The sequence below is a fragment of the Giraffa tippelskirchi genome, chromosome 4 (genome assembly GCF_054371585.1).
Source record: "Giraffa tippelskirchi isolate mGirTip1 chromosome 4, T2T-mGirTip1v1.2.pri, whole genome shotgun sequence".
NCBI classification, from domain to species: Eukaryota; Metazoa; Chordata; class Mammalia; order Artiodactyla; family Giraffidae; genus Giraffa; species Giraffa tippelskirchi.
The window spans coordinates 206,363,485-206,649,362 of NC_137278.1; the positions used below are offsets into that span (position 1 = coordinate 206,363,485).

General features: G+C 49.7%; 5 protein-coding genes, 4 long non-coding RNA genes, 2 other non-coding genes and 1 pseudogene across 46 annotated transcripts in view; 5 read left to right on the forward strand and 7 right to left on the reverse strand.

The window, feature by feature from the left end:
- Nucleotides 1-210: 210 nt before the first annotated feature.
- On the reverse strand, nucleotides 211-53,186 carry ARFGAP3 (ARF GTPase activating protein 3). Of its 7 annotated transcripts, none has more exons than XM_081587819.1 (16): nucleotides 52,968-53,186; nucleotides 44,546-44,664; nucleotides 37,914-37,986; nucleotides 34,424-34,555; nucleotides 32,725-32,808; nucleotides 31,359-31,443; nucleotides 29,394-29,453; nucleotides 28,037-28,083; nucleotides 27,314-27,456; nucleotides 19,989-20,117; nucleotides 18,949-19,071; nucleotides 12,246-12,377; nucleotides 8,309-8,432; nucleotides 7,222-7,312; nucleotides 2,480-2,601; nucleotides 211-1,281 (listed from the first exon to the last, which is right to left on the reverse strand). In XM_081587819.1, exons 1-16 carry the CDS (start codon nucleotides 53,034-53,036, stop codon nucleotides 1,264-1,266), a joined length of 1,551 nt encoding a protein of 516 aa, XP_081443945.1. In that variant the 5' UTR covers nucleotides 53,037-53,186; the 3' UTR covers nucleotides 211-1,263. The 7 variants fall into 7 exon arrangements, with proteins under 7 accessions (XP_081443945.1, XP_081443944.1, XP_081443943.1 ...); XM_081587818.1 differs by having other exon boundaries at nucleotides 29,391-29,453; XM_081587817.1 differs by having other exon boundaries at nucleotides 2,476-2,601; nucleotides 29,391-29,453.
- Nucleotides 44,794-44,865, forward strand: TRNAE-UUC (transfer RNA glutamic acid (anticodon UUC)). The gene has a single exon. It is a non-coding gene; the product is annotated as a tRNA-Glu (tRNA).
- A 15,138-nt stretch (nucleotides 53,187-68,324) lies between the features above and the next one.
- PACSIN2 (protein kinase C and casein kinase substrate in neurons 2) lies at nucleotides 68,325-180,011 on the reverse strand. 17 transcript variants are annotated; one of them, XR_014081597.1, is made up of 12 exons: nucleotides 179,877-180,011; nucleotides 143,950-144,071; nucleotides 102,172-102,309; nucleotides 87,124-87,280; nucleotides 84,990-85,225; nucleotides 83,199-83,354; nucleotides 80,831-81,006; nucleotides 78,816-78,936; nucleotides 75,934-76,055; nucleotides 73,796-73,922; nucleotides 73,166-73,362; nucleotides 68,325-70,101 (listed from the first exon to the last, which is right to left on the reverse strand). XR_014081597.1 is itself a non-coding variant. In XM_081587811.1 (12 exons), exons 2-12 carry the CDS (start codon nucleotides 102,229-102,231, stop codon nucleotides 69,989-69,991), a joined length of 1,467 nt encoding a protein of 488 aa, XP_081443937.1. In that variant the 5' UTR covers nucleotides 102,232-102,309; nucleotides 179,877-180,011; the 3' UTR covers nucleotides 68,325-69,988. The 17 variants fall into 17 exon arrangements, 10 of the variants coding, with proteins under 10 accessions (XP_081443937.1, XP_081443934.1, XP_081443933.1 ...); XM_081587811.1 differs by lacking the exon at nucleotides 143,950-144,071 and adding an exon at nucleotides 77,308-77,313 and having other exon boundaries at nucleotides 73,800-73,922; XM_081587808.1 differs by having other exon boundaries at nucleotides 73,800-73,922.
- Nucleotides 87,808-89,039, forward strand: LOC145544733 (uncharacterized). Its single transcript, XR_014081604.1, has 2 exons — nucleotides 87,808-88,034; nucleotides 88,367-89,039. It is a non-coding gene; the product is annotated as an uncharacterized LOC145544733 (long non-coding RNA).
- Nucleotides 91,929-95,810, forward strand: LOC145544734 (uncharacterized). Its single transcript, XR_014081605.1, has 3 exons — nucleotides 91,929-93,358; nucleotides 93,736-93,908; nucleotides 94,241-95,810. It is a non-coding gene; the product is annotated as an uncharacterized LOC145544734 (long non-coding RNA).
- A 569-nt stretch (nucleotides 180,012-180,580) lies between the features above and the next one.
- On the forward strand, nucleotides 180,581-184,739 carry LOC145544732 (uncharacterized). The gene is made up of 2 exons (XR_014081603.1): nucleotides 180,581-180,741; nucleotides 183,217-184,739. It is a non-coding gene; the product is annotated as an uncharacterized LOC145544732 (long non-coding RNA).
- Nucleotides 184,740-203,275: 18,536 nt separating this feature from the next.
- On the reverse strand, nucleotides 203,276-238,774 carry TTLL1 (TTL family tubulin polyglutamylase complex subunit L1). 11 transcript variants are annotated; one of them, XM_081587827.1, is made up of 11 exons: nucleotides 238,741-238,774; nucleotides 233,574-233,647; nucleotides 229,489-229,605; nucleotides 221,957-222,165; nucleotides 220,378-220,558; nucleotides 219,070-219,204; nucleotides 217,731-217,839; nucleotides 214,288-214,431; nucleotides 211,097-211,183; nucleotides 208,470-208,633; nucleotides 203,276-203,545 (listed from the first exon to the last, which is right to left on the reverse strand). In XM_081587827.1, exons 3-11 carry the CDS (start codon nucleotides 229,599-229,601, stop codon nucleotides 203,416-203,418), a joined length of 1,272 nt encoding a protein of 423 aa, XP_081443953.1. In that variant the 5' UTR covers nucleotides 229,602-229,605; nucleotides 233,574-233,647; nucleotides 238,741-238,774; the 3' UTR covers nucleotides 203,276-203,415. The 11 variants fall into 11 exon arrangements, 10 of the variants coding, with proteins under 10 accessions (XP_081443953.1, XP_081443950.1, XP_081443951.1 ...); XM_081587824.1 differs by having other exon boundaries at nucleotides 238,624-238,774; XM_081587825.1 differs by lacking the exon at nucleotides 238,741-238,774 and adding an exon at nucleotides 238,414-238,540.
- TRNAG-UCC (transfer RNA glycine (anticodon UCC)) lies at nucleotides 221,280-221,352 on the reverse strand. Its single transcript has one exon. It is a non-coding gene; the product is annotated as a tRNA-Gly (tRNA).
- Nucleotides 238,775-242,979: 4,205 nt separating the features above from the next.
- On the reverse strand, nucleotides 242,980-259,762 carry LOC145544735 (uncharacterized). The gene is made up of 2 exons (XR_014081606.1): nucleotides 259,270-259,762; nucleotides 242,980-243,640 (listed from the first exon to the last, which is right to left on the reverse strand). It is a non-coding gene; the product is annotated as an uncharacterized LOC145544735 (long non-coding RNA).
- Nucleotides 245,729-246,104, reverse strand: LOC145544596 (mitochondrial import inner membrane translocase subunit TIM14 pseudogene; annotated as a pseudogene).
- BIK (BCL2 interacting killer) lies at nucleotides 258,547-278,056 on the forward strand. Its single transcript, XM_081587844.1, has 5 exons — nucleotides 258,547-259,102; nucleotides 274,651-274,800; nucleotides 276,045-276,152; nucleotides 276,828-276,945; nucleotides 277,563-278,056. Exons 1-5 carry the CDS (start codon nucleotides 258,882-258,884, stop codon nucleotides 277,641-277,643), a joined length of 678 nt encoding a protein of 225 aa, XP_081443970.1. The 5' UTR covers nucleotides 258,547-258,881; the 3' UTR covers nucleotides 277,644-278,056.
- Nucleotides 278,057-282,144: 4,088 nt separating this feature from the next.
- MCAT (malonyl-CoA-acyl carrier protein transacylase) overlaps nucleotides 282,145-285,878 on the reverse strand; it is an 11,550-nt gene continuing 7,816 nt past the window's right edge. For 3 of the 4 annotated variants that reach the window (XM_081587847.1, XM_081587848.1, XM_081587846.1), the window contains one exon: nucleotides 282,145-283,426. In XM_081587847.1, coding sequence (XP_081443973.1) covers nucleotides 282,998-283,426 — 429 coding nt within the window. In that variant the 3' untranslated portion in view covers nucleotides 282,145-282,997. Of the gene's footprint in view, nucleotides 283,427-285,778 lie in introns of all 4 variants that reach the window. The other variant, XR_014081608.1, reaches the window with a different exon arrangement.

The following is a 285,878-nucleotide window of genomic DNA, read 5'->3' on the forward strand; positions in this document are numbered from 1 at the left end:
ATCTTCCCAACCCAGGGATCAAACCCAGGTCTCTCACATTGCAGGCAGACTCTTTACCATCTGAGCCACCAGGGAAGCCCCAGACCCACACAGAAAAACAGATCCCTCTGGAATTACATCCTAATCAAATGCACACTAATGTTATACCATGAGCCCTGACTCTCGACTCATCATAAAAACTTCTGTAAAAAAAAAAAGTAGGCAATGCAATCTGCTGCAACTGTTTATTATATTCATAAGTCTACAAATTTGAGCTTTTAAGAAAAATTCACAAAATACTCAGTTGAAACCACATATCTGGTTCACCAAATTTCGAATATATTTTACTGTGCTGAACAATATATTCTAATGCTGTCTAAAACACAGCCAAATTATTTTTCATTCATTTGTACACACTCTGTCATTTTTTGAAAACCAAGATTAAGATAAAAAATATTAAGAAAACTACCCAATTACAACTACTGTTTCCCCATATACTGAAATATTTTCTGTGGGTGTATCTTCTCACCTTATTCATTTTTTACTTCTGTACACCATATTGATTTGTAAATGCACTTAGGGAGTTCTCATCTTACATTTCTCATAAATTCAAACAGTGACACCTTGTCAAAAGATTAATTTGCTTGGCAATGCAGAAGCTTGGGCTGTTAAAAGCACTCACTGAAAATTATTTTTAAATTTATAGATCATATAAAACAAACAATTTCAAAGGGACAGACGTCTTTAGACATTATTTTGAAATTACCTTAAGATGTGCAAATATCGATGAACCAATCTATCAAGTTAGACACCAGCTATTTTTGGTCTTTTATTTTTATTCTTTCTTCCCTTTTTAATGAAGTATGTGTTGTGAGTTTTGTTTCTCCAGGCCCTTCTTATTAGCTGATTCGGGCAGCGTTTAGCCCATGAATCTCACCGTGGTGAGACACCCTCCCCTCCCCTAATGGAGAGAGACCAAGGAGCCCTTGACTCCAGACCCTCAGCTGTTAGAACCAAAGATTCCAAGGAAATAGAGCAGGGATGTGCATGGATATGCTAGACGGAAGTAACGCAAAACCGAAATTACAATGAAGCTTCTACTACATCAAAAACGAGAATTTCTCAAAAGAAATATTAAAAACCAGCCATGAATACATATATACCACGTGAAAAAGTAGCAAAACAATCTGCCCAAAGCCAGCTGGTCTTCACTGCAGTCCGTGATGTGGTCACTGGTTCACAAAAAGGAATTTCTCCAGGAAACACGCACGGAGAACATCAGCGTTAAGAACCGTAGCGATCCTGCAGAGAGACCAACGCGAGAGTTCACCAGTGTCGGCATCGCCCAAACAGATGCCTCCGCGACAGGAACCCGCCCCCGAGGAGGCGGGAACCGGAGCTCCCGGGCGGCGGGAAGGGCTGTGAGGGGCGCGAGGCCGTGCGGTGAGCCCTCCGGGAGGCAGGTGTGATGGGGGGCAGAGGCGCACATGTGGAGTCCGAACCCCGAAATTCTGGGTCGGCTGAGTGATCTCACAGGAGCTTAACCTCTGTGCCTCTGTTTCTTCATCTATAAAACAGGGATGATCATCTATAAAGAGGGATGTCACCTCCTTGGAAGGACTGATGTGGGCTTGGCTGACCTAAGGGACTTGAAAGAGCTCTGGGAATTCTAACCAAAGCTTGTGCCAACAACAGCCACTGGCCCAGGGCGGAGGAAGCCTCCACAGCAGGGGCGCCTCCCCAACCTGGAAGATCCCCCTTAGAGACATCCGAGTTCACGTCTGTCAGGTCCCGCTCTCTGTGGCTGCGTTTCCCATTCATAAGTGTCCTGAAATAACTTGAAGTAAGCAGGAAGGTTCACGGGAATAGCCTTCAGATAATCAGAGCTGGCCTTAAAGTGCTATACACAAGTGTGTTCCACCCTCGCCTCATTTAAAAGATTGAAACACACAATCTAAATACTCAACTTGGGGAATAGTTACATAAATTACATGTACTTTTGCTCAATAAAATGTACTGAATAGCTTCCAAAGAATTTTTAATTACATAGAAGTGCTCATAACAAAACATCAGGAAGAAAAAGAGGATATAAAACCCCATATACAATATAATCCTTTAACATTTTTAAACAGGTATGCATAGAAATCTAGAATTAAAATAGAATAAACCAAAATATTAATGAATGTTTTCCCTGGGAGGTGGGGTTATGGGCAATTTTTAACTTTGTTCTTAATATTTTTGTTTTTTAATATAAGAGAAAAGTAGGTAATGATCATGACAATTCCTGTAACAATTCCTCTGGAGTCATAAACTAGAAAATTTAAACAAATATGAAATTATAAGTTCTGGTTTTCATGCTGTCCTGGGTTACACTGTAGCAAACACATAAACTGAGAATATAAAATCTAATTTTCCAGCAATTAAAGAGTGGTCCAAATCTCATTTTCAAAACTACAAACCCACCATCAAACTCAGTTACCGTCATCCCTGTCTCACTGACCTGAATGGAAGTCATGACTCCGTTAGCAAAGACAGAGAGCTTTCCGGCAACCGACCTCACTCCCTGCTTGAACTGGGCCATGTCGGGAGCTGTGGGCAGCACACTGGTGAGGTTGTAGCTTCCTGCACACAGAGCAGATGCTGGCTTGTCACTTGTCACTCCACCGCAGCAACGGCGCAGACAGCGCACAGGGACTGGACAGCTTGGAGGACGCGGCCCCCCCTCCACTGCCCACAGGCAGCAGCTGTTGTTAAGGGACAGGACCCCGGGGTGGGTTTCAGTGTCAGCCCCACCATGAACCAGCTGCAAGACCCCACGGTGAGAGAGGACGTAGCACTAGGGGCTCAAATACTGGCACTGACACTTTCAAGCTGTGTGTCTTTGGAGAGATTCCTTAACCTCTCTGGGTCCCTGTTTCCTCCAGGCACTTAATACAAGACCTGACAGGTAAGAACTCAGTACGTGGCAGATGGGCAGACATCAGGAGGTTTTTCGGGCTCAGCATCGGTTCCCCCTCTGGTGAGAGCCCTCCTCCCTTCTTTGGGAGGTCTCTCCCCTGATAACCCCCCACACCCAAACCACGTGTGGGCACATGACCCAGACCTGGCCAATCAAGAGGGATTCCTGTCTACTCAAGGGAGGGGACTGTCTGCTTGCTCTGGGGTTACTGGCAGAACAGTGAAAAGCTGCAGCTGTCTGGGGCCAGGGCTGCCTCCCCCACCTCCCCACTCAAGGAGGAGGAAGCCTGTCTCAGAGCAAGAGAAGGAGGCTCACCCGGGCAGGTGGCCAGACGGGCAAGGCTCCTGACAGCCAGCTCCCAGGCAGAGGCTGACCCCCCACCTTCGCCGAGGCCCGGGTCAGCTGGGTCTCTCTGCTGCCTAGGTTTTGGTTGTCCCAGCACAGACATGCACATGTGGCCACCAGTCCAAGTGGCGCGTCCGAGTCATCACCCATCAAGGGTCTCTGAGCCAACAAGTGGGCTTTTGTCACTCAGTTGTGATCAGGCGGTGGAGGGGCTCAGAGAATGAGTGACCCCAAATCCTGGGGTCCCCCAGGGAGCCAGCCCAGCTGCCCTTGGCTCCACATGTGACCCGTCTACACCTGCCTGCCCCTTATGCAGAAGCCAGGTCTCTTGCCAGCAACAAAACGGAAGACACACGTTTACCCTCCAGCACAGGGGCCACTGGAAGAGACCCTGTGTTTCCCAGAGCACTGCTCCCACGCTGACCACTGGGGGGAGGGCCCGGGGGGCCGCCTCCCCTGCTCTGCCTCCAGGTGACTTTTTAAAATTCGGTGGCCCTTTGCCGATGGCTTCCGTGTGGCTCAGCTGCTAAAGAATCAGCCTGCAATGCAGGAGAGACCTGGGTTCAATCCCTGGGTTGGGAAGATCCCCTGGAGAAGGGAAGGGCTACCCACTCCAGTGTTCTGGACTGGAGAATTCCATGGACTGTATAGTCCACGGGGTCGAAAAGAGTCAGAAACAAGTGAGCGACTTTCACTCACTTCACTTGCTGACGGCAGATCGGCAGCCTAGCCCAGGGGCGGGACTTGGGTTCAAAACGCAGCGCGGCAGGGCTGCCCGCCTATGGGACGAGTCTTAGGAGAAACAAAGAGCTCGTGGGAGACCTGGAGCGCAAAGGGCCAGAGTCACAGCCGCTCTGCGACGCCCAGAGGTCAGCGGAGGCGACCTCAGCACCAGCGCCTCCGGTTACAAAGGGGAGGGCGAGGCCAGGGCAGGAGGTCTAAGCTGGAGCCAGAGCGCCTCGGGCACACAGACGTCCCTTCGCTCAGGCTGATGCGACTCCAGTTTGTGCAGCTGGACCGGCCCGTGACACCACCGCACAGCCGTGATGTGTGACACACACGTTCAGCAAGTCACCAAGAGAAACCACCCGATGGCCAACTGAGGTCCGTGCTTTGGAGACCGACAGACCCCAAGAGGCCAGGTTCCTGGGCTCCGCGAGCCAGAGCCAGGAGGACAGGGGAGGGTGGCTGAGGGGCCTCGCGGGAGCCTCAAGATCCGGGGATGACAGCAAACACGCTGGGGGTCCCCCGTGATGCCAGGCAAGAGCGCGTGGAGCCCGGACACAGACATCCGCAGCGCCCTGGCAGTCCCACGGGGCCCTGTTCAGACTCAGATGATCGGAATCGTTTCTGGAAAGAAATACCCTGGAGGGGCAAGCTGGGTTTGCAGTTTCTTTTGTTCCAGCGCTGCTCTCACAAAGCTACCTCTGCTCTGTCATCCGTGCACTGAGTGGCGGCCTCTGAGGCAGGCCCCGGCCGACCCTGCTCTAGGGTGATCACATGGGTGCTTACACAGGTTCTTCATCCAGTCCCTCCAAGATCCTCGAAGGGAACCGCGCCCCCGGGAAATGCCAGGGTTAAGCCATACCCCCAGGAAGTATTTTTGCTTCACCAGGAGGCCTTTCCAATCTGGAACTGTCTTCCCCTGAACTCCAAAGAGATTATAAAGGTGACTGTGATCCACCCCGTGTGCCGATACTTCACAGATGGGGAAATAGTTGAAGACAAGAAACATGCTCTTAAAACCAGCTTTTGCCCTTTGTTAAAATGCACTCTAAATAAAGGGGTAAATATTTAATGAGAGTTGTTCAATGCGCACCCATTTAGAGCAGTTATTAAAGGCATCTGATGAGAGATGCAGATATGAGATAGGAGTCGTGGTCTGAACCATCTGGGGGGTCTGGAATGGAGAGGGGAGTAGGCCCTTGGCCGCTAGGGAGGGGCTACGGTCCCTGGGCGGCCTCGCATAACCAGGGCACCCCCATCGTGACTGCGAGTCCTCAGGACGGGAGTCGTCTTGGACCCATAAGGTCCAAGAAAATTAATGGACCTTTGTTCTCTGAAAGGGGACAGGAAGGTAAACATAGACTGGCCGCAGCCTGCCTTCAACAATTGGAAAAGGCTGCTCATTTGATCTCTGAAGGCTTTTTTTTTTTTTTTAACAAACAATGTTTCAGAGTGAGACTTCCAGTAACTTGAATTACAAAAACACATACAGCTGGGGGTGATTTTCAAACCTGATAGGTTCTCTGGCTGCCCTGCCTCTGTGCCAGGGCGCCCTCCAGGAGGAAGGCCTGACCCATGGGCCGGGCCAAGCACTCCTCTGGCTGGGGGGCGGCCACACAAGGAAGTGGCCTGGACCAGAGGCCGGGACACGGGAAGTGTGCAGATGAGAAGGCAAGCCCGGGAGCCGCACCGGCCCCCACCCCTGGCCCCGGGCAGGGAGCCCCAGAAAGCAGCTTCTGCTGAGGCCAGAGGGCCGCCCTGCTCTGGGTTGGTGCTTGGGGGGTGGACTTGGGGGACAGCTAGAACCCTCCTTCTCCCCTCTCGCCGCAGCACAGTAGCCTGGTAGTGCCCGCTGCACCCCAAGGGCCACGGTGGCTCTTGAGACGCCCCCCAAACCCCATCACAGAAGGCCCGAGGCACTGGGGTCTCTCCCATGGCCTTCTCTGTTGAGGCTGTTTCTGGGCTTCTCTGTGGCTGCAAGGCCACCCGTGTGGGTTCCTCCCTGCCCGCGCCCAGCTCTTCCAGGACTGGAAAGGAGGGTGCAGGTGGTGCTGGGCCCCGAGGGCCTCAGAGAGCCCCCTCCCCTGGGCGCCCCTGCTGACAAATGGGCTCCGAGAAGGACCTCAGAGGACTCTGCCCCTGGAAGGTTGGCTGTGACTCAAGAGGGACAGTGGCCCTTCCCTGCCCCCAAGGCCTGACTCAGCTGGACCAGAGCAGACTGACAGCTCAGGCTCAGAGGCCCAAGCAGAGGTGTGTGGTTCTCGATGTCCGTGACGGGCCTGCGCGCTGAGGCTCACTCCCTGGGGCACCCAGACATCTCATCGGGGTCTGGGCCCTCCTCTCTACCTCCCTGGTTCCAAAGCCTCATCTGTCTCCAGGGAAGGTGGAGGCTGGTGGAGTCACCTGTTCCATCTGCCCTGCCTACTCCTGGGGCCTGGGAGGGGCCCCTTGGGGCCTGCCGTGTCCAGATCCCAGGGGGCACTTGATAGAAAGTACCCCATTTAAGCCCCAGTACATGCTTGTAAGGTGGGTGTTGCCCACCTACTTCACAGAGGAGGAGACTGAGGCCAAAGGCAACATGAAATACTCCAGGACTCACAGTTAGGGAGTGGGTCATGTCACACAAGAGCCCAGGGCTGTCCCCTCCAAGGCTGTGACACCATACAAACTAGATCTCATGTTCACACTATGCTAGGAAACCCACCCATCCCCCCACACCCCCTGCTGCCATGACAACACTTCAGGAAGACAATTTCCTGAAACTACAGGTAACTTTGGGGAGGTTGCTTAAATGTCATGACTTGGCCTCTTCACATGCAAAGCCTGGAACAATAACTTCTCCTCTGCCTGACTTACAGGGGCCGTGTGTGTGTGCGCGCGCGTGCGCGCGCTCAGTCCCTCAGTTGTGTCTGACTCCCTGCGACTCCCACAGCCTGCCAGGCTCCTCTGTCCATGAGATTTCCCAGGCAAGAATACTAGAGTGGATTGGATCAACTCCAGGGAATCTTCCTGACCCAGGGATCGAACCCATGACATCTCTTGTGTCTCCTGCATCAGCAGGCAGGTTCTTTACAACTGCGCCACCTAGGAAGCCCTAGGAGCATCAAATAATGGCTGCCAACAGTCTTGGAAAGGTAAGAAGTCCTATGCAGAGAAGATGGAGGCGTGATGGAGACCTGCCTCGTCGCCCGCCAGCCCGCCCTGCCCGTTACCTGCCGTCTGCTTCCTCTGCTCATCGAACAGGTCGGCTGAGCTGATGGAGGAACTTGCCGAAAGCCTCTCCAGCCGAGCCCTGGCTTCATACTAGAGGAGAGCAAGAAGAAAAGGAATGTTTAGGCTCCAAAACCCATGAGCAATTCTGCAGAAAGGATCACTGAGGAGTTATCACGGCTGGGCTGGGGCCGGCACGGCGCTGGGGTTCCGCAGTCACAAGCAGACAGATCAACGTCCGAAGTCATCCGAAGTCATGGCCAAGGACGGTCAGCGAGGGGAGCCCAGTGACGGCTCTGTCACGGTGCTGCCCTCACCCAGCTGCCAGGAAAGGCCGCTCCACGAGCCTCTCTCCCGACAGCCTTCTGTTATTTGCTAAATGAACTTGAGTGGTGTCCACTTTAAGACAAGGCTGAGTTTAGGGGGTGGAGAACAACCAAGTGGGCAGGTCTGAATACTCTCAAAATGCTGGTGGAATTTCTACTGCTACAAAATAAACTCAGTACACTTCAGGAAAGGATTCTCTGCGTTGTGCAGGAAGCCTAGTGATAACCCGCATCGCTAAGAATTTCGTGTAAGCACACGACTACTTCACAAGAAGGGACCTTTCAGGTTCCCCATTTCCATTTGAGTCTTACTGCTTAGCCAGACTCCACTGAGATAAGCTCATTAACATCTCTGAGAAAAGAGGCAACACTCTCTCTTCTGAAAATAAATATACCTACCTTCGAGAAACAGCTATATACTTCATTTAGCTACGGTTCAGAAAATTAGCAAGGAAATTACAGATGTATGAAAACTTTCTGAAATTTATTCAAAAGATATTGAATGGATGGTTATTCAAATCACTGGGAAAGGAATAAGAGGAAGATGTAACGCAGGCCCTACCTTCCCATCACTCTTCTAGCTGGAGAAGCCAAGTGGGACCATTAGGAAGAAAGACGCGGGTTCAAGTCCTGCTCTGGGACAGGGGAACTTAGCAGCCTGAGTCCATCTCACTTAGTACTCAGCACCTCCTCCCACTCCTTCCACGCCCCTGGCTTGCTTTCTGCTCTGTGGGGACCACATAGAAACTCTCTGGACACTTACATCAGCTTTGGCTTGCCTTCCAAAGTACATATCTGAGGAAATGGCTTTGACGTTGCCAAACTTCTTCTGGGCCTCATCTGTATTTTCAGCTGGCTCATAGTCTGGCTTACGGCGAGTGGTAGGCCTACAGTTAGAAACAGCCAAGGCGGGAATGGCATCAGCAAGGTGGTGGAGTAGGAGTTTTCACATTATCCCCCAGAGAACACGGGTGTGTGTATGTGTGTGTGTGTGTGTGTGTGTGTGTGTGTGTGTGTGTGTGTGTGTGTGTGTGTGTGTGTGTGTGTGTGTGTGTGTGTGTGTGCGTGCGTTTGTGTGTAATTTGGTTGAGTTTTGTTTTTATTTATTTGGCTGCACCAGGTCTTAGTTGCAGCATGCAAGATCTAGTTCCCCAACCAGGGATTGAACCCACACCCTCAGCAATGAAAGGGTAGGGTCCTAACCACTGGTCCGCCAGGGAATTCCCGAGAACAGTGGTTCTGACAATCACCCACAGATGAGCATGCCTTTGTGGGAGTCCAAGAGTCCAGCAGAGAGGTTCCAACACGCTGCTGGAGCAATGGTTGCATTGGAGAGGGTAAGAGGAAGAGTCTCACGCTGCTCGCGTTACCCCTCCTCCAAGGCAGCACGCTCAGTGCCAAGCAAGGCCCACTCGGCCTGCCGTCTCTCCCAGAGGGAAAGGCACGAGGCGGGTGGGAGGGGGCCTGGTTTCCAAGGATGCCTAGGGCTTCCTCATCCACCTGGAACACTGAGGGGGTCGACGTGGCTGAGGCGCTGGGAGGGGCTGCCAGGGCTGAGAACTCATCAAAGGCGTGTGGATTCTACTAACCGGTTCCTGGACCCAACGGGCAGGCCTGCTCACAAACCACTGGGTGCACTTTGCCTGTGGAGTCCCCAGTGGGCCCACGGGGGCCCTCCAGGGCTGACCCATGAAACCCCCTTCCCTGCATACGCCCTGGTGAGTGCCAGCCCTCGCAGACAGCCGGTGAGCATGTGCAGAGGGCCAGCCTGGCTCTGGGCTGGCAGAAAAGTGCGTCGACTTCAGCCTCCCAGGGCACCATCCTAGGGGAAGCAAGCAGGAGGCTCTCATCCTTGTGTGTTGGACAGAGAGAGGACAGGCCATCTTAGACTTCACCCCTGAAAAGAAGTAAGCAGGGAGGAGAAAGTGTATCCACAGAAAAGGTCTGAGAATGCCCCAGCGTCTCCAGCAGGGCTGACAGTTGATGGCATTTCTCATCCAAAGCCGAGCAGGAAAGAGTGGAGGACGTGATTTCTCCTTCAAATGCAAAGACAGCAACACAAGACTCCAAGGAACATGAAACATGATACCACAAGAGGAAACAGTAATTTTCCTGTAACAGACCCCAAATAATTGCCTGACAAAAAATTCAAAATAATTGCTTTAAGGAAGCTGATCAACCTTCTAGCTTCAAGCACAAGCTGGAATCAAGATCGCTGGGAGGAAAATTATAGATAACCTCAGATATGCAGATGACACCACCCTTATGGCAGAAAGCGAAGAGGAACTGAAGAGCCTCTTGATGAAAGTGAAAGCGGAGAGTGAAAAAGCTGGCTTAAAACTCAACATTCAAAAAATGAAGGTCATGGCATCCAGTCCCATTACTTCATGGCAAATATATGGGAAACAATGGAAACACTGACAGACTTTATTTTCTTGGGCTACAAAATCACTGCGGATGGTGACTGCAGTCACGAAGTTAAAAGACGCTTGCTTCTTGGAAGAAAAACTAAGACCAATCTAGTCAGTATATTAAAAAGCAGAGACATTATTTTACCAACAAAGGTCCGTATAGTCAAAGGCTGTGGTTTCTCCAGCAGTCACGTATGGATGTGAGAGTTAAAGAAAGCTGTGCACTGAAGAGTTGATGCTTTTGAACTGTTGTGTTGGAGAGTCCCTTGGATTGAAAGGAGATCCAACCAGTCCATCCTAAAAGAAATCAGTCCTGAATATTCATTGGAGGGACTGATGCTGAAGCTCCAATACTTTGGCCACCTGATGCGAAGAACTGACTCATTGGAAAAGATCCTGATGCTGGGAAAGATTGAAGGCAGGAGGAGAAGGAGATGACAGAGGACGAGATGGTTGGATGGCATTACCAACTCAATGGACATGAGTTTGAGCAAGTTCTGGGAGGTGGTGAAGGACAGGGAGGCCTGGTGTGCTGCAGCCCATGGGGTCGCAAAGAATCGGACACGACTGAGCGCCTCAACAGCAACAACATATATATATATATCTGAATCACTTTAGTGTACACCAGAAATTAACACCACATCATAAATCAACTGTACTTCAATTTAAAAAAAAAAGATGGAAAGAATATCTTGAAACAAATGAAAATGGAAACACTTATGGGATACAGCAAAAGCAATACTAAGAGGGAAGTTTAAGGCCAACAGGTAAATGAAAAGGTGAATGGCATCACTAATCATCAGGGAAATGTAAATCAAAACCTCACACCTGTTAGAATGGCCGTCATCAAGAAGACATGAGATAAGCGTGGGTGAAGACTGGAGAACAGGGAAACTTTGTACACCACTGGTGGGAATGGAAACTAGTATAGCCACATGGAACACAGTACAGAAGTTCATCAGAAAGTTAAAAATAGAACTGCCATCTGATCCCACGTCTGGGTATAAATCTGAAGGAAACAAAGTCGGTATCATGAAGAGATCTCTGCAGCCCATGTTCATGGCCAAGGTTTCCACAGCAGTCAAGTCGTGGAAACAATATGCGTATCCATCAGTGGGTGAATGGATAGAGAAAATATTATCCCACACACACAATGGGATAATATTCTGCTATAAAACAGAAGGACATCCTGCCACTTATGACAGTAGGGATGAACCTGGAGGACATTATGCTACATGAAGTCAGACAGAGAAAGACAGACACTGTATGTCCTCACTTGTGGGTAGAATCTAAAATTTTTTAAAAAAGGTTGAACTCAAAGAAACAGAAAGTGCAACAGTGGTTCCCAAGGAGGACAGGGAAATGGGTAGACGCTGGTCAGAGGGTACAAACTCTTCATCATTTATAAGGAGAGTAAGTTCTGGGGACCCAACATCCAGCACAGTGACTAGTTAATAACCTGTACTGCTACTTGAACTATGCGAAGACAGAGGATCTGAAGTGTGCTCAGCACAAAGAACAAAAACGGCCAACATGGGTTAAACTAATTTGACGTAAGGCAAATGTATCTCTCATTTATAATGTAAGCACATGCTATTTTACTTTTTTAAAAGCCAACAGCAGTAACTCTGTAAAGGGATTTTAGGCCACTTTAAAAAGCCTGTAAATTCTACTTAGGAAAAAAAAATGAATAAATATCCAAACCACACAACATTTGAAGGAATTCTGCTACTTAAAATAGGCCTATAATTTGACTTCAGTTCCACAGATCAATCAGTAAATAATGAATATGTTGTGACGCAGGTAAAACACTGTTCCATGTTACACAGGATACAAATGAGTCGGGTGGCAGTATATCCCCGTCACCGAGGACAATTCCAGGCCACACTTATTGTCCCAACGTGCTAGGACTGTCCCTCTACACTCCCAGCAGTTCCCTGGTTTGGATAATACGTTATACAGGCCTTCATTCATGATCACCAGAAACTGGAGACAGTTTTATGACGGGTAACTGGATAAACAGACTCAGTGATAGAGGGATGAGCACAGCAACACGCGTGAGTCTCAAGCGCACTATGGAACATTAAAGGGGCCTGTCTAACAAGGCCAGCTACTGCTCGACTCCAGTATACGACCTTCTGGAAAGGCAAAGCTGTAAGTTCAGAAGACAGACCAGGAAACAACGAATATTCTTGAAATAGTACAACACATTCATTTACTAGGGTTAGAGAATTTCCCTGGAGACGCGTGGAGTCACTGTTTATAGCCCCACCCCTCTGGGGTCCATACCTGTCCGTATAGCTTGTGTTTTTTGGAATTGGGTCAGTGTCTTTGACGGTCTCTTTCTTCCAATAGGAATCTGAACTGTCATCCCAGCTAGAGAAAGAACTGCTCCTTAACTCCATGGGCTCATCAAAGAACCTGTACGGGAGAGAGCAGAAGAGAGACTTTGGAGGACCTTCCTGATGTCCACTCACATCGGGTACGTGGGGACTGCACTTCCCAGCCCCCTTGAAGCTGGGGGCGCCCGTGTGCAACAGGAGCAGACACGAGGTGAATCACTCCCAAGGCCTTTCCGGTGTCCAGTCCTCTCTCCCCTCCAGAGTGGAAGGGGTCGTGTTTTCCAGGTGCTGTAGCTTCAGGCAGGTGACACCACCATCCACCTGGACAATCAAGGTGCCACCAGAAGGACAGATATCTATATCCTTAGCTGACTTTAGTGAACAAAGAAATAAACCATCATTGCGCTAAGCCCTTAAGGTCTGGGGGGAGTATTTATCACTGCGGCACATCCCAATAGCACAGGACACCCTTGAGGGTTACCCGACTATAGGCTGGTCATGAATGACACTTCAGGAGGGCTTCCCAGGTGGTTCAGTCGGTAAAGAATCTGCCTGCAATGCAGGAGACCCAGGTTCGATCCCTGGGTGGAGAAGATCCCCTGGAGAAGGAAACAGTGCCCCGCTCCAATATTCTTGCCTGGAAAATCCCATGGAAAGAGGAGCCTGGAGGGCTACAGTCCATGGGGTTGCAAAGAGTCAGATACGACTTAGCGACTAAACCACCATGAATGCTTTAAGGCCTGGAGAACTGACCCCATTCTAGGAGTTCCTTGTTGGTAACCCTGCCATGTTAGCCCCGGATAAGAGATCACTCCTAACAGAAACCGCCACTTCGTGCATGTGATGCTAAGTGGCTTCCTCCTGGAGTCAGGTGGAGAGCTACAATGGTTGATCACTGGACCATCCTGTAGATGCTTTCAGACTGGAGCCAGAAGTGGGCTTGGTCTGTAAGCATCTCAGGGGAGATGCTGGCCTGCTGGGTCCATTTATACTTTCGTTAGCTGATCATCATTGAGCAGGGAGTGGCTCAGAGAGCAAAACTCAACAGCAGCTTCAGGTCCTGTGTCGGGGGAGAAAAATCTTTGACGGAGAGCAGCAGGCTTTGCCTGGGACAGGACAGAAATAGATTGGTGAGGTGGATGTGCCAGAGATGTACTCAGAAGTGACTGGGCCATCTCAGAATTCGTCTTAGGATGGAAAAAACACCCAGCCAGACCCGCACTCCTTATAAAGGCAGTTTAGAAAGTTCAGAAGAGAGACTCAGATTCCAATGCTTAGGTGTCAGGAAAGGAAGGAGGATGAAGGAGGATGCAGAGACTTTAGAGATGTTGCCAAGATGTTTCTGGAGGGTAAGAACAGAAGCACGCAGGAGACAAGTGAGGGCCACACTCCAAGGGCATAAGGAGTCATTCAGAGAGGAGCTAAGATGGGAGGGGTGGTGGTGGAATAAAACTGAATGTACTCTCTTTTTTCTTGCAGGAAATGAACGTACAAACAAAAAAACAAAAGAAGCAGATGGCGTGGCCTTATATGAGTGACAGAAAAAAAGCAGAATTTCCAAACATAGTTTCCGCATTCTCTGGCAAGGAGGTCATTAACAACAAATCTTGTTACACCAGCCTTCTCTCTCTAGGAAGGAAAACCTGCTGTGTTCAAAGCTATCTGGATTTCAGCTAGAAACTGAGCAGGCTCTGCTCGGAGGAAGAGAAACAACCAAGCCCTCCTCACCTGGAAAGTTCCCTCCAAATGTTCGAGGACATATTTGTGAGGGTCCCAGTGAAAGAATGAAGACCGATCCAATGAGGAATTTAAAACTACTTAATAAGCATCTGTGAGGGGCCAGGCCCTGGCTGAGGGAGGAGACACACTCAGTCCCCGCCCGGATGGGGCTGGCTTGAGCTCAGAAACCCAAGGCGACAACGTGGAAGCCCAAGGCAGTGTTTCTCGGGGAGCTGCCCTGGGACCGAAGGGCAAGGAATGCTGAGGGGCTGCATGGTCCCCCGGAAGCTCTGGGCTTAGGGTTGGGGGTGAGCACTGAATGGCGATGGGTAGAACTTCCAGGCCCTTCACAAGTCTTAGGTACTGGGACTCAGGGTTTTTTGAATTCAGTGTTACTCTAAGGAAATATTCTTCATCCATATAAGCCAAAGTGCTTATCCTGGGATGTAGGGGCATCAGATTTCTTTTTTTTAATGGCCGGATAATTCAAGAATCAGAAGGAGAGAGAAAGCCATTCTGCTAGTGTCCTGCGGATCAGCCACTAGACCACGTTCTCTACCATGTTCTCCAAGCTGCAGAGGGGGCGGTGGGGGCTCTTCCCACGGTTCACCAGCGAGGCTCCCTGAGCTCTGACCCAGTGCACACAGTGTGGGAAGCAGGTAGCGACTTGCTGGTAGAGGACGGGGTGACAGAACCCACTGATGGCTGTGAAGCACCTGCCCTTCCTCAGAAACACAAGTCCCCCCGGATCCCCAAGGCCTTATTCACTTTTTTTTTTGGGCCACATGACTTATGGGATCTTAGTTCCCCAGCCAAGGACTGAACCCAGGGCCACGGCAGTGAAAGCGCCGAGTCCTAACCACTGGATCGCCAGGGAATTGCTTTTATTGATTTTCTAATGTTTTGATTTCTAGATCCCAATTCTTAATGCTTTTCACTTACGTTTTCTCCCTCTCACTCTGGTTTCACTCAACCTGAGAACATAGGCTTCCCTGGTGGCACTAGTGGTAAAGAACCTGCTGATGCAGGAGATGTTTGTTGGATCCTTACTCAATTTAGGATTTACAGCTGTAGACAGCTGTCTGTTCCACTGAAGGCCACACTGGCTTTGTAAGGCTGAACGAATTGTTCTAGTTTCATTATTTTGTACTCAATATGTAATTACATTGTTTATATCCTGGAAATAATGGAACTCAAAAGAAAAAAAAAAAGCCCCAAGATACGGCTGGTCTCACTTTTAATAGAAACAGCACTCTTTCATAATTCAATAGTATTCAAGTTCTAATGGGGTAATGAATAATTTGGAAGCAGTGAGAGCTCTTCATGGAAATGCCTGCTTTCCCAGAGGCCATGTTTACCCGACTTCATCTCCAAAGTAAGGATTGTTCTACCTGCAGTGGTTACGACCAAGGAGGACCAGCATTGACGTTCCCATCAGACAAGCTGCAGATGAAGACAAACAACACAGCGAGGTCTCTGGCAGGAATCCAGCCAGTGCGGTCAATATGGAAACACCATCTGCTCCCTGGTTTCAAACCATAAATAATTGTTCCATAGCAACGGAGGCCTTTTGGGCTGACTCTTTGGACTAAGCTTTCGGAGAGGGAGGCCGATGGGATTCCCGAAACTCCTGACGGGCGGACGGAGGCCCCCAGGAAGGAGCCCTGCAGTGGCCTGGGGTGGGCCAGGCTCCCCAACAGCCTCCTGGGGGGCATCCTTAGTCGCAGCCGCCTCTCCTTCCAACTCCGCACCACTGATGGAGGTGGAAACCCTACGCTCTCTGCAGGAGCTGTAATGAGCGGCAAAAGAATCAAACAGGCTTTTGTGGAGAAGAAAGGCGGGTGAGCGTAGACCCTGCACCACCAGGAGTTTCCCTGACAGAGACGTACTCCCTCATCTGAAGTGACCTGACACGTAGGCAGCCTTCAAATCAAGTTAGAGATTTAATTCTATCCTGTAGAAAATGTATTTATTTAAAAGGCATGATTTGGGGGATTTCCCTGGCAGTCCAATGGGTAAGACTCAGCAATTCCAATGCAGGGGGCCTGGGTTCGATCCCTGCTCAGGGAACTAGATCCTGTATGCCACAAAAGATCCTGCATGCTGCAACTAAGACCTGGCACTGCCAAAATAATTAATTAATTATTTTTAAAAGGCATGATTTGGGAGTTACCTCCAATTAACCTGAAACACAGGTTACTCACGGGAAAAGTGAAAGTGAAAGTTGCTCAGTCCGTGTCCAACTCTTTGTAACCCCATGGACTATACAGTCCATGGAATTCTCCAGGCCAGGATACTGGAGGGGTAGCCCTTCCCTTCTCCAGGGGATCTTCCCAACCCAGGGATTGAACCCAGGTCTCCCACATTGCAGGCAGATTCTTTACCAGCTGAGCCACAAGGGAAGCCCAAGAATATAGGAGTGGGTAGCCTATCCCTACTCTGTTGGGAGCCGTCCTGGAACTACTGCCGGATGACAAAGTCACGGCACCACTCAAGAAGAAACTGCAAAGCGGTTTCTCTCCAGGATCGGAACCTTCCCTCCTTCCTGTTTCCATGCTTCTGTTGTGGCTAACTCTGTTTCATTCTTTGATGGCTGGAGTTGTAGGGGCTTCCACGATGAGGTCATGAGAGTCCAGGAAAAAGAAAAATGATCCCTTGCCCCAGAGAAACATTCCAAAAATGATTAAACCTACTGAGGCCCCTGGCTGGTGGGTCCCTAACACTCAGCCAGGGAATAAGGCCATGATCATTTGGAAAACAAGCCCTAAGCCTATTGTGACCTGGCCTCATGAGGAGATTGTTATTGATGACTGGAAAACTTGGGTCATGTATCAGAGAAAATTACAGAAACTAAGCCAATTGCCTTTTCCCCTCAGAATCTAAGCATAAACGGAAAAGAAATATATAAATTGTATTGTAACTAGTTTCTAGGTAAACTGCAAAAGACTTGCCCCTGCCAGAAATAGTCTTGTATTATGTGGGTAGATGGTCAACAAGCCACCGCTGACAATGGCTATACTATGAGAAACTTTTATCCTTAGCCACCGCTATAGTACTTACTCACTGGGGCAAGACGCTGTACTCGCTGTAGTAGCAGGCTGTACAGAAAAAGTAGCTGGAATGATATGATTCATAGACTGTGTTCTAGTAAAATAAAAATAGGTTTCGGGGTAAACATGTAACCAAAATGTGACAATAGACTAAGAAAACAACTTTTAACACATCTTAGAATCAGGGGATGTTGATCTGAATGGAAAAATATTGTAAGAATCATTACGTAGAAGAACATGTGCTATATAAATAGAGACTAAAGCAATAAAGATTATGGTCCTTGGGCCATCAAAAAACTCTCTGTCTCCTTTCTTTTCCTTTCGCCGATGCTGTTCATCCCTTGGGGACACCTGGACCAGCTGGAGCGGGACTCCGGCACTTACTCCAGGGGATCTTCCCAATCCAGGAATTGAACCGGGTTGGGGCGGTCTCTTGCATTGCAGGTGGATTCTTCACCAACTGAGCTATCAGGGAAGCCTGAGAGACAAACATAAAACCACCCTGTCTCTGAAAGCACTGATGGGGAACACCTCTAAACTACTTTTTTTCTGGTAAAAATCTGGACTTGAAGTGATTTGAAGTGATGCTAGGTGAATGATTTAAAGATAGTTCTCTGTATTACAATTCTTTACCTGTGAACTTTGATAAGAGAATACAGAATTTCAGAATTAGAGCCTAATTAGTTAACACACATTTCTATCTGTTATGCATGTGGAACTGCTTCTAAGCCTGTGTAATTGCCAGATGACAGTGATGCCCTCTGAGATGTGAGTGAGGGTGTCTCCTCTAAGGACTGCCCATACTGACGGGCACACGGTCGATCTTCCCAAAACCCAAACCTGAAGGTGGCCCTCCACATGGTTAATTTAAGTATAACAATAGTAATTAAACATTCAGACTGAGTCACGTGTCTCTTGAACTGTTTCTATATAATAATAAGAGCTAAACATGACATGAATAATAGTTACAGCACTATCCACAATGCCCTGTGGGCATTCACTCATTAAATCCTCACACCGCCCTGAGAGGTTGACACTGCTGGTGTCCCCAGCCTACAGGTGAGAGGCTGTGGCACAGGGAGGTCGGACAGGTCAGCCAAGGTCACACGGTCATTACGTGGCAGGGCCAGCTGGTGCCCACTTCTGGCATCCCAGGGTTACTTGGTGGCTGTTCAGCAGGCCTCCCCCTCCCGGTGCTGACCAGATTCTTGGAGGAACCGCACAGAGGGCGTCAATTCAAGTTAAACTTGTTCTCGGTCTCTGCGGGCGGCTTGAACCTGAACCACGGCCTCTCCAGGGTCGGCTTCACCCTGGAGTTAGGGAGCCTGCCCTTGTCGGGGGCGGGGGGGGGGGAGGGGGTGAGGGCTGAAGGATGGGGCTTTATCCTGGGAGCCCCTCAGACAGCAACGGTGGTTTTCATTCATACGTAAACACACACAAAGAGCATTCATTTAAAAGTCTGCATCCTGCCACCTGGGGCTCCAGAAGCCGGTGGCATGAAAACAAAAGAATCTGCTGAAGGCGCAGCTGGGAAATATTCCAACTGTTGGAATAAGACTAAACGACTTAACATATATCTTTCGGGTTTTGCGTATTTCTCCAATTTCACATTTTAGATAAATACAACTTTCCCACCTCTGATTTTAATTCCTGGCTGCTGATTTTATTTTCAAATATTTCAAAGTTAGCAAATATCATCCACTAAAGTAGGGTACCCCAATTTTTCTCCAAAGGGCATCTTTGACTCCAGCCGAAGCTTTTAAAAACAATGAAGCAAACTTATTTGAATTTGTTCCTAATGTAAAAAAAAAAACCTAGTAAGTCTGTATCGATCACATGCTTTTCAAAACAATACTTTCAGGATGATTTTTAACAGATTACCTGGAGCTGGATGTAAAATATGAGTCATCACTGTCATCACCATACTTTTTTCTTGGTTTTGCTGTGATTGGTGTTTCCTGTTCAATGGTCTGCATGTCTGAAGTCACTGAATGTGAAATACCACTTGAGAAAATAGAGAATAACATGGAAAAAAAATAATATTAGTTCATGAAGATACTTGTGTTCACCAAAGAATGCCTTTAATTTATACTCTCAACAAAAATATACTTTATTTGAGGGATTAAAAACATGAACAATAAGAAAATATTTTTATGGTACAAGCACTAAAAAATATTGGACCTTAGTGGGGACTGTAACTAATTATACAAAACACAGTGACATATGAAAGTTATGTTTATGGCATCCATTTAATGACAATCAGACCTATTTCATTTTATCTAATAATCAAATTTGTAATTTTTTTTGTGCTGTAGTAAACACAGCTGTCCCTTGGTATCTGAGGGGGACTTGTCCCATGACCCCAGTAAACAGAAACCATCCTCAGGGACACATAATTTTTCAAGGCAGAGGCCCGACGTGTCCTCCTTTGCTTGGCAAAGTAAGGAAACTATCCTTCTCTACTTCGCCCCCCAAAAATCCTTATTATTCCTTTGTATTTTAAATCATTTCTAGTTACTAATAACACCAAATTCAATGTAAGTGCCACATCTGTTGTTGTTTAGTTGCTAAGTGGTGTCTCTTTGCTGATCCCTCGGAAATGCTATATCAATAATTGTCAATACAATGTAAATACTATGTAAATCGTTGTCCTTAAGTATGGTACGCACAGAAAAATTTGTTTTGCTTTCTGGAACTTTCTGGAATTCTCCCTATCCCAATATACTCAAATCCCTGGTTGGTTGAATCTGCAAAGGCAGAAGCCCTAGATGAAGAGCCCTGAGGGCCGACTGTACTGGAGCACAACAACTGAAGGAAGGGAACAAGGAGAAAACGTTTCTGAAGTGGAAATTAACAAGGAAAATCCACGCGTGGTTAGCAAACTAGCTTAAATTCCAAAATCCAAGAAAGCAGGGTCTTACCTTCTGCTATTTCCGAATCCCATGCCAAGTCTCTCTGATTCTGCCTTTTTCTTGCCACTCATGTTCATCTTTTCATCTTTCTTCATCTGAATTTCAAGATCTTTATAGGCTAATCGTAATGATGAAACACTGCCAGAAAAACCGAATGCTCCTTAACTTAGCGCTAGTTCTGTGCTCTTAAGTTAAAACACCAAGAATGTTAAACATGTCACATACTTTTAGCTTCCTACAGCTTTCCATGATTAATGATTATAAAGGCAAGCTGGCATTTTTTGGGTAAAGATCTCTTTTGAGTAGATGCTCAAGACAAGGTGCATGAGTTCACAGCTAATTTTTGGTTGCTGCTGAATCTAATTACTGTTCTAGCTTATATTACTTACTGTATCATAATATGTCACAACATAATATATACTTAAATTACTTCATAGTAAAATGCAGATTTTTCTTTTTTTTTAACTATACTTCCACATTATGTAACAAAAGTATGAAATTAGTCTCACTGGCTTGTTCTGCTTTAAGATTATGTGTGTGTGTGTGTGTGTGTGTGTGTGTGCACGCGCATGTATTGTGTTGGACTTAGTCACTCAGTCAAGTCCGATTCTTTCTAAGTCCATGCACTGTAGCCCACCAGACTCCTCTGTCCATGGGATTCTCCAGGCAAGAATACTGGAGTGGGTTGCCATGCCCTCCTCCAGGAGATCTTCCCAACCCAGGGATCAAACCCAGGTCTCCAGCACTGCAGGAAGATTTTTTACCATCTGAATCACCAGGGAAGCTCAAGAATACTGGAGTGGGTAGCCCATCCCTTCTCCAGGGGATCTTTCCGACCCAGGGATCAAACCCAAGTCTCCCGAATTGCAGGCGGATGCTTTACTGGCCGAGCTACCAGAGAAGTCCAAATATATAGGGAATGACTCCAATATTCTTGCCTGGAGAATTCCATGGACAGAGGAGCCTGGTAGGCTACAGTCCATGGGGTTGCAAAGAGTCGGACATGACTGAGTGACTAACACTTGCACTTTTCATATATATAAATATATTTGACTTAACAGATAAATTAAGAAGGGGTTACTGCATTGCACGGAGAAGGCAATGGCAACCCACTCCAGTACTCTTGCCTGGGAAATCCCATGGACGGAGGAGCCTCGTGGGCTGCAGTCCATGGGGTCGCTAGGAGTTGGACACAACTGAGCGACTTTATTTTCACTTTTCACTTTCAAGCATTGGAGAAGGAAATGGCAACCCACTCCAGTATTCTTGCCTGGAGAATCCCAGGGACGGGGAAGCCTGGTGGGCTGCCATCTATGGGGTCGCACAGAGTCGGACACGACTGAAGCGACTTAGCAGCAGTAGCAGCGGCAACTGCATTGCAAAAGGATTCTTTTTACAAGAAAATTTCCCATAGGGTCTCTCTCTCTTTTTTAAAAAATATTTATTTGGCTGCAACAGGTCTTAGTTGTGGCACACAGGATCTTTAGTTGTGGCATGTGGGATCTAGTTCCCTGACCAGGGATCGAACCCAGGCTGCCTAGCATTGAGAGCACGGAGTCTCAGCCACTGGACCACTAGGGAAGTTCCCCATAAGGTCTCTTTATGGAACGAGGCTCTGAGAGCATTCAAAATGTAGCCGCCATTCCTCAGTCAACAGTTTCCTCTGCACCACCAGTCAGATACTCATCACTGATCTATCAAACATTTGCAACAAATAATGCACCCAGTGAGGGGGTGGAGGGGAGATGGATAAAACTCTGTCCCTTACTCTTACTTTTCCAAAAATGCTATAGATACTTAATTTCTTACAAGAGAAAACCAGGCCTATATTAACAAGAGTATACTATCATATTAGTAAATAGCAACAAAATTTCAGGGACTTGAAAAATGATATACCTACATTATCAGGATTTCTAAGATATTGTCCATTTTATAAAATTATATAAAATGTCACAAATTCCTCACGAGTAAGGTACTATATAAACTCCCTAATAATATAAATACATTTCTCTGTAGTGAAAGGAAGTGACAACAGAATTTCTTACTAGGAGAAAATAATCTTGCTTTTGCTGTTTCCCTTCTTAATGAGTCAAGCAGGATTTCTGTTCTGCTTTTTGTTGTTGCTTATATATATGCTTCTCCCACTAGGCCTTTCTTTACAGCAAGAACATTGCCTTGTATACCTGGAGTTTAACACAACCTGGTATTAAAGAAATGGATGCCTTCATTCTTTATATATATTTAATTTGGTGGTGCCAGGTCTTAGTAGCAGTGCACAGGATCCGCAGCTGCGACATGTGAATTCTTAGTTGCAGCATGCGGGATCCAGTTCACCGACCAGGATCCAACTCAGGCCCCCTTCACCGGCAACTTGGAGTCTTCACTGCTGGGCCACCAGGAAAGGCCCTCTGTTTTGTTTCAATGTGGCCATTTGTTTTCTTTACTATTATTCCTTCAGATCAGGTAATGGTAATACATCTACTGTCCCCCCCCTCAAAACTGTGCTTGAAGGAGGAAAAGAAACAGTCTTCTTTCAAGTATAATTTTTTGGGGAAAACAGTAGATCTGTTTAAAACCACAAAAAGCTACAACTGTGATAACAGAGTCTTCAGGAGATGAATGGATGGGGATGAAGAATTTCAAGAGAGTATGAGATGGGGAAGTTTTCCCTTTTGGGGTTCCTGCCGTGGAATTGGCTCTATTGCTCATTAAAAGGGTGCACTTTAACATGCAGGCCCTGGAAGCACTAATAGAATAAAGAAGCTGGGGCTCCACGCTTCTCAGACCTGCAGGAGCCCTTCCAGGGCCGGCTTAGAGGAGGGCTGACCACGTACTCAGGACTCAGGGAAAGCCCAGGAGCAGCTCCAGCATCATCTCCGCCTCCTCTTGCTCTCCTACCAGCTATGTGCACAGACATCTCTGAGGACGAAACGCCCAGTAAGGATGAGGCTGCTGCACGGATAGTTTAGTTTCACCCTCAGAACACACAAGAATCAATACCGCTCCTGACAGCTGGTTGAACTAACTTCATGTACAGCCATTTAAAAAATGCAGTTGCAGAAGACTAACATAAAGTGTGGGCACTCTTGGGGACTTCCCTGGTGGTCCAGGGGCTGAGACTCTGCATCCTAATGCAGGGGGCCTGGGTTCAATCTCTGGTTGAGGAACTAAGATCTCACATGCCACAGCTAGGACCCAGTGCAGCCAAATAAATACACTGTTGTTTAGCCACTAAGTTGTGTCCAACTGTTTTGCGACCCCATGCACTGTAGCCCTCCAGGCTCCTCTGTCCATGGGATTCTCCAGGCAAGAATACTGGAGTGGGTTGCCATTTCCTTCTCTGGGGGATCTTCCAGACCCAGGGATCGAACCTGCATCTCCTGCATAGCAGGCGGATTCTTTACCACTGAGTCACCAGGGAAGCCATAAATAAATAAGTAAATATTAAACAGTAAATAAATAAACAAAGCCTGGGTACTTCCTCACAGCTGGCACAGCACTGGTTTGGTGAAATTGAGCTGTGATGCATCTGAGTAGCAGGGCGGTGGTCAGGGCCTGGGGTGCAGCTGTTCTGAACAAAGGGATTTATTGGGTTCCCAAGTCCAGTTCATAAACACCCACAATCTGTATCTTCACATTTATGCTGTATCGAGCAGTCCTGATTAAGGCTGGTGCTGTCTCTAATATTAACGCATTAGTCTCTGTCCCCCTGACCTGCAGGGAGGGGAACTGCTGCTTTCTGATTCCCCGTCTCCTGTTCTGATCAGGCGAGGATTTTATTGGTTCTCTGGGAAAACCTCATGCACGAGCGATCTGCACTGAGTCTACTCCCAAACACACTCAGATTTAACCTTCCCCCTTTCTCAGTGTCAAGAAATCTAGCTAAGTCAGAGACATCAAAGGGAAGTCTGTCTCAACTCAGAGTGACTCTTATACAGAGCACTCAATATGCTAGCAAATTTGGAAAACTCCAGCAGAGGCCACAGGACTGGAAAAGGTTAGTTTTCATTCCAATCCCAAAGAAAGGCAATGACAAAGAATGTTCAAACTACCACACAATTGCACTCATATCACATGCTAGCGAAGTAATGCTCAAAATTCTCCAAGCCAGGCTTCAACATTATGTGAACCGAGAACTTCCAGATGTTCAAGATGGATTTAGAAAAGGCAGAGGAACCAGAGAGCAAATTGCCAACATCCACTGGATCATAGAAAAAGCAAGAGAATTCCAGAAAAACATCTACTTCTGCCTCATTGACTATGCTAAAGCCTTTGGCTGTGTGGATCACAACAAACTGTCGTGTCTGAGTCCTTGTGACCCCATGGACTGTAGCCCACGAGGCTCCTCTGACCATGGAATTTTCCAGGCAAGAATACTGGAGTGGGTTGCCATTTTCTTCTCCAGGGGATCTTCTTGACCCAGCGATCAAACCCGAGTCTCCTGTGCCTCCTACTTTGGCAGGCAGATTCTTTACTACTGAGCCACCTTTGTGTGCTGTGAGCTTAGTTGCTTGGTTCTGTCCGACTCTTTGCGACCCCATGGACTGTAGCCCGCTAGGGGGATTCTCCAGGCAAGAATGGGTTGCCATGCCCTTCTCCAGTGGATCTTCCCAACCCAGAGATTGAACCCAGGTCTCACACATGGCAGGCAGATTCTTTACCATCTGAGCCACCAGGGACGCCCCTTTGACATCTCAAATCACATTTAACCTAAATACAGTTTAGTGCTGCCCCCTAGGTGCTGTGAGTTAAATGACAATGAGGAGTAGCTACCCATTTCAAATGATCCAGGCTTATCAGAGGAAGTCCACCGAGGAAACTGTGAACGTGAATAGCAAGAAACTACGCTGATTGAGCACCTACTATGCGCCAGGCACTGCCTGATGCACTCTAATGAGCATTAACTAAATGAATCCCCTAACAACCTTGTAAAGTAAGTAGCAGTATTTTCTTCATTATACAGCCTGTAGAAATGCTGCTGCTGCTGCTGCTGCTAAGTTGCTTCAGTCGTGTCCGACTCTGTGCGACTCCATAGACGGCAGCCCACCAGGCTCCCCCGTCCCTGGGATTCTCCAGGCAAGAATACTGGAGTGGGTTGCCATTTCCTTCTCCAGTGCATGAAAGGAAAAAGTGAAAGTGAAGTCGCTCAGTCATGTCCGACTCCTAGCGACCCCATGGACTGTGGCCTACCAGGCTCCTCCGTCCATGGGATTTTCCAGGCAAGAGTACTGGAGTGGGGTGCCATTGCCTTCTCCTCCTGTAGTAATGAAGCCACGCTAAAAGAAATAGGGGCTTCCCTGGTGGCTCAGATCATAAAGAATCTGCCTGCAATGCGGGAGACCCAGGTTCACTCCCTGGGTTGGGAAGATCCCCTGGAGAAGGGCATGGCAACCCACTCCAGCGTTCTTGGCTGGAGAATCCCTAAGGACAGAGGAGCCTGGTGGCTACAGTCCATGGGGTCACAAGGACTCAGACACGACTGAGTGACTAACACACACACACATGACATGACAACAAGAGAAAACACCATGTAAGTAAAATACACACGTGTGCAAAACAGGAATCCAAGCTGCCTCTCCTCTCTTCTCTCCTTATGACCCTGACCCTATGCCCAGTCACCGGTCCCTTCCACACAGCCGTGGGTCCCTTCTGTTCTCACCACAATGAAATCCTCTCAAGAACCTTAAGGAGCTACTTAAAACAAGTCTCTAGTCTGGCCTCCTGGCTTCCAGTTTTTCCCCCGTTCTTCCTGCACTGGATATCACGACCAAACGCACTTTCCCCCTGCTTCACGGCACTCTCCTCAGACATGATGTAGGACCCCCGACTGGTCTGACTTCAGGGTGCCCCACGCCATCATTCCAATGTCTCCAATCCAGGCAGGACCCCAGAGCCACCGTCTGGATTCCCTCTTCCTCATCCTCCTAGGCTCTTCCTTCCTCCCTCTCTCTGCCACAACCCCCAAGTCTGACTCTGAGACCTCTTCGAGATCCAGGCTCAGCACCTCTGAAGATACCACCATACCCAAAACCTTCCATCGTACAATTAGAAGTTAGTTGCCACGTCCAATGGGGCTTCACATTATAAACAGTGTTTTCATTACTGAGATATAATCGACATACCATAAAATTCACCTTTTAAAAATGCACAGTTCAGTTTAGCATAGTCACAAGGCTGTCACCATCACCTCTATCTAATTCCAGAACATTTTCATCACCCCAGAAGAAACCCCACCCACCCACAGTCCCACCCCATTCTCCCCTTTGCCCTTGCCCCTGGAAACCACCAGTCTGCTTCCGTCTCTTGATTTGCCTGATTTGAACAGTCCATATCTAAGGAATCATAAAATACGTGCTCTTTTGTGGCCAGTGTCTTTCTCAGCATAAATTTTTCAAGATTTGTGCATGCTGCAGCATGTATCAGTACCTTATCCCTTTTCATGGCTAAATAATATTCTGCTGTATGGACATACACATTTTCTTCATCTGTTCACTAGTTAGTGGACATCTGGGTTGTTTCTACTTTTGGCTATGGGGATTGACGCTGCTATGAACATGTGTACAAGCTTTTGTGTGACTCTGTGGGCACATATATTACTTTCTCTGAGAATACACTGTGGAGTGGAACTGCTGGGTCATATGGTAACTTTGGCAGCAGCAAAGCGTGAAGGCTCCAGTTTCTTATTTCTCACCAACATTTGTTTTCCGTCTTCTTGATCACAGCTCCCTGAGAGTGAGGGGGTGTCTCCCCGTGGCTTTGACTTGCATTGCCCTGATGACTAACGACGCTGAGCATCTTTCCTGTGGCAGTACCTCCTGACACATCTCTGTCTTTCCCTTCTTGTTGACCCCACCCAAATCCTGTCCACACAACTTCAACTGGAAATGGTGGCTGCCTTCCCTAAATACTGGTCTCTCTCTTTCTCATCTACATGTCCATGTGATATTAACTCTCATAAAACCAAATTTTGCATTTCCTTCCTCACACACAGATGTAAATATAAATGGCATTTGGAAAGCAAATCTCAGAGTCATTTAGTTAATAGCTTTGCGTGCTACACGCGTGCTAAGTCGCCTCAGTCCTGTCTGACTACTTGCGACCCCATGGACTGTGTGGCCCGCCAGGCTCCTCTGTCCATGGGATATTCTCCAGGCAAGAATACTGGAGTGGGTTGCCAGGCCCTCCTCCAGGGGATCTTCCCAAACCAGGGATCGAACCCCAGTCTCTTGCATCTCCTGCACTGGCAGGTGGGTTCTTCACCACTAGCGCCACCTTGGGAAGCCCAGTTGATAACTGCAGTCACTAGAATCGTATTACGAGTTGGTCAGACTTACATGGAGTCTTCCTTAGGTGCCGCCCGGGACAGAAGGTCTTCCCGTGCATTCATTAGATCAACGGCTTGGGCTTGCTTTTCAATTTCACTAAAGCACGTGTTTGACAGTTTCTGGGCTCCCAAACTTCCTTTTTTGGCCCCAAGCTGGAGGATACAGTAGAAGATTATGTTTTACCCAAACTGTCTGAAAACGTTTGCAATGACAGCTGACAGTGATTGAGGGTTATGACTTAGTCCTCACGACTGTGAGGCCGGCACGGTCATCATCTCCAGGTGACGGAGGAGGACCTGAGCTCTTGTCAGTAAAGTGACTTAACCAAGATCACACAGCTGGCAAGTGATGAGGTCAGGATTCAGACCTCGCACCTGCGTCCAGGGCAGGGGCCCTGAATGGAACCTCAGAGTCGGAACGTGCAACCGCTGACAACGCTGCCAGCCTCGCCCGATGGCACTGTTAGAAACGGCAGCGTGACCGAAATCCCAGGGAGCCTCGGTCGACTTCTTTTTCAGAGCTTTGTCGCTGACAGAGAAAAGTGAAACACTCACTGCAGAAAATTTCCACCGTGTATAACGTCACTCCATTGAGCGAAACGAACTTTTCACCAAAGCTGCATTTATCAGATTGTGGCTCAAAAACAACAGAAGGAAAATGACAAAGTGGCTTCCTCAAGTCCATAAGCCATTTTAGCGCTAAATCACCAGACATTTTATACATAATACTCACTCCTCTTTTAGCTTGATTTGGTTTCTTTTTTATGATAGAAGAAACCTCTGTCAAGAAGACAAAAAGTAGAAAGTCAGACCACTGGAAATACATAATTTTCCTATTTTTAGTGTATTTTTTAAAAAATTCTAAGATACTGTATTTTATTATTTAAGAGACTATAACATTTTCCACATTAGTTTGTCATCCAGAGACTCAAGTACATCAATGTATTTCAGATGAATAGAGCTTCATCAAAATAGAGTTCTCAGTATTTTCAGATCCAAACTCAGACAGTATACATTTTTTGGGGGGTGGGGGGGATCACCACATTGCAGAGAAATAAACAGCCTGAGCTTGCCTCATTCACCAGTTTCTTCACGAGCATTTTGTATATTAGAACAAACTCACCTAGTAATCTCTACTCTTCAAAAACTTTCAAAATTGTTTTAAAATATAAAGTTAGCCAGGCATTATGTATACAACCAAAGCAGCCAGAGAAGTGCTTTTCCACCCTGATTTATGTACAGATTTTATCACACTAACCAATCAGAAATAGAAAAACATTCTATTATTCTGGTAGCATTACTTACTAAATTGCACAAAAATATATGATGCCTTTAGATAAAGTTTCTTGAAAATTGTTTTCTGGGTAAATTTTCATCATAGATTACATATTCTGGTTTTAGAATTATGCGTAAGAGGCCCAGTAAGAATAAAATCTTTTCTTACAAAGATGAGAATGTGATTTAACAGGAAAAGATAGCATAAAAGCACAAAGATTAAAATTTTTAGTCCTTAATGAGAGAATAATATCATTACATTTTGAGTATAAAAAAGACATTCATGGAAATCCTCCCTTTCTTCACTTTCTTTTAGATATGCACTGTAGTAGTCATATAACCTGCTTCCAGCTTCCTACACGTCTATTAATACATAATGGAAATACCTGGAACATTTCTAATAGTTTAGTTATTTTTCACCAAATCTGTTGCTTTCCAATTAATGCAGTGCAATATGCTCTAATTTCAGATTACATTTCCCTGATAATGAAAACCTAGAGATTAAGTTCACCTACAACACAATCAGAAAGAAGAAAATGCTTAAAGTTCTTCAGTAACTAGGAATGACGTGGCTGCACTGCCCTCTGCCTATGCTGGGACATAAACCAACAAATCAAAAAGCATCAAGAGCAACCTTCACCAGGTACAGAGGCTAATGCGTTTCACAGTCACCAAGCTGGCCAAAACAGAACAGCATTTTTTGTTTAAACAAATCTCATCACATTGTAAGTTCTAGGCAGAATGTATAGACAGGATTCATTTTTTTCTTCATTAACCTCACTCTCTAAATCAGACTACAGGGTAACACATACCGCCTACAGCAGCCTTTGTTGGTACATTAAGACCTTCCACACTTGGTCCTTGTTCTGGTACACCTGAAAGTTAAAAATATTGATATCAACGCAGAAAACAGATTCATCAAATGTGCTTTTGAATATGTAACACATCCAACTTGTTCCATACTACAAATCTTACCCAGGTAGATCAATGATTGTCTTTTCTTTTTTAGCTCCATATTTTATCACTTTAAGAATTTTAATTTAAAAGTCCATTAAAATAGAAGAGTATTTTGTATCCAGTTGCTTTGTTAGTGGTCTCCCTGATCATTATAATTTGGAATCCTACCTTATGGTCTGGTGTTTTAAACTGTTCTGAGATACCTAGTATATATGTGTACTATACACCCAACATATGTTAACATTTGGTGAGTCTAATATGAATCACATCAATGATAGAAACCTAAATTTTCAGTTGCCAAGAAATCTGCTGAGTTTTCTAGTTGATCTAAAAAACTGATTCTGGTTAGGAATTCCATTAAGGTTTTTATTTTTAAAATATGTTGTTCTCTTAATTTTATTACTTTAAAATGGATAAACAAAATGTAGCATATCCATGCAATAGATGGGATATTATTTGGCCAAAAAAGAAATGAATGGACTTTCCTGAATGGACGGCCAAAAAAGATATGAATGGACCCCCTTCTCATGTAGAGCTGAATGACTCTCCCTTCAGGGCTCTCTACTTGATGAAAATGCCACTTATTGTCCAACCTTCCAGCAAATCCTTGTCTGAAGGTTTCTCAGGACCATCACCCGATCTTGAGGTTGGTGACTCTTTAGCCCTTCCTGTTACACTAAGTTCCTTAAAGCAGTTCCAGGCTTGACTTGCACAGGCCAGCACAACTGAGGGGCCCACCCACCAGCAGTTCACTGATTAGGTGAAAAATGATACCTTGTGGTTGTTAATTTACACTAATTTTCTGGCTAACAAAAAAATGCTCAGTTTTAAAACAGAAAATGTGAATGTTTTGATCCATGGATGTTTTTTTTAAATGTAAGCAAGTGATGTAAGTAGATTTACAATAAATATAATCCCAAAATAAAATCACCAAATGTGAATTATTAGACATCGACTATTGACAGAATATGTACACGTGTGCTCAGTTGCTTCAGTCGTGTCTAGCTCTTTGCAACTCCATAGACGGTAGTCCACCAGGCTCCTCTGTCCATGGGATTCTCCAGTCAAGAATACTGAAATGGGTTGCCATTTTCTCCTCCAGGTATCTTTCTGACCCTGGATCGAACCCATGTCTCCCGCATTTCCTGCATTGCAGGTGGATTTTTTACTGCTGAGCCACCAGGGAAGCCCATAGTTTTCTAAACTGGAATCTTGTTTTTTATTATAAGATAGCTCAGTTGGTAAAGAACCTGCCTGCAATGCAGGAGACTGCAGTTTGATTCCTGGATTGGGAAGATCCGCTGGAGAAGGGATAGGCTACCCACTCCAGCATTCTTGGGCGTCCCTTGTGGCTCAGCTGGCAAAGAATTCACCTGCAATGTGGGAGACCTGGGTTCGATCCCTGGGTTGGGAAGATCTCCTGGAGAAGGGAATGGCTACCCACTCTAGTACTCTGGCCTGGAGAATTCTATGGACTGTATAGTCCATGGGGTTGCAAAGAGTGGGACATGACTGAGCGACTTTCACTTACTTTTCTCATTAAAAAAGTAACACATACTCATGATAAAAGTTCAGTCACTTCAAAATTGTATCGAGTTCAAAGTAAAACTCCTCAGCAATTTCATTTTCCAGTGTTAACTGCATGTGTGATTTTGGCTACTTGTTTTTTACTAAAGTGAGGTCAGTAATCCTCTCTCCCCGTTTTATAATGGACCACGGGCATCTTTCCCTATTCTTGGTAAATGCAGGGGTCTCATTCTCTAGGAGTTCCACAGAGGTCCAGGGCACATGGGCCAGCACTACAACCCAAGTCTCAGTGTTACCTTCACTGCTTGCTGGAGGTGTGTCCACGTTCCTCGGAGTTAAAGAAGGTTCTGGCTGTGCTGACGCCCACCCTGTGCTGCTCACCTGAAGCCAGGGGAGAAAAGTCGTTACCAACAAAGCATGAAAAGTCATAAGAAACAAACTTCAGGGGAAGTGAGTCACTAAGTCCGGTCCACATGCCAGGGGAAGGGGTTAAGCTCCACGTCCTGAAGGGTGGAAAGTATATGCATGATTTGGAATTTTCGATAAGGAAGACTGTCCCTTCCCTCCATTCCTTTAAGCAATCATCCATTTACATCAGTAACGGACTCATGGATATTGGTCAATTCTTTGTATGACAGCCCAGTACTATTATTATTTATTTCGTTGTTCAAACGGATCCAGCTCTGACCTCCTTCAGCCATGTCCCTGTCCAATCCCCTGCCCTGGCCTCCTAGCGCTCCCTTACTTCCAGCACCACCACTCCGCTGCCTGTGCAACTCCAGTTCTAGAACTGGCCGCCTCTCCAAAGGTAGCCCTGGTTCCTTTCATTGGAGAACAGCATTTAGAAATGAGGGTGTGAGTACTGGGTGTACCTGTCGTCCTGGGGTGTCTCTGTCTCTAAGCCTCAGAGTGGACAGAGCTAGGTCATATACCTTGTGGGATACACCAGCCCACATGTACACACAGATTTACAGTTAGTTCTCCATCATGTGTTCATTCTCTCAATAGCCTTGAGAGATGCTCTATGTACACAGCTAACAGGGGCAACGAGATTCAAATTCCTTTTCAAATCTGGGTTTAAAAAAATGTCTTCATTCTTTCTTTTGGCTACACTGTGCAGCTTGTGGGATGTTAGTTCCTTGACCAGGGATCAAACTTGTACTCCCCCCACGGGAAGGACAGAGTTGTAACCACTGGAGTGTCAGGGAAGCCCCTCAAACTGTCTTTGTCAGTTGCAAAGCTCTGAACTGCACTGGCAGGCCCCTAGTAAGACCTCCTCTGCCTCCCAGGAAGCTGGGTACAGGGCGTGGGACTGAATTCTAGGTGGCAGCATGTGAGCAGAAGCGACGCTACCTCCAGACTGGAAAAGGCTGGGGCATTGCTTCCCTGGGTGTGGATGTCTATCCTCCTCCCGCTGGCTGGGAAAGTCATGAACTGAGGCGGCCCCTCTGGACACTAAGGTGGGAGCCACATAATGAGATGAGCAGCCCTGGATGGCCCTGAACTACTGCTGGGAAATTTATTTCTCCCGTAAGTGACTGTTTCAGGGATGTTGGTTACAGCAGCTTAGCCTCTGTCCTAACTGAAACACTTTAAATACATGCCCTTTAAAATTTATGTCAGAGGAGCACACCTTAAAACTATGTAAAGTGTAACACATACCTCAGGAGAAGCATGAGAGGCGAAAAAATCTTCCTCCTTTGGTGGCGGGGATGAGGGCGGGACCACGCAGCTATCAAGCCACAGCTGGAACAGAACACACGCACTGCTCAGGGCTTCACCTGCTTTCCAGGGTTTATTTAACACAGTTCCCCGCCTTTCTAGAGGCCTGTCTGCTAAAGATTCGTACTTTCCATTATTATAAAGTCAGGGCTCCTGAGCACATTCTAGCAACGCGTTGATCCAGTAACTTGTGCTGCTAAGCCCTGTGGAAGACAAAAGGCAGCTCCCCAAGCCATTTCTGAAAAGGGAAGATCAAGGGCTTCGTGTCTAGGTGCACTGCCAATCGCATGCTTTATGGATTCCATGTTTACAAATTTACCTACTTGCAGCAATTAACTTGTGACCCTAGATCTGCCGCCCTGCCTGGACACGTGCAGAAAAGTAGAGAATGTGTCGCCGAAGGTGCAATGTTCAGGTCCTTGTTTCACCTCCTGCTGCAAGCACGGGTGCTTTTTATGGTCTACTGACTGACACACTTTCCACATTTTTGTGGTTTTGTTGGTATCCGTCATTTACAATGGCCTCGATCTCAGTGCTAAGTGCCACCTCGTGTAACTAAGCACAGAGACACAGTTAGATGAGCTTCACTGAGCTCAAGCCACAGTGCCCTTGGCCACGGGCTCAGAGTCAATGTGTCAACAATATGCACTGAAGAAGGTGCCTTTATTTTTTTAAGGAATTTTTTTTTTTTGATGCGGACCATTTTTAAAGTCTTCATTTAATGTGATACAATATTACTTCTGTTTCATGTTTTGGTCAAGGCATGTGGGGTCTCAGCTCCCCAACCAGGGGTTGAACCCGCGGCCCCCGCTGCAATGGAAGGGGAAGTCTCAATCAATGGAAGTGAAGTGAAAGTTGCTCAGTCATGTCTGACTCCTTGCGACCCCCATGGCCTATACAGTCCATGGAATTCTCCAGGCCAGAATACTGGAATGGGTGGCCTTTCCCTTCTCCAGGGGATCTTCCCAACCCAGGGATCGAACCCAGGTCTCCCACATTGTGGGCGAATTCTTTACCAGCTGAGCCACAAGGGAAGCCCAACAGAGTGGTCATAATTAAGAATGATGCCAACACTTCTGACTTAGGCAACTTGGCGGATGATGATGATGCCAATTATTAGAGCTAGGAAATACTGGAGAGGGAGCATGATGGAAGGGAAGATGATGAACATATATATTTAGTCATAATACAAAAATGTTAAGTCATATGATGTAGCTAGCTCTTTTTTATAAATAATTGTTATATCTTGGACTATAATTCTTATAATGTTAAAAACCTTTAAACTTCTCCCTTGATGGATTCTTTTCTTCCTAAGTCTATTGGCACATTTTTATTATTAGAAATAGATACAAAGAACAATGGAAAGCCAGGGAATTCCCTGAAAGAGGTGTCTTGAAACAAAAAGCATGATGTAAAATGAGGTCAGTGTTGATCAGCTGTCAAATAAAAGTGATGCTGCAGGACTGCTGTGTAGTGTTCAGGGCAGTGTTTTTGAGCAGGACGGTGGATAATGACAACCCGCTCCGTGCTGTTTCCTTGTGTGAGAATCCGGCCAGGAAGTTTTACGGTTTGGGTTTATGAAGGACTTTTTCTGCTGAAACAGCGTTCGTAGGATGGAGACCCCGCCCACCACGCTTACGTCAGTGCCGTGCTTCCGGGTGGCCTGGGAGGCCAGCGCCTTGATCCTCTCCCTGTAGAGCTGGGCGGCGCGGCTGTTGTACTTGGCGTTGGTGTCGTTGGTGTCACAGCCGTGCTGATGGAAAAAGGAGGACTGCGGAGGAGAGGACGCGGGTTAACGGCAGGGCTGCACTAGATCTAACAGGGTGACCAAAACCGTTACCGCACGCCACGAAGGGCCTGTTTGAAAATACTAGTGAAAACCAAAACAATTTAAGCCGTGAAAGATTTTTATAAAAGTTTTCCTTGTAGAAGGAGTAATACTTTACACAGACGTAACAGTAACATTCTGGTGAATGAGACGGGCCTCACAGAACAAACTAACTGGGCCCTCACTGCTCCACTAGAGCGCCGCCATCGTCCTGAACGTTATCTGAGCGCACGCTTTTCACTCAGGACTGTCTAACTGGAGCGATCGACCTTAGCTTAGAGTCCTGCTAAACCGGAATTTTCTTTTCAATTCTTTGCGTCTGCATGAGATGATGGGCTCTGCCCCGTGACTTGTGGGATCTCAGTTCCCTGACCAGGACTGAACCTGGGCCACAGCAGGAAGAACCTGGAATCGTAACCACTAGGCCATCACGGGGGCTCCGAAAGTTGGAATGTCTGATAACGAGTTACCTAAGAGCCAAACTAACCCTCTCCTTGTTGAGCACTATTTCCTCATCAGTGGCGACCACAGCACAGGCAAGGTACTGAAGCAGGTACTTAGTTAGAGGACTCTGCTCGCAGCACCTCTGAAGGATCTCTGTACAGACATGAATTACAGTATTCACGGCTTAATTAAAGCAGGTGTTTTAAAAGCCTGTGTGAGTGATCCTTTTGTGAATTCAATGGAACAAATAATGGTACTGGGCACTCACAAGTACTGGGTCCTGTCTAAGTTCTTGGTGGGCACCATCGCATCAAACCCTCATGGCCACACTCCTAGACACCTGCTGTTTACAGACGAGCCAGAAGCAGAGAGGTCCAAGGTGCCCAGCGTCACACAGACTAGCGAGGGGCCGAGCAGGCATTCAAACCCAAGCTTCTGCTTGAGCGGAGCGACCACTGACTGCCCCGCCCCCTCCCCTCCCCCACATCAGCTGGCTGAGACAGGAAACTGCTCTCTGGAGCTGGGTGGGGACCTTCCAACTTAGGGAGGTCTAGAAATAAGGACAGAGACTATCCAAGCCACAGTATTAGGGTGAAGAACAAGTCTGTGGATATAATGAACATGGGCATGGTTTTCTAATCACATGCTTGAAATACTGAAGGCTTACATTCTCAACAGGGGAATGTTTCTTGGAAAGTGAAAAGAAAAAAAACTCAGTTATTACCATACTTTGTAGCCTTCCAAAGATCACCCCTACCGGTTAAAAATCATAGTCCTTGGTATTTAATTTCTCTCACTAGGGAAAACTAAATCCAATTTAAATTTAAAACAAGCTAACTGATTAATTTAAATTTCATTTTTCTCCTTAGGGAACAGTAATGAAAAAAAAGGCCGAGACACTGATCCAAAGGAAACCGGTATTTTGAAAATTATTCTTTTAGATTTACTATTTTAATTTAGAATATTTAATTGAAGCTTGATATAAATTTTACTTGAAATGGATACCAATTTGATTTCTGATACTTTGAGTATTTATTTTTTTTTATTTACTTGGCTTCACCAGGTCTTAGTTGCAGCACAGAGGAGCTTCACTGGGGCACGTGGGATCTAGTTCCCTGACCAGTGATCAAACCCAGGACCCCCAGCATTAGGAGCAAAGAGCCTTAGCCGCTGGACCACCAGGGAAGTCTCTTTCTAAAACAAATACATATATATTTATTTTTATTTATTGATTTCTAATACTTTGAACATTTAATGGTATATCTCAGAAAATTCTGCTTACTCAACCTATATCCGGAGAAGGCAATGGCAACCCACTCCAGTACTCTTGCCTGGGAAATCCCATGGGTGGAGGAGCCTGGTAGGCTGCAGTCCATGGGGTCCACTGAGAGCTGGACACAACTGAGTGACTTCACTTTCACTTTTCACTTTCATGCATTGGAGAAGGAAATGGCAACCCACTCCAGTGTTCTTGCCTGGAGAATCCCAGGGACAGGAAAGCCTGGTGGGCTGCCGTCTATGGGGTCGCACAGAGTTGGACATGACTGAAGTGACCAACCTAGATAGCATATTAAAAAGCAGAGACATTACTTTGCCAACAAAGGTCCATCTAGTCAAGGCTATGGTTTTTCCAGTAGTCATGTATGGATGTGAGAGTTGGACTATAAAGAAAGCTGAGTGCCAAAGAATTGATGCTTTTGAACTGTGGTGTTGGAGAAGACTCTTGAGAGTCCCTTGCACTGCAAGGAGATCCAACCAGTCCATCCTAAAGGAGATCAGCCCTGGGTGTTCATTGGAAGGACTGATGTTGAAGCTGAAACTCCAATACTTTGGCCACCTGATGCAAAGAGTTGACTCATTGGAAAAGACCCTGATGCTGGGAAGGATTGAGGGCAGGAGGAGAAGGGGACGACAGAGGATGAGATGGCTGGATGGCATCACTGACTCGATGGACATGAGTTTGGATGGACTTCAGGAGTTGGTGATGGACAGGGAGGCCTGGAGTGCTGAGATTCATGGGGTCGCAAAGAGTTGGACATGACTGAGCGACTGAACTGAATTGAACTGAAGTGACTTAGCAGCAGCAGCAGCAGCAACCTATATCCTCTTGGCAGACTGCTATAAACACATAATGGTATTTTATATAAAGGGAGATTTTGCTGGCTAGATTTGTAAGGCTGCCAGTTTAGTGTTTTAGAAATCAGATATATTGAATTTGTAAATGAAGTTTAAAATGTTTGAGGATCCTTAGCTAGGTTTGTAAATGAGGTTAAGGAAATTTGCTCTTTTATTATAAATTAATTGAACACTTCAAAAGCTACTTTTACAGAGATATTACTAAGTTTATAAATTGATACATGATATTTATATACTATGTTTGAAGATTTGGAAAATGGCTTTTTTAATTTGTAGATTTAATAAATAAAATTGAGATGAAAGAAGCTCGAAGCATTCCATCTGAGTACAAAAGACACCCTCAGGTATTAAAAAACTGTATTATTATAAAGAAACCTCCCAGTTCCTCTACATCATCACTCCTGTTTTCTTTTTCTTCAAAGCACTGACTACCACCTGTTACTTTCTTGTTTATTTACTTCTTTACTTGCTCTCTGTCTCTGCCGGTAAGGGAGGAGTCTCAGTCATCTTGTCCGTCACTGTATCCAGGGCTTCGTGTTTATCAGGTTTCTAATAGATTTCTGGATAAACAAGCCATCTGGGTCATCCAGCTCATAAGCCCACCGTGTCTTCCTGCCATCCAACAGAGCCTCCTGAACTCTTACGCGCAAATGCTGAACTTCTTTACGAGTGCAACACACATGTGTACAAGAAGAAAACGAGAAATCTGAGATGAACTTACTGCATTAGCATTTCCTCCAACTTGCATGCATCGCAAATGAAACCAAGACCAGTTAGAATCCAACTCTGTAGATCTAAATGGAAAAAATATTTTGAAATGTTAATACAGTTCCTCAGCAGAATCAAGCCCCTCAACTCTTGAGGATAAGATTTCCTCAATCTGCAGGATCCTGAAGAAGTCTAAGTTTCTGTTAACAGTGACACATGCTTCTGGGATGCTGGGGCTCCCGGGTGAATGACAGTCAGTATAACCTGCTTCTGGACCCTCCCACCCTTCCTAGAAGCCAAGGCTCCGAAAAGCGATGTAATGTTTGGAGTTTTTCCAGGTCAGCTATTGATTTGTCCAGTTTGACCCCTAACAGCAGGCTGGAGGATGCTCACAGTCTTATCAAGTAGAAGAGACCCACTTAACATCACCACCATTAGGGAGGGGAGAAAACCCAGCATTTAATGTTGCTGAAGCGAAAACTGTGTGCCTCCTATCGCCACCATACCTTGTACCCTACTTGTTTATAACTAAAGGCAAGGTAAAAGCAGTACCTATAGTCCCTAACTATAAAAATTTACCAAGTGATCACTGTAGACAATATTAGAAATCTTTCTAATGAATCCATAGACATGAGCAAAAAACAAGGCTGTCCCTACATTCAACACTAGCTTTTCCCACACTAACTGGTAAGGAACATGGACATTTTGAAATGGGTATAGGTTGAACCTCCATCCTTTACTAAATGGGCAAGGTAGAAATAAAAGAAGCTCCATATTCATAAAAAAATATCCTTTTATGCTGCCTTTCTTGTTTCTCTTATTTTTCTGCCTATTGGTATCGTTTAACTTTTGTAAATGTTAGGACGTTATTTTGAAGCCAATTGCTACCTTAAGATTAATACTAATACATATTATTATTAAATATACATAGGACAAACTGACTTCATGGTAAGATATAAAAAGTAAAAAATTAAACCCTACTTTATAAGAAACAGATTTCTTATAAGACAAAAATCTTTCTTTGGAATCTGAATACCAAGCAAGGTGATTAAATTATGTATATTGTTCTGAAATTCTTTCTCTGAAAGATCTTGCTTAGTCACCACATTTTCATGAATTCCCCCAGCTTGAGTTAGGTGCCATCCCCACCTCTTGGAACGCAATGTGGCAGTCAACAGCACAATCTCTGGAGGGAGCTTTAAAGTACAAATCTCTACTCTGTCATTACAAGCTGTATGGCCTTGGAGGAATTACTTAACCTCTCTGCACCTCATTTTCCTTATCTGTAAAGTAGGGATAATTATAGTATTATCTATTTCACTCTTATAGAAATTAAATAAGCTAATATTGGAAAGGTGCTTGGCTCACGGTCGATACCATATGGCTAAAATTCTCATCGCCATCATCATTACAGTCACCAGCATCACCGTCACCACCATCACCACCATCATCATCACCATCACCACCATCATCACCATCACCACCATCATCACCATCATTATAGTCGCCAGCACTACCATCACCGTCACCACCATCACCACCATCACCACCGTCACCACCAGCACCACCATCATCACCATCACTACCAGCACCATCATCACCACCACCATCATCACCACCACCAGCACCATCACCACCATCACCACCATCACCACCATCATCACCGTCACCACCAGCACCACCATCATCACCACCACCAGCACCATCACCACCATCACCACCATCACCACCATCATCACCATCACTACCAGCACCATCATCACCACCACCATCATCACCACCACCAGCACCATCACCACCATCACCACCATCATCACCATCATCACCATCACCACCAGCACCATCATCACCACCATCATCACTGTGGTGCCTCTGTCACACTGTTATAAGCAGCAAGCTCCAGAGGATAGAACACCCTATATTTTCCTCTCAACTCCTAGCACAGGCACATAATAGGTACCTCGCTTTAAATATTTTTAAAAGTCCTAAAATTGAGTCTATAAGTACTCAGATTTGCTAACCTGCTTCACAACTTTTAATCGTAAACTATCTTTAAAAAAAAACAACAAGTATTTCATCTTTTTTATACAAAGGTATTTGTATTTTATTTATCTATTTCTGGCCGCACCTCATAGCACGTGGGATCTTAGTTCCTGGACCAGGGATCAAACCCACTCCCAGTGCACTGGAAACCCGGAGTTTTAACCACTGAACCACCAGGAAAGTCCCAAGCCAAATATCTCTGTATCTGTATTTCTTAGAAATGAAAGTAAGAACTGATTGTGCTTAAACTGACCTGACAGAGATTTTCTCTGCTAACATTGGAATTACAAAATAAAAGGTTGATGGTACTGGACTCTGAATACAGCCAACCTTAAGAGGACACTCGAACCGCTTGTCAGTTCCCATTCCTATAGGAGGAGGTGACTCCCTGTAGGTTGTATCTCACCTTTAATTTAGATTAAGAGAAGTGGAAAAGGCAAGAGTCTGTGACAGTGCTAATAAAAAGGAAAGCAAGAGAAGTTGGAGAATTAGTGTCACTTTAACAAAATAGCTTCTGTTAACAAATTAGGTCAATGAAAAAACAAGTTTCCCACAACTTCTGTAATCCTTATATGTGAAGACATAACTGCCTTAAAAACTGCATCAGGAATTAGCTTCACTGATGGCTGCTGTAGCCAGTATTTTTTCTTTTGGTAAGTAGAGCATTTAAATGGATTTCAGAAACTTATGAAATCAGAACGAATCTCACAAATAAACATGACAAAGTTATCATGTAATCAAAAATTTTAAGTGGAGTAAATTACACCATAACTAGTAATCTAGACTCTCACAGACAAGCCCAGCAACAGCTTTCAGGCAGCCATTTGTGTATAACTGGCTTGATGGGCTAATTCAAGGTCACGAGAGGTGTTGCCTTTCTAAGCTAACATCACAGAAAGGTTCTCCTCTTGCGTCCACTAAGCCGGCACCCAGATAATTCAGATCTGATCACTGTCAACAAGCTGGCAGCTTGCCATGTGCCAGGATCCATGCGAGTTCATTTGCTCACTCCTGCCAAAGCCCTTCTAGGAAGAATATAAGCTTTCTCGTCTCCACTTTCAAGGGAAGGAGACGGAGACACAGAGAGGTAAGGGATGGCAGCAGATTCAGACCCCCAGCAGCCAAGCTCCAGCGTCCTCACTCTCAGGGCCCACCCGGCACTGCCTCGTGAACCTAGGGAGCGCCCACTGTGCCCAGGCCCATGTTAGTCTTCCCCTCCTGAGTGCACCCCTCAGGAGCCTCAGGAGTATACAGTTTCAGCTCCCAGCCTGGCAGTCAATCAAGACCCTGCCGAAGTCACGTAGACCTTCCCCTCTGAATCTAACGTCTCCTCATTTTCCTATGCATTAAAAAGTAGCTACCAGACATTTCACTTTTTTCCCATCTCTACACCTTTTCTTTTGTTTATTTATTTGGCTGCTATGGGTCCTAGTCGCAGTGGCGGTGGTGGTGGTTTAGTCATGTCCGACTCTTGCGACCCCATGGACTGCAGCCAGTCAGGATCTCCTGTCCATGGGAGTTCCCAGAGAAGAACACTGCAGTGGGTTGCCATTTCCTTCTCCAGAGGATTTTCCTGACCCGGGGATCGAGCCCATGTCTCCTGCATTGCAGGCTGATTCTTTACTACCGAGCCACCAGGGAAGCCTCTTAGCTATGACCTGTGGGATCCAGTTCCCCAACCAGAGGTTGAACCTGGGCCCCCCGAATTGGGAGCACAGAGTCTTAGCCGCTGGACCAGCAGAGAAGTCCCTCTAGACTTTTTCTTACTGTCCAAGCTCTGTTATCAAAATCGCACCAGGCCTTTAAAGTTTGCTGCGACTGCTACCTTCTGTTTAAACTTTGCCTAATTTTCCAAGCAGAAGGAGACACAATGCTGTTTCTATCAGTGCTCTGTATAAACTACCTTACTATTTACGTTGTATTTGTACCCCCAGCCCAACAACGGTGACATAAGGTTGAGACCCCCTGCACCTATCATGGCTTGTAAAACACTTAATGGTGAACTAGAGAAGAAACAGAGCTAGAAAGGCGCTCGGGGAGACTTGGTGTCACAGGCCCTGGGGGAGGGGCTCTGGGCCTGGGGAGGGGGAGGGGCCAGGCCACCAGGTCCACTCTGCAGGCGGCTCCCAGCACAGTTTGCCATTTGCGCAGATGCCTAACCTCCCTTTCCCTTTTTGCTTGGCAAAAGCCAGAGTTCATGATTTTTTTCCTTTGCAAACTTATTGACTTGAAATTCTACTTAGAAAAACCCCAAACATAGCTCTTATTAAATAAACATTCCACCCATGCCAAACTGTTAATATGTTCATGCCGAGGAAATGGGACTTTGTGTGTGTGTGTATGTGTGTGCACACATGTGATGTGTGGCTGGCTCGCAGGGGGAGAGGAAGAAGAGGGAAGGGAATTCTAGAGGAGGGACTTTCACTTCCCACTCTAGGACTGTTTGATTCTTTTTTCCCAATGAACTAATGTTTGTAATTTTTTTTTTTTAATCAATGAAAAATGTTTAAAGAGTAGCCTTCCGCCTCGGAAAAAAAAAATCCTTAAATACCCTAATCATCCTTGACTTTCTCCTGCCCAAATCCTCGACTGCTGCCCTCAGGTTATACGTACAGAGATTTTTTTTTCCCTTAATGGCTGTTTCTGAATCATGTACAAGCATCGTGATTCATCCGGTTATATTTATCTAACTTTTACAAGGGTGGTGATTAAACGTGCAACAGCCCAAACAGACCCTGCTGTCCAGTCTCGTCAGGCTCTCAGTCAGCCCTTCCCTCAGCTGGGGACACGTCAGAAAGCCACCCAGTTTCCTGGGATGGTTTAAACTGGCAGTGTGCTGTGTGATGGGGAAAAGGGAAGGACTGGCTCCGCTGGGCGGGGCTAAGCAGACAGGAAGACAGCCAATGGCACGCAGAGTCTGGGCACTGCCGGGCAGAGTGGGTCACCATGTGTTAACTGGTGACAATCGACCTGGGGGGAAAAAGTACACACAGGTAAACTTGCCCTGGCAACCACATCCCTCCACATTTGAAAAAGATATGAGAACCGGAGAGTGTGTTAAAAATACCCTGCATCTAAGGAAAAAGACAAGCCGGAAACTGACAGATGCCCTGAAAGTAGTAAGAACATGCAAGAGAATTCCCTTCCCTAAATCATTGCCTATGGAGTTAAACGGCTATAATATTTAACCCATTTTGCTCTGATTTCTGAGAAAAAGAATTCATGAAAGCATATAAAGAAAGTTTTTTAGGTTAATACAGTTAAAAAATTATATTAATAGGTTACTCCACGGGAACAAATACTCTTTGTGGTAATCATGTTGTCGGATCAATGTATTTCTTAAGTCATAACAGGCAGGGAAACAGGTGAACTGCCTCGGGGAGGCCAGCCACGTGGAGATCTGAGCCACAGGGGTGCCCTGCAGAAGCCAGGGCTACTTGAGTACACGTTCTGTTTGGCTTCCAAGCCCAGAGCCTGCCTGGGGATCCTTTAATTATCTCAATGTATTTAACTTCACCGGAGAAGGCAATGGCACTCCACTCCAGTACTCTTGCCTGGAAAACCCCATGGATGGAGGAGCCTGATGGGCTGCAGTCCATGGGGTCGCTAAGAGTCGGACACGACTGAGCGACTTCACTTTCACTTTTCCCTTTCACGCGCTGGAGAAGGAAATGGCAACCCACTCCAGTGTTCTTGCCTGGAGAATCCCAGGGATGGTGAAGCCTGGTGGGCTGCCGTCTATGGGGTCGCACAGAGTCGGACACGACTGAAGCGACTTAGCAGCAGCAGCAGTAGCATTTAACATCACACAGGGCACATCCAGCCTCCCACTGGACTGTGGGGTATCTTTGGTACCCACAAAGGCCTGATAGAGAGTCAGAGTAGAGACAGGTACTCGCCAGAGGAGCCCAGGCAACCCACATCTGCAGGTTAAGAAAAAAGGCTTCACACTACACACATCTTTCATACAAAAATCATTCCCTCTAGCTCTATTAATGTCCTTGGGAGCCTGAGCTGTCGGATTACACTAGAGGCGAAACCCAGCTCCGAGGGTCCCCCTGACTTAAGTAACTACAGCCGAAGGAGTGATGGACAGACAGAACCCCCTTCTCCCAGGAGGGGTCAGAGCAAGACTCCCATGTGCTGATAATTATCAGAAGACAAAAAGGGAAAAGGGGGCAACAGAGGATGAGATGGTTGGATGGCATCACCGACTCAACGGACATGAGCTTGAGCAAACTCTGGGAGATGGTGAAGGACAGGGAAGCCTGGCATGCTGCAGTCCATGGGGTCGCAAAGAGTTGGACAGATTTAGCGTCTGAACAACAACAACAAAGGAAAAGGAAATACTGCCTCAGACCCTAGATTCTGCCGTGTCTTTAACACCACCGCCTCGGCTCTTGGGCCGGGCTCTACAGAACAGCAACTGAATAGAAAATTACACATTTTCCCAGTTTACTCAGTTACCGTTAGACTTAAGTCTCCATGACTCAACCTACCTCTCATGTTACTTGATGGCAAAGCAAACGTAAAGGAAGAGGAGAGAGACCCGTGGAACGTTGTACTCACCACCCCCACTCCCCAGGAGAGAGGCCCCCTTACCGGATGAAACTCAGGTGGACGCCCAGGGACCGGTGGCTCCCCGAGCAGTCGATGCACAGGAATACCCCATAGGTGATGCTGGCCCAGCTGGGGTTCTTGGCGCCACAGTCAAAACACACCTGAAAGAGAAGTTCAAAACTCAGTCACCAACTGATTCTGTTTCCAGATGAACCATCCTATAGGACAATACAGGATTTGGCTTGAATGCTGCTTAAGCCTCACAATTTAAACTGATTATTAGAGGGAATTCCCTGGTGGTCCAGTGATAAGGACTCAGTGCTTTCACTGCTGGGACCCAGGTTCAAGCCCTGGTCAGGGAACTAAGACCCCACAAGCTGTGCGGTGCAGCCAAAAATAAATAAATAAACAAACTGGCTATTAGAAAATATCTCACCTCAATTTTTTTTAAAAAGCTCAAATTTCTATTTCATTTATATGATATTATTATATTATACATATTATATACTAATATAAATATTAATACAATGCATTAATCACATAATAAATTACATATTATTGTATGTCTATTATAACACTTCCCCTGTGGCTCAGTGGAAAAGCATCCACCTGTAGTGCAGGAGACGCAGGAGACACGAATTCCACCCCTGGGTCGTGACGATCCCCTGGAGGAGGAAATGGCAACACACTCCGGTATTTCTTTTTGGGAAGATCCCATGGACAGAGGAGCCTGGCGGACTACGGTTCCTTGGGTCACAAAGAGCCGAAGCGCACACACAGGTTATTGTAACACTAGGTGGTACGTGTAGTGAAGTGAACTCAGGTTGTGTTTATCATCTCAAATATGATGCATGCATGAAGCATCAACAGGGCTCCTTCCCCGTCACACGAACAAACTCTAGACAGGGATGTCCTGCTGGAAACGCCCAAAGCCTTACGGTCCCCTGGGCAGGGAATCTCCACCAGATGGCAGGTGTTCACGCCTGTTTCTTTCCTCCTCAGCCAGAGGAGGTGGAGAGCGTGGTAGCCAGACTCCAAGATGCCCCCGGGATCCTGCCCTCCTGGTCCTAAGTGAAGTGAAGTCGCTCAGTCGTGTCCGACTCTTTGCGATCTCATGGACTGTAGCCCACCAGGCTCCTCCATCCATGGAATTTTCTAGGCAAGAGGACTGGAGTGGGATGCCATTTCCTTCTGGGGTCGGGGGGCGGGGGGAAGCTTCCCTTGTGGCTCAGCTGGTAAAGAATCCACCTGCAACGCGGGAGACCTGGGTTCCATCCCTGGGTTGGGAAGATCCCCTGGAGAAGGGAAAGGCTACCCACTCCAGTATTCTGGTCTAGAGAATTCCATGGACTGTATAGTCCATGGGGTCACAAAGAGTCGGACACGACTGAATGACTTTCACTTCACTTCTCCAGGGGATCTTCCCGATCCAGGGATCGAACACGGGTCTCTCGCACTGTGGGCAGATGCTTTACCGTCTGAGCCACCAGGAAATCCCAAATCCTGGTCCTAAACCCTCACGTGATCTCCAGCCTCACTCTGCCCAGGAGACTTGTATGACCAATGATACGGCAGACGTGCTGGTGCGTCACTTCCGGGTTCTGTCCCGAAAGGCCCTGCGGCTTCCTTTCTCTCTCCGGCTCCCTCTCCCCTGGATCGCCGGCTCTGGGGGACACCAGCTACCATGTCCGGAGCACACTGGGGAGGAACCGAGGCCTTCAGCCCGACAGCCAGTGGGGAGCGGAGGCCGGCTGGCCGCCGCATGGGTGAGCTTGGGGTAGAAGCCCCAGCCCTCAGCGGCAGCAGCCTCATGAGAGGCCCTGAACCTGCCAGCCTCAACGATGACTCAAGTCAACACTCTTCATCTGATGACAGGAGCACAGACACAGTGCTTGTCATGGAAAGTGATACTGCTGATTAATTCGAGTCGGAACAACAGGACTGTTAAGAATTCCACTAAAATAAAATTGTTTTCCAGGAAAGAAAAAAAGAAACCCATATTTTCGCCAGCTGAGCCCCCTCTCCCCCCAGATTCCTGGCCTTCAAAACCTGTGTGAGACAAGTTGTGTTTGTTGTTTGAAGATGCTGAGTTCTGCAATGGATACTGATACGGAGAGCTATCGCTGCGTGGAACGCTGTGTCCTTCACAACCTCTGCCCCCTGCCCTCTCTGCAGGCCCCTTTTATAACAGACACACAGCTCACGCCCACAGAGCATGCCCCCTCCTGCACAGAGGGTGCCTGGCACTCCTAGGAGCCCTGGGGACCCTTCCTTCCTCATCAGCACAGAGCCCAGACGTGGTGAGAGCTCAGTAAATGTTGTCTGTGTATTTTTTTATCTCCCACAGAGCCTGAAAAATAGTGATGTACCCACACTAAGCATTCAGTAAATATATTAATCAAATGAACCATTTGTAAAAAATATCACCAGCTCAAAAATTATCGCCAGCCCCCTCAATACTGACTGGAGTCAAACATTCTTTGTCTAATAATAAGACATAAAAGTATTCTAAAATACACAGTGCTTGTCATGGAATTAATATTTGCAATGCATTAAAACCAGAACAACAGAGTAGTAAAAATTCCACAAATAGGAGATTTCTTAAAAAGCTCCCGAATTTCAGATATGCTTTTCAGGCAGAGCCACCTCTGTGAAGGTTGTTCCAACTCTAACCATGAAGAGAGATCTGGCTTCTGGCCTCTTGAGGGCAATACACGCGTGAAAACACGCGTGGATTTTCCAAAGCCCTTCACAGTGACAGGTTCACGTGAAGCCTACGGGAATAGTGGCGGGGGGTGACAGTTGACATGAGAGACACCGGTCATTCACTTCGGTGTTTGTTGCTTGCCTGCTGTATGCAGACACCGTGGCAGAGCCTGAGGTATAACGAAGTGGATAATGGTGGCACTGATTCCACAGACACTTGCTGAGTCCCTCCCCGTTCCCCCCAGCAGGCCACTAATGTAGGAGAAATGCATGCACGTTAAGCCACTTCAGTCGTGTCCGACTCTTTGCGATCCCATGGGCTGGAGCCTACCAGGCTCTTCTGTCCATGGGATTCTCCAGGCAGGGATACTGGAGTGAGTTACCAAGCCCTCCTCCAGAGGATCTTCCTGACCCAGGAATCGAACCCATGTCTCTTTTGTCTCCAGCATTGGCAGGCGGATTCCTTACCACTAGCGTCACCTGGGACATGAAAATGAAGATGCCCCGGGGTAACAGCCATTACAGTAAGGAATCCCTTCTAGTGGGCTGCCACACAGTGGGACCGACTCTGCCAAAGGTGCCATCCCCCTGCGAGAGGCCACTGTAATTCCTCACTCACTCAGCCAACAGGTGCCACTATCAGGAAGCCCCTGGCACACACACAGTGGTACAAAGGTGGCATGGGAAGAATCAACCTGAATGGAGCTCACAGCAGTCTAGCAGTCCTAGCAGGGAAGACAACACTAGTTATAATGCTGAACCTCAGTAAGCAAGGACAGGTACAAAGTTTTCTAGACAAGGTCCAAGTGGCATTTGGGACATCAGGAACAGAGTCTAAAAGGGCAGTAAGGCAAAAGCCTGTGCAGGAAGTGGCCCCGTGCAGGGAGATGACCCAGAGGCTGGGAGCACACAGCCCAGAGCAGGCAAGTCCGAGAATCACTCCTGAGGTGGTTGCAAGGCTCACATCAGGCTTTCTAACAAGCGGCCTCAGCATCTTCCTGACCCACCAACTAAGAATGTAGCTCCATGAGGGCTGGGGCCTTGAGCTGAGCTGAGCTGAGCTCTGAGCGTTGAGCCTGATACAAAGCAGGGACCAAATGCAAACACAGGTGGTCAAAGAACTCCTGAGCCAAGACTGTGACCTGTGGAGGCTGAGGTCAGAGTGCAGCTAGAAATCCCAGCCTGGCTCTCACAAGTGCTCCCTTGGTTCTCCTGCTGGTACGAGGACTCCACTGTGCTTTGATACGCAATCCCAAACCAAAACGACAAAGAATCGATGCTTCTGAATTGTGGTGTTGGAGAAAACTCTTGAGAGTCCCTTGGACAGCAAGGAGATCAGACCAGTCAATCCTAAAGGAAATCAACCCTGAATATTCATTGGAAGGACTGATGCTGAAGCTGAAATTCCAATACTTTGCCTACCTGATGCAAAGAGCCAACTCATTGGAAAAGACTCTGATGCTGGGAAAGATTGAAGGCAGGAGGAGAAGGTGACAACAGGAGACAGTTGGATGGCATTACTGACTCAATGGACATGAATTTGAGCAAACTCGGGGAGATGGTGGAGGACAGGGAAGCCTGGAGTCCTGCAATCCATGGGGTCACAAAGAGTTGGACATGACTTAGCGACTGAACAACAATGACAAACCAAAGTGGAGATACAGTTTTCTAAGCAAAATATCAGCTCTTATGGTAATAAAAATAATTTTGGACTAGCAGTTTGTTTTGCCTTGCGTGAGAATAATAATTACTATAGAAATCACAGCTAATATGTTCCATGCCAGGCATTGTTGCTGGTCAACGGAATCTTTCTAACAACTGTATAAGAAGGCACTTTTCTTATCCCCACCAGGGCCAGCTTCTGGGTGTGTGTGTGACCCATGCATTCACTCACATGGGGCCCTGCATGGCACGCAGAAGGGCCCATGAGTGGTTAATGCTCTGATGTGCCATCTTGAAATTCTTAATACTTTTCCAACAAGAGCCCTGCATGTTCACTTTGCATGTTTCAAGCTCCCTGCAAAGTTTATAAAGCCAGTCTTCATCCCCATGTTAGAGAAAACTAAGGAAATATGAAGTGAAGGGTCACAGCTAGGAAGTAGTATCACAGGGATGGGACCCCAGACAGGCAGTCTGCCCTCGAGCACACTCTCCACCCCTTCACTACGCTGCCTCCCTCCAGGCCAGGCAGCCCTTGATCTGTCCTCTAGACACAGGACCACTAGCTCCAAAAAGGCAGCAACCTGTCCCTTTTCCCATCGGTGCATCCTCAGCGCTTTGCGGTGCCCGGCACACTGCAGGTGCTTAACTGGTATTTGTTGAATGAACAACTCAAACAATCAATGCAACATTAAGGAACAGCTGAGATGGGAAGGATTTCACAAACTAGAAGACTGACCCTTTGAGTTAAACCTTTGATCTAGAGTAAATATTCACCGTACACAGAGAGGGAGAAGTTGGATGCCTCGTTCTAAAAATAAACCAAAGCGTCTTTAAGTACCTTTCCCGTGTCATGTGTCTTAGGAGTTCTTTTTAACCTTCTCATTTTAAAAATGCTTATTAATTCTTCCACGTCATTATAACTAGTTTTCATCTTTGCTTAGCTAAAGGTTTATTGTGCGTGTGTGCATGCTAAGTAGCTTCAGTTGTGTTCAACTCTGTGCAACCTGATGGACTGGCCCTCCAGGCTCCTCTGTTCATAGGATTCTCCAGGCAAGAACACTGGAGTGGGTTGCCATGCTCTCCTCCAGGGGATCTTCTTGACCCAGGGATGGAAACTGCGTCTTTTACGTCTTCTGCATTGGCAGGCAGTTCTTTACCCCTAGTGCCACCTGGAAAGCCCAATGGTTTATTCCCTTTGCGACCCCATGGACTATACAGTCCAGGGAATTCTCCATGCCAGAATGGTGGAGTGGGTAGTCTTTCCTTTCTCCAGGGGATCTTCCCAACCCAGGGATGGAACCCAGGTTTCCTGCACTGCAGGAGGATTCTTTACCAGCTGAGCTTCAAGGGAAGCCCAATGGTTTATTACTAACACTCAAATAAATAAAAAGTCTTAGTCAAGGAGTGTAGCACCATACTGTGGAACACTGCCACAAACTATTTTTGCTCAATGCTTTTATTAACCCTACTACAGAATATATGTTTTTACATAATTAAAATAATGACAAAAATAGCTGATATGTATCGATGGCCAGTATATTCAGGTACTACTTAAGTGTTTTTCTTGGATTTTCTCATTTAATCCTCACAATAACTCTCTGAATTAGACCCGGCTCATGCCCCATTTTCAGATGAGGAAAATAAGGCACAAAGTGGTCAAGTAATCTGCCCAAATAGGAAAAGGAGTACGTCAAGGCTGTATATTGTCACCCTGCTTATTTAACTTATATGCAGAGTACATCATGAGAAACGCTGGGCTGGAAGAAACACAAGCTGGAATCAAGATTGCCGGGAGAAATATCAATAACCTCAGATATGCGGATGACACCACCCTTATGGCAGAAAGTGAAGAAGAACTAAAGAGCCTCTTGATGAAGGTGAAGGAGGAGAGTGAAAAAGTTGGCTTAAAGCTCAACGTTCAGAAAACTAAGATCATGGCATCTGGTCCCATCACTCCATGGGAAATAGATGGGGAAACAGTGGAAACAGTGTCAGACTTTACTTTTTTGGGCTCCAGAATCACTGCTGATGGTGACTGCAGCCATGAAATTAAAAGACGCTTACTACTTGGAAGGAAGGTTATGGCCAACCTAGATAGCATGTTTAAAAGCAGAGACATTACTTTGCCAACGAAAGTCCGTCTAGTCAAGACTATGGTTTTTCCAGTGGTCATGTATGGATGTGAGAGTTGGACGGTGAAGAAAGCTGAGCGCCGCAGAATTGATGCTTTTGAACTGTGGTGTTGGAGAAGACTCTTGAGAGTTTCTTGGACTGCAAGGAGATCCAATCAATCCATCCTAAAAGAGATCAATCCTGGGTGTTCATTGGAAGGTCTGATGTTGAAGCTGAAGCTCCAATACTTTGGCCACCTCATGCGAAGGGTTGACTCATTGGAAAAGACCCTAATGCTGGGTAGGATTGGGGGTGGGAGGAGAAGGGGACGACAGAGGATGAGATGGTTGGATGGCATCACCGACTTGATGAACATGGGTTTGGGTAAACTCCGGGAGTTGGTGATGGACAGAGAGGCCTGGCGTGCTGCAATTCATGGGGTCGCAGAGAGTCGGACACGACTGAGCGACTGAACTGAACTGAATCTGCCCAAAGTGATGGGAAGTCATGGGGTCTGGATAACAATTTATAGGCAAACCCACACATGTCCTTCAAAAGCGTTCTTGGTATAAAGACACTGAGTTCTTATTTAAAAGGAGCATCTTCCTGTTGATGAGTTCAGTCAACGAGAATATATGTTGTGTTTCTGAGATAAAGCAGACAAAAATATATGGTTTCTACACTGCTAACTCTAGATCCTTACCTAGTCTAGTTTACAGCAACCACTCTTTACAAACAGATTCACGAAAATTTGAAAATCAAGAAAACAGCAAAGACATATCGGCACTGGAGAATTCCTGGAACCTTTCTCCTCCAGTCTTCTTACATTCATCAGATATCACCGCCCGTAAACAGCTTCCTTTTGTACTTCTCTGAGGCTGTAAAAATACTGGCTCCCCTCCACCTAGACTGAAAGATATCTAAATGTTGTAAAACTCTGGGACTTTCTGTGCCATCATGTCATGGCTCATGACCATGCTGCTTAACAGCTGTTCATTTTGGAGGTGGCAGTAGGGGCCAGACAGAACAGTCACGGAGAAGAGAGGAGAGTCCATGCTGACACGACCGCCCTTTGCACTGGTCAGGTTCCACTCCAACCTGTGATCTTTAGCGGAGGGTGTCACTTTAGCCCCATGTGTCATCCCATCTCTAGCCAGTCGCAAAAAGTGCTAAGAGTCATAGGGGTGGGAAACGGCCCCTGAGATGAAGAAAAAAAGGAAAACCCCAATCTCCAAGGAGACCCAAAGGGAAGGAAGGGAAAGGGTCTGTGCTGGGCTTTCTCAGCAAGAGCTAAGAGTTCCAAGTCACTTAGCAGCATCTACTTAGCAGCTTCATCAGGCACAGAGAAGACTGAAGCTGCCACCAAAGGACACAGGGAGCCAACCAGCCTCCAACTGGCGCCCCTAGGGAGCCTCAGAGGTGAGCTCGAAGGTGGGGAGGGGGCATGCCCAGCTTGCCCAGCGCCCAGCGCTGCCAGCTGGAGTTTCTGACCCGGTGCATGTTTCCTGGCTGGGTCACAGGTGGCCTGCCGGCCTTGCCCCCAAGTCGCAGGAGCCCCGTGTACGCCCCCCTCCCCTCCAGCCCTCTCTCAGGTCCCCGAGCTCGCCCCCAGCTCTCTCAGGAACTCAAGTGTCCACTCTGCTGCCCCCTCAAAGCCCCCTCTGCCTCCCGTAAGCTCCCAGGCCCCGTACGCCCCTGGGACCCCCAGATGCTCTCGCCTCCCGCCCCCAGGACTTCCCAGGTGTCCGCCCAGTCCTGGACCTTGGCGTGCGCCCCTCCCCCACCCCTCCCTTGCTGAAGCGGGGAGGGCAGCGCACCGACCGGACCCAGGCCAGGCCCAGCCGCTGCGGCCGCACAGTGCGACGTGTCACACAGGCCGGGCCGGCTCCTCCTCCCCGCGGCCGCGGCCACTGGCGCCGCAGGGGCCGCCCGCGGGATCCCGCAGGGATGCCAGGCGAGCCTGAACACTCTTGGCGGCCGTTACCTTGTTGGTGGGCACCGAGCGGAGGCGCTTGAAGATGGTCAGGATGTCTTGCTTGCTGGGGTCCCCCATGATCACTCAAGAACCGGGGCGCAGCTGGCCCCGCCAACCGGGAAGGGCAGAGCTGCGGCGGTTGACGCCTCCTGGAGGTAGACGCCGACCGAGGGGCGGGGCTGCCCGGGAAGATCGGACCCCGCCTCTCGATGGCCCCGCCCCGTCCCCGCCCACCGCCGCAGCGCACGCGCCCCTCGCCCCGCCTGCTCAAGCCCCGCCCCGGCGCGGCACGCGCATGCGCAGGGAGCCTCGCGCGCCTCCAGACCTCTACCTGGCTTTGGCTCTGGGCGGTGCTTGCCGCAGGCGGACTTGGGTCTGGTTTATGCGGGCGCTCACGGCTGCCCGAGGCACCACCGCTTCGGCTGACGCACTCCTTCCTCGGCCAGAGTCGGGCGACAGAACCTGCCACTCCAAGTGGCAAAGGAGAAAATTTGCAGGGCGAGGGCCTCCCTTCCGTTTCCCGATGCCCGAGGGCAGGATTTTCTCTAGTCGCCTTTTAATATATTTATTTATTTTGCCCCAAGCTAAAGCTGAGGCCTGGGTGGGAAGCGTCCTGTGGCGAAATTGGTTTTCTTAAAGTATCAGTTTGGGTATATCAGTTATTGTTCAGTCGCCAAGTCGTGTCGGACTTTTTGCAACTCCATGGACTGCAGCACGGCAAGGCTTCCCTGTCCTTGACGCTCTCCTGGAATTTGCTCAGACTCATCATGTCCACTGAATCAGTGATGCCATCCAGCCATCTCATCCTCTGCTGCCCCCTTCTCCTCCTGCCTTCAATCTTTCCCAGCATCAGGGTCTTTTCTAATGAGTCAGCTCTTTCATCAGGTGGCCAAAGTATTGGAACTTCAGCTTCAGTCCTTCCAATGAATATTCCGGGTTGATTGCCTTTAGGATTGACTGGTTTGATCTCCTTGCTGTCCAAGGGACTCTCAAGAGTCTTCTTCAACACCAAAGTTAGAAAGCATCAATTCTTTAGCGTTCAGCCTTCTTTATGGTCCAAAACTCACATCCATACATGACTACTGGAAAAGCCATAGCTTTGACTATATGGACCTTTGTTGGGAAAGTAATGTCTCTGCTTTTTAATACACTGTCTTATGTTTGTCATAGCTTTTCTTCCAAGGAGCAAGCGTCTTTTAATTTCATGGCTGCAGTCACCATCCTCAGTGATTTTGGAGCCCCAGAAAATAGTCTGTCACTGTTTCCATTTTTCCCAATCTATTTGCCATGAAGTGATGGGACCAGGTGCCATAATCTTAGTTTTCTGAATGTTGAGTTTTAAGCTAGCTTTTTCACTCCTCTTTCACTTTCATCAAGAAGCTCTTTCGTTCTTGCTTTCTGCCATAAGGGTGGTGTCATCTGCATATCTGAGGTTATTTCCCATAATTCAAAAATTTCAAATATTTCATATTTCTCCTGGCAGTCTTGATTCCAGCTTTTTCACTCCTCTTTCACTTTCATCAAGAAGCTCTTTCGTTCTTGCTTTCTGCCATAAGGGTGGTGTCATCTGCATATCTGAGGTTATTTCCCATAATTCAAAAATTTCAAATATTTCATATTTCTCCTGGCAGTCTTGATTCCAGTTTGTGCTTTATCCAGCCTGGCATTTCATGTGATGTACTCTGCATGTATAGTCATGTATGGATGTGAGAGTTGGACTATAAAGAAAACTGAGTACCGAAGAACTGACGCTTTTGAACTGTAGTGTTGGAGAAGACTCTTGAGAGTCCCTTGGACTCCAAGGAGATCAAACTAGTCCATCCTAAAGTAAATCAGTCTTGAATATTCATTGGAAGGACTGATGCTGAAGCTGAAACTCCAATACTTTGGCCACCTGATGCAAAGAACTGACTCATTGGAAAAGACCCTGATGCTTGGAAAGATTGAAGGCAGGAGGAGAAGAGGATAAGGATGAGATGATTGGATGGCATCATCGACTCAATGGACATGAATTTGAGCAGGCTCAGGGAGCTGGTGATGGACAGGGAAGCCTGGTGTGCTGCAGTCCATGGGGTCGCAAAGAGTCAGACACAACTGAGTGACTGAACTGAACTCTGCATATAAGTTGAATAAGCAGAGTGGCAATATACAGCCTTGCTGTACTCCCTTCCTGATTTTGAACCAGTTCATTATTCCATGTCAGGGTAAATCAGTGAGAGATAGCAATTCTCCTGAGGCGAAAGACGCTTACTGGGATATGATGAAAGCAGACAAGAAGAGAAGCTGGCTTTTTCCTATCTTTCGCTGACATTACTACCTGGAGGGTTTAAACGCTTGGAGAAGGGCACCTCTTTTGCTTAGTGGGTTGAAGCCACAAGGTAAGTGTCTCCCACGGGTCAGGAGAAGGATAACAGGTTTTGGAGTCCAGGCCCAGTTCAGCCAGCTCCCTCCCAGCTTTGCCATCTTGGTCAGATCACTTCTCTGAAGCTGGGCTGCTCCTCCCTACCATGGGGTGAGGGCTGGGGAATCAGTGCTCGGAAGTGCAGGAAAGCAGCTTCCCAGTGAACCCAGGGAAAGGCTTGAGCAGTTGTCTTTCTGCTTTTGAGGCGCCGTGAGGCATGTTCTCTCAGCTGGTCTGGTGAGATATCTTCAGGGAAGTTGGAAGCTTGCAGGGCTGGAAGTATTCCAAGGAAGGGAAATATACCACCTTCCAGAACAGTAAGTTACTTTTGCAATAAGTTTCAGCTCTGACTGAAAGTTCTTTCTTGTATTGAATCAAAGTATTACTTCCCTGGTGGCTCAGTGGTAAAGAATCTGCCTGTCAATGCAGGAGACAGGTTCAATCCCTGTGTTGGGAAGATCTCCTGGAGGAGAAAATGGCAACCCACTCCAGGATTCTTACCTGGAGAATCCCAGGGACCGAGGAACCTGGCGGGCTACAGTCTATGGGGTCACAAAGAGTCAGACACAACTTAATGACTAAACAATAACAACAACATTGCTGTAGTCCCTGTACTTTGTGTCCCGAGGTACTGGCTTAACCCTACATAGAATACCCTTTCTGATGAGAATGAAATCTTCTTCAGTTCAGTTCAGTCGCTCAGTCGTGTCCGACTCTTTGCGACCCCATGAATCGCAGCACGCCAGGCCTCCCTGTCCATCACCAACTCCTGGAGTCCACCCAAACTCATGTCCATTGAGTTGGTGATGCCATCCAGCCATCTCATTCTGTTGTCCCCTTCTTCTCCTGCCCTCAACCTTTCCCAGCATCAGGGTCTTTTCCAATGAGTCAGCTCTTCGCATCAGGTGGCCAAAGTATTGGAGTTTCAGCTTCAAAATCAGTCCTTCCAATGAACACCCAGGACTGATCTCCTTTAGGATGGACTGGTTGGATCTCCTTGCAGTCCAAGGGACTCTCAAGATTCTTCTCCAACAACACCACAGTTCAAAAGCATCAATTCTTCGGTGCTCAGCTTTCTCTATAGTCCAACTCTCACATCCATACATAACCACTGGAAAAACCATAGCCTTGACTAGACGGAACTTTTTTGGCAAAGTAATGTCTCTGCTTTTTAATATGCTGTCTACGTTGGTCATAACTTTCCTTCCAAGGAGTAAGCGTTTTTTAATTTCATCTTACTACCAAGTTATATATCAGATTCAGGGTATTGTCTACTCTGAGAAGAAAAAAATGTACAATAAAATGTAGACAGTATTTACACTAACAGGCATAGAAGGACTAAAGGAAGAAAAAATACCATCAGTGTTTTTTTCTCACCTGCTTAAGTGTTCTTCATAGAATTTATTACACCTAATGCCATAATATGTCATACTCCTCTCAACTGAATATAAGTTTTTTAGATCAGATGTATAGTGTCTACCTTTTTATTCCCAGCACCTAAAACAAAGCCTGACACATAGAATATATTCAGTAAGGATGTGTGGAATAGGCTTAGAATGTAGAAAGCTGCAAAGAATGTGATTCAGCATAATAATGAGAAACTGCTGGATAATGTTTAAAATTATAACTTGAGCCCATCAGAGAACTGGGGTTGCAAAGCAACCAAGTAAACAGAATTCCAAAGAGAGGTGCGCCTCCCCAAGACAGATGGAACACAGAATTCTGTCACCTTTGGCGAAGAACAGGGGAAAGAGGTGGCTGCCATACAAGTGGGCAAAAAGAAATCAGTTAAAATTTTAATGATTCTTTGAGGCCAAGCGTGGACTAGCATGTCAGTTTAGAATAGCTAGGGGCCTCAGAAACAAAGAGAGCTTGCTGTCTTCATTCACAAGTTCTTTTCTATAAAACCTCCATCAGAAGTTTTTCTTCCCAAGAAAGATGGAGACAAGAAAGATGGAAAGAAACCCCTTGCTGGGCAAGCATCCAACTTTTGGTGCATGGAAGTAGAAGCCCACCCGCTTTCTTCTCTCCTAAAAAGCAAAAGCATTAAATTCAGTCTCCGTTGGGCTGTAGGCAAAGAGCCATGGCTGCCAGGGGTAGAAGCCAAATCCAGAAATCCCAAATTCTGAAGAGGATAGAAAGTCCTCCTGCTCTCGAAAGAGTCTAGGCAGAAATTCACTGCTTCAGATCTGAGAAAAATAGAAGGGCCCAGTCAATAGGCAGGTCCACATTGCCTTCTGGGTATTGTCCTTGCTCTCTCCCTTTTATGAAGAGAGCCTGGTATGGTTGTGGCCAGGTAACATCTTACGGGAAAACCTCAATAATTTTTTTGGCCAGGGGCTTTCCAGGTGATACAGTTGGTAAAGAATCTGCCTGCTCAGTGCAGGAAACACAAGAGATGCAGTTTCGATCCCTGGGTCAGGAAGATCCCCTGGAGAAGGGAATGGCTATACACTCCAGTATTCTTGCCTGGAGAATCCCGTGGACAGAGGAGACTGGCGGGCTACAGTCCATGGGCTCACAAAGAGCTGGACATGGCTGAGTGACTAACACTTCAACTTCCCTGGTGGCACAGTTGGTAAAGAATCTGCCTGCTCAATGCAGGAGACACAAAAGATGCGGGTTCAATCCCTGGGGTTGCAGAGTCGGACATGAATGAGTGTGCATGCATGCTTTTTGGCCAACCCAATATTTAGTTTATTCAGTTGAACAGGACCTTGCTGAAAGCCCAGTGCCACTCTAGGAAAAGCTAGACATGCTTAGACAGTCATATGATGAATCACAAAGTGAGAATAAGCATAGACCTAATCCTTGCCCCAGTGGACTTTAGTTTGCGCTGAGAACAGATTGCTAACTTACAAAGGCACAACATTAGAGCTGTGAGTGGTGTTTGTTCAGTGCCTTACTGAGGACGGTAGCCCAGGAGACAACCTCTCACATTACCTTGAGGTACTGTTTCAAGAGGTAAGAGAGGAGCCTGGATATATATGACCTTTTGTTTCTGGAAAAAGTGGTCATTGAACATCTGAAGATCATTGCAAATCACAAATAACAGACATCTCAAATTAATGATTTTAGCGCTTTTCTCTTTATGGGAAGACACAAGCATCTGCAGTCTCTGAAATTTTGCCTTAGTTGTGTGTCTTAACTATCTAGGGGCCAGTATCCAAAACACATGCTTTCTGCTTGTCTCCATTCTGAGTTCCCCTCAGTGCATTGTCAGGGGGTGACTGCAGTGGTACTGGCTTGAACCTTGTAGAACTGGAATGGCAGGCAGCATATTTTTTTCTTTACAAAGAGAACACTAGCTCTTAGACATGCCATTTCGGTACAGGTCAGATACTTTTGAACATGACTTTGTGGAATCATGAGCAGCCTTATCTGATTTCCACCAGCCTCTATGTGCTCAGGCAGTGCACTTGTTATTGAAGCGACTTTTGTTTGCTTGCCTGCCAATGTCAAACTGACACTGGGTTGTGGTGAAGGAAAGCACAGCTTTTATTGCAGGCACCAAGCAAGGAGAATGGGCAGCTCATGCTCAAAGACCCAGACTTTTCAATGGCTTTCAGGGAATCTTTTTTTTTTTTAATTAATAAACTCATTTATTTTTAATTGGACGATCATTGCTTTACAATATTGTGTTAGTTTCTGCCATACATCGACATGAATCAGTCATAGGTATACAAATGTTTCCCTCCCTCTTGAACCTCCTTCCCACCTACCACCCCATCCCACCCCTCTAGGTTGTCACAGAGCACTGGGTTGAGCTCCCTGTGTCGTAGAGCAACAAGGGAATGGGTTTTAAAGACAACATTGAGGTGAGGGTTTCAGCTCATGGGCTTCCTTCTGATTAGTTGGTGGTGAGTTAACAGGGTGATGTTTCAGGAACCTTCTCCTTCCAACCAGTCTGGGCTCAGCATGTCATCAACATCCTCTACCTGGGGTGAGGGGAGAGGGGCCAGGTCTTAGTTTCTGCAGAACAACTCAAAGATATGCATCAGATTGTTACGATAATTGTTGTGAGGAGGAACTAGGTCTCTGCTTTACTGATGGGTTAGTTTTTTGACTGCTTCTCCTTTGCTCCTTTGTTTCTGCATTCCCTCATCTCCTTAATGAGTAGATGCTTGAGTCTGGTCTTTGGAGCTCAGGGAAGTCCTGGGAAACTAAACCCGTTTTTCACAAACAAACAACAGGGGACATGGAGGGGCTTTTGTACCCAGGAGGACCCTGTAGGGTCCTTCTTGATTTCACACTTTCGGAAATTCACAGAAGTGTCCTTTTGGGGTTTCTTTTGGCCACACTGCACAGCTTTCAGGATCTTAGTTCCCAGACAAGGTTTGGAACCTGTGCCCTCTTCAGTGGAAGCACAGAGTCCTAACCAATAGATTGCCAGGGGATTCCCCTTGATTGATTTTTTTTTTTTTTAAATAGAAATTTAAGCTGATGCCATTACCTCCTTTAATGAGTTAAAAAATTTGAAATCCTCATTCAGTTCAGTTGCTCAGTCGTGTCTGACTCTTTGTGACCCCATGGACTGTAGCACACCAGGCTTCCCTGTCAATCACCAACTCCCAGAGCTTACTCAAACTCATGTCCATCGAGTCAGTGAAGACATCCAATCATCTCATCCTCTGTCGTCCCCTTCTCCTCCTGCCCTCAATCTTTCCCAGCATCAGGGTCTTTTCCAATGAGTCAGCTCTTCACATCAGGTGGCCAAAGTATTGGAGTTTCAGCTTCAACATCAGTCCTTCCAATGAATATTCAAGACTGATCTCCTTTAGGATGGACTGGTTGGATCTCCTCTCTATCCAAGGGACTCTCAAGAGTGTTCTCCAACACCACAGTTCAAAAGCATCAATTCTTCGGCATTCAGCTTTCTTTATAGTCCAACTCTCACATCCATACATGACTACTGGAAAAACCATGGCTTTGACTAGATGGACCTCTGTTGGCAAAGTAATGTCTCTACTTTTTAATATGCTGTCTAGGTTGGTCATAACTTTCCTTCCAAGGAGTAAGTGTCTTTTAATTTCATGACTGCAGTCACCATCTGCAGTGATTTGGAGCCCCAAAATATAAAGTCAGCCACTATTTCCACTGTTTCCCCATCTATCTGCCATGAAGTGATGGGACCAGATGCCATGATCTTAGTTTTCTGAATGTTGAGTTTTAAGCCAGCTTTTTCACTCTCCTCTTTCACTTTCATCAAGAGGCTCTTCAGTTCCTCTTCACTTTTTGCCGTAAGGGTGGTGTCATCTGCACATCTGAGGTTATTGATATTTGTCCCAGCAATCTTGATTCCAGCTTATGCTTCATCTAGCCCAGCATTTCGCATGATGTATTCTGCATATAAGTTAAATAAGCATGGTGACAATATACAGCCTCATTGCTGTAATATTTTTAACATTACAGTATTATAAAAAATAATTGAAAAGTGAAATGAAAACTTATGTTTACACAAAAACCTATACTTGCAAACCTATACATGAACGTTTATAACACATTTATTTGTAATCATCAGAAACTAGAGAAATAGCCAAATATCCTTCAATTGGACTAACAAACCATGGTACATTCACTCAATGGAAACTATTCACAGTAAGTAGAAATAAAGTATCGATACATGTAACCATGTAGATGGATTTCAGATGAATTACGTGAAGTGAAAGATAAGACAATCTCAAAAGGCCATATGTTGTATGATTCTATTCATATGACATTCTGGAAAAGTCAAAACTATGGAAATAAAACAGATCAGTGGTTTTCAGGGGCTGGAAATATAAGGAAGGGTTGATTACAATGGAGCAGGGAGAAATCTGAGGGGTGAGGGGACAGTGCTACATCTTGATTGTGGTGATAGTTACATGACTATATGAATATGTCAAATTATACACTATTACAGGGTACATTTTACTGTGTGTAAATTATACCTTAAAAAATTGAAAAAAAAATGGGAAAGAAGCGCTCAGCGATATGGGACTTATAACACGTGAAATAAAGAAGGCTGAGAGCCGAAGAATTGATGCTTTTGAACTGTGGTGCTGAAAGAAGACTCTTGAGAGTCCCTTGGACTGCAGGGAGATCAAACCAGTCAATCCTAAATCCTAAAGGAAATCAACCCTGAATATTCATTGGAAGGACTGATGCTGAAGCTGAAACTCCAGTACTTTGGCCACCTGAAGCAAATAGCTGATTGATTGGAAAATAGCCTGATGCTGGGAAAGATTGAAGGCAGGAGGAGAAGGGGATGACAGAGGACGAGATGGCTGGATGGCATCACTGACTCGATGGACACGAGTTTGAGTAAGCTCCGGGAGTTGGTGATGGACAGAGAAACCTGGCGTGCTGCAGTCCACGGTGTCGCAAAGAGTCGGACACGACTGAGCGACTGAACGACAACACAGGAAATATCACGCAGCCAAGAAACATGTTTTTGTGTCAGTCACTCAGTCCTGTCTGATCTTTGTGACCCACGGACCGTAGCCTGCCAGGCTCCTCTGTCCATGGAATTCTCCAGGCAAGAATACTGGAGTGGGTTGCCATTTCCTCCTCCAGGGGAACTTCCCGACCCAGGGATAGAACCCACGTCTCTTGTGTCTCCTGCATTGCAAGTGGATTCTTTACCTGCTGAGCCCTTGGGGAAGATCCCCAAACAAGTTTTTAGTGGAAGTATATTTAGGGACGTGAGAAAGGTTCATGATCACATATTAAAAGAATGAAGCAGGGTACCAAACCACCTTCAGAGTATGATCCCAATTCTGTCAAACACACACATATTAACGGCAAGGACAATGAAACCCGTGTGTGTGTGTACGTACAGAAAAAAGACTGGAAAAAATGCACCAGACTATCAGCAGTAGTACCTCTGCATGTTAGGACTTTAATGTTTTTCTGGATACTTTTGCTTAGTTTCCAAATTTTCATCTGCACCTTTGTTCCTTTTACAGTGACGACATTGTTATTTGAACACATTGTGGAGGGGCGGGAGCAGCCTGGCTCTCTTAACCCGGAAGTGGCCGATAAGCTGCACGTGGTTTGCTTGCAGTCTGTTTCCCCCTGTTGATCAAATGCTGGGAGCTGTTTGTTCTCAGGCCTCTGGGCCAGGCACTTGGGTTTCTGTGGCCTTCAGCTGCCTCACTGCGTGTCACGGCTGTAGCCTGCTCACCAAGCCAGGGTGTTAGTTATCCTTTCCTCCGAGAGTGATGTTATTATTATTTCTTTAATTAAAAAAGTATTTATTTATGTATTTGTGCTGGATCTTAGTTGCGGCACATGGGGTCTTCAATCTTTGTTGAAGCTTGTGAACTCTTAGTTGCGGCATGTGGGATCTGATTCCCTGACCAGGGCTCGAACGCAGGCTCCCTGCATTGGGAATGCAGAATCTTAGCCACTGAAAAGTGAAAGTCACCCAGTCGTGTCCAACTCTTGGCTCCAGGCCAGAATGCTGGAGTGGGTAGCCTATCCCTTCTCCGGCAAATCTTCCTAACCCAGGGATCGAGCCCAGGTCTACCTGCATTGCGGGCAGATTCTTTACCAGCTGAGCCACAAGGGAAGCCCAAGAATACTGGAGTGGGTAGCCTAGCCCTTCTCCAGCAGATCTTCCCAACCCAGGGATCAAACCAGAGTCTCCCACATTGCAGGCAGATTCTTTACCAACTGAGCTAGCACCTGGGAAATCCCCAGAGAATGATGTTATTTATGCAGTTCATCTGTTCCTTCCTTCATTCATTTCTTCGCCTTTCCCACAGAGGATTCAAAGAAGAAGTCTAAAACAGTGTAATCTGGGTTTTATTGGATGGTTCAAGACTGATTTGTTTCTTTTCGGTTTAGTTCCACAAGCATTGAGGCTAGAGAGAAGGTACCGCGCCGTTCCTGAACCAAAGAGCTTGACGCCAGCAGTGACAACGTGGTGTCCAGAGTATACAGCGGGGCCTCTCGGGTCAGGTGGCTCTGATACGGGATGACTCCCATCCTGGTAGGTACCTGCAGGTGAGCGGCCCTGGGTCAGGCACGCCCTCACCCGCTGAGGCCGGCGCTCTCGCAGTCCAACAGCGCGACCTCGTGGACAGGGACGGCACTGCGCCACCCACGTCTGAACCTCGCTTGCTCCTTGGGCGAGTTACCTAACCTCTCTGTGCTTCAGGTTCCTCAACTATGGAAATAGGAATAACAGTGTTTACGGAGTTCAGAGTGTTGCTGTGTTAAATGCTAATAAACGTCAACGAGTTTAGAACAAGTTCTGGCATAGAGTGAAATACAAATGTTTACTGTTGCCATTTTAAATAACCAAACCCCCCCAAAATACTCGTGTCATTTATTGACGAGCAAACCAAGGCTCAGAGAAGCTTAAGTATTTTGTTCAAGGTGACATAATTAATTAAGGTCCCACAATCGGAGTCAAGGGAATACGACCTCACAGTCCATGCTCTTGACCACTGGCTTCATCTTTTCACCTTTGTAAGACTTCAAGTTTCAGAGAAGAAAAAAATATTTTATCAGATTTTGGTGTGGGAAGTCCAGCCTTCTTATATACAGTTTCATATATGAATGAATATATGGCTTGGAGGAAGCATTCACACCCAGCGTCTGGTTCGGGGGGGGGATCCGGCATCTCCATCTGTGTACTTTGGTTATATGCCGGAGTCCAGCTCCAGCAGGTCCAGGGGTTCCCTCAGGATGGACGGCGTCGGCGATGCGAATGAGAAGACACAGAGAGTCTCGGCGTTTCCAAGTGTCTCCCAACTTTATTATTTTTAAGACAGCTTTTATATTTTTTGTGGTACATAGAAACAAATGTAAAGTATAGAGTCATACCAATTCAGCTTAGTGGGCATACCAATTTAGCTTAATGGGCATATGAATTCAGCTTAATGGGCCTATCAATTCAGCTCAATAGGCCAGCAGTTTTGACCTTCATCAAAACCGTTTGCATGTTTTTAGTTACCAAAAGCCTCATTTTGTTTACATCATCTTCTGGCCTGGTGGCCTGCTAACACCTTGTGACTCTCCATTGATAAAGGTTGATCAATCAGAATACTTTTGTATCAGGCACAGCAGCAAAGAATTCATCAACAGGAAGTTTTAAGGTAAAACCTGTTTTTGGTAATTTACTCTATGCCTTGAGCTTAACAGAAAAGAATGCAGTTCCATAAAGTCAAAGAACAGCAAGCTGAAGTTCAGCTTTAAGTAAGAATCATCAGTTAAATCAACAATTGTCTTATTATTTGTATTAAAGCTAAACTTCTACTTATATAAATCTCTAGCTATTATGCTTTTATTATATAGGCTAAATACGTTAAGAGTAAAAACATAGTGAGTAAATATAGATTAAGTAACAGTTTCATAAAGCAATATTTCTTATATTTCCTAACAAGCCTTTTTTCCTGCGAAGGGTTTTGTGCCCACAGGGGCTTTCTGTGTGGAGGCTCTCAATGTTGTTTTATTATTAAGGAGCAGTTATGCATATTAGCTCTAAAGGCACAGGCTTATTTATTAAACAAATTAATATGTTAGCAAAAGGAATTTAGATCAGCATACTCTATATCCCAGATAATTTTATTTAGGGTGCTACCATTCAGGGGCCTTGTTGATATGAGATTTCAGAATGATCTTTTTTAGAAGGGAATCAGGAAAGGCCTTTTGCCTAAGTCATAGAAAATAAGAAGAGGTTTATTATAGTAAACATCAGAAAGACAGATATCTTTAAGGTGAGCGCTGAGGCAGCCTTCCGAGAATCCCTGAGGCCTGAGAAGCCGTGCTCAATCATTCCTCTTTCCCATGACTCTGTCATGGGTGGGATCTCGTGGGCTGGCTCCCGGCAGTTATAATCTGCTTGAGTTGGGATGGTATTTGGGGGTGAGACCACTTTCCTAAAGTGGCGCCTTATATCTGTGTTTTAGCAAGCACTTTCACACTGTTGACCCCAAATGATGATGAAAAAGAAAAGATGGGAACCATTTCCCCACTGTCCAGAGGAGCAAACTGAGGGTCAGAGATGTGAAGGGACTTGCCTGGGGACACAAGGTGCCCATCCAACCCTGGGGGGGCACCTCTCTCTCCACTATGCAGCTGCCCCTGAGCCCTCCCTGCCCCTTGCCAGGGATGGGAGGTCACGCTGGCCTGGTGTCCCTTGCTCCCTGGGATTGCTCTCTTTTTTAGAACAATTTTTAACATAAAAAAAAGAAAAAGATTACTTATTTATTTGGCTGCGTTGGGTCTTAGTTGTGTCATGGGGATCTTTCACTGGGGTGCATGGACTCTCTAGTTGTGGCTCTTGGGCTCAGTAGTTGTGGTACATGCGCTTAGTGGCCCCACAGTGTATGGGATCTTAATTCCCCAAAGTGAAAGTCACTCAGTTGTGTCTCTTTGCAACCCCATGGACTATACAGTCCTTGGAATTCTCCAGGCCAGAATACTGGAGTGGGTAGCCTTTCCCTTCTTCAAGGGATCTTCCCAACCCAGGGATCAAACCCAGGTCTCCCACATTGCAGGTGGATTCTTTACCAGCTGAGCCACAAGGGAAGCCCAAGAATACTGGAGTGGGTAGCCTAGCCCTTCTCCAGCGGATCTTCCTGACCCAGGAATCAAATCTTGGTCTCCTGCATTGCAGGCAGAGTCTTTACCAGCTGAGCTACCAGGGAAGCCCTTAGTTCCCAAACCAGGGGTCAAACTGATGTCTGCTGCATTGCAAGGCAGATCCTTAACCCCTGGACCACCAGGGAAGTCCCCTCCCTGGCTCTCTTTGTCCATACTGTCCCTGCCTCCTTGGCCCAGTCTGTGGCTGATTGATCTCTAGGTCCCCGGGGCTCAGCTCCTGTGGCCTAGAGCTGGCTTAGAAGCGGGGCTCAGCTCCTGTGGCCTAGAGCTGGCTTAGAAGCGTCTGCTGGTCGTATGAACAAATCAAGGAGCACACGGAATTGCGGGTACTTAGGGCAGCTCCGACTTGCTCAGAGTGTGGCCCCAGGTCAGCGTCCCCTGGGGACTTGTTAGATATGCATACTCTGGGCCTCAGAAACTCTGGAATGTGGCCTGGCAAGCTAGGCTGTAACAAGCCCTCTGGATGTTTGAGAATGGGCGCCCTTTGGAGCCGGGCACTGGAGTTTGGACCCCACGTATGCCCCTGACTTGCTGTGTGGTGTGATGCAAGCCACTCAAGCTCTCTGCTCTGTAAAACGGGGCTCATCATCGTGAGGAGGTTTCTATGGTCCTTTGCAGGGAGGGGTGCTCAGCACAGGGCCTGGTGTGTAGCCGATTCGTGTTTAGCCCAAGGCTGGTTGCGAGCGGCAGGCCGAGAAGCTGCCTGTCCCCCGGGGGTGTGGGATCAGCCTGGATCCTCTGGCCTTGTGCTTGGCAGTGGCCCTGCCTGGCGGGGTATGAGCCTCAGACCTCAGACCCCAGCAGCTTCTGTTCCCCAGCCTCAGCCTCCCCTGCAAGGCAGCCCCAGGTCTGTCCATTCAGGTGCTGTGCACCCCCCAACCCCTTCTGCTTGCTCCCTCCAGAGACAAGTCAGCCCAGGGGTCGCTGCCAGCCCAGCTGAGGGAAAACCCCTGAGAGGGGCACAGACCTCCTGCAGGTGTCTGGGGAAAGGGCTGGTGAGGGGCACAGGGGGCGGCTGCCTGGGTCACTAGGTCAGAGGTCATTTGCCCTCTGAGCATGACCAGGGGCGCTTGGAGAGGTCAAGCGTGAGGTCACCCCCCACGCGCTGAGGGGACTGGGGTGGACTGCTGAGGGTCCCCTGGGGGACGTGTGGCTGCAGCAGTGGTCTGGAGGGGGGAGAAGGGGCAGTGGCGATGGGGCTGGGGAAGACAGAGGCAAAGGGGACCTGGTGGCCCAGCATGGAGGGTGAGGGAGGGGCGGCCAAGGATGCCAGGGGGTCCTGACTGGGGCCGCGGGACATGGTGCCAGGCACCTGTGGCCTGTGGCCCTGAGTCTCAGCTCCAGCCGGGAGGCAGGCATCGCTCTGGCTTGGAGAGGACGAGCCCCGAGGTGGGTGAAGGTTTCCAGCTGGCCCTCGGGGCCAGGACAGGGCGGGCAGCAGGCAGCGAGGGCCCCTCAGGATTCCTTGCAGGAGCTCTGGGGGGCACAGGAAGCAGAGAAAAGAGGTTGTTTCACCCCAACTCTTGAGGGTTCCTCCTGCTCAGCCACCCTGTTCTTTATCCACCGATGGCGGGAGCGAGAATGGGCTTGTCCTCAAGAATCCTGCAGACACAGGTTTGAACTACGGTTCTGTCATAGGACCTTGGGTAGGGCACTGGACTTGTTTCCAGATGGGGTGTCTTCTGTAAAGTGGGGGCTTCAGCCTCCCCCGTGGGCTGGCATCGCAGTACATGAGCTCACAGAGTGCCCAGGACTGGCCAGCCCAGCTCAGGCCATGGGACTGGGAGCCTGCTCTGACCCCTCGGCTCTGCCCTGACCCCGCTTGTCTTGCAATTGATCCTGGATCTTCCCGATCCAGGCTGCCTGGGGCTACAACTGGAAGCTGGTGACTGCCGGGGGCAGCGGGCAGCCTCGATGGGCTCAGCCCCTCCTCAGCAGCAGAGAGCAGGGCCCACCTCACTCACAGCGTGTTTGGAGTTGGGCAGTTCTTTGCAGATGATGCCAATGAAATAGGCCCAACGCACTGCAGGTGCTCAGGACATGTTTTCGAAGAAGCTGGGGCTGTGGGTGGTCTCTGATCTGGTCCTGCTGTCTGGGCCTCGGGGATGGGGAGGGAAGTGCCAGCCTGCTGCCCATGCTGGGGGCACCGAGGTCACACACAGAAGCAGGTTGGAGGGAGAGAAGCACCCCGAGGGGCTCAGGTGCCTCGAATCCCCAGCCTCTAGATTGGCAGGGACAGTGGGACAGGGACATGGGCCCTGGGCAGTGCTCTTGCGCCTGGGGTCTTTCCCAGCTCCAGACACCGGTGAAGACATGTCCACCAGCTGGTGTGAGTGGGAGGCACATGCACGGCACAGAGACGGTCATAATCACGAGATCAACTGTTTATTGATTTTTTTTTTCTAAAATACTATATGTTTAAAGAAACTCCTAAACTGAAAAAAGACTTGACAATTTTTGGTACATCTGTAGCAAAGGAATGAGGATTCTGCTGGTAAGTTTCCAGGACAGATAAACACGCATCCTCAGGACAGACAGACACACATCCACTTTCCAAGCAAGACATCAAGCTCACTGGAAACACTGAGTAAAATGCATAGCTTGTGATGGCGGCAGCCATTCTCCCATGTCTGAGTTACACAGAGTAAAGGTTTCCCCTCCCTCGCCGGCTCCATGGTTACAGGGCAGCTTCCTGCCCCAGCCCGTCTGCTCCCTGATGGCTGCAGGGTGCTCAGAAGAGACCCTTGTGCTGTGGGGTGAGACCCAGCTTTTGTTTGCTCATGAGGAACACGGATGACAGTGACATCTGCAGCTGCTTGCAAAGACGCGGGAGTTTTGTACAGTGTTCTGCTACAGAGGACTAAGGCTAGCTGGACTGAGGACGCTGGGCTCCCAGCTGGCCAGTGAGGACAGACTTCCCTCCAGGCAGGCTCCATTGGGCCCAGCCGACCAGCCAGGCGTATGCCCGAATGGTCTTCAAGCAGTTTACAAATTGAAGCCACTGTCAAAAGCCGTTCAATCTTATGAACACAGTAGACGAGCTCTTTAGATTCTCTGAATATCAAATAGTATATACAGATATACACCAAGACGTGACAGTCTAATATAGAGCATCTTAACTACAGATGCATTCACTTGAAAAGTTAGTCTTGTATTTTAACCTTTCAAAAATCACTGATAAAATTGTTAATTTGCAAGAGTAAAGTTTTAAGCACAAATAGAGTGAAAATAGATTTTAAATATGGCGACTTTAGAGAGGACTACATAAGGTTATTTGCTAAACTACATTTGGATGCCCCAAATGCGGAGAGCATTCACAATGGAAACCCAACCATGTGTTCCCACCTTTCCACTGCAATCTCTTGCCTCAAACATGGTCTCTCCAGGCTGCCGGCTCTCGCCCCAGGCAGTGGCATGGGCGATTAACAGAACAGCATGGAAACAGAGATACTTCCTCAAGACCACTGGCGGACATCGACCTATGCCATAATTTAAGTATAAATGAATGGAAGAATGGGAATATAAAAAAGTAACTGTACAGAGCCTTTAAATTAAAAACCTCAAAGTGTTCACTCAGAAAATGGCAAGTAAGTTTGTTCATTTAGGTTTTAGCAGGGGATGGGACTTGTCAGAGAAAGGAATCAGTGGAGCAAGGATTAGTGGAACCCACTGTTACCATCGACGTGGAGGAGAGGAGGAAAGACAAGGTCAAGAATACACGGATCCATGATAAGCCAACACACAGCGCATGGAGCGGGGGCGGGCGGGGGCGGTGATTCCTGTTGTCCTGCAGCTTCCCGTGATTGGCTCTCTCCGTCTGCACTGTGGAAAGGGTGCCGAGTTCCAGGTAAAATGACCAGCTTGTCTGCCTTCAAGAGACAGCATGAAGCCAAGAGCAACGGAACCATCATCTTTTGCATGAAGAGGAGTGGATGCCCACACGGCTGGCTGGAGGGGCCGCTGCCCGGGGCCAACGGCTAACAGAGCTGCTGGACCTCTGCTCTGTCCCTCCGCCAGCCAGCCCACCGGCCCGTCACTGGATCGCCTCAACGTAATTCGCGGGGTACAGGCCGACCTGTCCGTTGTCCAAGCGCCCCTTGCACCAGCCCTGCTCATCTTCATCCTCTATCTTGGTCAGCTCGTCCCCTGCAAGACAAAAAGGGAGCGGTCTTGGTGAGCCCTCACCCTGGGCCCGCTGAGGGTCTCTAACGTGAGTGGGAGGTGCAGGCATTCTCCTGGGGTGATGAGGGCCTGGCTCTTCCTCTACTAAGTCACGTCTGAAGTTGTGTGTCTAGCAGGGGGTGGCTCTGAGAGATTAAAGACCCTCATCTCTCATACAGTGACCCTCAAGCACGCCGTTCTCAGTTGCCCGAAGAGCTCCTGCAGAGACCGCAGGATTTTGCCCTCTGACTGCGCCAGGCCAGGTCCGAGGTCTCGTCCCACAGGGTCTGTGCCACCTCCCCACAGCCTTTCCTCCCCGGCCTGGCCCACGCGGTCTTCTTGAATCTTCTCCAGCACTGCTGCCGTGGTCTCCATGCCTTCATCTAGTCTGTGTCTAGACTGCAGCTGTGGGAGGCGTGGGGGCCCATTATTCTCTCCCCAGCACCTAGCTCAGAGCAGGTCCTCTGACTTAAAGAAACCAAGCTTTCCCAACACCCAGAGAGCGCTGGCATGGTTCTGGACCCTCCTCACGGCTCCAAGCTTTCCCAACACCCGGAGAGCGCTGGCATGGTTCTGGACCCTCCCCACGGCTCCGCGTGCCAGTGTGGTCTGACCGAGCCTCTGTTCACTTAAGCAAGAAGGAGCCTCTACTTTGCACCAAGGCCCTGGGTGGTGGAGGGGATACGGAGATGAGAGAGGGACAGATGGAGCCCGGCCTCTCAAGGAGACAGGCCAGGGGACAAGGACCACAGGTGTGATCAGGCCTGGCCTTCACCTGTTCAGGGTGGCCAGAGCAGCCTAGAGCTAGGGGGCAGGAAGGAGTGGCCTGGTGACCAGCCCTCAGGGACAGCTCTGAGAACCGGCAGGAGACGGGCCTGTTGAGGTGCCCCCTGACTCCCAGAGCTGCTGGGAGACTGAGAGGCACTGTGAGGACTAGGTGTGAAAACACGAAAGGACCCGGGTCGGCGCCAGCACATACGAGCAGCTGGGCCTCGTGGTCTGCCCTGACTCCCACGAGAGATGGCTCTCTGCCCGCGGCTGGGGACCCACTTCAGCACCAGAGATCCTGCGAGTCTGACCCGGCAACGCCAGGAGCTGATGCAGGGGCCGCAGGGTGGGCGTCACGAGTGGGAAACCCCCTCTCCTCCCACCCTGGGGGCCCCCTGTGCTCTGGAAGGGCCAACACGGATGCCTGGTGTCTCTCTCATCCGGCCTCGCAGGGCGAGGCTCCCAGGAGCAGACGGGCACCAGCTCGGAGAGGGGGGCGTGTGGTGGAAGCTCACCAGGTGGAGATCCTAGGCTCCCCCGGCCCAGAGAAGTGGGGAGCAGCCAGGGCATGCTCGAGACAGGGAAGGCGGGGTGGCCGGGAGCTGATGTGACCTCGGGGGGAAAGAAAAGAACACGGAAAACAGACGGAACTACCCGCAACCTGCCAAGTTGTAAAAATGGAAACTGGTGATTAGATTCATTTCAGTTTACTTTTGACAATGAGACATTTTAAATCTATAAAATTGCTGACAGGTCCAAAACATATAAGATTTAGAGGGAAGTCCCTGGCGGTCCAGTGGTTAGGACTTGGTGCTTTCACTGCTGGGGCCCAGGTTCAGTCCCTCATGGGGGAACTGCAAGCCCATAAGCCACATAACAGGGCCAAATTAAAAAAAAAAAAAATTCAGAAAGAATAAAAAAATTAAAAAATCAATCAATCAACAAACAAAGTGAACAAAGTAGGGGGGTGGACAACCCCAGACAAGGATGTTGGGAAACCCGAGGGAACTCCACGTGTCCACTACAGGGGGCATGTGTTTGATCCCTGGTTGGGCAATTAAGATCCTGAGAGCCACAAGGCATGGCCAAAAAAAAAACTTGATAAAGGTGTTTAAAGACACACGAGAACTTCCCACGAGCCGCCAGAGTCACCCTATGACCAACTCTGGGGTGGAGTGAGTAGCTGGCTACTTTCTGAGAACCGAGAGAAGGCCGCCTTCAGACACAGCTCTCAGCCAGGGTGGGCGGGAGGTCGGACGCAGGGTCTGTCCCAGACATGGAGAGTGCAGGGCACACTTCAGCCTGCGCTGGTTGAGTTAGGGCCAGCACCCCCTTCAGGGGAGGGCTGGGGTGATGCTGGATCTGGGGTGGCTCCGAGGGGGGACAAGGCAGAAGGAAGAACCCTGGCTCCCTTCCGGCCTGTTTGGAGCCAGGCCAACCAAACCTCTGGGGATAGGCTCTAAGACAGTGCTCTTCAGACAGAGGGTTGCAACCCATTTGGTGAAATGCAACTGGCATTAAAAAAATAAAAAACCAGGAAAGAAAACTTCCACACACAGAGCTCATATGATCAGGATCCAGGCTGTTCTGTAAAACCCGGGTTTCAGCTACTGGCGACAAAGCTGTGTTGGTGGTAGGGCTGCAGGGAAGGGTGGAAGGCAAAGGCCCGAGAAGAGGCTCTGGGGGCCATGGGGACGCGGTCCCTGTGCTGGGGTCTGGGCCCCTCTGCCCGATGCAGGCCTCTGGAGAAAGGCTCCCCCGGGGGCTCGCAGGGCACTGTTCCCAGGGAGCCTGCGGGGTAGCTGGATGGCCTGGATCCATGTCTCTTATGCATAGGCCTTAGCCCAGCTGGGGCAGCATCTTGGGCAAAGGCACGGGGCACCTCGCTGTCTTCTAACCTTTGGTATTGAGCATCTACTACATTTGAAATGGAAGGTGGTATGGGGTGGGGAACACACAAATGGAACTAGACTTTAAAAAAACAGGCTGGGACTTCCCTGCTGGTGCAGTGGGTAAGAATTCACCTGCCAATGCCGGGGACACAGGTTAGATCCTCAGTCCAGGAAGATTCCACATGCCGTGAAGCAACTGAGCCCCTGCACCACAACTACTGAGCCCGCACACTTAGAGCTTATGCCGTGCAACAAGAGAAGCCACCGCAGAGAGGAGCCCCTGCTCATCGCAAACGAAGGCCTGTGCACACCAGTGAAAACCCAGCGTGGCCGAACGAACGGACAGGCTGGAAGCAGTGGCCCCAGAGGCTGGCTGGGCGCCCACCTACCGGCCTTGAAGCTCAGCTCGTCGTGCTCCTGCCCTTCGTAGTCGTAAAGGGCCCGGACCCGCACTTCCATCCCCAAAGGGGTGTCCTCGTCAAAGGGATTTGAGTCCCCGTTGGCATCCGTGGAGGAGAATGGGTTGTTAGACTCATCATCTGACCAGTCCGTGGGGTAGCTTTGGGTCTTCTCATAGCTGCTCACGCTGCAAGAAAGGGTTGACCCAGCGGCCCTGAGCAGAGGGCTGACAGAGGCCTGAGGCCCTGCCCGGAGCCTCAGACCCTGCCCGGGGAGGCCGGAGAGCCCTTGGGCTGGGCTGGCACTCCTTCTGCAGAGCGCGGGCCCCTCAGCAGCACCCGTGGTCAGGCTCCCTGAGGGGATTCCCGGTACGCTTGTGTTCCTGTGCTCATGGGCCAGACCTTGACGAGGCTTAACACAGGGCAGAGAAAAAGCAACCACAGACTGTTAGCCGGTGCCTCCCTCCCTGAGAAATCGAGAAGCCAGAGACCGTCCACCAGCTGGGCTGCCTCTTGCAGGCCTCATGCATTGCCCTGAGTGCCGAGGGGGCGAGACCTTGGACAGAGAGAGAGGAGAGATAGAGCGAGCCAGATGGAAGCCAGAGGGAAACGTTTGTTCACCAACTTTTTGGCCTTAATGTCCTCCTTCTCACTGACGGTGCTCCCCGTGTCGTCCTCATCCTCGAAGGGGTTGTAGCTGGACAGTGACTGCGCTGACCGTTCGGGGTTGCCCGGGACACTAAGGTCACTACGGGGAGAGAGAGAGCTTTCAGGGGACCCTGACTCAGCGGCTCCCACGGTCCCAGGTGCTCCCATCTGCAAGATCACAGGGCCAGGATTTGAAGGAACAAATCAGCTCCCTGTCAAATGGGAGGAGTATGATGTTGGAGCAGAAATATTGTTTTAGTGAAACACTTAGCAACACTTTGGCTCTTGAATGCGCTTAAAGCGTCTAAGAAAGAACAAGACCTGCATCTTTTCTCCTTGTGTCTAAACGCAGTCTGTCCTAAACAGGAGCCCTGGATGTGCACAGGCTGTTGCTGGAGCACAAGTGCTTCTGGGCTCAGGGCTTCTCTCCGCAGTCCTCCACCTGGCCCTCTGCAGGGGGCTGGCAGGCTGACAGCCTGTGGGGCTCAGCCTGGGGAAGTGACCGTCTGGGAAGCTTGAAGCCCTCGCGAGAGCAGAGGGGAGGCTCACAGCCCCCGGCACCCTCTCCTTCTGACAACAAAAGGGTCCAATAGTCTCTTCCCTGGGTCTTCTGGGTCTGCAGCTTCCAAGATCAGAACCAAAGAACGTTGAATAATCCTTTCTAGAAAGAAAGGAAGGACCCCTTCTGTGCTCCAGAGAGAGAGAAAAACCCATCTGCTAACTGCCTACTGTGTGCCAGGCCCAGAGGGGTCCAGAGAGAACTCTGACTGCAGCCTGGCCTGGGCAAAGACAGCCAGGTGATGAAATGCAGTGACTACAGGTACTGAGCATAGAACAAGAGGGTAAAGAGATAAGATGGGCCCCAAGAGCCTGGGGACCCTGCCATGGAACTCTGAGCAGGCAGGCCTGACCACTAAGCTGCAGGGCAGGGCTGCCCGGGACAGCACCACCTCCCACCTCCTAGCCAGGGCAGCATGGAGCCGGCATGCTAAGTGCTGGGTGGATGGCTCAGCCAGGGTGGGGGAGGGGAGGAGAGGACATGCCTCAGATGCCACCAGAGTGACCTCCAAGTGGCCAGCCACTGCTACATGGGTTTCAGGCCTGGCCAGGGGCACTGGGCCTATGCCTGCCTGCTGCTTATGTCTGGGCCACATGTCTGAGACCACCAGGCCCTCCCCACTCCTTGGCACCTTTCTCCAGCTGACCTTCTGAGAGGGGTTGGTGCTGGGCAGCTGAATTTGTGCAGCAGCCCTGGCCGGTATGGACCACTCTACCCCTGCCCCTAGGTGCTGGCCTGACCTCTGGCACGTGCTCATGGCTGCAGACACTTAGCCAAGCCCACCTGCCCAGTCACTGGCACATCAGCTGAGTGATGAGCAGCCACACCAACCCAGGGAGCCCGGGACCACAGAAGGCCCCTGGAACCGTGCTGACCCTTCCCAGGAGGCCCGGAGCCTGAGGTGTGTTATCACTCAGCATGGCATGGAGGCCTTGGGACCCTGAAGCAGCGGCAGCCTCGGCTCTGCAGAGGACAGCAACGCTTATCTGCTGGGAACTCTGATCCTCCTCGAGCACATGCTTCCCAGGAGGTTCTGAGGACCTCAGTGCCACCTGTTCGATCCAAACTCAGAAATAACCAATGCTCTCAGCAGAGGTAATTTGAAGAAAGCGGCACTGGACAATGAGTGCCCCACCCTCGAATCAGGCACCTGCATATAGCACAGGAAATAAGTACAAACCTGGCCAGGGTCCCTGACTCCACATGAAGGACGCCCCCCAGTCACCTCCACCTGCCCGTGTGCACCGCTGGGGACATGCAGTGGGCATCACCCCGCATCAGACAGCACCCTGCATCAGTTCTTTCCGTCACAAGGGGCCCAAAGTGCGCTGTGGCAAAGGCTCCTTCTCCAGATCTTTCTGCAGCTCTGGCACTGAGTGAAATGAAGATTCTCCCAAGAGAGGCCCTTGGCTGCTGACCAGCAGAGCGCCTGGAAAGATGCCCTGGGGTTCCCTGCAGGGTCCCTTTGGGGAGTCTCCCCCAGGTAAGGGTGTTCCAGCCCGGGCAGAGGACCTGAGGGGCCTTGCCAGGGACAGAGGTGCTCAGTGCCCACCTGCTGGGCTTGTTCTGTGAAACCTGGTCACCAGTCTGGTTGATGCCCATGAGGGTCACACCATCAGTATTCTTCTTCTTCTCTTTCCGGCTGAGAGTTCTATTCAGGTCCACAGACCACTCCTGAGCAACAGACACCGGGGGAGAGGAGTCAGAAAGTTCATTCGTCTGAGGCCACATGAGCCTAACACCGCGGCCGCAAGCCAGTGGCCGGCCCCACGCAGTGTGGCATCTCACCTCACTGCGTCTGCTCTCCCCCTCTTCCCAGCAGATCCCAGGCTCGTGACACCCACCACTGATCCTCCTTGCCGTGCAAGGTGGGTACTCCTTGCGGAGCCCAGCCTCCAGGGACAGGCAGGTGATGAGAACATTGGGGCCGACACTCAGGCGTCTTGCATTCCAGTCCCAGCGGTCCTCCCCGTCCAATCCCACCTCAGCCCCGTGGCACTCAGCCTCCAGAAGCCCAGGGCTTGCCAAGTTTCCTCATGCTTCCAAAGCACAGTCCCTCCGAGGGGCTGGCATTCAGTGCTAAAGACCCTCCCATCCATCTCCTGACTGACTGGTTCCCAGTGAGGCAGGAGAGCTGGGTGTGGGACCTGAGCCAGCCTGTGGTGTGGGAAATGGGCCCAGGGTGTAAACAGAATCAGGTGCAGGGAGCTTCCGCACCTCTCAGGACCCTACCAGGACTGTCCTCTTCCACCTGAGCAATGTGTGGGGTAACAAAGCACAGTGTTTATGCCTCCGAAGGCTCACTGGTGCCAGCATGTGAACAGGCTTTTATCAACTGTGCTGGAAACAGGGAGAACAGCATGTGTGTACACATGTGATGCATTCTTTCCCCTGACCCACTTCACCCATTATCAAATCACTTTATCTGAATTAATATTTGGGATGACTGAGCCCACAGCTGCGCTCATATGTAGTTACAGAAGCCACCTCAGAAACATCAAGTCTAATCGCCAATTTGTCACCTGAGGAAACCGAGACCCAGAAAGAAAAGTGACTTGCCCACGTACAGTTGGTGGCAGACCTAGGCCCCCAACCCCAAACGTAGGTCACCTATTTTCTTAACAGAAATAAGCTGACTGAGAACTTGATTGGAATTCAGAATCCTTATAGTGACCTTTTGAATATAAATCTGTCCTGACAGGGTGGCTTCCAAGGGCCAGTGTGATCGACAGCTGGCTGACCGTGAAGGCAAGGGCCTGCTATTAACAAGGACAACCACACAGCCTGGGCTACACTGCGGCCTTGGTTCTTTAACCAGCACATGCTGTCAGAACCAGGCCGTGGATGCCACACACAGACCCACAGGGGCTGACCGCACCGCAGGAGGTTTGGAATTCAACAAGTTAGCCATAAAATAGGAACTTACTTCATCCTTGTGGCATGGAAAATAAAAACAAATAATTTCATTAGAGAAAGTCAAGTAGGAAGCTGTAAGAGCTGCAAGCGTGTGCCACATGCAGGCATGTGTTCCCAGCTCAAGGGGCCCACAGGGAAGAGCCACCAAGGGCTCTGGTCAGGACACCCGTGCCAGCAAGACTGCCTGTCAAGTGTTCCTTTCCAGACCATTCTATTCCCTGGGTAGGGACCTGCAGTCCTAAGGGACTCGGGGCTTGGAGGGGTGCGTATCACAAGGGGTCTCTAGAACCCAGGCGTGCGCACCAGTGCCCTCACCAGGGGGAGGAGAAGTGGTGCTGTGCTTTTTCCTCCAGGACCACCTCCACCTGGGTAGGCCCCAGGCCTCTGCTCTTGGCCCCTGTTGGGGGCAGGGGTCTTAAAGACAGTGCAGGGGGAGGGCTCAGTTGTAGGGACCCACACCATCATGTGAGAAGCTCCAGAAAGGAGACACAGGTACGAGGGCTGAAAAGACGCCAAGCTAGGATGGTGCTAGACGAGGTTCTGTGTTGGGGGCCCTGGGGCAAGACCCAGTATGGACCAGGTCACCGAAGCCCCAGTCACCGAGAAGACGGGTGCCACTGTCATCTCCATATTACATATGGGGCAACTGAGTCACAACCAGGGCACAGGACCTGCTCAGCATCCCACAGTGAGTAAGTGGGGAGGCAGGGTCTGAGTGCAGCCTGGGCTCTGGCCGTGACGAGTCAGAGGAAGCCAGGTGGCTGGAGCCCAGCGCAGAGGGGGTCACCTCAGCCCCTCCCGGGGGAGGCAGCAGCTGTGGCCCTGTGGCGCCTCCCCAGCCTCTGATTTACCATGATGTGGCGAGAGCCCTGTCCCCCAGAAGGCAGGGTGCTGGGACTGTGGCCACTGCCTTCTCTGCAACCCTCAGGGGCCCATGTACCGGGAACCCAATTTGCAGACTAGAAGAGTCCTGAGGACTCCAGGCCCTTGAATTTGCATGTAAAAACACTGGATAGCTTGGACCCATGAAAATGAGAAAAGAAAGCTAATCCCACACCAAAGCTGACTGAATTTATATAAGGAAATAAGGAAAAGACCCTCCTGTGTAAGAACATACACTCTGAGACCGTGCCTGCTCCCGCCTTGGACCAGCGGCTACTGAGCTGGTGTCCACAGCCCTCCAGGCCTGGAGTGCACTATGGCCACTCCTTCCCTGGCCGCCCTGCAGGGCTGAGCAGGGAACCGGCAGGGACTCCCCACGAAGGGAATGCCAAGGGTCAACAGGGGACCGTCAAAGTTCTCACAAAGAACGTAACTGTACCTTCGCCAGAGATTCAGAAGGCCCCTCAGCAGTGCCCAAAGCCCCTTGGAACACTAAATATCTGCTTGGTTTCTAAGGTGGCCGTGTGTAAACGCTGCCACGTCAACAGGGCACAGGCCAACTCTGAGCTGGAAGGAGAAAGGGTAGGACTCAGCGCTGTGGGCCCAGGTCCCACCCAGGCCAGCGGGTCCTCCTACCTCAAACTGTGGCCAGTTCATGGACATGCCTGGCCCGTGGTTGGCTCTGAACCACCTCAGGTCCTCCACCGCGTCAGCGGCTTTGATGCTCTGCTCCAGGTCACGGTAAACGTTTTTGTAGCTAAATCAGAGAGAGAAGTGTGACTCTTTTGGAAGGAAGGGAAGGCCACCAGTCAGCCTTGCCCAGGGCCTGCCCAGAGTTGGCATCTCTGTCTGCAGCTGCACCAGGGTCGACATCACAGTGCAGATCAGATGCCTGCCCTGCTTGCTGGACATCTGGCCGTGATGCACACAGAAGGGGAAAAACGACAACCGTGGCGTAGAAGCCACAGCTTCAGGTTCTGACAAATCAAACCAGAAGGCAACAACCTGGCTTTGTTCTGTGTCAGATAATACAAAAGGTGCTGGCATCTGGACCACAAGGCCCCTAGTCTGTGTGGTTCCATTTCACCAGGTCCACAACTGAGTGTCAGGAAAGTCCTTCCTCATCCCTTCAAAAAAGCTGGTAGGTTTCCATTCAGCAAATGAAGACTGGCCAGTGCCGTGGGGGCTGCACATCCCGTCGGCCAGCTGGGGGGACTCCTGCTTCTGCTCCACAGCCCAGAGCAGCTCGTCTTCCTAGGAAGCTGCCCATGAGGGACAGGAGGACAACCACCGCGGGTCCCGGAGTTCTCGCTTCTGGTCTGTGTGGCCAGCAGTCATTCCCCCTCTCAGGGTCTGTGCCCTCCTCTGTCCAGTGGGCACAACCCACCTGTTATGGGGTGAGCCATGTCCTCCAAAAAAGATACTGCTGGTGTCACGCCAGGGGTCTCAGGATGAGACCTTGTTGGCAAATGGGGTCTTTACAGAGGTAATCTGTAAATTAAAAAACCCACTTTTTTATAAAAAGGGGGAAATTGGGACACAGGGACAGACAAGAGACGATGTGAAGACACGGAAGATGGATGTGAGACTAGAGGGATGTGTCTACAAATCAGGGAAGGATCCTCCCCTAGACCAGAGCCATCAGAGGGAGCGAGGCCCGCTGACACCTTGATTTCAGAACTGCGAGAGAATAAAATTCTGTTGTTTTAGGCTGCCCAGGTATCAGTATTTTATGATGGCGGTCCTAGGACACTATTAGAGTATCTGCTCCCCAGGGTGGCTTGGAGGAATAAGTGAGGTAAGGCAGTTCCTCCACGCAGAGGAGCCCTGCAGCCCCGCCCTGCCTCTGCCAGCAGTGCAGCCTTGGGCAAGTGACTAAACCAGGCCTAGCCTCCACTTCCTCATCCCTGAGATGGGGGATAATGCCACCAACTGCACAGACACTCGTAACGATCCATTAATTGTTGGCACAGCAGCTGAACAATGACTGAACGCTTTTCTTTTTTTTTTTGGATATTAGAAGGAGACAAAAAGAAGGTAATTCCCTGTTAACGACAAGCTCTGACTTGTAAGTCATTTCTAAATGGCTCAGCTATGTGGATAACAAGTCAAGGCCCGGGGTTAGCACAGGCCTCTGCCCCGATGAAGGTGTCAGGGGACCAAAGATGAGGAAAGTGGGGAAGAAATATCATGGCCTTGTGTCTCCATTCAGCACTGAGGCTCGCAGACTGTGCTGCCCAAGGCCCCGAGCCCCTGGAAGTCCAGGAACAAGCTGGCAGGCAGCTGCTCTGGATGGAAAGGAGCTTGTGAAGGCCCTCACAGTAAGGCCACCCCTGGGCTGGGTGCGCCAGCTGGGGAACTACTGGACTCACCCCCGGGTTGATTTCAAATGTGCCCCTGCAGCCAGTCTGAGCTGCGGCCCCCCCTCCCTGCCCAGACGCAGAGCCCTGCACCCGGAGCTGGCAGAGCACGGCAGGAGGCCATCAGACTTGGGCCAGCAAGCAGCCGTCCTGGGTGGCAGGGCCCTGCAGGGCCACAGGCGGGCTCTGAGACCACCGCCACCCCGGTCTGGAGAGCAGCAACCGAGCTCCACACGAAAGCGCCGTCCGCTGACTTCGCCACCCCGCACTCTCGGGCGCAGGGCCACTCACCTGGCCGTGTTCGACAGGTCCAGGTGCTTCTGCACGTCCAGCAGGACCTCCCGGAAGAAGCGCAGGCGCTTTTCCTCGGACTGCTGGCACTGCTCGAACACCTGCTCCATGCTCTCCATGTACTGCGGCGTGCTCTGGCCCAGCTCCTTCAGGGACTTCTCGTACTTCTCTTTGCTCTACGACAGCGGCCAGGCGCACGAATGGAGACTCATTCCCACTCAGCCAGCTTCCCTCTGACTGCGAGTGGGCGAGTCTAGCTCTGCACCAGCCTGTCCACCTCCGGGTCCTCATCTCCCTCCACCAGGTCCAAATCCACCAGCAGCTAGACTACTTCTCGGTGACAACATGAAGCCTGCCACTGGGGGTGACCCTGCGCCCAAGAAGCACCCCGATCTATCTCCTCTGCACCCCTAAGTTCCTGCCTAGAGGACTCAGGCCCCACCTGGCTCCTGGAGGGCATTCCCCTCTCCCCCAGGCTGGTCTGTGAACAGCCTCCCCCCACCCAGGCCTCCTAGGCTCACCCTGAGGCCCTCTCCACCACCAAAGGCACCCTTGGCAAAAGTTTCTCAGTCCCCTGTCCCTGCTAGATTCCAAAAGCTGGGGAGCACAAGCTCCAGAGTCTGACAGAACTCCAAGTTCAAGTCCCAGCCCCCCCACTTCTGACATACAACCACACTCCTGGCGCCTGTCAGGTCTCTCAGCTGGAGTGAGACCCCAAAAGGCAGCCACTGGGGAAGAGGCAGTCCCTCAGAGCCAGTGACCGTGTCCTCTCTCACATGGGGAAGGGCTGTGCCCCGGGTCTGGCCCACAGCAGCAGGGGCTCCCCAGTTGCCTTTAAGGCAGGATCACAGGGCTCTGAGCTCCATGGAGACCTGTGCTGTGCATTTTCTGGGAGCCTCACTTTCCTTCTCACCAAACAGAATACTTCTACTTAACAGTATCCTGATACTTAAGGTGACAGACGACGGACACTGAGCACACCAAGGCATTCAGACAGTCCTGGTTCCCTTTCCTCCAGCCCACGACACCAACTCCCTCCCCCGTGACACCCCCCGACACCCAGTTATTCCTCCCCGAAGGGGAGGGGGTTTCACCAGGAAGAAAATATGAACATAGGTGTAGCCTTTTCTCGAGGGTGTTTAGGGACAGTGTGACAAGTCTAAAGTTAGCATGTTTCCCTTGCAGGGATGCGCCTGGGGTCAGAAACCCACATAGTCTTCCCTGCCCCCCATTTGACTTTGACAATTAGGGGGACCATCAACATGATGGAGCCTCCTAGGATGAAGGGAGGGATGGCGGGCCTGGGGTCACCCATTTATCACAGTCGTTCTCACTCTCAAGACCCTGAAAATGGGGTTAGATCATGGATGGGTGGGTTGGCCTTTGCTCTCTGCTCTTACGTTCCTGACGACAACACAGGGCCTTCTGAGCAGGGAGTGGACCCTCCCTGAGCTTTTGCAGGACTCTCTGCCTCTAAGACCAAGCCCAGTCCTCAGGGCCCGGCCCTGCTGCCTCTGGAGCAGCTTCTCTGCCCCCACTTGGGGGCAGCAGTGAGGAGCATCGTAGAGGGCACAGCTCTCCCACACTCACATCACTGCGCGGCAGGAGACTGGACCGCCCTGAGGTTCCTCCATTTCTTCCGTCACAAAACAAAGATGCTGCCGCCTAATTCCCCTAATTTCCTCAGAGGCTGTTCTGAGGCTCAGGGCTCCTGCTTCCCCTCTGCGCATCATGCTCTAGTCCTGAAGCTCAGAGTTCAGCTCATCTCTAACTTCACCTCTTTCTCCAAACCCAGGCTAGGACTCCCTTCTGTGGACGCTGCAGCAGGGCAGGCCCTTGACGGTGACAGCCTCCAGCTGCCACCAGCCCTTGGAATAGGGCACAGGAAGGGAGCGGGACCAGGGGCCAAGCTGGGAGCCAAGGGCTCCGGAACCCTTGCTCACATCTGCACTCCCTTCCCAGGCTCTTAAAGCTTTTTCCAGCAGCTTTCTGTCAGCAGTGTCTCAAGCTCCTTACTTGGCCTGACTGTCAAGCCCACCGATCCTCACAGCCCTCCATACCTGCTCACCCGTCAGCTCCCTGCTGTTGACATTCACAAGCTAGTCCTTCCCACCTCCTGCCTGTGGCCACCCTGGCCAACCCACAACCTGCCCGCCACGCACAGGAGTCACACCCCTGCCTGCCCAGTGCTCGGTTCCGCTCCGTCCTGAGGCGGCACTCAGGGCTGTGGTGAGGTGACAGGTGACCTCACTGACGTAGCCACCTGTCCACGCATCTGACTGAGCAGTGACAAAGGTTTGTGGTGTGCCAGACACGTGGACGAGTGAGGCACGTGCTCTCAACACGTAAAAAGAATCGCACAATTTACCTTAAGAACATCCTGCTTGCACTTCTCTACTCTGTCTTGCAGTTTCTTAAGCTGCTCAGGGTTGAGGGACGGGTCGGCTCTGCTGTTGTTCTCGCGGGATATCGCCAGCTTCTCCTCCTTGCACGCTGCATGGTAGGCCTTCTTTGCTGCTTCTACCTACAAGGAGAAGGAGTCCCCAAACACCACATTTAAAGGTCAAAATCCTTGCTCCAAGTTACACAGACTGTGGGCAGTGCCTGTGCTCTTAAGAGGACAGGAAAGATCAGGTACAAAGCTGTATGCTCAGTATAATCACAGCAAGTTAAAACAGAGGAGTTCATTTAGCAAATATTGACGGGGTGCCTGCTTTGTTGTCAGACACCATCTAGGCAGAAGGAGTACAGTGGTAGACAAAGGGCCTGGCTTTCACGCAGCTCACCATCTAGCTGGGGGAGGCAGCTGCAAGAAACAGGGAACAGAGTGAGTGAGTAGGTGATAGGTGCCGAGGAGGAGAAGAAAGCAGGGAAGAGAGGCAGGTGCACTGGTGGGTCTGGGCTATGGCTGTACATAGAATGGCTGGAGAAAGCCACACACGTGACCTGGAGTGAGACTGTGACAGAGGTGTGGGTCTGAGGGAAGAGCTGGCCAAGCAGCTGAAAACCTAAGGCAAGAGGAGTATAATGTTGGGAGAAAAGGTTATAGGCCACATTCCATATTTTTAACGACTATTTTACATAAATACACACACATATCTATAGAATGGATGTGTGTGTGTGTATGTAATTTAATAGATGCTTCTTAACTGAGCCAAAGTCACAGATTTCATTCTAGAGCACAAAGCTGAGTTTGTAACCAGAGCCTCATGAGGGAGTTTGTCATCGTAAACAGGACTAGAGACAAGAAGGAAGAGAAAGGGGACGTGGCAAAAGACACAGAGTAGACAAGGGAAGCCTGCTGTCACAACCCGGGGAAGGAAGTCTGCTCAGCGTGACTCTGAGAGGGAGGCAGGCAGTGCGGTTCCTGAGAGAAGCCCGTGATGGGGACGGGACTGGTAGGAAGTGGCAGGGGTACCCTGAGCAATGGAGGTGGGCCAGGCTGCAGGTCTGCCTGTGCTAAGGGCTGGGACATAGCTATGACAGTCTCTGGAGAACCAAGGCTAGGTGAGACTCAATGGTTTCCATTTGCTACTTAAAAAAAAATGAGTATCAGCATCATTGTGAATTTGAGAGAAAAATTCATATAAGAGAAAGAACCATTTAAAAGTTCAGGGTTGGGGGTGGCCTTGTTAGCGGTTGAGGGCATTTCTGTGTGCCACGAACAGCTCTTCTAAACCCGTGCTGTTCAAAGTGTAGTCCACAGACCAGCGGGGGCAGCATCACTCGGGAGATTATTAAAACTGACCACTTATCTCTAGAGATGGGGGCCTGAGAATCTGGGTTTTAGGAAGCTTGCTTAAATTTAAAAAGCACTATTCCACAACGGTTTCATCCCAGATAACCTTTGGCAACTGAGGACTTACTATTGTGATAGACCAGAAGGTTCATGACATGGGGGGGGGGGGTGGAGGGCAGGGGGAAGAGCTTCAGTTTTGAGCTCTAGGCTGTGTGTGGGGGTCTCACCCTGCTCCCAGGACAGGAAAATGGGTGGATAAGGGTTATGTAAAAAAGGCACATGAAGCGCTCAGCAGCACCCCCTGTGACTAGGCAGTGGCAGGACTCGGGGAGGGCAGGAGGTGGGCCAGTGCAAGTAGGTGGCAGGCGGGGGGGGGGGGGGTGGCCTGTAGGCGGGGCAGGGCCCTGGGGTGGGATGCACCTCTTTCAGCTTCTTGGCCCAGGGCTTCTGTGCCTTCCGAAAGCCGTCCTCGGCTTCCTTGGTCTCCTTGAAGCCTCCCATCATCTGCTTGTGGAAGGCGTCCTTCTGCCAGTTCTTGATCTTCTCAAAGTCCTCATTCATCAGCGAGGCCTTCACCTCCAGGTGCAGCTCGCTCACCTTCTCCGCCTCAGTCATGACGGCCACCCAGGCCTTCTCCACCGTCCCATACTGGGGCCCTGGTACAGGAGAGAAGCTGGTGGGTTACTCGGCACTGTGGGGCCCAGAAAGGCCCTGGGGAGGGGATTTCCTCTGTGAGCCCCCCTCAGTGCTTAGGATGGGGTTTTAGGCCAGCAGTCTAGCTGCCTGGCTGGGAAGTTTCCTTTTGGCTGTTTCAGATATTTCTCTCTCAATGCTGTTCCTTTTTCAGTTCCTGGGATGAAAAAGAGAATAAGGAACTGAAGCTGGATCTGTTTTCTTTTGTTAGGGAAACTGGGGGATTACACACATTTCCTTTTTGTAAAGACACTGAGCTCTTGAAAAACTCCAAGATGAAGTTTCTTCATCTTGGAAGTTTTGATTTGCTTGGGGCTGGCTAGAGAAGGAGGGCATTCTGAAGTGAACTGACCTCTCTGCCAGGCCAGTCTGAGCCCACCCCCTCGGGCTCCTGCCTTCCTGTGTGGGACCACACGTTCTCCTGAGTCCCCTTCCCTTTTCGACCACACGTTCTCCTGAGGCCCATTCCCTCCATGAGGAGCTGGGCCCTGGAAACAGCTTATGGAATGAAGGCCTGAACTCTCAGCAGGATGGAAGCCCCGGCATGGGGAAGGACAGGAGACAGGAATCTGGCTGGCTCTGGCCTGGATGGAACTCTCCAGACAGCGGGAAGGGTTGCCTGGGTTGCCTCACTCCCTGTTCTCAGGAAGAAAACTCCTAATCTGACCTGTCATTTTGCTGAGGTGTAGCTGGCCTGAGGTGACAGAGAGATGGGCTGCGACAGAAGCTGAGGATGGAAAGGGAGGACACAGGGCCTGCCCTCAGGGTGCTCCCAGGGACAATGACTGTTGGAGTGGGTAATGACAGGAGAGACACGGTGTGTGTGCGGTGTGTGTGCATGAGTAACTAACTGTTAGCCCCTCAGGACCTCTGACTTCTCACGTCTACAAGATGAGCAGCTCCTGGTCCTGCCGAGGACCGAGACCCACAAAGGCAGAAATAAGAGTGCCTTGTGAACCTCAGGTTCTGAGTAAGCAGTGTGGACAAGTGCTGACAGCTGGATCCGGAGAGAAAGACTCAGGCAGATGGAAATAAAATAACGACAGCCACTGCTTCCTGGAGGAGCCGGCCCACCCCAGCCACTCCTCACCCACGCACGCCGCCCCCTCTGCACCAGGGCACTGCACTCTGCTCCATAGCTCACCCATTTCAGCATCCAGGGAAAGACAGGGAGCTAGTCTAGCCCCCTGCTGCCTGGGGGCCCCTCGCCCCGGCCTGGCTTCCCCTGGTCAGCTCCTCCAAACTCACCCTGAAAAATGCCCACTGATTCACTTCTTTCCCAGGAGATCCTGCAGTCAATAAAGCTCCCCCTCTACTGCTGGGTACTTTTGAATACCATCCACACATCCATGGTAGCACTGTCACTGAGCTCTAGAATCGTCTGAGTGTTTTACGAGGGACAGAGGGGAGGTAAAACCTGCATCATATAATGGGTTTCCCTGGTAGGAGACTCAGTTCAATTTTGCCGGATGTCACCATCAAGTCTTGCCTGACTGGCTACTTGGCCGAACGTACAAATAAGCAGTCATAGTGCCAGAAACCATGGTACTGAGCAGCAAGGCCCTTGACTGGACAGGAGGCTACTCGAGTCTGGGCCCCGAAGGAGCTGCTTTGAGTTAACTTGGCAAGCACAGCGTGTCCTCTGTTGACAAGGACTGCCCCGGGAGACTCAGATGCTGTTGGGGGAAAGGAGTCATGTGTCCCCAGGAAAGGGGAGGAAAGCTCACTTGGCCTGTGCTGCTGGGAGAAAATCACAGCCCCCAGACTGTGAGACAAACTCCTGCCTTGATCTTCCAAGAGAGGAAACTGGCTCAGAGAGGGTCGACGGTTTGCCCCAGACGCCCCGTGGTGGCCTCCCTACCCTTGTCCACAAGCTGCCTCCAGCGCCGGGCCCACTCGGTGAGCTGCTGCGCGTACGCCTTCTCAATGCGCGCCCGCTCGTGCAGGCAGTTCATGAGGTCAGTGCACAGGCGGTGGCCGTCATCGATCCGCCGCACAGTCCGCTTGTAGTTCCCGACCTAGGAGACAGAGGCACGCTGTGAGCGTGGGACTTCCACCGCCGGCCGGGCTCTTGGGCGCTTGCGCCCCCTCCCGCTTCAAAGGCCCCTTGCATTGTTAGATGACAAGCTACCACCGGCAGGAGCAGACAAAACCGAGATTGGGAGCTTCTGTGTGGCCCATGGGCCAGGGAGGGAAGCAGACCAGCGTGAGAAGGGTTGTGCGGGAGGGAAGCGAGGGGCTGAGGGCACCCAAGGGGGATCTCACAGACTGAGGGCCAGGGACAGCTTCCCAGAGTAGGGAATGTCTAACTAGAAAGATGGAAAACAACAACAATAGAAACGTAATTTTTTAGTAGCTCAGATTAAAGTGATTTTTATAATTAACATTACAGACACTTGGCTAAAGGCCTTTGGAGCATTACTGGAATTAGCAGGTTCTCAGGTGTCTACTGCCTTGATGTCACCATATGCTGGATTATTATTACTTCACAATTAGAGCAACAAATACTATTTCCCACCTACTGAGCACCCACCATGTGCCAGGCACCACAGGAGGTGTTTTACACACCAAATACTGCCTCTGCCTTAATGAGCAGCAATAACTGTCCCCATGTTAGGATGAGGACACCAAGGCTCAAGGAAGTTGCACTGTTTGTCAGGACCCCACAGCAGCAGCCCTAGAGGCTGGGCTGCTGCTGAGAGTTTTCCACATGCTTCCAGCTCGGGGCTCGATGGCAAAGCTGAGGCTCTATCTGCTTTGACAAGGGCCAAGGTGAGGCTTGACTACTTTTTCTCACATATGAGAGGAGAGTTAGCTTATCTAAATTATAAATAATATAAGAGCAATTGAGAAAATATTAGTGGCTAATGTGGAGTGAAAAATCAAAGTGTTGCATGTGTTTCATTCTCTGACCTGCTGATTAGAAAGGATACCATATAGCTGATACTGGAGCCCTTGCAGGAAATATGACAGAAAAATAATCTACTGTATTTGCAACCCTTTCTTCCCACTGTCTTTAAAAGCCGCAGTCACCTTTTTTCCAGTTTTGCAATTTCTAAAGGTCTCTGCCTGGCTGAGCACTCTCATATTTCATCTCTGTTTAGGGTCGATCTGGAAGTTCCTAGAGAATATGGAAGACTAGTACCCACTTCTACCGAAAAGGGTACAGTCCTCTCTCTGCCGTGTACCTCTGACTGATGAACAGTTCAAACGACCTGAGTTCCTCCATCTCGTGCTGAGTTAGCCAGGTGAAGAAGAGACTACAGTGGAGCAGCAGGAAGACCTTGCAAAGAGACAACACACGGAGACGGGTATCGGGAGAGCCGGGGACTGTGGTCCCTCCAGGAAAAACTGTCCTTGAGGCCAGAGCTCTGGACAGGCTAAGATGGCTCCACTCCCATGGGAACCAGAATCCTGGGGAACAGCAGCTCACCCAGACACAGAAGCTGAACCTGAGCTTCCAACTCCATCCTTTAGCGGCCCCTTTTTAGGAAGGAGAAAGCAAGCATTTCACAACCAGTCAGAAGTGACTTCACATGTTCCCTTCCCTTAAAATAGGGCCTTGCTGTCATTTTGAAATTTACAGCAGGATGAAAAACATAACAAAACACAAACTCGGTATTGTTGAACTGGTAGCAAAAAGAGACAAGACAGTGACAGCTCGACACAGACTTGACAGCTGACATGAAACCGTGATGCAGACCTGGTTTTCATCTCACTGTTACCAACAATATTCAAATTGGCAATCAGTATTAAAATACGTTGGCTCCCCAGAAATCTGTCCACCTCTTTGCTTTTCAAAACCCTTGTGAAAAGCTTTAGGGAAAAGGAAAAGATATTTCCTAACAAGGTACACAAAGGCACAGCCCTTCGCGTTGGCACATATCGCACATAAATACCATTCATCTTTAAATGACAACTCTAGAAATCTGAAAAGCAGCAAGGAATGCGAAGGATGTTTCCGAAAACATGTTTCAGGTTTAAATGCTGGCAATGCTGGGGCCAAGGGGACAGTGTTCATGACAACGGGCGCCCAGACACTCCTGTTACATCTGCCTGCTGCCCTCTGCTCATGGCAAAGGCTGCATGTGGGCTGGAGACAGACCATCACTTCAGTCCACATACAGGGACATTCATCAGGTATCACCATCTCCACCTCCACAGACCACACAGAAGAGGGCAATGTGTTGACAGGATGAAGATGGTCTGACAGCATGGAGACCTGGCTCTGAGAGAAGTCCATCAGAACCTGAATGTGGGACACAGAACGCAGGGGGACGACTAGAGACTTAGCGGGGGGCTGGGTGCAGTGGGTGGCGTGGGAGGTGGGGTCAGTCAGACAGTGAAAAATCTTGAGGGTCGGGCCATCATCCTGAGGGGTGCTGTGCTCAGGGAACAGTGGGGTTCAGGAGAGGGAAGCCCTGGAGGGTAGGTCTGAGTAGCCTGCTGACTCCGGGGCACAGCAGTGGGGATCAGAGCAGGAAAGCAGGAGAAAGGAACCACGCTGTCCTCCAGGAGGCAGGTGGGGGCGGACAGAGGCAGCGGGACTCGGCTCCCGGGCACCGCGGGTGGTGGCTCCCGCAGGCTGGACTTATCAGGCTGAAGGAGCAGAACCCCTCCCTCCCAGAGCTCCCCAGAAACCATTCTCCCGCCTCCCTCCACCCAACCGCCTGGCCCTGCCTGGGGCTCCCTGGAAATACGACCAGCCCGCTGTCCTAAGCACATCTCAGTCGCTCTACCCTTCCTACCCACAGGTCCCCACTGGCTCTGGGCCCCCATTGGCTCTGGGCTGCCTGTGTGTCTGGCTCTCCTCTGCCCCCAGGCCTGAGAACCCAGCGTCAGATGAGCCTTGGTTTGTTTGGGTCAGCTAAATGGAGTTTGAGGCTGGAGTTGGCAGAAACATCTGCATAATCGGGGATCAGGGCAGAGGCGGTGGACTCTGCCTGAAACCCAGCGGGCTTATAATTATAGGGGTGCTGGGAAGGGTTCAAACAGGTTGCACCAGTTCCTCATGCATCCTCTGGGTGTAAACAGTCTGGAGCTGCCTCTCACAAGGACACTGGAGAAGGCTTGCTTCTCTGACTTCACGGCCTGTTTACCCTGGCCAACTGCTTTCTGTGGAACACGTTGGCCAAAGAAAACAGGAAGGCTGGAGGATTTGGAAGCAGGTCAGTGGGACCCCCAGGACCCCAAGTAGATGTGCGGGAAGGTGAACGGGGGTGAACAGCTCCTGCCACCCATCCACCCTCAGTGCCGGCTCAGTTACCGTGGGAACTGTGGGCCGACAGGTCAGGGAACTTATAGGGTCAGGTCACAGACATCTTCCACTTTGCTCCTTTTACCCTTCTCTTCAGTTGGTGACCATCAAGCCCATTTCACAGACAAATTACCTGATTACAACCAAAGCTCCAGGATGAATCCAGTGGCCCAAGTGAGAAGAGAACAGGGCAGAACACCCCAAACCTCATGCTCGCCCACCCCATGCTGCCTCAGCCCTGAGGCTCGAACCTTCACACCAGTGGCTCAATATCACTAAGAATCCCGGTGGACTCTGGGTGTCTCACTGCTGACTCAATGCACAACACAGGGGGGCTCCTAGGCCCGTGCCCCAGACCACCCTGCCCTCCTCTAGCCGGCCCCTCTGCCCATTTGCAGATCAGAGCCCACAGGACACAACCCCACACACCTTCTGACTGTGCCCTAACAGTATGGACCTTTGTCTTCCTCATCGACCATTCTTTCTTGACTGCCTTCCACTGACTGGGTCTCAGCAGGCACTCAATAAAAACGCAAAATGTTAAACCAGAGAGAGACTAGAAGAAAATGGAAACTACACCCTTGTGACTTAGGGCAGCAGAGGATCCCTTAAGCAAAATTTCAGAAGTAAAAGCCGTAAGTGTACACACACACACACAAATTAAGGATTTCTGTTCTGAAACCAACAACATGGACAAAGTTAACAGATTCAAATGCTGACTACTAGTTTGGCAAGTAAACAGTGTTGACAAGGAACTAAAATCTGGAATATCCCAGGAAATCCTATATACTAATATCAACATGAAAGAGAGGCCCCTGGGGGAGATGGGCAAAGGTGTGAAGTGGTAACTTCAGAGAGATGTAAACGTCTGCAGGACTAATGGCCTGAGCGAGATGCTCATGCTTGTGGGACTTGGAGGAATGCCCATGAGAGCAGCAGACAGTTCTTTACGTCAACAGACGGGCACACCCGAGAGAACGGAAATGCCCAGTGCGGGGCGGAGCTGGGCACACAGGACCCCTTCTGAATACACTGGTGGAAAAACAGCCTGGGGCAGCCTGGGACAGCCGGGCAGTGCTTAAGTCACTAAGCATACACTGCAGAAGGAAACGGCAACCCACTCCAGTTATTCTTGCCTTGAAAATGCCACAGACAGGATCGCCTGCACCCGCAGACAGGCAACACCAATTCCCCACCACAGGGTCCTGCTGGCTGGTCCACTTGGGGGCCACGAGGGCCCTTCCAAACACTGTCCCCATGCTCTGCAGTCACAGCCTGCTCCACATAGGTCACAATGGTGCATGTTGAGCTCCCTGGCCAGCTGGACTGCAAGCCCCGTGGTAATGGGCTCCGCACACAGAGGTTTTCATCAGTGGCGGCATCATAATAGAGCATACCTATACTCTGCCAGCGGAGAAGGCAATGGCACCCCACTCCAGTACTCTTGCCTGGAAAATCCCATGGACGGAGGAGCCTGGTAGGCTACAGTCCATGGGGTCGCTAAGAGTCGGACACGACTGAGCGACTTCACTTTCACTTTTCCCTTTCATGCACTGGAGAAGGAAATGGCAACCCACTCCAGTATTCTTGCCTGGAGAATCCCAGGGATGGCGGAGCTTGGTGGGCTGCCGTCTATGGGGTCGCACAGAGTCGGACATGACTGAAGCGACTTAGCAGCAGCAGCAGCAGCAGCAGCAGCAGCAGCAGCATACTCTGCCAGGCAGCGTGCTCGCAGCTCCACATGTCACCTCATGTAATCCTATGACGGTCCCAGGCAGTGAGATTTTACAGAAAAGGAAACAGGTTTGAAGAAGCAAAGTCACTCATAGTCATGTGGCTGAAAGGAGGCAGATCCCACCTTCCAGAATCTTCTTCAGGCTGAGGCAAGAGAGGGTGCAGAGCCCAGGCTTACCAGGTTAATCTCAGGTGATGTGTCTGCTTCCAACCAGCCCTGCAGGTTCCAGGAAAGGCCACAGATGACCTTGATTTTACCCTCAGAATGCTCATGCCATTTAACCTGTGACCCTGCAGGCCCTCTCTACACCCTGGAGAGGCAGGTCCAAGAGTGAGCCAGCTATGCCAAGCTGACTGGACAAGAAAGAAAAGCTGCTGATGGTGGCCCTCCAGGCAAGAGCACAGAGTCAGCAACAAATGCTTCACTCGAAGCTGCTACAGGATGCCCAAGGCTCCAGGATTTTCTCAACCACCTTGAAAGACATGCCTTCAGGAATTCCTTACAGGCCTGCAGAGGTGGGTTTAGTGGGCCTTAGCTGTCTTGTTTGAATCCATCAGCCCCTGGCCCTCTCTGATGAGGCCACCTTCCTTCCACCTCCTCTCACGAGGGGAGCCACAAAGAACTGGCCCTGCCCTGACAGAAAAGACTGGGTCTTTCTGCCTGCATTTCTGTCCCTTCAGCTGAACCCATGCTTTTAGATGGGGATAGCCATCACGCGATAAATCCTGGTCATTTCTTCAAGTTGTCCATTCAGACACAACAGGAAGAGAGGAGACAGGATTAGATGATCTCTGAGGGACTGTCACAATTCCAGGATTTCTAACTGAACAGTCTGTCAATGCCGCCAGCTGGCTGGCTACCTCTTGGAGCACTCATGACTCAATGATTGAGGGTCTGGCAATACCCTCTTGGCACTTGCAAATATGGGGTGAACACCTACTATGTGCCAACGACTATGCCAGGGACCAGGGATGCAGTGGTGAACAAACTGTCGTCGTCTCTGCTTTTGTGGGACTTGTGGTCAAGTAACAATACAGATGGTGGCCACTTCTGGAAGGAACACTCCAGGTGGTCAGGGCTGCCTGGAGGAGGGTGAAGTCTGAGGTAAGAGAGAAGGGACCTCTGGGGCAAGGCTGCTTTTTGAAGGCTTGAGGTTGAGGCCCACAGAGCATGAGCTCCAAGCCATGCCACCCCCTCTGGGAAGGTCCCCCTCTTTGTTACTCTTGCATCGGTGTCTGCTGTCACATGCAAAACATGGCAACATGGGGGGTTTGCAGGCAGGGACTGTGCCCTTATTCTCCTCCCTCCACCATGCCAGGCGCAGAGGGCATCCTCTAACGTGTTCTCAATGCCCGAATGGTGCTAGGAGCAGAGATTCCATTCTGTGTAGACACGAGGGGACTGAGAAGTTGCTGAGTGCCTGGCTAGAGGCATAGGCAATGAAGTAAGTCAGGCTCCTTTATTCATTTTTCTCAATCCAGTGAGTCCTTGAGCCCTCTCCATGAAAGCTAAAAATCAGCTCTCAGAACACATCATCAGATACACACTCCACAGATGACAAATGAACAACTAATTCTGCCAAGCTCAGACCAGCAGAAGAGCCTCGCGGTTCTTTCACAGCACTCACCCGGCTTTCAGTCAAATTCAGGTCCAGGTCAGTTTCTCTCTCAGTCCCTGGTGTCCAGGCAGCTGGGAGGGCTACGGGAGCGGCCCTGCTGTGCCACGCTTCCCACTCACGTGTGCGGAGTACTCAGTAGACGCCACATCCGTTCACACCAGCAGGGCCTCTTTCTCGGGCACCCTTCTTCAGTCTACCCCAACCCCTAGTCTGAGCCTCCCTTTCCTAACAGGAGGTCACATTTGACCTCAAGGCTGTAAGACCTGTGATGCGTGCTTGTACACACGAAAGAGTGAGGGGTATCCTTGGAGAACCGTGACCTCTGTGCCTTGCTCTCAAACTGTCTCTGGGCGCTCTCGTTTCTACAGGATCCCACCCCCAGTTCTCCAACCTGCCCTCCAGCTTGCCCCCCATCTGGGCTCCCAACTCACCCTGCCCTGGAACAGAAGGTCTTGGAGCTCCTCACCTCAGCACTACGCTAAACCTGACCAGGCTCCCTATTCTCAAAACAGGATATTAATGCAGTTCACCTGGCAGGGCCTCGAGAGGGTCAGACGTGGAGGCTCCTGGCCGGCCTGCCACTGCTGTTGTTCATTAACAGTCTCCATTTCCAGCCTCCTTGAGCCTGACCTGTGCGCTCTGGCTCAACTCTGACCCACATTGGTCCTGTCTCTGCTTTGGGCCTCACTCTGGCCCAACTCCTTGTTTTCAGTTCTCACCCCCAACATTTCCCAGGCTCACCTCCTGTTCCTGGAATTTGTACTCAAGTAGGAGGGTGAAGAAGATGAGGCTCATTACCCTGCAAGGCACCTTTTGCTGTTTTGAGCATGTTACAGCACAAACCCCGAACTTCAACGATGTTAAAGATGATAGCATTATCATCCTTTAATCTAAATGCTCAAAAAGACAAACTGAAAAATGGATGAAGTGGAAACTGAGAGATTCCAATTTTCAGACATAACTCAAAGGCAGAACAAAATAACATGGAGAGGAAGGATGTGTTTAAACAAAGTTTGTTTCAGACACGAACTCCTCAAGACTGGCCGGCCAGGCTCACTGCACTCTGCTCCTCCAAGAAACATTGCTCAGATGTCAGGATGAAGGCCCAGCGATGCCTGGGGACTTGCCTGAGGACAGAACATGCCCCACTTGTGAGCCATCGCCTCAAAGACCCTGTACGGAGCACTGTCTCCCTGGCACGCGTGTACGTGCACACACTCTTTCAGCCAAGCGCCTGGGAAGCCGCAGGAGTACTTGGGTGCCTGGTGACAGCTCACTGCCCTCTTTCATTCCCCCTCACACTCCAACAGGCGCTGTATGAGTGGCACCTCCTTGCTGTGAGAGCTGCCACCAACCCAGACAGTGAGATTGGTTCCAGCTCTGTAAGTAAGGGCTCGCAGAAGACCAAGTCACTTCTGGCAGAAACTCCAGCAGTGAAAGGAACCCCCAGGGTAAAAAGCCAAATGATCTAGTGTAGAAATTGTCAGATTGGAAAAGTGAGAACAGCACTTCCTCCGGGTAGCACCCCCTTTCCATGCTTACCCCCTTCCTCAAATTGCTGCTTCCACAGTGTCCCACCCCCTCCCTGGGTCCCCTGGTCCACCTTTCATGACTCCTGTTTAAAAAAAACACCAAAAAACCCTGCCCCACAGGACACAGCTCCTTCACCCCACCTCTGTACCTGGGTCCCTCAGCACTAAGCTCACTGCATCCACACCACACATTTGTATAAAGACGTCTCACGGGAGCTAAGCCACCACAGGGTGCTTGAGCTCTCAGGACTCCTCCAGTTCTAAAAGCATGCATTTCTGTTTGTTACTGAGTAGAAATAGAAAGTGTTTTCTCCCACAGGGCTTACACAAGTTACTTTTGCCATCACTGAAATCAAGTGAGAAAATAAAAATTAATCTTTAGAGGATAAGCTTGATGGCAAAAAAATCTTGACTGTTTAATTCTTTCCAGGAAAAAAACCGAGTGATTCTTTACTGGGCGTTTAGAACAATGGTGTTTAGACAGAGGAGGTACAAGCCTGCAGTGAGTGGAGGAAAGACCACCTGATTTGTCTGCCTTCACCTGTCTCCACAGGCGTAGACGTTCACGCATGAAGAGGTGACACATTAGGACCCGTCGGGCTCGGGAGTCATCTGGCCCCTGGCCCCACAGACGCTATCTCTAGTCCTCACGACCTCCCTGGGAAGCAGGGATTAGCAACGCCGTGTTCTTCCCAGGATTCTGAGTGGGTCATATCTCTCCTCTGAGCCCTCAGGGTTACACAGCAATGAATGTTGGCGCCAGGGCTGAACCCAGACAGCGGGCGACTTCACGCCAAAGCAGAAGCATTTGAGTATGTGGCATTTCTGCAAACAAACATGTCTCTTCTTGCTCCCAGGAGGCTGCAACCAGAGACAGGAGAGCATTCTAGAAAGCAGGGGCTTGAGCCCCCTGCTGGCACAATCCCCACCCGGGCCTCAGTTTCCCCACCTGTAAAGTGGAGCTCACAATTGCAGAGGCAGTGGTGAGGGCTGAGAGCACCCACAGAAAGCAGAGCAGGGGCCTGGCACAGAGCAAGTATGCAACAAGTGCCAGCCCCTATCACTGGTTTTCATTTCTAAACTCCTCATCCCGGGTTAGAACTCACACAGAGAGTACATAGATCAGAAGCACATAGCTCACGTACACATAGCTTGATGACTTAGCAGTGTGCACACACCCAGGTGTGGGGTACAGGGGGTGGCAAAAATCACTGCTCAGTGTGGCTGGAGCCCGGGCCAGAGGTCCTGGCATCTGGCAGCTCCCAGCACATGCTCAAGTTCTAGCCACACAAAAATCATGGTTTCATTTTGAAGGCAATGCAGAAAAGTGAAGCTTCCCACGCAGGGCAGGAATCACGCAGGGTTGCTTTTCTGATGGGCTGCCCTGGCTGCAGGGTAGACAACAGGTGGAATACCTGGTGGTATGGGGAGGCTGGTGCCCTAAGCCTTGGTCATGGCTCACGAGATACCAGGGCTTGCTTGTAAGAATGAATCGATGGATCTATTTGGAAACTGTAGTGAGATAAAGGCAAGCCACCAGCCTGCTGGGAGCTCTGTCTGAGCACTGTGGGATGAGGAGGAGGACGACACAACTACAGCAGGGCTGCTGTGCAGGGCGGGCCCCCAGATCTGTGTGTGTGGGTGGGGGGCAGGCAGAGGACGCGTGGAAGGACCACCGCTGCCCAGAGGCAAGGTGACGGTCACTTTCACCCCCTCCTGCTTCCACTCACTGCACCCACGCTGCCGCCCAGGACTGCCCGCCACGACGAATGTTGGCTCCGGGATCCCAAGACTGTGCACTCATTTTGGGACCGCAGGACTCAGCCCAGGGCCTGGATTGTGGTAGATGCAAAATCAGGCTTTATGGAATCCATGAAACTGGGGCAGCAGCATCTTCTAAATGTTACTTACAAAACTGGTCTCGAAGGATGGGAACAGGGCATCCCATGCCACATGGATGGCTTTCCAGACAAAACCCTGATGCCCGAGGAGATGTTCTCATGTGCTGTGCCAAGTCCACAGTGCTCAAGTCTGAGAGGAACTGCAGAGGGAACCTTCTCTGAAGCAGACGGCAAATACTAGTCATGTGCCAACTCTTCGGGGCTAACATTCTACAGCAAGACGTTTATGTCCTCTTCATCTCCACATACTCTCCTCCAAGGCTCCCTGTGCCCATGGAGAATGCTCACAGGCCAGCCCCAGCCTGGCGTCATCCGGGGAGGCCTGAGCTCTAATGGCACCACTGCTAACAGCTGAACAGGGCTCCTCCTCAGGGATGTGAGCCAGACGCAGGGCCCGGACCCAGAAATCAGCAGTCTGCCCTCCCAGCCTGGCCCTCAGGAGCCCTCAGAGACTGAGGCAGAAGCCCTCAGGCCTGCTGGGCCCAAACCCACTGTCGTGTTCTCAGAACCTGCCAGGGCAGAGGGCGGCCAGGCTTCCCCGGTGGCACTGGGAAAGCGCTATGGCCTGCAGCCTCGGCTCTCTCTGTGCCCCAGCCTCCAGAGCCCAAGAGGAGACCCAGAGGCAGGGCCTAGAAATGGAGATGTGGGGTTGCGCCCACAGGCTCCCTGAGTGAGCTAGAGGACTTTCCAGAAGCAACCGAGCCACCCACGCCCCACTGGGAAGCCTGTGGGCAGGATGGGCCAGGCTCCAACATCAGCCAGTTGGCGGCTAAAGGAGTCACCCTTTTGGGGAACCACCTCCACCCAGCCTCAACCTATCTGCGCCCACATGACTGCTCAGGCCCAAAACAGGCCCTTGGCTCCAAAGAGGTCAAGACCCTCAGCCTCTGCAGGACCATGCTTACTGTAATCTCCAGACGCTGCTCCGGCCTAGAATGCTGTCCTTCCTCCAGCTCCCAGCCCCATCTGCCCTACACATCTTCTCTGCTGAGGCCAGCAGCATGCCCCTCTCTGAACGCCATGACACTGAGGGTAGAGCTGCATTGTGGCCTCACTGCCCTCGCTCTCTGGGGAGGCCACCGTCCTTTCTCATCCAGCTGCTCCATTGTGGGGATCAGCTCCCCACCCTCCTTGCTTCTGAATCATTTCCTACTGTATTGCAGTGTTGGGGATACAGAAAGTGTCCCCTCCAAATACCCACTAACTACTTCTGGCTGATATGTCCCTGTGAGTAATCCCTCCTCCTCCCAAGAGCACTCCTTGTTTATTCGTTCATCTGGCGAACATCTGAGTGCTTAGTCAGCACCAACTCTGCCCATCTTCCATGCCACCTTTCCTGCCCCCTCTTTCAGGGGGAGCCCCACTGCCCCCCGTGCACCCCAGCCAATTCTATAGCGCCTCACATGATGACCCGTGTGTCTCCTGCCTCAGGGAGCTTACTTCCAAATGTCACAGCCACAGGTTCCTGCAGGGCAGGGCCATGTCTCTCCTGTGAGGGCGCACAGCCAGCATGCAGAAGAAGCCAGCATGACCCACTTCAGTTAGCACCTTGTGGTGGAAAGGGGTAAAATTAGGCACAAAAGACCTTCTACCTTGAGACTTGAATGCTTTCCTTAGATTTGTACAACAGCCCTGTGGGGTCACACCAGTGAGAAGTGACCTTCCACGGGAAAGAGGGACCTTGCCTGCAGCCTGGAGAATGTGCAGCTGGCAGTGTGCACTTGGGTCGCTCAGAGCTGGTTCAGCTGAGCAATCACACCTCCACTCGGGGCACGACCATCAAGTGGGCGGGGGGGAGAGGCACTTCTGATCTGTACGAGCTGAAGAGCAGTGTCAGGGACAGCACCACCAGATGAGCAGAGCCTGTCTAGAAAACAAACCCATTTGCCTTTGTATCCTTCGGACGAGAGATGTGCTTGTCCACTGACATCACAGTTAAGGATTTAACAGGGAGCCTAGGGGTTTACATCAGTGACAGGGCTTGTTCAAGCCACTTGACTTAATATATGCTGACAATACACACTGTAACTTTCACCTACATTTTATTTTTTTAACAAGCAGCTGAAGACTTCTGTAATAGAACTAGCTACTCAATTTTTCTACAGCAGTTTCTGACATCAACTGGGTAATTAAGACAGTGCTGACCAACTCACCCCACAGGAAGAGATTATACGTTTTGTGTGTGTGTGTGATGATCCCCACCCCCCGCATCAGAGGGACAGAGCTCCCAGGTGGCACCTGTCTTGATGCCTGACACCACTTTACATGTATTCATTCCCTAACTCGGGCTTCCCTGGTGGCTCAGCTGGTAACGAATCCACCTGCAATGCAGGAGACCAAGGTTCAATTCCTGGGGTTGGGAAGATCCAGTGGAGAAGGGAGCAGCTACCCACTCCAGTATTCTGGCCTGGAGAATTCCATGGACTGTATAATCCATGGGGTCACAAACAGTCAGACACGACTGAGCAGCTTTCACTTTTACCTTCATTCCCTAACTCTCACAATGCTAGGATGTGGCTACTGTTATTATCCCCATTTTACAGATTGGGAAACTTGAGGATAAGAAGAAGTAGTAACTTGCCTAAAGCCACACACACAGAGTAAATGACAAGGCAGGGAGGCACAACCAGGCCACTTGGTTCCCAAGCCTGTGTTTGAACCTGCCCCTGGGTTCTCCAGGTCCATTCCTCACGAGGCCTTTTGTGTGTGCTAGCTTCCCTGTACTGTCACTGCGCTCCAGGCAGGCGCTGATTGAGGCCAATGGCACTGTCGCCACGGTTACCAATCAGGAGGTTTCCCCATGACTGTAAAGGATTCTGCCCATACCTTCAGGTCAGCATTGAGACGGATGAGGATCTGCATTTCTAAAGGCCGGCTTCACAGGAGCTCACAGGGAGGCTCTGCAGTCAGCGCCAGGTCCCCGAGTGCTTCCATGATGCTGGCGAGGCCACAGGCTCTGGGGCCCAACCGTCTGTGAACCCAGACTTGCCTATGGGCCGTGCAGATCCTGAATCCCAGTCACGTCCTCGAGGCACCTCCACCTGCATCTCAGAACTGCCTGTTCTGATCCAGCTTCACCACCAATCCTCCTGCACGCTAGGAGAGTGCACCCGACCGTGCCAAGGGGCCACTGCTGCTGAGCGGCTGGGATGTGCCCACAACTCTGTTGCTGCCTTTGGTGAGGTGTTTTCCAGATCACATGCGCCTCTCTGGCTACCGAGACTGAGCTCCAGCCCGGATCCCCACCAGGAAGGCTGCCGAGGAGCAGGGACTCAGGCGGTCACACGTCCCAAGGGAACTCATGGGGCCCACCACACAGTAGGTGCTCAATAAACACTGACTTCTAATAAAATGAAGTAGTCAGCTAAAAGGCAATGATGACCTTTCCCCCAGTACACAGAGAAGAAAAGTGTTGAGAGAAGTTTGAGCTGGGCTCCTGTGATCACTTGTCTGTGTTAGACTGTAATATCGATAGTATTTGATGTCAGACAAAATTGCACACCTAATTAATCTAAGTTCACAGAACTTCTCCGTGCTTGTCTCCAGCAAACCGCAGGCTCCACCATGGGGCTCTGCAGCACTTGGGCCTTTTGTGTTAGGAAAGCATCACAGGGCTCCGATGTCACTATTCCTGTTTCATGGTGGCAGCCTCCCTTGAAGACCAGTACCATCATCCCTCTTAGAGCTGAAAACCCTGAAGCTCAGATCAGTCAAGCAACTTGCCCAAGGTCACACAGATGGCTAGTAATGGCACAGCTGGGATCAGAACCTGGAGCTTTCCAACTACAAAGCCAGTGCTCTTTCCACTAAGCCCACAGCTGCTGGGATGGTTCCAGGGGTTTTGACACATGTTTAGTTGCTAAGTCATGTCCAACTCTTTTGTGACCCCATGGACTGTAGCCCACCCAGTTTTCTCTGTCCATGGGATTTCCCAGGCAAGAACACTGGAGTGAGTTGTCATTTCGTTTTCCAGAGGATCTTCCCCACCCAGGGATCGAACCAGCATCTCCTGCATTGGAAGGCAGATTCTTTACCACTGAGCTACCTGGGAAGCCCAAGTAGCCACATAAACAAGACTTCATGGACTTCGTTTAATCCATCAGGTAAGAAGTAAGTGCCCCAGTGGCTCAGTGGTAAAGAATCTGCCTGCAATGCAGGAGATGTGGGTTTGATCCCTGGGTCAGGAAGATCCCCTGGAGAAGGAAATGGCAACCCACTCCAGTATTCTTGCCTGGAGAATCCCACGGACAGAGGAGCCTGGCGAGCCATGGGGTCGCAAAGAGTCAGACATGACTGAGCGACTAAACAACACAAAGAAACAAGTAGGACTCAGGAAGAATGACCTCCATTAAAAAACAAACAAAAAACTCAAGCCACAACATAGTCTGATTAGGAGAGGAATCCGCCACAGGCACAGACAGACAAGAAGATGCTCCAAGAAGCTCAAGGGCAGTTTGTTCAGCCTCCTGGCCACTTGTCTGCACTGTCCAACATGACGTCACATCACCACCAACCATTTTTCTACAAAACTCAAGAGTAACGCCACTTCTGAGGCCAAGCCTGGTAATGAGTGTATGTCATTTCAAGCCATAGCAGGGTTGAGCATGAAAAGGAAGCTGTGAGAATGGACAAACTGACAAGACCTTAATGAACACCTCTAACCTCTTCTGTTATCAAACTTTTCTAGCAAGGTAAGTTTACCATCCTCACAGAGAGCCAGGCCATACTCGCTGTCACTTAGATCGGAGGCCTGGCTGGTTCTGGTGTATGTTCACCGCATTGCCCCAGACGCAGTCAATAAAGAGGGCACGTCAGGCACCACTGGCTTGGTCTCTGCATTCATCCGGAAGAAACTATGGGCATTACCTCCCAGAAACTGTCGCTGGACACTTCGACTCCAACGGAATCATCGTAAGTGACAGACATCTCTCCAAAGGGTGAGGGAGCAGCAAGGAGTGCTTAAATTAGAGGTCCGCTTCAGATGCTCAAAATCTGTGGACACACCTATAAAACAAAAAACACAACATTGTAGGTTTTAAATTTCCAATGTAAAGAAGCAAGCTGTCTCCTTTTCACAACTTCCATTTCCATGACTGCCTTCAGTGCAACACAGTCCACAATGTCTCCTTCAGGTGGGAGAAAGTCAACACACTCCAAACTCGGCACTGACATACATGTGCGTGTTATATGTGTGGTGTGTATTTCACATTAACAAGCAAACCTTTGCAACATCTTACTGAAGACTTCAAAAAGCTTTCTGAAGAACAGTCTGCGTACTTAAATCAACAGGCTGAAAACCTTAACGCCTCATCCCTTGGAGAAAGGAGCAGAGACCCTGCGAGGAGAACAGGCAAAAGCAGGGTCACTGCATCTCTGGGCTCACCCTGTTCCAGCCTGTCCTATTCATCCCACACGACGAGGAGCTGGGGCAGAACATGAGTGGAAATAATCCACCTTTGACACCTGACTCCACTCTCCACTTCCCACCAGGCTTTGCTTGTGTTGGGGGCTGTTTCCCTCTTCCAATGACTGGCTCATCTCAGCCACTGCGGCCCTGGATTCAGACCAGTTTATTCTGACACAGCCCGTGTGAGGGTCAGCTAGGAGAAGTAAAGACAAACAAGCTAAAGTGATCGTCTCTGAGCAATGATTCAATGATCTAAATCCAAGTGAGGGCAACGGGGTGATTATTTCCCCTGCTAGAAGGAAGAAGTTGAAGGACCTCCGCTACGTTCACATGCAAAAATCACGCTGATGGAATGACCCATCCACAGCCCCATGAGATTCCCTGACTTCTTAGTGACAGAGTGAGACTCCAGCCTCCTTCACAGCACCCTGCATTCAGATCTCACAGCCAGAGATCTGAAATGCTCCTACCACAGTCAGGAGACAGCTGAGCCATGGGAGGGAGAAGGCAGAGTGATCTACACTGTTACACTTACAGGTGCAAGACTTTGTTCTAGGTACCTTCCCATGCTATCACACTTAATCCTGTGATTCCCTGTGAGACAGTCTAGAAGCACAGTAAGGAACACGAGCTGCTTGGGCTCCAATCCCAGACCTGCTACTCATTAGCCAGGTAACAGTGGGCAAGGTACCTAACCTCTCTGTGCCTCAAAGGCCTTATCTTGTAAACAAGAGACAATAATGTAACCCGTATCACAGAATCTCAGGCCAGGGCCCTGGTGCTGCATCTCACAGCATCCCCTTCCCGTGGGATCCCATGCTCTAAGTCAGAGCTCTCCTAGAAGCACCCCAGGCCACGACTGCAGCAGCAGAGAGTTTTCTAACCAGAGCAGCTGGTCTCTGTTTCAGGCTTCTCAGGGAATATCTGAGCTCTGGCTCAGGCAAGTCTCAAAGGGGCCAAATCAAGCCACTGGCTAAGCTGCCTGGCCAGCCCTGGGGAGCAGCTGCAAGTAGCAGGTGCAGGGGAGAGCGAGTGCCTGCTCTGGGCAGAGAAGCAACTTGACACCTGAAAAGTTCGTTTTCAGGAAGTCATTTTTTGCCTGGGTTCAATCCTGGCTTAGACACTAACAGAAGATCAGTTCTGCACAAGATTGATTAAGGGCCTGTGAAGTGCCAGTGTATTAAAAAGCAGAGACATCATTTGCTGACAAAGGTCCGTATAATAAAAGTTATGATTTTTCCAGTCGTCATGTATGGATGTGAGACTTGGACCATAAAGAAGGCTGAGTGTCAAAGAAGTGATATGTTCGAATTGTGGTGCTGGAGAAGACTCTTGAGAGTCCCTTGGACAGCAAGCAGATCAAAGGAGATCAATCCTAAAGGAAATCAACCCTGAATATTCATTGGAAGGACTGATGCTGAGGTTCCAATATTTTGGCCACTGGATGCCAAGAGCTGACTCAGTGGAAAAAACCCTGATGTTGGGAAAGATTGAAGGCGGGAGGAGAAGGGGGCGACAGAGGATGAGATGGTTGGATGGCATCACCAACTTGATGGACATGAGTTTGAGCAAGCTCCAGGAATTGGTGATAGACAGGGAAACCTGGCGTGCTGTGATCCATGGGGTCACAAGGAGTTGGACATGACTGAGCGACTGAACTGAGCTGACCTTGGACCTTATCTTCTCATCAAAAGTGTAGAAAAAACAAATTGAGACTTGAGAACAAGAAAATCCTAAGTGTAAAGATGTACAAATCATCGGCCCTTCTCCTCCCACTGCTGAAAAATACATCCGTGGTCCCCCTTGTGTAACCTGGGTACACAGCAGGCCCTCAGAAGATGATTGCTGAATACATTCCAAGAGACTTTCTTCAGGAATCCAGGCATGACTGAGGTGGGGGAAACAGTTCCCAGATCTCTGGGTTCTAGTGACTTCAGCTGCTGATGGATGTAAACACTGTGAGTCAGTACGTACTAAGTTGTTTTAGTCATGTCTGACTTTTTTCAACCCTATGGGCCATAGCTCGCCAGGCTCCTCTGTCCATGAGATTCTCCAGGCAAGGGTACTGGAGTGGGTGCCATGCCCTCCTCCAGGGATCTTCCTAACCCAGGGATTGAATCCGCATCTCTTATGTCTCTTAGCAGACGGGTTCTTTACCACTAGCACCACCTGGGAAGCCCCTAGTCAGAGCCATTCCTAAAACAGTGGTCAGAATCTCAAAGGTTAATGGAGGCTGCCAAGGGTGCCCTTGGTCCAACCTGGGAGCTGGCATAATTTCTCTCCTCCCATCTGGGCCTGATAAAAGATATCAGGTAAGCAATGGTACACATTACATAAGTACATTCAGCTCCCCCTTAATGCCCTTAATTTGTTCCAAGAAATAAAAACAGAACAGGTCATTAGGTCAAAAGGCTATTACTATAAAGCAAGAACATTTCCAGAAAAGGTGCGTGTAGCTTGCGCGTGCATGCTAAATCACTCAGTTGTGTTTCACTCTTTGCGATCCCATGGACTGTAACCTGCCAGGCTCCTCTATCCATGGGATTCTCCAGGCAAGAATACTAGAGTGGGTTGCCATGCCCTCCTCCAGGGGATCTTCCTGACCCAGGGATTGAACCCATGACTCATGTCTCCCACATTGGCAGGCAGGTTCTTTACCATTAGCACCTCATCTACCCTCAAAGTCGGCCTTGGAGAAGCCATCTCTAATCCTCTGTGACTTCAGAAGGCAGAGAAGAAGGGAGGCGTCCTCGCTGCTGCCCACACACAACACTAGCCTGGCCTGTGCTGCCCTGCAGGCCTGGCTGTGAGCACATGCTGGGTCTAGGGTTTGTTCCTCCCTCCTTATCCAGGGTGGGAGATTCTTCATAGATTAATGAAGTGACTACAATTTCTTCTAAGCCACTATGTGGCCAAGAGTGAGGGGAGAAGCATTCCTTCAGTAAGGAGTGGATTTCCCATTCCGATGTTTGAGAACTTACTACATGCCAGTCACTCTAAGTCCCACGGATGGAGCAATGCCCAGGACTGACACATCCCTGCATGCCCAGGCCTGGTATCCGAGTAGGGCAGACTGACACACAGTAAAGTAAAAACAGCTGCAAGTGTGAACAGGGCTAGAACAGAGATAAATGAGGTTCTAAAAGAGAGTGGAGGAAAGCTCTTGTGGAGGCAGAATGGTCATGCCTTTCTGCCGACCCAAGGTGGAGAGCTAGTGGGTGTGTAAAGGACAGGGGAGGGGCCTTTCCGGCAGAGGTGGCCCCTGGGAGCAAAGGTCCTATAGCAGCCCCAGCAGGGCAGGAGCCCTCAGGCTTGCCTGAGGCGGCACTGAGGATTCCGGGGAGGAATGGTCTCGCATGTGAGCTGCATGGTACCTCAGATCTTCTGCCTGCTAACTGACGAAAATTCAAGCCTCAAGTAGCTATAAGATATGCTACTGAAAACCAAGCACGCTTATGCGAGGTCTTCCACACCTGTCCTTACCTGCACTACCTCTCAACATGTGATATATCTGACAAAAAAGAAACACCTGCCTTTGATCCAACTAGTTCTAAAAGTTTTCCTACAGATAAATTCACCCAAAGGTCAAAAGTAGGTATTCACGGTGGTGCTGATTTTAATAGTAGAAGAATAAGATAGCAAAAGCCACCTCACCAGGCATCACGAATCAAAAGTGCTGATACAGCCCTGGAGTGGAACACAGGCAGCCAGAGGAGAGCGGGCAGGGGGCTGTGTGCACACTGTTCCTGCATACCAAGTGGAATCAGCTGTAACACCACAGATACAGTCTGATCCCACTGGTATTAAAACACAATTGGGGGACTTCCCTGGTGGTCCAGAGGTTAAAACTCCACACTCCCAATGCAGGAGGCCCAGGTTCAATCCCTGGTAAGGGAATTAGATCCCATATACCAGAACTAAGACCCAGCGCAGCCAATAAAACCCCCACACACAATCCAGTACCCACCAAAGTATGTCAATGTGCAGAAAGTCCCAGTGGGGTCTCAAACTTGTGGCAGTGGGGAGCAAACTTCCATATTTTACCTCATCACCTTCTAAACTATTTGAAACTTTTGACTATCACCACGTAATATTTTTAGGATACAAAAACCCATTAATGAAAACACCTTACTTTGTTTTGTCAGGGGCCTGTGCAGGAATGAAGGAGTGGCCCTCTGCACCACGTGACTAAACCACAGCTTCGAAAGAGGACCGACCAGCCCCTCTTGAAACCCCAACAGCTCTGCCGGCCGGACGCACCTCTCTGCTGCACGATCACAGTCATCTCCCAACGGTGTCCTGGTTTCCCCTGCCTTTCAGTTTACTCTCAACACAGCGACCCTTTCAAAACTCAAGTCAGAAGACCACAGAGCAGTCACTCAATAAAAACTTGCTGGATGGATTCAGGATGAGAAAAGTTGAAGTGAAAAGTCTGGGCAATTTTGATTCACACAGACTGAAGATCCACAGATGGGAAATAATTGGGGCATTTATGTGAAGATGTTTTGGCTCCAGTGGTTAGAATTCTTCTATAAACACTACTGCACACGTTAAACTAAACCGCAACTGGTTTAGCAACCGTAGTGGGGGCTGTGTGGCTCAGAGCCGGGCTGTCTACCACCAGCCACACAGGAAGCCCTTCTCCCGCTCAGCCCCGGGGGGCCGACCACCAGCAGGGCCCACAAGCTGCTGGGAACCCTCTGCCTCCAGCCTCAGTTCAGGCTCTCCCTGTATGTCCAGTCAGTTCCTCCTAAGAAAGGACGGGGTTGCCTGCTTTTCTTTAGCCCTCAAGCCACCTCCCACACAGGGGCTGCTCAGAGAGTAAGACCTGAGGTAATACACTGCTTTACACAACCGATAAAGCAGGAACACTTTTTTTTTTAATGGCTCAAAAGTGCAGCACAGCCTATTTTGTTTCCAATGATTTCATCTGAAAAACTGAACATTCCTCAAAGGAAGAGATAGAGATCAGCAAATAAAGTGACTTATATCTCTGGAACATTGTGTAGTGCGCGTACCTCAACCATGGAAAACAGCTCCCTCTGAGGGAAACACACGTGGAGGCCACGGCTCGACAAGTCCCACACCCGGATGGGGTGGGCAGTGGAGAGTGGGCCAAACACACTCAGAAGTACTTCCAGAGATTAACAAGGCTGTCAGCCTCTCTCACAGACAGAGCTTGGTGTTACTGTGAAAACCACCTCCTGAAACTTGGGAGCATCTCATTTTGTCTAGTCAACACTACAGGGTCTCTTTCTCTGACAGAAAACAATCATGTTGGGTTAGGTGAGAGACAAACAAATTTTTCTAAACAGAGACACTATTCCCACTGTCAGACGTGGCACTGCTTTTGTGCAGCACAGCATCAGTTCCAAAGCAGGTGCGTTCCCACCTGGCTGTGATGACCTGGCTCCCAGAGCTTTGCTCATTCGACTCACCTTATACTGCTGAACCTGTGAGAGTTTCAAGTCCAAATGCCTCTTCCTTCGGCTACCGCAGGGCTGCCAAACCAATGAGGACTCCTCTCAGTGGGGCTCAGTTCCGCCAGCTGCATTCTCATTACTCAGCCCTTTCCTCTGTCATCTACAGTCTGTCTTTGCTGCAATCACAGCAAACAAGCCATCCTGTGGTTGGCTTTTTTCAGTTGCATAATGAGCATTTCCCCTGTTGTCTGTGCTGTCTCCCCGTTGCTCCTAACAGCTACATGACATCATGTCTTGGCCCACATCGCACCCGGCCCCCCGAGGAACCTTGGGGGTCTGGGTCTTTCCCAGTCAGCGCCAAGACTGGGGGAAGGTCACAGTACACATAGCTTCCCACTCTGTCCTGTTACTTCACTGGGGACTCTGGGCTCACACATTCTAACGATATTTGGTGAACCTCTCAAATGCAGTTTAAAAAGCAAGAGTTCGATCCAACATCCTCAATCTACTTGTATGGGGGAGATCACACACTCAAGAAAGATACTCTGAGAGGCACAGGAGAAAAAAATGACTCCAAAACACACCATGGCCTTTGGGGACTTACTTGTTTCACATGATGAATCTGAGGACATTTTAGAAGATGAAATAGCAGTGACAATATTACACATGAATAAGAAACAGAAAAAGGAAAAGAAAAGAATAAGTGCCTGTAAAAAGGAGACTTCAGCTGTAGGGGGGACAAGGGAGCCTCATCACAGCTTCTAATTTCTCCCTTGGTAAACACAGAGATCAGACTTCCTGGGGTTTTTTGTTTGATTTTAAAAGCTTCCAGTAAGCAAACATTTATGAGGGGCACTTCCCTGGTGGTCCAGTGGCTAAGACTCCAACTCCCAACGCCAGGGGCCTAGGTTCAATTCCCGATCAGGGAACTAGATTTCACACATCCCAACTAAAGACCCCGCATGCTGCAAGGAGGATCAGAGATGCCGTGTGCCACAATGAAGACCTGCCACAGCCGAACAGATAATTTTTTTTTAATTTGTGAAGCTTTACATTTGAAATTCCTTTGATGTACACATTTTCAGAATGTTCAGGACTCACTCCATTCAACCTTTCCCAGACACAGCTATCCACAACTGGATATCCTGGGGTGGGCTGATGTCACCTAGAGGGAGGCTGTCAATGCCTGCACACAATTCCCCCTAACAGGCAGCAATGGGACTGGTTCATCTGTCTGGTTTAGGGTATCACTGGGTATACATTGCCAGGAATGCCAATTTTTAAACAAAAATACACATTAGATATTCATATACCTCAAATAAACAAACCCAATAAAGCTACACTGATCGTATGTAATTTTTGATGATTCAGAAATCATTTTTCACTCTTATGAAGGGCTCTCTCAGCCAAAATTTGGAAGACTCCCTTCAAATTTGCCACACAAACAGCTGTGGGACCTTGAGCATTTTCTCAACATCCCACTACCTTCAACTAAAGAGTGCGAGATGAAGCAAACTCTTAGATTTCTCTGAGTTTAAAATGTTTTAGAAGAGCCTCCTACTGGCATGAGATGATAAGAGAACTTGAGTGGACTCAAGCCAAGTCATCATAAGAGTAAGGTCATTTGCAATAACCTTCACTGCTAAGACTTTCCTGGTGGTCCGGCGGTTAAGACTCTTCACTTTCACTGCAAGGGGCTCAGGTTTGATTGATCCCTGGTTGGGGAACTGCTGCTGCTGCTAAGTCGCTTCAGTTGTGTCCGACTCTGTGCAACCCCATGGACGGCAGCTCACCAGGCTCCGCCGTCCCTAGGATTCTCCAGGCAAGAATACTGGAGTGGGTTGCCATTTCCTTCTCCAGTGCATGAAAGGGAAAAGTGAAAGTGAAGTCACTCAGTCGTGTCCGACTCCCAGCGACCCCATGGACTGTAGCCTACCAGGCTCCTCCATCCATGGGATTTTCCAGGCAAGAGTACTGGATTGGGGTGCCATTGCCTTCTCCGGGTTGGGGAACTAAGATTCCGCATACCACATGGTGGGGCCAAAAATTTAAAAAAAAAAAAGAGAGAGAGAGAAGAATGAATAGCATGCTGACAAAAACAAAAAACACCTCCATGATTTGGGTCATCCAGTTTTTCTATCTGATTTGAGCCAATGGGAAAATTGAAGAATTACAAAATGAAAGCTTCTGACAGTTCAGGTTCAAAAGTAAATTTATCATTCTAAGTGAAGTCAGAGAAATACAAATATCATATGATATCACTTATATGTGGAATCTTAAAAACTGATACAAATGAACTAATTTACAAAACAAACAGACTCACAGACTTAGAAAACAAACTTCCAGTTACCAAAGGGGAAAGGGAGGGATAGTGATTAAGTAGGAGGTTGGGATTAACACACACACACTACTATATATAAAATAATCAAAAAAGACCTACTGTACAGTACAGAGACCTCTACTCAATACTCTGTAATAATCTACATGGGGAAATATTATCAAACAAAAAAAGAAAAGATATATGTATAACTGAAGCACTTTGCTATACACCTGGCACACAACATTGTAAATCAACTATACTCTAATATAAAATAAAATTTAAAAAAACAAAAGCAAATCTAACCTTGAAGTACCTAATCTTAGAGACAGATGCTAAATGTATAGTGTGATGATTACTAATGAGATATTAGACTAGTTTGAATACTTTACTTTGAACTAACATTCAAGCCCCTAGTATATTCTTTGTGACTTAAATGTATTTACATGTGCTTCCTTGATTAAAAGAATGAAAGTATTAAGCAAATGAAAGTTATAAACTGAGAAACCTCACTACTAAGGCTTCAGCAGATGCAGCAAAGGTGTAATAGCCTTTGGGCAAAAGCAGGTGATGCGGGGCCATTTCAGTTATCAGTTACTACGGCAAACAGGGGCACAGGTAGCAGTGAGCGGATACAGTAATTTACTGACTAAAACATCAAGTCTGATAGGGAGCAGGATGGGTAGGAGGGAGATGACAAGTAGGGCAAAACAGGAAACCTGTCAAGACTAGGACAGCAGGGAAAGACCAGGAAAAAAGGGGCCAAAAGCCGGCCATGGTTCAGGCAGGCCTGCCCCTCACAAGGGTCTCACCCGGTCAGCATCCACATGCCCCACGGCCATCAGACATGCATCAACGAGGGTGGAACTCTAACCTGGACAGTCCGGTACTGTCTCCCATCTTTTCTTCCCTCAGCCCACGTTTACAAGCCCTAATCAATTTGCAGACACCAGTGAGAGCGGTGAGGTGGTCACACCTGCCTTCAGAGTGGTATGGGACAGTCTCCGTCCTTAGCAGATGGCAGAATGAACAAGTCAATATTTATTGAGCGATTCCTAGGTGCTAGGAACCATTCATTCTCAGAACAGTGCTACCAGGAAGCTATCACCTTCATTTTACAGATGAAGAAATAAGGCACAAAAGCGCTTCAGTCACTTGATCAAGGCCACAGAGCTAGGAAGGAGCAGAAAAGTGAAAGTGTTAGTCACTCAGTCGTGTCCAACTCTCTGTGACCCCGTGGACTATAGCCCGCCAGGTCCCTCTGTCCATGGGACTCTCCAGGCAAGAACACTGGGGTGGGTTGCCATGCCCCCCGCTCCAGTGGAAGTAGTAGAGCTGGGATCCAAACCCAGGCCAGGTGCCCCAGAGCCTGCCCATGCACCAGGCTACGCTTTCTCCTACGACACGGGTGATGGAAGATGAAGGAGAGGAGAGGTTAGGAATGTGAGCCTGACTCCAACAAAACAAAAGATGGGGGGCCTGATGGGATAGCACTCCAACCAAGGCTCCATCCACTAAGGGCAGGCTGTCAGCATTCATTCACTGATTCTGCACTCACCGAGCACCTGGGGAGGAGTCCTGTTCTGGAAGCATGCCTGCTCAAGAGCTCAGGTGGCTGGGAGGGGAGATAAACACATAGCCCACACCGGCCTCACTCATGGATGAATTCCCGAGGTGGGCACGGTGCCCAGCATGACAAGGCAGTCATGAGAGAATGAATGAACAATGACTGAATCCCCGAGGCACACTAGCAAACGTAACTATGGGCAAGTTTCTTAACCTCTCTGAGCCTCAGTTTCCTCATCTAGAAAATAAAGCCAATACTTCCTATTACTCCTTGGGATTGTTACACGGATGAAATACCTCAGTCCAGGCTGCTCTCCATCATGGTGCTGAGGTAGGCAGGAATAGGATGTCCAGAGCAGGCACTTTCCCAGCCTGGGGATGCCAAGCTGGACCCTAGGAGCCCATGGGAAGCAGGCAGGTGTACATGCACAGGGGCAGGGTATTCTAGACAGAAGAATCATTGGGGAAAGGTGGGGGTGGGGGAGATGGGGGTAGACAGGGGGCACAGGCCACCTAGGCTTCAAGAGTTAGACAGCAAGGTGGGTGCACACCCTGAAACAGGAACAGTGAGGAGGGAAGGAGGAACTGGTGTCACACTTCTATACAAAAATCCCCATGTGGTTTAACTTGATGAGTTTCTCGTAACTTGTAATCTTCCAGCTGCTGGCTATGCTGAGAACTATTTTACACACTATTAACTACACGTTTTAATTGACAGGATCACACAGAGATCATTTTATTATAATTATTATTAACAACCAGAGTGCACTTATTTACACAATAGCTCTCCTCACAAAGAGCCCAGAAAACCTGACAGAATCCCAAATCACTAGGAAGGCAGGCGGTATTAACTACTCTAAAATGTCAAAGATAAAATGAAAACAAAAGTTTAATGTTTTTCCAAGTGACCCCAATACTAGGTAGAACAGAAAATCCACCCTCACTTTCAATTTCTAGTCTCCTCAGGACCACCTTTTAAAATACTTAAATCACATCACTTCCCTGCTCCAAACCCCTCACACTCAGAGCTCAACCCTAAGTCCTCAGCTTGGCCACAGTCCCGTCATGATCTGGCCTTGCCTGCCCCTCTGGCTGACCTCCCTCCCTGGCTGACCCCGCTCTGCCTCAGCCACAATTATCTTCCCACTGCTTCTCGAATACACTGGGCTCATCTCTACCACAAAGCCTTTGTACATGCCGCTCCTTCTCCTTAGAATGCTGCTCTTCCTTGAAGTGAGTGCCTGGCCAACTCACTGACACCACAGGAGCCTCTGCCCAGAGATCTGCAGAGGAGCTTCCCCGACGATCACGTCTCAGCCAGCTCTGCCTCCCACCCCCACCTCTGTAAGATCTGTCTGATTTTAACAGTAATATACTGTTGTGAGCAATTTCTTTCACGAAGCCAGGTAGTGACATCTCTTGGATGACACAGAGAAAAAGACTAGTCACTCAGATTATTAACTACAAACGTTTCTTGAGCTGAAAGCAAAAATTTTTCAGTGATTCTTTAAAAGTCAATTATTCCACAATGGCCAGCTTGTACAGTCATTCAGTTGGAAGACCTTCCCACCTGGAGCCTTCTGGGCAGCCTCTAGAGCACCCAGAACCAGTTTTTATTTTGTTTCTGTTGTTCAAAAGGTTTCTCCTGAATCAGTGGAAGCAGATGTGTTAGTAACCAAAGGTCCAGTCAGTAATACCACACTTTAAATTCTCAAGTATTAGGAACTGCTCTGTCATTGAGTCAACATTTATATTTATAGCAGAATTTGAGAATGTTTGGCCAGATGAGTCCCCTACAACAAGCCCCAGGCATAGGCCCAGAATCTAGTCTGTTACTAGGACAATCTGGTTATCCCTGAAAAAGTGGAAGAGGTCAAAAACTTTAAGAGACTGGAAACAAACTACCTATACAATTCCATATTGCTCTCAGACTTTTTCTAGATCCTGAACAGTCCTTTAAGAAATACACATTTCTCAAAGCAATGAAATGCAGAAAAGTATCCCCTTGAACAGTCCCAAATGCTGGGAGTAGAGGGCAAAGCAAACTTCGCCACTGACTGCCGGACCAGCACTGTTTTCCTTCTGACTGCAGCATCTTAAAACAAGAGACCTTCCCAAAGTGAAAGCTTCATTCAAGCCCCAAAATAAATGAACAAACAAATAAGAGTGAGAGAACACACGCACATTCTTGCTTGAAGAGAACCAAGTCTGCTGAATGTCTGGACCAAAACGTCCAGGGCCATCACTTCCCAAGCAAAGGTGGCAGCCTGTCCATCCTTTAGGTCCCCTCACCTTGGGACCTAAAGGGGAAGCGGCTCCACACAGATGCCACCAGCGCCCTGCCTGGACGGCCGATGAGAGCCCCCAGATCGTCTCCACCCACCACACACACTCCACGGTCCTCCACAGAACCAAACCTCCTCTCTCCCCAACACCTGTAGTGGGGGAAACAGCTAACTTTTCCAATTTGGGAGAAAATGCTATTGCAGTTGGAGAAACATTCTTGGATATCATGAATAAGATGTTCTGATTCCAAGGAACTGTAAATTTGATACTAAAGTGTGTGAAAGTATGAACAAGCAGATTTGAGGAAATATTATGGAGCCATGGTAACAGAAACCACGGAAGAAACTCTGGTTGCACAGAACTGTTTAAAAATAAACCGGATACTAAAATACCAGCAAAGAGCTACAATGACTCACACTGTTCTCAAATACTTATGAGAACAGCCAGTTCTTTGACAGTCTTCCAGGCTTTTTCCCCATTGGAGAAACGTGAGACAAAGAAAGTGAAAAGAAGCTTTGAGATTTTTCTCTAATTTTACCAGCAACTTGATATGAATAGGACCCTATAGGTTCTAAAGTTTGATGGGGGTATGGAAATGTACATTCATGCGGAGAGAACTGTTTTGAGGCTTTTCATAAAAGTCAAACTAATTCAAAAATAGCCAAAGCCCCAGAATATGTGACACTACGTGCTCAAATACTAGTCAATGTGGTAAAGAACCTCAGCACAATTTCCGTCACTGATGGACAACCTTCCGAGGCATTGTGTGTGTGTGACCACCTCCTCCCTTGCTTCGCCTGCATGAACATGCCACCCTCCCCTTTCGGGCCCCATCCCCACTGCGTGTCCTCTAACTACATGCACACACCTTTTAACGTGGCAGTGCCACACAGGGCACCCTCTTGGGCCCACACACAGAAGAAACCCACAGGTCTCAGGCCTGGGGCCCATGCATGCAGCACTCTGCTCCCTCAGACCGCCCTTCCCATCCACTCCTACTCATCCTGCGAGGGCCAGTTTGAGTGTCCTCTCCTCTGAGGAGCCCCTCAGCCACGCAATGACCCTCTGCCTACCACCGTCCCGGTATAGTTCCCCCAGGGAGGATATCACTGGGCTGCTATAACTCCTCCACAACCAGAATGTTAGCTCCTGCGCGCACCTTGGTGCCTATCACAGTACCCATGGTGACAGGTGGCAGTCACTGAAGGAAGAACTGGAGTCAGGGAATGAATGATCTCTCAGGAAAGCTGAGTCCTGGCATGTCTGTGCCATCTTTCTCATTAATCAAGACCTAGTTCCTCCCTGTTCCCCCTTTCCCAGCCCTATTCACGGTATCTCTTCTTTTCTTCTCCCACGAAAATAACTGTTCTCCTGGGCAAAATGCCACCCCTTCACACGCCCAAAGATCTGTTTTGGACATACTGTCTATGCACCAATGACTCTGTCTGGAGCCAGAGCACCAGAAAAACTTGTCTGTGAAATAGCTTTGCACCAGTTGGTAAACAGCTTCAATGGAGTAACTGTACTTAGGTGATCCCTTACATTTTTCTTTGTTTAGGGAAGACTTTTTTAATCTTTTGCAACACAAATTATTTATCAAGTCCCATAATCATCACTACCTTCTCAATTTGGTTTAACACCAAAAGCCCAAAAGAATCACCCAAACACACTCGGGCTCTGAGCCATGGAAAATGTTGCCCAAAGAGACAAAGGTCAACTTGAGAACACGCTGAGCCAATGGAAACGTGGGAGACCGACCAGCAGCAGCAAATCCACAAGGTATGGAGAGCCGGCTCTCAGTCGCTCCCCACCACAGCCAAGGAGGGGGCTCCTTGTGCATCCCACGAGGGGCTTCAGGGGTGTCTCTGACAGCTCCAGCTAGGAACAGGGCTGGCCCACCCATCCAGGTCTGTCTAGTCGTGCATACCTAGCAAATCACATTACTGCTCTGTGCTTCTGGTTTTCCATTCATAAAACAAAGAGGGGTGATGATGCATGCCCTGCAGACTTCTCAATGAGCATTAGCTTAGAGAATGCAACAAGTACCTGTTTCTCATACAGCAAATAATAAATGTTGATTCCTTTCCCTGACTCTGGTTGCAAATCGAATGAGATGGAACAGAATGACCCTGGTCTCAGCACATGACCCCTTGGGCCTTAGATTTCCTTGTTCATACAGTAGGTGATCTTTAAGTTCTGTGTAGACTCTAACACGTGAAGGGGAGCCTGGGTATACAGGCAAAGGACGGACAGAGCTGGCACTGGCTCAAAGTTTTTAGTGAAAACGAGTACTATGCATTTTGTTTCAAAATAAGAAAAGAAGAAAGATGATTTTTAAAAAAATTAAACTAACAAAAGGAGGTTGGTTTTAATTAAATTAGCATATATCCATTGGGACTGCACTGATAATCTACCCACCCTACTACTTTTACTTTCCATTCTTTCTAATCTATAATCACATAAAGTGCTGGGGACTCTAACAGGAGCTGGAGCAGGAAAAAAAATCTCTCCACCCTCACAGAGTTTATGCTCTAGTGCAGAGGACTGACAGAGAAAATGAATCACACAGTAGCAGCTATGCAGAGAAATAAAGCAAGGAAGAAGGATGAGGGGGGCAGCAGAAAGGAGCTGGTCTCCCTGAAAAGGTGACATCTGAGACAAAATGGGAAGGAGGAGCCACGAGGAGCTCCAGGGGAAAGGCCCATGCCAAAGGGAAGATCACCCATGACAGCACAGAAGGCCCGTCTGGCATGTCCGAGAAACAGTGAAACAGCTACCGAAGCGTTTCCCAGGGAGAAATGATGGTGGCTGAGACCACACAGACAGCGGGAGAAACAATGACACATGAGTTTTGAAAGAATACTGAGGATAAAACAAATTGCCCTCATTCTTTCAACTTCTATCCACCCTGATTGCTGACTCCCGGGCTCAAGCGTTCAACAAACCTGTGCCCAGCAGCAATCGTGCCCTGTGTGTCGCTGAGCTCAGCTCCCCTTGACCCAGACTTTCTCAAGACCCACTGTGGACAACGAGCGGGGATGTGCACCCCGAGCGCTTTCTGTGGAGCCGTGGTTCCGGGAAGCAGGAGAGCCCAGCACCCCACGTCTGGGGAACCAGCTGAGCAGAGGAGAAGCCGGAGCAGCTTCTCCTCCCCACCAAGCACTCCCGCATCCCCATCTCCAGGAGGCTCTCAGCCTTCCACACGGTGACTTCAGAGAGAGACCAGCCATCAGCTCTGCACAGCAGACTTCGCAAGCTCACTTCCTCACCACACTTACCCACATGTGCACAGAGGACAAAATCATCCTGCTGAATGCTCAATTCAAGCCGACAATCCTAAAAACCAAGGCCATTTAAACTGAGCAGAATGCAAAATGTTTTTGAAGCACACCAGTCACTTCAGGTTAAGTTCAGAGAAAATCTTCTGAAAGCACTCACTCCGGATCTGCAGGTGGGGTTTAATTTCTCAATTGCTTTCTGGACTCAGGAAGAGGCAGAAGATATGACTAGACAATACTCAGCAGTGAATTCCTAAGGTCTGAGAATGAAAATGATGATGTTCTGTAGATCCAGAGAAAGGTGTGTCTGTTTATTTTTACAATGAGCCTGAAGAAGAAAAGAAAGTCCCAGATGCAGAAAATGCTTAATAAAGCTTCCACCTTTGGGATATGCAAGGAGGTGTTAAAAGGCTTGACCTTTCCTTTCTGATTTTCTTACAGGAAATGAACTTAAATCTCAAAAGGAGACGTTCAATGGCAGGCACAGCAGGTTTCAGAAGCAGTCAGGGAAGTTCTTTCTCTCAGGAAAGGCTCACCGAGTATGTACTGTGTGTTAAGGATCAAACCACGTAGAGGGTGTATCAACATGCGTGGCCCCAAACAGGCCACTGGGCAACTTGCCAGGGTCCTTTAGGCTCTGCTGTTTCCTTCAGACAAGCTGGTCGAGTCAGCACTCCTGCCACGCGCCACCTGCGCAGCCTCACAGAGGTCTGCCTCGTACTTTATCTGGAATTCCATAGGGGAAGGACTCTGCCCTCCGTATCGATGCATAACCCAAAACAGGGGCTCCAGAAATGAGACAGGACCACTAGGTGGAGGGTAGGGAAGGGGAGAGAGGAGGTGCTACCTTAGCTGAGTCTTAAAGGTCAGAGAAGGTGACAGACTTTCTATGCAAGAAATTAGTATTAAAAAATACTAAACACCCTTAAGATAACAACGTTTTGCCCCTGTATCTCTTACATCCTAATAGCTGAAAGGAAACAAGTGGTGGCCCAGCCCCATGGTCATTTTCTGATGACTTTTCACCTTCTGGTTAATAACTGTGTTAGGTTACAGAGAATCGGCAGTGAAGGCAGGGTGAGACACCAAGTCGCCCGGCCTTGGCCCAGTCCATCAATGTCCATCCACCCACATGACTTAAGGAGGAGATGGAGCAAACAGAATTTAGACATGTCCCCCCAAATAATTTTTCTCATGTAACAGAAACATGTCAGCTGACAGGTCCATGTCTGGGACTGATTTTTGCTGTAATATTTTTTAGACCTCTGGTTGGCAAGCACCGTGGGAACACGCAGACTCAGGCTGAAGATCTCCCTAAGCTAAATACTGAGTTGATGCTCCATAGGTTTAAAAATAGAAAAAGTTACTTTCAAAGGACAAAAGTGACACATTTTCAAATCTACTCCCTTCCCCAAAGTTCCTAAAAGGGGCCATCCCCACAGTGGGAATGGGACACACCCCCACAGGGCAATATTTTGAGAGAAATACACCCATGCTTTTAAGATTGGGGTGAGACTGGGCTGCAGAGAGAGATGACAGAGCCAGGAGACCTGGGTTCCAGTGCTTGCTCTGGCTTTTACCTGCACAGGTCACTTCCCAGCCAGCCTAGGTTTCCTTACTTACTAAAATAGACACATTCCCTACCCTGCCTAGCTCTCAGGTAATGGAAGGATGATTAGAAATCACCACACAAACAGTATCACTGCATCCTGTGGTCAGTCCCTCTGTTCATTCACTTATTTGCCAAGTAACATATCTTGAGCACCTACTATGTTCTGGTTCAGGAGATCACACAAGCAAGACAAAGTCTCTCATTTTTTAGAGCTTGTATTTTAGTGGGATTTGCATATCCCAGGCCTTTGACAAGCTGAATTTAGAATGCTCCACCCGGCACCAGACGCAATTACTGGCTGTCTAAAGCTGGAGCTTCCCCTGGCCCACTGCACTAGTGCAGCCCTCCTCAGAGCAGCTCCTTGGAAAGTGGCGAGGCTCAAGTAGGACAATGATTGCGATCCGCCTAACAAATGTTGTCTATTACTATTATTACACAGTCAGCCATTAAAGAACAAAAACTACAACTAAATGAAAATAAAGTTGTAGTAAAACCTCATTCCTTCTTAACTACTCAGCAATTAGGATAGCATGTTATTCCAAAAATAGATTTTTATACTCTATGCAGCAAAAGGAAAGAAACCCATTGCAAAGTAAATAGACTGTGATCCGCTCAAGGCAAGTCCATGTCATCTCCATCTCTGAATCTGCATATGGCAGAGGAGCACTGCGTGTCTACTGTTGAATAAGCCACTACAGTCGGCAAGAATGAAGGTTCGGGCAGAGCCTGCGGTGCCCCAGGGACTGCTCACACTCTCTTTAATATCCACTTGTCCTTCCACAGCCTTAGAAGCTGAGTCACCATGGTCAGCGGGTTCAGTAGACGTGGTGTCACCAGAATGGAGTCCTGCCCTAGGGACGGGGAGACCAAGGCGGCCTGGAGATGCAGACCAGCCAGTTCCCGTCACCTCCCTTCAAGCTGGCAGCCCCACCTCCCTCCTCCGGCTCCTCTCTTACTGCGGGGTTCTGTGCGTAATCCTGGATGTCACAGTTTAGGAGGTTCAAAAAAATTTTTGTTTCTACAAATGAAAAATATCTGAACACATCTCAAGAAAGGACAAAGGAATGGTACTATTTGCCAGGAGAGGTTGTGTGAGGGTTGATGGTTTAAGTACCTGAAACTCTGCCATTTTTCCAATACCTTTATTGAGACATAATTCATACACGATTCACCTATTTGACATATATACAATGATTTTTAGTGTGTTTAGCATTGTGTATCATGACCACAGCCAATTCTATCACCCCCAAAAGAAACTGTTCCCCCACCCTTCTCTCCTTCAGTGCCTGGCAACCACTAATCTATTTTTGTCTCCATGAATCTGACTATTCTGGACTATTCCATCCATATAAATGGAATCATACAACATAATCTTTTGTGATTATATGTGTTCTTTTATGACTTGCCTCTTTCACTTGGCACAATGTTTTCAGCCATGGTAGAGCACATATCAGTAACTCATTCCCTTTTATTGCTAAGTAATATTCCATTGTATAGATATACCACAATTTGTTTACACATTACCAAGCTGACAGACATTTGGGTCTGTCTGAAGAAGCTGAGTCGCTGCAGTCAGTGGGTCAGAAGAAGTGGTGTCCACTTTTTTTGGCTATTATGAATGATGCTGCTGTGAGAATTTGGATTCAAGTCTTTGTGTGGACCTATGTTTTCATTTGTTTCAGGTACCTAGGTGTGGAATCGCCAGGTCATATGGTAACTCTATGTTTAACCTTTTGAGGAGCTGTTTTCCCAAAGTGAGTTGTTTCCAACAGTCAGCCAGACTGTTTTCCAAGCAGTTTTTCCATCCATCCCCACCAGCAGGATATGAGGGTTCCAACTTCTCCACATACCAACATTTGACACTATATACTTGGATGAGCTTGAAATGTCTTATGGAGCTAAATAAAAATCTGTTTTAGACAACTCAAAGAAAGTAGCTAATTTTTTGGCTTTTAGAAAGTTTGTGATGTATAAGAACAAAAGACACTGGAGGAAAACATGGATGTGTCCCAAACTTATTATTTAAACCTTTGCACAATAAATTGTAATGTGGAAAGCAAAGAAAAATGGATTTGACACAACTGATAATCTTATTACCTAAAGCACACTATTAATAAAGACTGATATGAAGACTGAGGATTCAATTCTACTGCACAAAGAAGTTGTCAAAGATGAATATCCAGGAAAGAAGACAGCTGGGGCACAGACAGCAGTGCACACAGAAGCCCTCTCTGCTAAACCAGGGCACGTGGCTAGTGAAAAGCCTGTGCAGAGCCCCCGACCTTCTCCTGTCTCCCCGTCATCCGCCGAGAAAGCCTGCACTGCAGCTACAGGAGAGCAGACTCCTGAGTCTGCCTGGCCCCAGGGTGACTGTGTAGACTTGCGCCCCAATGCCCCACAAGGGACCTGCAGAGCAAGCAAGGAAGACATTTTGTTATGTGAACCTCTGAGATTCAGGATTAGCTTGTTACTGCAGCTTAACCTAGCTAAATCTACTCCTACAAATTAACATGTGGGGGAAAAGTACAACTTTCCTTTAAAAGCAGAAATAACTGGACTCCCTGGTGGTTCAATGGTTGAGAATCTGCCTGCCAATGCAGGGGACACAGGTTTGATCCCTGGTGCTGGAAGATTCCACATGCCACGGGGCAGCTAAGCCTGTGCATCACAACAACTGCACCCGGGCTCTGGAGCCCCTGCTCCACAACAAGAGAAGCCACCACAGTGAGATGCCTGTGCACCGCCGCTAGAGCAGCTCCCACTCGCTGCAACTGAAGAAAGCCTGCATGCAGCAATGAAGACCTAGCACAGCCAGAAATAAACAAACAAAAACAATTGCTTTTAAAAACGAAAATAACTTGAGAGAATTAAAATGAATGAGAAAATTAAAATGATAACCCCAGCGGGGCCACAGAAAAATAGGAATGAACTCTAACACTGCTGATAGACTTCATGGAAAAATCTGGGAACAGAACAAGGCAGATGACAGTTACTAACCTCTGACCCTGTGGGCCCACTCTGGGGAATATGACCCAAGCAAATAAATTCAAAGAAAAAATAACTTGAACAAAATGTTCATCCCAGTAATATTTATAACAGCAAAGACTGGAGAACAAGTCATGTGCTCACAAACTGAGACAACATCGGCGACTTGACAGAGTGGACACTACACAGCCATTATAAAAGATAAGTAAGGGAACCACTTTATATTAGAAATTGGGCATAAGCAAAAAATAAAATAAAATAGTGCACAGACCTTTATTACAAACAAATGTCAAAGGCAAGGATTATATATTTTCTTCTTTGTAACCCCAGTGCTTAGCATGAAGTAGATGCTCAAATATTTGCTAAATGACTGGATGTCTGACCAGAAAGTAACAATGTCGGGGATGACAAGGTTTGGAGGAGACTCTGGAGAGAAGCTGCATGCTCCTTATTTCTGTAACATGATTTCAGTGTGTATATTTTAAGATGCATATATCTGAATTAGCAAAAGAGAAACAATATTCTTCTTTCATGTGATAAAGCTAATTTAACATTTCAAGGGGATGGGTCATGACTTCACACAAAGAAAAACTCACTAACGGTAACTCACTCCAGGTTTCCTCACATGAATGGGGAGGAGGCTGGAGTCATTCACAGATCTGTCCCACTCACCCTCCTGACACTTGGTTTTCCCTTCTCTACAATGTGGGGGTGCGCTAAAGGATAAGGGTCTTTGCAGTTCTGGTTTCAACCATTCCAAATGGAAAGGGGGGACAACCTATGGTTACCAGAATCTCAGGAAAGTGGCTATCATCCACGATTAAACACATTCAACAGATGTAGCTTCCTCTGTTCCCAAAATGTAAGCATCCTATGATGATCGTCCAGGCAGTCCCACTGAAAAAAGACTGGTTTTACACCTCCAAAGAACAAGTGCTCATTGAACTGCCACCATGTCAACCCGGCAAGGAGCCCCAGTGACACCACAGCATGTAAAGCTGCCTGCCCAAGACTGAAGCAGTGTTATTCTAACATAATCTTAGAATGCCTTCACACAAGTGGCATCATGCATGTGTGTGCACACGCGCGTGCTCACGCACCCCCCCCCACACACACCCCTTCCTGAAAATTCGCTGCTCCTCTCTCATGTCCGGCTGGCCGTCAGGGGTGGGGAGCAAGCACAAGAGGATGCACTGGCCCATCACTGCCACGACCTCCCCTGTTCACTTCAGGGTGTCCTCACAGCCTAACAGAGCACCTGACAAGTGGCAGAGGGTCACAGATACAAGAGACATGTATGACAAAGTTACAGGGAACTGGGCTATGGATTCGGGCACTTTATGTCCTCTTTATTCCTTGAAATTCTCTGTGCAGCTCCACCTCCCCTGTGCCAGTCTTTGAGGAGCACTGCCAGAGACAGCTCTTAAGCTTTTTACCAAACTTGGCGAACAGTCCTTTCCTCAGTGGGAAGCTCCTGCCCAGTGGGATACTTCTTCCTTGAGCTGCAAGGTTTCCACCTCAAGAGACATACTTAAACATCACAGAAGAAAAGTCAGATGAGACAGAAAGATTCTTCTGGCAAAAGTCGAAGGAAAAAATACAGAATGGGTCAGGAGGTTGTCCTTTGTTCAGGCAAGAAAATGGGGGTATTCAACATGGGCAGATGTGATAGGGAAAGAGGGGGAGAGAAATGCTGACCACTGAGAGAGGGCACTTATGGGGGCGCCCTCCGAGCTCTGTTAAAGCAGGTTCCCAAGATTCGACAAAGGACATTATTAACAACACACATGAGTCACAGTGGCCCCAGGTCAAGCACTTCAGCTTCTTTCAAGCCCTCCACTCTGAGGCGGCCCCTTTTAGAAGCGGACTTCCTGTCACACAAAGGGCCTCTGTGGGTAGTTCCTCAGCCTCTTTTTCTGTGCAGCGGCACTTTCGGAGGCTCTTCCCTCCCTCCAAGTCTGACTGAGCGCTGAGACTCTAGAGGGGCTGCAGCCCGGCTGAAGGGGTGACACTCACTCACCCGGCAAACTAGACACAGTGAGAGACCACCAGCAAAGAACATGGCACCCCTGGATGCATACGTCTAGAACTGAAAACTAGCCTCTGAAATCTGCATTGGTGATGCTTCACGAGACACACAGGCGTGATCCCTTGATGGCTTCGTCACCTCAGGCAAAAACCTCAAGAGGTCTGTGATTGCCATTGCTCATTTGCAAAATGGAAAAAAGGAATCCAATCTGCCTCAGCAGTTGTACAGATCAAATGACATTTGTCCTGGGCCTGGCACAGTGCCAGTATAGGGGCCTCTAGGGTGATGGTGACCATGGGCCATCATCCTCAGTCAAGCAAGCCAGGTGCCGTCACTGAGTCATTCCCCTTCCCAGGGGAAGCTTGAAGGACACTAGAACCTCCTCCTCTAACACAGAGCCAAGGCCTAGGAGAGAACACGCTATGGGGACAGGAGGGCCCATAATGGGTACATGGGGCTGGCACTTCAGTGGGAATTCATCAGCTGGAGAAGTAAGGAGGGGCATTCCAGTAAAGGGACCTGCATGGCAAAGAGAAGGCGGGATAAACCAGTACAGTGGAGGCTCACACAGATCCTGATGGCAAGCCCTGGGAAGTGGCTACGGCTTTTAAGGAAAGAGGAAAGAGAATTTACAAGGGCCAGGGTGCTGATGGTCATGCCATCTGGTCCCCAGCCTGAGTCACTCATTATGCTGCAAGAAGAGTGACTTCTGCTCTGTCCACCCATCAGCCTTAAAAAGTAGCACATCCTGAAAAGAGCTTGTCATGAGAAGGCTAGGAAACCACTGACAAGACTTCACACCCATCAGAGCTCTGTCAGGAAATGAACTGTTCAAGTACTTCTCAAGTGGTGCTGTAAATATGTGCCTTTGAAGTTTAAAAAAAAAAAGTCATGTAACCACAAAAGGGTTTGGTTTTAAGTACTTTGTAGCTATCTACGCACCTAACTATGGGGACACTTTCTCAAGACACTCTTCTTTTCGTTCAAATGTACATGCACGCTTAGTTGCTCAGTCATGTCCAACTCTTTGCGGTCCCATGGGCCGTAATCCACCAGGCTCCTCTGGCCGTGGGATTCTCCAGGCAAGAATACTGGAGTAGGTTGCCATTTCCTCCTCCATCAAATGTACATGCTGCAGCCAAAGCATTCTTTTCTAAGGAAGGAAAGACACAGGGCCAGTGTGGACCTCGAGTGACAAACTCACAACTGAACTCTAACTTGATGACCATTTTATTTTTTAAAAAGTTCCCATAACCTGAAGGACTATCCAGTAATTTGGAAAAAAGAACAGGGAACACACTTATCAAGCAACAATCTGAAGCTAATGAACTAAATAAAGTTTTCCTGACATGGGGAAAGAGAGAGCAGGGCTTGTACCAGCAGCGGTTACTATGACAGGTGCAAGCTTTAACTTCTAAGCCTCATTCTTCTCACCTGTAAATAAGGATAAACATGGCTGATCTACTTCAGGAAGAAGTACGGAGAAATTTAAATACCGCCTTATATGTGAGTGCCTGCCCACACGAGGCACTCAGCAAATGTCCCTCTCTGCCACCTGTCCCTAGTACAACTCCTCCTGGTCCCTGGATCTCGCTGGCCATGCCCCACCCGGGAGGCAGATATTACTTGAGCAAGCAGGACATACACCCCCACTCCTCAGTTGAGTCACTGAAAACTCTAGGAACGTAAAACAAAAATCTGCAATGTTAAGCCATTTATATATGTATATACACATATTTTTATGATGTTACCTGCCTAATAAAACACTTCCAGTTACCTGTTTACAAAGCAGAAAAATGAATGGAACTTCTGTTTATGATAAAATGCCTAATTACTATAAAAGCATACCTCAGAGATCTTGCAAGTTTGGCTCCAGACCACTGCAATAAAGCAAATACTGCAATAAAGTAAGTCACACAAAATTTTGGGTTTCCCAGTGCATGTAAAAGTTACTTTTACCCTGTAGTGTATTAAGTGTACAATATACAGCATTATGTCTAAAAAACAGTGTACCTTAATCTTATAGTCCTTTACTGCTAAAAAATACTAACCATTATCTGAGCCTTCAGCGACTCACAATCTTTTGGCAATAGTAACATCAAAAATCAGTGATCATAGGACTTCCCTGATGGTCCAGAGATTAAGAGTTCACCTGCTAATGCAGGGAACACAGGTTTGATTCCTGGTCCAGGAGGATCCCACATGCCGCAGAGCAACTAAGCCCACGAGCCACAACTACTGAACCTGGGCACACTGGAGCCGATGCTCCCCAACAAGAGAAGCCGCTGCAGGGAGAAGCCTGTGCGCTGCAATCAGAGGAGCCCCTACTTGATGCCACTAGAGAAGCCCACACGCAGCGATGGAGACCCCACACAGCCATACATTGATTTTTAAAGGCACACGCACACGTGCACACACAGAAGAACCGCAGCAAACAGAAGGCGCGGGAACAAGAAAGGGCCACTTCTCTTCAGGTCCACTTCTACTCAAATTGTCCTGGAGGACTAGCCAAAACAAGAAAAGTAAACAGTGTAAGAATAGAAAAGAAGAATGAAAATGTTACTTGTAGATGATACAGTTTTAGCAAGGTGGATGGACACTAATGATAACCGTCCAGGTGGCAGCCTCAGCTATGACTTGTGAGCCGTCGAGCTAAGGACAGGGCTGGGGGCTCTGTGCATTTGGTTTCATTTCACAGGAGAGAAAGCATCATAATCTTTACTGTACAGAAGAAGAAACCGCGAGTCAGAGAGGTTAAATATCTTGCCCAGAGCCACACGGCAAGTAAATGGTTAGTTTTGAAACTGAGTCTATCTGTCCCCAAAGCTTAGCCACTCCACCTGACGCAGGGTGATAGACAAACAACAGCAGCACGTGATAAGGACCATCTGCGCTCTCACAGGGGCGCTTAGACGGTGTGATCACAGGACTGGAGTGTAATGAGAAGGAGATTAACTGGAAGAAAGCCAGCGAAGGGCGCATGAGCTAGGTCTGAAGTGTGCAGGAGAACGCACGGACAGTGAGTGGTATTCTGGAGAGAGAGAGAGGTTAAAAGGTATGAAAGAATGGAGAATGTGACGGCAGGGGAACAAACAGGGAGGAGCTGAATGCAAGGCAGGACAGGCACCACTAGGCCCGGGAGCTTGAAGTCACACTGGGAATCTGAAAAGTTATGAGGAGGGACCTGACCAAAAGCCCGTGAAAGAAAGTTCCCTTGGACAGAGAGCAGAGAACAGATCATCAGGCCTGTAGAGCTGGGCTGTCCAGTATGGCAGCCACTAGCAACTGAGGGCTTAAAATGCTGCTGGTGCAACTGAGGGACTGACTTTTTTGTATTTACTTTTAATTCATTTTAATATAAATAGCCACACATGATTACCAACTACCACATTGGATGGTGCCGCTCCTAGAGGTTGGAGACTGGAGAAGGAGACAGGGTTAGGAGACCAGGAAAGAGAGATGAAGTAACCTGTGAATGGGAGGCAGAGGGGAACAAGGATTAAAAGTTCCTGATTTTGAGAATGGAGATACAAGTAGATGGATGGCTGAGTCCCTTCGCTGTTCACCTGAAACTATCACAACATGATTAATCAGCTATGTTGAAAGTGTTAGTCGCTAAATGGTGCCTGCCTCTTTGTGATCCCATGGACTGTGGTCCACCAGGCTCCATGGTCCATGGCATTTCCCAGGCAAGAATACTGAAGCGGGTTGCCATGCCCTTCTCCAGGTTATCTTCCCGACCCAGGGATGGAACTTGGGTCTCCTGCATTGCAGGCAGATTCATTACTGTCTGAGCCACCAGGGAAGCTCCAATACAAAATAAAAAGTTAAAAAGGAAAAAAAAAAAAGGAAGAAGAACGCTTAAAAAAAAAATTCTTGATTTTGGAGGCAAGGTAGCTGGTGATGCCATGAAGATAAAAAGACAATTCAGAAGAACGGGGTTAGGATGGAAAACACTAGCCTGGACCTGATAAACCTGAGGTACCTGAAGTCCAGCTGTGTATATACTACCATCAGCCACATCCAACTCCTGAACACAGCGTGTTCTCTCAGGCCTCCTTGCTTTCGAGTATGTATTTCCCTCTGCCTCTCTCATCCACCTGACAAATCTCTCTCTCAAAACACACCACCAAACTGAGGTTTTCCCTGACCTCCCCCATTCCTCACAGCAGATAAGGTACCACTGTGAGGAGACTCCTCACCCTGGAGTTTAGAAGTCTCTGTCTGGACTGGGGCTTCTCAGGGGCAAGGACTCAATCTCAACCATCATGGATCCCAGGGCCTACTAGCACTATGCCTGACACAAACTGAGCACACAACAAACTCTGCCAAGCAGGTAAGCTGAACAAATGCACGCCTGAAACAAGTGAACGAACCAAGTGATCCTGCCAGCCAGCATTCAGGTGGACTGTCCCTCCAGGTAGTGACCTAACAGATGCTGGAAATAAGCAGAGAGCTGGCTCAGGTGCCTGCACAGCTATTAACAAAAGTAGTCAGGTGATGAACAAGCAGTTACATAAGCCTCACATCATGACTTTTCATCATTATGACAATCTTCGCCCATCCCAAATTCAAACTCTTCAGCCTTAGAAGTCTACTGGATGTGCCTAAGGTAAATTAATGCCTTAGAAGTCAACATTAAATATGCAATGATTTTGCCTCAGAAAAAAAAAAAAAAGTGGTCCTGAGACTTCTCTGCATGGCCTGGTGGTCTTGATGTGTAACATTCTTCCTGCACAATATGGGTCACTCTCAGAATAAAGTGAACCTTAACTGAACACTCTCAGTGGTTAAATTAACACAATGTTTCTGTTTTCCAAGTCAACAGATATGTGGTCATCAGTCCATTGTGCCCTGCGCTATGCTTCCCTTTCGTGTCAGCTGATATCAGAAAAGAACCACAAAGAGATCACTTCATTGTCTCCATATTGCCCTGGGCTTCATTGAGTTTGCTAAACAAGCACTACTAATGTGTTAGGAATGTGAGAATCAAAGGGAATTCCAAATTGGTAAGTTCAACATTTTAGCCCTGTTAATTTCATCAATAACATCTTGTCAGATAAACATTTTCCTGCAAAATCATTCTCCCTGATCTCCCTCAAGGACTACTGCAGAACAAATCTCAATGGGAAACAAGACAGTATGAAATGTGTAGCACAGGCTTCACATGAACAGTAAGAGATTTTAAATCACACACGATTGTGATGGCCACCGGCACACATTTCAAATTCAGGACACCTTCTGTTAGATTCTTTAAGTTATCCAAAAATAGAACATTAAGCTTGTGAGTCCACATGGAGATTCATGTCTTATGATTCATGTATGACAGTCTAATGAGGAAAAAAATAAAATAAACTTAGGCCAGATTCCCAGGGCTGTTGGAGATGCTAGACACCTAGTCTGTCACTTGACATCAAAGCAGAACTGAGGTGCAAATGCATTTAGACCAGCTCAGTGAAACACAACTCCAGTGCCTTCAATCTCTATGGGAAGGAGACCACTGCAACCCTTTCATTCATTCACTCGTTCATTCAAATTAATGGTCCATATTTTCCATTGATACTATCCATCCCCACCCCCAACACACACAGTCCTCTTCACCCTCCTCTAGTGCCTGGGATCTACTTGGGCTACCAGAAGTTTCTTCAAAGCCTTAGAGGAGATTCTAAGGCCACAGCTAGAAGCAGGTCTGAAGAGAAGCCTCGAGCAGAGAAGTGAAGATGGCCCGGATGACCCCAACGTCTCACACTCTCAGAGATTTCTGGGCCAAGAGCAGCCTCAGGGGCTGCCTGTAAAGCCCTTCTCAGCCTGCAGCAAAGCCAGCACCATATCCCCCTTCACATCTTTAAACTTCACAAGCAAAATTGGAATTTACACTACTGTAGGCAATAGCTAGGGGCAAGGAGGAAGGTCAAATATTACTTATTACTGACTAGGACCATTATATACTAATTATATGTTTATATACATGTATAATTATATATATATATACATATTAAGAAGGCCAATTACATATTAAGAAAAAGAAGCCATTTAAGATACACTATATTTAACATGTACTAAAATGTAACAGTACATATAAAATGCTAATTGGGGAACAAAGATAACTAAATTATGGGAGAAGTGAACTAAAACCACTCCCTGAAGCAGGCTTCACCCTTTCTTTCACCCCCCACCCCCGCCCAATGTGGTCATCTGGCAACTGAAAGCCGAAGCTTCTTCAGGACAGTGACAAAAAGGTGGCTACCAGAACACCATAAGGGAGGACACAGCCCTGACCTAGTATAGGAGAACACTGCTCATGTAACTTACTTCATTCCCAGGTTTTATAAATTAAGATAGGTATAAAGCTATAGACTACAATTTCAAGTGCAGTTAAAATATCTATGAAAATGCCTATTTCCCTGTAGTGTATTTGTTTCAGAAATTCTCTGCAACATATACTCTAAATACTTCAGAAAATACAAATAAGTGCTATTCTGTAACCTCTCCAAGGCATTTTAAGGTGACTCTGGGCAGAGCGGGAGCCACATCAAGGGCCGAGAACAGTCACACACTGTTTTCAGCATGCCTCTATTTGCATCTAATTCCCATACTTGAATTTCAGAGGATCCAAATTCAATATTTAGGAGAGACTATTTTTAAATGCTTCTGGAAGGTTGTGGGTAAATTTCATTTTTATAAATTCAATCATTACCCCCTTTACTTATGGTTTAATGCATTGTTTTAAAGTGTATCCTATTCCAAAACCCAGTTATTCCAGGCTGAGAGGCAGCAAGACAGAGCTGTCAGTATTCCTTCCAAGGGGCCACAGAGCTCCCCTAGAGTTCAGGGTTCTCCTTTCACATCCTGAAGAATCCTCTTTTCAAAGAAGAATCAAGTACTTCAGTCGATTTTTTAAAATTAATTATGATTTTATTAAGTTTGGATTTCTCATCTAGCAGATAATCATATAATAAGGTTTTCTCATAACAGTATCAATTGAGTAAGACCTAGTTTAGCGGAGAGAAAGAAAAACTTTATAAAATAGAGAACTCTTTGTTTTTAAGAAAAATCTCTCAGAGGGAGAAACGTCAACGCTGTGCTTGAGGTAATGCATTGCACCCCTATGCCAAATGGTACTCGGGGAAATTGTTGAATAAAAGCTGAGCATTTGAAAATAGATTCATCAGAGGAAAAAAGCCAGTGTTGGCCAATTTATCTTGAGATAATATATGGAGAAAGCAGATAAAGGAAAGGCCAATGGCCCAGAAATCAGGAGACCTGGAGTCCAGACTCATTCAGCCACCAACAAGCCAAGTGACCTTGAACACGTCAGTGGGGCATTTCACCTCTTGGTCTTAATTCCTTGTTTAAAAAAAATGAAGGGGCCTGACTATAACGACTTCAAGAGCTATTACAACTCTAAAGATCATGTTCCCACTTTTTAATTATGCCACCTCCTAAATAATAGAATTATTTGGGTGAGCAAAACAGAAGACTAACAATGTATGGGACGGGGGCTCATTTTTACTACTGGCATAAATCTCAGGCCAGTAAGACATGCTTCATTTTGAAGCTAGGATACTTGTTTATTATTTTCATAAATGCAGCATTAAAATTCACCTAGAATTAGATAAGATATCACATTATGAAGACAGAAGGGTTTTGAGGAGATATTCTAAAAGCAAGGGTGAAACCTGATTAAGGTCTGAGAGAAATATCATATGTTGGGTGGGGGAGGATTCTAGAAAATAGGAAATATGCAATCCTGAAAGTATTAAAAATACATACCTCACACTAGTAATGACCTAACAAGAAGACATGCTTCTCTGCACGGCACAGACTGTACTAACATGGCACTTTTTGGAGAATAGAGGACAACACCTTTCTAATGTTCACAGCAATGGGTAACCCAATAAATACATTCACTTAGTGATGAATCACTTAGATATCAGGAGTTTTAAAAAAAAATCTTCTAACTAGAATTACAGTACTGCATAAACAAAGGAAAGAGAGAGGGGGCCAATATGTTTTAATTCCAGAATATGACTTCTAAGATAAGAAACAAATATGTATGTAAAGCTGCTCAGCTATTGAAACCATAAAAGTTTTACATTTTACTATCCAATAAAAATGAAAACAAAGTGTCCAGTGATAGCAGTGGATGGGGATGAGGGCACAGGGTCCAGCTGAGAAGAAAAATAAGAACTGATGAGGAGGAAGATGGAGGAGGGGCCTTGGAGCAAGCGGCAAGCTGATTCTGGGATTCTGGAAGGGACGGTCATGAAACAGCAATTAACAGTCCACGGGGAAAGCTAATTTGTTCATTTTCTCTCACACATCCCAGTTACATGTTTGCAGATTAGATTTGGCTGTTAAGAAAGGAAATGGCAGCATGTGATAAACATAATGCCTGACAGTAGGGGGGTGGGGGAACCAACCCTTTATTAACAGCTAACTCAGGTAATTGATTCAGTTACTCAGTAACAAAAACATACAGCTAGAGGTAGGCAAGCTTTCCAAAATATGCCAAAGTTTTTCCTTTATTATTTAATTATTCTTTATTGTTTAATCTGTTCTGAAATGAAGCACATATGTTCTAAAACCAGAGTGGAAATTATACAGCATAGACCTTCATTTAGTTTCGGTCAGAATGCATTCCTCAAGAAAATCAAACATTTACTCTGACGTTTTCTCAGTGTTTTGGATAGAACATTCCACACTCTTCAGCTGATACTGAACTGCGTAAGCATTTCCATCAAGAAGCTCTAAAACGAGGTGTGTTTAAAAGGTAAGAGTTCTGGTACATCAATCACACATTAAAAAAAAAAAAAGATCAATGAAAATTTCACTTTCAAAAGGTCTCTCTTAAAGGAAAAGCAAGTTTTAAATAGCACACTCACGTGTTCCTGTCGAAGGCAGTGGCTTCAACTGCCTAACTTTGCAGATCTGCTTCCGTACCTGCCTCCTCCCGACCCTGCTGGTATGTCTGACCTCGGCTCCCAGCAGAATTCTCCCAGCACATTTCATCATTTCCTGTTGGCTGCCGACTCCTTGCAGCCGCGATAAGGCCATTCCCCTTCGCTGCTGCATTCATGGTACAGGCACCAGGTTCTCAGACCGCTGCTGCGAGCCTGCTAGCACCATCACAGCAGAGTTTCTTTTTTTTTTTCCAGAAAGTAGACAAACAAAAATCTTGGTATTCATGGAAAATCAGAGAGACTGAGAACAAAAGTCATATCACGCCCCCTCCAACCCCAAATCAACTTGCATATGAACTAACTTACACTGTATGTGATCGTCTTGGAATCTCTTCCTGTATTCAAGATCCTTCCACTTATGAGGGCAAAAAGGCCCAGTCTGTATCTAAGGAGCCATGAGTTAACGTGACAGGGATTTATATGCATGACATAATCTTCCATTGCCCCTACGTGTAGAACTCCACTTCTCTCTGTGACTTCACACATTAAGGCAAAGCAGTCTGACAGGGGGACATGCAGGGAAATCTGATGCAGGCTCAGGCTGGACACAGGCAGGGGACCCCAATCTCAGCAGCATGACTGCCTCGTAGGAACTAGGGCACTCAAATACACAAGTGAAATTCCCTAGAAGTGAACATCAAACACAAAACACCTTACTTCTGAGAGTTTTACAAAGAACTGAAAGTGAAGGAAGAAAAGAAAAACATAACTTGAGGTGAGAAGGAAGAGGTCCTGTCTCATTTAAAAATGTATGTGCCCACAAGAACATCCTGTATAATTTTTGTTAGATGAAGAGGAGGCACGACTCGGTGCTGAGTGAGGACAGGGCAGAGGGGAAAGGAAGAGGTCACCAGGAACGCTCCGAGCAGCTCTGATTTTTGAGCTGCAATGGGTGTGCTGTATTTGTGAAAATCCATTGGTATACACACTTATAATTTGTGCACTTTTATGTGTACATATATATTTATACCTGAATAAAAAGTGTTTTAAAAACTTATGCAACAACATCAAAAATATAAACACTGCAGGAAAGAGAAGATTCAAAGTAATCCATAAAAAGAGACAAAAACAAATCCTTCAAGGGCTCAGTGTCCCTAAAATATTTCTCAGAAAATATGTAATTGACCAAAGAATATACAAGGGAAAATTATGCTAAGTGGATATACATTACTACCCATTTTCATTCAAAAATGTTAAAACTGTTAGTTAAAAACAGACATCTAGTCTGACCTTATAACACAGAACAAAATTGGTTAAAAATCTCTTCCCAAAATCTCAAGTTTAGAAAGTCCTTAATGGAAAAAAAATAAAGACAGTATCAACAATAGCCTCAATTATTTGACATACGATAATAATTCACATTACTCAGAAAATTATACCACCTTCCCCTCACCCTCCCCATACAACAACAACAAAAGAGAAGCATGGACTTAAAAAAAAATTCAGTCTAGAACTTGACAGCTATGTGACACCCTCGTTTACTGGTGCGGCAGGAAATATCCCATTTCTCAGAAGTCAGCTCAGCACAGATCTCACTGCGCTCTGCAGCCAGCTGAGTTAGGTCACTCACACCCTCACAAAGGTGCGCACACCAGAGTAGCACCCTCTGGTCTACAGGGGGGCTGGCCACTTCATCCTTGGGTTTGCTGGGTCAGGCAGCATCAGGAACTGATGCTTTAATGCCCCAGAGATCATTTTCTCCAGTGATGGACATGAAGGCTGGACAAGGCTGAGCAAGATGAAAAATGTTTCTAGAAATGATTTCAGCATACTTGACCACACCAAGACAGGCTTTCTAAAACTAATGGCAGTTCTTTCAGAGCATGTGCAGCTAAGTTCAGGCAGCATAAAAACCTGGTCACCAAAGCCCTTTTCTGGGGATATTTTCTTCCACTAAGAAGCAGTAAACACCTGAGTTTTAGCAAAGCAAGTCAACTGTCTACCTCGCCTCGCTATCAAGTAGCATGACAGAATTCTCTTCTTTGTCCCAGAGCCCCACATAGCACTCTTGGCTAGAGGGGCAATCATAGCAAAGTTTACAAGCCTCATCCTCTTTATTTTCTGTAAATCCAACAAACACTGGCTGCTCAATAAACATTTATATAGTGCTTACTTTATGTATGGTTAATCATGAAAATAACCCTATGAGGGTAAACGCTGTTGTTGTTGTTGTTCAGTTGCCCAGTCATATCTGACTCTTCGTGACCCCATGGGCCGCAGCATGCCAGGCTTCCCTGTCCTTCACCATCTCCTGGAGTTTGCCAAAGTTCACGTCCACTGAATCAGTGATGCCATCCAGCCATCTCATCCTCTGTCGCCCTCTTCTTCTGCCTTCATTTCACCTCCTCCATTTTCCAGGTGAGATAACAGAGGCACAGAGAGCTTGTGCTACTTGCCTTGTGCCCTGGAGCTGGCACATGGCAGGGCAGGAATGAACCCCAGGGGGTCGGCCTCCAGAGTCCAGCTGTGACTCACTGCACACACTGCCTCTCCATCTCGGCTTCCCTGAAGGATCAGAACTGGGTCCTGGCTACAGCTGCTGCCTAGTGCAAATTTTAGAGGAACTGAGTAAGAACACAGATAGCAGCAGGACTATGAGGTAATGAGACCAGCTCTCCAGTGTGGCCAGGGCACTCTCTCCCTCCCCACAACTCTGGCCACCCCTCACCAGCGGCTTCCTGGCAGGAGGGAAGCTCCCCCATCCTGGGGCAGGGTGCAGCCCTTTGAACTGGTGCTGGGACAGAAACACTGCTCCAGGAAATCCCACTGCTAACCTCCAGCACATGGTGCCTAAACTGGTATTTCCAGTTCCAATCTGGTTGTCACCAGACTTGAAACCATTGGGCATTCATTCAACAAACATTAGCGCCAGGCAGAGTGCTTAGGGCCTCAGGGCCCCATAATTGAAAAGCCAAGGTCCTTGCCCTGCATTGCTCACAGCGTATGGGCAGGGCAGAAGTATAAATAACTAAAATGGCACGAGCTGATAAATACTAGAACCAGCATGCCCCAAGGGTTGAGGGATCAGTGTGAAGGGAGTAGCGACCCAGGTGGGAAGGCTTCATGAAGCAGGGGACATGAGTGGGTTATCTAAGAGCTTATCATCAACCTATTCAAACCATGTGGATTAAAGCAGAAAAAAATTCAGAAGCCTAGAGTTCAGCAAATTAGCTGACCTCTGCCATTGTGACCAACGCACATCAGCAGGGGGATTCAAGTGAACAGTCATTAACTGAGCACAGCTCACAGACATCAGGACATCTGACCATGCTACCTCTTCCACCTGATACCTTTGCTATATGACTGTCACATGCTGAAGCTGCGCCTGCCAAGCTCTTTTAAAAGACCACAATGAGGTATCATTTCACACCAGTCAGAATGGCTGCTATCCAAAAGTCTACAAGCAATAAATGCTGGAGAGGGTGTGGAGAAAAGGGAACCCTCTTACACTGTTGGTGGGAATGCAAACTAGTACAGCCACTATGGAGAACAGTGTGGAGATTCCTTAAAAAACTGGGAATAGAACTGCCATATGACCCAGCAATCCCACTGCTGGGCATATACACCGAGGAAACCAGAATTGAAAGAGACGCGTGTACCCCAATGTTCATCGCAGCACTGTTTACAATAGCCAGGACATGGAAGCAACCTAGATGTCCATCAGCAGACGAATGGATAAGGAAGCTGTGGTACATATACACAATGGAATATTACTCAGCCATTAAAAAAATACATTTGAATCGGTTCTACTGAGATGGATGAAACTGGAGCCCATTATACAGAGTGAAGTAAGCCAGAAAGAAAAACAACAATACAGTATACTAATGCATATATATGGAATTTGAAAGATGGTAACGATAACCCTATATGCGAGACAGAATAAGAGACACAGATGCATGGAACAATTTTATGGACTCTGAGGGAGAAGGTGAGGGTGGGACGTTCTGGGAGAATAGCATTGAAACATGTATATTATCATATGTGAAACAGAACACCATTCCATGTTCGATGCATGAGACAAGGGCTCAGGGCCGGGGCAATGGGATGACCCAGAGGGATGGGATGGGGAGGGAGGTGGGTGGGGGGTCCAGGAAGGGGAACACATGTAAACCCATGGCTGATTCATGTCAATGTATGGCAAAAACTATTACAATATTGTAAAGTAATTAGCCCCCAACTAAAATAAATAAATTTATAAAAAATAAATAAATAAATATAATTTCAAACATTAAAAAGGAATATAAAACATACCTTAATTAACCAGAGGATTCACATTGCAATAAATATTTAGAAAGAGAAAAAAAAAAAAAGACTCCATAACATAGGTACTACTAGTCCCTTTTTATGGAAAGGAAACCACAGCTAACAACAGCCAGATGGGGATTCAAACACATGTTCACCTGAGACTTTGAAGCCCATTCCCTTCCGACCACACTTTTACACACACACACACACACACACGCACACACACACACCCATGGAACTAGAGCTGTGAAGAAAACTATGATATTTAGCAACAGGTCACATCATATGCCAAAAGAATAAAATTTCTGTGATGTCAGTTTCCCCCCATTCATCAACTGGTCTGTCCTGGCTCTAATACCACACTTTAAAAAAATGGATTGAGACATAATTCAGATACCATACCATTCAGCCATTTAAAGTGTATACCACTCAGTGGTTTTCAGTATATTCACAGATTATGGCAACCATCCATCACCCATGGCTTAGGACATTTTCATCACCTCAAAAGAAACCCCATACCCTTTAGCTATCACCCCTCTCCCCACCCCACCCCCGGACAGTGCTTTTCCCCGAGTTCTAAGTGACCACTGCCTCTCACAAGGTGATTCTTAACAAGGTTTACAGGCACAGTAGTTGGGTTGTTAATAGAGCAGTGCAAATACAATTCTGTGCTTCATTCCTCCCAACTGGGTTAAAGCTAACAGCTGAGCCAGGACAGAGCACCACAGCAGCTAGACAACTCCCAGGCGGAGGCTGGGGTGAGAGGCAGGGGGACCTGGCGGCCGCACACCAGATGGGCTTCTCAGCTCACGTGTCTCTGAACTTGGCCTTGGCCGAGCGCCAGCAGGGATAGAGGAAGTCATGCAGAAGACCGAGAGCAGTCTCTCTGGTCACAAGACCTTACACCACTAGGAATGCCCATCCCTCTCTCTCTAGAAAGACAAGTCCCAAGATCACACTGGCTGCTACAAGCTGAAGGTAACCAGAAAAGCATTCTGAGAAGCCCAACACTTAGGGACTAGCAAGACTCAAGGCTCTGAGTGTGAAAAGGTGACACTCCCCCCCACCTCCCCAGATCTCCATTTGTCTCCTGGCTCTTCCTCTCAGTCTTCCTCCAGTGCTGGGCAAAGTTGGGAGGCGGGGGGATTACAGACAGCCTACGTGTGTACCCCTCTGGAGCCCTGATTTCTCTAACGCACTTCTCCATACAGGATATCAGGACCTGACGGTGCACAGCACCATCGACACCCAGTGGAAAACTCCTTGGCATTTAAAAGGCAAGAGCCATCGGCAGATGTAATGTGAATGAACCACAGAAATACCATGGTGAGCAAGAAACCAGATGTGAAAGGTACATACTGTGTGTCTCATATGAAACTGTAAACCTGGCAAACTCACCTAGGGTGACAGGTCAGTGCGTGCCTAGGGCTGGGGACTGGGGTGCTGCCTGCACAGGGGACTTCCTGAAGTGATGGAAATGTTCCAGGTCCTGATAAGGACAGTGGCTGTCACAGCCTGTAAATGAGGGCATTCAGTTGTATGTAAAATAGTATCTCCATTAAGAGAAAAGGCAGAGGGAAGAGTAAGGAAGGGAGAAGACAGGACAGAAGAGAAGGAAGAAAGAGAGGAGGGACAGAGCCCGCTGCGGAACTTGGAAAGCACAGGTTCCTCCTGCTCCCAGCATCGGCATCAGCATCGCAACGGCGACTGGCATTCACCAGGAACTGCACGGCAAGGTCCTCTGGTGCAGAGGCTAAATAAAGCAAGTTCTGTGTAACGGCGACACTCAGTGTATTTTATTAGGTCTCAGTCCTTGGAATAACTGATCCTCTAACACACACAAATGACTCTGAGGAGCCCCAGTGGTCCACTTTCTAACCAGGTTAGCTCGGTTCTCTCTGTCATCACTGCAGTAAAAATGTGATCACACCAGTCAGCAACTTAGGAACGGCAGCTCTTGTGACAGGTCTCAATGGCTGTTTGACAGTCAGTAAACAAGTAAAATCTAATACGACAATTACAGGTATTCACTTTTCTCTTTTTTTTCAAATGATAAGTAAATCTTAAATTCTAGAACTTTACCATGCTCATAAATAGGTTATGTAAAAACAGTCCAGTCTTTCTTGTTGTCTTTGTCTGTTTGGTTTGATTTGGTTGGTTTTGGTTGGGGAGAGGGTAGTGGCTATGTTCAAATCCTACTAGTCAGCCTTTCGTATTGTTCATGAACCAAGACATAAATAGAGCCATTTCACCTTTACTCTTCTCACCTATGTACATAAAAAGGAATAAAGCAAGCCAAATTTCTACCATTCTCTATCAAAGAAGGTGCCAGGACTAGCTGAATTAAGTACCAGTTCTATCTTTGGTGAAGTAAAACAAAAAAATTAAAATCTTTTATGTAAGTGCCTTTGCTTCTCTGGCACTTGACCAAAGGTTTTAAAAAAGGAAAAGAAAGAAAGGGAAAAAAAGAAAGAAAATATGAAGCCAGACTAATTAAAGCAGACAGCCCAATTAAGAAAAACTTCAAAGCACCAAAGTGATAGAGAAATACATGCGAATATCTTTCCTTGTGTATTTTATAAAATGCCGTGAGAAGCAACACCTGAACCTCTAACACAACATCTCAGTGGTCAAGCTGCCACACGGCTTCCCCCACTGCCCCCCAGTCCCAGGAACACCTTGAGCCTTCTTTGGGCAACACACCCAAAGAAGATGGTCTGAATTCAAGAGGCTAGCAGAGTTTGTGATGAGTTTGGGGGTATTTTCAGGAATAGAGTTAGAGACACACTATGTTAATGTTTTATTGGAGGCTTATTAGTGTGATTTTACCACTTGCTTTATATGGACACTCTCTCTGCTAGACTCTGGAAGTCACAAGCTAAATAATTCATCACACTTTTCCTTAAGCTGCTTAGAGGGTAGCATGGTAGACAGACAAGCTTCCAAAGAACCACACAGTGTGACAAGTAATCCACACCGTTATACCTCCACACCTAAAGAGTGAAGTAGGGGAGGATGGGAGGAGGTGCTGGAAGACTCCACAGGAGAGGAGACCCTGAGCCGAGTCAGGCAAGCAAGGGCTGGCTCGCTCTGCACCTCTGGCTATAGCTTCCTCTTCCCCAGGGGAGCGCACAGGGCACCGGATGACAGCTCCCACTTCACTGACCAGCACCTTTCATTAGGGTATGTGAACTAAAATATAGCCTGTCATATCTGTAGACAAAGGGTGTTGCAGCCACCATATTACAACTGCCAGATAGCAAGCCCAGAGGAAACTCAGGAAAGAAACAAGATGCCCACCATCTACAGTCAACTGCCTCGGCCAATCCTGACCTTAGTTTTTTTTTTGATAGTCTCAAACAACCAATTCAAATCCTTTGTGAAACTAGGAGGGGTATAAATATGTAAATAAATGAAGTTGTGATCCTAAGCACTCCAGAATGCTATCATTACTTTTTCCTTTCCTTCCTCATTTTGGACCTGTGTTAGGGATCAGATCATGGGAAAGATGGAAAAGATCAAGAACTCCATGGGCCAAGAAACAAGAAACATCTGAATGCCTGTTCAAGATTTTCAATACTTCAATTTGGCATGTAAGAAGAAGACATTAAGTGTTTACTAAATGAATGAATCTAAAGCTTGTAGACATTATTGAGTGTTATGTAAATTCAATTTAAAAGTCATGGTCTCTAACTTCTAAAAGCTTCCATTCTCAGTCTGAAATACAATTTTAAATATAATACCAACTACAAACTTAAAAATGTGTGTTGTTTTACAAATTTTATGTTTTTCTTATACTTCCACCGTTTAAAATCGAAGCCTACTATACTAAAGAGTCTTTTAACAGCATGTGCCCAGTCATGCTCTGGCATGTGTGAAGACACAGACCAGGTAACACTAGAGGCTGGCCCCCTAGAGGACCCTCCCTAGACTCCTGAGTGGGAAAAGCAGCACTGAGTGGGGTCAGGCAACAGAGCGGGGCAGAGGTGAGCAGATGCAGACCTTGCCAAGTTTGTGAGCTTCCTGTTCCTCTACTTGTTAACGTGAACACAGCCTCAGGAACCACTTCAGGGCTTGGGAAGGTTGAGGGGATAAGGTATACCTATGTGTTTACCAATGGCAGCCATGGAGACCACCTCCTGATGACCACCTCCTGATCTGGAAGCTCCAGAGGATGTTGATCACAACTAAGTTAGGGGAGGGTCAAGGGGGCCTCTCCAAGGGTAGGGCTGAAACAAAGGAGGTGCATACTCAGGCGGCAGCAGCATAGGGTTGACCCCCAGGAAATTCAGAGAGCAGGCAATTAGTAAATCAGTGAACTGGAAAATCAGTGAATCAATGCCACAACAATCCAAATGGAAACAAATTCACAATGACCACAAGGAACGAGGTATGGATACGGACAGGCTGGTTCAGAAGGTCTCGTGAAGGTAGATAAAGTGAGGGGACCTTGCCAAGAGGCCGACAGGGCTGAGCACCTGAGAGCGTCCAGTCCAGCATAGCTCAAGGACACGCTGCAGGCAACCTGGCAGGAGCCCCAGGGAGAAAATGAGCTGCTCAGTCCGGCAGTGGTCATCTGCACTTGTGTTGTCGTACAGCAGAAACCAACACATCATCGTGGAGAAACAAACTGTAATTGTAGGAAAACTGCTTTCCAGTGTTGGTTTCTGCCACACAACAACACAAACCGGCCATAATTACACACACGTCACCTCCCTCTGGAGCCTCCCTCCCCTCCCCCATCCTACCTCTCTAGGTCATCACAGAGTGCCAGGCTGGGCTCCCCTGAGGAAGAACCAAACATATCTAAGATGAGTAACAAACCTGATCAACTCTGGTAACAACTAACCTCACAGCACCTGCACTATCAAAACAACCTGGGACCCATTGTATCTGTAGACTGGAAGTGTTCTTATTTTTTATGGCAAATGTTAAACATATAAAAAAGAGAGATTAGAACAATGACCCCTAGTTTCAACAATTATCAGCACATGGTCAACCTTTTGGTTGACCTTTAGTTCATCTGTGATTATGAAAAGTGTTAAATGCTCACAGAAGCACGCAACTCAAACATGTCTTCACACGACCCGGTAGGTCCACAGCATGCGTCCCCACGCAGGGAAGGGGCACAAAGCAAGCAGAGCAGGGGTCCTAGCCTGAAAGAACTAGAGACCCAGTGGGGAGGCAGAGCCACATAAAGTGAAAGTGTTAGTCACTCAGTCGTGTCAGACTCTTTGAGACCCCATGGACTGTAGCCTGCCAGGCTCCTCTGTCCGTGGAATTCTCCAGACAAGAATACTGAAGCGGGTTGCCATTTCCTTCTCCAGGGGGTCTTCCCAACCCAGGGATCGAACCTGGGTCTCCTGTATTGCAGGCGAATTCTTTACCGTCTGAGCCACTAGGGAAGCCCAGAGCCACGTAAAACATGTATAAAATCAAGGAATAAGGATACTAAGCCTGCAAGGTGAAGCTCTACAATGACATGCCATGCTGACATCACCACACCCTGATACGACGCGAAGAGGACAGCACTTCACCTCGGCATATTCTTCCCCCAAACTCATAAGCCGGGTCTAACAATGTGAAAAACACCAGTCAGACCCAAAGTGAGGACCCCTCCACACCAGGTGATTGGTGGCAGCATGCTGCTGGACATGGAGCCTTGCCTGTGACTGTGAACTGCTGACACCCAGAAGAGACCTCCTAACAGCGAGGCTGCCCTGCCTGGTCTCCCCACTCCACCCAGGGCCGTGCTGGTCAGGCATCGACCCAGTCTCCTTAAGCTGCCCCAGCTCCCCCAAGTCCTCTCCCTGCCAGCCCCCCCCCCCACAGCACCTCTCTTCATCCACGCAGCAGTCTCTGAGGGGCTGTGGGTTACCACTAAGCTGAAAGCAATAGAAGGAGGAGGTATTACCCACTACTATATAATAGTCCATTTTAAAAAACAGCAGTTTATATGTTTCTAGAGAAGGGCTGAACTGCCTTCAGAACTGAGCACCAGGAGATCTGACGTTGCAGCACTCAGTGAGGGGGCTGCTGGGAGCAGCAGAGCAGGATTCTGCCTTCGGTCTTTCTGACCTGAGACCACGTGTGGAACAACCAAGCCTGCGAGAGCTCATTTGTGCTTTTAAATAGCTTTGTATTTAAAGCTTCTTTATAACAGCATGGTCCTACATTTGAAACTGGACACAGTTCTAGAAACAAAAGCACAGACCTGGATTTTCAAACTATGAACAGTACGTGGAGGTTTCGTGCATTCTGAACCAGATTTAAAATGACTTTTGTGGCTTCCCTGGTGGCTCAGATGGTAAAGCGTCTGTCTACAATGCAGGAGACCTGGGTTCGATCCCTGGGTGGGGAAGATCTCCTGGAGAAGGAAATGGCAACCCACTCCACTCCAGTATTCTTGCCTGGAAAAACCCCATGGACGGAGGAGCCTGGTAGGCTACAGTCTATGGGGTCACAAAGAGTGGGACACGACTGAGCGACTTCACTTTCACTTCTGTGGCATGGGGCAACGCCAAAGCAAGCACCTGTGGCAGAGCAGCTGGACGTCCACCTTCACACAGGAGCAAACACGTCTTGTGCTTGTACGTCAGCCCAAAGAACAATCCATGTGACAGACTCCTGTCCAAAATGCCTTGCAACAAAATCACTGAAAGACAGAGAGAGAAAACCAGCACTGATGTTTTTAAAATAAGCTTTAAAAAAGACGACAGTCTAAAATGGTTGTGCTTGTTCTTGGTAACAACAATTTGAAAATGGATAGGACCTGCATGTTTCCCATCGATGAGGCAATCAATCTATCCTGAACAACTTCATTCCTTCTGCTTACCCTGTCCCTGAAGAGCATCTGTAACATCCTGGTCAAGATGTTGACCAGGATGCTCTAAAGTACACAACTAGGAGTCTGCACAGAGCGTCACTGCCCTCGACCGCCCTCCACTGAGGCTTCATCCTTTAATGCCACACTAAGAAAAAGTCTGCCTAGGCTTTTCCTATTTTTTTTTTTTAACGTTTTCTTAAACTAGAAACTTTCCGTATACACCTTCAACTTTACACACCTGTCAGTCCTACAGGGCTCGAGGGCGAGCTCTCAGGCCACATGCCTGGGCCCCAGCAGGTCTGACAGGCCCCGCACCAGTGCCAGGGACAGTCCCCTTCCCCAGATACCCAGCGGGGTGGGTGCTCCCCTCTCCGAGCTGCTGCAGAAGCAGGCTGTTGTACTCCATCCAATGTGAGGGCTGTGCCTGTTCCCCTATCCTTCCCCAACCTGTCTCACAGCCCTTGTTTCCTTGGCACCGAGGATAGCACTTAGCACCTAGGGGCACAGCACATATCAAAAGAAGGGGAGAAAAATCCATCAGAGAAATGGCAGCCTTGCCCTTGGGCACATGCAGCTCAGGTGTGAATGCCAAGCCTCCACTGCAGCTGAGAACAAACCCCAGCTCACAACCTGCCAGCTGTGGCATCACGAGCTCATTTCACTCCGCGTCAGTTGGCTCAACTGCAGGAAAGAAGGTCAGCACTTCTCGCCTCTCTTCTCTCCACCCCACATCGATGCAAGGCGGCCTCCGGAGCAAGCATACCAGCTCTGCAGACCCTGACCTTTGTGGAGGCTGTGCCAAAGCCTGGCATGGAGGTCAGGGAGAATCAGCAAGTCCATTGGTGAGCACTGTGTACGAGCTAGGTCACACCACATCCACCGGGCCTGTTACAAAGGTGCTGTTTTGGTCATTCTGACTCTCTCACAGGTCTGAGCCTGAGTGAGATGGACTTACACACTCTCTCAAGCCCTGTGCCAATGCTCAATTATTAACATTTATTAAGCTCTCACCCTATGCTCACCACAAAGTTAAGTGCTTTCAAGGGATACAGAAATCCTTTCCATCAAAGTCCTCTTTCTTGTGATTTACTCATCAGGAAGATAAAACTAAAGTAATTCTATTTAAAAGCAGAACAGAGGAAGGGAGGGTTGCCTATTCTTGTGCTGTATTGACCGGGTGTGGACTAGAAATAGACCCACAGGGTGGGGGGAGAAAAGAGATGAGAGTTATCATTTAGTGGGGATAGAGATTCAGTTTGGAAAGATGAAAAAGTTCTGGAGATACATGGATGGATGGATGATGGTGGTGGCTGCATAACAATGTGGATGTACTTAATACCACAAAATTATACTTTAAAATAGTCAAAGTGGTGAATTTTATGTTACACGTATTTTACCAAACAGAAAAAAAGTTTTAATTTACAAAAGTCACAGTCACACAAATTTCTTGATTCCCTAGGTGACAGAGGCAGAGTCCCAGGGTGCAGAAGGGCAATTCAGTAGTGATCCTGACTCAACTGAACATCCACTCAGAAGAAAAGAAAACTAGATTTGTACCTCACACCAAACCCCAAAATCAGTTACAAATCAACTCCAGAAAGACTAAGGGTTAAATATGAAAAGCAAAAACTTAAAACTGTTAAAAGAAAATACAGAATATTTTTATAACTTCCAAGCAGGAAAGGTTTGCTTTTTCAAAGTCCTTAAAAATACCAATCATGTTAAAAAAAAAAAAAGATTAATATTGTCAACTACATTGGAAATTTAAATGTTTAACAAAAGACAACATAATGAAAGCAAAAAGACATGCCCAAACTAGGAGATGATTCCTGTATCTCATAGAACCAATAAACTGGTATTTGTAGAATGTATAGGGCTTCCTTGATGGCTCAGTTGGTAAAGAATTTGTCTGCAATGCGGGAGATCTGGGTTTGATCCCTGGGTTGGGTTGTAGAGTGTATAAAGAACCATACAAATCAATAAGAAAACTACACACAATCCAAGAGAAAAATGGGAAAAGATCTAATCATGTCACCAACAGAACCCATGAACTGCTAATAGAAAGTGAAGTCGCCTGGTCACGTCCGACTCTTTGCGACCCCATAGACTGTAGCCTACCAGGCTCCATCCATGGGGTTTTTCCAGACAAGAATACTGGATTGCTTTGCCATTTCCTTCTCCAGGGGATCTTCCTGAACCCAGGTCTTCTTCACTGCAGGCAGACTCTACCATCTGAGCCACCAGGGAAGCCTGAACTGCTAATAGCCACGTGGTAACAGGCTCATCCCCCTAGTAAGTAGGTTAAGTTCCAGCCAGAATGAGATAACATTTGACATCCTCTGTGTGGGTATGATTATGAAGTGTGACAATTAACCCAACTGGGCTAGGATGTGGGCAACGGGAACTCCTGTGCCAGGTTGGAGAGGCAACTGGCATGCTGCTTGAAGGAGGCATTTCAGCACACTGAGCACACTCAGCCCAGAAGCAACAAGTCTACTCCTATATAAACCTTAGAGAAACTGAGTGCACCAAGAGACCTTTACAGAAAAGGTTCATACCCAGAGTGCGCCTACGGGCCAAAAAACAGAAGCGACCCAACACCTGCTGACAGGAGGGTGATAAACTGCGGTCTATGCATGTGACGGTTAAGTTTGCACGTCATGAAATGCATGGATATTTCATCAAACATTATTCTGCGTGTTTCTGCAAGAGTGTTTTCAGTTAAGATTAACATTTTAATTAGTAAAGTAGATTGCCCTCTGTAATGCTGGTGAGTACCAATCCAATCACTTGAAGGCCTGGATAGAACCAAAAAGCCAACTCTCCCCAAGTAAGAGGGAATTCACCTGCCAGCCTTCTGTCTTCATCTGCACCATCACCTCTCCCGGGTCCCTTGGGCTGCCAGCCTTTGCAGGGAACAAGAACTGCACTATTAGCTCTCCTGGCCTGAGCCTGCTTGCCTGCAATGCAGATGTGGGCTCGCCAGTCTCTATAATCACGGGAGCCAATTCCTCAACATGAATCTCTTTCTGTACATACACAGATCCTGTTGATTCTGTTTCTCTGGAGAACCCTAATACGATACACACAACAGAATACTCTTCAGGAGTAAAAATGAAATTTGCAGATTACTTGATTCCCTTTTGATAAAGCTCATAAACAAGACCTGAATATATTATTTATAGATACATATACATGTCTTTTTTTTGAACTGTGGTGTTGGAGAAGACTCTTGAGAGTCCCTTGGACTGCAAAGAGATCCAACCAGTCCATCCTAAAGAAGATCAGTCCTGAATATTCATTGGAAGGACTGATGCTGAAGCTGAAACTCCAATACTTTGGCCACCTGATGAGAAGAACTGACTCATTGGAAAAGACCCTGATGCTAGTCAAGACTGAAGGCAGGAGGAGAAGGGGACGACAGAGGATGAGATGGTTGGATGGCATCACCAACTCAATGGACATGAGCTTGAGTAAGCTCTGGGAGTTGGTGATGGACAGGGAGGCCTGGCGTGCTGCAGTCCGTGGGGTCACAAAGAGTCGGACACAACTGAGTGACTGAACTGACTGACTGACATATGTGTTTAAGTGTTCTCTTTTTAAAAGAGCAAGAGAATGATCAAATATCCCGGAATACCTTTGCCCTTGGCAGGAAGCCCCAAATAAGAGCCTCCCTGTGGAACACAATGGTTTCAATCTGGGAGGCTGGTTTCAAGGTTTTTATAATTACACTTCAGAACTTACACATCCATCACCCACCGTTTACATGAATTTTAAGTCATCTAATAGAACCTTCCTAAACTAGAGGTGGGCTTCCCTGGTGGCTCAGCTGGTAAAGAATCTGAAGAAAAGTGCCATAAAAAAGACAAGGAAAAAAACACAGGTGTTCAACAAATGAGAAGACCTCCAGGGTTCAGATCATTCAGGCCTTCCCCCCCTCTCTATTTTTAGCACAGTGGTCCACTTATTTATTGAGTGCAGAAGAGGATGGGGAAGTTTAAGAATTATGACTGGGCTAATTCCTTGCAGAGAGAATGGCACCTGGCAGGCTCACCCATCTGGTGCTGACCTTCAGTGTCCTAGAACTGCTCCCCTGGCCATTTTGAGGTGGCTTATTACTTTTACAATCCTATTGCCCACTCGACCTCAGGAATTTATTCCTGGCTCCTGCAGAGTAAGACCAGAAGCCACACCCATGCTGCAATGGGAAAGGCAGGCCTTAGGGACAGGTGGTCACATGCTCCAGACAGAGAGGAAGAGAAACACAGGGCCAGCTCAGGATGGACTGACACTGCTCCTGTGGCCCCTCTCCCCATGAGCCTGTCAAGTCCACAGCATCATCTGGGGATTCACAGACATGAGGGAAGAGTGCTGCATGCAGGCCTCCCTGTCACATGTGGAGCTTAATGAACTGGCCACTTAACTCGCTGACTGCTGAGTTCTGGTAAATATTTCTGCACTTCTTCTATGAAGGAGTAGCTGTAGAATTTTATAATATGCTTTTCAAGCATCTGCTGATACAGTCAACATAAGTTTTCTTTTTGCATAGTGAATTGCTATCCATGACGTTAATTGAGCACTTACTATGTACCAAGCCCTGCTTTAACCACTTTGCATGTATTATTCCATTCAGTCCTTATATCAACTGCCATCTGTGCGATGGCATTCTTGCCCTGCTAATTTTACAGATGAGGAAACTGAAGCTCAGGGAGATTAAACAATCCGGTCAGAGTGAATACATGGCAGGGCTAGGATATACCATGCTCTAAGCCTTGGGCAAGAACTTCCTCCAGCCAACAAAGTTCCTCATGTGATGCCCCTTGTGCTTCTGGAACATACCTTGCTTGGTCATGGAAAATTAGTCTTTCAGTACACTACTATGTTCAAGTTAGTTTTTATTTAGAAATGTTGTAGATAAATATATAAACATGTATATGCACACATACAGAGAATAGGTCTATAGTTTTCTGTAGATCATGGATGGAAGAGGAAACCTAAACGCTATAAAGATTTAGACATATTTTGTTGCTGTTTACTCACTAAGTTGTGTCTGACGCTTTTATGACTCCATGGATGGTGGCACACCAGGATCCTCTGTCCATGGGATTCTCCAGGTAAGAACACTGGAGTGGATTGCCATTTCCTTCCCCAGGGGATCTTCCCAGATCAAGGATTGAACCTGCGTCTCCTGCACTGGCAGGTGGATTCTTTACCATTGAGCTACCTGGGAAGCCCTAGACATAATTGACTACATAAAAATCTTTAAATTTTATGGAAAAAGACATCCAAACAAAGGAAAAACAAATTATAGACACAATAGCGAGGGGAGCTGTTGTATCTGCAATACAAACAACAAAGGATTTACAGCCCAATATACAAAAAGCTCCTAAAAACTGAAAAGAAAAACAGTTCAATGCAAGGTTGGGGGAGGGAACACAGATATAGAATTCACAGAAGAAATACTGATGGCCAATAAACATGTCAAAGCTACGGTTTTTCCAGTAATCATGCATGGATGTGAGAGTTGGACTATAAAGAAAGCTGAGTGCGGAAGAATTGATGCTTTTGAACTCTGGTGTTGGAGAAGACTCTTGAGAGTCCCTTGGACTGCAAAGCGATTCAACCAGTCCATCCTAAAGGAGATCAGTCCTGAACATTCTTTGGAAGGACTGATGTTGAAGCTGAAACTCCAATACTTTGGCCACCTGATGCAAAGAACTGACTCATTGGAAAAGACCCTGATCCTGGGAAAGACTGAAGGCGGGAGGAGAAGGGGATGACAGAGGATGAGACGGTTGGATGGCATCACCGACTCAATGAACGTGAGTTTGAGTAAACTCTGAGAGTTGGTGATGGACAGGGAGGCCTGGTGTGCTGCAGTCCATGGGGTTGCAAAGAGTCAGTCATGACTGAGCGACTGAACTGAACTGAAGCTCAACTTCACTAGTACTTAGGAAAGTATAAATTAAAATAACAGTGGGAGCAGCATTCGCTTTCACTGTCAGGTTGGGAACTAAGATTCCGCAATCGGCTCAATGTAGCCAAATAAATAACAATAGGATATGATTTTTACCCATCAGATTAGAAGAAAAAAAAATCTAGTGCTGGTGGAAATGCCCAGAAAAGGGTGTCCTTATACACTGCAGGTGCAAGTATGTCCTACAGAAAGGCTGAAGCAACTTAATCTGGCCTAACTTCCAGAAACTACCGACCTGGAGAGACACCCAGAGCACAGCGTTCATTACTTCACTCAGCAATGAACACCTGCCACACACAGAGCACCTCGTTAGATTTTTGTTCTCAGAGTTTAAAATCAGGAGCGTGAAAGCCAAAGGGAAGTGAAAACAGCAAGTTGCTGAATGATGCCCGCAGCCTTCTTCCTTTTACTAAAATACACGCTGGTGTGTGTGAGAGCCTGGAGGAAGCTGTAGAGGCCCCGCAACACTGCAGGGGTCAACGCTGGTTCATCTCAGCGAGTTGGGGCAGGAGGTTTATTACCATCTTTCTGTGTATACATCTTTTTGTTTCTCTTGGCATGAGCGAATGGTAACAAATGCAATAACCTGTAACTCTGAGAAATCTAATAAAGAATATTGCAAACAGCTGTGGTTGCACACCACAAAGAAGAGCACAAGGTCCACACCAAGTTGGTGGAAGAGCCAAGGGTCCGCCCTCTGCCCGGCTGGCTGACCTCACGGCTGGGCTCCTTGCCCCTAGATGATGCCACTTCTCCTCACTCGAGCTCACCCACCCCCACAGGACAGAACTCAGAACGGCTGCTCTGCTCACCTGGACAGTAAGCTTCAGGAGGCCATCTGGCAGCATTTCTTGGATTCATGAGAACCACATATTTCTTGAGCTCCTATGGAGGATGTGTTATGCTTTTTAGCATCTAGAAGCTCAGGTGGACTCATTTGAGATAATACAGAAGTGCAACTGCCACCAGGCTGCCTCCTGGGCCTTGGTTAATGTGTTATCCATTTCATGGGCACTCCACAAACCATTTCCAAACAGGCTGCTCCTTGCCCAGCACCCAATCCTCATCCTCTGGCAATGGCATTGCAACTGGGCTTTGCGGAATTCCCCACCCCTTGGAAACAGCCATCCTTCCCCTGACTCCTCTGCAGGGACTCACTGAGTCTGTGAGGCCGCCCCACCCAATGTCTCCCAAGGAAGTGCTTTTATATGCTCAGGTTAGCTTAGGACCACAGAACCTGAACGGTACACTGCTTCCCAACTGAAAGGAATGCCATCCCTCTTGACCAACCCCCTACAACAGGGGTATTATGAAACTTTGTCACTTAAGAGAAATAGCAAGTGACTCTACAAAGGATAAACACAGAAACCTCAAAAACACTTCAGATGTTCTTACCACTGCCTGAGGCCCAGTGATAGTCACATCTGTTTACACCTCTGTTTACAGAAAAATGTTCAACTGAAGACAGAAAGAAATGGCCCAGGTCAAATACTGCTTCTCCACAAAATTTCTGATCCCTTCCTGCTAGGAGTACCCACTCTCTCTGAAGGCATGTGCCACTTTCTAGCTGTGCTACAGATTCTGAAGTACAGAAAGTTTCCCCATGAGGCTGGAGGCTTCCTGAGAGCAGAATCCCTGTCTAATTTACTAAAAGACTTCCCTGGCACTGTGGCCACACGGGGCAAACAGAACTATATGCTGCCCCGTGTGTTAAACAAGGGTTTGTCCCCAAACACATTCATGCCAATGGTACACATAAATGCATGTGTACTTATAAATTCTGGGTTGGCAAAAGAGTTCATCTGGGTTTTCTGTAACATCTTACCCAACATATATGGATGTGTATAGTGAATGTGTGTGTGTGTGTTGTGTGTTATATCAGTTCAGTTCAGTTGCTCAGTTGTGTCCAACTCTTTGTGACCCCATGGACTGCAGCACGCCAGGCCTCCCCGTCCATCACCAACTCCTGGAGTTTACTCAAACTCACGTCCATCGTGTCAGTGATGCCATCCAACCATCTCATCCTCTGTCGCCCCCTTCTCTTCCTACCTTCAATCTTTCCCAGAATCAGGGTCTTTTCAAATGAGCATCAGGGTCTTTTCAAATATAATATAATATATATTATATATATATACACACACACATATATACACTCCCATACATTCACAGTTAAATATATAGGCCTATGAAATAAGTGTACAGTTGTTAAGATTTTTAAAAACTTTAAAAACCATAACTAAATCATAGGTGTGCATTAAGACAGGTAAGACAAGTGTAAAGGATTGGGTGAAAATTTGTAAAATCTAGGATTGAGCAACTCAAGTTGCTTCATGCATCTAAGTTCTGAATCCTTCTCAGACAAAAACCGAATATCAAACACAAATAACAGGCATGGTTTATGCAAGAAAACAACTGACAATTCTGATCAGCAGATTCAAAATAAAAGAAGAGTCAATGAAAGATTGGCACATGAAACATAATTTTTTTAAGTTAGAAATAAAATGCCTAAACTGTGTATGTTTTTAATGATTCTTGCTTTATCTAACTTTTTCAGTGAGCTGACTGCTGGCCAGTCCCAGTCCAATAGACAAAGGCTAAGTGATCACTGGTCAGGAGTCATGTCGAGTACTGGGGACAGCACTGCCTTGTATAGAATAAATTAGTATAACAGTTGGCTGAAGGAGCTATGTACAGGCTATGAGGCACCTTACTTAGTATGGCATTAAAAACATTCTTGCTTGCCATCAGTGGAAACAGAATAGCTATATAATTTGCTTAAAGGTCGGGCAAATTAATAAAAATATCTAATTCAGAATTCTCCATTTCCAATCTAAAAGAAAAAGCCCCAGGGAATTCCCTAGCAGTCCAGTGATTAAGACTTGATGCTTTCACTGCTTGTGGGCCCAGGCTCAATCCCTGGTTGGGAAACCAGGCTCCCACAAGCTGCACAGTGTGGCCAGAAAGTAAAATAAATAAAAGAAAAAGGTCCAGGCTTTCCTGAAGGAGCTCTGATGTTGCTATGTTAACCTAACAGAACCCCGCTCCCCCCGACTCATCCACCTCCCCAGACTGAGCCTGGAGACAACATGAAACCCATCTGCCAGGGACAGAAGCGTGATGTGTGGGTTCAGGACAGCTGGTGAGCTATGCCTGATGCAAAGACGGCTCCAAGTGGGAAAACATTCCCTCTGTTTGGTGCTTCAGGACATCTGGGGATAATGGGCAAAGCAAACCAGAAGGAAATGGAAATTAAATTTGTCTTACCTCACCTGTGCCAAAAGATTACAAAGCATTGACCTATCTGACCGCTACAAGATTCACTTAGCCTGGGGAAGCACTGAACACCTCCCCATTACGGAGAAACGGACGGTCTCCTCCCACCAATTTCATAACGGATGGGATTGAGAAGTCAAGCTGTTGTGACTAGCTACACCAAAAGAGGCAAGTTCTTGCCCCCAAAAAGCAGGGGGGTGGGGGAGTGGCTGGAAAACAGAAATGGGGCCCATACTTAAATTTTTCTTATTCTAAATTAAACCCTAGAGATGGATATCTATTGGTTTGTTTGTTCTGTTTGATAGCCAAAGGTCAGGCAAGCCGGATGCTTCCTATAAAAAAATGAAATCAGGAAGTGTGCAGGGATGACGTGAACAAAGAGACCCTTCCCTGCAGCTGCATACCTTGCAGGATGGGGTGCTCACCCCGAGAGACTGGCTGGCTCCCCCAGGCTGCTCCTGTTGAGCTCCAGACCCTGTGCACTAGGGCCAGCAGATAGGTGTGCTCGGAGGCTCTGTGGTGGTCCCAGTCTCTCACACACCCCTGGCTCCCCTTCCTTCTATACCCAGACCCAGCTCCAGGGCTCATTACTAACCAGCACCCCCATCCAATCACACACACCACCCCTCAGCCAACCCCTCAGAAGGGCCTGTTGAAACACTCGCTAACATAGAATAGCACAAAGAACAGCCCCCTCTCATGCCACAGCCCAAACACACACATGCCTGTCATCCAGCTTCAGGTGGTTTTAACCCCTGCCTCTACACTACATCACATTCTGAAAGAAGGGGTCAAGTCTGAAAAAGACCTTGAAATTTGACAAGTGCTCTCCACCCAGAAATGGCTGAGTAAACCCACATTCTCACCACAGGCTCCACAGCCCTATCTCCACTTGGAGCCATTCACCCACCTCCATGCCCACCATGTCCTCCCCATGCCGACTGCAGGGTTACTGGTCATTGTGGGTTCGTATAGAGCCACTAGACATCTGTCTTCACCCTCATACCACCCACACAAACGACAGATCAAGGTCATCTTGACTGAGCCTAGAGTCTGGCACACCGCAAAAGCCCAGAATCAGGAAGCTCAAACTTTAATTTCAAAATCCACAATTCCCTTGCTCTACACAGCGTTGGTCAAACAACCCCAACTTATTTCCCTTTCCCCAGAATTAACACAGAAAAAAACCAGCATCAGACAAGGGAGAAACATGGAAAGGGAGACCAGGAGCTTCACTGGGAGACTTGAAAGAGGGCAATAATAGCCAGCAAAAGAAAACCTGCTCAACGGGAAAGGAAAGGCGATCCAAACTAAATAAAGCGATGCCGCTGTCCTAAGCCACAAAGCTCAGCCACAGTAGCAGTCAGCATGTCTGGCAAACATCCCAGCTGTTTAGGAAAGAGCAGTGGCCACCCAACTGGAACATCCACAAGTATAGTCAAGGGCAGGATTCATCTGATTAAATAAAGTTGAAAAGAATGAAAAGAAAGCCTCTCTCCCCTTTCCAGCCATGCTACCACCAGACCAGCTCCAACCCACCTGAGATCTCACGCCCCAGCTGCTCGTTCACCCCACACGTTCATCAGGGCCTGGCAAGGCACTGTTCTGAGAGGAGAGAGTAGTAAACAGGCCATGGTCTGGGTGATGGTCTACTAGAGATGGATGGAGGCCCGTGTGGGAGCACGTCAGACATACAACAGAGAGCAGGACAGGAAGCAAATTTAGACTAAGGAGTAAGGGAAAGCACAGTGAGGAGGTGCCTTTTTGGTGCTATAACCGGAAGGATGAGAAGATGCCCTCCAGGCAAAGGACAGTCCAGGAAGTGGGAACCACAAGAGCAAAGACCCTAAGAAGAGGCAGTTGCTATTGGATCAAAGATTTGCCTCTCAACCTCCAAACTCTACCCTTTTCTATCCATTTCAGAAAACCTTCCTGAAACCCAGGTCTGATCTTATTCCACTCTCCTGCTTAAAAAACTTCGTTGATTCCCAATGCCTATATTAATAAAGTCTCTAAATTTCTAGTGAATTCTACTGTATGGAAATTATACAGACCTCTACACATAGAGATACAGACATCTCCACTGCCTCCACGAAGCCTCCCCTGACTACCATCTGCTGGCTGCATCCACAGCACTCTCCCCTCATACCACCCTGACTGTAGAGTCTACCACTCCCCCACACTTGATTAAGAAGACATTTCCCATGGCTGGGGCATGTCCACATCTCTGCCCCCCAACAGACCAGGACAGAGCCATGCATCTCACAGCACTGAGATGGACACAGGACAGACATCACCACTGATGCCCTGGCGCAGAGCTGCGTGTGAGCAGAGACCACATGCTCACATCCCCAGCTGTCCTAACTGTTCTCTGCAGCTGGACACTGAGAGAAGAGGCTAAGGAGCTCAAGGAGTGATACACTCACCAGCCCCATGTTACAGGTGAAAGACCAAGACAGACCTGGCTTCAAATCTTGGCTCTGCACTTGCTAGCTGCATAATACTGAATGAGTATCTTAGTTACCTCTGATCCAGTTTCCTTTATGTATAAAAAGGAGACAATGGTATTAGCCTTGAAGCACTGTGGTGAGGGCTGGATATAAGGCATGTGAAGCACCTCCCACATGGCAGGTGCTGGAACATTGATCTCTACTGTCATCATTCAAGCTGGTTAGCTCTCCATGGAGGAGAATTCTATCTCAAGCCCCTAGACAACACCTCTAAATACAACTGGCTCTTCCCCTCAGGGACCTCCCTGGCCACCCACCATGGTGGTTCAAGACCACCCGCTCTGTGTTCAGGAGGAAAGACTGCACACACTGTACCATGCTCGAAGTCAGACATGTGCTGAGCAGGAATAGACCATTACCAAATAAAACTTAAACCCATTTTCACAAAGATCCAATTCAATCTTCTATTTCTCTTACCTCCTTTCCCCCCACCACACACAGCATTATGAAAGTAGACAGGAGAAACTGATTAATCCTGCCTCTAGTAATTAATGCAAAAATACATTGTTCAATGAACTGAAACTAATTCAAAAGTTCATATCTCAACAACCCAGGGGAGTCCAGCCTCAGAGTCCATCAGCCAAAAGTCTAAAAGTCCTTGAACTAAAAGCAGCTCAGGGGTAAAACTCACAGTCACAAGCATGTGGACTACAGTGAAATGCAGCAGAACGCCTCTAAACAGCTCTCTGTACTTAAACACAGTTAACATTTCTTGCCAAACTTATTTCTCCTTCAGAAAGAGACATCAAATTAAACTTGATCCATTCTAATCAATCCATGGTGGCCCCAACATTGCTGAGAAAGTTTCAAAAATTATTTATTGAATTTACTACAAAAATTACAATGGCATCACACCCATTTGTGAAAATATAGAAACTTAAGTTTATGATCTAAAAGATGGGTTTTTCCAGGTGTTGTTAGTTGTAAAGAATCCACCTGCCAATGCAAGAGATGCAACAGATGCGGGTTCAATCCCTGGGTGGGGAAGATCCCCTGGAGCAGGGAATGGCAGCCCACTCCAGTCTTCTTGCCTGGAGAATCCCATGGACAGAGGAGCCTGGCAGCTGCCGTCCACGGGGTCACCGAGTCGGACACGCCTGAGCGACAGCATGCACGAGCACAGCGAGCACTCAAACGATGGTCAGAGAAACAGCACGTTTAACACAATGAAGAGCTCATTCTCAGAGAGGGGAACAAGATCTACGTGAGCCTCATTCAGGATTGAAAGGGATCACCGAATAATGCTCTTTAAAGGCATCAACATCACTTCCCCCACGAAGGCTACCCCAGGCACCTGCAGTGACAGATGATAACAGACTAACAGGCCTGAGAACTGAGGGCCCTCATATCATTCAAGTCACATTCATTCATCCCACAAGTGTTTGCCTTCTGTTATACGCCATTATCAAGCTGGTGGTGGTGGTGGTTTACTCACTAAGTCATGTCTAACTCTGGGGACCCGATGGACTGCAGCCTGCCAGGCTCCTCTGTCCAAGGAATTTCCCAGGTTAAGAATACTGGGGTGTGTGCCAATTGCCATTTTCCAAGAGATATTCCCAACCTATGGATCAAACCCACATCTCCTACACTGCAGGCAGTCTCTTGCATTGCAGGTGGATTCTTTACCAATTACCAAGCTAAGAACAGTGAATTCCAAGGTACAAGGCAGTCCCTGCCCTCCACCTCACCTGGCCCAGGGGGAAACGAGCAGACAGTAGGCCAATCATATCAGACCTGAGAAGCACTGGTACAAGTGTGGACCTTGCACTCTGCAGGCCCAGGGACAGGCTGCCTTAAGTGGAGGAGAAGGGGTAAAATTAGAACTGGGTTTGAAGGATGAGTAGGAGTTCAGCGGGCACAGATGGGAAGAAAGGGCATCTACAGCCAATGTAACAGGGTTTGTGGAAAATACAGGTGAGGAGCTGCTGCTGCTGCTGCTAAGTCACTTCAGTCGTGTCCGACTTTGTGCGACCCCATAGACGGCAGCCCACCAGGCTCTGCTGTCCCTGGGATTCTCCAGGCAGAGAAGGCAATGGCACCCTACTCTAGTACTCTTGCCTGGAAAATCCCACGGACGGAGGAGCCTGGTAGGCTACAACCCATGTGGTCACTAAGAGTCGGACGACTGAGCAACTTCACTTTCACAGGTGAGGAGGGAAAACCGCAAAAGTTTAGTATGGCAAAAAAAAAAAAAAAAAAGTTTAGTATGGCAAGACATGAGGCTGAGGAGGTAAGCAGGGGCCAGATCACAAGTTTGGAGTTCATGGGGAGCCACTAAAGAATCTTAATCTGATCAAATGGTTCAACTGCTCTCCACTGCTGATAAGGAAATGAAGACTTAGAAGAGAGAGCCCCATAAACCACTATCTCTATTTTGTATCATGAGAGTTAATGACCAATGTTAAATGAAATACCTTCTGCAACACTGAATAATGGAAAGCATAGTCAAAAGACTTCTGACATCTGGTCCTCTCTGTACCTTAGTTTCCTCATCTGTAAGATGTAGCCACCCCATAGCATTGTTGCGAGGACTAAATGGGTAATACAGGAAAAGGGCTTAGAGCAGAGGAGAGGCTCCACTGCTTTTAGGTGCTGGGGCTATACTAGTTGTGCTAGTACTCATAAGACCAGCAGTATACGAACCAAGAGAACTACACACGGGTTAAAAAGCAGACAAAAATTTTACTGCCCCCTGTGAAGCTGCTGGGTAGTGGTACAAAAGTGGGGGCCTCTCAGACCGCTGTGTGACTGAAGAGAAAAGAATGAACAGCCATTCCCTCACAGACAGTCATAAAGCTGGGCTGAGGGGGGACCAGGAGCCCAGAATGGAGCCATGTTTTCTCAGGCTGATGACAGGTCACACTGCTGCCAGGCCTCACAGATGAGAATGCCCCTCCCCCACTTCCTCAACTGCAGCCACCCCCCCAGCCTGGGCGCATCCCCACCCACCCAGGCACAGAAGGCGTATTGTCCCTGCACCTCCCTGTACCTGGCAGGCCTCCACAGTCACCTCTGGAAAAGAGACATTGCTCGGAACCCACCCACCAGGAAGACCTCACAGGCTTTATGCCCAGACCTCTGGAAGGTCCAGAGTTGAGGAAGAGACCACACAGGATCACGGCCTTTCTCATCACCCAGCCCCTTACTCACACACTGCCCAGTAACAGCACCTCTGCCATCAAGGGGCTTAAGACACACACAAAATAAAGAGAAAGCCAGGCTACATGAAAACAGATGAGTACAGGGAACAGTCATGAAAGGGACAAGATTTGTGTGTCTAGAACCCCAACTCCGAGACTTTTGGATTTCACTGACTAAAAACTGCTGCTGCTGCTAAGTCACTTCAGTCGTGTCTGACTCTGTGCGACCCCATAGACAGCAGCCCACCAGGCTCCGCCGTCCCTAGGATTCTCCAGGCAAGAACACTGGAGTGGGTTGCCATTTCCTTCTTCAGTGCATGAAAGGGAAAAGTGAAAGTGAAGTCACTCAGTCGTGTCCGACACTTCGAGACCCTGTGGACTGTAGCCTACCAGGCTCCTCCGTCCATGGGATTTTCCAGGCAAGAGTACTGGAGTGGGGTGCCATTGCCTTCTCTGACTAAAAACTAACCCCCACCAAATTTGGAGGAATTTTCAACAAATAGTACTAAAACAATTGGACATGCATGGGCAAAAAAATAAACTTCATCCATACCTTATTCCATACACACAAAAATACTCAAAATGGATCATAGACTTGAATGTAAAAACTAAAACTACAAAACCTCTATAAGAAAACATTTGTGACCTTGGTTAGGCAAAGATTTTAGCTATGACACCAACCAAAAATGCACAAACCACAGAAGAACAGACTTTATTAATTTTTTTTTAACTTCTGCTCTTCAAAAAACACCATCAAGAGAATGAAGACAAGACAAGCTACAGACTGAGACAAAATATTTGTAAATCATATATTTCACAAGGACTTGTATCCAGAATATACAAAAGAAATCTCAAAACTAATTAATAAAATAAACAACCCAACTTTTTAAATGGGCAAATGATTTGAATAGGTGGTTCACCAAGGAAGATATTCAGACAGCAAACACTTGAAAAGATGCTCATCACTAGTTATCAGGGAAATGCAAATTAAAACCACAGTGAGACACTACTACAGACCTATTAAAATGGCAAAAATTAAAAAGATGACCATATCATGTATTGGCAAAGACATGGAGAAACTGGAACTCTCACTCACTGCTTGTGAGAATGTAGCATGGTACAGCACTTTAGACAGAGAAGGCGATGGCACCCCACTCCAGTACTCTTGCCTGGAAAATCCCATGGACAGAGGAGCCTGGTAGGCTGCAGTCCACGGGGTCTCGAAGAGTCGGACACAACTGAGCGACTTCACTTTCCCTTTTCACTTTCACGCATTGGAGAAGGAAATGGCAACCCACTCCAGTGTTCTTGCCTGGAGAATCCCAGTGACAGCGGAGCCTGGTAGGCTGCCGTCTATGGGGTCGCACAGAGTCAGACCCGACTGAAGCGACTTAGCAGCAGCAGCCCAGCACTTTAGGAATAGAGAATATTTAGGCAGTGTTTTAAAAAGTTAAACCAACACTGCCATCATCAAGGTGTACCACTCTAGTATTTACTCCAGAGCTATGAAAGCATGTCTGGACACAGACGGATACACAAATGTTCATAACAGCTTTGTTTGTAATAGCCCTAAACTACAAACAGCCCAAAGGTCCATCAATAGGTGAATGAGGGACTTTCCTGGTGGTTCTGTAGATAAGAATCCGCCTGCCAATTCAGGGGACATGAGCTCAATCCCTGGTCTGGGAAAATCCCACATACCACAGAGCAGCTAAGCCCGTCGGCCACCACTGAGCTCACGTGCCGCAACTACTGAAGCCTGCGTACCGAGGGCCTGTGCTTCACAGCCAGAGAAGCCACCGCAATGAGAAGCCCATGCACCGCAACAAAAGAGTAGCTCCTGCTCGTCGCAACTAGAGAAAGCCTATGCTAAGCAATACAGACCCAGAGCAGCCAAATATAAACAAATTAAAATTTTAAAAAAGAAAGTTATTTTTTTTAAGATACTAAAAAAAATAGGTGAATGAATAAACAAAGTGTGGCATATCTATACACTGGGTTAAAAAGAATGAAATATTGATAAATGCTATGACACAGATGAATCTCAAAATAATTTATAAGAAGTGTAAGAAGCCAGACTGAAAAAAAAAGTATACAGTGCATGATTCTACTTATATAAAATTGTAGAAAGTGCAAACTAATCTACAGCGACAGAAAGCAGACCAACAGCCACCCAGGAGCAGTGAGGTGGAAGGGGCTATAGGGGTCCAGGGAAACTCTGAGGGTGATAGACACGTTCATCATCTTGCGTGTGGTGATGGTTTAACAGACGTGCTCACGTGTCAAACCTCATCACACCGTATGCTTTACGCATGTGCAACTGATTGTCCGAGTTTTACCAAAATCCTTTATAGACTTTTGGAGGCAAATTACAGAAGGCTGCTAACTTTATTTTGTCAAGTAAGTATACTCTTTAAAAAACTACCAGCTCATATCACCAACACCAAAAGAAAAGACTGTTTCAGACTAAGAGATACAAAGGTCACAATCTTATACCAAAAGACTCCTTCCCAAGAAAAGGCAGTTGCTAACCTTAACACAGAAAAACTACCAAGTCTTTATTTTTTTCTCTTTGGTGAGGACACGGTTTCAGACCAGCTCTTGTGACTCACTGATCTGGGGACACACTGAAGGCTCCACAGTCCTAGGGCAGGCCCCACGCTCACCTCCATCTCCAACCCGAGGGGCACTTCAGCCCCAGCAGCCCCGGGACAGTCACGGGTACTGGGCGACACTGCAGCTGGGCAAGTGATTGAGACACGGTGCCCCTCCTCCCCCAGAGAACAAGAAGGCACAAGTGATTGAGACACGGTGCCCCTCCTCCCCCAGAGAACAAGAAGGCACAAGTGATTGAGACACGGTGCCCCTCCTCCCCCAGAGAACAAGAAGGCACAAGTGATTGAGACACGGTGCCCCTCCTCCCCCAGAGAACAAGAAGGCACAAGTGATTGAGACACGGTGCCCCTCCTCCCCCAGAGAACAAGAAGGCACAAGTGATTGAGACACGGTGCCCCTCCTCCCCCAGAGAACAAGAAGGCACAAGTGATTGAGACACGGTGCCCCTCCTCCCCCAGAGAACAAGAAGGCACAAGTGATTGAGACACGGTGCCCCTCCTCCCCCAGAGAACAAGAAGGCACAAGTGATTGAGACACGGTGCCCCTCCTCCCCCAGAGAACAAGAAGGCACAAGTGATTGAGACACGGTGCCCCTCCTCCCCCAGAGAACAAGAAGGCACAAGTGATTGAGACACGGTGCCCCTCCTCCCCCAGAGAACAAGAAGGCACAAGTGATTGAGACACGGTGCCCCTCCTCCCCCAGAGAACAAGAAGGCACAAGTGATTGAGACACGGTGCCCCTCCTCCCCCAGAGAACAAGAAGGCACAAGTGATTGAGACACGGTGCCCCTCCTCCCCCAGAGAACAAGAAGGCACAAGTGATTGAGACACGGTGCCCCTCCTCCCCCAGAGAACAAGAAGGCACAAGTGATTGAGACACGGTGCCCCTCCTCCCCCAGAGAACAAGAAGGCACAAGTGATTGAGACACGGTGCCCCTCCTCCCCCAGAGAACAAGAAGGCACAAGTGATTGAGACACGGTGCCCCTCCTCCCCCAGAGAACAAGAAGGCACAAGTGATTGAGACACGGTGCCCCTCCTCCCCCAGAGAACAAGAAGGCACAAGTGATTGAGACACGGTGCCCCTCCTCCCCCAGAGAACAAGAAGGCACAAGTGATTGAGACACGGTGCCCCTCCTCCCCCAGAGAACAAGAAGGCACAAGTGATTGAGACACGGTGCCCCTCCTCCCCCAGAGAACAAGAAGGCACAAGTGATTGAGACACGGTGCCCCTCCTCCCCCAGAGAACAAGAAGGCACAAGTGATTGAGACACGGTGCCCCTCCTCCCCCAGAGAACAAGAAGGCACAAGTGATTGAGACACGGTGCCCCTCCTCCCCCAGAGAACAAGAAGGCACAAGTGATTGAGACACGGTGCCCCTCCTCCCCCAGAGAACAAGAAGGCACAAGTGATTGAGACACGGTGCCCCTCCTCCCCCAGAGAACAAGAAGGCACAAGTGATTGAGACACGGTGCCCCTCCTCCCCCAGAGAACAAGAAGGCACAAGTGATTGAGACACGGTGCCCCTCCTCCCCCAGAGAACAAGAAGGCACAAGTGATTGAGACACGGTGCCCCTCCTCCCCCAGAGAACAAGAAGGCACAAGTGATTGAGACACGGTGCCCCTCCTCCCCCAGAGAACAAGAAGGCACAAGTGATTGAGACACGGTGCCCCTCCTCCCCCAGAGAACAAGAAGGCACAAGTGATTGAGACACGGTGCCCCTCCTCCCCCAGAGAACAAGAAGGCACAAGTGATTGAGACACGGTGCCCCTCCTCTCCCAGGGAACAAGAAGGCACAAGTGATTGAGACACGGTGCCCCTCCTCTCCCAGAGAACAAGAAGGCACAAGTGATTGAGACACGGTGCCCCTCCTCCCCCAGAGAACAAGAAGGCACAAGTGATTGAGACACGGTGTCCCTCCTCCCCCAGAGAACAAGAAGGCACAAGAAGAATGTGCCCAGGAAGGTTCCTGTAAACGCCGCTTTGCTGCTGCTGAAGTGAACTGACTTGTTTCTAGAAGAGCTATTTACCCCCGAGCCAGAGTATCTGTGCTTTGCTGCAAGTTAAAGTTCTATACGACAGTATTAAAGCTGTTTACTGAATCTTCCAGGCTAGAGAGGAAATAAAATGTGAGCTCTAAAAAAGGCCATGATGTAGACTGGAATCCTTCTGATACTGTGCCAGAATGCTAACAAGATCCCAAAGACCTCTGTCAGCTAAGCCCGAGAAGCAGGTTTTGCGTAAATGGCACAGGGCAAGCAGTCCTCCTCTGGCGTGGCTGGACAAACACTAACAACAGCTGAGTAGGAAACAGGCCTGATATTGAACCCACCTCCCCAAGTCCCAGCTGTCAGACAAGGAGGGACACCTCCAAGCTCTGCACATTTCCATAAGCAGCAGAGATGGTGTGGGACAAGCACACACAATAATTAAGCATGGACTTTGTCATTTCCAGAAGTCAAATACACAATGAATCCACGACAGTGAGTGTCCTGTACCACAAGGACTCCCAGTGTACCTGTGGGGCACCCCAGCCCCATCTACACGTACACGCCCTGTACACAGCCACCATTTGGCCACCTCTCAGCCTGAGGCGTGTGTACACAATGGCACGGTCCACCCTCTGTGGGACACAGCCAGAGAAGAGGCCCAAACAGGTCTCAAAATCACGCTGGGGTAACTGGGACAGGGAATTCCAGGGCCTCCGTCCCTGTGCATGGTCGAGAAGGGGAAGCCAAGAAAAGAAGCCACAACAGCTGCCTTGTCCATCCCATCCTGCTCAGAAATCCTACAGGTTCTCTCTTGTCCACCACCCTATCCCCTCATTCCCCAGTCTCCATTCTGCTGCTGCCGCTGCCGCTAAGTCACTCCAGTCGTGTTCGGCTCTGTGCGACCCCATAGACGGCAGCCCACCAGGCTCCGCTGTCCCTGGGATTCTCCAGGCAAGAACACTGGAGTGGGTTGCCATTTCCTTCTCCAATGCATGAAAGTGAAAAGGGAAAGTGAAGCCGCTCGGTCGTGTCCGACTCTTAGTGACCCCATGGACTGCAGCCCACCAGGCTCCTCTGTCCATGGGATTTTCCAGGCAAGAGTACTGGAGTGGGGTGCCATTGCCTTCTTTGAATCTCCATTCTATTGGGCTTCAAACCTAGACTTCTCCAACCCTGCCTCATCCTTTAGACTGGAAGCTCCACTTAGAATACCTTCTGGACTCTCTCAGGACTGGACTTTGAACAATCGCCCCTTGGTCAGATAACAAAGGGACAACATCCCCCTCCCAGCCTCAGGGCTTCTCCGGACCCAAAAACCCCAGGAAGAATGGCTGGACACTGCAGCATTTAAGTACCACTGAGCCAGACCCACAGTCCAACTGCTCCTCCACGACGAGAGACGGCTGTAGGGAAGCTTCACCCTGGCACTTGGTCATGTTTCAAAATAACTCCAAAGGTGCAGTTTTGTGTTTGACGTGAAGCTGCAGCAAGCTGTAGAAGAACGCTGAGATATGAAGTTATTAAATGCAAATATTTAAGGAACTAACAGCTGCTAATGCCAGGGCAATGGCAGCTTGCAAACTTCCAGTCAGAATAATGATTCTGTTATGTCAGGAGCTGAGTCAAGAGCACAAACACTGTTTTATTCCACCCTCTGCAGAGGATACAAAGTTTTTCAAAGCAACTTTTCAGGAAGTTAGTCTGTTCATTGGGTAGTGCCTTAAAGACTGAAACAAGAAAACAACTGTCTCCTGTGGAAAAAACAGTGTGCATATAAATCTCCTCAGCCAAGTACCAAATAATGAGCATTTCAAATGTCACTCATGAGGCAATTATTTGGGATATCTGTATCTATAAAATTTGGTAACTTCAAGTGCCTATAATGCCCACCATGTAGAGGCCTGAAAGCATGTTCCACTCATGTTTCCATCCTTGAGCAAGGCAATTTGATGTGACAGTCAAGTAAAAATTAAATATCTGACTACTAAAGGAACCATTCATAGAATGGACATGTCCAGGGCAAAATGGTCACATTAAATTTTCGGTTGCCATTTCTGATGATGTCCTCAAGTCTGGCTTGCTGAATTCCACAATCCTAAGCTGCACATTGATCATAAGCACCACACTTCCTAGCTATGAGACCCATCACTTAACCTCTCTTAAGGTCAGTTTTCACCTCAAAACAAAGTTGTCACAAGAATAAGATAATCATGCATGGAAAGGTAGAATACCTGGCACAAAATAAGCCTCAATAAATATTAAATCTTCTAAAATCTTTATGACAATGATGATAACCTCAAAAACCAGTTCAAGAGGGTGAAAGGGAACTGGGAGATTGGCAAAGAGCCTAGCCCTAGGCAGGGGGGATGAGGCCTGGAGGCTCCAGCCCCCGAGGCCGGCCTTCCCTCCGTATGGGACACAAGTTGTCTAACCACGTTCTGTCTCCCCCAACTAAAATGTAAGGCCTTGATCTACTGAGTTCCTGCTGTTGACCCCCAGACCCTAGAACTGTACCTTGCACATGACAGAAGCTCAACTATTTGTTCAAAAAATGAATGGGGAATTAGGAATCTCTTGGAATTGCATGCAAAAAATGTTTGAGCCCATAAGTAGGGTGGAAAGGTGGCATGGAATCTATTTTCACGAAATTCTGAAGGAGATCTGAGACCCAAATACAGGTCAAAAATCATAGTGCTGAGTTTCAAGCACATATATCAGAACACTAATGACCAAGGTGAGGTGAGTAGGGCAGTAAAATTACAGAGCAAAATCTAACAAAGAGGGCTCTCCTAGAAGAGAAAAGGGCAGCCACCCACCATGCAATAGGCAGCTTCACCGGGGGTAGGCCCTAGCCTTTAAGTCCGTGGTTTGGGCACAGGAATGTATTCTGCAAACTAGAGCCTCAGAGGAGGGAGTAGGAATTTGTTGAATTATATATATATATATATATATATATAGTTGCTGTTCAGTCGCTTAGTTGTGTCTGACTCTTTGCAACCCCAGACTCTCTGCACGCCAGGCTTCCCTGTCCATCACCAACTCCCTGAGCTTGCTCAAACTCATGTCCATCGAGTCGTTGATGCCATCCAACCATCTCATCCTCTGTCGTCCCCTTCGCCTCCTGCCTTCAATCTTTCCCAGCATCAGGGTTTTTTCTAAGAGTCGGCTCTCGGCATCAGGTGGCCAAAGGATTGGAGCTTCAGCATTAGTACTTCCAGTGAATATTCAGGAGTGATCTCCTTTAGGATGGACTGGTTGGATCTCCTTGCTGTCCAAGAGACTCTCGAAAGTCTTTTTCAATACCACAGTTCAAAAGCATCAATTCTTCAGCACTCAGCCTTCTTTGTGGTCCAACTCTCACATTCATACATAACTACTGGAAAAACCATAGTTAGGACTAGACAGACCTTTGTCAGCAAAGTAATCTCTCTGCTTTTTAATATGCTGCCTAGGCTGGTCATAGCTTTTCTTCCAAGGAGCAAGTGTCTTTTAATTTTGTGGCTGCAGTCACCATCTGCAGTGATACTGGAGCCCAAGAAAATAAAGTCTGTCACTGTTTCCACTGTTTCCCATCTATCTGCCATGAAGTGATGGGACCAGATGCCATGATTTTTGTTTTTTGAATGTTTAGTTTTAAGCCCAGTGGTCCTTGAGAAGCCATGCAGATGCCACATATACAGAAGGACATACATGAAGATATAGGGCAAGAAAAGGGCAAAAATAGACAGATACTGAATTCTCCCCACAAAAGGATGCTTTGTTTTAAGATTAACAAGGTCCTAAGATTCCTAAATGATAGTACTTTTTGATTCAAAGATTCAGGAAATCAAGATGACAAAAGACTACAATACATTCAAGCTTTAAAATGAACTGGTATTTTATTAATCATAATCACAGCATCATTTTTATACAGTAACATATAAATGTTTTGTGTGCGTGTGTCTTTGTGTGTACACAAGGGCAGTTAAAAAAAACCCATCTACAAAGTACACCTGGTGGGTATAGTCCTTTGTAATCATCCTCTAATGTCCTGGAGAACCAGGGTCCCTGTGGGGAACCACCAATGCACTGAAGAGAGAACTTTAAGGCAGATCTGGGTCTGAGGAGTTATTAAGCTTCTGTGAGCCTCTTTGCTCAACTGCAAAGTGAGAATCCAAGAGTCACATGGCAGGACTGTTGGGAGGCTTAGAGGCACGCAATGGCCACACTAAACGGGGCTCTCAAAGTGCAGCACTGTCCCAGCCAAGTACACGACATATACTGATTCATCTAGCCCTCACAATAATACTACCATTATGCCTATTTTAGAAGTGAGGTAACTGAGGCACAGAAAGATCAGGAACTTGCCCAAGAACCCACAATAAACTGCAGAACTGGGATTCAAGCCCAGGCAATAAATTCGCAACATACACCTGCAGCACAGAACACTGGGCTGGCCCATGATCATTACTCAGCAGGGCTTGTCCCACTGCTCCAAGAAGGCCCTCCTACAGCAGAGAGCAATCTGAGATGAAAAGTCAGGTCCCATCAACAGCAGGAGTCTACTGAGGGACCGAGAGCAGCGCTTCACAGCCTCTGAATGCTGGAATCTTCCACCTCCACCCCAAGGAGGAAAAGCTCCTTCCTCTTACCCACTCCCCAGGAGTTTGGGGCGGGGCAGGGATGCTGACAGAGTTTGCCTCTTGAGAGTGGGCCTCCCCCTTTTCCAGTCACACCACTAAGTTTTTGTAAGGCAAGGATTTAAAGGTTTGGGGGTTTTTCTCCCCTGCCTTTTTACTTGTAAGTTAAGAGGGCATGCTATTTTTGACTATTTCTAAATTTCACGAACCTGCAAGTTCCTAGTGGAAGTTGTAGACAAACTAGCACAGGTCCAAAATGGCAATTCTGGAGATTTGTTTCAATTATGGAAACAAATTTGTCTGAGCTTTAAAGGGAGGTAATGAGACAGCCCAGTCCAGTCCCAACTAAGCAACTTCAGACCTATACCTTCAAGATCAAGAAAGAAAGAAAGAAAGAAAGAAAGAAAGAAATCTAAAAGGCAAAATAACAAAAGTGTGGAATTTCCTGTACCAACTACTTCACTATATATTCATAAAAGGAGGCATACTGCAGCACTCTAATCATCCAATCAAATTTTTTTTCCACAACCTCTGCATGGCCAGACTACCAGCAGGCCCCTTTTCTGTGAGACTATCAGGTAAGGCCTAGCTCTGGGCTTCAGTCACCCGTCCCAGCTCTAAAAAGCAGAAGAAACTTGATGGAACAACGTGCAACCTGTCCCACCCAGAATAAAGCTGGGGCTAAGGGCTGCTGAGGAATCATGTCTCATGGTGCAAAGGTCCATGTCCTGAAACAAAGTCACCCCATTCCATTCCGTGCCACACCCTGCCAAGCTGGGGCAGTTGGGCAGAGCTTTCTCAGGAAATAAAACAGGAAATGTGGAAAGGACAAAGGGAAGTTATGACCGTGTACCTCTGGGGCTTGGGGGTTACCATCTAGCTTGGTTGAGAAGCCATAGGAAGCCTTAGGGCTTCCATCCAGCCACTACCAGCGTCTTCACCTTAAACACAAACCACAGCTCACCTTAAACACAAACCACAGCTCGGCCAGCTGACCAGGCAACAGCCACCAGACATGTTTAGGCATCTGTGGAAACCAGGGCAAAGTACAATTTCCATGTGTATAATAAAAAGACAGACTACCAAGCATAGAACAAAGCATTACTCTAAAATTTGGGTTTATTGACCGAATAAACAGGTGGGAAAGGGAAGCAGGAAGCTAGGCAGCACTAGCTGAGCCAATACAGTCAGACAGGCCCACACCACTGGCATCAAAAACTCACCTGTGCCTGAGAAACAAAGCTCTTGTCATGCTTCTGTGTAGTTTGTGATTATTTCCTCTTATTTCTGCCTTAATATGTAGTGATGTTTTGTTGTGTTGTGAACATCAGACTTTCTTAGCTAGGATAAGAGGAACCAAGAAAAGAGGAGTTTTTGCCCAGGACAAGGCCAGAGAGAGAACTAAAGAGGAAACAGCCTCCTTCGGTGCAATAGAGGCGAGCAGCAGGCATCCAGGGGCGGGGACCCGAGGGTGAGGGCTGAGGTCTGGCCACTGCTCCCCACCAGGGGCCCTCCTGTCCTTGCTAAGCAGTTTTTCCTTTGCAGACCCTGAAAAATGAGCCTTCAGGAAAGAAAACAGGACTCCGCTCAATCTGCAGGTGAACACCTAAGAACAGCGGAATGTGGAAAAAGTAAGCCAGTCCATGATAAAGGACAAGGTGACTTCAGAAGGGAAAAACAAACAAGCCAAAAAGAAAGAAAGAAAAGAAAAAGGGTAAACACCAACAGTATAAGTGCCCCAGTACTTCTCTGGAATGTTTGCCTCTAGTAATGGCAGAGATAGGAATGTCCCTCAGAGCGAGATCCCCCAGGATGTCCTGGTAGAGATGACATCAGCAGAAACAATCTTGCATGGTCTTTCCCAGTATGCATATTACAAGTGAGGAAAAGAAAACAAGAACAAGTTCTGAGTCAGACCCTGGTTCAGAGCATCATGACAGCTGAATTGATGAAGGAATGCAATCACAAATATTTACCACTAAGGGAATGCCGAACATTAGCTCAGGTGATTAATAAAGAAAGTAGTAAGGATTTTTTCAAAGACTGCTTCTTGCTTATGAAGTAAAACATCTCATTCAAGTAAAATGATATCCAGAAACTTGGGAGGAAATATGACTCATTTAAGAAAACCTCACAAAAGTTTATCTCACAGATACTTGAAAGTTCTAAAGGCCAAAGTAATTTAAAGAGAAAAAAAAAAATCTCAATTTTTTTCTCTTAAAAATCAGAAATATAAACCCAGAAGTGACAGAGGAAGCTTTCAAAACACTCTAAGATGTTCATATCCTTCAATCCAAGAATTCTAGTTCTGGGAATTTATACCCAGGAACTAATTATACAAATGAAAAAAGAAAAATGAAATTGTCAACTGCAAATGCATCTACAATAAAGAAAAAAAAAGTGGAAATAACCTAAAATGTCCATTATCAGGAGAATGTTTTAATCTCATTACATTGACAGGCTTACACAACCATTAAAAATCTTTTTAAGAACAATGATAATAACATGGAAAAATATCTGATAAAATATTTAAGGGGATCTGAATAACACAACTGTAACAGTGTAGATGATGAGGCGAGACAGGGACATGTAGCCAGGTGGTGAGTGTGTGCGCTCAGTCATGTCCTATTCTTCACGACTCTGTGGACTGTAGCCTGCCAGGCTCCTCTGTCCATGGGATTTTCCTAGCAAGAAATACTGGAGTAGGTTGCCATTTCCTCCTCAGGGGATCTTCCCAACCCAGGAATCAAACCTGCAACTCCTGCATTGCAGGCAGATTCTTTACCACTGAGCCACCTGGAAAATTTCAGTTTACCAGGAATCTTTGTCACCCTCAATACAATGTCGCCAGTGCAGGCTTCAGACTCTCTCCCCTGTCTACAACCCTGGGGACCTTGAGCTCAGCACACGGTCTCACTACCTGCAGTACCCTCATGTTTAAACTGGTAACCTGGGAGTCTTGAGTGTCTCTGTGAGGACAGACAGGGGCAACGCAGCTCTCCAGCCTCTTTTGAAGCTTGGAACAAAGCAGTGAGTTAGTAGGTGCAGCTACTGCTTCTAAGATAACTTTAAACTACAAAGCATATGGAAAGTAAAACACAAAGAGTTCTTTATTCAAAAGAACTCTATTTTCTATGTTGTGCCTTCAATTTTTAAAAGACCAGAAAGCAAAGAAAGTCTTTTGACATAAAAGTGACTGATATTTACAAGCATAAAAACAAACATCTGCTGTAATTTACCTGTACAGATGATCTTCCTTTGCTTTCACGTCAATGAAATGTGAAGCTCTTCTGAAATTTTACAAAGTGTAGTACAAATGGATGCTTTACAGAAATATAATTTCTTCTTCCCTAAGTGAGTGCTTTTTCAATCTCATATGCCACCTTTTAGAAAGCAGCTAGTGGAAGGCGAGGCAAGAGCACTCCCGCCGAAGCTAGGAGCTCTGAAGTCCCAGCTCAGCTGTTTAAAAGCCTCTCCCTTTCTGCCGCCGTATCTCCCCACTGCATACATTAGTGCAAACTCTCGGATTATCTTTATCAAGTTAGTTGTAGGCAGAGAGCCTGTCTTAAACAAAAGACCACATAACTTGCCTCTTGTCCGTGTTTCCGAGAGGTGGGGAAGGAAGATTAACTTACAGATTTTTTTCATATTTGAGGACAAGTGACTCAGAATGCACCTATTCAAGACAGCAGATAAGCGTGGCTTCAGAGTCAGGCCGAGGGCCAGCTCTGCCAGTGACCCTGTGAAGGTCACTTCATCTCTCAGAGCTTTGGTTTACTCTTGTGTAAAGTGGAGTTAACACCATCTGTAGCAAAAACTGAATGAGCGGGATCGTAAAGCTTCCTGTAGGGTCCCCCATGAGACCCCACAGCCAGAGGCCTGTCCCAGATGGCGATGCCAGGCCTCTGCTCTGCCCTCCTCACTGGCTGCCAGGCTCCTTAGCTGATGACACCTTCACTGGTGCAGAGGGCACAATCGCTTCGTTAATTAAAACATCATCATGTCCCAGCTGAACAGCACCCAGGTAGGCCCACTCCCTCCTCCAGCAATCAGTCAGCTACAGAACCCACTAATAGCAGGCCTGGAGGTCCACATGGGTGCGGAGCCTGCTCTGTGGTTCTTCTGAAGACCACAGCTCACACTTGGCACACTTAGTTGGCGACAACATAATTGGATACCATGGAATACAAGCATTGTTTAAAATATGAAAATGTTCACAAACTGGCTTGGGTATCACTTTACAATAGTAAAATCTCATGTATTCAGTAGGAAATTTCAAAGCACTAGCCACAGTTTATTCTCTATGTTAAAGACCACCCTGCAGGTCACAGCAGAGATCCCCATAACTGGGCTCTCTAAGAACTATGGACTTGGGCCGAGGCTCACATGGGGTCCTGGCTGGCCAGCCTCAGGCAAAACCACTGACCCTCCAGACCTCCATCTTATCCTCCTCTGGAAAATGAAGAGGGGAGCAGACCAACAAGGCTGTTTTGAAAACAAAATGAGGACTATGGGAAGATTCCTGGTAAACTGAAAATGCCTATGCAACCAAGCCGTTTATTTATTTATTTTAATTATAGAGTCAACTTATTGCTTAAATATTAATTTTTAAAGTAAAAAGGCAATGTAACAGTGTGGAAATCAAGAAGAAACTTTCCATTATTCTACAACCTTAACTGTAGTCACTATATTGTTTTAATATTTTACACATGTGATGAGTGTACCTATTGCTTTACAATTTGCTTTTTCAAGTCTTTATATTTTTCATTACCTGAATATGAGCTATTGTCACCATCAAATAGGGTCCCTTCCAACTCTGAGTCACTAAAGCTAGTCACAGCACCAAAGGTTAGGCTTTCTAATAGCCTATGTAACACTCAACTCAGCACAGAAGCACCAGCCCAGATGGAAACAAGGTCTCTGTGTGGCAGGGCTGCCCTCAAAATCCACGGAGAATAAGATCTCGCCCTCAGGCCTTCACCCCAACCACGGTCACAGAATCAGAGAGAAGCTTAGAGGAAGAGAACAGACAAGACAGGCCTTGTAAGTGGCAGGATGGGAGGGTATTCCAAGCAGGTTGGAAGCCTCATCCACATCAACCACCCCAACAGCATCCCTGTGACCCCGAGCCACCAAGGAAAGGTCTGAGTATACTGAACAGACTTAGGCTGAGAAAAGAATAATGCATCTTAGGATTTTCAGTAGAATTGGATAGTGTAACATCAGTTTGAGACCTTTAAAGGTGTATTTTCTCTTAATTAGCCAATTCACTCAGTAGGCACTGCACTTTGAGGGGTATCAATGTTACTGAGTTGGCACAACAGACCAGGCACAGGTGCTGAGCTCAGGGTCTACAGTCCATTCCCACACATTGCCCTCCTCAAGTCATATGAAGAGGGGCTGTTCACTATCCTGGTTTGGGAGATGTTGAAGCATTTGGCCAAGGAAATTGCCTAGTAGTGGAGCTGGAACTCAAACCCAGGGCTGTGTGGCTCTGAAGCCATGCTACCTGCTATATCTACTGCAATATTACTTTAGCTTTTTTTTTTTTGCAGGAACTGGCAGTGAAAGATACACACTAACTGCATGGATCTGTGAGCATAAGCCATATGAAAAGAGAAGCAGAACCCAGGCAGCTGCTGTATTACCAATGTTAATACAGGCAAATAAATTGAGGCAAGACTGATGCCAATCCCACTGTGGAAGTCCCTCTCGTTAGAGATTAGCACTGCTTCCTAAGAATTTCCACGGAAATCCCTGAGCCTCCCGGACATAAGTGACTTTTGTTAAAATGAGCCACTTGAAACACCTCTCACCCATCTGCATCCCTGACATCTCTCGCCTCAAGTCTCACTCCTGTCCAGAGCTTCAACCTGCTGTGTCTGCTACCCCAGATCGGCTCCTCCATCCTCCAGAAGGAGGCCCAAATCCCTGCCTGGCCTACAAGGCAGGTCACACAATCTGAAGCCTGCCCACCCTCGGGGGCCCCTCTCACACCTCCACATTCTTTACAACTCCATACCTTTGCCTGGGACTCTCCTTCCAGTCATCGTCTACCTGGAGAGTAAAACCACTGCAAGGTCACCTCCCTGAAGGTCAGCTCTCTGCAGTGTCCTGAAGGCAGTCAGATCCAGCCTCCTCTGTCTGCTCCTCCTTTGTACATACTCCCATCTGCTACTGTCACAAAGATGGGATTGCTTCTAAGCTCACCTCCTGACTAAGAGTCACCTGAATCTCAGTATCCTAGAACTGCGAGCAGAGCCAAGCATCACGGGCACCACACACACAGTGGCCAGGAAGGCTCCCTGCAACCCACCCTGCACACTTCCCCTCATCAGTGCACACTCCCTTCAAACAGCTCAGGAAATGAAATTTAAATAAAAAGCAGGAACTTTGACATAGCAGCCTAATGGAGTTCCCCAGCTCACTACTAACAACTCTGCTACTCTATCGATATTTAAATCACAGACCGGCCTCTGGAAGAAAAGAGCCAACAGATGCAAGTTTCCCGGCTACAGTGTGTGTGCATCGTAGCGTGCATGTGCTCAGCTGTGTCCGACTCTTCGTGACCCTGTGGACCATAACTCGCCAGGCTCCTCTGTCCATGGGATTTTCCAAGCAAGAATACTGGAGCTGGTTGCCATTTCCTTCTCCAGGGGATCTTCCCGATCCAGGTCAGAGGAGGGCCCATACACTCTAGCAGAGTTCACAGCAGGCAGTATAGTTAACTAGATGCCACTTCTGCCCAGTGGCAGCTGCCTGGAGTTTACCCTTCATCACCAGCCTTGCCCTCTGACAGCCTCATCTCACCACTGCCTCTTGCGAGCAATTCCCAGGAAGCTGACACATGACATCAGGCTTTATGTTGGACTTCAGTGAGGCTGTGCATGTCTGCCTCATTCTCTCCAGTATTCTAAAGAAATGCACTGTGAAATGAGCAAATAACCCTTTTCCATGCCTGGAGAGTTGGCCAGTCTCCTTACAGGTATCAGACATAACAGAACACATACGTATACTACATTTGAGAGATATGTACTGCAGACCATCCTATTTCCTCCAAGTCTGATTCTTCAACACATCTTCATTATGATGAGTCTTTTCATCAGTAATAAACCACTTAATATCTGTGAGGCTTTAAAGTTTAGTATACTTTTGCATACACAACTTCTTTACATAGCTGATACTCTGTACTCTGTTAATAAAACTGAAAAAAAAAAGTCCCTAAAATATTCAGAATCTGACCAGAGGGCCACAGGAAGCCACTTTTGGATAGTCACAGTAGTTGGCACAATCCACACCTGACTCTCAAACACCCTCCCCACCCCCCTCCACCCACCCACCCAGTGGCTCTGGGCTCAGAGAGGCGCCTCTCAGGCTGCAGGAAAAGTCTCACCTGTGAGGACATATTTGTCAGAACAAGTCAAATGTTAGAAATTTTCTCTTAACATTTATTTCACAAGTTTCTCAAGTGCCAGGCAACTGGAAAGTAATCATTTCAATGTATTCTTTAATCAATAAACACTAAACAAGTATGCTCAAAACACTCAAGTCCTACAAACATTTCCCCCCCAGTGAAAAGTACAGAATAAAAAAAATAAAAAACATAATAAGTAACCTTTTGACAGTCAAGAAAGGTGTTTAGTGATCTAAATTCAGACAAAAAAAAAAAAAAAACAACCAGTCCTTTCAGCAGATGAACAAACATTTCCTCTGTAAGTGACACATTCTGAGATATTTACACTGCCAAACATAACTCATAATGACAACCACCAAGGAAGCTAAACCTAATGGAAAAACCCCAGGCTGGCAATCAGAAGCCCTGACTCTGGTCCCAGGACAGGCTGCTGGCTATGTAATCCTGCTGAAGTGGTGGGCAGGCCTGGTACCCCTCTCTCTAGGGGAGAAGAATACTCCTATCCTAAGAATGAATATCCATCACCACCCACACCACTCAGAAATGTTTGGGGGGTTACAAAGAAAAAAAAAAAAGAGATGAAAATGCTCTGGAATGTGTCTTCCATAAATATGAGGCATATTATTATTAGCTCAAAGATGACCAGGAAAATGGGATTACAGAATATCAGAGGTGAGAGGGAGCTTAGAGGTGAGATGGTCCAGGAGTTCCTACTCTGGGGTCCAGGCCTCCGATGCTGTCCACAGGTGCGCTTTCTGGGAAGAAGTCTGTACTTGTTATCAGTTTCTTAAACAGTTAAACTGAGACCCTAACGTATGTGGTTGTCCTGGGCTCAAGACTAGTCAGGAAAAGACTGGACCGAGCCCAGGGCTCCTAGTCTCCATCTGCACTCTACAATCCCATTCTACAACCCCACATTCCAGGGAGGAAAAAAGTCACATAAATCTCACATAGCCATAGAGCATATTAATATTATACAAACCACTGCATATGTTCTTTCTAAAGTTATAGCAAAGTTTCCCTCCTTTCATTTTCCTTAAAGCTTCTTGCTGAGGCCTTTGATCACTGAGACAGCATTTTATTCATTTCTACACTCTCATACCTTGTTCTTTCAGTGTCTAATGTCAGGACACTCTCAAATGACATTTTAATATTGAAACTAAAGCTTTTATTCTAGGAAACAAGAAAACTAGAATCCATGATGCTCAGTTTTACCAAGCAAACAGATAAACATACAATCATGGGAATAAATGCAAGATAATATATTAAAGTAAGGCATTTTTGTTATGTTGTATCTTTAATCAAAATACTAAAGCTTGTGCTCTTAGATGGCTGTTGTCCCTGAAATACTTACCTTTGGAACTACATGTATGCCAGGAATGTTGCACTGCACAGAAGGATTTGAGTTCTTCTTTAAAGACCATCTCCAGTCGGCATAGCACAATCGTTTGAATACAAAAATCTGAAGGAATTCCTACATGGCCATCCCAGGGACAGAACTGAGCCCATCAGCAATCAGGTTTCAGGCACTGACATGCTTTTAGGTATGTGAAGGATCCCAGCCAGGGTCATAAAGAAAGGTCTCTACGCATGGAATGCAATCTGACTTCCTAACGAGGGCACTGCTGTGCTGCCTTCAGATATGCAGCTGCACTTCCAAACAATCTTGATTGGAAAAAGAAAAAAAAAAAACGGTGCCAGCACCATCACTCACATGAATGTGGTCATTACCCAAATAATCTACAGGGTGGCCTTCACAAAATCACCAGCACAATCCGATGGCAGATAAGGCAGGCCTGAGTCAGATGAGAGGTCCAGGTGAGGGTGGCCAGAGAGCACTTGGTAAAAGCTATCATGATCTCTAAACACAAGCTGCTCTTACTATTATTAAGGAATCTATGCCATCTTTTTGATATTCCATAACATCCTGGAATCAACTATGACCCAGTCAGAGGAAGGAAACCTGAGCATGAGGCCCTTAACTTGTCTGAACAGACTTCCAAGCGGATAAACAAATGAGAAAATTTAAAGACAAATGCCCCTCAGCTCCCACCCCAGAAACTGCCTGGCCATCAGAAATCTGGACTGGGCATCCAGGACTGGGGAAAGCCAGCTATATGTTTCAGCAACAAGCTGTGTTCAAAACCCAGATATTGCTTTTTATACGTATCTACTTTTAGATTATTTAAATCTTATGACCTATATCTTACATACTTGAGGCTAAAAATAATAAAGTTCCAGTTCCCCAACAGGGTGAGTTAAGAATGACATTTCCATTCAAATGAGTTTTCATTCTTCTCCCAAAAAGTGAATTCGGAGAACAGACCTAATCTCTCATCTGTTCTTCTGTGCTTCGTTCCCTTCCCACGTAATAAATATCATCAGCCTCATGGCCAGTTTCTTTAAAGTTCTCAGACGATTGTCAAGAGAAAAACACAGCACAGAAAAGTTTTTGATGTAGTGGTCTCATATCTCAACTAACATAACCTCACCAAGGAGATTGTGAAACTCTAGAATTAAGTTTAAGTGCACACAGATTATTGTTTCCCACATGACTCCAGAGAAATCCCAGTTGCAGTGGCTCCCCTTCAATGACTCGATGAGGCTGCCAGCAGGTTGGTGATTCAAGTGGAATAAGAAATTTCAGGCAAGAAGGAGAAGGCCGGCATTCAACAGAGCCCAGCTGGTTGGTTCCCTTGCCCGGGGCTCCAACCTGCCCATCCTTCAGCATATTGGGAATAATGGGGACGAAGGACCGCAGAGAAAGGAAAAAATTGGTGTGAGCTCACCACTTGTAGCCCAGGTTTAAAATCTCTGAGCTGGCCTTCTGATTTTCATCAGGACAGCAAGGGAGTGTTTGGTAAACAGCGTAATGAGTAGCCGTGGAGACTCGGAGCAGCCACCCCTCCTTAACCACAGAAATACAGGACAACTGGGGTAAAGGAGAGAAAGGCAAGACCCAGGAATGGTTCACAGACCCCACCTGAAGGCCATCTTCCCTCAGGCGCCCAACCCTCGAAGGCTGCAGCTGTGTGTGGGACCCGAGGAGACAGCAGAGCTCGCTCCCCCTGACCAACTCCGTCTGAAAAGAAAGCCAACCTCCTCCGGTAGAAGCTGAAACCCAAAGAGCCGCTGAAACGGAGCAGCAGAAATCACTACCTCTCCAATCCCAGGCCTCTCTGGATGCCCCAGCTGGCTGGAAACCCCAGAGAAGGGAGGGAGCTCCCATTTCTAAAAAGTACGGTCTGGGAAGACTCCTTGGGCCAACGGGGCAAACACCCCCAGCGTCTCTCCTGCCTGTCCCCCAGCCCTAGGACCTGCTCACAAAGAAGGGCTTGCACCCCACGCTCCCCCCACTCCATGTAGGGGCGGGTGAGGGACAGGGAGGGTGGGGAGGAAGGAAATGGAGGACGGTCATCAAAGCGCCCCAAACCAGCGCATCCGCATAAGTGTCCCGCCTGCTCTGGCCGCCCCTCCCCTCCAGGCCACCCGAGGACCCGGTCCTGCCTTCTAAGTGACGCCGACCGGCCCGCCGCCTCCTTCTGCGCTCCCACCCCCCACCCCCACCCCGCGGGAACCCCCGCACCCCTCGGCTTCCCCGCCTCCCCTCGCTAAGTCCCTCAGAGAGTCTTCCATCCCGCTTCGGCAGCAGCACTGTGACCTCCACGGGTCCCGCTCCGCCACTTCTGTCTCAGCCGAGCCAAGGAGGACTCGTCCGCTCCCCTGTGGCGCCCCCCGCTCCCCGCCCAGACCCCGCACCCCACCTGGAAACCCGGCCCCGCGCGCCCTCCGGAGGCCCCTCGACGTCCACTCCGGCGCTCCCCTCGGCCCCCGGACGCCGCTCAACACCGCTCCCCCACCCCCAGCTCCCTCAGCGACTCGCCCCCGGACGCCCCTCAACACCCCTACCCCTACCCAGCTCCCTCAGCTACAGGAAGTTCGCGCGCGGGCGACGCGGCCCCAGAGGCTGCCCTCAGGCGCGGAGCGCGGCCGCGGCCTGACAGGGCGCGGACCCGGCTGCCAACAAGCGCCCCGCGTCCGTCCCCCCAACCCCCACACCCCGAGGAGCCCCAACCGTCGCGGCGCGTCCCTCACCTGGGCCGCCGCTCGTCTCCCGACACTCGGCGCGACTCACTCTGGCCGCGACTGCGTCTCCAAGCCCCGGCTCCGACTCCCGCTCTGGCCCCAGCTCCCGCCCTCGCTCCGGCCGCGCTGCCCGAGCCCTGCCCTAACCCAGCAGCGGCGGCTCCTGCCGCCAGCCCTGAACGCCCCGCCCCCGCCGCGCCCGCTGTGCTCTTCCCATTGGCTGCTGAGCGACGGGCCCCGCCCCCACGGCACCTTCGGCTCCTCTGAATGGGCCGGAGGAGAGCCGAGGCGGCACGCCTCCTAGCGAGCCAAAGGGACCTCCCCTGGGCCTCATTGGCGACTTCGCCTGTCCATCAAAGGAGGAGGCGAGCCTACTTGGCTGATGAAAGGGCGGTTGGGGTCACTTTACCCGAGTTGCTCCAAAACTGTGGTCCGTGAGACTTTCTCCCAGGAGCCAGGAGTGTTTCAGCTTTGCGGGCTCGCGGAGATGGGGGCCGAGGGAGGGTGGCACCTCGCTTAATGGGAATTCAGGGAAGGTAGTCTTTCTGAAAATTTCCTTTCCGACGGCACTCACAGACGCGTCATCAGGGCTTCTTAGATTCACTTGAGCCGGCTTAGTTTTTAAAAGCAGGACAGGGAGCAGTGTGTGGTCGCGCGCGTGCATGTACAGAGCTCACGCGAAGGTTTGAGGATCCCAGGCCAAGTAACTTCCTAGGGGGGCGGCGACCGGGGTAAACAGTAAATAAACGGCAGAAGCAGGGTCAGCCACCCCAGGCCTGTACCGGTTCCACATCAACCGCCTTGAAATTCAGCCGGACGATGGTGCTGCAATACGGAAAAACGCTTAAACTAAAATGTTAAAAGGAAAAGCCGGGTAGGAAATGGCGGGGACTCTTAAAACTGCTACTGTGTTTGCACAAGGACTAGAAGAGAGTCTCTTCTCTTCTAGTGGACAAAAACAGAGTGGGTTTTTTCCGCTTTCTAAAGTATTTGCTCGGTTGCAATGTGCTTGTGATAATAATCATTGAGAAAGAGGGAAAGAAAGTCTACCACCATGCTGTGCCAGATCCAGCTACTGTCAAGAAGTACCCACCATTCTCCAGGACTCAGCCCACAGGGGCCACTCTGCCACCCAGAACACCTCTGGGTCGTGTGTACAGAACCCAGTCATCAACTGAGGTCTCCCAGGCCTCTGAGATCTGGGTAAATTGCGGTTTGCACTGCTTTCCCTGTGAAGATCCAAAGTCATTCCCATGGTTTCTGAAGAAGTCCCCATCACCCCTCCCTCCAGCCCCCTGCTCTTTCCCACATGCCCACTGGTCCTTGCCATCATCCCGTCTCCAACTGCACACACTCACACAGTCCCCCTTCACACCAAGTACTGGGAAGGCCAGCAGGGGTTTCTGCAGCCCGGGCCCCCCAGGGAGGCATCAAGCCTGGCACTGCCTGGCAACACAAGACACTTCTTGAGCCCTTTTGGCCTCTTGACCCAGAGGCCACTACCTGGCCACCTGACCAAGGCAGGCTTCTGGCCTCTGGCTCCCTTCTCTCTCCTTTCTTCTAAAGACAAAAACAAAATTCCTATAATTTCTTTCCCCAGCAGTTTGACGCTGATCAGTTCTTTGAGTCTCACCTCTGTCCCCGCAGCTTATCAGAGGATTTTTCCCAAGAGAGCTTTCCTTTCCATGCTGTGAGCATTCCAATTTTGACCCCCACAGAAATTTCACAATGTTGCATCCAGCCCCCTCCTATCGGATCCAAACAGCCCTGAAGCTCCATCCTGCCTCTGCTCCTTGAGCAAGTCACTGCTGTTCTCGGTACCTCTGTGTCTCAGTCTTCAACACGTGGGCAGTGACAGGGCCCACCACCACACAGGGCAAGGAGTAAATGGGGCAAATCAGGTGAAAGCGAGGGGAGCCGCTCTGGTTGTGCAGGTGTTGGTGCCTAATATGTGATCAGTTAATGTGGCTGTGCTCTGTCACTGTCATTTGGCTCCCTCCTTCTCGCAAAACATGCTCATTACCTAAGTCTGGGGCAAAGGCTGACGGGTCCTTTATTAGCCATTTCCCACTAAACAACTAGGATAAACAGGCAGCCCACGTTAAAACATGCTTTCACAGGGACTTCCCTGGTGGTTCAGTGGCTAAGACTTCACATTGCCAATGCAGGGGACCAGGTCCAATCCCTGGTCAGGGAACTAAATCCCACATGTTGCAACTAAGATCCACTGCAGTCAAATAAATGGTGCTCAGTCGCTTCAGTCATGTCTGACTTTTTGGGATCCCATGGATTGTAGCCCATCAGGCTCCTCTGTCCAAGGGATTCTCCAGACAAGAATACTGTAGTGGGTTGCCAAGCCCTCCTCCAGGGGATCCTCTTGGCCCAGGGATCCAAACTGCATGTCTTGCATCCCCTGCATTGGCAGATGGATTCCCTACCACTGTGCCCAATCAAATAAATAAAATAATTTTGAAAATAGTTTCACAGAGAATAAAACAGTCTCCAAAAAATTTTAAAATATCCAGATACAGTTATTGTACAGTGGTACAGGTACATCTTCCAAGAAAAACAATTCAAAATCTGTTATAGATACCTACTTGATTGATAATTACAATGTTTAGAGAATGTGCAGGGCAGGGGATAGGCTGGATTCAGGGTGGGATGGACTTGAGTCCTGTCTTGCTTCCGGGAAGACCCAGCAAGGATATCAAACCTAGAAAAAGCCTCCCAGTGATCCCCAGAAGGTCACCATATTGAGTGTGTGAGTGTTCAGTCGCTCAGTCATGTCCAACTCTTTGCGACCCCTTGGACTGTAGCCCACAAGGCTCCTCTGTCCATGGGATTTCCCAGGCAAGAATACTATAAATGGGTTGCCATTTCCTTCTGCAGGAGATCTTCCTGGCCCAGGGATTGAACCTGCCTCTCCTGTGTCTCCTATATTGCAGACAAATTCTTTCCTACTGAGCCTCTGGGGAAGCCCTGCCAAATTGAAGGCAGTGATATTTAACTGAGCCAAGGTGAATGGAAAGGATGAACAAAGGCCCAGAGGCAAGAAATCCCACTGTCCAGGGAGAGAGGCGGGTTCTGCTTGGCTGGAGCATGCAGCTGAGCAGCAAGTAGCTATGTAATTCTGGCAATCTGCTTTGCCACTCCAGGTCTGTTTTCTCAACTGTAAAATGGGCATAATCACAGAGTCTAGTGCTTAGAGGAATTGCCAGGATTCTTGAGGTCACACCTGTGATGCTCTTAGGACACAGCTGGTACAGTCAGTGGTTGTTAAGTGTTTTACAAGGACCTCTTTGCAGTTTGTAAAAGTATTCTTTTTAAAAATTTGTGATTGGCCTTTCAGCAGCTGTGAAGTTGAGCAGATGGCCTGGAGAAGGACTTCGGATTTCATTGTCCTCCCAGCATTTCGACCCTCTCCCGAAGCCCCTCGCTAAAATGGTTTGAGCCCAGAAAAAAAAAAAATGTGATTGGGACTTCCTTGGTGGTCCAGTGGTTAAGACAGCACTTCCACTGCAGGGATTGAAGGTTTGATCCCCAACCTGGAAACTGAGATCCCTCAAGCCAAGCGCACTGAAAAAAAAAAAAAATATGATTAAAAAACAAAACAAAATGAGGCCACGTGCTGTGCACTAACCGTTAGTACTCTGGAGACATCAGAGTGTTAGCTGTTGGGGCCAGAGGAATACATCTCTGGATATACCTTGGAATGAAATGCTCCCTGCCAAGTTGTGTAAAGATCTGAATTCCTTATAAATGTGTCATTGACTAGGAGGCAACTACCCCAGCCTTTCTTCCTTTGATTAGTTTTGCTCCATGCTGGCCTGCGCAGGTCTGCTCACATAAAGCTGTAGCAGCAAGTACCACGCTCAACTCAGCACCACTGGGCAAGACACCTGGGCCTGGAAACCGCTCCCTTCCAAAGTCAGCAGGATATGGTCAGCATCATCTGGACAGCATTTCCCAAAGTGGGCATCTCCAGGATGCTCTGCATTGGGATCACCCCATTTTCTATAAGTTCCTGAGTTGATTCTTCCGCCTCACACAGTCTGAAGCACTATTCTGGGTGCTGGCTGATAACTCTAACTTTTTCTAAGTGGAAAAGCTCCTTTGGGGAGTTCAGGGTTACATTGTTGCCGTTGGTACCAAAGTGGAGAAAGTATCAACAATGAAACCAATACTTTCAAGTTGGGTGTTTTGAAACTCTGACTGAAGACCTGTCCTGCCCAGACTTCATATGTCATACATTGTAAAGTATTTTCTACCATGTGATAAAGATTTGAACTCCCTCAGGGACTCCTTGCTTGAGTCCCTGTCAGGAGGATGAGGTCGTGAAAGCCACGGGATGCTATTCTGAATGCAAAGTATCATCTTATGCCTTTCAGGCCCCTGGATGAGATCAACTGAAAGTCACCCTGTGATTGTAAAACAAGATTTTGTTTTACCATGTTATCATGCTCATCTACTTCTGTGAATCCAGATTTCCCTGATACAAAATAAAATTAGATACTGAAGCTAACTGTTTTTAAAAACTGGAGCAGCCTCAAAATGGTATTCATCAAAAAAGTGACATTTTGTAGGACTTCCTTGATAGTCCAATGGCTAAGACTCTGGGCTTCCAATGCAAGGAGGCCAGGTTCCATCCTTGGTCAAGGAATTAGATCCTGCATACCACAACAAAGATAGAAGAGCCAGTGTGCTGCAACTAAGACCAGGCACAGTCAAATAAATTAATCAATACACAATTCTTTTTATTTGAAGTGACATTGCTCTTGTTGGTTAATTTTGTGACAAATACCTAAATGTTACAAACTTGAACTTATAAAAGAAGTTGTACCAACATTATAAAATAAATGTACAGCAATAAAACGCTGCTATTGGTTACATATAGGATGTTATGGAAAGACTCCCACCATTAAAAACATAAAGAAGGTTTGAAATCACAGTTGGAGACAGTGGGGAGCCATCAAGGGCCGTTTGGCTCCCAGAGCAGCTATTACCAAAGGTTCTGCTCATCAGAAGTGACCTTCATCTGTGTGTCTGTGCCTGACTTGCTGAATTACTATCCGGGAACGCTGGACAGGGGCACTGCCTTGGAGGTGTCTGCATCTTGCCTGGGTGGACGTGGGCACTTCCAGGTGGGCTGGACTTGGGCTCCCTCCCCAGCCAGGGCTTGGGATTGTACGCGACTCTATGTCACTATCACGGCAGTGGTACAGGAAGTAGCACTGCAGTCGGGCTCCCACCCCAACTCTGGTTAAACATTTAATTGGGTCCCAGTCCCTTCCTGGTAGCAGAGGAAAAGAGGAGAGGTCTGAGCACCACAGGTCCAGTTTTATCTTTTGCTAAAAAAGGATTCTACCCCCACCCCCACTCCCACCCCATACCCAGCAATTAATCAAGCCTAGGACTCAGTCAAGAAGGCAGTGGCAACCCACTCCAATACTCTTGCCTGGAAAATCCCATGGACAGAGGAGCCTGGTAGGCTGTGGTCCATGGGGTCGCTAAGAGTTGGACATGACTGAGCGTATTCACTTTCACTTTTCACTTTCATGCATTGGAGAAGGAAATGGCAACCCACTCCAGTGTTCTTGCCTGGAGAATCCCAGGGACAGGGGAGCCTGGTGGGCTACCGTCTATGGGGTCACACAGAGCTGGACACGACTGAAGCGACTTAGCAGCAGCAGCAGCAGAACTCAGTCAAAGGCTCAGTAGTTCATTGTTCTTTTTTGCTTTGTTTTTGCAGCATTTTTTCTTTCTTTTCTTTTCTTTTTTTTTTAAAGCAGGTATAAGTTTACAGGTTTGGGCATGTCACCTCACTTCCTGGCCTCAGTGTCCTCCTCTGGACTGAGAAACAGTGGCTAACCCCTACTAGATGGAGTGGGAATGGTAGAGGAATTAAACATCTTAATAAATGAAAAAGACTTGCATGGTGCCCAGTGCAACAGAGGTACTCGCCCGACCAATGATGCGGCTGGCATCGGGCCACACAGTCAGGCACATCCTCATCTATAAAGAGGATGGAGGAGCCTGGCAGGCCCCAGCAGACATGCCAGCTCCCTCTCCCTCTCCTGCACTCCCTGACCCATGAGGAACAGAGCCACAGGTGCTGCTCCCAAGAATGGGCACAATGCAGGGAAGGCGGACTTCCCGCCCAGGTGAGTGCCAGGCCCACTGGCATTATCATCCACAAAGGAATGTGGGCACCATCCCTCCAGATCACAGGCCACACTACCCTGCTGCCCTGTTCCCACTCCCATGGCCCTCTGCTCCCCCTTGGGCCCCGTTCCTGCCCCCGCATCACCTCCTGTCCACCCTTCTCACTCAGTGGGAGCCTCCAACCAAGTCCGAGACCCACCAGAAAGCCACTCTCCAATCCAGACAGCCCCACTGGGGGCAGGGGATGGGAGACGCCACCTCCAGGTCAAGTTAAAGCAGTTCCTATGGCTGGTGGACTGCCGTGGTCAACTATTTTCTCTGGGTCTGGGCAGCAAATGGTCGATCCACACCAGAGCCTGCCAGGGTGGATCCTGGATGGGTTTTGAGCTCTCTGAGCTGGAGCTGTGTATGCTGCGAGGCAGGAGTGTGTGACGAAGGACTGTTCCTTTTCTCCTCTAGGAGAATGACCGATGAACAGCAGCTCAGAATGTGTGGTCAGCCAGCTAAGAGGCAGAGGGGCGATGATTTCACACTGAAGTGCAGTATTGGGCAAGGAGTGGGGTGGATGGGAGAGATTGGCAGGAGGAGGCTGCTTTGGGGACCACAGAACATCAAAGCCAGAAGACCCCGAAGGATGACCAAGGGAGTCCTTCCTAAGGCGAGGGAGCAGAGGCCCAGGGAAGCCAGGTGAGCTGTTGGAGGTTTTCCATCCATCACGGCCAGAAACCCTCTCAAACCTGGGCTTTCTGACTCCTTCCTTCCTTCCCTACATCAAATCTTTCCTTCCCTCCGACACAGCAGACATGGGATACCAGGTACCGAGCTGGGCATGAATGAAAAATAACACTTTCCCCACTTTTCAGCAACTCATGCTAGTGGGGGCCAGAGTGGGGAGACTGTGAACAATGATCTTGAAGGGCCCAAGCAGTGCCCTGGAGGGTCCTGGAGGGCTCCTGAGAAAAGCAGAGTTTCAGCAGACTCTGAAAGACAGGCAGGGCAGGGCTTGGAAGGACACGTCTGAAGGGCAAGTCATGGGAGCCGTGGGTGTGGGGTTGTCAGCCTGAGGTAGTGGAGCACAGGCAGATCCTTAGAGGCTGGAGGGAAACATCCTTCCTGACACTTCAAAACCAAGGTCAGAGGTGTCCAGCCCAGGGCCTGCTCCTGGGAGCCATCCTCTGGGTATGCAGGTCCTGGCAGCTCCTGGGCAGCCTGGGGTGTAAGACAGCAGAGCTGAGGCTCCTCCCGCTGTCCCTCTGAACACACCCTTCCTGTTGTGACAACTCTGTTCTCTGTGTAACTGGTTCCAGCCCGTGGCTCAGGTTTCAGAATTCACCTGAGCACTCATTGAGGCTGATGGGAGTATCATGTGGGCCCTGGGGACAGCCTGCCCGCCAAGCCCAGCCCTGCTAATTACAGGTCACAGCTTTCTTGTTGGGTACCCAGACAGCAGGCACCCTGAGCTGGGCCCTCCCGGGGACCAGGCCTGGGAGACTGCTATTGCTCACTCTTTCAGGCAGTCTTCACTCTGCACCTGCTGGGTGCCCGGGGAGGACCTGAGGGGCTGAACTGGCCGTGACTTCTCCCAGCCTTCAATACCAATCACAGCTGCCACCAAAGGACCCCTTTCCATGGGGACAGCCCCATGATGTTGCTTTATACATGAGAAATCCTGCTTCCTCACACCACTCCACTTTGCACTTGGGGAAACTGAGGCTCAGGGGGGTAAGATGACTTGGTCAAGGTCATAGGCTTAAGCTGGCTTAAAACTCAACATTCAAAAAACTGAGATCATAGCACCCAGTCCCATCACTTCATGGCACATAGAAAGGGAAAAGGTGGAAACAGTGACAGATTTTATCTTCATGGGTTCCAAAGTCACTGCAGACAGTGACTGCAGCCGTGAAATTAAAAGACACTTGCTCCTTGGGTGGAAAACTATGACAAACTGAGACAATGTATTAAAAAGCAGAGATATCACTTTGCCGACAAATGTCCATCTAGTCAAAGCTATGGTTTTCTAAGTAGTCATGTACAGATGTGAGAGTTGGATCATAAAGAAGGCTGAGTACTGAAGAATTGATGCTTTTGAACTATGGTGCTGGAGAAGACTCTTGAGAGTCCCATGGACAGCAAGGAGATCAAATCAGTCAGTCCTGAAGGAAATCAACCCTGAGTATTCATTAGAAAGACTGAAGCTGAAGCTCTAATACTTTGGCCACCTGGTGTGAAGAGATGACTCATCGGGAAAGGCCCTGATGTTGGGAAAGATTGAGGGCAGGAGGAGAAGTGGGTGACAGAGGATGAGATGGTTGGATGGCATCACCGACTCAATGGACATGAGTTTGAGCAAACTCCAGGAGATAGTGAAGGACAGAGGAGCCTGGTGTGCTGCAGTCCATGGGGTCACAGAGTTGGATACGATTGAGTGACTGAACAACAATAAGTTCTCATTTGGGGAAATATAAAGGAATGGCGATTTTTTTTTTTTCCAGTGAGGAATTGTTTTGTATTTATAGGCTTTCATGTCATTGAACTGTGAAATCAGAAAAAGCATCTATGAGCAATTTGGATATACATGTGAGGAGTTATATGAAAATGGTTGAGGCCACCAGACTCATACTCAAGCTGGGGGGAAAGGGCAGGATGATTTAGTGAGAGGAGAGAGAGGTGAGAGTGAGTTAAGTGTGAACTGAAAAATCGAGAGCGGGCAGACAAGAGTGGCAGGTGCTGGACCAGAAGGTAGTTTAAAGCCTCAAGGACGTGGAGCTTTAACTGGGTCTCGGGAATGGGCAGGATTTCGATGGGTGGTGATGGGGAGGAGAAGATGTCAGTTTGTAGGACCAGCACTGCGGTCCCCAGGCAGAACTGTGAGGCAGGGACGAGGCCTGAATGGCTGGGGAAGAAGGATGTCCAAGGTTTCCTACCGTATCTGCAGGTAGGAAACCTACTCCAGGCCAAGGGACAGGCCTTTCCAGGTGCTGGAGCTGATGTTCCAAAGACGCTTCCAGGCTGAAGGGATCCCTGGGCGGCTGTTCATTAAAATTTTCCATTCGTCCGTCCTCTGGTTTCCTCGCTGTCTCAAAGCCTTTCTGTTTGGGCTCAGCCACCTGGAGCATGAGACGCGGAACCCTCCTGTCAGGAAGTGAATGTAATGTCACCGTGACACCCCCTTTCCCCAAGTTTTTACGGCTGTGACTCAGCTTTCACCCAACCCAGGCCTCTGAGTGGTCACCCTCCCCTGGCACTCGCCCACGTTTCCTGCTCTCCAGCTCTCCTTCGCAAGCCCGCAGGTAGGGTCTGAAGCCTACTGCCCTGGGGACAGTGGGAACAGAGGAGGCAGATCCAAGAAAAAGCTGTGTGATTATCATCACTGCTAAAAATAGCCCGACAGCCACCAGGGCAGCCAGGCCCAGGTGCACGAGCTCAGTCACGGCCTCTTTCCACCTGGCAAGGAAGGATGGCTGTCACCTTCATGCCATCAATGCACACAATGAAAACAAGGAAATAGACTCAGAGATGGGAAGGAGCAGACCCACGGTCACACAGCCAGTCAGTGGGCAGGGGCTCCCCTCCACCCCCAGACTCAGATTCCAGAGTCAATCTTGAAGTCAAAGACTTATTGAGCACCTACTACACACTGGCCACTGTTCTGGGTACTGTGGTGAATGAGACAACAAGCCCCTCTGGGGGGAGGGATACTCACAACTCAGCCACTGAACAGAGGATAAGCTCTCAGCACCCTGGAGCCTGGCCTGTCCTCTCCCCACCAGCCGTGCTGGGCTGGCAGAGGCACCCTGCTCTCCTCCCTCCCCAGGCCCTGGAGTGACTCTCCCCCTTCTCCAGAAATGGGTGTGCATGCTCAGTCTCTCAGTTGTGCCAGACGCTGTGACCACATGGACCGTAGCCCTCTAGGCCCCTGTTTCCATGAGATTCTCTACGTGCCATACCAATCGGGCCAGGCAGAGGCTGTTTTGCCCTTGCAGAGTTGATAGTTTTGTGATGGAGGAAGTAAAAAAGCAAGCAAATACCTAAGATAACTTCGCTTAGTAATCAGCGCTTTGAAAAAAGTCAAAAAAGATGATAAGAGACCGATAATCAGGAAAGTTTCTCTGAGAAAATGCTCCAAATGATCAGATGGAACTGGCCCCATGGAGATCAAGGGGAAGGGAATTCCAGGTAGAGGGGCCCACTCGTGCAAAGGCCCTGAGGCAGGGGTGAACGTGAAATCCTCAAAGGTCACTGCAGCTCCGGCAAAAGGGCAGAAGGGAGAGCTTGGTGGGAAATGAGACTGGAGCTTGAGTTTATTTTAAATTACAGGGGAAGTTTTCTGGGAGGGCCTGAGCCTCAGATATGCTCTGACGTTTGCTTTAAAATTTAAGAGAAAGGGAAGACCAGCATAGACAAGAGAATCAGAAAAGTCTTCATGGAAGAATCAATAGAAATTTCTTACCACAGAATCAGAAAAGTCCAATCTCCTAGGGGGAACGGAAAATTCATCTCTTTAAAACAGTTTCTACCAAGAAAACAGAGGAATAGTCAGTCCATCAGCACATGAAAAGATGTCATTAGTCATCAGGAAAATGCAAATGAAAGCCACAATGAGACCCCACATCACATCCACAGGATGGCTACAACTAAAAAGACAAATAATATGTGTTATTCAGGATGTGGAGAAACTGGAACCCTCACACACTGCTGGTAGGAATGTAAAATGGCGATATTGCTTTGGAAAATAGTTTGGCAGTTTCCCAAAAAGTTAAACATACATTTACCTATGGCCTGGGCTTCCCTGGTGGCTTGGATGGTAAAGAATTTGCCTGCAATTTGGGAGACCTGAGTCTGACCCCTGGGTCTGGAAGATATCCCCTGGAGAAGGGAATGGCTGCCAACTCCAGTATTTTTGCCTGGAAAATTCCATGGACAGAGGAGCTGGGCGGGCTACAGTCCATAGTGTCGCAAAGAGTCAGACACAACTGAGCAACTAACACATATACACATACACACCTATGACTTAGCAGCCTACATATCCACCCAAGAGAAATGAAAACACTTGTCCATATAAAAACTTATACACAAATGGTCACAGCATCATTACTCACAGTGACTAAGAAATGAAAGCAACTCAGATGTCATCTACTTGGTAATGGGTAAATAGAATGTGATGTATCTAGTCATACGATGAAATATCATTCATGAATAAAAAGAAATGAAATGCTGAGATACACTGCAACATGCGTGGACCTCAGAAATGTGATGCTAAGGGAAAGAAACAAGATGAAGCAAACAAACCAACCAAAATCCCACATACTGTAAGATTCCATTTATATTAAATGTTCAAAAAAGACGAGTCTGTAGAAACAGAAAGTAGATTAGTGGTTGCTAGAAGTACAAGTAAGGAGTTATTGCAAATGCGACTGAAAGGTCTTGTTGGGGGTGATGAAGATGTTGTTAAGCTGGATTCTGATGATCACTGTACAACTCTGTAAATTTTCTAGAGATCATTGAACTATATACTTAAAATGAGTGTGTGGGAGACCTGGCTTCAATCCCTGGGTCGGGAAGATCCCCTGAAGGAGGGCCTGGCAACCCACTCCAGTATTCTTGCCTGGAGAATCCCATGGACAGAGGAGTCTGTGGGCTACAATCCATGGGGTCACAGAGAGTTGGACATGACTGAGCAACTAAACACAAGTACATAATAGGTAAATTGTTGTTCTTGTTGTTTAGTCGCTAAGTCGTGTCTGACTCTTTGCTACCCTATGGACTGTAGCCCGCCAGGCTCCTCTGTCCAAGGGATTCTCCAAGCAAGAGTACTGGAGTGGGTTGCCATTTCCTTCTCGGGGGCTCCTCCTGACTCAGGGATGGAACACGGGTATTCTGCATTAGCAGGTGGATTGTTTACCCCTGAGTCACCAAGGAAGCCCTGTTTTGTAAATTAGACCTCAATAAAACTGTTCAAGAAAGATGCTTTCTCCTCCAGCACCAACTGGATTTTATGTTCCGTGATAAACAGGACTGACCCATCTTGTTTAGCAAAGTGTCCCCAGGACCTCAAACAGCTAAGGTACACAGTGACCACCCAATACAGACCAGTGGAATGGGGGAAGGAAGGAAGGAGGCCTATAAAAAGTAATAGTCTTCAGCTGGGGGCACAACCTTCCTAGCCCCCCTCTCTCACTTCTGTCCCTAATCCCCCTGCTTGGAAGACTTGCCTTCATGGCTGATCCACTTCCTCTTGGATTTCCCTGCCTCATTCTGACCTTGCTGTCACCAGGCCCATCACAGCCCCTGCTTGTGGAGTTCCAGAGCCCCTCTCAAGACCGAGCTCAATGAGCTCATGAAGCTTTGGTCACTCATTCCTGCATCCTGGCTTCCCTGAGATGCTGAGCCTTCCATGAGAGGCCTCGCTCCTCTCTGCCCCCTCCTTCCCACCCTCTTCTTGTTGTTCCTTGGGGCCCCCACCCTCAGACAATCTCCGGGAGCATCCCTTCCCAGCTGAATGCCATGGGTCTTCGATTCTACATCACAGTGCAACTGCAGATCCTTGAGTGCCAACCTGACATCCCGCTGGAGTGTCCCCAAGATTCCTCAAGCTCAACATCTCTAAAACTAAAACCATCATCTTCCCTTTAGCCCCGCATGAATGGTACTTCCTTCCAGAAGCCTGAGTTCTCATGTCCCCTCCTCACTCATCCTCCCCGCCAAGTCCTGCCAAGGTTTCTTCCAAACACCTCTTTTCTCTCGCAAACACTACCATCTATTGTCTGGATGACCCTACTCCCATCTGTTCTCCAGACTGTAACCTGAGTGAACTTGTACAGGTTAAAATTCTTTGAACTGCGGCCAACTGTGTGTAGCTGACTAAAAATAGTAGTGGAATCACAGGAAGGAGACAAGCAGTGTTTCATGCAATCAAAGGGAGAACTGAAATGTCAAGACTAAGGGAAGAAAGTGACCAGACAGCCCCTAGCTTCAGCCTCTGAAGCTCTTGGTTCTTCTTTAAAAAAAAAAATTCATTGATTCTGCTGCACCGGGCCTTAGTTGTGGCATGCGGGGTCTTTCGTTGCCACGTGGGGTCTTTGGTTGCCATGTGCAGGATCTTCGTTGCAGGAAAAGAGATCTTTTATTTACAGCATGCAGGATCTAGTTCCCTGGCCAGGGTTTGAACCCGGGCCCCCTGCATCGGGCATGTAGTCTTAGCCACTGGACCACCAGGGAAGTCACTCATGGTCCTTCTTGCTGAAACACATCTTCAAGGGTTTCCACTGGGCCAGCTTGTGGTGAGGGGCCCAGCCTGACCTGAGCAGCCCAGACATGACGCCAAGACCCACTTTGGGGATCAAGCTCCTTCCAGACCAGGAGAAATCACCTGTGCCCAGCAACCAGCCCTCCCATCCCCCCAGCAGACTGTATTGGCCCTGTAATCCTGAGCATCTCTATTCAGACACAACTCAGAGAGCCAGCTCTCTTGACCACTACCTTCCACCCATCCAAAACCTCTGCCGGGTCATAGTCGGCTCTTTCCAGGCTCTTCATGGCCCCTCCAAGGGTTCACTGGAGCAGCCTGCCCTCTGATCTTGTCCACCTCTGGGAATGTTCCTTTCTTATCTCTCTCCCCTTCAAACTGAACTCTGCAGGGCAAGGACTTACTCCCTTGTCTTGCTCAGGGTTGTGACCCAGTGCTCGGTGCTGTCAAACCACTAATGCCCCTTCAATATTGGGTGACTTAATGGAAAGTTCCTTCCTTGGTAGCTCAGTCAGTAAAGAATCTGCCTGCAGTGCAAGAGATTGGAGTTCAAGCTCAGTCCGTAAAGAATCTGCCTGCAATGCAGGAGATTGGGGTTTGCTCCCTGGCTAATGGAGAAGCAACTCAATGGACACAAGTTTGAGCAAAGTCCGGGAGATAGTAAAGGACAGGGAAGCCTGGCATGTTCATGGGATCGTGACTGAACAACAGTGGGAAAGCAGGGGAATTCTGGGTGCAGTGGAGACATTTCTGCCTGGGGGAAGATTGTGTATGAGAAGAGTTTGCCTATAAGTCTGGTAGACTTATTTTCATTTTTAAAAAATATTTATTTATTTATATCTATTTGGTTGCACTGGGTCTTAGTTGCAGTATGTGGGATCTAGTTCCACGACCAGAGATTGAACCGGGTCCCCTGCAGTAGGAGCGTGAATTCTTAGCCACTGGACTACCAGGGAAGTCCAGAATTATTTTCGTTCTTATTCTGAGTACAAGATTCAGGAACTGAAGCAAACCAGTGACTTTCTCAATACACAGTTGTTACATGGAAACAGTATTATTTCATAGCCATGAATGATATGACCTCACTGAACAGTTCTTGGAAAAATACTTTAGTTAACATAACTTGGCAAGGTTTTCTTAATTCTGCTTTAAAGGTTCAAACCCCTTTTACACACACACGCCCCCTGCTGGTCAACTGAGAATTGCTCCTGGCTCTCAAGACCTGCTGCTCAGTGAAGGCACCCCTTTCCTCCGTCCTCCCACCCCGCATATTCTCTTTAGTTCACACCCTCAGCTCTTCCCTTCTTTGCTTCCCTGCAGCCTCTCCCCACTTCGATCATCTCCTGAACCACCCCTTAGAGTCACATCTCTAAGAACAACTCCCCTGTCACACTACTTCCTGAACCACCCCTTAGAGTCACATCTCTAAGAACAACTCCCTCGTCACGTGACTCCTCAAAGACATTCAATGGCTCCCTAGTGCCAAATTCTTGAGCCTGGCATCCAAGAGCCTCCATAATTTGGCCCTGAATCCTCTTTATGAAATCATCTCTCATTATCCCCCTGCCCCCCTCGCCCCCACGCCGCCCCATCCAGTGTCCACTCATTCTTCAAGACACCTCAAGGATGGAGTAGGAAATGGCAACCCACTCCAGGATTCTTGCCTGGAAAATTACATAGTCAGAGGAGCCTGGCGGGCTACAATCCATGGGGTTGCAAAAGAGCTGGCCATGCCTTACTGACTGAGCCTGCATACACGCAATGTATAATACATACTTTCTACTGCTGCGTAAAGCAATTAAAGATCTTTCTCAAAAAAAAGACACCTCAAGGAAATGATCCAGGTCACCCAGCCCACTAGAGCATGCGTTATCTATGCCACTTCTCTGGCACTGAGCTTAAGCTGTCTCTTTCATTGTTCTTACAAGAAACAGTCTATGAACTCCTTGAGGGCAGGCCCCAGGTCTTAAAACTGAAGTGACAGCAAAAAATGTTAACTAATGCTTATATGCAAAGTACATCATGAGAAATGCTGGGCTGGAGGAAGCACAAGCTGGAATCAAGATTGCCAGGAGAAATAGCAATAACTTCAGATATGCAGATGACACCACACTTATGGCAGAAAGTGAAGAAGAACTAAAGAGCCTCTTGATGAAAGTGAAAGAGGAGAGTGAAAAAGTTGGCTTAAAGCTCAACATTCAGAAAACTAAGATCATGGCATCTGGTCCCATCACTTCATGGCAAATAGATGGGGAAACAGTGGAAACAGTGGCTGACTTTATTTTGGGGGGCTCCAAAATCACAGTAGATGGTGACTGCAGCCATGAAATTAAAAGATGCTTACTCCTTGGAAGGAAAGTTATGACCAACCTAGACAGCATATTGAAAAGGAGAGACATTACTTTGTCAACAAAGGTCCGTCTAGTCAAGGCTATGGTTTTTCCAGTAGTCATGTATGGATGTGAGAGTTGGACTGTGAAGAAAGCTGAGTGCTGAAGAATTGATGCTTTTGAACTGTGGTGTTGGTGAAGACTCTTGAGAGTCCTTTGGACTGCAAGGAGATGCAACCAGTCCATTCTAAAGGAGATCAGTCCTGGGTGTTCATTGGAAGGACTGATGTTGAAGTTGAAACTCCAATACTTTGGCCACCTGATGCGAAGAGCTGACTGATTTGCAAAGACCCTGATGCTGGGAAAGATTGAGGGCAGGGGGAGAAGGGGACGACAGAGGATGAGATGATTGGATGGCCTCACTGACTCAGTGTACATGAGTTTGGGTAGGCTCCGGGAGTTGGTGATGGACAGGGAGGCCTGGCGTACTGCAGTCCATGCGGTCGCAAAGAGTCGGACACAACTGAGCGACTGAACTGAACTGAATGCTGACATGAATTTGAGCAAGCTCAGGGAGATGGTGGAGGACAGAGGAGCCTGGTGTGTGATAGTCCACGGGGTCACAAAGAGTCGGACACAACTTAGGGACTAAACAACAACAAGACCGATTTAGCGCTTTTGCAATCCTCATCTTCCCTTCTTCCGATGGCTTTGTGAGCTAGATGGGGCTGAAATTTTAATCTCCACCGTGCAGACAAGAAAGTAACACTCAGAGTCACACAGCAAGTGAGCAGCAGGGCAGGGAGAGGGCATGGGTCTTCTGATACCAGATTCTGTCCTCGTGCCATTACCCCCTGCACTCTCCTTGGTGCATCTTCCAATTTCCCCCAATTTTTTTTTTCTTGTTTACTTTTATTTATTTATTTGACTGTGCCAGGTCTTTAGTTGCAGCATACGGGATCTAGTTCCCCGACTATGAATCGAACCTGGGCCCCCTGCACTGGAAGCGAGGAGTCTTAGCCTCTGGACCACCAGGGAAGTCCCCCTAGTCCTTCTGAATGGCAAGTGACAACCAGTGTCTGTTGATTTTATAGTCTCCAATTTCAACCCCCGAATCCCATAGTGACCTGGTATCCCCCTGCCTTTTCCACAGGAGACAGCACGCTGCCTTGTGAAGAGCTGGATGAGAAGTCACGGGCACCGGGTCCCAGCGAGCCTCTGCCCTGCCCTTCCCTGGCTGTGTGACCTTGGGGAGTCACCTCCTCCCACCAGGAAGGGCTGGGCAGCTCTCTGTGTCTCTCAAGTTAGGGGCTGGCTTTTTGTCCTTGCTGCTGTTCGTTTTTAATTTAGTAGGCCCTTAAGGCTCTGTGGGAAATGTAATTTGAAAAACTAGACTGCTGTCCCCAGCTGCACCTGGGCCTACCTGGTTTTCCCTTCCCCTTACCTGCCAGTAAGGGAGACGGCCGCATTCCTGGGCAGGGACACCAGAGGCCAGCTTCCTTCTCTAAGCTGGTGCGGTGGCAGGGGGTGTGGGGGGTTCCTCTGCTACTGCCTTCCCACTCACAGTGTCTGCGGCACCATCTAAAGAGAAAACTGTGTTTATCCGTCTTTAAGACTGAACAGGGCTTCTGCCAGCCTTGGGGAAGGAGCCAATCTTTCTTAAAATGCAGCCACATCAAAACTGGGACTTCCCTGGTGGCTCAGATGGTAAAGTGTCTGCCTACAATGTGGGAGACCTGGGTTCAATCCCTGAGTTGGGAAGATCTCCTGGAGAAGGAAATGGCAACCCACTCCAGTATTCTTGCCTGGAAAGTCCCGTGGACAGAGGAGCCTGGTGGGCTACAGTCCATGGGATCACAAAGAGTCGGACACGACTGAGTGACTTCAGTCACTCACTCACGTCAAAACTAGTGAAATCCCCCATGTTAAATCATTAAAAATTCTCATAGTCTTATGTTCTTCAGTCAAAGACCAGGAACAACGGCCCCATGGGGGACTGGTGGGTGACTTGCTTGTTGCCTAGGAGAACTGCCTGGGACTTCAGGGCTTGTGTGGGGGGAGGGTGTTGCTGGCTGACAGGTGGGTCTGGGGAGGTGGGCTTTGCCCTGGATTGGCTGCTCTGAGGAAGGGCAGGTGATTCTGTGATCAGATGTCTCAGTAAACCTCGTGGTGGTGCAGGGGGTAGCTCGGGACAGGTGAGAATGGTGACTGGGGGAAGTCAGTTCTGTGGCCAGGACAGTGCAGGGGAAGCGTGGTCATCCTTCGGCTTGGGTGATGTGGCTGCTGCTGTTTGGGTTCAGACGCGGTGATGGACAGGCTCTCTCTTGATGATCGGTCACACGGTGGCCTGGTCTGAGGGTGACCGTTTATGCAATCGTTTACGTTCCGCAGGAGTATACCGAGCTCCAAGGGCCAGGCCCGCTCCTGGCTCTCGGGGCTGGTTTTTCTTCCTCGGGGACAGTGTCAGCAGACAAAACTCAGCGCTCAAGGTCTCTCCAGTCCCGGGTGCCCCTGTGGAGCCCCTCCTTCATTTACTTATATGTTTGGCGGCTCCAGGTCTTTGTTGCAGCATGTGGGATCTTCGAGCTTCAATGTGGCATGTGAACAATCAGTCGTGAACGTGGGATCTGGTCCCCTGACCAGAGAGGGAACCCAGGCCCCCTGCATTGGGAGCATGGAGTCTCAGCCCCTGGATGACCCGGGAAGTCCCTGTGGCCCTTTTAATGGTGTCTTTTCTCGCCCCGCACCCTCTGCCGTCGGGCCTAAGGCTCGGGACAGAAGGTGAACAGGGAACCACAACCCTTGCTCTGGGGCTGGGCAGGTAGGAGCTCTGTGACAGGCCATCTTGCCCTTCCAGCCAGAACGGGAATCAGATCCCGAGGCATGAGCTTCTTGGTGTCCTCGGCCACAACAGAGACCGTCGGCAGGAAGGAGCCCCTGGAGTCACTTCTCTGCAGCCCACCCTCTCCCGGGGAGGCGCGCCGGCAGCATCTAAAATATCAGAAAGGCAGCTCCTGGGGTGGGGGAGTGGGGAGGCGCTGCCCGCAGTGAGGGGAAGAGGCATGGTGGAATACACAGGAGCAGTGGTGACAGAGAGGGCCAAATCCAGGAGGCGGAACCCCCAAAGACTCAGTTCCCAACAGGAATGAAAAGGTGAGGGAGAGGAGCATGGAGAATGGCCCTGAATCAAACACCCGAACCAGGACAGCCCCAGGGGCACCTGGGCTTGTATCAGCAGAGATGCCAGGTCAATGCCTTTACTGTCCTTTAGGCAAGAGTCACCCCCAACCTACATCAGCGATTGTGTCCATAGAAACACCTTGTCTGCCTAATGAGAAACAGGAAGCAAAATCTGATGGTGTTCCTGGTACCCTGCAGGGATCCTGAAATGCCCCAGGGCACCCCACTTGGACACAGCTCCTGGTAAGTGATACAAAAGGACACCCTGTGGGCACTGGTTGCTGGGCAGTGTCAGGTGCCAGGCCCAGAGGCCAGCTGGCCAGGGTCCCTGCAGCAGACACTCACCTGCCTCCCTGGACCACAGGAGGCTGATGGCGATGCTGGGGAGACCAGGGAAGCACCTCCCCTGGCTGGCTGGAGAGGCCACTGAGCAGGAAAATGGACCTAGAGCGAGGGTGGACACTGCCAGTGTCCTGGAGGAAGGATGACCCAGGCAGAGACAAGTCAGATGAGTTTGGGGCCGGTGAACACCATGTATGGACGGCCTCCAGGTTCTCCCAAGCACGGGAGGCTCTGTGGGGTGCACTGAAGAATCGCCCTGTGCTGGGGGAAATGGCCACAGGTCAGGAAAATCCTTTGGGCCGGAGGCTGCAGGCCGATTGTATGCGAGGGGGCTGAGGGCTGAGTTCAGTGGGGCTCAAGCAGTGGTCCAGGTGGGAGGCCCGTTGAGAAGCCTGCCACCAGGCTTGGGGACCTGCCACCAGGCTTGGGGACTGCTGGGCTAGGAGGGGGGAACAGGTGGGAGGACACCTTCATCCTGGGCTTGAGCACTTGCCGAAAAATACCGGGGGAGCAGCCTGTGCAGGGAGCAGGCAAATGATGAGTTTACCTTGGGAAAAATCGAATAGAATCATCCTGAAATTGATCAGATGCTACGGCCTTCAGACTTCAGGGCCCATCCTTCACCCCCGCCCCCCACCCCCAACCCTATCAAACGGAAAAAAGTAATGGGAGCTGATAAGAAAACAGAAATTGTTAACTCAGACGATTCCAAAGGGGGACACCACAGCTAGAGGCCTGAGCCCAGTGACCTCACAGTCTGTTTACAGCCCGGCAGTTTCCCAAGGCCTGCTTGGGACACCTCATACTTCCTCCCTGTGCGTGCACTGGAAGTATCCAGAGGAAACATCTGCTCTAGAACATGACATCACTCATGTCACCGTCAATATTTGATATAAATATATTTAACAGGCATTCGCTCTCGCTTAGCAACCTGGTCATGGGCTCGCTGACTTCTCCCATCCGTGATTCAACTTCCCCCATGCTCAGGCTGCAGGCACATTCCCAGCCAGGGACTCCACCCTTTCCAAAACCAGGCAGCATAACAGAGAACCTGGATTGGAAGAACTGGTGGGTGGAAAAGCTGTGATCAGAAATGGACAGTGGAAGCCACCAGCTGCGTAGAGTATTAGGCCCCCTTTTGGGGAAGAAAACACGGCCAGAGCTGGAGCAAGAACCAGACGCGGTAGGCAGTAGCACTTCTTATTTCTGAGGCAAATAAAATCAATCCCCTTTTTATCCACTAGGAAGCAAAGGTCCAAGGAGCCACTGTCAGTTTGTTCCAAGGAACAAACTAATAAATGGTAGAGCCAGGTCTCAAGCCCAGGTCTGACTCAGAGGCTCAAAGCCACACCCACCATCCACACCAGGCCTGAACATCAGGGAATACACAAAGGACGGCAATCAATAAGCTGGGACAATTTCAGGCTTAACGTGAACACAGCAAATTCCTACAAGTTGCAATTTATTTGAATTCTGGCTGTATGTCATTTGTACTACATTTCACTCATTTTATACTGAAATAGGGGTTTCCCTGGTGGCTCAGTAGTAAAGAATCTGCCTGCAATGCGGGGGATGCAGGAGATGCAGGTTTGATTCCTGCGTCGGGAAGATCCCCTGGAGGAGGAAATGGCAACCTGCTCCAGTATTCTTGCCTGGAAAATCCCACAGAGGAGCCTGGCAGGCTACGTATAGTCGTCCATGAGGTTGAAAAGAGCCGGATGTGACTGAGCGAGTGAGCACGCAGTGCACATATTGAGCTAGATCCATGTTTTATATTCCTTTTAAAAATTGTTTTTGGCTGCGCTGGGTCTTCATTGGTGCTCTTGGGCTTTCTCTAGTTGCAGCGAGAAGGGGCTACTCCGTCGTTGCAGTGCATGGGTCTCTCATTGCAGCAGCTTCTCTTATTGTTGCAGGGCAAGGGCCCTAAGGCACACGGGCTTCAGTAGTTGCCCCGTGGCACGTGGGATCTTCCCGGACCAGGAATCGAACCCGTGTCCCCTGCATTGGCAGGTTCCACTGAACCACCAGGGAAGAAGATCCCTATCTTCTATGTCCTTGGCACAATTACATAACAAGAAAATTTTATTTTTAACATTGTAATGGAACATAGGTGGGGAGTTGCAAGAGAAACTCGGGACAATGAGTGAAGCATCAGTGAACAGGTGTCAAATGTGACAATAAAATGTTCTTATAAGAGAACACCCCCAGGGGTGATTCAGACGCATCGATTGCTCTACAGAGGTACGTGGCTCGCCTCCCCATATTTTTCTGAAGGTCACGGGAGTCCAGGCTGGCTTGCTGTAAACACATCATGTCAAGAGCTTATCCTGCCGCCAGTGACTTGCCAACAGCGCTTACCTCTGCGTCTGCGGCAAGCCCAGAGGCTGATGTCATATAAGCCACATGGCAGGAATTGTCTGGGCTTATCTGACCGACAGACTCATCTACAAAACCCAGTGCATCGCCTCAGAGCACTGAGATAGGGCCTTTGTAATGATAAATGCTGAGGTGTTAATATTTCTCGTTGCCTGTTTTCCTCTAGATCACAGTTGAGTTGAAAGGAATGAAACCAAAGTAGTTGTCGGATTAAATATTTTGCTTTCTCACAGCAGCATGGTTCTGTAAGATATTCAGGTTTGGGTTTTGGTTTTAATTTAGTGCCAAATTTTAAAAATGTGACTACCTTATAATAAGCTAAATCACATTCTGAAGCTGTTACTTTCTGTCCAAAGGGCACGTCTTATACATTCGTGAATCAGTTATTCAGCCCTAATGAAATAGATTGTGATACTGTGATTTTTAAGAAATATGTATTTGGTCTCCATACCCTTTCCCAGCATACACAATCCTTGTAATTTCCCTTCTGAGAGCTACAGGGACATCTTTCTGTTGTATTTAGTTTTGTTTCCACTTCCTGAAACTGCTACAGAGCAGAAAGGTGAAATGTGTATCTTTTGTTATTCCTAACAAGTCCCTTTCAAGCAAACCAGAGTTTGTGCTAATGACTGGTGGCTGGGGCTCCTGGATGGCCTTGGATGTGAACCGGCTGCCTGGGGAACCAAGGCGCACCCTCGACCTCCGAGGAAGAGAGGGGGCTGGAGGTTGAGTCAGTCGCCAATGGCCAGTGATTTAATTAATCATTGCCGTGTACTGGGGCTTCCCAGGTGGTGCTAGTGGTAAAGAACTCGCCTGCCAACGCAGGAGACATAAGAGACACGAGGTTGATCCATGGCTCAGGAAGATCCCCTGAAGGAAGGCATGGCAACCCACTCCAGTATTCTTGCCTGGAGAATCTCATGGACAGAGGAGCCTGGGGGGCTAACAGTTGACAGGGTTGCGAAGAGTCAGACACGACTGAAGCGACTTAGCATGCACGCAGGCATGCCCATGTAATGAGGCTTCCATAAATATCCCAGACTATGGAATCTGAAGAGCTTCCAGGCTGCTGAGCACATGGACGCATTGGGAGGGTGGTGCCCCCAGAGTGAGCATGGGAACTCGGTGCCCCTCCATCCACACGTTGCCCTGTGCATCTCTGCCATCTGGCTTTTCCTGAGTTGCACCCTTTATGTAAACTGATCATCAAGTAAGTAAACTGTTTCCCTGAATTTTGCAAGCTCCATTAACAAATTAACTGAACCCAAGGATAGGGTTGTGGGAACCTCCGACTTGTAGCCAGTTGGTAGGAAGCAGTTAGCAACTGGACTTGCGATTGGCACCTGAAGTTGTGAGTGTGGCGGGCAGTCTTGTGGGGCTGAGCCCTGCCCTGTGGGATCTGACTCCATCTCCAGGCAGACAGTGTCCAAACAGACTTAAACCATAGGACAGTGGTACCCAACCTTTTTGGCACCAGGGACCCGTTTCATGGAAGACAAGTTTTTCCACGGACCAGGGGGTGAGAGGTGGTTTTGGGATGACTCAAGTGCATTACGTTTATTGGGCACTTTATTTCTATTATTATTACATCAGATCCACTTCAGATCATCAGGCATTGGATCCTGGAGGTTGGGGATCCCCAGCCGTAGGACATCTGGGGCCACAGCAGAATTGCTTGGTGTGGGAAAAAATCCTGATGTGCCTGGAGTCAGAAGTATTGTGAGGGTGAGAGTGAAGGAGAAACAGGGACGTTCCCCCAATTAACAGATTCCTTAACCTTTCAAAGAAGTGCCTTTATTTATTTACAGGGTTTAGGAAAGGAAAAAAGCTCTAGAAAAAGGAAATTCCAAAATAGGTGTCTTCAGCAAGGGCTGGGTGCGGTGACAGGTTTTGACCGGGTCCAGGCTGTTGGTCACTTCCAGGTTGTGAGGACGGTCCTCCCGACATCTCTCAATCGGCTCCCTTTGGGCCCCAGCGACTGGCCCGGCCGACTTCTCAGCTCTCGGTCAGCCCCGTCGCCCTGCGCCAGCTCCTCGTCATACCTAGAGACACAGGGCCATCTCCAGGGTTCAGCTGCAGCGTCACCATGGCAACCAGAGAAGCAGCCCACGTGCCTCCAAACCTGCCTGCCCAGCAGGTGGCCTTGGCAGCCCACCAAGTGCCACCCCAGGTCACAGAACACACGAGCACAACCTTGTTAAACTGTCACCGTGGATGGGTCCCACACCCTGCAGTTGACGTTTTCACATGGGCCACCAGACTGAGTCTGGCAATGACCTCAAGGAAAGGAATGACATACCAGGGTAGCCAGGGAGACAAGCGATGTCTGGAAATAGGTTACACTCAGCACCTCGCTCAGCATCTGTGGGGCGAGGATGACTAGCCCCGATCCAGACAGGGCACGGGGTGTGAGTGACCAGCCCAGGAGGCGGCAGCCAGGACAGGGAGAGGCCAGTTTCACCTCCACCAGCCATGACCTACCCGCTGCTCCCCACCAGTACTCCTGCATCGGGCTTGTGCAGTGCTTAAGCACGGCCCGGGGAGGACGTACAGCTGGCACTTTTACACCAGAAAGAACCAAGAACCTCAGCGCCCCTGACCACAAGGCATTTGGTGACCCCTTCTTGCTGGGGTGGGGCCCCCATGAGAGAGGTGAACCCACAGCAGGTGTTTCAGGCCCTGGCACTGCGCAGGCTCCATGGACGGGGTCTCCTATTCCTCACAGGGCTTCCATCACCCTCCTGACTCACATCTGTAAGCATCATGAGTCCCACTTCCTGTTGGAGGAAACTGGGGCTCAGAGACATTTAGTCAGTGCGCTAAGGTCACACAGCTGGTACGTGGCAGAGGTAGGGTTAAATAAAATCTGGGACTTCAGATTCTTAATTGGGAACTTTTTACCCTGCGGCTCAGGGTGTGAAGCTTCTGTCCACTGTTCAAGTGTGTGCATAGGTGTCACTGCTGACCACACCCTGGCTGAGCACCCACCAAGATGTCCACATCAAATGCAAAAGGTACTAAGATGCTCAGGGACGTTGCATTAGCTACGTTCTGCTGACTTCTGGAAGAGGGTGTGTTTCCATTAAAGCTTATTCCCAGAATCACCATGTGTGGGTTGAGGGTGGGCTGGGCTAGAGATTTCTGAGGATGAAGGATGCGTTTTCTGCATCGGGGGTGAAAGGGGAGGGTGGGCAGGAGGGAGGCCATCTTCACGGCAGACACAATGCGGTTTCCCTCTGCCAGACACGGGGAGGTCAGACCACAACCTGTGGGTCCCTCCCCTTTCTGTTTCCCTAACGAGAGATGATGCTGGACAGAGGACTCCCCAGGGATGCTGGTGGTTCCACCTGTGTGTTGGGGGGGTCTCTCAGGAGGCGCCCTGGTCCCTCTTCCCGCCAGGGATTCCTGTTCATACGTTATCACTCTATTGCTTGGGTCACGTCTACCTTACTGACCAAAGGGCTGGAGTGACCACCCCCTCCATCTGGCTCATCCCCAGCACCCCACTCATGGGGAGCGTGTATGCAGTAAGAACCTGCTGAATAAACAGAGGGGAGACACACAGGTGGGCTTCCAGTATCCCTGGGCATTGGTGCTGGTCTGTGCAGCTTAAACACAAAACAAATAGGAATGTGCGCTTGGTGGGCAGCTGCCATCTGGGACAGGTGGCTCCTGGGGGTGGTGTGCCCACTGACAGGGCGAGTGTGGAGGAGGGTCAGAGACCAGATGGCTCTTCTCAGGCCCCTCCTGGGCTGGCAGGCTGCTCTCTGGGGCTTTTCACAGGCAGGATCCACTCACAGGGGTCAGAACAATCGTTTTTAAAAGACTGTAAAAGCAGACATGGCATCTTCTGAACCGGGCCCTGGACAGAGCAGATGTAAAGTGCCAGGCCCTGCAGCTCCAAGGCCAGGACGAAGAGCTGGGGCAGCAGCAAGAGTGTCTACGTCCAGGTGGCACACCAGGGTCGTGACCATGGGCAAGTGAGCCGGGCCCGCTGGGACACCTGAAGGGCTCTTGAGAGCATCCAATGGAATGCAGAGTGTCTGGCAACGGCAGGACAGGACGGAGCCTGTGATGTTAGGGGCCTGTCCTCCCCCCTCCCCCAGCACCTTGGCTGCAAGCCCACAGATACTCTGACGGGTCCTTCGAAGCACTGGGGAGCAAGCCCTGAACGGAAGGACCCAGAACCAGGGGCTCTGCAGTGGAACCTTTCCTTACTACCTCACCCGCGGAGAGGGGAGCTGAACGCATTGTGGGGGAGGTCACCTTTTTGTCTCTCCAACTGGAAGCACTGAGGCTTCTGACCATACGTCTTACTGGAAATGGAGCGTCTGCCCACACCCTCAAGGGGGCAGTGGGTTGATGGCAGGCAAAGGGCCCCACAGGCTCCCAACAGCCCACTTCCCCCAGTTCCCCAGCACCCTCTGCTCGATGAAGAGGGGCTCACCCAGCTCCTGGCCCCCCACCTCCCTCCACATGCACAGCCCCCTCGCCTGTCTCGGGGCTGTCAGGACGGAGCCCACAAGGTCCTTCATCACGGTTGTCACCCTGTACCGCCCACAAGTCCAACCCCAGGAGGCTCTGGATGTGCCCCCACCCAGCCCCACCCCCAAACTCTTCCTCTGTGTCCGAAGGACTCTCTGTCCATCGTCAGCAATGGACGGAGCCTCCCCCGTCCTCTGCCTCATCCTGGAAGATCCCCATCACCTTCCTGCTCTGAACCTGGCTTCCCCTCTCACCCCTTGAGTGGGCCTGCCTTCTCTCCCACCGACCATGCCCCTGGGTCTGCAGGGGAACCCCCCACCCCACCTGCAACGTCTCTCCAAAACCTCCTCCCCAGGTCAGCAGAGTCCACCAGCCTTCCCCGAGGTGTTGGTCACCTCTAATCCTCCAGGTCACTGACCCTAATTCCTTAAGATTCAGGCTCTCGGCTCACTGCTGCCGGTGACCTCAGTGACCAAACAGATGAGACCTGGTCCCCTGACCTACCGCCCTCTCCGATGACCTCCAACTCAGCTCAGCCCTACCCCGGGGGCACCCAACCTTGTCATGTTTGGTGACCGCACCCCCTGTGAAACCAGCCGGCAGCCTCACCCTGACCTCTGCCCCTTGACGTCTGCCCCTTCTCTTCCCAGCTCAGTGTTCGACAGCCCCCGCCCACCCTCTCCCTGTCCTCAGCTGCTCACAGCTGCTGCTTCCCTGTCCTGCCCCCTTACCTGGCGAGCACCCCACCCTGGGCACTTCCATGCTCTGCCTACTCTTATGCCTCGTCCGGGCAGGAGATGTGCTGGAGGACAGACACAACCAACCAGCCAGCTGCTCACCCTTCAGGCTGGTGACCACCCTCCCCGGGCCCCTAGTGCTGCTCTCAGGGACCCACCTCCTGCCCTCCAGGGGCCGCACACTTACATCCACACAGCAGCGGCGCTACCCGCCAGGAGCCTGGGATCTGTGCACATGTGTCAAGTTCACAACTACTTCTTCACTGTTTTCAAATGTTAAGTGAGGGGCTTCCCTGGTGGCTCAGGGGTGGAGAATCCACCTGCCAATGCCGGGAACGCAGGTTCCATCCCTGCTCCGGGAAGATCCCACACGCCGTGGAGCAACGAAGCCCGTGTGCCACCACCACTGAGCCTGAGCTCTAGAGCCCAGGAGCCGTGACTGCTGAATCCCAAGCAACCTAGAGCCCGTGCTCCACACAAGAGAAGCCACCACAGTGCGCAGCCCGAGCACGCTGCAACTAGAGAGTAGCCCCCACGTGCAACCAGAGAAAAGCCCGCTCAGCAGTGAGGATCCAGCAAGAAATGAAATTGTTAAATGTACATTTTGACTTTAATAGGTAGTGTGATCCTAAGAGCTTCAGTCCTTGGGCTTGAGTGCTATTTCCCTCTTTTCTTAGCCCCCCTTCCCCGGCCCACGCCCTCTGCAGCAGGGGTGCCCGTGATGAGCCCCCTACGGAGGGTCCCTCCACACTTCGTGGCCCGTCCACTCTCAGACCAGCCACCACACGCAGAAATGCCGGCCACTCCGGGGGAGGGGGCACGGCGACCACCACCCATGTCACACGGATCACACTGCACCCCCTTCCTGCAGCTCCTCCCCCTGCCTCCCGGCCCCCAGCACAGCCCCACCCCAGGCCTTCCAACGACCACTCACCCTTCCACCGTGAGAAGGAGTCGGACCCGCTCAGCCACTGCCCTCCTGAGGGGTTCTCACTTTCCCCCGCTTTATGTCTCTATCAGGGTGCCACGTATCCCTCCGAGCCTTTGTTTCCATACGTGTAAAAGGGAGCCAGTGACGACCCTCACCTCACAAGGCTGCTGGGGAAACAAGCTGTGACAACATGTGTCAGGTCCTAAATGCTATCTCCCTTCCTCTCAACTGTATTGTCCCCATCGAAAGGTGTGCACAGGGTCCCCTTGTGGCTCAGGCGGTAAAGAACCTGCTGCCTGCAATGCAGGAGACCCAGGTTTGAATTCTGGGTAGGGAAGATCCCCTGGTGAAGGGCATGGCAACCCACTCCAGTATTCTTGCCTGGAGAATCCCATGGACAGAGGAGCCTGGCGGGCTACAGTCCACGGGGTTGCAAATAATTGGACACGACTGAGCGAGTAACACTTTCAAAGGTGTGCAGACTGAGCTCCTGGGTGTCACACGGGTCTTAGGGGTGGACCAGGCGTGGCTGGCCATGGCTCCACGGCTAGTGACTGGCTTCGCCCCGACAGCTCACCTGGCCAATGCTTTGTTAATATTTCTCATGCACGAGACTAGACAGAGGCCTGGTTCAGCACCCAACACTCGTCGGCAACAAGATCTTTCCCATAACATCAAGAGACAAAATACTCTAACCGATAAGGCGAGTCCACACATGCCTAGAAAATCCTGGTTGGGCCCTGGAACACCCCCCACCCCCAGCCGCCCCAATCTGACACTCACGCGGCCAGTGGCACAGACCCACGAACTCACAGGATTTCATAATTGCCGAGGACTTCCTTTGGGGGTGACTTGTTCCATTTACAGTCTGGAATTTCACCGTTGGGGACCGCGATGTTGAGGGTGTCATTGATCAGGTTGTACTTAAGGATTCGGTCATTGGCAGTGCTGGAGGTGAGGGATGGGGACGCGTTTACCTGTGAGAGGAGAGGAGACAGACCAGGCCCTTCAGCTGGATCACCTACCCACCCTGGAGCGCGGGTGAGCAGCGCAGAAGCAAACACTGGCCACCCCATAGCGCAGGTACGGCGCTTTACACTGTCATACCTAACACCTTCAGGAAGCACTTCCTGATCTATTTCTTTAGGTGAAATATAACTTAGGGAATTCTTTGGCAGTCCAGTGGTTAGGACCTGGCACTCTCATGGCTGGGGTCCCAGGTTCGATCCCTGGTCAGGGAACTAAGATCCTGCAAGCTGTGCGGCTCAGCCAACAAAGGAAAATAATAATCATAATGACATGAAAGACAGGATGAGGAACAGAACCTACAAATCAGTCACCACACAAATAAAAATCTTAGGTCAATGTCCACCACAAACATAACTTCAGCGTCTACCTATGTGGTGAGCGCTGTCCTCAGCATGGAGAGCTGCCCAGAGCTTTGCTGGAATCAGTGACCCAGTGACCCTGACCAAGCAGCATCATGGGCTGAAGTAAAAGGAAGTGCACCCGTGTGCTGCCTGACCAGCAAAGCAACATTCTGACCAGAGGAAAAGCCCATCCAGCAAGTGGAAAGTTAGCCCCAAAGGCCTCTGGGGAGGTAAGCAAAGTCACTGAGCACAGACATTCACTCTGCGGAGAGTCCCACGGGCCCTCGGTCAGCGCCTATGGACTCTTACTTTGCGCACAGTTCTAACGACTTTAGTTGGCTGCTTTCTCAGGCCTGGGAGGGAAGAGGCAGCGAATCTGAAAGTTGTTCAGGTTCCTCCCCCAAATGGTCAGACCGTGTATCTATACTGCCAGCAAAGCAGCTGATGTGTACAGTGGCAGGGGTGGTGCAGACCTCAGGTGCCCTGGAAATTACCACTGTGCTTTTATCATGCCATCCTGTGATTCTCATTACAGACATGCTACAGTTCAGATCTGTTATATTATTTTAGAAATAACCTTCACAGTTAAGATCCTATTTTATCAAGGAAAGCTTGACTTCCACTGAAGTTATGTAAGATGGAGGAACTTCATGTCGACGGACACGAGTTTGAGTAAGCTCTGGGAGTTGGTGATGGACAGGAAGGCCTGGCGTGCTGCAGTCCGTGGGGTTGCAAAGAGTCAGACACGACTGAGCAACTGAACGGAAGATGGAGGAAAAGAAGATATAAATTACTTTCTGTCTGTAGATAAGACTGACTTAGCTATTTCTCTGTAGGTATGCTAAGTTGCTTCAATCATGTCTGAATCTTTGTGACCCCCTGGATTGTAGCCCACCAGGCTCCTCTGTCCGTGGGATTCTCCAGGCAAGAATACTGGAGTGGGTAGCCATGCCCTCCTCCAGGGGATCTTCCCAAACCAGGGATCAAAACTGCCTCTCTTATGTCTCCTGCATTGGCTGGCAAGATCTTTACCACTAACGCCACCTGGGAAGCCCAGCTATCTCTCTACATGTACATATGTCTACACACACACACACAGACATACACACACACACCTCTTTCTCCTGTAACCTGGCTCTCCTGGCAGCTTCTCGTGAGGTCCCCACTTTCTCTGCAAAGACCACTCATGATGACTTGCTCCGGAGACTCAGCTTTGGCTGGAAACAGCCTGAGCTAAAGGGCATGAGCTGCACCCGCCTCATGGGTCACACAAGGCTCACACAAGGAGATGAGCGGGCAGAGTGGGTGCTTGCACTCTCACTGCCCACCCGGCTCCATGCCCCTCTCCCTGGCAGCAGAGCAAAGCAGGACTACCCAGCAAGGTGGGCTCTGTGCCAGCTCCTCCCCTCCCCCACTGTCATCAGGAAAAGGGCACACACACACACCCCCTTTCTAGAACAGCCATCACTACATCCTGTCTGCGCCTTCAGATGGACAGATAAGTCCACTTCTAAGCTATGCCTTTGTCCCCAGAGTATGGTGTTCCTTATCTCTGGACAGAACACTGTTGCCTTCCAGGACTTCTGGGGCTGTGAGCTCCCTTCCTGAACAGGAACAGCGTCCCCCGAGAGGACAGGATGGGGCCTCCGGAGCTGGACTCACCCAGAAGGACCCATCTGGAAGGGGGAGAAAAATAAAATAAAATAAAATAAAGTACTTCTGGAGAATTCTCTGGTGGTCCAGCGGTTGGGACTCCGAGCTTCCAGAGTTTCGATCCCTGGTCAGGGAATGAAGATCCCTGCAAGCTGCACAGTGTGGTCAAAAAAAAAAAAACAACCCCAAAACAGAAGTGGAGCCACAGGCTGTGGCACTGTGGGCTGGGCTCGCAAGAGGTGACAGATGGCAGTGTGCACATTTCCCAGCCATCAGCAAACCCTCAGACCTCAACATCTGCCCTCTACCCTCTGCCCCCATCTCTGCCCACCCCGGCCTGGGGCCTCGGAGCCGGGGCGGGGAGGAGCGCCGGGAGGCTGTGGGGTGGCCAGGCACAAGCTCGTGGGGTGCGGGTACCTCGATCAGCCAGGGCTTCAGCTTGTCGTCGATGATGATGTCGTAGCCATAGCACTCAAAGCAGTGCTTGTCGTTGTTCATCACGGGCTGCGGGGAGAGGACCGGCGGTTAGAGCCAGGGTCGGGGGGCCCAGCCGAGACCCCTGACCTCGTGGACGCATGGCACGTCAGCGCAGCAGGACCTGGCACTTGGGTCTCACTTCTGAGACCAGCGGCTCTCCGCCTCCCCCTTCCCCACCCCGCTCCCTCTCCGTGCTCCTCCTGTGGGGCTCCAGGGTGGACGCTCCCCTCGACCTCAGAAAGGGCATTCGGGAAGCAACCACCGTGTCTCATTCATCAGAGGCTCAACGACCAGCAATGAAGGTCTCCATCGGCACAAGACTGTCCTCGGGGTGGACAGAAGTCCAGCTCCAAGCTCGGGCACCCAGAGTTCAGGCCTGTGTAGCCTCAACACTCACACACACACACACACACACACACACACAAACATACACACATGCACGCAGACACACACATACACATATATACACACATGAACACACAGACATGCATACACACATGCATGAACACACACATACACATATATACTCACATGCGCGCACACACATAGACACACACATACATGCACACACGCACACACACAGACATACACATACACACATGCATGCACACACAGACACACACACATATACACACACGTGCACGCACACACGCACAGGGTCCACCAGGCTGCCAGTCCCTTCACAGGCCCCTTGGGATGCAGCTTATGAACCTCTGTTCTCTGTATCAAAAGTCAAATCCATTTACTTAAGATTTTTGGATCCTCTTCTCCGTTTTTAATTCCACTTTATAAACTATTCTCCAAGTGTATAAAAAACCCACCAGCTGCTTGTTTACAACACAGACTCCACGCTGCCTGAATGAGACCCTCTGGGAGAAGGCCAGCAAACAGTGGTGCTCCCCAGGTTCGTCTCTGCACCCCTCAGCGAGGGAGAAACACAGACACGACCGTGAGGACCGTGAGGGCTTCTTACATGGCAGTGGGTGCGTGGACTCTACTTGGTACACTATATTTAGAACAGGAAACACCTAAGGTGGGGAGCCCAGTGCAGCCCCTCTTGTTGGAAGAAAACAAGGCTGGGGGGTGGGCTGTTTCATCTCGTGGAAATCTAGTGGAACCACCGTATTTCCACTGAAGTCTGGTGTCCTGACCTGGATACCACCCACACCACAGTCGCAAAAAGCCTCTGCAGAACAGCAAGTCACTAACCCTCTGTCATCCCCTAGCCCCGCTGTCTCTGGCCCTCCGAGCATTCTGCCCCCAAGCTGTGGCTCCCTCCCAGCTTCTCCATCCTGTCCCACGTCCCGTGTCCTGGGTCTGGGTCCCCGCACGTGGTCCACGCCCCTGCACCAGGCCCTTCAAACAAGGTACTGCAGCCACCCGTGTCCCTGACTCTCTCTCCTCTAAATTCTTGGAAGGTAACATACTTGGTAAAAATAAGGTGACAAATAAAGGCTAAATGAATAAAAATGGAATAAATGAATCCCTGCTCCCCAAACCCTCAGAGCCTTAGAAATGCCACAGCTTTTTCAGCTCTGGAGGCCAAAGCGCAAGAGGAGACCCTCAAGGCACCTGCCAGGAGAGCCAGCCTCGAGCCAGCTGACCACCCAGGGCCAGGGTACAGGTGCTCTTGATTAGACAGCCAGCGATTTCTCAGAGCTTGGCCCGTCAGGGGGACTGAAGCCGGCCAGGAAGGAGGTGGAGGGAGCTGGTTTAACCAGGCACTGAGGCGCCCACATCACCTGTGTTACAGCCTGGCTTGAAATCTGAGTCCAGGACTCCACACACATCCCCACCGTGACCCCCACCCAAGCGTCGAAGTTCAAGACGTGGCTTCCGTGGGGTAAGAGACGTGGAACGTGGGCCCTGAGACATCTTTCTCCGCCAGTTAACTAGACCAACCAGACCCTGCGTTCTTCCCTGTCGAGTCTGCCCTGTGAGCCTGAGATGCAGACTGGAGGAGCTGGCAGGCCCCTGGAGCACTTGGTGAAACGGGAAGAGCTCGATTCAAGACGTGGGAAAGCCAAGGTGTCCACCAGAAGTGCCACTTTTCCGTCCATAATTTTCTTTACCAGGCTGTTTCAGCAAAGCTTTCCACACACAGGGGCAACAGTATAAACTGTCATTTTCAGAGATAAAAATGGGAGTCAGGGGTCTTCCCTGATGGTCCAGTGGTGCTCCCAATGCAGGCGGCCTGGGTAGATCCCCGATGCCACATGCCACAACTAAAAGATCTTGCATGATGCAACTAACACCCAGCCCAGCCAAACAGATATATTTTGCTTCAGAGAAAAATGAGAGAGGGAATTCCCTGGTGATCCAATAGTGAGGACTCGGTGCTTTCACTGCTGTGGGCCTGGGTTCAGCCCCTGGTTGGAGAACTAAGATCTCACAGGTCCTGTGCCCTGGCCAAAAAAAAAAAAAAAGAACAGGGGGTGGTAGAAGGCCTTACTTTTTCACTGAGAAGGTGGCACATATGTATTTTCACACACATCCACCTCGCTGCCAAGCCCATATCACACTTCCTCCAAAAGAGCTTGTCTCCCCACGTTTCCGAGCCTGGGGAGTGAAGCTCTGTCCACGGCCCCTCAACCCCCAATGTGTGGGCACCTACTCCAGTCTGCCCACAGGCTTCTGCACTAAAACTAGCGACCTGCGTGCTGGTGCCCCAAGGCGGACTCTTTTCTTTTCCTTGGAAAACAGATGCGCACCTGCTTTCGGACAGTAAAACAAAACACAGAAACTGCAAACCAGCCAACAGAGAGGACACAAGAGTAAAAAAAAAGAGGGGAATCTGTCCCCCTCTAAATGTCTAGGAAACAGCAGAGCAGCAGGCCTAAAAACAAGGAGACTGCTGAAAAGTCTATCTCCAAAGCTTCAGCTTGTGACAAAGGCTCGCTCTCCACCCAGGGGGCACAGAAGAGCCAGGGGTGACGGACGTCAAGGGGACCCGGCCCTTCTGTGGAGGTTCTGAGGCCATGGCTGCAGGAGGTAAGGCCATAAAAAACGGTGTTTTTAGCGAAAGAGCCACAGGTACCTCCCAATCCCAAACTCTTCCCGGGTCTGCGCTGTCTCCTCGCTCTCTCTGCTCCTGGGGCTCCCCCCACCGCCCACCCCGCCGCGAGGCTCACCGCCACGGCCTTCAGGGACTGCACGATGATCCAGTGGATCTCGTCGAACAGCTTGCTGGTCACCTCCTTGCCTCGGGTGCTCTCCAGGTAGAGCCGCAGGTTGTTCACGGTCCACTTGCCCCCGTGGATGTGGTTGTAGTCCTCCTGGCCACAGAAATGGGGGGATGGGGTGGGGGGCAGGCAAGGCACCCGGGGAACCCAGCGCTCGTTCTCACCCTTGAGCCTTTCCTGGGGCCCTCCCCTGTGGGGGGCGGGCACATGGGGACAAGCCACGTGGGCCATGCCCCTTGGGGATCTGGGATGTGTGTTCTTAAAATACAGTCATCTCTGGGTATCCGCAGGGGACTGGTTCTAGGGCTCCCTCAGAGTCCTAAATCCCTTACACGAAATGGCACAGCATTTGTGTGTAACCTACACACATCCTCCCCATCTCCCGTGTCCTTTAAAGCACCTCTAGATTACACATCGGGCTTTCCTGGTGGCTCAGGGGTAAAGAATCCACCTGCCAATGCAGGAGACACGGACTTGGTCTCTGGGAAGATCCCCTGGAGAAGGAAATGGTTACATACTCCAGTATTCTTGCCTGGGGAATCCAATGGACAGAGGAACCTGGTGGGCTACGGTCCATGGGGTCGAAAAGAGTCAGACATGACTAACTAACAACAACAACATCCCTAAGAGAAATCATAGGAAAAAACTAGGCTAACCGTCCAGCAGTACCTTTCCTTTTCCAGTCACAGATTTTTTTTACCATTGAGAAAAATGTGCTTACTTAAAAAATTGTAGAGACATGAAGCATATGCTTTATGCAAAACACTTACACATGCACAGATATATAAAACACGAGTACACATCTGTTTGGGGGCCTGTAGGAATGTTCTTTTATCAGAATGATCTCACAGCACTGTTCTCCTATCAACTTGCAAAACTGTGCATTTCAGGACCTGGCCCTGGTCTCTGATCTCCTTCTCTCGCTCATTCTCCACCATGGGAAACCCTCCAGCAGTCAGGATGAATCTAGCCTCCCGGCAGGCACTCCCAGGGCAGTTCTGAGGTCTCCTGACCATCTGTTACAGTCAGTACTTTGCAATTGGCCCCTCCGGCTGGACACTGAGCCTCTGGAGAGCAGGGGCTGTCTTGCCATCCTGGTATGGATTGCAGGGTGGCGCTCGGCCCCCAGGGGCCCCCAGTGGACAGGCAGACACACTGCTTCACAGCCTCTCTGTGTTCATTATAACATCGGTTCTCTATGCAGTGCTAAACTAGAGCTGTGCGAGGCTGAAACCGAGGTTTCTCGGAGTAAGCACATTTTTACGTTAAAAAGCAAAGCACTGACAGATAGGACCAGTGTGGCAAGTACTGCTGCTTCTGGGACATGGAGAGACGTCAGGCTGACTTACTGCTTCTGCTCTCTCCTTCTGTCATTTTAAAAGAACTGTTTCTGGGGACTTCTCTGGCGGTCCAGTGGTTAAGACTGTGCACTTCCAACACAGGGGATGCAGGTTCGACCCCTGGGCGGGGAACTAAGACCGCATGCCAGGTGGTGCAGCCAAAAGAAAAAAAAAAAAAGAATGATCTCTGTTCCTTATTGATGGAAACAGTGACCTAGTGACTGACGTCCTGAGAAGGCTCGTCAGATGAGACCAATGTCCCAATTTCAGTCTGGCAACCCCAGGTCAAGGCGGCTGTGCAGGTCAACACACTGTGCACTGTCCTCAGGACACGAAACGGACAAGAGGTCAGTCACTGTCATCTCCCAGCTCCGCCCAGACTTCCGGGAATGTGCTACTTGGCTACGAAGGGTAAAAACCAGGGCTGCTGTTTGAGAGGGAGGCTGGGTGACTTGCCCAGGTCACACAGTGGGTGAGTGATGGACATCAGATTGAGCCCCAGCAAGTCTGACCAAATTCTTCAGTAGGGTTACTCAGAAAAGCTTGTTTTCGATCAATATTTACCCTCTTTCTGCTCCAGTTACAGAAAAAGACCAGGGTATTCAGGCTTCCATTCAAGCAAGATGCAAGCAGAAGAGGGTCTTTCATAGAGAAATGAGACCTTTGGGACTTGTTCGCCAGGACGGGGTCAGAGCCCGGGTATAGCGCCCTGTGTCCCGGCCTTCCCTGGCTTCTCCAGGGCCCTCTCACGCCAGCACCCTCGCTCGGGGCTCCAGCGGCCTTGACCGCTTTCAGCTCCTGCAATGCTCCTTCTGCATGGGCTGTGCCCTCTGCTAGAACGTTCTTTCCACACCTCCACCTGGGGAAGCCCTGGCTCAGACTTCGGGTGTCTGCTCAAACCCGCTTCTGCACAGCAGCCTCTGGCCAGCTGGCCTCCGGGATCCTTCATTCCAAGCTCCTCCAGGACTGGGTCTCTACCTTCAGAGCACACAAACGGTTTGTGACACATTCCTCCACATGATTACTGGACAACTGTCTCCCCCGCGGGCTCCGGGGTCCATGAGAGCAGAGATCAAGGGAGTTTCTTCCCATCACTGCGCGTGTGTGTGTGTGTGCTCAGTCACGTCTAACTCTTTGTGACCCCGTGGACTGTTGCCCACCAGGCTCCTCTGTCCATGGGATTCTCCAGGCAAGAATACTGGAGTGGGTTGCCATAGTCTTCTCCAGGGGATCTTCCCGACCCAGGGATCAAACCCACATCTCCTGCATCTCCTACCTTGCAGGCAAATTCTTTACCCCTTGAACCATTAGGGAAACGTACAGATACAAGGCCAACTGGTGGTTGTATAAGACCTGGAGCTCTGTGTGCAAACTATAGGTTTAGGATTTTGTTGAGGTGATGGCGGTGCTGGTGGTGCTTGTGGTTTAGTCGCTAAACTGTGTCTGACTCCTGCAACCCCACAGACTGGAGACCACCAGGCTCCTCTGTCCATGGGATTTCCCAGGCGAGAATACTGGAGTGGGCTGCCATTCCCTCCCTCCTCCGGGGGATCTTCCGGGCCCAGGGATCGAACCTATGTGTCTTGCATCTTCTGCATTGGCAGGTGGAATCTTTACCCCTGAGCCGCCTGGGAATACCGCCCACTGTAGCCCTTAGAATGGGGCCAACCCAGGCAGGTGCTCAGTGAGTGAACGACCACGCACGGATCCTCTCCTATAATCCTCCCAACAGCCCCATAAGGTGATAATATTACCTCCTTTCACAGCTGGAGAGACTGGGGCTCTGACACTCAGTTAACTTGCCCCCAAGGTCACAGAACTAGAAAGACAGGGCTTGGACAAGGGATCTTCTTTCTCCAAGTGCCCCACCCCAACACAGGCTGGCACTCAGCTTGGGCAACCAAACTGGATACCTGGGGGTCCCCCTCATCAGTGCCAGGGCATCTTGAATCCAACTCTTTTACCTACCCACCCTGTCCTGCAAATAGAAAAACAAAGAAACCCACAAAAATCAGTCCATTTCCTTAAGTTCAGCTGAAGAGAAACACTTACCCCGTGTTTCTGAATGGCAACGTTGGTGAGGTGGACAAACATATTGTCCAGCTCACTGGTGCTCGGGGTGTATTTCACTGTGCAGAAGCGGCAAAATCCAAGTTTGTACCTAGGTGGGAATTCGGATTAACTCAATGCTCTGAGGACAAGCATAAACAAAACATCACACTTTTTTGTCTTAAAAGAGCTGCCAACATGGATGTACCTAGAGATGGTCATACTGAGTGAAGTAAGTCAGACAGAGAAGGAGAAATATCATATGACATCCCTTATATGTGGAATCTGAAAAGAAATGATACAAATGAACTTACTTACAAAATAGAAAGAGACTCACAGACTGGAGAGAACCAACTTATGATTGTTGGGGGTAGGGGGAAGGGATAGTTAGGGAGTTTCAGATGGACATGTACATGTTGCTATATTTAAAATGCATAACCAATAAGGACCTACTGTATGGCACAGGGGACTCTGCTCAAATGTTATGTGGCAGCCTGGATGGGAGGGGCGTTTGGGGGAGAATGGATACGTGTATATGTATGGCTAAGTCCCTTCACTGTTCACCTGAAACCATTACAGCATTATTAATCGGCTATACCCCAATACAAAATAAAAAGTTTACAATAAACAAACGTAAATAAAGACAAAAAAATTCTAAAAATAAGAGATGCTTTTTGTTTTGACCTTTTAGAAGAGTTGCTTTGTAAAATTGTTATGGTTCTTTGTATATAAGGCGTCTATTAAGATATAATTTATATGCCATAAAACTCATCCACTTAAAGTGTACAACTCAATGGTTTGGGGTATATTCGGAGTTGTGCAACAATCACCATTGCAACATCTGTGTCACTCCACAAGGAAACCTTGTGACCAATAGCAGTCACTTCCCAATCCCAGTGCTGGGCAAACACCAAGCTATTTTCTGTTCCTACACTTCTGCCTATTCTGGGCGTGTTGTAGAAACAAAATTGTACAACACGTGGCCTTCTGTGTCTGGTTTCTTTCTCCGAGTACGTTTGGAAGGTTAAAAGAGTTGTTTTCAAGATTCACATTAGTGTCAAAGCCACCATCTTACTCAACACGGACCATGTGCCAGGCACTGCACATGCAGGAAACTCGACCCATGACTACCCTACCAACCCTTGCAAGGGTCCTAAGGAGTAGGAGGTGTCATGTCAAATTGGTTTTTTTTTGGTCACACTTCGTGGCTTGCAGGATCTTAATCCCTGACCAGGGATCGAACCCAGGTCCCCTGCGGTGGAAGCACTGAGTCCTAACCAGGGGACCACCAGGGAATTCCCAAAGCATGTTTTAAGGATGGAAACAAACCCCCAGCTCTTACATGTAGCAGCGCAGCGGGCGGTATGTGGACACCAGAACGTACAGGCGCAGGTCAAACTTCCTGCCGCCGATTAGTAACGGGTTGTTGATGTACAGAGAGATCACGTAGGCTTCCTTGGTGGACTGAGTCACGAACCTGGGTGCGTCAGAGAAGGCTGAGCTTAGATGCAAACCATCAGAGGGCTTTAACAGAGAACAGACCTGAGGTTGCCGAGGGGGAGAGGGGATCAGGGAGGGATGGATGGGGAGTTTGGCATCAGCAGTGGCATTAATATTATATACAGAATGGATAAACAAGGTCCTACAGTAGTGCACAGAAACTATATTCAATATCTTGTGATAAACCATCACGGAAAAGAATATATGGATATAAGTATAACTGAATCACTTTGCTGAACAGCAGAAATTAACACAACATTATAAATCAGCCTTACCTCAATAAAATAAATTTTAAAAGACCAGAGATCTTTAGTTGGCTAGTGACAAGCTTGCTGCCTCTCATCAAGAGAGAGGCTGGTTCGTAGGGAGAAAACGGGCTGGGGGGTGGGGGCAGTATCCATGGAGGAACCCCCGGGGGCTGGCATCAGGCGGTCAGACTTCAATGCAGGACACGAGGTGTTATCCCTGCCACTCCTGGAAAATCTTGACATCGCCCACCCCTAAAGGACAGCACCTATGGTCCAAGCATTCCTCAGCAGTGAAGAACCTTACAGAGGAAAGGAGCGAGCCTCAGACTAAATCTCCGGGGGTCCTCTGCTCCAAGGAGCTCCCAACAGAGGTAGGAGGCCTGGCCTGATCGTGCCCAGGTCTTCTCTTACCCTGGCCGCACACACTGCCCGATGCTTGGGTCCATCTCCAACTTGCCCCCATGAGGCTGGTGCCACTGTGTCCCCAGTTTACCCAGATGAAAAACCCGAGAGTCTATACAACAAAACTGACTCAGGCAGTGGGTGTCAGACAGGGGTGCAAGCCCAGGCACCCAGGGGTTAAGCACATGCTTAGCCACCTCAGAAGCACCAGGACTGGACGGGTCTCCCTCAACTTTCAGAACAAAGAGCAGCTGGCAAGGCTCCCGGCTCCTGTGGCCATACCCTGGTTTACACACCTCTCTCCAGGTGAGATTCTATGCCTGGTGATGCTACTGTGGCCACAGTCTTGCCCTGCTGCCAGGTGTACACCTGCACAATTGCTGCACACCCGGGAAAGCAAGCAAGCCCCCTGACTCTCCGCCCAGCCCACCAGCCTGTGGCCAGAAGCCCAATGATGTGAGACAGCTGCTGCAAAGCGCATGGGACGCCCGTCCACTTACGAAGATGTCTTGCTGTCCCGGGACCACTTCTTGATCTGTGAGAGCTTATTGATCAGGAAAATGCCCTTTCCCTGGGCTTTGCCACAGGGTTTCATAATCCAGGTACTCGAGGGGCTTTTCCGGAACTCCTCCACGAACAGGTTGTAGTCGGCGGGCAGCATGTAGGTGACAGGGACAAAGTCTGGGGGTACGGGAGAGAGGACAGAGGTGAGTCAGCCCAACAGGGGCCACGGAGAGAAAAACACCGCCACTGCCTTTCCAGGGCCTGTGTCGTTACCTTGCACCTCCTGCCCAGCATCTGATGGAGCAAGGACTTCTGCTGTTCAATCCACGTGAGACAGGTACATCTCGTTTTATTGTGCTTCACAGATAATGGTTCTTTTTTTCACAAAATGAAGGCTTGTGGCAACCCGGCATGGAGCAAGTCTGTTGGCACCATTTTTCCAACAGCATTGGCTCACTTTGTGTGTCTGTGTCACATCTTGGTAATTCTCACAGTATTTCCAACTTTTTCATTATTATGTTTGCTATTATGTTTGGTGAACTGTGATAAGTAATCTTGATGTTACTGGGTTGGCTGAGACTTATGGAAAAACCCAAGGGAACTTTCTGGCCAAGCCAATACTACTGCAAAAAAAATGACAACTCACTGAAGGCTCAGATGATGGTTAGCATTTCTAAGTAATAAAGTATCTTTAAATGAAGGTATGTGCATTTTTTTTAAGACACAATGCTATTGCACACTTGACAGACTACAGTTTAGTGTAATGATAACTTTTACATGCAGTGGGAAACCAAAAATATTCATGTGACTTGCTTTATAGCAATGTTCGCTTCATTTGTTTTTTATAATTTTCTTTTTATTTATTTTTGGTGGCACCGCACAGCTTGTGGGATTTTAGTTCCCTGACCAGGGATTGAACCTCGGCCCTTGGCAGTGGAAGCGCCGAGTCCTAACCACTGGACCACCAGGGAATTCCCATTGTGGTATCTGCTTTATTGAGGTGTTCTGGAACCGAACCCACCGTCTCTCCGAGGTCTGCCTGTAATGAGTTCTCTTTCGGCTGCATGCTGGTTACTTTGTAAATCTGTATCACTTAATCCCTACAGCAACCTCTGAGCTAGGCATTGTTATTATTCCCACTTATCAGATAAGGACACTGAGGTCCAGAGAATTCACCTATCATTTTCCCCAAGTGTGCAAAGGGATTCTGAAACTTTCCGACAGACCAGCTTTTCTTGCAGGATGCTGCGTGGACACAGGGCTCTCTCCAGGCATTCCCAGACACAGGATTTACCCCTCCCGGCAGTCTGCAGCCCACGGAGTGGCCCCTGCCCTCCTGAACACATTCCCAAGGCACTGACACAAACTCAAGATTACAAAGCTGAAGCCCTCCCGGCCCCCCTGCCCTTCTCCTCCATATTCTGTAAACACTTGGAAAGAAAGAGGTGCCCACAACTCACGTAAACACATTCATCCCTCAAAGCCAACAGCTGCCATCCCCGTGCCATGTGCTGATGGGAAAAAAATGCCATGGCTATTTATTTAAAAGGTGAGGCCAGCAGAAAGGACACGAACCCAGGTAGAGGTACTTCCCGCTCTCGTCCTTCTCCGCCAGCGGGCTCCCTTCCTTCTCCAGCTCCTTCCTGTATCTCTTGATGTTCTTCACCATCAGGTCCTTCCGCGTCAGCTCATAGTGGTTTGGGAAATGGTTGACTATTTGATCATCCGAGAGCCGGTAGCCAGTTTCGACACTAAAGACGTTGCGGATGGTCTGCACGCTCATCCTGAAAGAGAAGGGAAGAAGGGACGTGTGGGACGAAAGCTCAGGGTGTGTTCACGTGGAAGGAGGACTCATTAAGGCCCAGGAACCCCCGACCAGGAAGCATGTTCCTCAGAGCTTACCTGTCCCCACCCCACACCTGAGCCCGGAGGGGTCCAGCCCATAGCGGCAGGATGCGTGTCTGTGACTGTATCTGAACGGTCTAGGGTGGGGGCTCTTCTGACTCTGTGCCCTGACCGGCTGCACTCTCTGGCACAGAGTAGATGCTCAATAAATGTTTCTCGGCTAATGGTAACATTGATTATTGATATCGTACTAACGAAAGACAGACCCTTTCTGACTATGAAGTCAAGAAATTCACTGACTCAATATCTGCACCCCAAGTCAGGAAGGACAGGGACCCCTTAAAACCAAAGCCCCAGGGACTTCCCTAGCGGTTGTCAGAGAAGTCAAAATGGAAGTAGTCTTGTTCAGGCTTCAGAAGCCGGAGAGCAGGCCTCTGACCGACTCCTCACCCTGCCTGGGCTACACGCCTGCCTGCAAGCACACCAACTGCTACCAGCAAGTCAAGTGGCACTTTGGATAAGAAAGGGAGTAGACCCTGGATCTTCTCTTGAGCCCCTGGAGTCCTGGCCAGCCCTCTGGGGTCAGGAAAATCCTGTGTCTCACGAGGTTTGAGACCAACAGGATCGTGAAAGTTTAAGTAAAACCAGAGCTGCATTTCTGCAGTTTACACAAACCGTTGATAATATCGGCCTCCCAAACTGCAGTGTGAAGTCTCACCCGTGGGGTGGGCACACCATCTGGGACCTTTTCCCAACTGAGGCTCCGGATGCCGAGGGACGTGCCACTGCTGGTCAAGCCTGGGTGTTGGCTGGCCTCGTCTGGTGGCGTGTGTGCATTTACTCTCCTCTGCTGTTTGGGTCTTTCTTCTTTTAGTGACTGTATGTTGCCATTAAGTCAAGTATTCCTCTATTAAATATTGAAATTGTTTGTGTATAACCAGTGTTTCTTTTGTTAATGAATCCTTCGAACCTAAAACTGACCAGGGATTCCCCCCTGCATTGGGAGCGTGGGGTCTTAGCCACTGGACCCCCAAGAACTCCTTTTTATGTTATATGATGTCCTATTTTACACTGTTACCACAACGAGAAAAAAAAAAAAAACAAGCAGTAATTCCTGAATACCATCAAATGTTACTCAGGGTTCAAATCTCCCCAGCAGTCTGATAAATACTTTTCACAGCTTTTGCAAATAAGAAGACATTAGTTGCTCTCTCTCACATGTCTTTAAATCTATACATTCTCCTCCACCTTCCTTAATTTTTTTTCTAGGCAGTTGATTTGTGGAAGACACTGGGTGCCTGTTCTGCGGGGGTTCTCACAGCTTCCTCGTTTACCATGCTCCCCGGAGCCCTGCACTTCCTATAAATTGGGGGTCAGGCCTAGAGGACCGATGAGCTGCAGGCGGATGGGGAGCAGAGCCGTGTCCTGGGCAGTGCGTGCTCCCACTGGCCGGCACATCCAGCCTGGAGCCTTCCCCTCAGGATGTCGGTGACTAATCAGCAGCTCCACCCAAAAGAAATACAATGTGGCCCACACAGCTGAGTCATATGGTGAATTTTCTAGTGGGCACATTAAAACAAAAGTTAAAGAGGCAAGAATAATTTTAATCTGACTCATTGGAAAAGACCCTGATGCTGGGAAAGTTTGAGGGCAGGAGGAGAAAAAGGGGGCGATAGACAATGAGATGGTTGGACGGCATCACCGACTCAATGGACACGAGCTGGAGCAAGCTCTGGGAGACCGTGAAGAACAGGGAAGCCTGGCGTGCTGCAGTCCGTAGGGGTGCAAAGAGTCGGACACAGCTCAGCGACTGAACAACAAACAACGGTCCAACATCTTATCATCTCAACATATAATCAACATAGAAATTAGTGGTGAGGGATTTTAAATTCGTTTCTCCGTGCTAGAACCAGGAGCGTACACCACATGCGGGCACATACATCTTTGTTTGCATCAGCCACACGCAAGTGCCCTGTCGCCCAGGGGTCAGCGGCTTCCGTCCTGCACAGACGCAGATCCTTATTTCATGAGGGGTTACAAAATGGTGAAAATTCTTTTTCTTTCCTCCTTCATTTATTGGCAGGAATGTTTCTATGAGGAGAAATTTTCCTTCATGGACAATTCAGACAACCCGTGAAGGGTTTCTCCAGGGAAGACTGAGTGACTTTTTCCCTGCATCAGTTTTCCAAATGCTGAGCTGGCTCCCCTCCCCCGCCCCCTCCAGGACGTGTGATGAGCTGTGTTCTGGGCCCCTATCGCTGCAGAACAAACGACCCAACGTTCGCTACCTAAGATAACCACCGTGGTATGCTATCTCTAGGTTCTGTGCGGTCAAGAATTTGGGCAGGATGCGGCTGAGCGCTCTGCCCCACGTGGTACTGAGGCCACTCAGGGGGATTCAGCCAGCTGGTCTGGGGGCCTCAGCAGGCGTTGTCCACAGCTGGCACCTTGTGTGTGTGTGGGGTTCTCCCACACGACAGTCCTGGGACGGGCAGGCATCTCATGTGGCAGCTCGTGGCTCCAGCTGGGGCTTCCCACACAGGAAGTAGAAGGTGCTGGTTTCTTAAGGGCCCCAACACAGAACACACGGACCATGTCCCACTGGTCAAAGCAGTCCCAGAGCCCACCCAAGGTCAGGAGACGGGGACAGGACCCTTCTCCCACCTCCAGAGGGAAGTAGTATCAGAAACATGGCTATTTGTAGACGGGGAGAGGCGACACAGCACATCTTGTGAGATGTCAGTTCCCCAGCCAGGGCCTGAACCTGGGCCACGGTAGTGAAAAACGCCGAGCCCTAACCAGTAGGCCACCAGGGAGCTCCCCACTGTGGCCATTTTAAATGTGCCACAAATTATGTGGGTGGTAAGGAATCTGCCTGCTATTGCAGGAGATGCAAGAGACACAGGTTTGATCCCTGGGTCGGGAAGATCCCCTGGAGAAGGAAATGGCAACCCACTCCAGTATTCTTGCCTGGAGAATCCCATGGACAGAGGAGCCTGAAGGGCTGCAGTCCATGGGGTCACAAAGAGTCGGATACGACTGAGCAGCAGGCACGGTGTTTGGTTTCAGTTCTTTTGGGGGGCATGTTTATGAACTCACAGATTCAAACATGCATCATGAATTTCAATCTGTTTCACTTATCCTTACTGAAGCTCTAGTTCTTATTTTGGGCAGAAGGAACTCTCTAAGTTGCCTTCTGAGTCTTAATAACATGTAGTAGTCCTTGACCGTGTCTTTGCCTTCCCATAAGATAAGCTATTCCGAGCTCACCTTGTATAAGTCTTCCTGAGGCCTGGCGACAGACACTTCTGCAAGGAGCAAGGCAAACGCCCACCTACTATGTAGCCTGACGGTTAAAGGGACCCAGTTCTCTACCCTTCTTGTTCCATATCCTGTGTCACTTTGTAGCAAGTCCCTTCAGGAGGTAAAATATCTTTCCCCTTGAATTTGGGCCGACCCAATGCAGTTCTTTGGGCTTCCCTGATAGCTCAGTTGGTAAAGAATCCGCCTGCAATGCAGGAGACCCCAGTTTGATTCCTGGGTCAGGAAGATCCGCTGGAGAAGGGATAGGCTACCCACTCCAGTGTTCTTGGGCTTCCTTTGTGGCTCAGTTGGTAAAGAGTCTGCTTGCAATGTGGGAGACCCGGGTTTGACCCCTGGGTTGGGAAGATCCCCTGGAGAAGGGAAAGGCTACCCACTTCAGTATCCTGGCCTAGAGAATTCCATGGACTGTATAGCCCGTGGGGTCACAAAGAGTCGGACACCTGAGTGACTTTCACTTCACTTCAATGCAGTTCTTTGGCCAAAAAGAATGGCAGAAGCGACAGCGTGCCACTTCTGAGACTGGCCCTTAATGGCCTTGAGAGCTGCCACCTCCCTCTTGGGCCCCCGACACCCCACAAGCCCAGGCCAGCTGGCTGGAGGGACGTGAGAGCTTTGTGGAGAGGAGCCCCTGTGGTCCTGGCCAAGGGCATTCTAGACCAGCCAGGTCCTGGATGACCCACCAGGTGACAGCCGACGCTGCGTGAGCTCAGGCACGGTCAGTGAAGCAGGCCAGGCCAAGAGAACCACTCCACCAAACCCACAAACTCACGTGCAACAAAAAGTGGTTGTTTCAAGCCCTTAAGTTTTGTTTTTTAATATTTATTTATTTGGCTGCGCTGGGTCTTAGTTGTGACATGCGTGATCTTCCAACATTCGTTGCAGCATTTGGGATAGTTAGTTGAGGCATGTGGGATCTAGTTCCCTGACCAGGGATCGAACCTGGGCCCCTTGCGCTGGGAGTGCAGAGTCTCAGCCACTGGACCACCAGGGGAGTACCCAGACCCCTAGGTTTTGTGGTGCTTGTTACTCGCTGTCACTCTGGCAATGGATAACCGATACACTCCCTCCAGCACAGTCACTATTTACCTGTTTCACACTCCTTCTACTTCCTGCCCACGTGTAAGGTGTTTTTGCACAGCTGTTGTCAGGATACAAATACAATTTCATAATATGTTTTGCTTCACATTTATTGTTGTTCAATTTCCCAAACTGCTTTGCAACCATCACAATTATTTTAATGGCTGCACCTTAATCTGCCTGGTTACTGTATTCACCTTTCCCCAACCGGTTAATATTTAGCTGTTTTCAGTAATTTTCCCTAACCGATTTTTAAGACCTGACCGGGACACTTAGTGCTTAAAGATCTTAGTGCTCAAGATCTCCAAATATCCACCTCCTATCAAACTGTCTAGCCCTTTCCTTCTCTCACTCTTTGGTTCAGGAGAGCTGCACCCTGCTCGGTGTTACGCAGTCCTCAGTCTGGATGGGAGGAGAGTCTGGGGGAGAACAGATACATGTATATGTACCGCTGAGTCCCTTCCCTGTTCACCTGAAACTATCGCAACATTGTTAATGGGCTCTGCTCCCATAGAAAATAAAAAGTTTAAAAACAAATAAAAGCGATCCAAAACCCTTCTTGGCATGAAGAAGGCAGCACCGGACTCCCCCTCACTCCCCAGCCCGGCATGAGAAGTTCTGCTGGGTCCACGGCACCAGACACAAGACAGCAAGTACTAAACGCTGTCGTGCTCAGCCTTCCTTTCAGAGCTCCCGTGAGACAGGGTTATGGATAAACGATGTCACTTTATCTTTGAGAGGTAAACCATATGCAGATGCTGACCCACCTCACAAATGCCCTCCCCGCCTGCCGGCCCCGCTCCTGACGGGAGAAATCAGGTTTAAAGAGCAGGTGACTCCAGTGCTGTCGGGAGCACAGCCCATGTCATCCCTCCGTCCACCGCCGGAGCTGGGGGCTGGGGGCCGCCCGCTGTGCCCGGGGAGGCTGCGAGAAGCCAGGCCAGGTCCTCACTTTTCAGGGCTTCACAGGGACAACGACGGAGGGGACAGGTGGGGAAATCACAGACTCGGCATTTGTTGCCATCTGAACGGGGCAGCCCGGGAGGGCACATGTGCTGGCGCGTGAGGGACGGAGACAGCACGTGCCAGTGGGGCTCCCACCCCGCGCCGCACCACCTCACGCTCCGTGCTCCCTGAAACCTCAAACAACCGAACCTGGGAAGACAGGTCAAGGCTCTGGACATCTAACCCCCGGGTGCGCTATCTCTGGAGGGTGGGCTGAGGAGGGGCAGAAAGCATGGTGTGTACAGAAGCGTAAAAGAAAGACAGTGTTCTCGGTGGGTCAGTGGGGAAGACGTGCAGCCTCCTGCACTAGCTGGGGGGAGGGGAAGGGAAGGGGCTGGAGAGAGGCCGAGGACCATCTCTCAGGGCTGTGGCAGAAGAGCGAGCCTTGGGTGGCAGCAGGGGAGAGTCAGGGTGGAAAGGCCCCTGCAGACCCTGACGTGCTCCCCCCCGCTCCCCCAAAGCCTCACTCCCACGCTCTGCACCCAGGAGCTGCTGAGGGTCGGGGAAGCCTTCTGGTGAGTAACCCGCCAGGGGTGTGGAGGCTGCCCTGAGGGAGGGAGCAGCCCAGGCCTGGACCAAGCAGGACAGGGGAGCTCACCCTGAGGAAGTGAGAGGCAAGGAGAGGAGTCCAGGAAGATTCCAGGGCTCCCGGCTGGGCCGGGTACCACCCGGGACTCGGTGCTAAAACACCACCTTTCTAGCCTAACTGGCCTTTCTGGGGTTTCTCAGTCAGTCTGGCCAGCACCCTGCTGGCCTAATGATGGAGTGAAAGGAAGCGGGGAGTCCTCCCACAGTCCTCCCCATCCCCCATGCCACCCCACAGTCCTCCCCACAGTCCTCCCCACTCCCCACACCACCCCACAGTCCTCCCCACCCCCACAGTCCTCCCTGAAGTCCTCCCCACCCCTACAGTCCTCTCACAGTCCTCCCCACCCCCACAGTCCTCCCTACCCCCACAGTCACCCCCACAGTCCTCCCTACCCCCACAGTCTTCCCCGCAGTCCTCCCCACTCCCCACACCACCCCACAGTCCTCCCCACCCCCACAGTCCTCCCTACCCCTACAGTCCTCACAGTCCTCCCCACCCCCACAGTCCTCCCTACCCCCACAGTCACCCCCACAGTCCTCCCTACCCCCACAATCTTCCCCGCAGTCCTCCCCACTCCCCACACCACCCCACAGTCCTCCCCACCCTCACAGCCCTCCCCACCCCCAAGCCACCCCACAGTCCTCCCCACCTCCACAGTCCTCCCCGCAGTCCTCCTGACCCCCACAGTCCTCCCCACCCCCGCAGTCCTCCCCACCCCCACAGTCCTCCCCGCAGTCCTCCCCACCCCCACGCCACCCCACAGTCCTCCCCACCCCCACGCCACCCCACAGTCCTCCCCACCCCCACAGTCCTCCCTGCAGTCCTCCCCACCCCCCACGCCACCCCACAGTCCTCCCCACCCCCGCAGTCCTCCCACAGTCCTCCCCACAGTCCTCCCCACCCCCCACGCCACCCCACAGGATGCTAACTTCCCCGAGAGAACTCCAAGGTCCAGGCAACAAGGCACCACTGTGGGCAGCACCGGCCCCGGGGAGGGGGCTCCTGTTTCTCACCCAGATGCACACCGTCAACCACACTCGCCGGGCTGAGACGCCCCCTGGGCCTCTGACAACCATGTCACTCGAGAAGGTGCACCACCCTAGGGGTGCCTGCGCGTGTGCACAGAGGGGCCTAGGACCAGAGAGCATGCAGTAGAGGCCGCCCCGGTGCAGGGAGGCCTTTACAGGACAATCTGTCCCCCAGGACACGCCGCCATCACACTTGTAAACGCGCTGGACGACAACAGCATCCCGGCTTCTATACTCACCAGTAGAAATTCCAATCCTCGTTTTCCGTCACTTGGACCCATCCTCTCTTCTCAAAGTTATTTATCAGCACCGACTTCTCGATGTCAGTGACCCACTTCACTTTTCCTGCCATAATCCTGGAAGACAGTGCCTCATGAGAGCCACGAACGTCGACGCCTCACCTCCGCTTGCCCAAAGGAGTCCTCTGCGCGCGGTGAACAGACGGCCCCGCCACGAGCTCCACCTCCCCCACAGAGGTTCTCAGCCGGGCCGAGGTCCCCCCAACACGCCCCTGGGGGACCCTGCCACATCTGAAAGGCATCTCGCTCATCAGGACCGGGGTTCAGGGGAGGCTCTGAGAGCTCGTGAGCAGAGACCAGAGATGCTGCTTGACACCCCCCAACATACATGATGCCCACCCCCCCACACACACAACAAACTGTCCAGTCCCAAATGCCAGCTGTGTGCTGAGCCTGAAAGTCTGGTCAAGCGGGAAATAAAGGCTACACATGTTGAACGGCAGCTGTGACAGGCACCACGAGGGGATGCGCCTGGGCTGTGGAAGCTGGGTTGGTGGGTGGGAGGGTATCCTGGGCAGGGGACCCCGGAGCTGGCTCTGATGGGCAGAGATGGGAGTACCTGCTCTAATCTGGGCACCCCCCAACCCCTCAAGTCCTGCCTATTCTTTCCCTGCTGCCTCCCTGCCCTACACCAGTGCACCCCTCCCGGTGGGTGATCTCAGCGTCTGTCTGACCACATCGCTCCTGTTTAATAACCAACGTGACTCCCACTGCACCGAAAATGTGCAGTGCCCTGTTCCTCTCCTGCTTTTCCAGGTGTGTCTGGCGCCACCATCTTGCTCACCCACTGTTCTGGCCACATCGACTCCTGTCTACCTCAGAGCCTTGGCACGTGCTCTGCCCACAGCACTCCGGCCTCCTTTCTGCCCAGTTAAGCTACTGCCTGCTCGTCTGCAGGCATAAGTAGAGTGTCACTTCCCACAGAGCCTCTCTGACTCTCCAGACCAGCTGCCCGGCCCCTCAGCACCTGCAGTTCTGTCCCCGCTCAGGGGGCAGGAGTTGCCTCTTTTCCACCCCTGCTTAATGCCCAGGGCCTGACACGTGCCTGGCACGTGGCAGACGATCACATCAGGGAGAACGAGTGTCCGTGGTCCCCGGCCTGTCGGTGCCACCGTGGGACTCTGAGCAAGTTACGGGACCTTTCTGCACCTAGTCCCTCCCCTGAATTTGCGGTTTTCAAGCTGCTCAAGCAGCCCAGGGTTCCACGCTCCCCCCAGCTCCCACCAGACCAAGGCTGCCTTGTTACACTCCTGAGGACGGGAGGGGAAGGGTTTTCAGGAAGAAGGGCTTCTGGGGAAACCCGGGCTCGAAGCCTTGAGGCCCTATGAACATCGAGGGCCTTTTATGAAGGAGGCACGTCCCCCTTGTCATGGCTTCACATTTGGAGCAAGGTTACCAGGCAGAAAAAAAGCATGGGATGTGGAGGTGGGGACTCAGGTATGTGCTGCTTGGGAGAGGAAAAGAGAAGGCAGTCTCTGAGAGAATCCGCCAGGTGGAGCTCGGGGTGCTTCTACACAGGGCAGCCCACACCCTCCTTGGGGTGCCCAGCAAGGCAGGGCTGCAGGCAAGCGCAGGCTGTGGAGCTCAGCTCTGCCACTCACTCGCTGTGTGACGCTGGGCAAGTTTCTTGACCTCTCTGAACTTGTTTCCTCATCTGCGAAATGGAGATGAGAACAGTATTGACCCACCTCGTAGGTGAAAGTTAGGAAGTAAATGAGTGAAGACGTGTAAAGCACCGAGAAGGGCTTCTGGCATGAATCACAGTCATCATCCCTGTTTACGGATGAGGAAGCCACGGCTCTTAAGAGCCCGTGTAAGAAAGGACCCAAGGGCGTGATGGTGGCTTGCGTGAAGCTCAGGGTGACCCTACTCCCACTCCGCTGCTTCTTCCAGAGCCCATCACCCCTTCCCTCTGTGAGCGCGGCTGCCTCAAGACGATGCCAACACCCACAAGGTCAAAGTGAGGGGTAAATGGAACTGCTCTCTGCTAACGCTAAGTGTCACGTAACTGCCGCGTGAGGCTGCTAACCAACCATCAGTCACAGTCCATGTGAAGGTCAGCAGCCGCTGCCTCGAGGTGATTCCAGAAACTCCGTGAGCCCCCAACCTGCTAGCAGCTCAGTCCACACCTGAGCAAACCCCACCCACCCGGCCCCCCTCGTGGTGTCGAGGCCGACTGGGGGGCGGTGCTTTCCTAGTACAGGCAATTTTCAGGCATTGTGGTTTCTTTTTTACAAATAGAAGGTGTGTGGCAACCCTGCATGGGGCAAGTCTATGGGCACCATTTTTCCAACAGCACCTGTTCACTTCCTATCTCTGCATCAGTTTTCTTATCTTATTTCAAACGTCTTCATAACTACCTTTTATTTACTTATCTTGATCGTACCATGAAGCATGTGGCATCTTAGCTCCCTGACCAGGGATTGAACCTGAACCCCCAGCACTGGAAGTGCAGAGTCCTAATCGCTGGACTGCCAAGGAAGTCCCTCATTATTATCTGTTTGCTACAGTGATCTGTGATCTTTGGTGTTACTACCATGACTCCCTGAAGGCTCAGGTGATGGTTAACATTTTTTAGCAATAAAGTGAAAGTTGCTCATCGTGTCCGACTCTTTGTGACCCCATGGACTATACAGTCCATGGAATGCTCCAGGCCAGAATACTGGAGTGGGTAGCAGTTCCCTTCTCCAGGGGATCTTCCCAACCCAGGGATTGAACCCAGGTCTCCCACACTGCAGGTGGATTCTTTACCAACTGAGCCACCACAGAACCCCAAGAATACTGGAGTGGGTAGCCTATCCCTTCTCCAGCAGCCAAGGAATCAAACTGGGGTCTCCTGCATTGCAGGCAGATTCTTTACCAGCTGAGCTACCAGGGAAGCCTTTTAGCAATAAAGTATTTTTTAATTAGGGCTTCCCTGGTGGCTCAGTGGTAAAGAATCTGCCTGCAATGCAGGAGACCCGAGTTCAACCCCTGGGTTGGGAAGATCCTCTGGAGGAGGGCATGGCAACCCACTCCAGCATTCTTGCCTAGAGAATCCCATGGACAGAGGAACCTGGCAGGCTGCAGTCCATATGGTCGCAAAGAGTTGGACGACTAAGCAGCAGCAGCAGCATTTTTTAATTAAGGCCATGTGTATTGTTTTAGACAAGTAGCTAATGCCCAGTACAGTCTGTAGTATGGTATAAAGTTAACTTTTATATTCCAGGGAAACCAAAACATTCATGTGACTTGCTTTCTTGCAATATTCACTTTGCTGGGGTGGTCTGGGCCGGAATCTGCAGTATCTCCGAGGCCCCCCTGTATAGCCAAGGCCAGCCTGTAATCTGATTTCACCCTGAACAGCCCAGCATCCTTGAGGGATCCTGCTCCGACTCTGCCCCCTAGAGTCCAACTGCAGACACAGGATTTGGGTGAGAGCCAACCCCGCAGCCAGGCAGCGCCCACACCACACCCCACGCCTTGCACTTCAAACATCAGCCTTCCTGGGTGACCTCACCCCCGTCACGGACGTCCACCTGGAGATGATGCAGAGGTAAGAGCAGAAACGTAACACGGTAACATGGGCAGTGCTTTATATCCACACTGTGCTCCAGTCACAAAACAGGCAGAAGATGCTTCCAGGGGCACGACCCCAAACCCAGGAAGCTGGATGGAGCAAAGACTCCCATCCTCACTCGAGTACTGCACTGTACTGTTAGTTGCTCTGTCGTGTCCGACTCTTTGCGACCCCACGGACCGTAGCCCGCCAGGTTCCTCTGTCCATGGGGATTCTCCAGGCAAGAATACTGGAGTGGGTTGCCATTCCCTTCTCCAGGGGCTCTTCCCCACCTAGGGATGGAACCCAGGTCTCCCGCATTGCAGGCAGATTCTTCACCATCTGAGCTACAGGGAAGCCTCATCCTCACTTTACCGAGCAGGAAGTGGAGCCCCCAAGGAGGGACGGTTTCCTCCTGGCCCCCTGCCCCTTCCACCGGCCACGTGGACAGGCGGTCACCAAGGGAAACATCTCATGCCTGACCTACCATAGGTATTTATGGAGCCAACAGGAACATCCAATTTCTCTTCAGTTTGCCTGACTCTTGCCTCGGGTTCTTACCTAAAATAAAATGAATACACAAATGATTGGCACAAAAACAGACACAAGGATCAATGGAATAGAACAGAGAGCCCGGAAATAAACCCACACAACCTACAGTCAATTAATCTTTGACAAAGGAGGCAAGAATGTACGAGAGTGAAAAGACAGTCTTTTCAGCAAGCGGTGCTGGGAAAGCTGGCCAGTTATATGTAAACCAACAGAGTTAGAACACACTCTCACACCACGCACAAAAATAAACTCAAAACGCCTTAAAGACTTAAATGCAAGACACGACACCATAAAACCCCTAGAAGAGAACCCAGGCAAAACATCCTGACGGAAACGGGACCAGTGTTTTCTTAGGTCAGTCTCCCAGCGGAGATAGAAATAAAAGCAAGAATAAACAGATGGGACCTAATCAACTTATAAACTTTTGTACAGCAGAGGAAATCATAAACAAAATGAAAAGACAACCTCCTGGCTGGGAGAAAATAATTGCAAATCATGTGACTGACAAGGGCTTAATTTCCAGCCAAATAAATAAGTGTTCTCAAAACAAAAAAACACGAGGTCATTCAGGTCAGCCTTAATCCAACGACAGATACTTTTACGAGATGGAAAGCTGGACACAGACACACATGGGCAGAGAACACCCTGTGAAGACAAGGGGACAGACAGGTACGGAGGGAACACGGCCGTGGGAAGATGGAGGCAGAGATTAGAGTTATGCCGCCACGATGCCTGGGGCTCCCAGAAACTGGACGCTGCGAGGACCCCGTCCCCTGGAATCTTTCAAGAGAGCACACCTCTGCCACCACCACCCTCCCACCCCCGATTCCAGGCTCCTGCCTCTCGGAGCCGCCCAGTTTGTGGCACTTTGACACTGCAGTCCTAGGAAACCAACACAAGACATGACCATCCTGAACACTAGGGAAAAAAGCAGAAGAAATTCACACCCACAAGGAGCTGCATATATGCAAATTTTGGAAACAGTGCATGGTAAAAAGTGCTGAGCAGAAAGACAGTCATTTATGGTTAAAAAAGGAAAGGAAAAAGTAAGGCCACCTCTCCTTTAAAAGAACCCCTTTTCAGAAATACACCAAATCGACGTGGAATCCACCACCGAGAGCTGATGCAAAGGCACCTCAAGAAGAGCAAGGAGGGACGGAGGCGCCCTCCACACCCGAGGCCCAGAGACCTGGTTCGCTCCCGCACAGAAACGTCTGAGCCACGGATCCTGGCAAGTCCTGGGGCCTCAGCCTCCCCAGTGAAATAAATGGAAAAAGAAAGTGACAGCCCTCGGAGGCACTGTGGGGATTACCGCAAGGTCAGGCGGGCGTGGCCCTGGCACACAGCAGGTTCTCTGAACAGTCAACTGGGCTGGAATCGAGTGCGTCAGGCGGAAAGAGCTTCCCGGTGAAGCTGCCCCTGATTCAGCCCTGCACACTCCCACCGCTGGGCTCCGGAGACCAGCCCGCCTCACGCAGGAAGTGATGACATGTCTCTGTCATCACTGAAACGACAGCCACCACTCATGAAGCACCAGGATGCGCTGGGCTCTGGGCTGGGCAGTCTGTGCAGATCCTTGTCTACTGGGCACACCGTTACAGCTCACCTGACGCTCAGAGGCAGGTACTGTCCCCATTTACAGCCAGAAGAGTGGGGCTCAAAGAGTAAGAGGGAATGCACGCGGCCTCCCTCCCACATGGGAGGTCAACCCTCAGTGTACACGCATCCCCCTTGTCAGACATCACTGACCTCCGGCAGGGCAGCAGGTGCGTCCCCCAGCACCCAGCCAGGGCCAGTGAGGGGGGCTCAGGAATCGTCTTAGAACAAAGGAGCCATCAGCCCAGTCCCCACAGTACAAAAGCCAGATTCCTCCCCAACCCTGAGAGATCCTTTTCCTCAGAAGAGTATAAATATCTGATGTCAGATTGTTTTCCTGTGACTTCCTCCTAAAATCGAAAAAAAAAAAAAAGAAACAAGCGGGATTAGTGGTATTGTGTAATGAACTTGACACGTCACCTCTCTACTGGTTCATATGAACTGATGCCTCAGACTCTTAAGCCACGAGGTCGGCTACTTTCAAAACTGAGCACCATAAAAACCTAACCAGGAAAAGCAGAGACTGAGGTGTGAGTCCTCATGCTGATCACAGCTCAAAGTCAGAGCGGACTGTCACCACCTGAGGTATATCAGCCACCCTGAATCCGGAGAGTTGCTGGTTATTTAAGGGTTCCACTCCTGGGGCAAGTGGGCAGGATGTGCTCAAGTTTGAGAACTGGTTTCCCCAGGGACATCCCTGGGTGTCCGGGTCACCAAGAGCCTAGTTTCTCATCTGTCTAGTTTCACTCGGCATTGACGGCCACTCTGTGTCATACGGGTGACAATAGACGTAGAGCTGCCTGGGACCAGGTGCTCCTGGACAGTCCTGATCCAGGGGAGGCAAGAGACACATTCAGCGACTTGCCCAGCAGTCCAGTGGTTAAGACTCCACACTGCCAGTGCAGGAGGCATGGTTCAACCCCTGGTCAGGAAACTAAGATCCTACATGCCATGAGGCATGGCCGAAAAAAAAAAAGAAGTGTGTTCAAAGTGCTTTAAGAGCGCAACAAAATCCTACTGCGGTCCTGGGGAAAAAGTGACCATCAATCCAGGCCAGCAGGAAATCATGCCCACTCTACCCAAAAGATTCCATCTTCAGAGACCTCCCCAGCGTCCCCACAATCAGGGACACCCACAGCAGGCCCGACGACGGGCTACCTTGGTCCCACTCTCACCCCACTGCAGCCATGCTCCACCCAGCAGCAGACCGATCCTTTTACATACACAAAGCAAACCTTGTCACTCTGCTCACAAGCCTGCAGCAGCTGCTCGCTGAACTGAGGTTAAAGCTCGCAGTCCACCTGCAGCACCCCCATGCCTCTCAGGTCTTGTCCCCCAGCATCATTCCGCCTGCCTTCCCCCTCCAGGCCCCAGCCTTTTTCAGCCCTCTCACCCACCAAGTGACATCCAGTCCTAAGGCTTTGTTCGTCCCCCAAATCTGGCCCTTTCTCAAAGGCCAACTCCTCACAGCAGCCTTCCCAAGCCCATCTCAGTCCTCCCCATTTACCAAGTTGTCACTTCTCCATGGCGATCACGGTGTACACAACTGTTTAATCCGGTGCTGACTCAAAGCATGATCCGTGAGCCAGCAGCATCGGCATCGGCATCACGACCTGGTGCTTGTTAGAAACACAACCCACGCACAAGCAGCAGGGTAATGCATTCAGATCTCTGGGAGTGGGCCCCAGGAATCTGTGCTTTAAGACCTCAGGGCATTCTTACGCATGCTCAAGTTTAAAAAGACCTGGGCTAGTTCAGGTATTTGGTCCCTTGGTGACCACCTGTCTTCAGTACAGATATGTCACCTTGGGAGCAGGAATGCTGCTGCATCTTATCTCTGCTGAACCCCCAGCACCCAGAACAGCGTCTGGTAACAGCAGGCAGTCAGTCAGGATTTGATGACTTAACAAAAAAATAAGACGTGAGGGACTTCCCTGGTGGGCCAGTGGCTAAGGCTCCGTGCTCCCAATGCAGGGGGCCCAGGATCTATCCCTGGTCAGAGAACCAGATCGCACATGCCACAACTAAAACTCCCGAATGCCACAATGAAGACCAAAGATCCCATGTGCTGCAATAAGACCCTGCACGGCCAAAAAAAAAAAAAAAGACACGAATTCCCGCCACAGACAAGCAAGTGCCAAGCAGTGAAGTAGGTGCGGCCTAGCCCTACAGGGGCCATCAGTCTCTCAGGGGAGACACCCAGGAAACAGTCACCCATAAACACTTCTACAGCTTTATCCGGGTGAGAAGTAGAAGGCCGGGAGGGAGTCCAGCTGATTTCCGCCGAGCGGTGGAACATCTCGGGGAATCTCTGTGCCCAGGAAGCCCAGGAGGACAGAACTCTGCCAAGAGGCCTCTACCTCCTGGAGTTACGACTATTCCCAGACAAAAGCCAGAACAACCTCTCAGGAGAAACAGCAAGCATCGGGCAGAACCCACATCCGTGGGAGTCATCTCACTCTTCCAGTGATCGGACCACGGACGCACTCTCTGCCCTGCCCTCATCCACTCTCTCAGTCAGTCTGATCACTATCGGTTCAATCAAGTCCCGGCTCGGCCAGGATCCCAGGACATGTGCATCCCTTTTTGGCTTGTCTTTTTTGAAAAGGGGGAAAAAAAAAAAAGAGCCACCTAGAGAAAAATGATAATTCAAACGCCGACTTCACGTGGGCGCAGGGCATCCGGTCGCAGTTGTGTCGTCCCGTCAGCCTCCTCGTTCCCACTGCCCCTCGCACGATTTTACCGGCACCTGTAACGCCCTGAGTGCAGGGCAGGGCCAGTCTTGTTTGTACCGCCACAACCCAGCCCCCAAATACGCTTCTGAATACTCCCTGAAAGAAGAACCGCTCTGCAAACCCCAAACGGCTTCCAACCATAAGATACTTTTAGTTCCAGAATGAATCCCCCTATGCCTCCCCTACTGTAAGGGGGTATGTGTACCCCACCCCCTCTAACGATGGGAAAACAGGGAGGGGAAAGAGGGGAAACGCCGACGTTCAGACCCCCAGAGAGAGGCGAGCGGAGCGGGGGGACACTCATCTTCCGTCTCCCGTCCAGAGCGCTAGCCACAGGTACACTGCGCCCTGCAAGATGCCAACAGAAACAATACAGGTTGCGAATGAATGAACAGCCTAGGCACAATTAAATTCTGGAATAACTGATAAGAGGAATGCAATTACAAGGATCGAAAGGCACAAGTCATAGGAACTCGGAGGAGGAAAAGGAGCACAGTGGTCAGCGCGGGCTTCCCCCCGGGGACAGCGAGTCCGGCCAGTAGCATCTAAACCGCGGAGACAAGCGCGCACTGCCGCTCGCGCATGCGCACTCGCCCACCCAGCACGGCCACACCCTCGGTCCCGGAGGCGACGGCGCCGGCGGCGGGGCCTCACCTGTGGGCGCAGAGCGCCGAGAAGCGCCCGGGAGCGCGGAGCACGGCGGCCCCGCGCCGCGGCCCGGCCCCGCCTCCAGCCCCACTCGGTGATCGCTGGAGGACACGGCCCGCTTACCCGGAACGGACCGGCCCTCCGCCCGCCGCGCTCTACTTCCGGGGCGGCGCCCTGACAACCGAAGACGCGGCGTTGCCGGCGCCGCGACTGCTTCCGGGGTTAGACTGTCCCCACTTCTGCATTTGCGCCTCCAACTTGCACAGCCCGCTACGCACCGGGGCTGACGTAAAACTCAACATCCAGAAAACTCATGTCGTGGCATCCGGTCCCATCACTTCATGGCAAAAAGATGGGGAAACAATGGAAACAGTGACAGACTTTATTTTGGGGGGGCTCCAAAATCACTGCAGATGGTGACTGCAGCTATGAAATTAAAAGACGCTTGCTTCTTGGAAGAAAAGCTATGACCAACCTAGACAGCATTTTAAAAAGCAGAGACATAACCTTGCCGACAAACGTCCGTCTAGTCAAGGCTATGGTTTTTCTGGTAGTCATGTATGGATGTGAGAGTTGGACTGTAAAGAAAGCTGAGCGCGGAAGAATTGATGCTTTTGAAGTGTGGTGTTGGAGAAGACTCTTGAGAGTCCCTTAGACTGCAAGGAGATCAACCTAAAGGAAATCAGTCCTGAATATTAATTGGAAGGACTGATGCTGAAGCTGAAACTCCAATACTTTGGTCACCTGATGCGAAGAACTGACTCCTTAGAAAAGACCCTGATGCTGGGAAAGACTGAAGGCAGGAGAAGGGGACGACAGAGGATGAGATGGTTGTATGGCATCACCGACTTGATGGACATGAGTTTGAGTAAGCTCTGGGATTTGGCTGTGGACAGGGAGGCCTGGCGTGCTTCAGTCCATGGGGTTGCAAAGAATCCGACACGACTGAGCGACTGAACTGACTGACTGACTGACTGATGTCCTGCGAGGAACCACCTAGGCCACCACCCCCAGGGGTCTCGCAACCTTCGGGGGCCCAGAAATGAGATTGCAAGGGATCGGGGCCCGGGATCAAGCCTGATAGTGACAGGTAGAGCGGTATGATGCCTGGGGCCCTGGGCTGTAGTCCCCCTCTTCATCTCCTCTGTTGCTCAGCTTCAGTATCTGTAAAACTAGGACTGTTCATAGCACCAACTATGTAAGTTTGTTGTAGGGATAACATACAAGTTGCGCTCAGGCTCAGCAAGTAGTAGTAAGTGGCCTACTCAAAGGTCACCTCATTTATGAAGTGTTTCCTGAGCATGGGACAGGTATAGTTCCTCAAACTAGATTTTTAAAACTCCTGTTCTGTTCACTTCAGTTCAGTTGGTCAGTTGTGTCTGACTCTTTGCAACCCCATGGACTGCAGCATGCCAGGCCTCCCTGACCATCACCAACTCCTGGAGCTTGCTCAAACTCATGTCCATCTAGTCAGTGATGCCATACAACCATCTCATCCTCTGTTGTCCCCTTCTCCTCCCACCTTCAGTCTTTCCCAGCATCAGGGTCTTTTCCAATGAGTCACTTCTTTGCATCAGGTGGCCAAAGGATTAGAGTTTCAGCTTCAGCATCAGTCCTTCCAATGAATAATCAGGACTGAATATACTCAATCTTTTAGGATTGACTGGGTTGATCTCCTTGCAGTCCAGGGGACTCTCAAGGGTCTTTTCCAACACCACAGTTCAAAGGTATCAATTCTTCAGCGTTCAGCTTTCTTTATGGTCCAACTCTCACATCCAGACATGATTACTGGAAAAACCGTAGCTTTGACTCTATGGACCTTTGTTGGCAAAGTAATGTCTCTGCTTTTTAATATGCTGTCTAGGCTGGTCATAGCTTTTCTTCCAAGAAGCAAGTGTCTTTTAATTTCATGGCTGCAGTCACCATCTGCAGTGATTTTGGAGCCTAAAACAATAAAGTCTGTCACTGTTTCCATTGTTTCCCCATCTATTTGCCATGAAGTGATGGACCGGATGCCATGATCTTAGTTTTCTGAATGTTGAGCTTTAAGCCAGCTTCTTCACTCTCCTCTTTCACTTTCATCAAGAGGCTCTTTAGTTGCTCTTCGCTTTCTGCCATAGGGTGGTGTCATCTGCATACCTGAGCATATTGATATTTCTCCCGGCAATCTTGATTCCAGCTTGTGCTTCATCCAGCCCGGCATTTTGCATGATAAGTTAAATAAGCAAGGGGACAATATAAGCCTTGACATACTCCTTTCCCAAGTTGGAAACAGTCTGTGGTCCCATGTCCAGTTCTAACTGTTGCTTCTTGACCTGCATACAGATTCCCCAGGAAGCAAGTAAGGTGGTCTGGTATTCCCATCTGTGGTATTGCCATTCTTGAAGAATTTTCCACAGTTTGTTGTGATCCACACAAAGGGTTTGGTATAGTCAATAAACCAGAAGTAGTTGTTTTTCTGGAACTCTCTTGCTGTTTTGATGATCCAGCAGATATTGGCAATTTGATCTCTGGTTCCTCTGCCTTTTCTAAATCTGCCTTTTCTAAATCCAGCTTGAACATCTGGAAGTTCATGGTTCACATACTGTTGAAGCCCGGCTTGGAGAATTTTGAACATTACTTTGCTAGCGTGTGAGATGAATGCAATTACGCAGTAGTTTGAACATTCTTTGGCATTGCCCCTCTTTGGGATTGGAATGAAAACTGACCTTTTCCAGTCCTGTGGCCACTGCTGAGTTTTCCAAATTTGCTGGCATATTGAGTGCAGCACTTTCACAGCATCATCTTTTAGGATTTGAAATAGTTCAACTGGAATTCCATCACCTACACTAGCTTTTTTAGTAGTGATGCTCCTTAAGGCCCAGTTGACTTTCTGGCTCTAGGTGAGTGATCACACCGTCATGGTTATCTGGGTCATGAAGATCTTTTTTGTATAGTTCTTCTGTGTAGTCTTGCCATCTCTTCTTAATATCTTCTGCTTCTGTTAGGTCCATACCATTGCTGTCCTTCATTGTGCCCAACTTTGCATGAAAAGTTTTAAAAGTCCATCTGTTAGGAAAAGGCAGCCTGGCTAGTGAGAAATTTAAAACTGAAGCCAGGTCGAGATTGAATCCTCACTCCAGAATGCACTAGCTTTGTGGTTTGTGGGAGGTCATGTCACTTGTGTGAGCCTCAGTTTCTTATTCATAAATGGAGACAATAGGACCTACATTGAAGGGTTGTTGGGAAGATTAATTTTAAAAAAATTTAAAAAGGTGCTTTGGTATAGCACACACTAGTTGCTCAAATATTTGTTGAATTAATACACAATAAAACAGCATGTACCCTAGACATCTGTCAGCCATGAAAGTGTATTGAAGGCAGTGTGAAAAGAGGAGAAACAATTTACAAACCTGCTCTGTTACATTCTAAGTGTCTGGGCATAGGACAATTGCAGTCTCTCTCTCTCTCTCTTTTTTACCTTTCTTTTAGCATTTGTTCCAGAAAGGGTAATTCATTATTTATGATGCACAAAATGCATTAATGTTTGTAACTCTTCTGAATTTTTTAATCACCAATATCATGTATTACAGGGCACAAATCTGCAACTGCCATGTATATCCTTCTGCAGTAGTTTACTGCTTATGACACTTTTTTATAATTGGTGCACATGTAAGTTTAGACATCAGAAAATGAACCTTTAATTGGAAAAAACAAACAATGCTAAGGAAACAGAGTCTAAGCTCATTCTGCTGGTCACATGCCAGGCCAATAACCCCAATAAATGGAGAGACAGGTTTTGGGAGCAACGAATAATGACTTTATTGAAAAAGCCGACTAACCAAGAAGGTGGTAGGCACATGTCCTAAAGAACCATCTTGCCTGAGTTAGAATTCAGACTCCTTTTATACTAAAAGGGGAAGGGAGTAAAGTCAAACACTTCTTGGTTCCCATCAGCCTCCAGAGGGGATTTGTTCATTTCTTCCTCCTGCCACCATTCACAGGTGGACCTGGTCAGGAGGTTTCCTATGAGCTAAACAAAGGTCTTTTAGCTTAATGCTCTTTACTGGGAGAGCAGGATTCCCAGAGATGGGCCATTATGTGTAACTTAAGTTTATAGGCAGCATCCCTTCAGCGATTAACTTGTAAGAGAATACAAAAAGGTTCTTCCCTATCACATTAACACAGTTAATACACAAGATCAAGAGTCAGCAAACCATCGGTCAAATCCAGCCCGATACCTGCTCCAGAAAGCTGAGAATGCTATTTCCTTGTGACCACTTGCAACTGATTTGATGATAGCGAACACACTAATGTTGTACCCCAAATAAGTGAAATTATCTCCCCTCCTGCCCCCAGAGAAATCCATTCTTCTCATTCTTAGATCTCAATTGTTATTATATTTTTATTTAATCGAAAAATTTTGAATTTTTTAAAAAAAGCATTGAAAAGCTAACAAGACTATAAAACTTACATTAAGCACGGAAAATAAAAAAATTTAAGTTGTGAAAATGTGTGGAACTTTTCAGTGGCAGAGTCTGGATTTGAACCTAGGAAGCCTGATCGTTCACACTACTGCCTCCCTGAAAAGCGAAGAGCCGCCTTCCGGAGAGATGGTGCACTTTCAAGGTGATGCTCTGAGTTTCGTTTGCAGGCTTCCTGAGACCTCCGCACCGCCTTGCCCAGGCCCCCGGGGAGCGCTTTGGGTCCATAACCATTATGTTTGGCGCCATCTAGTGGACCCAGAGCTAATATGCACCCTGCTGCTGCCCCTGCCCCTCCTTGGTTCGGCCTCAGCCCTGAACCCCAGTGGGTATTGAGAACCACAAGGTCACAGATGATGTGCTTACTGCTGGCTCATAGCAGGTGTTCAACAAACACTGTTTCCCGGATGAGATGTCCCCGCAGTGGCTGGTTTCTGAGGCTGGTTCCTTGGGGGCATATTCCGCCGAGGAAGTCTTGAAATACCAACATGGAATGGGGTCAGCTCCAATACTTTGGCCACCTGATGTGAAGAGCCAGCTCATTGGAAAAGACCCTGATTCTGGGAGAGATTGAGGGCAAGGGGAGAAGGGGGAGACAGAGGATGAGCTGGTTAGATAGCATCAGTGACTAGATGGACATGAATTGGAGCAAACTCCAGGAGACAGTAAAGGTCAGAGAAACCTGGTGTGCTGCAGTCCATGGAGTCCCAAAGAGTCAGACACGACTTAGCGACTGAACAACATCATGGGGTCAAGACCCCATCTTGGGGTGATCTGGCCCAGCCCCTTCCCGGCCTGTGCTGTCTCTGCCCCTCTCCTTCCTTGGCAGGTGGTCCCGCCGCCCCTCCCCCTTCCCAGGCAGGGGTGCTGTCTTCATGTGGCCCCCACAGCCTTCTCCACCCTGAACATGGCCCATCCTTCACCCAGCTCATCCCAACAAGGTTGATGACAGTCTCTCCCGGTGTCGTTTTTGCTAAGAACCACCAGCTTCTCATTGACTGAGGGCCAGAACTCTCAGCTACGTCATTTTGAGGTTCAATGCAAAATGAAAATGTGGCAACTCTTGTTCAAAAATTATTAGGAATTTCAAAACAACTACCGTAGCGTTAACCATGTGAGGGGCCAATCTGAGCATGGGGGCCCTGGGTGGCTGCCCAGGTGGCCGGCCCATGAAGCCTGCCCTCCTGCGTGCACGACAGCATGCTAAGATCTTAGCTGGAACTCCCCTAGCTACACCCTCTCAAGGACCCTACCTGGTGAGTGGTTTTATCTCATACTTATTTTTTTAATATGGTAAAATATTAATACATGCAACATAAAATTTACTATCAGTCAGTCGGTTCAGTCACTCAGTTATGTCTGACTCTTTGTGACCCCATGGACTGCAGCACGCCAGGCCTCCCTGTCCATCACCAGCTCCCTGAGCCTACTCAAACTCATGTCCATTGAGTCGGTGATGCCATCCAACCATCAGATCCTCTGTCGTCCCCTTCTCCTCCCGGCTTCAATCTTTCCCAGCATCGTGGTCTTTTCCAGCGAGTCAGTTCTTTGAATCAGGTGACCAAAGTATTGGAGCTTCAGCGTCATCATCAGTCCTTCCAATGAACAGTCAGGACTAATTTTCTATATTAACCATTTTAAAGTGTTCAGTTCAGTGTTGTGATCCAGTATGTCCATGGTTAACCAATCTCTAGAACTTAGTTATCTTGCAAAACTGAAGCTTTTCCCACTAAACACTAACTCCGGTTCTCCTCCCCCCGCCTAGCAGCCAGCGTTCTACTTTCTGTCTCTAGAATCTTACTCCTCCAGGTGTTTCACCTGAGTGAAAACGTCTAGAATCTGTCTTTTTGTGACTGGCTCATTTCATTTAGCATAATATCCTCAAGTTTCATCCCTGTTGTCGCCTATGTGGTAATGGTTTTTTTTCTTTTTAAGGCTGAGTAATATTCCATTGCATGTATTTACAATGTTGTTTATTCATTCATCAGTCACTGGACATGGATTTGAGTTGTGAACAACCTTTTGACCATTGTGAATAACTGAACATGAATGTTCAAATATCTGTTCTGGGGTCGGCTTTCAATTTTTTTGGATATATTCTCAAATATGGGCTTGCTGGATCCTTTGACAATTCCGTGTATCATTTTTTTTTTTTTGAGGGACTGCCATACTGTTTTCTACAGTGGCTACAACTTTTCTTAAGTTTGGAGGCACTTTATTATAAAAAAGCTGGTGTGTGAGTGTGTGCTTAGTTGCTCAGTCGTGTCCGACTCTTTGCGACCCCAGGAGCTGCTGCCCACCAGGCTCCTCTGTCCGTGGGGATTCTCCAGGCAAGAATACTGGAGTGGGTTGCCATGCCTTCCTCCAGGGGATCTTCCTGACCCAAGGATCGAACCCAGGTCTCCCGAATTACAGGCAGATTCTTTACCGTCTGAGCCACAAGGGAAGCTCCAAAAGCCGGTACTCATGTCCATACATGAATAAGGACTTCAGATTCATCATACTGCCTCCTTGGCAGTCCAGTGGTTAGGACTCCACACTCTCACCGTGGAGGGCCTGATTTCAGTCTCTGATTGGGGAACAAAGATACTACAAACTGTGCAGCTTGGCCAAATTAAAAAAAAAGTAAAATTCATCATACATTTACTTCATGTTTTAACTTGACCCTCTAGTAAATCTTTAGCATCATTGATTTTAGAATGCTATATGAGGAGATTCTCCTTTGCATTTGTGATTTAACAGCATAATTCATTGAAAAACATTGCTTATTTTTCCTTATTGGCAGTAGGACTTACACCCTAGTGGTACTAGCGCCACTTCCCTTGTCATTTGGGGTTCAGGCCCACCTCTGTCATAGCCACCACGGAAGGCACATTTTGGTAGACTTTGAAATACTTGTTTTGCTTGAGATTCCATATGCTTCCTGACTTGAGTGGAGGCATAAAACAGCCTGCAGCAGGAGTGATCAGTCCAGCAGTTCCCACTGTACTGGCGGTGGGTCCTGCCCGGCTCCCCTGCCTGCATCCTGAGCCTGGTTCATCTCAGCCCAGAGGCCACAGCCACCGATTCCACACCTTGACCACCCTGGCTACAGCATGTATTTTTTCTTCGTTGCAGCATGTGGGGTCTAGTTCCCTGACCAGGGCTCGAACCTGGACCCTCTGCATTGGGAACTCAGGATCTTAGTCACCGGAGCACCAAGGAAGTCCCACTTCACATTCCCTCCAACAAGGCACAAGGGTTCCAATCTCTCCACATCCTCACCAACACTTATTTCCTGTTGTTGGGTTTATTTATTTATCTATTTCAGTAGCGAGGATGATATGGTATGATATCCCTACTCTTTAATATGGTATCTGGAAAAAAAAAAGGAACCTGAAGCTTGGAGGCAGGAAATAGCTTGCCCAAGGCCATGAAGTCCATTTGTGTCATCAATCCAGCTGTGACGGTCACTGATTGCCCTGACTGACTCACGTTGCTGCGGAGGAGGCCAGCCTGCCATTGTCAAGGTGTCAGCCAGAACCACTCGAGGGTTCTGATGGAGCCCCAGCCCAGTTCCCTGAGGCCATGACGAACCTCCAGTGGTGCCCAGTGTTGCTCGACAACCAGCACCAGCCACCACTCTGCTTAGACGCAGGCCAGCCAGCATACCCGGCCCTGCAGGCACACGGCCCTCAGCTCCACAGCTGCCACCACTTGCCCTCCCAGTGCTGAGCAGCCTCAGTGCCATGCTCAGGTCCTGGTGTAGCCAGGTCCCCAGCACCTGTGCTCTGAGCCCCTGCTGTGTGGAGGCCAGAAGGCCAGAACCAAGATCCAGACCGAGCATCCTCTAAGACAGGGGTCCCCAACCTCCGGGATTTTATGCCTGATGATCTGAGATGATGCTGATGTAATAATGATAAAAATAAAATGCACAATGAATACAATGCTCTTGAATCATCCCGAAACCACGCCTTTACCCTGGCCCAAGGAAAAATTATCTTCCATAAAACTGGTCCCTGGTGCCCAAAAGGTTGGGGACCACTGCTCTAAGTACTGAGGAGGGGGCTCTGGTACCAGCCCTGGCTCTGTCACACCCATTTCTGACCACAGTGGGAGTCGGGGGAGGGAGCTGTCTGGTCTGGAGCCAAAGGAGTGGAGTTCCTGTGAGCTCAGACATGAGTGAGAACGGATGTCCCTGGCAGTCCGGTGGTTAGGATTCTGTGCTCTCACTGCTAAGGGCCTGGGTTCAATCTCTGGTTGGGGAGCTAGGATCCCATAAGCTGCACAGCATGGCCAGAAAAAGAAATGGGTGAGAACAGAAATGGGGAGGGAGTCAAGACCTGGACTCCCTTGGGAAAATCCCTCAGGAGTAGTTTCTTTCTTGACACTGTAGTTGTCCAAGAGTGGGTTGTGAGCTCTGTTTAGAGGGCAGGACCAGCATTAGAAAACACACAATTCATATGAAAGATAAGTTAGTGGGTCCCCACCCCATAAGTGGACTTCCCAGGTGGCGCTAGTGGTAAAGAATCCACCTGCCAATGCAGGAGACACAAGAGATGCGGGTTCGATCCCTGGGTCAAGAAGATCCCCTGGAGGAGAGCATGGCAACCCACTCCAGTATTCTTGCTTGGAGAATCCCCATGGACAGAGGAGCCTGGCGGGCTACAGTCCATGGGGTCACAAAGAGTTGGACATGACTGAGCGACTAAGCAGCGGCTGATGCATTAAGCTCCCCAAGACCAGTTCACACCGCGGTCTCTGCATCACACCTCGGTGGCCACGAAGGCTGACACCATTTCCCTGTTCAGCACAGCTGGAAAGTGAGGCTCACGGGGGCAAAGAGGCTGGCCCAGGCCCCACAGTTCTTCTTTAAACAAAAAAAACTGTCTTCTTTTTTTTTTTTTTAATTTATTTATTAGGCCGTGTCAGGTCTTAGTTGTGGCATGCAGGCTTAGTTATTCAGCAGCATGTGGGATCTTAGTTGCCGAACCAGAGATGGAACACACATCCCCTGCATTGCAAGGCAGACTGTTAACCACTGGACCGCCAGGGAAGCCTCAGGCCCCACGGTTCTTCCGGGGCCCACACAGACCTGGCCCAGGCCCCGCAGAAGATTCGCAGGGGCGGACGTTTGGTCCTGACGGGGCTTTGCTTCTTCCCTCAGAACCAACAGTCCCACCTCACAGACTCCAGGTATCAGAGGACTCAGACCTGTACACCATCGGCTGGATAGTTTTTACCAAACCCAACCACCCGTCTAGACGCCAAGGCCCCCGAGGGCAGGGGCTTTGGATGCCCTGTGTTGTCTCCAGAGTCAGGCTGCTCAGGGGAGATGCCAAGGGCAGGCTGGGAGTGAACATGTGAGGGACCCTGAAGCTGGGAGTCGGTGCCATCCGAGTTCCAGTTGGGGCTTTGACCTGCCGGCTTCCTTGACCGTGAGTTGGGCTCCTAAAACGTGCTTCCCCGGATTAGAGAGAAGAGAAATCCATGCTGCAAGGGCTTCTCCGGCTGTGGGCACCAGCCCAACATAGGCGGCTACGCATCTGTTTCCAGACCCTGATGCTGGGCAAGATTGCAGGCAGGAGGAGAAGGGGGCAACAGAGGATGAGATGGTTGGATGGCATCATGGACTCAATGGACATGAGTTTGAGCAAGCTCCAGGAGATGGTGAAGGACAGGAAAGCCTGGCATGCTGCAGTCCATGGGGTCGCAGAGTCGGACACGACTGAACCATTGAACAACACCACCACCACCGGGTTTCAAGCCAGGGCCTCCTCTCCAGAATTCTCCTTCCCGGGAAGCACGGTCCACTCAGGGGGCTCAGCCCAGTCCCGGGGGGGCGAGTGTGTCCCTCCACCTGCTGGGTGAGCAGCTCCCTTCCGTACGAGGCAAACGTCCACACTTGAGCTTCCAGCTCCTACACCTTTGCTCACACTACCCTCCGGCCCAGAATGTCCCCCAATGAACGATCGGGGTCAGAGAACGTGCGTTTGGCATGTTTTGAGACACTGAGCTGCCCTCCCGAGAGGCCGCATCCACGTGTGTTCCCAGTACAGCTGCCCAAGAAGACAGGGTTTCTGCAGATCTGCCTGCGCGGGGTGTTATCAACGGCTCACACGATGGGCGGTATCAGTATTGTTTTATGTGCGTTTCTTTCGTTATTCGTGGGGACGTGGGAGCACGTACACCTCTTCAGAAAAAAGGACAACATCGCAGAACTTTGTTGCGTGTGTGTGGTTTTTTTTTTTTTGCTGCTCCGTGAGGCTTCAGTTCAGCTCAGTTCAGCTGCTCAGTTATGTCTGACTTTGCGACCCCACGGACTGCAGCACGCCAGGCTTCCCTGTCCACCACCAATTCCCAGAGCTTGCTCAAACTCATCTCCATCGAGTCAGTGAAGACATCCACCTATCTCATTCTCTGTCATCCCCTTCTCCTCCCACCCTCAATCTTTCCCAGCATCAGGTTCTTTTCCAATAAGCTTGGGGAATCTTAGTTCCCAGACCAGGGTTTGAACCCACACCCTCAGCAGTGAAACTACCAACTCCTAACCACTGGACTGCCGAGGAATTTCCCCTTGCAGAACTTTAAATAAAATGAAATTATTTCCTGGGAGTTCCTCGGCAGTCCAGTGGTTAGGACTCCGCACTCTCACTGCCAAGGGCCCAGGTTCCATTCCTAGTTGGGGAGGCCATAAATAAATAAACAATTCCTATGAGAGAAAACAGCCCAGAATGCTGTGGTCTCCCAGGCCCTCATCGTTCTTCCAGGCAGGGGAAGGGGAGTTGAGATAGCCGTGATCAGCAGTCGTGAGAGGAGGAAGCCCCAGGGCCCGGAATGAGAAACTGGGTCCTGACTCACGTTCTCCTCATCACCTGCGGAAAATGGGACCCGCAGTTCTCAGCCTGTAGGGCTGTTGTTGATGATGAAACGGGATGGAAGGGCTTCCCTGGTGGTCCAGTGGTTAAGAATTCTCCTGCCAATGCAGGGGACGCAGGTTCGACCCTCAATCCGGGAAGTTTCCCTGGGGCATGTGGACTAAGCCTGTGTGTGACAACTCCCAAGCCCACTCTCTCTACGGCCCGTGATCCATACAAGAGAAGCCACTGCAATGAGGAGCCCGCCCATCACGAGGAAGAGCAGCCACCCGCTCACCCCAACTAGAGAAAGCCCGCGTGCAATGACGAAGACCCAGAGCAGCCAGAAAGAAACAGAGCAGTGTGTACATGTAAAAATACATGAATAAATAAAATCAAATTGAAAACCAGGATGGCAAAGGGGAAATTCACTCATCTGTGAAACAGATGTCTACCGAGGGCTCGTCACGCGGGGTGCAGAGGGGTGAAAGCGTACACAGCCTCCCCTCTTGGGGTTTACAGATGGGGCCCTCTTGGGGCAGAGGCGTGGACAGCAGTGGCTGCTGACACCACGGCCAGTCATCCCTGCTGAGTGTGGGCCGAGGGAGCCGCTAGGACCTCTGTTATTGTTTTGAAAAAGTCTGCTATCGTGCTGATAAACTCGGCTGTCAGGAGGGATGTTATTTCTGGGTGAAGGGAGGTTCTGCGGGGCCGGGGCTCCTTCCTGCCGGCATCCACATGGGTCTCGTCCCTCCTGCCAGACCCGACTTGAGCGATAACCTGGGGCCTTGAGCCTGCTCCTGGCAGGGGACACTGGTGGCCATTGCTGCAGGATGTCCACAGTCGGCTGTGCCCAGGGCCTCCACAGTGTTTCAGGAGCAGATATCACCTCCTCCCTGACCCCGGATTCCTGGAATTGTCTGACAGAGTGGAGGCCTGTTCTCTGTCCCCCTGACAGGTTGCAGGAGATTAGGTTATTTTGGTCACACCGGCCATTTCGTTTTTTGGCCGGAGCGCGTGTCTGTTAAATTGTTCTGGCTCTGAGCGGAGTGGCCTGGCTGGTTAAGCCTCGTAATCTGCTCTGAAACGTGCTGGCTCTGTTTTCAACTGTGATAGTCCCCTTGTCACCAGTGCCGCTGGCCTCTCCTTGGGTTCCACCAGGGGCTCAGCTTGCCAAGTGCCCCCTGGCAGCCATGAGTCTGGATCTTGACTAAATCCTCACTCTTGGCTGTCTCAGGTCTGAGTCACTGTGCTTTGTTTTACTGCATTTTAATTTGTATCAAGCTTTACTTTACAAACCCCAAAGTACGTAAGCATTCAGCTTACATACAAATCTGAAGCATTCAGCTCAGTGCAAGGACACCCAGGTTTGATCCCTGGGTCCAGAAAATCCCCTGGAGGAGGGCCTGGCAACCCACTCCAGGATTCTTGCCTGGAGAATCCCATGGACAGAGGAGCCTGATGGGCTACAGTCCGCGGGGTCACAAAGAGTCGGGCACAGTTGGAGCGACTGAGCACGCACGCACACATCCCTCCGACCACCGTGCACATCACCCCAGAAATCTCCCTCTTGCCGCCTTCCAGCCAACACCCACCCCACCTCGAGAGGAGGCTGTTAGCCCCTCCATCACACAGCTTCGCTTTGCCTGCTCTCCGCCTTCACACAAACAGAATCATACAGCACACTCTCGCTTGTGTCTGTCTTCCTCCATCTTCGTTCACTCACCATAATGTCTATTGAAAAATTACTGTGGAGGGCGCTTTCCTTGCGGCTCAGTGGTGAAGAATCAGCCTGTCATTGCTGGAGACACAGGTTCAATCCCTGATCTGGGAAGATCCCACACGCCACGGAGCAACTAAGCCCCAAGCGCCATGACTCCTGAGCCCTCGCTCTGGAGCTTGAGAACGCTGGAGCCCGTGCACCGCAACAAGGGAAGCCAGCGCAATGAAAGCCTGCTCATCGCACCTGCAGAAAAGTCCGCATGGCAACCAAGACCCAGCGCAGCCAAAAATAAAATGAATAAATACATATATTTTTTTTAAAAAAATTAGTGTTTGGGGAATTCACCATGATGTAGGTGATGGAGAAACCCAGACGCTGTTACTGAAGAGAGGGTTTAAGAACTGAAGATGCCGAAAGCCGCATGGTACAGTCAAAAATTTTTATTTAAAAAAGTTACTGTTTCATGACTAGAAATATTTCCAGGGGTTCACAACACGTGGGAGATTCTAGGGGGCCACGGAGGGCAGAAATCCATCTGCATGTGTCTTCATGGCTGTGAGGAGGTTCCTGCCAAAGGGGGGGAATTGAGGGAAATGGCGGCTGTGGTCACTCTTGCCTCTGGGTTTCCCAGATGTCATTCAGGCTGCCAAGGACCAGCCTTGACTTTCAAAAATAAGCTCACTGCCACTGACTCTTGTCCCCAGCGGCCTCTCCCCAGGACCTGGAGAAGTATCTGGTTCCAGGCAGGCACCCAGGGCTCTCAACCCACCTCCAACTTCCTCTCCCTCTCCACTGGGCCCTAGCCGGAGACCCACCACACGGCGGGGCCCCAGCCCTGGGTCTTGATCTCAGTCACCCCCGCAGTCCCTGGGAGTTCTCAGAGTGCCTGGACCCCAGACCCCAAAGCTCGGGGTCCTCCTGCGACACCAGTCACACAGCCTGGTCCTTGCAGAGTCAGCCTACACCAGGCTGGCAGCAAGTCCAGGCGGGGCTGGCCTGAGCCCAGGCTCTGACGCCAAGGCCCAGGGGGAACCGCCCATGTACAAGTTCAATTCTCCCAGCTTGGACCACCAGAGAAGGCAATGGCACCCCACTCCAGTAGTCTTGCCTGGAAAATCCCATGGACGGAGGAGCCCAGTAGGCTGCAGTCCATGGGGTCACTAGCAGTTGGACACGACTGAGCGACTTCACTTTCACTTTTCACTTTCATGCATTGGAGAAGGAAATGGAAACCCACTCCAATATTCTTGCCTGGAGAATCCCAGGGACAGGGGAGCCTGGTGGGCTTCCATCTATGGGGTCGCACAGAGTCAAACACGACTGAAGCGACTTAACAGCAGCTTGGACCACCATCACCGGACTCAAGTGAAACCAATCCCCATGGGTTCCTCATGAACACTCCCACCTTCCACCATGGCTCCGGGGATGACCATGTAAGTGCACACCCACCCCTCACATGGGGTCTTAGCGCAGGACTGTATTTCCTTCCAGAATTTTCTGTATGGATTTTCTTTAAATGTTGGATTATACTGGACACACTGATTTGTAAAGCGCATTTGATTAAATAGATGATGCATCTCCAGGATAACAGCTTCTTTCGTAAACATGTCAAACTCTTCATCAGTTCTTTTTTTTTTAATTTAATTTGGCCACATTATGCAGCTTGTGGGATCCTTGTTCCTGACCAGGGATTGAACCCACACCCTCGACAGTGAAAGTGTGGAGTCTAACCATTGGACCACCAGGGGATTCTCTCAAACTCTTCACCAGTTCTTAAACCCTGTCTTCAATAACATCCTCTGGGTTTATCCATCACCTACTATGGATTGGACATCATGCTGAGAGCTTCCTGTGCGTTTACCCTCACAGCAGCTCTGGGAGGTGGGAACTTCACAGAGGATGGGCTCAGAAAGGCCCAATTGCTACCTGAGACCACACAAGTTATAGTTGGCAGAGTCAAGATTCTATCAAGGCTGTGTGACCCGGAGTCCTAGCCCTTGCCGACCAGGCTGCAGGTTCCTGACTCAGAAAATGCTTTTACCCCAATTTCCATTTTGTTTCACTTTGAGAGACTCGTTAGAAGGGACCCTGATGGTGGGAAAGATTGAGGACAGAAGGAGGAGGGGACGATAGATGCCGAGACGGTTGGATGGCATCACTGACTCAATGGACGTGAGTTTGAGCAAATTCTGGGAGATGGTAAAGGACAGGGAAGCCTGGCGTGATGCAGTCCACGGGGTCATAAAGAGTCAGACGTGACTGAGCGACAGAACAACAAAGGGGCTCACAGACTTCCCAAAGCTTAGCTACAGGCCCCCAGGTCAGACAGATCAGAGAGACCTGGGTTCAAGCCCTAACCCTCCAGTCTCTTGGCCGTGTGGCCGTGGACCCATCAGGACCCCTCTCTGAGGCTCAGTTTCTCCATCTTTGCAATGGGGAGATCCACCCTGCAGGAGGCCATCCAGGCAAGACAGCCAGCCCACCAGGCTCTCAATGGCCTCTCGTCCTGGGAAGCTGCCCCCACAATGCGTCTACCAGGTGGGCGCAAGTGGAACAACACCATGAGGAGCTGGTCGCTCTAGCTCCTGGCACGGAGCTCAGGCCCAGCTCAGGAGAGAACCTTGAAACCCTTTGACGGGTCCCTCCTGGTATTACAGAGCCCCTGTCAAAGCTGGAGGATTTTCCCGACGAGGTTTCCTGTCAGTTCAGTTCAGTCGCTCAGCCGTGTCCAACTCTTTTTGACCCCATGGCCTGCAGCGCGCCAGGCTTCCCTGTCCACCACAAACTCCCAGAGTTTACTCAAACTCATGTCCATCGAGTTGGTGATGTCATCCAACCATCTCATCCTCTGTCATCCTCTTCTCTTCCAGCCTTCTATCTTTCCCAGCATCAGGGTCTTTTCCAATGAGTCAGTTCTTCCCATCAGGTGGCCAAAGTACTGGAGCTTCAGCTTCAGCATCAGTCCTTCCAATGAATATTCAGGGTTGATTTCCTTTAGGGTTGACTGGTTTGATCTCCTTGCAGTCCAAGGGACTCTCAAGAGTATTCTCCAGCATCACAATTCCAAAGCATCAATTTTACAGCCCTCAGCCTTCTTTATGGTCCAGCTCTCACGACTGTACATGACCACCGGAAAAACCATAGCTTTGACTAGACTGACCTTTGTCGGCAAAGTGATGTCTCTGCTTTTTAATACGCTGTCAAATTTGTCACAGCTTTCCTTCCAAGGAGTAAGCGTCTTTTAATTTCATGGCTACAGTCACTGTCCCCAGTGATTTTGCAGCCCAAGAAAAGAAAATCTGTTACTGCTTCCACTTTTCCCCCTTCTATTTGCTATTAAGTGATGGAACCTAATGCCATAATCTCAGTTTTTTTAATGTTGAGTTTCAAGCCAGCTTTTTCACTCTACTCTTTCACCTTCATCTAAAGGCTCTTTAGTTCCTCTTCACTTTCTGCCATTAAAGTGGTGGTGGTGGTGGTGGTGGTGGTGGTTTGGTCGCTAAGTTGTATCTGACCCTTGAGACCCCATGGACTGTAGCCCGCCAGGCTCCTCTGTCCATGGGATTCTCCAGGCAAGACTGGAGTGGGTTGCCTTTTCCTTCTCCAGCCATTAAACTAGTATCATCTATTTATCTAAGGTTGTTGATATTTCTCCCGGCAATCTTGATTCCAGCTTGTGATTCCTCCAGCTCAGCATTTTATATGATGTACTCTGCATATAAGTTAAATAAGTAGGGTGACAATATACAGCCTTGACACACCTCTTTCCCAATTTGGAACCAGTCTGTGTTCCATATCCAGTTCTAACTATTGCTTCTTGACTCACATACAGATTTCTCAGGAGACAGGTAAGGTGGTTGGGTACTCCCATCTTTTTAACAATTTTCTACAGTTTGTTGTGATCCACACAGTCGAAGGCTTTAGCATAGTCAGTGAAGCAGAAGGAGATGATTTTCTGGAATTCCCTTGCTTTCTCTGTGATCCAGTGACTGTTGGCAATTTGATCTCTGGGTCCTCTGCCTTTTAAACCCAGCTTGCACAACTGGAAGTTCTAGGTTCACATACTGCTAAAGCCTAACTTGAAGGATTTTGAGCATAACATTGCTAATATGTGAAATAAGTGCAGTTGTACAGTAGTTTGAACATTCTTTGGCATTGCCCTTCTTTAGGACTGGAATGAAAACTGACCTTTTCCAGTCCTGTGGCCACTGGTGAGTTTTCCAAATTTGAGGAAGTATTGAGTGCAGCACTCCTACCATATGCCTGATGCCATGTCTTCAGCTTTGAGACCCCTCTGGAAACATTCTTACACATGTCAGTGAGATCATGGCTTTACTTCGCCCCTCTCTCTTTTTAAAGAATATTTACTTTTATTTATTTGGCTGCACCAGGTCTTAACTTGCAACAAATGGGATCTAGTTTCTTGACCAGAGACGAAACCCAGGTCCCCAGCACTGGGGGCGTGGAGCCTTGGCCACTGGACCACCAGGGAAGTCTCTGCTTCGTCTCTCTGAGTTTGCTTTCTCATCTGCAGAGCACGTTTAGAGAGAAGCCCCTATTTTGGAAGTCTCCTCCTTCTGCCTGTAAAGCAGCCCAGGACAATCCAGGCTTTGTAGGGTTTGGAGTAGAGGCCCTCACAGAAAGGATTACAAAATCAGAAGCAGCCAGAAGAGAGGGAAGGAGGGGTCTTAAAGCTGAAACTCTGCTGGGAGTTCACTAAACCTTTGATGATTATCTGCTCTGACCCTCCCTCTAACCCTGTAGGGTGGAAGTGGGAGGGGGCATGCTGTCATCCCATTTTACAGACGAGAACAATGAAGGAAAAAAAAAATATATCCATGACATCACCCCAGAGGTGGGGAGAAGGGGTGGGGGGACTCCCAGTTCAGTTTAGTTCAGTTCAATCGCTCAGTCATGTCCGACTCTTTGCGACCCTATGAATCGCAGCACGCCAGGCCTCCCTGTCCATCACCAACTCCAGGAGTTTACCCAAACTCTCGTCCATCGAGTCGGTGATGCCATCCAGCCATCTCATCCTCTGTTGTCCCCTTCTCCGCCTGCCCCCAATCCTTCCCAGTATCAGGGTATTTTCCAATGAGTCAACTCTTCCCATCAGGTGGCTAAAGTATTGGAGTTTCAGCTTCAACATCAGTCCTTCCAGTGAAACACCCAGGGCTGATCTCCTTTAGGATGGACTGGTTGGATCTCCTTGCAGTCCAAGGGACTCTCAAGAGTCTTCTCCAAAACCACAGTTCAAAAGCATCAATTGTTTGGCGCTCAGCTTTCTTCACCGTCCAACTCTCACATCCATACATGACCACTGGAAAAACCATAGCCTTGACTAGATGGACCTTTGTTGGCAATGTAATGTCTCTGCTTTTTAATATGCTGTCTAGGTTGGTCATAAGGTAGCAAACAGCAGAACTCAGGGGAAGGGAGCTCCCTGGCACCTGCTGTTTCTCTCTTAGAAGAGGCAGCAGAATGGAGGCACACAAGCCTGTTGTGTTGCTGGGACAGCAGCTACTTTGCAATCCCAGTGTTCTGCCCTGCCCTCCTCCACCTCCACACACCCCAGCTTAATACCGGGCTGGGAACCACCCCTCCTGGAATTTTTCTGATGTCTCCTCTCTCCCAGGAGGTTTCCGGGGCACTTCTCTGCCACCCATTTCCCCCCAGACCCAGGAGCCCCAGAGCAGTGGGGGGTGCTGTCCTCACCATGGCAACAGGAACACAGGTGAGGTGGATGGTACAACTGGAAGGATAGGGGGTGGGAGGAAGGGGGTCAGGAAGACCCCTGGCTTTGGTAGGATGCTGCTGAGGCTGTTTCTACAAAGCTGGAGTCTGACTTTTCATATCTGTGGAAAAGACTTAAAAATACCTAAAGCCTGGACTTCCTGGTGGTCCAGTGGTTAGGGATCCACCTGCTGAGGCTTCCCTAATGGTCCAATGGCTAAGACTCTGAGATCCCAGCGCATGGAGCCTGGGGTTCTATCCCTGGTCAGGGAACTAAGATCCTGCATGCTGCAACTCCGGGAGTTGGTGATGGACAGGGAGGCCTGGTGTGCTGCGGTCCATGGGGTTGCAAAGAGTCGGACATGACCGAGCGACTAAACTGAAGTGATGCTGCAACTAAGACTCGGCACAGCCAAATAAATAAAGAAAGAAAGAATCCGCCTGCCAGTGGAAGGGACACAAGCTCAATCCCTGGTCTGGGAAGATTCCACATGTCTCAGAGGAACTAAGCCCCTGCGGCACAACTGCTGAGCCCACTTGCCTAGAGCCCTTGCTCCACAACAAGAGAAGCCACTGCAGCGAGAAGCGCAGAGAACTAGAAAAAGTCCGCAGGGAGCAACACGAGGGCGCAGTGCAGCCATAAATAAATAAATTGTGGAAAAAAAAAAAAAGCCTAATGCCTGATGGTTGCAGGGCTTGGGGGAGGGAGGAAGGAGGAGTTACTGTTTAGCAGGTGTGCAGCCTGTTTTCAAATATGGGAGTTATGGGGATGGATGGTAGTGACGCTGTACAGCACTATGAATTCTTTTGCCTTTCCATATGCTCACGGGGCTCTCCAGGCAGGAATGCTGGAGTGGCTTGCCCTTCCCTTCTGCAGTGGACCATGTTTTGTCAGAACTCTTCACCACGACCCTTGAAGAGTTGACTCACTGGAAAAGACTCTGATGCTGGAAAGACTGCAAGCAGGAGGCAAAGGGGCAACAGAAGATGAGACGGTTGGATGGTATCACTGACTCAATGGACAGGGGTCTGAGCGAACTCCGAGAGATAGTGGAGGACAGGGAAGCCTGACGAGCTGCAGTCCAGGGGGTGGCAAAGAGTCGGCCAGGACTTTAGGGACTGAGCAACAACATGAATAGCAGTACACAGTACACTTCCAAACAATAAAGATGGTACATTCTGTTACGTACGTTTTATCACAATTTTAAAAATATTGGAAAAAAACAAACAAACAAACCCAAACAAAACCTAACTCCTGAAGCTGCCAGCACAGAGAGCTCGGCTATTTGAGTACTGAAGTCACGCTGTCATTTAGCAGGTCATTAAGTTCTCTTTCATGCATGTGCATGAAAAAAAAAAAAAAGCATCAAGAAGCCCTAAGGATTTCTTTGAGGCAATCCATGTCAACACCCTGGATCACCCACCCAAATGCAGTCAGGGGGATTCATCCGGACAGTTCTGCAGAGCGAACCACAAACTTGCAGAGCGCGGAAGGCAGAGAGACGGTAAATGAGTACACAGATCACCCCCTGGCAGTTCTGGTGCCTTTTGGACCCCGCCAGGTCCTGGAGTCCGGCGGGGAGGCGGCCCTGGGGGCGGGCCGGGGCGGGGCCGGCGGTTGACACCCTGGCGCACGCGGGCCCCTCGCCGCAGACAATACGCCTCCCGGCTCGAGCGCTGCGGACGCCGCCGCCGTCACCACCCGCTGCCACTGCCACCGCCGACGCGAGGTGAGTCGGGGCCCTTCCGCCCCTGCCGCGACCCTTGCTCCGCTGCCGGCCGCCCCTCCGCCCAGCCCGAGCCCGGCAGGTGAGCGCCCCGGGGCTGCCCTGGGCGCCCGCTGGAACGTAGGGAGGCCAGTGGCCCCAGGTTTTCCTGTCCCGGCTGTGTTACTTACTTGAGGGCGACGTCTGGGGACCCCGGCTCCGAAACACCCCCCCTCGCTGGCCGGGGTTGAGGGGGGTGGTTCCAGTTCCCCGGTGGGCGATCTTGGCATCCGCGGCCCCTGGGGGCCTCAGTCTCCGCATCTGTGCAATGGGGCGGCCCGTCTGCGCCGCGCGCAGAGGACCCGGCGCCCCATCGCCCTTCTCCCTCCCAGGCCAGACTCCCAGGTCCTCTGGGCATCGGGCTCGAGAGCAGGGCTGCCAGCCCAGGGCCGCGACGGCGCGGCCACCAAAAAAAAAAAAAAAAAAGGATGGGGGGAAAGATGGCGTCGGGCACCGGTCCCCGCCGGCCCCGGGGTGCCCGGGCGCCGCGCACCGGCTAGGGGGCCCGAGCCCGGCCGGACGCGGGACGCGGGGAAGTCCGGAACAGGAACTGCGCGCCGGGCGGGCGCGGCGCCCTCTGCCTGCCCACGCCCGGGGCAGGTGCGCCCCGCGGGGAAGGCGCCCGGACCGCGGGTGCAAAGCAGGGACCGCCGGGCACGCCCCATCCGGGGACCGCGAGGGGTCCCGCCGCCAGCCCCGCGCGGCCAGAACCAGCCCTGGGGGGCTCCGGGCTCCCCACCTCCTGGATGTGAGTCGTTTCGTAAACCGTTAATTGTTACTGTAGTTTTCGCCAGGACGTTGTTGTTCTTGCTGCTGCTGCTATTGTAGCATTTTCCGAGCACCTATGTGGCTTGGTTTCCTTCCTAAGTTGCGCTGCAGCTCCCCGGGAAGGGAGGGTTATTATCGCTTTCTCCGTACCCCGTTAGGGAGGGCTCTGCGCTGGCCGGCCTCCAGGGATGGGAGGTCTCGTTGTACGGATGGAGAAACTGAGCCTGAGCTCAGGAGGTCTTTTATAAACGCGGTCTAGCTAAAAAGCCCAGAGCTGTTTCCTAGAAGTCAAGCCAAACTCTCCACTCAGCCACTTTCTGATTGCGCTTTCTCCGGCGGTTTCTGGCACCTCTGAGCCTCAGCTGCTTGTTCTGTAAAATGGGTCCATGAGGTTTCCCACCAGGGCTGGAGGAACACCACCCCGAGTGTTGGTGGCCTTTAGTGACTTCTCCGGAGTTAGCTCTTTAACTCTATTTCTACCTCTTCTGGGCATGCCCTTGGAATGAGTTCTTAGGAGCGGCACATTTTAGGCGATTGGCACCTGATGCCTAAGTGGCCTGACTCCCGGTCTTAGCAGTGGGCTGGTGGTGCTGGTCTATCCCCAGGGTCTCATCTCCCCTCCCTTCTCAGTCCAGGATTTGGGGATTTCCCACCGTCTTAACGTCAAGGTCACTGTGGCTTCTCCAGCCTTACCAACATTAGATTGAATAAGTTTACTTTTGCTTGTGTTTGGTTTGGGAGGAGTGGGGTCTGGGGAGAGTGGCTTCTGGGAGGCAGTGCCTTGGAATGTCCTTCGGGGCAGGAAACATTTTTAATCTACCCTCTAAGATGGCTGCCAGGTGACTTTATTTTATTTTTTTTGGTGAGAACTATATCAGCAAGAATATTTCTCTGAGCACCAGAGATTCTATGCAGCCTTCCATGGGAGGTTGTGAGGCCAAAAATAAGTGGAGTGGTGTATTTTAGCACCGTCCCTGTGGATGCCAGACTCACTATCTCAATTGCTTCCTCCTCCGAGAAGCCTTCTGTGAATACCTGATCTAGAGCCACAGCCCTCCCACTGTTCCCGGGGGTTCCTCTGCCCTAAAGCTCTCTCTCTCTCTCTTTTTTTTTTGATAAGTAAGAAGTGGATTCATTTAGAGAGATACACATCCCATAGACAGAATGGAGTCTGTCTCAGCCAGAACGGCCTTGGGAGAAACATACTCTGCTGACAGTGTGGGCTGGCCTAGGATCTTTACTGTTTTCAGGACTCTCGAGACAGTGTGGAAACTACACGTGATCACTTAGTATGATTTACACAAGCCTGTAGCTCCAGTGGAACAGGAATTCTTTTTTTTTTTCTTTTTCTTTTTGGCCACCCCGCACAGCTTGTGAGATCTTAGTCCCCTGACCAGCGATCGAACCTGAGCCCCTTGGCATTGGAAGCACGGAGTCTTAACCACTGGACTGCCAGGGAAGTCCCATAACAGGAATTGAGGAAGATCACACTCGAGTGTCCCCCATGCCCATCACAACCTGGGCGTTCAGGAAGAAGCTGGTTAGCGCTTCTAAACAGAGCCGGCTGTATGTATCAATATGTTTATTTTAAGTTTTATTAGGTGGTCAGTAGGTATAGAAACTGGGCTTCCCTGGTGGCTCAGATGGTAAAGAATCTGCCTGCAGTGTGGGAGACCTGAGTTCCTTCCCTGAGTTGGGAAGATCCCCTGGAGGGGAGGGCATGGCAACCCCCTCCAGTCTTCTTGCCTGGAGAATCCCCATGGACAGAGGAGCCTGGCGGGCTACAGTCCATGGGGTCACAGAGTCAGACACAACTAAGTGACTAAGCACAAAGCACAGATACAGAAATTGAGCTGCCAAGAAAGGAGAGAGCAGTGTTCGCCCATTTTCTCACGTCTGATATTCTAGGAAACGGACGGGGGTCCTCGGTGAACGGCTCCATCCGCCAGTGAGTCTGGACCCTGACCTCCGAGGTGTTTCCCCCTCTCCCTGGAAAGCATCCTGTTTTTAGTGATCCCATTAAGTTTGTAGACAATTAATGGCTTCTTGCTTCCCCTCCCGTGGCTGTAGTGGATCCCACGAGAGTCGGGCTGTTTTTCTCTTGGCTCAGAACAATTCTTCGGTGTTTCAAGGAAGTTCCCGGCACGCTCGGGTTTTGTTGTCGGTGGCCACCAGGAAGCCTGCAGCGGGGCTGAGTGGACAGGGGTGGCCGGCGCTTTGTCCTGCTGTGGGTTGGTTGGGGCCGGGCCCTAGGCGAAATACAGAATGTAAGCAAATAAGTCCCGACCGAGTCCCTCGCTGGCCTGGAGGCGGGCAGAAGAGGCTGGGCCTAGTGGTCATGGCCCTGGGGCGGGCTTGGGGAGGGCAGCTGATTTCCCTAATGTCAATATTGGGATGTGACAACACAAAACACCCGCTGGGCCTTGCCAGGCGCTGCCTGGTAAACCTGTTTTTCTGGAGGTGGGAGAAGACACGGGGTCACCCAGAGTCTGAGAGGAGAGGCAAGCTCGGGGCCGGAGCAGGCAGCCCACCTGGCTCTCTGGGCAGAGGCACTGGGTCTGGCATGGAACTCAGCAAAGGCTCGGAGGCTGGCCAGGGAGATGGGCGGATTTCCCATTTGCAGACAATGACGCATCCGGGAAATCCCAATGGTGAACGTGGTGGGCGTGCACCTCTGCTGAGCTCCAAGTTCATGGACCAAGAGCCTCCCGTCAGTGAGCACTGACTGTATACCGGCGGTCCCCAACCCTTTTGGCACCAGGGACCGGCTTCCACAGACTTGGGGGGAGGGGATGGTTTGGGGATGATTCAAGCACGCTACACTGATCATGCGCTTTCTTTCTGTTATTATTACATTGTGATATATAATGAAATAATTATATATAGCTCACCATCATGCAGAGTCAGTGGGAGCCCCGAGATTGTTTTCCTGAGCTCAGGTGGTCATATGGGCATTGGGGAGCAGCTGTGGGTACAGATGAGGCTTTGCTCGTTCACCTGCCACTCACCTCCTGCTGTGCGGCTGGGTTGCTAACAGGCCGCGCACTTATATGGGTTTGCGGCCCAGGGGTTGGGGAACCCCTGCTGTATACCGTGCATGCAACCTCTGCCTCCTCTCAAAAGCTGAGTGTGTCCAGTCCAGTGTGCCCTGGCCAGGAGTTGACTGTCCTGTGAGCCCAATCCCTTCATTCTGTTGGGCCTGGTATTATCTGGTCCCCTTGGGTTGTCCTCGTTCACTAGTTCCTGCTCTGAGCCAGGGCAGACAGACAGGTAAACATTTAATGAGACTGTCATGGGCTGTGTGCCTAATCCAGGTCTGTTTACACAAGGTGCTGGGTTAGGAGCAATTAATTCTGTCCTGGGAGGAGGTGAGTTCTGGGCCTGGAGGAAGAAGCAGGTCCCTGGTGCCAACCTGGGGAGGTAGCGGGAGGTGTAAAGGTGGGCTTGAGGGTGTAAAAAGAGAGGAGGAGGCCCCCCAGGATCTGTCCCAGGAAAGGGGAGCCCCCAAGGCTGCCGACTGGAGGGGTCCGTGTCCAGATCTGGTAAGTGGTTGACACCCCGCAGCACCGGGGAGACCCAAAACTGTCTGGAAGGAAGGAGACCGTGAGGGCCACGTCTCTCTGAGCCCCTAGTGTCTGGACCCAGGAGCACACAGTCCTTCATGTAAGTTCTTACGAACTTTAATTGAAGTATATTTGGTTTACAATATGGTGTTAGTTTCAGGTATACAACAAAGTGATTTGGATATCCATATACATATATACGTGTATATATATACACGTATATATATAATCTTTTCTATTAGGTTATCACAGGACACTGAATGTAGTTTCCTGTGCTATATAGTAAATCCTTATTTATTTTATATATAGTAGTGTAGATCTGTTAATCCAACACTCCTGATTTATACCCCCTCTTTCCCCATTGGTAAACATAAATTTTCTGTGCCTGAGTCTGTTCTGTAAATAAGTTTATTTGTACTGTTTTAGATTTCGCATATAGGTGATATCAATTGTCTTTCTCTGTTTGAGAATGATAATCTCTAGATTCATACATGTTGCTGCAAATGGCAATAGTTCATTCTTTTTGAAAAAAAAAAAGTGAAAGTTGGCTGCTCAGTTGTGTCTGACTCTTTGCGATCCCACGAACTGTAGCCCACCAGGCTCCTCTGTCCATGGAATTCTCCAGGAAAGAATACTGGAGTGGGTTGCCAATTCATTCTCCAGGGGATCTTCCCAACCCAGAGACTGAACCTGGGTCTCCTGCATTGCAGGCAGATTCTTAACTGTTTGAGCCACAGCGAAGCCCTCATTCTTATTATGACTGAGTAATATTTCATGTCTGTGTATGTGTGTGTGTGTGTGTGTGTGTTGGGGGGGATTTCCCAAGTGCGGGTGGGCTTCTCAAGTGGCTCAGCAGTAAAAGAATCCGCCTGCAATGCAGGAGATGGGGGTTCGATCCCTGAGTCGAGAAGAAGGTAATGGCAATCCACTCCAATATTCTTGCCTAGAGCATTCCATGGACAGAGGAACCTGGCAGGCTACAGTTCACGGGGTCGAAAAAGAGTCGGAGACAACTTCACAACTTAACACACGCATACCACATTTGTTGATGGGCACTTGGGTTGTTTCCATGTCTTGGCTATTGTAGATAGCACTACTGCGAATATGAGTTTTCATCTTTTCTAGATATGTGCCTAGGAGTGCGGTTGCTGGATCATATGGTAGCTCTGTTGTAGTGTTTTAAGGAGCCTCCACACTGTTGTCCACAGTGGCTGCACCAATTTACATTCCCACCGACAGTGGAGGAGGGTTCCCTTTTCCCCACACCCTGTTCAGCATTTATTGTTTGACATACAGCCTTTTTAAACTTGTGCGGCAGACCCAAGCAGTACCTTGGCACCTGTTCTTTTTCTAATGGTGATGGAGACGCCCAGGGTCCCTGTTAGATGGCAACAAGGACGTGGTCCACTGGGATCCCCTCCAGACTGGCCTTGCAAGGTCTCCTCATCGTGTTTCCCCCACCTGATTCCTGCTCACTTCACTGAAGTGTGTATTCTAACAAACACCGTAGTCTGGGTGGTTCATAAGCCCCAGATACTTATCTCTCACGGTTCTGGATGCTGGAAGTCCAAGGTCAGGGTGCCACAGACTTCCTGTATCCCCAGTGGAGGATGTGAAGGAAGCACTCCTGGGCCTGGTTTAGAAGAGTCCTAACCCATTAGCAGAGCCCCCGGGATCTCCTTGCCTCCCTGGGCCCTCCCCTCCTTTTCCCATCACGGGCATTAGGTTTTCCACAGAGGAATTTGGGGCAGGGCAGAAACTTGCAGACCTCAGCCAATGGGTTTAAAGCCAATTTCAAAATCAGTTGTCAAGAGAATTATTCATCTGTTACACTTTCTCTTCAATTTTTTTAAATGGATATTTGAGTGGGAAAGAACAGAAAAGAATTTGTCTCCAATGCTTGTTTTGTGAGTGAAGAATTATGAGGTCCAGAGGGGCTTTTGGCTAAGATCAAGTGTAGTGTGGGGAATTTCCTGGTGGCTCAGTGGTAAAGAATCCACCTGCCAGTGCAGGAGACGAAAGAGAAGCAGATTGGATCCCTGGGTTGGGAAGATCCCCCTGGAGGAGGAAATGGCAACCCAATCCAGTATTCTTGCCTGGAAATCCCATGTAGTCTGGTGGGCTACAGTCCAGGGGCTCGCAAAGAGTCAGACACGACTGAGCACCTGAGGACGGGGCTAAGGAGTTTGTCCAGACCACAGCCAAGCTGGGCCAGAACCCAGGCGTGCCCGAAGCCCAGGGCCCCTTGTCTCAGCATTTTCCTTCCTAAATAATGTGTAACCAGTGAGATGCAAACACGTGTAGAAACAGGTTCCGTGTCTTGCTCCTGTCAATCACAGCTAACCATGACTTCTTTCCATGCTACGCAGAGGCCCACCTCCTTCCAATTCAGAGACAGCCAACCTGCCAGGTTGGGAGGAGAAGGGGGCGCTGGTTTTGCATCCCTCTTTCCGCTGACATTCCTGAGATCCTTGGGCCAGGCCCTGGGGACCTGGAACCCAGTCATCCCAGAGCAGCTCTGGCTAAGAGTGTGTCCTGGAGTTGGGGCTGGATTTAACGGAGCTCCTCTGCTTAAGTGTGCAACAAACCCTTCACTGTTCATTTTTGTTTGTTTGTTTCAGCTTCACTCAGAATATTCTTTTAAGTTAATTAATTTTTGGCTGCACTGGAGTTGCTTGGGCTTAGTTGCCCCAAGGTATGTAGGACCTTCCCAGACCAGGAATCGAACCCATGTCCACCTGCATTGGCAGGCGGATTCTTATCCACCAGGGAAGTCCAGAACATTTTTAATAATACACATTTCTAAAAAAAAGAAAGCATTCATCTTACAAATTGTCCTGCAATCCAAATATACAGTAGCTTGGAAAACAATGTTTAGAAAACAAAAGCCAATGTAAAAGACGGATTAAAACAGCTGGAACAGTACAGATTTTATATGGCTCTGATTTTACGGCTTTCTTATTGCATCATCAGTGTCAGACGTGTGTTCCTTCAGCTGGCTCCATTGCTCAGGATTTAAAGAAGTACCTTTTCTTCCTGGTTTCATTTCGCCTTCCAGATCCATCCAGTATTCTCTCATAGCCCTTCACTGTTCTAACCCTCAGTTAGTCCCGACGGAGGCTGGACTCAGGAGATGCAAATCAAAAGGGCATGGGGTTGCTGATCTTTAAACAACAGGACCAGAGAGGGCAAGACTTTGCCTGAGGCCACCCCAGCCGGAAGCCAAGCCGAGGTTGGATTTCTCACTCTGTCTTTTGTTTAATGTATATTATTTTTATTTATTTAATTATTTGGGTGCGACGGGTCTTAGTCACGGCATGCAGGATCTGGTTCCCTGGTCTGGAATCGAACCCAGGCCCTCTGCATCGGGAGCTCGAAGACTTAGCCCCTGGACCCCCAGGGCAGTCCCGAGGTTGGATCTCTTGCAGTGTCTGCACCTGGTTCAAGGTGGCCGGGGTCAGCACCTGAGCCAGGCTTCAAGGCAGAGGGCTGCAATGCCGGTTGCAGTGGTAGGACTGAGGGAGCCCGTTCTGAGCTGTGCTCAGTCGCTCAGCCGTGTCCAGCTCTCTGCAACCCCACGCACTGTAGCACCGCCAGGCTCCTCTGTCCATGGCGATTCTCCAGGCAAGACTACTGGAGTGGGTTGTCATGCCGCTGGCTCCCAACTCCTACACTGAATTTCCAGCCTTTTGCTTAAAATATCTTCCCTTTCTCTTACCTTCCTCTCCCCCTCCCTCCTTCCGCTCCTCTTTCTTTTCCCCCCAGTTGTTTCTCCATCACTTAAGGGAAGTGAGCCCCGCCCACCTCAGACCAGCTGCTTCGGGCATCTGCAGGTTCCTAAGTCTGGCCTCCCCTGCCAGGTGGAGAGGGCGTGGGTGGGGCGGGGGCTGGGACGGGTTGGATGCTCGATTCCTGAAATAGACCTTGAAGACAAATATCACCCTTTCAGACAAGCATCACCCTTTCAGAACGAAAACTCAGGCGATGAACTGGAAACAGTTATTTTTGCTCGATTTGTTGAATCAATGAGACTAACACCAATATTCAAGAAGACAAACATTTAGAGTTAAAAAAATTTAAGTCTCCTTCTTACCTTTGTCCCAGAGAGGCCCCTTCCCCTCTTTCCTGATCTTCTTTCTTTTTTTGGGAGATGGATCTGTGCAGGTAGAGGTGTTTCTCTCTTTTTTTTTTTTTTAACACCTGTGTGCAGCACAGAAGGCAAAAGGAGAAGGGAAGACAGATGATGAGATGGTTGGATGGCATCACTGATTCAATGGACACAAGTTTGAGCGAACTCTGGGAGATAGTGAAGGACAGAGAAGCCTGGCATGCTGTAGTCCACGGGGTGGCAAAGAGTCAGACACCTTAGCCACTGAACAGTAATAACACAGCACAGTTAATCTGTGTTGCCCGCTGTGTTCACACATCTTCAAGATCTTGGCGCAGCGGTACCTGCCAGGTACATGCAGGCCTGGACGGAGGACACATTTCTAGAAATCAAAGGGCTTGTGCGCTTGTGACTTTGATAGACATTGTCAAACCGACCCCTAGAGAAGTAGAGACTAGCGGTCTCTCACCCCCTTCTGGATCTGTTGATTCCTTAACCAGCTATGCGGCCCCCCGCCCCCGCAAGGTGGCAGAAAATGGGCAACTGTTGTATCTTTCGATGCTCTTCGCAGCCCTGGAGGCTGTGCTGCTTCTGTGTAGGAGAACTCGCTCTGAGCTGGGCTCAGAGTTACGTGACTGCTCCTGGTCTCACAGCAGTGGCAGAGCTGGGACAGGAACCTGTGTCTGTCCCGCCCAAGTCAGGGCTTTTCTGCTTGATGCTATGGGCACTGAGTGCTTTGTACGCCAGGGCACTGGGGGGGCCATGTGCGTGGGGGGCCCCCGAAAGAAGAGACTGGGGGCCAGGGCTTTGCAGCTGGGTGCAGAGCATCTACCGGCCTGGCCCCCAGGACTCACCTACCGGAGGGGGCCTCACCTGTTCCTGCTTTGCTGCAAGGCCCTCGGGGACATGGGGCAGGCTGGGCTGGGGGGCGACTCAGGGTTCCCCCCGGCCCAAAGCGGGGGCAGCTGTTTCCATCCCAGGGTGTGTGTGGAAGAGGCACACCTGTGACACTGCAGGCTGGCCGGTCCAGAGCCGACGCCCCCTCCTTCCAAGCCCCGTAGGCGTCCTTGTGACTGTGGGGGCAGCGAGGTTCAATTTGCATCCTGAGATCCAGCGGAAAATGGGTTTCCACTGAGTGTGTAGGAGGGTGAGCGTGGGCTGCTGCATGCGTGGGGGTGCCTTCCTTTCCATCCAAGAAGGGTTTTAAACTCCTCCTTTGCAAATACGCTGGGAAAAAATAGACACTTGAAACCAGTCCAGGCTCCTGGACCTGCAGCTGCAGTGACGTCAGTTCTCGCCCCCCTGTTTAGTCACTCAACAAGCATTTATCTGCCCGGTGCTGTGGCCTGGGAAGCAGGGATTAATCATAACGATAGTGACGGCAGTTCCTTTTTTTTTTTTAACTTTTGTTTGGCCGCACCACAGGGCTTGCAGGATCTTAGTTCCCCACCTAGGGTTGGAACCCCGGGCCCCCTGCAGGGTAAGCTCCTAGTCCTAACCACTGGACCACTAGGGAAGTCCCAGCTCCTGATTGTCCCCCTGGAATGGCTCTTGCTGGTGTCCTCATTGAGGAGTGAGTGAGCTGGGCACAGGGGTTGTCCCCCAGGACACCCAGGGGGGCCCACGGGGCTGTCAGAGGAGACCGAGAATGGCCAGCGGCACCTCCCAGGCGAAGACTGGAGGCTTGACATGTCTGAGCACGCACTCTTTAGTGTGGTGGGGGCTGGGTTAGGATTGGGGTGGCAGGGCTGAGGTGACCAGGGGGAGAAGAAGCTCCTGGTAGTGTCCCCTGAGGGGACTGGGGAGCAATGGAGGGGGGTGGAGGGGTCAGATCTGAGGCTGCTGCGTGGAGGTCAGATTGGAGCCCCCAGCAGGAGACACGCCAGACGGGACGGGACCAGCCCTCAGCCTCCGCTGGAGTGGAGGGACCGCTGGGAGGGACCTGCTCTGGGGGCTGCTGCAAGGCCCCTGCCCCTACTCTCGGCCACACTGTCCTCTCGCTCAGATCTAGAGCTCCAATGCTAGCCTCGGTCTGCTTGTTGATTCTCCTCCGTTAGTACCAGCCAGAATCATTGCACTGACCTGGGCAAGAAGGCTGAGGACTTGAATTTCTTCACTTCCCTTATTAATAGATAACGGGGTTAAATGGTGAGCATCTTAATCCACGTACAGGGCTTAAATCAGTGCTTGACAATAGTTGATACCCAAACATCAGCCAGGATTATAAGACAGTTAGTGCTGGTTCTTTTTTAAGAAAATATTCTTTATTTGGCTGTACTAGGTCTTACTTGTGCCATGTGGGATCTTTAGTCCCCTGACCAGGGATTGAACCTGGGCCCCCTGCGTTGGGAGTGCAGAGGCTTAGCCATTGGACCCCCAGGGAAGTCTCTAGTGCTGTTCTTGCCTGGAAAAGGAACTCTATTACTGTGAGACCATTATGCCCATTTAGCAGATAAGGAAACTGAGGGTCTTGCCCAAGATTTCACTGCAAGTGAGTGGCTGGTTAGGATGTCAACCCAATGTTCCCCTTCCTGTTTTGGAGCATCAGGGCAGGGCTCAGATGGTGATCAAGGGAAGAGGAGAGTCTGCTGTCTAGCCCATGCCAGCTCAGAGAGGTCCAGAAGGGTCTGGGGACCCACAGGAAGGTGCAGAAGGGGCCCCCCGACAGTTGAGTCCAGTTGGGGAGGCACCACTGGAGCTGGTCAGATGCGCTGCAGGCCTCACGCCTGAGCTGCCAGTTGTCACTGTCCCAGGTCAGGCACTGACCCCGTAGGACTCAGGGACCCTCATCCTTTGGTACCCAAGGTGCCCAAGGATTCTAGGCATGTCTACTGGGAACCGAGGGATGTTGGGATAGTGGGTCAAGGGGAAGCTCAGGCCACGTGCCCAATGAAGTCCCCTGGTGACCTCTTACCAGCGAGGCCAGGGTGTCCATGGGGGCACAAGCCGTCCCTGGGAAGGGAACAGCCCCGTGCGGAGGGGCTTGGAGGAGGGGGGGGGTAAAGGAGCAGGGAGACAGATGCAAATGAGGGCTGGGGCAGCTTTACCTGGAAAATGGCCATTTGCATAGACACTCTGTGGCCTGGTGCCTGAGGGAAGCAAGAGCTCCTGGTCCGAGTTCCTGAAATGCCGGCCTAACACAGGGTCAAGTTCACCGGGCTTAGAACCTGTTTAATGTTAAAACCTGTCTCCATTAATCTGGATCTTTTAAGTCCTTTAATGGAATTTGTATTTATCCATAAAGGCATTTTGGGGGGGGTCCTTCCCCTCACCGCATTGCACAGCATGTGGGATCCTAGTTACCCAACCAGGATCTAACCCATGCGCCCTGCAGTAGAAGCTCGGAGTCTCAACCAGTGGATCTCCAGGAAAGTTCTTGTCCATACAGATTTTAATCATCCTTTCTTAGATTAAAAAACTTTATATTTCCTGATCAGAAATCTTATATTTCCACAGTTGTATTTATTGTCTACAATATTTTCAGGTTGCCTTGTAGGAATGCTCTTGATTTTTCTGTGTTGATCTAGCTTGTTAAGACTCATTTATGAAACTTCCCTGGCAGTCCAGTGGTTAAGACTCCATGGCCCAAAAAAGAGAGAAGAAGTTTGTTGTTGTCATTGTTTAGTAAGTTGCGTCAGACTCTTTTGCGACCCCATGGACTGTAGCCTGTCAAGCTCCTCTGTCCATGGCATTTCCCAGGCAAGGCTACTGGAGTGGGTTGCCATTTCTTCCTCCAGAGTGTCTTCCCAATCCAGGGATCAAACCTGAGTCTCCTGCACTGGCTGGCGGGTTCTTTACCACTGAGCCACCAGGGAAGCTCAAAAGAAAAAGACTCATTTACCATTTTTTCCATAAATCTAACTGAGGTCCACTCCCCTCTCCGACCATGGTGTCAATGCCCCTCCTTCCAGGGGGGTTGACCTGGGAGCAGGATTTGTGACCCTGGTTCAGCATCCCCTTAATCATAAGGGGAAGGGGTAAAAGTGGCTTCCAACCATACTAGTTTTGTCATCTACTTTTTCAGGAAGTGTGGCAGGTGGATCTAGACTCACCTTATAGCTTTTAACTGATAGAACAAATGGGTGAAGATTTAGGCACCCAGAGTGGTACCTGTGCTGGGAGTCTGTGTTGCTAACAGCCTTTTAGGGGTCTTAGAAAAGTCCCCAGGACCCTCCCTGTCTGTGTGTGCTGGCCTGCTGGTTTGCGGCAGGGTTGGGGGTGGGGGTCGCTTGGGGGGACCTGCTTTTAACACTTTGCCTGCAGGTGCCCTCAGCAGGTGGCTGCACCCTTCCCCTCACCCCGCCTTGGGTGCCAGGGGCCACCCTCCTGGCTCCACCCACCAGGTCTGACCTGACAGCGCCTTTCAGCCCACGGGGGAAGGGGCTGTCCTGACAGGTGCGGCTGGCATATGTCAGACCGGGGCTCTTTTGTGGCCCCTGTGGCTGTGTTTACACGTCAGCTCTCTCCAGCCCCAGCGCCCGCGACCAGCCTTTCACGTCAGGCTTTCATCTGGAACAGATGTAAAACTGTTTCTCTCCTAGGAAACTGAAGCAGCCTGCTCCCTTTGATGCAGACTCTGGCCATGTATTCTCTGTGGAACAATGCTGTCCTTATGTGATTTCTTTCTGAAAGGCCAGGGTGTCCCAGACACCCAGATACCTGTCTGCGCCATCAGATGATGTCATGTCCATCTCTGCGTGTAGTTTGGTTGCACTGTTGAGAATGACCTATCTAGACTCGCCTGGCGACACCTGGAGGACCCAGGAAACTTACCTGCCTGCCCACGAGCCCCTGCCCTGTCTTTGTGTTTCCAGCCGTCACCCTTTTACGCTGAAAGCACGTGGTGAGCTCTGTGTGTAGCTCTGCGTCCCTGCGCTTGTGCAGCTCTTAGCTGCTGTCAGGAAGGAACATTGGTCCACCCTGGCCTGGGGAGCAGGAAGCCTGGATGTAAACCAGTTGATTATTGATACAGTGAATTTTGGGGGGGGAGGGGCCACATCCATGGCATGTGGGATCTTAGTTCCCTGACCAGCAGTGGAACTGGTGCCCCCTGCAGTGGAAGCACAGAGTCCTAGCCACAGGCCTCCAGGAACGTCCCTACAATTAATTATTATTGAAAGAATAATGGATTGAGGTACAGAGGTCATAGCAGTGCTGCTCCCACCAGGCTCTGCTCAAAGTACTAGTACTTGGGACGCCCCTGGTGGTCCAGCGGTTAAGAATCTGCCTTGCAGTGCAGGGGATGGAGGTTCATTCCCTGATCGGGGAACTAAGATTCCACATACCTTAGAGCAACTAAACGGACATGTCACAACTAGAGAGTCAGAACACCGGAAGGAAAGATCCCACACGATACACTGAGACCCAACACCGAGCCAAATAAATGAATCAATGTTTGCGATAGTGTTTTGACACTTAAAGGAGGTTCCTTCATCCCCCCAGCAGCTTAGTGCGGGGGGGCTCCTGACACCTTACAGATGAGAAAACTGTGACATGACACAGCTCCTGAGTGGAAGAGCTGGGATTCGAGCTCGCGCCCTTTGGTTCATTGTGTTCTGGACCAAAGGCCCTTTGATACAGCGTGGGGTAAATTCTGGTGAGCACAGTCATAGGCCTAACCAGCTGTCACACGTGATGATGTAAGCAGAGCTGCCCAGCCCCTGTCTGCTCCCTTTCAACCCCCGGGTCAGACTCTGAGACCTCATTGACCGGAGCTGGGTTACAGGCCCACCACTAGCTGCAGGGCATGCCGGGGAAAGTGAGAACGGAAGTATTAGAACTGGTGTGGATGAACACACATCAGCGCCACCCCAATGACAGCTAGTTCGATTAGTGAGGAGCCAGGGGAGTGGAGAGGTGAGACAGTCAAGTGAAGAAAGGAGGTTATAAAATATTGTGGAAGGAGTGATCCCATTTTTTTTTTTAGGTTCTCATTAGTTATCTGTTTTATACATTTTTTGTTGTTGTTCAGTCACCAGGTGGTGTCCAACTCTTTGCAACCCCATGGACTGCAACACGCCAGGCTTCCTTGTCCTTCACCATCTCCTGGAGTTTGCTCAAACTCATGTCCATTGAGTCGGTGATGCCATCCAACTTCTCATCCTCTGTTGTCCCCTTCTCCTCCTGCCCTCAGTCTTTCTCAGCATCAGAGTCTTTTCCCATGAGTTGGCTCTTCACATCAGGTGGCCAAAATGTTGGAGCTTCAGCTTCAGCATCAGTCCTTCCAATGAATATTCAGGACTGATTTCCTTTAGGATTGACTGGTTGATCTCCTTGCAGTCCAAGGGACTCTCAAGAGTCTTCTCCAGCACCACAGTCCAAAAGCATCAGTTCTTTGGCTCTCAGCCTTCTTTATGGTCCAACTCTCACATCCATACATGACTACTGGAAAAACCATGGCTTTGATATATGCAAACCTCAATCTCCCAGTTCATCTGACCCTACCCCTAGGAGTGATCCCGGTTTTGAGAATGTGTGTGCTCTGCTGTGCATGTGTTTAAGAACTGGCACCATCCCTCTAGGAGCTGGGATTGTGAATGACTTTTCCTTGCTTAGCCTGTGATATTCGCCTTTCCGTTCAAGGGGAGTGGCAGTAGAAGGCTGGCAGAACCCCAGGAGCTGGCGCTCTGGGTGCAGCCCAGCCTTAGTCCACTATGACACCAGACATTTGGAATTTTTTGTTTGACTAGAGGCCTTTTGGTGCAGTATTAGAGCCTTGCATTATAGTCCGATTTTCTCTTTTTGGGGGGGCCACACCGTATGACTTGTGGGATCTTAGTTCCCCGACCAAGAATTGAACCTGGGCCATGGCAGTGAAAGTGTCAAGTCCTAACCACTGGACCGCCAGGGAAGTCCCTGATTCTCTTTTCACAAAGGAAGAAGGCAAGACCCCTTATAAATCTTCTCCAAATCCCTGAGAGATAGATGAGAGAGAACAGAGAGGCATGGTGACCCTCCCAGAGGCACACAGCAGAATTCATGCCAGGGGGAGCCGGGGTAGAGGTAAGGTGACTAGTAAGTGATACCCCAGATTGTACACTTCTGAGCATCCAGTCCTTGTCTTTTTCTTCCAGAGAAGAAATGTATCAAGCAAGACCCCTCTCTAGGAACCTCTTTTTGTACACCTTCCTACAAAACCATGGCCCAGGCTTCCTGGACGACCAAGACTCAGGGCTTCCCGGCGTGACCAGTATCTTGGAGTTCTACCCCGTCTCCCCCTACAGGTAGGTCCCAGTAGCCTTGGGCCCTGCCCACCCCCATTCCTGGTCAATGACTGTGGCAGGTGGTTAGCAGAGCCCTCTGCGTTCTCCAGGCAGGGCTGCAGAGTGGAAATTCCCCAGGCGTGGTCATGGAGGCAAGCGCCCTGGGCGGGGCCGCTCACAGAGGGACCCCTCTGAGCACCCAGCATAGTCAGTCCCAGGACCGCCCTGTGGTTCTGGCCATCAGAATGACTCAAGCTCGTGGCCTTGACAGAGTGCCTCCTGGCCCTTCTGACCACGGTCACGTCAAGGCCTCATAAGAGATGGATTTGGTTTTAGAAAAACAGAAGGAGGCGGCTTCAGATGCAGTTCCCGACCCCGGCTATCAAGGCAGGGAGGAGGAGACTGTCCTAGCATCAGTGCCAGGTTTCTAGAGGCTTCCCTCCTGCTTTAGGCCTCGGAAAACTTAGCCATTAGGCCTTGGACTTGGGCTTGGGGCTGGTCCAGATCTTAGGGATGGAGGGACTTGGAAACCTGCCCCCTTCCCCTCCGTGTAGATGGAGTTGGGGGCAGTGTCATCCTGACTTCAGCCGGCCACCTGATTGCCAGCCAGCCCTCCCTAGCGCCACCGATCCCCCCTCCCCACCTCCCACCCCCAACCCAGACTGGGCAGGTGGCTGAGGCTAGGCTGGGAGGGACTTGGAGTCCGGGGAATTTCCAGCCAAGTCACCGGGTTGGAATGTGGGCAGCCCCCTGGGAGCAAGGCTGAAGCCGGCCCAGGTGCCCAGGGTGTGAATGTGAGCATCTCCGTTTCCATTAGGGAGTCAGTGGGGGGGGAAGGGCCAGGTGGCCCCTCCTTTCTCAGAAGGGGTGGTGACATCAGAGGTGGGTTTGGGATTAGGGACTGGGAAACGCGTTCCAGGGTTCCTCCCTGGACTCTCCGGGGCGCTTGGATTACCTTGGAGGGGAAGGGAGGCTAACTGTTGTCACAGGCATTGAGTATCTCCCTGCCCTCCCACAAGACGGGGGGCGGGGGGCAGACTCCACCGGGGCAGCCCCCTCCCCAGGGGTCCAGCACCTGTGCTCCAGGGAGCCCCCCTGGGGATGGGACCTCACTGGCTTCTTCTGAAGCAAAGTAGGAGCCAGAGGACGGGGCGTGCGAGGGTTCCCTGCCCCCACCTTGGTGGATCTGGGGGTGGATCTGGGGGCCTGGGGGCGTGGGGTCACCAGCCCAACCACCCCAGGTCCCTTTCTTTGCCTCCCTGCAGTGACAGTCCACACTACCTGGCCATGCAGCTGGCCTCCATTGCCGACGAGATGGAGCTGAGGTTGCTGCTGCCCCAGTTCGTTGAGCCCTTCTGGATGACCACATACAGGTGACAAGCCCCTCTGGGCCCAGGACGCCCATAGACCAGGGCTGGCCCCCGAGGCTCCACTCCCGGGGGGGGCGCCCAGAGCCGGAGCCCCCTAGCCCCTGGAGCTGGCCTGGGGCACACACCCCAGTGCCCTTCTCTCTCTCCATCCTCAAGCCAAGATAGCCCCTTTCCAGAAGAGTCTTGACTGAAGACGACAGGAAGTGCTCAGGGAGCCGGGATGGAGCTCTGTGCCCAGCTTTATGGCTAGAGCCTTCTGTGTGGGGGTGGGGGTTCTTGTAGGAGGACTCAGCTGCCAGCATTTGCCAGCTTCCCTGCGGGTTCTCAGAACCTCGCAGACTTGCCCAGGTGAGACCAGAGAGAGCCTTAACTACCAAAGACCAGCATGCAAGCTGGCAGAGGCTCTTGGTCTCCAGGAAGGCAGCCTGCCTTAGAGGGGCCTCGGCCTCTCTGGGAACACGACTCCTCCTGGACTGGCCTCTGGGAGCCTGTGGGTGGTGGAGCATCACTCAGCTCCCTGGACGCAAGTCCAGATCCCCACGGGGGTGAATTCAGAACCCAAGGGCCCGGTGACAGTGGGTGGGAGGGGACAGGCCCTCTCCTCCCCAGCGGTCACCTGTGGGCCACCTCTTGCCCCTGTTCCTGTGTAACGGCCCTGCCCCCTTTTCTGTCTTGCAGCTTGTTTTTCCCCTACGGCCACGTAGGGCTCAGGGATGTTCTGAGAAGCTTTATGGCTGCTTTCACCAACCTCAGGGAGAACCGAAGGCTCTGGAGCTTCCTGACTCTCAGGGACCGGGTAAGCGAGCCTTGAACTCCTGACCTTGATTTCGGTCCGGCGAGTGGTGACCGCTCTGGAGCAGCTGCTCGGGGCTCACCCTCCCAGGATGTCGCTCCCGGCTGTCTCGTCTTGCCTGCTCCCCCCATCTGCTACCACTGCCTGGTCCCCAAGGGCCTCTGGGTTTGAGGCTGTAGTTCATGGGCTGGGTGCACGAATCTGCTTCCTGTGTTTTTTTCCCCCTCTGCCAGGAGTTGCCTTCATCAGGCAGACTGGCTGCTCACAGCTTTCCTGACCTCTCCCTCCCCATCAGTGCAACCCAACGCCCCAGTGCCTTCTGTCCACATCACGCCGGTTTTCTTGGCAGACCAGCAGCCCCCAGTGGGCTGGCCTCCTCTCCTGCCGCACCCTCAGGGCCATGGTCCGCTCCTGCCCCTCCCGTGCTTCCCATCTTTCCTGTCACCCCGCCCCAGACCCCTCCGGGTCTCCCTGCGGCCCCCACATTACCCGACGACTCCCCGCACCACCCCCATTCCCACCCTCGCCTGGTGGGTTCCCCGTGTCCACAGGGCGGGGATTGAATGGGCGGGCCTCCTGCCGACTGGAGGTCCTCACCTGTCGCCACCTTCATCCCACAGGTGTCGGCCAGCCTGTGGCCAGAGCTGGCGCTGTCCCTGCTGGTGGTGGTGATGCTCAGCTGGGGCTGCCGCCCCCACTGACCGAGCTGCTGGTCAGTGTGGGGGTGGGGCTGGCCCTCCCCCTTGACCACCACCCTGGCGGTGGCCCTTTTTCGGTTTTGTTCTTTTAACTGTTTTCTGATGATTTTTTTTTTTTTTTTATATTTAAACTCTGAGTGCTGGGACACTGAGGTTCATACTAGTTTTTTTCTTTTTTTTGTAAGACAAATGAATTTATTATACCTCTGGGGTCATTACTGGTTAATGATCCGTTCTCCTGGCCCTAGCCCGCTCTGCGGTGGCCTGTCCTGAGACGGAGGCTCCCTCTCATGGGTTGGTCAAACAGGGGGCTGCGGGGGGAGTGCTGGTCACACCCCCGTGTCTGGGATGCCCAGAGAATCTGCTGGAATAGATTTCTGCGGGGCGAGGAGAGCTCAATAAAATGTTGGTTTCCAGCCAGTCTCTGGGCCTCTCTGGGGGTCAGTGGGCTGCAGCTTGCCTGTGGGGTGTGGGGGAGGGCAGGGCGTGCTGTGGGCCACCAGTGCGTCTGCGGTACCACCCGGCTCCCAGCTCCTTCCTGCACCTTCCACGGCTGCTGTGCTGCTTGGCCCGCATGAGCTGGATTACTCCCTCATAATGCCTTAGTGCCTGAAGCTGGCCATTAGGGATTACTTACTTCCTTTGGGCTGTCGGTGCCTCTTACAATTGGGCCGCCAGCCCTCCTCATGTCTGCTCATCCAGGGCTCCCTGCTGGGGATCGTCACATCCGTGGGATGCAGAGACGGGGCTGGGCAGGGGCACCCGGGGCAGGAATCCAGGCCCCCACCCTGCAGGCTCAGCCCACCCCAGACCTGACCTGGGGCTGTTTCTAGACCCTGCGAGGCGGGACCTCTTTTCCCTGGTGCTGTCTCTCCCCACCCCCTCATGCCAGCCCTGGGCTGGTGTGAGCCACCTTCCAGCTCCCCTGCCCCCGTTCCACTCCCCGGCCCCCAGCGTCTTGTCCTCCACCCACTCCAGGACTCAGATATGGTGAGTCTTACGCTGACCCCCCACTCAGCCCCGGCGGTGACCCAGCAGGTGCATCTACCCCCCACCTTCCAGCAGGCTGGTCAGACCCTACCCCCTCCATCCTGCCCGCCCCGCTGCACACCTTCCAACCCTCATGACTGAAGGGACCACCTTGCCCCCAGGCCTTATGCCACAGCTCCCCAAGGTCTGGCCGTCCACAGCTTTGAGACCAGACTTCACTCCCTTTCCTGTGAGGTGTCACCATGTTAGGCCCTGAGAACCTCATGGCGGGGCTGGGGGGCGGAGCCCAGAATCTCCCGGTACCCAGGCAATGGGCTGGGATGTCCCATCTGTGCAGCTGGCTTTGTCTGGAGAGCTCAATCTCCATCCCAGACTGGTACCACATTCCCACCAAGCTTGTAGACCTGGGAGTGACCCCAGGGCTATGTGACCTATGTGATCTACTGACTCCAAAGCCCAGGGACCCACTGTAGAATTGCTAGGGATGTGGCCATCCCAAATCCAGAGGTGCCTCTTCCAGGAGGTCCTCCCGGCTTGCTCCATCTTGAGCTCTCAGGACAAACTGCCCACCCCACTGTGTAACCCATGTGGATGCCCATGGCTTTTCAAGGAATTTGGGGCTCCTCAGAGGAGAGAGGAGCTGGAAACACTATATGGAGCCTCCGGGTGCGGCTGATGCTACCTGGGCAGTGACTTCTCCCTGTGCGAATTCAGGGGTACCGTTTGCCAGGATCATCCTAACCTGGGGTTTGCAACATTCTCTGCCCGTGGTATCAGGAGCCCCCACTGCACTACATCAGCCGCTGGTGTAGGTTCTGGGGATGTAAAGAAGGCACAGGTCCCTGCCTCAGATCTCACATTCTCTTTAGGGAAGGAAAAGATGCACATCTATCAGCTAAGAGCATTGTCAGGTGTGTGCTGAGGGCACCAGGGGACTGAGAAAATGCTGGGGCCTGCAGAGGGTGAGACAAGTCCTCTCCAAGGAGGGGTTGGGGGAGCCGGACTGCAGTACAAAGGCCCTGGGGTGGGGACAGGCCAGGCCGCGGAAGCAGACAGGCCAGTATTGGCCCCACTGTGTCTGGAAGTTCACACCAGCCGAGGCCTGGATTAGCTGCCTGCCGCAGCTCTAGCTCCCACGCGGCACTTGACCTTCTGAGCCGATGTGGATCCGGCCGTTTAGGTCAGCACTTCACTCCCATCCACCTAGACAAGCCCCCCTGATGGGGGAAACTGGGGCTCAGAGGCAGGGGACTTGACCAAGGTGGCCCAGACTTCCATCACCCCAGGATCCTCCAATCCAATCAGATTGGGGCCCAGAATGAAACCTGCTCTGGCTGCTCCAATGTGGCAGTTTCCATAGGAGCAGAGAAGCTGAAACCAGTCTTAATCTTGAGTCCACAGCAACACCAGAAATGACTTTCCAGTCCCCAAAAGGGAGAGCCAGAGGCTTGTCCCTGTCAGGCAGAGGGCAGGGGTGACATGTGGTCACCCACTGGCCACATGACTCCTAGAGAATTTCCACACAATGCCTCCCACTCCCATCTCCTGCAGCAGGTCTCTGGCAGGCCCCAGGGCACCGCTGCAGGCACGGTGGACACGCAGACCACCAAGGGGAGTGGTGCCCCTTTTCCAGGCAGACCCGGGGGGTCAGGTGGCTGGGAAGAGAAGCAGCCCCAGGTTCTCCACTGACATGGGGTCCAGAGAGGTGGTGGCAGGTGCAAGTCCCACCTCAGGGTGAGCCAGAGCCCTCAGATCAAGGACAGCGCTGGTATCGTCCCCATGGGGGCAGGAGCTGGCCAAGGTCCTGCCAAGAAACAGGATGCAGGAAGCACCATGGCCCTGGGCCCTCACCCCAGGACGACTCCGTAGCTCCCTGCACAATTTGCCATCTCTGCAGGATTCAACTGGGGGGGGGCAGGGAGAGAGGGCCCACCACCCCCATCCCAGGGCTCCTGGAGTAGAGGTGGAGCCCTGCCGACTGCCCCCGCGAGTTCCTTCCTACTGTGCGGCCCCTGAGACAGAGAGCAGTGAGGCCTGCAGCCGGGATGGCCCACCCTCTGCCACCCACCCGTGGGCCTGTGCTTCTCAGAGCTGCCTGAGGCGCAGCCAGATGCCTGCGCCCGCGGAGATGGCTTGTTCTCCCAGGCTGCCTGTTACTGAAAGCTCTCAGCCAAGGGGGCTCCAGCAGACTCAGCAATTGTTTACAAAGTAACGAGGGCTTCCCTGCGGGCTCAGTGGTAAACAATCTGCCTCCCTGCGGGCTCAGTGGTAAACAATCTGCCTGCCAGTGCAGGAGATGGGTTTGATCCCTGCTCTGGGAAGACCCCACATGCCACAACTCCTGAGCCCACGCCCTCTTATCTTAGAGCCTGTGCTCCCCAACAAGAGAAGCCCCCACAATGAGAAGCCCACACACCGCAACTAGAGAGTAGTCCCCTTTCATGGCAACTAGAGAAAGCCTGTGCAGCAATGAAGACCCGGCACGGCCAAAAATAAAATAAATAAAATACAAACTAACAAAGTTCTTTGTGAAGATTTGAAATTCTCTAATAAAGCAAAGGAGATCCAACCAGTCCATCCTAAGGGAGATCAGTCCTGAATATTCATTGGAAGGACTGATGCTGAAGCTGAAACTCCAGTACTTCGGCCACCTGATGTGAAGAACTGACTCTGGAAAAGACCCTGATGCTGGGAAAGATTGAGGGCAGGAGGAGAAGGGGATGACAGAGGATGAGATGGCTGGATGGCATCACTGACTCAATGGACATGAATTTGAGTAAACTCCAGGAGTTGGTGATGGACAGGAAGGCCTGGCATGCTGCAGTCCATGGGGTCGCAACGAGTTGGACATGACTGAGCGACTGAACTGAACTGAATAAAACAAAGCTTGAAGAAATAGTTCTTCATTGTGCTCCAAAGAGCATGCAAACCTAGGCCTTGGTGAAACAAGGATCTGCCACAGTGATTCTCAGCCGTGGGAGGGCTGTGGGCTGTGGACACGGGTGGGCGTGTCTGGGGTCACAATGCCCAGAAATGCAACTGGCATGGAATGGCTAGGGGCCAGGACAGCAGCCCATGAGCACGCTACAGTCCCACACAGTGAAGACTGGTTCTGCTCAAAGGCTAACAGCACTCTAATTGAGAACCACAGAATTAAAAATGAGAGACCCTTAGGAGCTTGGGGTTCACAGATACAAAGTACTACACATAAACTAGATAAACCATAGATTGCACGGTACAGCACCAGGAACGATATTCAGTTATCCTGGGATTAAACCATAATGGAAAGCAGTATGAAAAAGAATGTATATATAGAACTGAATCACTTGGCTGTACACCAGAAATTAATACAACAGTGCAGATTAACTAGACTTCAATTAATTAAAAAAGAGAAACCCTACCCAGGATTTGACGTATGCCTACACGACAGTGACATTTAAAGGCGAGTTCAGACATTTCATCCCCAGTGAGATTTTCCCGCTATCACTGTGTAATGAAAAAACCACCCCAGAAGTTGAGAACTGACCACATTTAATACTGATGTTAGGAGCGGGGCCCCTGCGCTGTGCTCCCGGCGTGGAGCAGGCTGAGGGTAAGCTCGGAGGGCGGGCCCGAGCTGGACTCAGCCTGGGCACACAGCAGGCACTCTGACTGCAGTCGGAAGGGGTGACGTGGGGGTGGGGGGGGACGCAGGGCCCCCAGCCGCCCTCCCCAAGCCGCTCCCGCCTTGCTAAAGGACCTTCCTCCCCACCGAGGCAGAGGCCACCCGCTCCCTGGCATACAGTAGGCACTCGAGGCTTTCTGTTGGGTAAGTAAACATATGGGGCTCTGTCTCCCAACTGTTGAGTGATGGGGACAGAATGGCTGCCAAGGCCCACTGGGTCCTAAAGCCCTTTGGATTCTGGGGCAAAGGAGCTCAAGTTCTGGCTGCATCGTGTCCAGGGGAGGCTGGGCCAGCAAAGGAGGGTGTCTGGCGCTAGCCTCAAGCCACTGGCCCACAGCGCCCACACGGCAGCGGGCCAGGCCTTCCCGGGCCTCAGAACACTCCTGCCTACGGAGGAGCCGCCTGGGGCCTGGGGAGGCAACCTGGTCTGCCCAGGAGGCGGGGCTGGAACCCACGGGTCTTCACAGAACCAGCACAGCTGCAGCTCCCCAGCACTCAGACATGTTTCAAGGCGGGGGAGAGATGGACACGGGCGTGTGAAGAAACACTCGTTTTTAGTGCTTTCCACGGGGCATTCAAAGCACACTACCCTCCTGCTCACGTGGAGGCGGCGGCCTGACAGGAAGGCCGGGCTGGGCTCTGCGCCCCGGAGCCCGAGTCCTCCTCGGCTACAGCCCGTCCACGCCAAGGTCCGCGGGAGGCCCTACAGGGGCTGCTCTGGGTCCTCGCCGGCCTCCAGCACCTCCACGTGACTGTAGGACCTCCAGGCCTGCAGGTTACAGCTCTTCAGAATGGTGCCCAGCTGCTTCCCAGGTCCCACCTCGAACGTCTGGGGGAACGCGGTGCCCTTCTTCCTCTCGTATATGGCGTGCATCGTCTGCTCCCACTTCACCGGGGAGACCACCTGCTGCACCAGCAGTTTCTGGATGTGTTTGGGATGCATGTATCTGTTCCCATCGACGTTCGAGTGCACGCAAACCAGGGGCTTCTTGACATCGATGGCCTTTAGCACCCGCGCCAGGGGCTCCACGGCCGGCTCCATGAGGCGGGTATGGAACCCACCGCTGACCGGCAACATCTTGGTGCGCCTGAAGTGATACTTAGAGGAATTCTTCTGGAGAAACTGCAGAGCCTGAAGAAACAAGAAGGGAGGTGTAAGCCAGCGAATCCTAGGGGAAGAAAACACAGCAAGGCGCTCACCACTGACCGAAGTCATCAGTCCTCTGCAGAGAATATGCGTATCTCTGCACACCCGCGTGTGTATTTCACCCTGCACAGATGCCAAGCCGGTGTCCCGGAAGCCCTTCTGACCATTCGCATGACCTGCCTGGGCAGGTGACCACCCTATGCCTGAAAGAGAGCCGAGGCTGGGAAACGCAGTCCTGTCCCAGCACCGTCACTCACTGGCTCGGTGGCCCCAGGCAAGTCTGAACTTCTTTCATTCCATCCATGAACTGAGCACAGTTTCATCTACTTCATAAGACTGCTGGGAAGTGACTAGACAGGAGGTGTGAAAGGATCTGATACACCAAAAAGCGCTATCTAGTCCTGCTACTCTTCATAACTGTTTAAGCCTGTTTCCTTGTTACTCCATAACCTTCAAGATGACAATTCAGGAGGCTCCAAGTCTCTTCTCACAATCCAAGGTCTGAAAGCTCTCATCTGGGGTTTCTCTAGAGAAGACCAAAGCTCTCCTTCGCCGCAGCCCGAAGCCACCCCCTCAAGGCTCCCCCGTTCAGAGGGGCCTCTGGGACTAACAGGCCCAGTCTCAGAACCACTTGCAGACAACATACTTGGCAAATATCTTTGAAACAGTGTATATTCTTAAGAGATCCTGTGCCCTCAGGACACAGCCCAAGGCCTATGACCCTGACAGCCCTTCCCTGGGATTCAGCAAAGGGCTTCCTAGACACTAACACGTCTGCTGCGTCCCTCCAACCTGACGCCACCCATGGCCTGCTCAGAAGCTGGGCCAGCTGCTTATGAAGACTCAAAGAAAGTCACGGTAGTTGAATGACCTTGGGAAATTTTGCTTTACCCGTCTCTGCCTCAGTTTTCTCACCTGTAAGATGGGGATAACAGTAGTTATCTCAGGACTACAATAAGAATTATGCCTGGTATACAAGCCCTATAGAAGGGTCAGCATTTCCTGCCTGTCACCAAACCCTGGGATTGGTGACATGAAAAAACAGAGCAGGGTAGCTCTCTGGGCCCCGAAAGGGGAGGAGGGGTTAATATTTTCGGTTGGATGGTGCTCGCTTGGCCCGCTCCATGGGCCCCGCCCTGCAGGAGTGTAGCCTGTGCCCAGGCATGGCCAGTGCAGCCCGTGGCTCATCACAGATCATTAGCCTGTGCCCTGAGTCTGTCTATTCCACACCAAGGTCACTTAGCTGTCTGAGTCCTGGGGCAAAAATCACGTGGAGCAGAGTCCGGCACAGCAAACCGTCATGGAGGGTGATGCACGCGTGTGGGCAGCACAGAGGGGTCTGGGCCGTCACCGCAGCAGAGTCCAGCCTGACCTGGTGCTTCACGCCCAAGACCTCACTCCATCCGTCTCCATCACCCCGAGGGACGCGCCTCCGGTGCCTCTCTCAACAGAGGCCTCTTGGACTCCACAGCCCAAGCCCTTCCCACCTTGTCTGCAGCTGTCTGATCACTGGCCTCTATGGAGACAGCTACTCAGTGGCACTTCCTGCATCACTGCTGGGGTCTAAGTCTTCCCAGGGGAAGTCTCTGGACTCACTCCACTCGAGTTCCAGGAGTCAAGGCCACAGTCCTAGGGTCCAGAGGCTCTTGTGGCTGGCGCTCAGCCCAGGCCCGGGTCTAGCAGAGGGCAGGTTGTTCCACATCCACCATCGGGAAGGGCTCTGTGGCCCGGGTGACCTGCCCGCACCTGAGCTCTTTGCTACAGCACTTCCCACGGCACCAAGAGGCTGAACCTGGGGAGCCCGGGAGATGCCACCTGGACTGATGCCCACCTGTCTGGAAGCCTGGGAGGGAGACGCCTGCCCCTCCTGGCCCACTTCCGGGCTTCCTTCCAAGGCTACTAATGGGAATGAGCAGCCAGCTCCGTGATGAGCTTGGGGCCACTGCAGCTGATCTTCCCGTCATCTCAGAACGGCCCCAGGAGGAACCCGCTGGCTCTCCCTGATTCAGAGGAGATACAGACGGACCCCTGTACACCGACTGGCAAGGCCTTACCGAGGGGATGAGCCCAGCACAGTCGAGTGGAGAACAGATGTGAGCCCTCCTCCCGCCTCTACCATCACGGGCACTGGCCCCTCTGCTTCAGCTTCCTGCAGCTAAGCTGCCATGCTCAGGGCACAGGACCGGCCGTGAGGACTGGGTGAGCTGAGCCAAGATGGGGCAGCACCGGGCCTGACTTCTGCACCCCCCGGGGCCCGGCTGGGCACACGGCACAGAACCGCCCCTTCCATTTGGGATGCCTCTTGGCCTGGAATTCCCCTGCTCTTGGCAACCCCACCTGTGGCGCAGGGCCTCCTGGGGCCGCCTCCTTGGGCCATCCTTGGGCCTCCTTGGGCACCCCTATGGTGTCCCAAAACCTGGAGTCTTCCATTCACAGC

Bases quoted from the DNA above. Each gene is read 5' to 3' on its own strand.
- PACSIN2 (XM_081587811.1), bottom strand. From the start codon at position 102,231: ATGTCTGTCACTTACGATGATTCCGTTGGAGTCGAAGTGTCCAGCGAC. The intron at 87,281-102,171 runs GTAATGCCCATA...TCTGTCTCCTAG, and splicing joins CCAGCGACAGTTTCTGGGAG to GTCGGGAACTACAAGCGGAC. The intron at 70,102-73,165 runs GTAGGTGGGCGC...TTTGTCTTGCAG, and splicing joins CGAGCTGAGCTTCAAGGCCG to GGGACGAGCTGACCAAGATA.
- BIK (XM_081587844.1), top strand. From the start codon at position 258,882: ATGAGTACACAGATCACCCCCTGGCAGTTCTGGTGCCTTTTGGACCCC. The intron at 259,103-274,650 runs GTGAGTCGGGGC...TTTTTCTTCCAG, and splicing joins ACTGCCACCGCCGACGCGAG to AGAAGAAATGTATCAAGCAA. The intron at 276,153-276,827 runs GTGACAAGCCCC...TCTGTCTTGCAG, and splicing joins TTCTGGATGACCACATACAG to CTTGTTTTTCCCCTACGGCC.
- ARFGAP3 (XM_081587817.1), bottom strand. From the start codon at position 53,036: ATGGGGGACCCCAGCAAGCAAGACATCCTGACCATCTTCAAGCGCCTC. The intron at 37,987-44,545 runs GTAAGGGGGCCT...TTTTCCATTTAG, and splicing joins GTCCACCTGAGTTTCATCCG to ATCTACAGAGTTGGATTCTA. The intron at 19,072-19,988 runs GTAAGACCCTGC...TATTTTCTCAAG, and splicing joins GGATTCGGAAATAGCAGAAG to TGGTATTTCACATTCAGTGA.
- TTLL1 (XM_081587827.1), bottom strand. From the start codon at position 229,601: ATGGCAGGAAAAGTGAAGTGGGTCACTGACATCGAGAAGTCGGTGCTG. The intron at 220,559-221,956 runs GTTCGTGTCCTT...CCGTACCCCCAG, and splicing joins CGGGAAGTACCTCTACCTGG to ACTTTGTCCCTGTCACCTAC. The intron at 214,432-217,730 runs GTAAGTGTTTCT...TTCTGTGGCCAG, and splicing joins TTGCCATTCAGAAACACGGG to GAGGACTACAACCACATCCA.